The 288,358-nt window shown below is 43.8% G+C and overlaps 1 protein-coding gene and 2 long non-coding RNA genes across 5 annotated transcripts; 2 read left to right on the top strand and 1 right to left on the bottom strand.

Moving 5' to 3' along the window:
• The first annotated feature begins 29,229 nt into the window (after nt 1–29,229).
• LOC128343182 (uncharacterized) lies at nt 29,230–39,361 on the top strand. Its single transcript, XR_008315369.1, has 3 exons — nt 29,230–29,301; nt 30,537–30,571; nt 39,172–39,361. It is a non-coding gene; the product is annotated as an uncharacterized LOC128343182 (long non-coding RNA).
• Nucleotides 39,362–133,930: 94,569 nt separating this feature from the next.
• On the bottom strand, nt 133,931–274,569 carry LOC128346381 (uncharacterized). Of its 3 annotated transcripts, none has more exons than XR_008316938.1 (3): nt 274,484–274,569; nt 136,563–136,929; nt 133,931–134,216 (listed from the first exon to the last, which is right to left on the bottom strand). It is a non-coding gene; the product is annotated as an uncharacterized LOC128346381 (long non-coding RNA). The 3 variants fall into 3 exon arrangements; XR_008316936.1 differs by having other exon boundaries at nt 136,747–136,929; XR_008316937.1 differs by lacking the exon at nt 274,484–274,569 and adding an exon at nt 152,638–152,741 and having other exon boundaries at nt 136,747–136,929.
• LOC128346380 (NADH dehydrogenase [ubiquinone] 1 beta subcomplex subunit 5, mitochondrial-like) lies at nt 219,769–220,332 on the top strand. The gene has a single exon (XM_053299618.1). The coding sequence runs from the start codon at nt 219,769–219,771 to the stop codon at nt 220,330–220,332; it is 564 nt and encodes a 187-aa protein (XP_053155593.1).
• Nucleotides 274,570–288,358: the final 13,789 nt, after the last annotated feature.

Genomic DNA, 288,358 nt, shown 5'->3' with positions numbered 1-288,358 from the left:
AACACAAACTATGTGATTTATGCAAAATATGTAAACTATGCCATTGAGGTGTCCCTGTGTGTCACTCACTGCAACTATACCGAATTTGGTTTAAATTGGTTAAACCGTCCACAAATTAGCCTGTTTGCTCCTCAAAAGTTTACATATCACCCATTTTGAATTGGAGTGGATGACATCATCACACACCATGCCATTTGGGCATCCCTATGTGTCCCTACAGCGGTAGCAAGTTTGGTTCAAATCGGTTAGGCAGTTCACAAGTTTGCCCACTTGTGACTCAAAAGTTTATGCGTCCGCCATCTTGAATCGGTGTGGATGACATCATCACAAACTATGTCATTGAGGTGTCCCTGTATGTCACTCACTGCAACTGTACCTAATTTGGTTTAAATTGGTTAAATGGCCCACAAATTGGCCTGCTTGTGCCTCAGATGTTCACGCAGTTGCCATTTTGATTTGGAGTGGATGACATAATCACACATTTGGGCATCCCTATGTGTCCCTACAGCTGTAGCAAATTTGGCTCAAATCCATTAGGCAGTTCAGAAGTAAGCCTGCTTGTGTTTCAAAGGTTTATGAATCTTGAATTGGGGTGGATGACATCATCACAAACTGTGCCATTTAAGTGTCCTTATGTGTCCCTACAACAGTACCTGGTTTGGTTCATATTGGTCCAGGCATTGCAAAGTTGATGGTCGGGGGGTGGGGGGACACATAGACGGACACACACATACAGAGACAGAATGCTGGGTGATCTAATAAACCTACTGGAAAGTAGGCTAACGATATAATGTGATGTCCAGAAATCAGCAAAGCACACATATAAACTTTAATAAACCTATGTTCAACTTTTGCAAAAGCAACCTCTATGTGATCTATGTATATGAATTACCGAGAAGCTTGCAACCTTGCTAGGTATTATTTGGCTTCTTGTAGTTCTGATCTTAAATGGTGTAACATTTTAATTGCTCGAGTTCTGTATGAAAGAGTGCCTCATCATTGCTCAACGGAAGGATGGCCATTAAACAATTTTCTTTCTCTCATTACATGAAGGAAGGAATGCAGTCCCTTCTAAGAACACATTTTCAGTGACCCTGGCTGCAGAGTATAGGCAACCCAGTTTTAAGAGCATGTAGCTGAAGGGGTTATATGCTTTGTAACCATTAAGTAAAAGCAGGGATAAACCAAAAAACAAAAATTAAATTAAATCAGATTTCATTTACTTTAATACAGCTCAGCATAGCATGTGAGGATTCTCACAGCTTTCTGTGTTTCTCATTTTCTGGGTATAAAGTGCCTCAAAACCTACTCTTATTATAGTAGCCTTTTCAAAACTATGGAATAAATGAGGTAAGTAATTGAAAATATCTGGCTGCAGCAAATGCAATCCAGTCATCCTTCTTTCCTCTTAGAAGACATGCTTGCTTACCTTAAGGATTCAGAAAGGTCAAAGGAGGGTCAATAAACTGCTTTTATGACAACTGAGACTACAGAAAAGATATTCCCTGACAACCAGGCTGGCTCTTCACATGAGCACTCCAACTAACGGAGCAAGAATAGTAGAACCAAATAGATAGTTACAATAACAACTAATGATGGGTGAACTTACCCCATTGGGATTTGAACACGAATAAAGAAAATCTTAATAAAATCTCTCCAGCATTTGTTGCTTTTGATTCAGTCTTTTTTTAGCCTACTTTCCAGTAGGCTTATGAGATCACCTGGCATTCTGTGTGTGTGTGTCCGTGTGTCCCCCCTATCAACTTTGCAATGCCTGGACCAATATGAACCAAATCAGGTACAGTTGTAGGTACACATAGAGACCATACTAGTGCACAGGTTCTCTTTGCTTCCCTTGGAGTAATGCAAACAGCTGCTGCAAGGTGTAGCTCTCTGCCAGAGGTGTATCTAGGGAAAATAGCGCCTAGGGCAAACCCTGAAATTGCGCCCCCTGTCCAAGCATCTGACACCCATCTTTCAGATAACTTTACCATAATATCAGCTGAAAAATACAAGTCAAGCTCGTTAATCTTTTAATATTTCAAAAACTATTTAGTAATGGACTTAGGCAGACCCAAAAATGCTGGAAAACTACAAATTTCAGTATGCTGGGGCTCATGAAATACCCCAATACTATGTGGAGATGTACTTGGAAAACTAAACAGAAGTGCCTGTCTAATTCTCTACTATGCATTGTAGCATCACCATTACATAAGTTTTAAAAATCAATGAAGAATTTGACTTTTCCCAGATACTCTGAAAATAATTAAAGGATATGCAGAGTAAACTGTGTCACTGCTTGGAATATATTCTAGTCTTTCAGAAAGACAGTTAAAATGAGAGAAAGAGAGCAAGAAACTCCCAGTGGGCCTTAATATTAAGGGTTTCACACTGATTCAAAGACAAACTCACCATTAATAGCCATATTAGCAAGACATCACATTTAACTCACTTATCACAAGAAGCAAAGTAAGAGCAAATGAATACAGTCCTATCTCTTAAGCGTCAGCTCAGTATTCACTAGCCCTGATTCTCTGTACATAGTGCTAATCTGAATATGTGTACAGTGTCTTATATTATATTATAATTATTATTATTTTTACCCGTAACCCCTTTGGGGGGCTTCCTAAAGGCAGGGTTTTTTTTGCAAAGATTCCCCCTCACCCCGCTGGCCTATAGGGCCTCTCAGGGACCATTTGAGCATGTGCAGTGGCCGTTTTAAAAAATAAACTTTTTTTTTTAAAGGCCACTGAAAACAAAATGGCCACCGCGCATGCTCAAATGGCCTCTGCAAAGCCTGGCATGACCTAGAGCCTCACAGAGGCCATTTGAGCATGCACGGTGGCCATTTTGTTTTTGGCAGCCATTTTTTTTTAAAAAAAATAATTTTACAAAATGGTGCCCCCCCCTTCAAGTGGCACCCGGGGCACGTGCCCTGCCTGCCCTACCCCTAGATACGCCCCTGCTCTCTGCTGACGCTGGGCCACCAGGCCTTCATTGGTGGCAGTAGTGGCACCAATCATCATCTTCAAGAAGAAAATGGGCTTTTAAAAAAGGCTAGTGTCAAATGTAGCATTTGCCTTTTAGAAATGCCCAGAAGAACCCTGCGGCATGGCGCATTGTGGGAGGTATAGTTCCTTTAAGGGATGCAGCAATGCACGATATATTATATAACTTGATGGTTTAAATATACCACTTGTACACTGCTTCGAATGGAGAGGAGAGCTGGTCTTGTAATAGCAAGCATGACTTGTCCCCTTAGCTAAGCAGGGTCCATCCTGGTTGCATTTGAATGGGAGACCACATGTGAGCAGTAAGATATTCCCCTCAAGGGATGGAGCTGCTCTGGGAAGAGCAGAAGGTTTCAAGTTCCCTCCCTGGCTTCTCCAAAATAGGGCTGAGAGAGATTCCTGCCTGAAAACTTGGAGAAGAAGCTCCCAGTCTGTGTAGGCAATACTGAGCTAGATAGACCAATGGTCAGACTCAGTATATGGCAGCTTCCTGTGTCCCTATGAATAATTACTCTGATCTTTGAACGGAATAAGAGTTCCAGAACTTAATCAGTTTTTCTTGAGAGTGCTCCATGCAGTCTCTAATTATAATCTATCCTGCAATATCCAGATGCATTAAAATGTTTTTAGAGATTTTCCATTCTAAGATAAGTTCCATCTTTTCTGCCATTAGTAAATCATCTATTCCATATAAAAATTCAATCATTTAAATCCCTAATAAGTTTAACAATGGATAGGACAAATCATGGGTAAATCATATGTGTCATATTTCATATTCTGAAGAGATATCCAATAACAGCGCATCTTATTGTAATTGCTATCAACAATGATAGAACATTAGCCACAGATATATCAGATTTCTGGCATTGATTATTCGTGATATGGTACGTGATTTTTCAACTTCGTTGGAATTAAACTGTATGCATACAACATTTTATAGCTGTGTTCATTCAGACTGGTGAACATCAAATAAATAGGACAATTGAAGAAGATAATTTATTGTTTCTTTGCCTGTATCAGCCTTGCATTTTTCTTCCACCTTATCACCTATGGGCCATCCATGCACATATTCTCAGTTAGGTGGAAAATCATGCTGTGAAACTAATACTGTGTGTCTAATCTTCACTCTTGAAAAGATGGCCATCAGAAAATGCACTGAGCTTTTTCTCATGACCAAAGTGTGTGTGTGTGGGGGGAGAGTTGGAGGGAAGTCAAGAACTTACCTGTCTGCTCCCAGACAACCAGAACCTGCTCTATGCTCTGCCTGTTGTGCATCCACATGAACAGTGCAGTGGCAATCACCGGTACTGAAATTGGGAACTTGGGCCTCCAGCTATACCAAAATGCAGTGCAAGAGCAATGGAGAGACAGGCCATACTATTGCAGCAACTCTGCTCTGCCTGGTCCCTCTTTCCATCCAGCTGGTTAGCCAGGAGCAGCTTTCAACAGTATGGCTGCACAAATGACCACAGAAGAAGGCAGGACAGTCTTGGTCCTACCTCACTTTTAACCTGGGTAGTGAATCTGGGCTACCCAAGTTCAGCATGGCTGGGTTGGGAGGTCTCCTGGTTCCCCAGATGAAAGGGGATCCCTGGTTAACCCTCCCTGACACAGGGATCTCTGGTCATGTGAACAGCATCACAGTCTCTCATGATATGAGAAGCGACACTCTCTATTTCCCACTATTTTCCCACCCAGTCCACAAATAAGTATTCTGAATGGCCTCTGTTTTATATTGCCAATTAGCTCTCGGGACAGGATTTAATCCTTTCTCTTCCGTCAGCCAGGCATGGGCCATGAACACGCCTCTGTGGGGGCGGTGGTGGGGGGCTTCTTTAAGTGTAAATGAAGTTGGTGCTCTGTGCCACCCAGCAGCTCCCACGGTGGGGAATCATTTCTGCCACTTACCTGGCTCTCATGGAGGTGAGCCCTTGAAAGCGGCCAGGTGAGTGGCGGAGGCAATTCCCTGCCACAGGGGCTGCTGGGTGGCATGGAGCACCAGCTCCGTTTACACTTAAAGAAGCTGCCCTCTGCCCCCCCCCCCCCAAGGCACATTCACAGCCCACGCCTGTCCTCAGGGAAGGAGGCTGCCACCCAAATTTCAAAGAAATTGGGCAAAAAGGTGATCTTTAATTTTTTTTTTGAATTTTGAGTGTCTTTAAGCTTTTTCCCATAGGGAATAATGGGGATTTCAGCAGCCCCATAACTCCACATGGGAGGAAGGCACCAGGGTGACCCAGAGCGGGTTGTGGTGTAGTGCACATGGGGTACTGGGTTTTTTATCACCACCACCCCCAAAACTTTTTATCACCACCACCCCCAAAACCCTTTTATCACCACCACCCCCAAAACCTTTTATCACCACCACCCCCAAAACCCCCAAAACCCAAAACCCCCAAACCACCCCCAAAACCCCCAAAGCCCAAGGGTACAGGGTTTTGTTGTTAAAAATCCATTATTTTGTTGATAGTAGATTGGATTCTATGGTCATTCATCATTTTGCACCAAAGATGTCGAATGAACAAGTTTGTTCATCTTTGTTCTGCAAAGCAAGAACTAAAGTGTGGCATTCCACAAGGGTACTATTTCCAATGCTCTTTAACATCTACATGAAATTGCTGGGAGAGATCATCAAGAGGTTTGGTGCAGACTTTTAACATATAAATATGCTGATGACACCCAGACCTATTTCTCCATGTCAGCCTCATAAGGAAATGGCATATCTTCCCTTAATGCCTGCCTGGAGGCAGTAATAGGTTGGATGAGGGATAACAAACTGAAGCTGCATCTAAATAATTCAGAGTTTCTGACTGTTGGGGGTCAGGACCTGCCTCTTCTGGATGGGGTTACACTCCCCCTGAAAGATCGGGTACATAGCTTGGGAGTGCTCCTGGATCCCAAACTCTCCCTGGTTTCTCAGGTTGAGGCAGTAGCTAGGAGTGCCTTTTATCAGCTGCAGCTGATATTGCAACTATGTCCATTTCTGGAGGTAAATGACTTTAAAACAGTGGTGCATGTGCTGGTAACCTCCAGGCTTGACTACTTCAATGCACTCTATATGAGGCTGCCTTTGTATGTAGTCCAGAAACTACAATTGGTACAAAATGGGGCAAACAGAATGCCCCACAGAATGGGGCAAACAAGTTGGTCTCTGAAACAATCCAAAGGGTCCACATAACACCAATTTTAAAAGAACTGCATGGGCTGCCAATATGTTTCAGGGCAAAATACAAAGTACTGACCCCTGTGAACTGAGCAAAGGGGCAGCTTTTAAAAGTGGCGATTCTCTTTATTGAACAGGGGGAGAACAACTGGCCCTATACCCATCCCCAGCATAGCATCCCTCTGGTGGCTGTTGCTGGTATCTATTGTGTTTCTCATTTGATTGTGAGAACCATTTAATTTAATTATCTATCTATCTATCTAAACCACTTTGGGAACTTTTGTTGAAAAGCGGTATATAAATATTCAACATTCATTCATTCATCATATTACCTATAAAGCCCTTAACAGCTTGGGCCAAGGGTATTTAACAGAGTATCTTCTTTGTCATGAACCCTGCCACCTATTACGATCTTCCAGAGAGGCGTGGTAATGGTTGCCACCAGCTCGTTTGGTGTCGACTCAGGATTGGGCTTTCTCGGTGGCTTCCCCGGGGCTTTGGAATATGTTGAAATAAGTGCATCCCCTTCTTTGCTTGTTTTCTGGAATTAATTTTAATGATTTGTTTTAACAGCTTGTTTTATGATATCGTTTTTGTTGTGTTTTGTGGATTTTCAATCTGTTTTTACATTTTTATATTGTTTCAAATTTTGTACACCACCTAGAGATGTACATATCAGGTGGTATAAAAACATGTTGGAGCCCCTAGAGCACCTTTCTTATGAGGCTAGGCTACAACGCCTGGGGCTATTTAGTTTAGCAAAAAGAAAAAGACGACTGCAGGGAGACATGATAGAAGTCTATAAAATCATGCATGGTGTGGAAAAAGTGGATAGAGAGAAATTCTTCTCCCTCTCACATAACACTAGAACCAGGGGTCATCCCATGAAATTGATTGCCAGGAAATCTAGGACCAACAAACGGAAGTACTTTTTCACACAATGCATAATCAACTTGTGGAATTCTCTGCCACAAGATATGGTGACAACCAGCAACCTGGATGGCTTTAAGAGGGGTTTGGAAAACTTCATGGAGGAAGTTTCTATCACCAGCTACTAGTCGGAGGTCTGTAGGCCACCTCCAGCCTCAAAGGCAGGATGCCTCTGAGTACCAGTTGCAGGGGAGAAACAGCTGGACTAGATGGAGCTTGGGCCTGATCCAGCAGGGCTGTTCTTATGTTCTTATGTTTGTTAGATAGATAGATAGATAGATAGATAGATAGATAGAGTTGAAGATAGCATTTCAGATAAAGTTGCATCTGAAAAACATTTCAGATAAAGTTGAGTAATGCAGTAAATGTATAGGTGGTCCAAAATGTTAGCCCTGTATTGATTTCCATCTAGTAGTACAATTTACCTCCAATGACCTGCCATTAATTCAGTGTGTGTTTCCCTGCTCCACACAATGCCTGCCAATGATATGGAGTGGAAGCAGAGAAACTATTCAGACCTCACATCCCTAATCCTTCAAATTGCAGAATGAAGTGCTTGTCCCTATACACATACTCCCCTCTCAGCTTTTGTACATGGCTTAATACATCAAACAATTGTTTGATGAGGAGAGATCAGGAATGTGATCTCCAGATGCAGCCATAGGATTTTTCAGTACATGGGTTGAGTTCTACTACATTACAGAGTGCAAAATGATGAACACAACATGGGGCTGCCATTTCCTGTAGGGACTCTCTGTTTCTTGCAAGTGTGTAATTCTGCCTAAAGTCAAGCAAAACAAATACTTAAGTTCCAACTTTTTCATCATTTCCTCTTCTGTTTCGGCTGTGGCCAAACATGTTTTAGATGCATGCAATGTTCAGAATTCAAAGCAAAAAGCTCTACTTGGCCATAACTACATGGCAGTTTCTGCTGGTGAATAATGATAGCATAGAAAGAACTTTATTCATGTCTGCTGCTTGGCTCCCTCATTTTAACTTATCAGGCTTGATTCATTGCTTAACATTTTCTAGGGTAAATGCGATTAACTTTCCATCAATAAAAAAGAAATTAAATTAAAGCAACAAATGTGGACAGGTTTTGATTTAGTGAAATAAAAGGACCTCATATTAATCACATCTTTTCCTAAGAATTCTACACTGTTCATATTTGGTGTATTTATCTTCAGTAAACCATAAAGTTCATATCATATGTAAACTTTTATTGTAAGCACCAAGTTTCATATCCTAGATGTGTACTCTGCAATGTGAAGTCTATGAGGAATTCATCGTTAATAATTTTGAATTGCAAAAGAAACATTTTTTTCATAATTTATGAACTTCAGCTAAATAAATTAAAGCTGCAATCCTATATACACTTACAGAGAAGTAAGCCATCTTGAACCCTACATCCAGGTAAACATTGACAAGATTGAGCTGCATGAGTTGTTGTCAAGGAAGCTGTTAAACATTGTCAAAATTGAGCAACATGAGTTGTCAGACTTGACAAAGCTGTTATTTAATTGATACACATGGTAGCAAAAGCTTTATTTTGGCAAAACAGAATATATATTTTATATATAGCCAAAAAAAGCAAACACTTCTCACTACCATGAACAGATTTACAGATTTGCAGATATGGGGTACTGTGTGATTTAATGTTCTTGCAGAGAGAGAAGACCATTACATCAGCAATGGGATTCATGCATTGGCTGATGCAGGATCTTGGTCATTTTGAGGTCCATCTTTCTTCCAGGCCCTCTTGCAAAAGCCCTAGTTATAGAGACAGTCCTCAGGAGCAGCCAAGACCAGGCTAGAGTAGCTAAACCTGGGCTTCACTGCCTGTGAGAACTACCAGACAGAGGCAAACCCGCCTAGGGAGCCTGCTGGTTAGCCAGGGTTAAGGGTGTGAGCCCTTCAACCTTAAGCCAGGCTAACTGCTTCTGTGTCAGCACACAGCTAAAACCTTAAGGTTATTAAACCTTAAGCCAGTATAACCACTCCCAGCTGGTGCTGACACAGGAATGGGCTCCCCACTTGTGTGATGCATTGTGCGACTTCCGGGGCCGGCTCCTGAACCTCTGTGCTGCCTGGAGCAGCAGTGGCTCATCTGGGCATGTGATCTGCATGCCTAGCAACTCTTCTAGATCATCTGTGGGGAAGGTCAGCTGCAGCAGCCTTCCCTACCGCCTGCCCTCAAGCCTGCTCATGGGATCATGAGAAAGGGCTCGTAGTATGTTCTTATCCAACGAGTGGTACAGATAAGAATTTACCAATGTAAATTGGTATCATGCACAGGTAATCTGCAGAAGACTGGCTGATGAGATCCTCTGGGTACCTGACTAGATGATCCTTGGTTCTTTCCACACCTATGGTGCTGTGATTCTGTATATACATTTTCTCTCCAACATATTATTATCAGCTGGAGATCTGGGTCTTGATAACTGCACAACTAGCTCCATATGGACTTGTGTTTCTCAAACAGCAGCCCTCCACACTGCAAAGTGTTTTGCAAACTCAGGAGAGCTTCTAAAGAAAGTTGTGATACTACATGGGGTTATTTTGAGCGTCCCGGGAAAAAATATTTGTTATGGGGTGGCTAACAAATACAGTTGCTTGCTTATTTATTATTAATTATTATTATCATTATTTTTGGGTGGCCTAGTGTTTGAAGGCGGGGAAAAAAATTCTGCTTAGGTCAGATGTTCCCAGATTTCAGTCCCCAGATGTTGTTGGACTGCATTTCTCATCGTCCCCAGCCACCAAGGGCACACTGTTGTAATCCAGTAGCATCTGTGGACCCAAGGTTGGGAACCCTTGCCCTAGGTGGAATTTTATTCTGTTTTTCCCTTCAAACAGCAGTGCCACCACTGGGTGAATGGCCCTTAGGCGACCATCACTGTCAGGATGCCATGTTACCTGGTTGCTTGGGTGGCCCTATGGAGTCTGGAGAAGGGCGTGGCATCCCTTCTTTGGGGCTTTTGTTCCCTTCAGGGAGCAGCAGGGATGAGAAGAGTACAGGCTACTTGGATCCCGGTGGGGTTGAGAGGGAAAGGCAGGGAGAGCTGTAGGAAACAGCTCCAGGGAGACAGCTAGGTTGGGTGGGGCAGGAAATAGGAAGCAACGTCAGGAAGGGGGCGGGGCTGGAAGTAGGCTTTAAGCCCTGCCAGCAGTGCACTGGGGCATTTAAAGACAAGGCAGTTGATGATGAGGGGCTGCTTCTGAGTATGGGAGCTATGGGAACTGGCTGAATGCAGCAAGCCAGAAGGAGGACTCAGGTGACAAACTAACCTCAGCCGTGGCTGTTCCTGAGGCTGACCATTTTTTTGTGCTTACCCAGTCATTCTAGAGTTCAAGAAGGGCCAGGAGCCCACCTTGTCCCCTGGGAGTCTGCCCGTCACCAGGCTACAATATTGCAATCGTGCAATATCAGCACTATTACCAAAAGTAGCCTTGGAGAATAATACAAAGCTGTCCTGTAGCACAGCAAATCTTCATGAATATGGAGTGTTAGTGATTATTATTGAGAGCACCAAGAGAAAAATGTTTAATATATGAGGCATGAACAATTTGTGGCCCACCCAGCCAATCATAGTTTACCAGCATTTCAAGGACCTGAATGGCCACAGTGCATTGCTGATGGGCTGTGTTGAGCTTGGTGGATCACAAGCAGTGCAAACCTGAGATCTTGGCTAATTTTATGTGCTCTGTTATTTGTGTGCATTTGATGATGACATTTTTATTGCTCTGCTTTATTTAGTGTCACAATTAATAGTGGGCAAACATGCTTCCATTCAATTCGGGATTACCTAATTGCCTAATCACTGAAGCATCATTAGAAATTGCTCAAAATAATATTTGGAGGAGGTTTTGTTTTGTTTTTGTTGTGTTTTGTTTTTTGAGAAAAAGTTCTAAGCTGAGTCACAATGCATCACATCCTAGCACTTAAAAATGTCATCTTTCTTTTCAAGTTCAGAGCACTAATCACAAACAGAGCTAAGAAAATGGCCTCATAGCAGCATTTTTAAAACCTGGGGGAATTCTGGGAAACTCCAGCACTTCCAGGAAAATGGACAGGAGGGGAACCATTCCATGCCTAATAGATCTGAGCATCATGGCCAGACAGATTCTTATTCTGAAACAGTAAATTATGCAGTTTGGCCACAACATTAACTATGCACTTTGCTTTTAAAGTAATGTTTATATAATGGCACAGCAGGGAAATGACTTGATTAGCAAGCCAGAGGTTGCTGGTTCAAATCCTTGCTGGTGTGTTTCCCACAATATGGGGAACCCTATATTGGGCAGCAGTGATATAGGAAGATGCTGAAAGGCATCATCTCATACTGTGCGGGAGATGGCAATGGTAAACCCCTCCTGTATTCTGCCAAAGACAACCACAGGTTTCTGTGGTTGCCCGGAGTCAACATCGACTCAACAGCACAACTTTACTTTTACTATATATAAAGGCATCTAAAATAAATGCATTGCATTATTATTGCATGATCATTTTAAAGCCAATCAAATGTGTGCAATGTGAAGCAATGGAGGAACACACAGGAAAGGATACTTCCAGGTGTCCCATCAGCCCAATACCACCCCATTTTCATGATAAAACTAGTGAGTGTCAGGAAGGATTGTGATTATGTTGTAAATGATTCCTGCACATGCTTCAGGACTGGTGCACAGCAATGACACAAATTTAGGCATCTGGGACCAATAGGCTGAGTCAGTCGAAGGCTGTTCTAGGGTTGAGTGAAAGTAATCTGTCATTTTGGGATGCAGACAAAATAGAAGGATTACACCAACATTAGTAGAATACATTCTCAGCGCAGCATGAGACTTGTGTGTTTCTGCCATTACACCTTGAGAAATTGTTCTTTTCATACCACTCATCATTCAAGTGTGGTCTTTGTGCTTTTGCAGCAAGGGAAATACAGTGAGAAAAATGCAGCAGGGAGACAGAGATTAGCTGTAAGTAGCCACAGAAGCATGAGATCTTAATTGATATATTGCTGTCATGTGTTACTTGTCAGTTCTGACAAAATACTGCAGTGGCAAAAAATTCTCAAGCAAAACTGGCAGATCCAAATTGAGTGGAGGGTCGGAAATTTAAAGCATAAATGTATACATATGCTTTCATTTTCAAACAAAAGATGATGCCCACTGTGGTAAAGAAAACAGAGAATGTATTACATAAAACCCAGAGGGCTATTAAACACATTAAGGCCACAATGTAGACAAATTATTGTTATTGTTAAATTTATATACCACCTTTCATTAAAATAATCTCAAGGCCGTTCACCCAAAAATTAAAACAAAGCTATAAAAATAATTAAAATATAAGCTAAGATATAAAAACATAGATTTGACTAAAAAGATTTAAAATACAAGCATAAAATAACCATACAAAATACAAAGAAGCAGCAGTAGAGACAATCATATAAAAACCTGGGTAAAAAGTCAAGATTTCAAACTCTTTCTAAAAACTGATGGAGACCAAGGAGCAAATAGCCACTGGGAGTGCATTCCAGAGTCTGGGGGCAGCAACACAGAAGGCCCTGTCCCACTTGCTTGACAGCCAAGCCTCGCTCATTGTCATCACCTGGAGCAGAGCCCCCTCAGATGACCGCATCAAGCGGGCAGCAACTCTTGGGAGCAGATAGTCCCTCAGATACTCAGGGCCCAAACTGTTGCTTTAAAGGTCAAAACCAGGACTTTGAATTGGACCCAGAAACAAACTGGTAACCAGTGCAGCTCTTTCAAAATGGGTGTGATGTGATCCCAGTGGGCATTTCCAGATAAAATCCTATCTGCCGCATTTTGCACTAGCTGAAGTTTCTGAATATTCTTCAAGTGCAGCCCCATGTAGAGTTCGTTACCGTAATCCAGTCGTGACGTGACTAAGGCACAGGTAACTGTGGCCAGATCTGTCTTCTTGAGAAAGGGATGCAGCTGGCACACTAGCCAAAGCTGTCCAAAGGCATCCCAGGCCATCGCCTCCATCTGAGCTTCCAAAAGCAGAGCCGGGTCCAGCAAAAGCTCCAAACTGAATAATTGTTCCTTCAAGGGGAGTGCAACCCCATCCAGAACCAGTGCAATCTCCTCATCCTGATTGGTTCTCCTACTGACCAAAATTACCTCCGTCTTGTCCAGATTCAGTCTCAGTTTATTAGCCCACATCCAGCCCATCATTATTTATTTATTTATTTATTTGATTTATATACCGCCCTTCCAAAATGGCTCATGACCTTCAGCCCATGATTCAGGACAGCCACTGCCTCCCTAAGATCAGGTGACAAGGAGAGATAGAGCTGTGTGTCATCATCATATTCCTGACTATTCAGTCCAAGTCCCTGGATGACCTCTCCCAGCCATTTCATGTAGATGTTGAACAGCATGGGGGTCAAAACTGAACCCTGTGTGATCTCTGCAGGCCAATGGCCATGGAACTGAGCAGTAGTCCCCCAGCACCACCTTCTGGACCCTCCCCCTAAGAAAGGACCAAAGCCACTCCAAAGCAGTACCTCCAATTCCCATACTCGAGAGGCAGGCCAGCAGGATACCATGGTCGATGGTTTCAAATGCTGTTGAGAGGTCCAGCAGAACCAACAGGGACACACTACCGCTGTCTATTTCCCAGCATAGGTCATCCGCTATAGTGACCAAGGCAGTTTCAGTCTCATATCTGGGGTAGAAGCCAGGTTGAAAATGGTCTAGATAATCCATATCATCCAAGACCCTCTGCAGCTGGGACGCCACCACACACTCTATCACCTTGCAAAAAAGGGAAGGTTAGAGACAGGGCTATAGTTGTACGGGTTAGAGGGATCAAGGGATCTCTTCAGTAATAGAATCTACTGGACCAGAAGCAGCAAGTCATCTTAGGGCTGCATATGCAGTTCTTACACACACACACACACACACACACACACCACTTGATGAAACATTATTATTTTTTAATAATGGTCTTATCATCCCTTCCTTGAGGCACGATGGCATCCTGCCCTCCCCTAATGAAGCATTAATAATTACCTCCAACCATCTGCCCATACCGTCCCTGGCAGCTTTTATTAGCCATGAAGGTCAAGGGTCAAGAGCACACGATGTTGCCCGCACACTGCCCAGGATCTTGTCCACATCCTCAGGCTACACCAACTGAAAATAATCCAACACAATTGGACCAGATGGTACCAGAAACACGTCTGCCAGAACTGCTAAAACTCTTGAGTCCAAATCAGGACTTTGAATGTCATAATGATCCATTTCATGGATCTTGATTAGATGGGTTGGATAGATGGCTTAGCTCATAAGACAGAACCTGGCATATGGTGTCCAAAGAATCTAAAAATCTGTGCCTGGGGAAGTGGGGACTTCAAAGGTATGGTGCTGAATTTAGGTGGACCTGATACAGGAGCACCAAAAGGTATGGTGCTGAATTTGAGAGGCATTGAATAGGAGGGAGTCTGTTCTCTCCTGTTCAACTTGTACATTTGCAGTTACAGTAATAACAGATATTACTACGCTGTTCAATCTGCTGTACACTTCTCTCAAAAGGAAACTGATCTGTAAATTTCAGAAGCTTACTACTGTCTGAGGGGAAGGAGAACACAACAAAACTTTGGTTTTAAGTTCTGTCTTCCAGAGTGTCATGACCCCACTCCTGAGCATAATAACATAAGAACAACCCTGCATGATCAGGCCCAAGGCCTATCTAGTCCAGCATCCTGTTTCACACAGTGGCCCACCAGATGCCTCTGTAAAGCCCAGAGGCAAGAGGTGAGGGCATGCCATCTCTCCTGCTGTTACTCTCCTGCAACTGGTATTTACAGAAATCTTGCCTCTGAAGCTAGAGGTAGCCTATAGCATTCAAACTAGTAGTTTATCAAACTAGTAGCCATTGATAGACCTGCCCTCCATGAATTTGTTGTGGCTCCTCTTAAAACCATCTAGGCTGTGGGCCATTACCACATCATGTGGCAGGGAATTCCATAGGTTAATTATGTATTGTGATAAAAAGTGCTTTCTTATATCAGCCCTAAATTTCCTGGCAATCAGATTCATAGGATAACCCTTGGTTCCAGTGCTATGAGGGGGGGGGGAATTTTCTCTCTCCTCACCATGCATAATTTTATAGACCTCTAACATGTCTCCCCTTAGTTGTCATTTTTCTAAGCTAAAATGCCTGAGCGGGGGGCGGGGGGGGGATTTGGGCTGTAAGAGACAGCAAGACCCAGCCCCAAACCCTGACACCACACAGGAGCCTGAGTCTGCCAGCTGGGAGACCTTGTAACTAGAGACCTTGAATGGGCACACACAGAGCGTGTGCCTAAGTTCCCCTTGAATTACCCTCTTCATTCCATACTCTATGCTGCTACAAGCTTGCACAACAATGCCAGCAATGGGACAAGCAGGACTTAATGGTGTGGAGGAGAGGTGCCAGACTCCAAGCCATAGGACAATCCCTTTAAATCTCTGTCTCAGACTGGGAGGCAGACCCTAGGAGGGTTGATCTGAATCCAGAGGTATGTAAGACTTATTCCAGGTCAGAGCAAGTTGCTCAGTGGGAGCTCTCCAGGGTGCTGAATCCCAGCTGCCTGGACTGGACTGGCCTTGCTTTGCCTGGCCTTGCCTGGCCTGCTTTGTGGATTCTTTATTTTGGGATAGAACACAGCAACATTCCTCCTCCATGCTTAAGAGAACTGACCTGTATGGAAACATCAAAAAACCTTTAAAGCTATACATTACTGTATAACATCCACACGATTTCCCATTCTTCTTACCAATCCATAATGCAATGACTGAATGGATAATTATAGACCTCAATATGCAAAAGCACAGGATTCTTAACCTGTGTTTTTAAAAAAGCAGTGTTGCCCCATGCTTATTAGGGATGTGCACAAAACCATGGCGGGGGGGGGGCGGTATCGAAGGTGTCGGGGGTGCCTCTTTAAGAGTGGAGGAGGGTACACTTACCCCTCCCACCTATTTCCCCCTACTGGCATCCTTCAGCAAGACAGCTAATCGGGGTGGCCGCTAACTTCCCTGCCGCCCCATTGCCCCCGTTGGTCGGATATGGCTAGAAGTCCCCGATGTACCTGCAGACCGGTTCCGTCCTCATCCCTAATGCTTATGTTCTCTGTTTCATAGAACATATGCTTTCACTGCAACATTCTTGGGTAAAGGGTAAAACCCTTAATATCTGCTTAACAAAAGCAAAGCAGGAAATATAAAGCCAGTCCTGAAAACCAAACTGTAAATTTGGATACCTTCATGTGCAGTCACATTGTTGGAATGGATAATATAATCCACTGAGGAATGTTATGGAAGCAAGTCCCATCCTCTGCCATCCTACAGTACCGTTATCAGAATACTAGCATACATTGGAACTCATTTGTGTAGTGCAGTATCATCTGCAATGTGAGGTGCAAAGAAGCCAATTACAACAGTAGAATCAGGAACACATCAAGGATTTTGTTAGCTTCTCTTCCACAATACACAAGGCAGTGTGTACACTGCAGAAGCATAATGTGGGAAGCATGAATGGCCTTGGTTTCCCTCACAGTATTTCCATGGTGTGTGTTTCATGTTGAAACAAGAAGGCTAGCTGCACAAATTTAGAAGTGGCCACACACTCATTTGATTATGTTTCGATCAACTGTGCACATTTATTGTATCATAAAATGAACCCAAATCCTTTCACTCCACTCAGTGTTTTATTTCTGTGGCATTTCAGCTTCTCAATATCCTCAGGACCAGAGTAGGAACTGTAAATGCCCATTAATATTTTCAGCCATATCTACGTTTTTAGTCTGAGTTCTTACAGAAGTACTAAACCTATGTCTGGGCTGTACCTTCTCAGATTGTGGTGGGGCATCACAGGACAGAAAATAGGAAGATTCCTCCAGGCAGAAAACAATACTCTCTGGGGGACAGCCAGGCTAGAATCTATCTCCCTAAGATCTTGTTTTCTAGGAAGGCTCAATGTCATGAGCTCTCGCTTTCAGTTGTGCAGTCCATATAGAGGCTGGAACCTCCCTGAGGGCCAAACTTCCTGTGCTGTGCAGTTTCCTGTCACTTTCCTCCCGTTTTAAAACTAAAACCACTCACGCAAGGCTGAAATCTTGAACTGAGCACCAGATTAGAGCTTTCTCTTTTTTCCCTGAATTAAAATGGAAGGCACACTTCACAGGATGATAAATAAGAACTGCCCTCTCTGAGGAGCCTTGTTTGTTCTACTTGAGTCACTGAGCAGGCCTCCTGATTGGAAGCAGGCAGGTCCAGACCCGTGACTGCTGCTGAGAAGCAGTGATTTGCCTCCTTTGAGGGCAGGTAATTCTGCTGTGTGTCTGCACTGAGAGTGATTGAATGATCCAATCGTGCCCAATTTAGAAGCATGGCAGAACTAGTTGCCCGCCTGAGCTGAGGCTGATTAGGAGGCAGGCAAGGACCGAGTAGTGCATCATTCAAAATACAGCCTGAGGCTGGACACCTTGGGCTTACAGTTCTTGAATGCATTTATTTCTCATGGCGAATGAGCAGATCCTTCCTGGCACACTGGTTGCCTTGGTACGCAGTTTGGGAATTCCTGATTTAGATTGTGTATTACACTGAGACCTAATTACACCTGAAAGTCACTGTTTTAAAACACAGAGTCTATAATCTATTATAACTCATGGATGTTTTCAAATACTGTTTATACAATAAGGAACAGCAACTGAAATAAAGCAGGAAGAAACATTGCTTTTTGAATTTCCTCAGCCCTTCTTAGAAAGAGAAACATTGCATTTTCAATGCCTGTGCAATTCAAACAGGCTCCATCCTTATTTGAGAAAAAGAATGAGGAAGTTGCAGCTGTTAAATGAAAGGGCTGATGTGCAGGTGCTGAAGTACTCCTCATGAAATTAGTGACACTGGAAATTGAAATCAAACTGACTATGACACAGAAGAACAAGTAATGCCAAGGAATAATCAGGGCAGTTTTCCTGCATCATTCTAATTTCCCAACATTTTAACACTGTCTTGCTTATTTTTCCCTTCTGTGGATGAATCAAATAGTGAAATATTATTCCATAAATGTCCAGAGGCATCCAGAATTGTACATACACAGTCTGGACATGAAGATAACCGGGCATGAAGATAATTATGTTTTATTATAAATAAAATTATAATATTATAAGATAATATTATTATCAACATGAAGATGATAATAATAATATCATCTTGTGAATACTATTTGGAGTCAATGGAAGGACTCCATATCCTGTTCTATCTTATTTGTGTCCACTTCAACAGACCACCCTCATCATCTCATAAGAACTGGAAGGATAATTTATTATTTATGGGCATGGTAGAAGTGTGGATTGAGAGACAGTGAGTAAGTTTGGTCTGTGGAGAAAAGGTTATGTGATGCCCATTCAAAAAGACACTTGGATGTGAATTCTTTCTCTCTCCATGATCACAACTCTCAGCCCATATTTGAGAAACTGTTACTCAACTCACCTTTGGCAATTTTTGTGTTGGCATGGTAGATAAGATTTGAGTTGCAAGTTGTGTTCAAAGTGGTGAACTGCTGAGGGGTGTGAGGAGAAACATAAAATCCTCACACACAGTGGTGCACTTAGGCAATTTGGGTGCTTGGACCGCCCCTTCCGCACACACACCCCAGCCACGAGCCCCCCGGTTTGGCCTTGTGGTGGTGGGAGGGAAGGCTCATGGGGGGCTCACGGTGGAAGCAGGAGGCCCCCTGGGCCTTTGGAAGGGCCCCCAGACCTTGGAGGCCATGGGCTGGGGCCCCAAGGTCTGGGTGTAAGAGCTCCTCTGCTGACACAGCAGAATATGCCCTGGTGATAAAGAAGTTTAGCCCAAGAGATTATCTGGAGACAGTAGGTTGAGTTCAAAAATTCCCCAAGTTACCCTGCTAACTTGGCAAAGAGGCACCTTTTAACGTGGTGATTCTCTTTATTTAGCAGGGGGAGAATAACATGCCCTATCCACCCCCAGCACAGTATCTCCAGTGACTGTTGCTGGTGTCTATCTTGTGTTTCATTTTAGATTGTGAGCCCTTTGGGGACAGGAGCCATCTTCTTTATTTATTATTTCTCTGTGTAAACTGCCCTGAGCCATTTTTGGAAGGGTGGTATAGAAATCGAATGAATGAATGAATGAATGAATGAAAAATAAATAAAGATTTATTAAGAAACTAAACACCACATACTAAGAGAGGGTCATTGAAAAACATACCCAAACAGGCACTAGCCTTCAAAAACAATGGTTCTAACTGACGCTTAATTGACCAAGAGAGACCTTTAAACATCTCATCATGACTCTAGTGGCCAGAAGAGGTTACTGCAGTGCTGAGAGCAATGCTTTAGAATTCTCACTTCTAACATGAGCCACAATATTTTAACCACCAAGAGATACTTTGAGCTTGACTGAACTTTTCCAAGTAGGCACTTGCTGTTGATGCGCTTTGCTTTGACTAGCACCACACATTTGCTTTCTGAGCACCACCCACACACCTGGCCTGAACATTTACCTGCTTTTTCTGGGTGTCTCTTCTGAGAAAACCTTGTCCCCCAGAGTTCAAGGTGATATGTGCTAGTATTTCCATGAAAACCCTTTCATATTTCTGCTTTGCTTCTGTGAGGACTTTGCTCCCGTAGCTACAAGCAGATTGGTACCAGTCTTTTGTTTGTTTTATCCAGCCAGGGAGGGATTCTGCGGTTCCTAGTAATAGCAGTAAAACCTCATAATGGATAAACCAAGTCCTGAGGGAATGTTCCAAACTAAGAACACCATGCATTGCTGGTATTTTATGTAGTGGAGTGCAAAAGCTAGGCAGCCAGGAAAAGTCTTATTTTAAATTATGAAATCATCCTATATTATTTCTGTGTCCCTCCCTCCACGTACTGTGATTGGAAGGAAACAGAGATGCAGATGAACCAATTGCAGTCTGCTTTGAGCAGCTGCAAGCCTGAGTAGGCACTGAAGCAATGGACAGCTAGAGATGTCATTCACATAGCTCTTCTCCTCCCCTCGTCAGAATTTTCCATATATGGCACATAACCACATTCAAAGAGAAGCAAGCAAGATTAGGGTGGGGCATAAGCAACAGAGAAAAGCATGAAAACAGTCATCTGATCCTCCAGTGCAGTTTGATACAGTCAAATATCAAACAGAAAATATCATATCAGCTCACACCAATATAAGCAATTTTGCATCAAAAACAATATGATGCAAAATGTGGCCAATCAGGGCTGCATTGAATTGGAAACAATTATTGTTCTGATTCAGTGACAAGACTCTGTTTTAGCCAGCATTACAGGGAAATCTTCTTGAGCAAAATCCCTAGGGGAAAGAGTGAGAATCAGCTTCTTCCTCTGCTGACAATTTTTTCCTCCCCATGTGGCAATGAACCATTCCCATCTCTGTGTGACTTGGCCTTATGAAGGTAAATGTCATTATTGTCCACCACCATCACAAAAGGCCCTGGGTGCCTTTCTCAGCTATGAAAATGTCTTGCAACATTCCAAATTGTAATTCAAATTCATATTTCAACTGTGAAAATTTACTTCACAGCTTGATAACATGCACTTGTTGGCTTGACACCTTTTTAAAAAAATGTTGGCAGACATCAAAGATGAAATCTCCCAGTAACTAATTTGGAAGCGACAGTTACAATTGGCTAAATCCTCTGTGATCCAAATGAACTTGCACAAGCTGACAATATTTCTCAGCTTTCAGCTTTTCTAAGACAGTTGTCTAGGGTTAGGGTACTTCAGAAAAAGATGCTAAATTAAGATTCAGACTATGATAGCTTGTTTTCATCTGCATGTATAATAATATGTACAATTTGAGTCATTTAATTAGTTTGCAATTTATGCCAAATGAATTTTATAATGCATTCTAATGTGCACATTATCTGAATACAAATGGATATTCATGAAGTGAAAACATCGGTTCATAGTGCTTTTAAATATAGTACTTTCCCTCTTGCAGCATATGCTTTCTGTTTAACAGAAGCTGTTGAACTTCCATTGACAACTATATATTTTTTGTTCTAAACATTTGACAGCCATTCAAATGACGGAACTAAGAGCAGTATAATTGGACATATCATTTAATCCAGACTTTTATCCCAACCCATTTGAAAGAATGTGTGAAAGCAAAACTGTACTAACTGTGCTGTTTATCTGCATTGTCAATAATACAGTTCATACATGCACACACACACACACACACAATCTGTCTTTCCCATGAATAAGTAAACAATATAAAAGAAGCCGAATTAAGAGACTGAGAGCAAATTGCAAATCAAAACTACATTTAAAAAAATAAGAAATGTTTGAGAAGGCCTGTTGGAAAGGAGAACCTTCCGAATGCACTTGAACATTGTCAGGGGAAGAGCCAATTGGAATCTGGAGGTGGGAGTTCCAGAAACTGGCGGCCACCATCGAGAATATCTTCTTTCACATCACCACCCGATGAGCCTCAGAAGGAGGCAATCATGCAAAAGGCCCTCTCTAAATGATCTTATACTGGAAACCCATCAGATCAATGAATTTCCAGGGTTATTTTAATCAAATACCAACTTCTGCAGTGTCTTGTTGTTCCAAAGCTCATAAGGTAATGTTACATATGTCACAAGAAAGTAACCAATGGCTTTCAACCAACAGATTTTCCTCTTCTCACCCACTGAGAAAAGGGATTTAATATATTGTGTGTGTAATCACCTTAAGGGATGCGGCGGGACGCCGGTTTGAATCCCCGTTGGTACTATATCAGGTAGCAGCAGTATAGGAAGATGCTGAAAGGCGGGGAGGAGTCAATGGAAGGAGTCAATGGTAAACCCCTCCTGTATTCCACCAAAATAAAATCATAGGGCTCTGTGGGCGCCAGGAGTCAAAATCGACTTGATGGCACACTTTACCTTTAAGGCATACCTGTTGCCAATCCCATGTGTGGCAGCTCTCACAAGAGTTCACAAGCGAGCTGCTGGCAGGGGGAGAGGAAAGCGTTGGCACCAGCAGACAGGCTTGCAGGTGAGGTGGGAAACAAAATGGTGTTTTTTGGGGGGGGAAGAAAGCAGCAGCGGGTGGGTGAGGAAGAAAGCAGTGGCAGGTGGGTGGGGAAGAAAGTGGTGGTGGGTGGGTGGGTGGTTGGGGGGAAAATGGTGGCGGGTGGGAGGGTGGGTGGGGAAGAAAGTGACGGTGACAGGCTGGGGGTGGAGAACTGGAGGTGCAGATGCTCTGTGCCCAGCCCAGCTAGTTTTAAATAAAATGGCAAAAGCAGAATCCTTTATAACCAATCGTGGCACCATGCAGTTTTCTGTAAGAGCATTATCATCAGAATTATGGTTGGACACAGCCTATGGCTTAGATACTTGAGTGCAGTAGACTGAAAATCCAAAGTCAATTTTGCTTCTGCTGCTTTTAATGGAAACAGGTTTTGGGGGGAGTCTGTTGATTCAATCCAAGTACAGACCAAAGAATATAAGGAGGATATGCCATCTGCCTGCCAAAAAGACAATGGGAAACCATATAAACCACCTTTCTTTCTTTCTTTTAGTACTACCCAGTCCTTTCATTCCTTCAGCAGTCTGGACTACTATAGTAGGTAGTCTAGACAGCCAATGGCACTCTTACCCCTGGACTTTGGGACCAAAGTCCAGGGCCTCCACACCCCCTGGGGCCCCCCAAACCCTCTTTAGTCTATCCTGGGTGGTATGTTCGCCACTGGCCCGTGCTGTGCCAGGCGGCTGAGTGTGATTATGACCTGTGTGAGGTACTTTAGAGACAGAGTGGGGATGGAAATACGTGGGTTGGGAATATTTTCAGTTTTGTGTCAAAATGTTCCAGCTAATGTATTTTTGCATAAATATACCCCATGTGTTAAAAATCCTGTGTGGGGGAGCGGGGTTGTGTAGGGGGATGATGCACCAAGAGCGGGGCCTCCAAAGGCCTTTAGATCCAGGCTCCAAAATTATCTAAGTGCACCTCTGTGGACAACCATACAAGAAGCATCGACCAAGAGGATTCTGGAAAGGGCTGGAACAAGTCAAAGCAGCAGTAAAAATGCTCTAACAATATCTCTTTCTCTTCCCAAAGTACAAGCACTCCCTCAGGATTGCTTATAATAATTATTTTTTCCAATACTGGGCTCTTCGCTTTGGTTTGTCCCATACTGTAGGTGTTCACCTAAATAATGGTGGCACTTGTGGTGCACCTGTCTCCAAGGAATTCATCCTTTCTTGGATGATCTCCTCACCAGATCTTCCTCTCAACACCAGTTAAAGTTCAATGTTCAAGCAACCTACCAAGTGCATCACGGCTTCCTCATAAACTACAAAAAGCAACATCATCTTCTGGCCCAGAGACTTCAAGTTCACCTCGCGCTTTTTCTACACACACATCTAGGAAAGCCATTTCTTCCAGGTGACCACAGGCACAAGATAGTGTCATCAATCAAGCATTTAATGTGCAGAAAGGCAACATATCTGCTATTCTTTGTGAGCCTTCAGGAGGCAATGTTCACGTGCATGGGCAACAGCTGACTCTCACACTCTGCAATAGATTCTCATTCCTTGGCACCATGAGATTGTGACACATGAGATTGTGACACATTCTGGTTCCCTCCTCCTTAGATTACCTGACAGTAGGATGATCAACCAGGTCTGGGCTGTTTTTCTCTCCCTTTTCCCCCTTTAGGGTTAGGTTTCAAGACTCTTTTATAGATAGCTACTGATACCCAGTTAAGGACTTTCTTTCAATACTATTGTATTTTTCTTCTGTGTTGGTTTTGATAAATAAGACTCTGTATGTTGTTTGGTTTTGTTGGACTCTCAGAGATGTAACCTTTCTGTTTCCACTTATCATACTAATAAAAGCATTTTTTTAAAAAAAGAGATTGTGACACATTCCACTCAAGATTATGCCAACCCTAAAAAGGAAAGGGGACAGTAGGGGTGTGCACAAAACTGGCTTGGCCTCTTTGATTTGAATTCAAACCCAATTTGAAACAGGGTGGGTAGGTATGGTTTTGCTTTTTCTCAACGCCCCCCCCCCCCCCCGGTACAATTCAAATTCAGTCCCAAATCAAACCACTTCTAAAAGGTTCTGCTTAGGATATAATGGAAACATGAACTGGCCCATTATTCCCTATGCAGAGCACCTTGGGACACAAAGCTGGGGTGGGGGTAGGCACCCATGGGTGCCAACAACCATCAAAATCCGAAAGCAATTGTACACTCCTGTGATTTTTAGTGATTTTTTGAAGGTGGTGGGGTTTTTTGGTGGTTTTATTTTTTATTTTTTTTATTTTTTTGCATTTTCCCCATAGAGAATAATGGGGATTTGAAGATGCTCCATCCTTAAACCTTTGTGGGGTGCCTGGGCACCTCAGAGTTAGTTTGGGGCAAGGTACATTGTGCAAGAACTCCCCCCAGAAACCCCATGCCAGTGGAGTTCATAGTTTTTTAAAAATATATATTTTATAGATTTTAGACTGTTTGACAGAATGTCAATGCGATCAATATGAATCCCTCCCCCTTTCAGAAAAAGAACAGTGTGTGACCTTAATTGCTGAGAACTCTGTGAACTCAGGCTTTAAGTAGAAGTTGAATCTCCCTCCTTTGGGAGCCCCCAACCTTGCCCTACCCCAGGACCAGTAGGGTGCCAGTTCTGCAGAAGCTACCAGAGAGTGAGACACATCTGGCCAATCAGCGAAGCAGAAACTCAGCAAATCACAGCAAGTGACACAGTGTCACAAAATGGCCACCAGCACCTAAAATGGAGGCAAGAGACTTCGAATCCATTTGAACAGGTTCGAACTGAACAAGGTTTTCTGTTTGGTTCGAACTCAGACTGGCAATGCCATAGGAATGCCCTGTTTGGTACAAGTTTGAATCTTCAAACCAAACCAGTTCAAATTTGAACTGGTTCAAATTCTAACCTGTTTCCACATACCTAGGGGACATATCAAAACTAAGAAACAGTATACTCCAAACAAGAAAATTGAAACTGACATGGGGTACAGTGAGAAGCTGGACCAAACTACAATCAGAACCATTACACACAGAGAGATGCCATCAAATCACCTTTTCTAAGGCCTCTGTTTGTTTGGTCTGGTACATCCAACTATTTCCAGCCGCTCCTCCCGTTCCCCAAGGCCTCTGGTTGATGGGCCGGTTACTGTCTTAACTGGTTTTCATGACAGTTGGCATTTCTCTCTATCTTTTCCTTTGATTGAACAAACCCATAGATATGGTCGCCTATCAGTTCAACAATCAAATGCCCCCTTTTAGGAGTTAATTTTCAAACTGCTGTATCTCAGCCATTTTTTAACGGATATTTACCAAATTTGAAGGGATGGTGGCACTTGGCACTCAGTTTATGTGTGCAAAGAATCAGTGGGATTGGGTTGGATACTATAATGTTTATGGTCAATGGAACTGTCACATCCCTACTGTGGCTGGAGCTCCCTGACAGCCCCGAGTATCTGGACCAAATGACAATCTTTACCAAAACATCTTCAAGGGCAGCCCTATATAGAGTGCATTGCAGTGAGCCAATGCTACCCAACCAAGAGTGACTGAGGTCAGGTGCGATTTCTCCAAGTAGGGTTGCAGCTGGTGTACCGATAAAAAGCACCTCTGCACACTTTCACCACCTGTGCCTCCAAGGACAACGTTGCATCCAGAAGCACCGCCAAGCTGAGGACGTGAGACCCGGTTTGTAAGTGAGACCCGGTTTGGGGCAGTGAGCGGGAAGAACGGGCTAAGCCTGCTCTCCCCGTTCACAAGCAGGGAGGGAGCCCTGGGCGGCCAGATCGTCTGCCCACATGATTGCCGGCTCCGAGACGGAGCCGGCAGAGGCTGGGGAACTTGGGGGTCGCGTGGCCCCTGGAAGCCCCAGTATGCCCTGTGCAAGCACACAGGGCATACTGGGGAGACCCCCGGAGCTGGGAGGCAGCTTTTTGCCTCCCGGTTGGGTCTACTTGCGAGTAGCCACACCACGGAGCCACACCACGGCTACTCATAAGCAGATAGCCTGAGTTTGTGGAGCACTCGCTCCACCAACCCGGGCTAAGGAGCAGGCTACAGGAGCGGGTTAGCCGCTCCAGAACCACCGGGCTCAGCTGCGAGCCTGGTGGTTCTTGCGATTGAAGAAAATCAGGCTAGCAGAGCATAGCCTGATTTTCTTCAGTCATGTGAATAGCCCCTTTGTCTTTCAGAAGGAGTGTGACCCCATCCAATCCAGAACAGCCTCCAAACCCAAGTTCAGAGCAACCACTGCCTCTCTGGTGTCGTCCGAGGTAGATAGAGCTGGGTGTCATCATATCATCATATTGATGGCATCAGAGCCCACACCCACATATGACCTCTCATGGATGTCTCTCTAAGTCATCTTATTTATATTTTATATTTATTTATATTTATTTAATAAGCCATCTTATTTATTTATTATTTTTCTGTGTAAACCACCCTGAGCTATATTTGGAAGGGTGGTATAGAAATAATAATAATAATAATAATAATAATAATAATAATAATAATAATAATAACAACAACAACAACAATAATACCTAATCGGCTGTTGTAAAAAGATCACACAGACTGACTACAAACAAAGGCATGATAAAGTAGCAGGGATGATACACTGGAACATCTGCAAAAAATACAAGCTACCTGTAGCCAAACATTGGTGGGACCATCAAATTGAAAAAGTTGAAGAAAATGAAGATGTAAAAATATTATGGGACTTCCGACTACAAACAGACAAACATCTGCCACACAATACACCAGATATAACTGTAGTCGAGAAGAAAGAAAAACAAGTCAAAATAATCAACATAGCAATACCAGGGGATAGCAGAATAGAAGAAAAAGAAATAGAAAAAACAACAACATACAAAGATCTACAAATTGAAATTGAAAGGCTGTGGTAGAAAAAGACCCAAATAATCCCAGTGGTCATTGGCGCCCTGGGTGCAGTTCCAAAAGACCTTGAAGAGCACCTCAACACCGTAGGGGCCACAGAAATCACCACCAGCCAATTACAAAAAGCAGCTTTACTGGGAACAGCCTATATTCTGCGACGATATCTGTAACAGCAACAACATTGACAATAAAATTCAGCTATCCTAGGTCCTTGGGAAGGACTCGATGTCTGGATAAAACAAACCAGTCAATAACACCTGTGTGTCTGACTGTGTAAATAAATAAATAAGTAAATAAATAATAAGAAGTCATTCAGGGCTTATAATGATGGGCTGCTGTTTTTTTCATCTTCACTGTTAACTGTACAGGCACTGCACTACTGTACCTGTATGATTAGTGATGTAGCCAAAGTAAATAACCCCTTGCTTCAAAATACAGAATTCAATGACTGAACAACGCTCACTATAAATATGAGGTGAGCATTGTGACCCAGCTCTGATTTTAAGTCCTTTCAGCTTCCTTGGGGAAATTACATGTCCTGGGGCTGTTGGCATGCGGTTTGCTGCTGTAGCAACAATAACAGAACATGATGGAATCAATCTGTTTATTCCTAACTATAGCAATATTACATTTTGTTATTTGTATTTTTCTTTTTCTTTTCCCCCCTGCAACTATGATAGCATTATTCTTTTAAAATCTGAATTAGCACATTTATCTCCAACTGCAATCTTCCCCCTGCTAACTGGGCAAAGAGGCACCTCTTACCATGGTCATTCTCTTTATTTAGAAGAGGGAGAGTAACTGGCCCTATCGACCCCCAGCACAGTACCTCCAGTGACTGTTGTTGGTGTCTATCTTATGTTTCTTTTAGATTGTGAGCCCTTTGGGGACAGGGATCCATCTTATTTATTTATTATTTCTCTATGTAAACCACCCTGAGCCATTTTTGGAAGGGTGGTATAGAAATCGAATTATTATTATTTCTTGTTTACACAGTCAGACAGGTGTTATTGACTGGTTTGTTTTATCCAGACATCGAGTCCTTCCCAAGGACCTGGGATGCCAGAATTTTATTGTCAATGGTTATAGATATTGTTGCAGAATATAGGCTGTTCCCAGTAAAGCTGCTTTTTGTAATTGGCTGATGGTGATTTCTGTGGCCCCTATGGTGTTGAGGTGCTCTTCAAGGTCTTTTGGAACTGCACCCAGGGTGCCAATTACCACTGGGATTATTTGGGTCTTTTTCTGCCACAGCCTTTCAATTTCAATATTATTATTATTATTATTATTATTATTATTATTATTATTATTATTACCTAGAATTCAGGTTCAGCAGATATACTAATCACAGGGCAACCTGGGCTTAGAAGTCTTCCTTTTATAGAAATTGGAAGTTTGTACATTAGGCTTCTGATGTGAACCCAGATCATGAGAATTCCACATGTGACAGAACATCTGAATTTCTATATACTACTTCATAACAGGAAAAAATAGCCATGAATTCCCCTTCAGTAAATAAATAGCGTCTTCAGAAACAAGCAACAAACTTGGTTAAAACCTCACCCTTGGAAGCCTCCTTTTATTATACAGTATCCATCTCCTGCAACAGATCAATTCTATTGAGCAATAAAACTGGTCTAAACATGTTCCACTGTAAAAGTTAATAAAGAGAAGTCATGTGTCACTACCCCAGGTGATTCCTAAGAGATCTTGGACTGAAAAGTAGTAACTTTCTCCAAAATTTATTCTTTATAAGCAACAAAAGCAAGCCAACCCTGTGTGGTTTGTTTGATGTTTAATTAAACTCTCAGTGGGCTGAGTGTTCAGTAGGGATGTGTAAACTGGTTTGAACTTGAACTGGTTTGGTTTAAAGGTTCAAACTTGGGCCAAACAAGGCATTGCATTGGCAATGGCAGTCCGAGTTCGAACCGATTGAGTCAGGTTCGGTTTGAACCTGTTTGAACTGGTTCAAAGGTTCTAGAGGCCATTTTAGCTGTTGTCCTCCAATTTGTGTGATTTGTGTTGCTTGATTTCATTGGCTGAGCTCTTGCTTCCCTGATTGGCCAGATGAGTCTGGCTCTCTGGTAGGCTCTGCACTGTGCCAGTCCTTGAGAATTGGCACTCTATTGGCCAGGGGGGAGGCCAAAGGTGGGGGGTCCCAAAGGAGGGAGTTTCAAATCCTATTTAAAGCCAAGCATCTGGCTTAGCAAAATCACTCTGGCTGTAGTCTTGCTTGGCTTCCTTCTGGCCTGCTGCTGCTGGTGGGTGAGAGTCTGCCTGGCAGACACTGCTGTGTGTTTTTGTTCTCAATCCCTTCTGCCTGCTTTTTTGCTCCCCACCCCGCCATTCCCTCCTACTTTAAACCCTTTCCCCTCTGATGTGACTAACTCTGTGAGGCTATTCTCAGAGTCATGCAAAATTGGGCTAAGGGAGCCTAGCCTGATTTTGCAGGACCTTGCGAACCACTGGGCTCGCAGCCAAGCCTGGTCTCACGAAAGCGGGTCACCCACTTAAGCAACCCTCCCCTAAGCCCAGGTTAGCAGAGCGAGCACTCTGCTAACCTGGGCTTTCTGATCGTGAGTTGCCGTGGCACAGTTCTCCACTATGGCAATTGACAAGGAGACCCCCAACAGGGAGGCTTAAAAGCAGCCTTGGCTCGGGGGTCTCTCCAGCACACCCTGTGCACTCGCACAGGGCATGCTGGAGCTTCTGGGGGTGTGCCACCCCCAATCCCCCCAGCCCCCACTGGATCCGTGACGGAGCTGGCAGTCATGTGGGCGGCCAGTTTGGCCGCCCGGAGCAGACTGACTGCTCTTCTGTGGGGAGAGCAGGCTTAGCCCGCTCTTCCCACAAACCCCATCCAGGGTCTTCTCACTGATTGTGAGAAGAGCCTCTGAGTGTGCATTTATTCTCTACTGCTGTTTTAATGTCCCCTGAGTGAGTGAGTGTCTGTCTCTCTCTCCCCTCTCTCCTCCTGGCCAAGGGGCCCAGGCCCATTGGCCTGAGGCTTCTCTCTGGCCCATTCCCCTAATCCCCAGTCCCCACTTTCCCTCCTCCTCCTTTGCTTCTGTGGTGGCTGCTGCTTTTAAATCTATTGGCTGGGTTGAACAGAGAGTCCTCAGCTCAGCAGCCACTTCTAGCTGTTTTTATTTTATTCTGGGTTTTTTTTGGGGGGGGGTCCTTGTTTTCTCTGGAGCAGGTCATTTTCTTCGTTAATCCTTTTATTGTTGTGCTTAGCACACCTCCTGCTCCAGAGTCCAGCAGCACCTCTTCCCACTGTCTTTGCCTTTCCTTCTCTTTCTTCCCCCCTTCCACATCCCCACCAGCCTTTTTATCTATTTAATCAGTGATTTTTCTTTAGTTTGTTTGGGTGGGTGGGTGAAATAGCTGGAAAGTTGTTCATTGTGCTCTACCCGTCCGCTCCATCTGTGCCTGCTTGCTTGCACTGTGCTAGCTTTTCACTGGTCTGGAATTCCTTCTTTTTTCTCCTGACCAGTATGTGGGGCAGAAGATCTCCAGGACAACAAGGGGGTAAGTGCTTACTTTTTGTTGCCCCCTTTGTCCCCTTCAGATTTCCTTAAATAGGGCATCCTTTCATGTTTGGGTATTGGGTGGTATATTTTCTGTGTTTTTCCTTTACAGGTTGTTTCTTGTTTTCACAAGTTCCCCCTTAGTTGCCCTCCATTCTGTATTTTATAGGATTGGTTTTTTATTGTATTGTATTGTATTGTTGTGCGTGGAGTTGGTGTGTAGGCTTGTTTTAGATAGAATTTGTTTTTAAAAAGGGTTTTCTTTAAATGCGACTTTAAAAAAAATGCCCTCCAATAGGTGTTGTGTTTTTTTTAAAAACCCACTTTTTTATGTATGTATGTATTTGATTTCTTCACCACCCTCCCAAAAATGGCTCAGGGCAGTTTACACAGAGAAATAATAAATAAATAAGATGGATCCCTGTCCCCAAAGGCCTCACAATCTAAAAAGAAACATAAGATAGACACCAGCAAGGGAGGTACTGTGCTGGGAATGGATAGGGCCAGTTACTCTCCCCTTGCCATAGGCGTAACTATAGGGGGGCAGGGGGGCACATGCCCCGGGCGCCACTTGGCAGGTCGCGCCAAAAAGTGCCCCCGCCGATTTGCCGAAAAAAAAATATTTTTTTTGCAGAGCAGTCCCCCTCCCCTGGTACTGGCGCCCCCCCCCCCATTGGCATTGCTCATCCAGCACTGGGCGCTGCAGCATCTTCGTAGTCCAAGTCTCTGACTCTCACTCCCCAGCGCGCCCCGCCGCCCCGCCACCAGTCGCGCATGCGTCGAGAGGAGGACACGCACCAGAGCAAACTTCCTGAACAACTCCCTCTTCTGAACAACTTCCTGAACGCCCGAACCAGTTCCCCTTTTTGCTCATTCAAGTCCTTCCTCCCCTATAATCTAACCACGTTTTAACTGAAAAGGTTCAGGGAGGGGGAGATGGGGGGATGTGGAACCTTGGGTTCCACATCCCCCCATCTCTCCCTTCCTGGACTTTTTCACTATGTAATGCAAGCTAATTTAATTACATGTCATCATCAAAATGGATTAGCTGTTTCAGCCCATCAGGAACGTCTAAACCTCCACCGATTTAATTAACCAGACTGAAAATCAGATGAACAGAGAATGTTTTAATGAAAGGTGGTATATAAATTTAACAATAAGTAAAACTATCATTAGGAGCAATTAGCGATTACTTAAACATTGGTGCTGCCAAGCAATTTGTAACTAAAACTAGAAGCCCTTTGAAAATAAGCTGGAATTAATTGTAGGTTGGGCAGGGGGTGAAAGTATATACTTCTAAACATTTATTGTTACATTTATATACCACCTTTCATTAAAAACAACCCCAAAGTGGTTTGGTTTTAGTCATGGATTTTAATTTTAATTGCTCTTTTTGTCAATGTGATGAAGATTAGTTAAATCTGAGTGGTTTTAGGCAACCAATGTTGCATCTGAAATGCCATTTCATTTTTTATTGTCATAAATACTCTCCAACCAATTTAAACAGCAAAGGTGTATTTTATCGCTTTATTCAATTGCAGGGAATCTCAAAAAAGCAGGATTTGCAACTAAGGCAGTGCATATCTTCTCTAAAATGGCCCTTTTATCGTTTTTCTAACTTTGAAATCGTAACATAAAACAAAGCATAAATGCATAAATGCTTCCCCCTCCATTTGAAACCTTTTCTGGTGTAAATAGCACACGGTTTTGGAAAAGGGGAGTCTTTCTTTAACAGCGGGAGAATAAGGAGTCTTTAGCACTATCACCCTAGTCCCTCGAATTACTTTGGAGTCCTTGGTTTTCGTTTTGTTAAAATACAGTCACTCACAAGGGAAAGTCAGGAACAGAACCAGGGCGTGAGGGAGGGGGCATCATAATCATAATAATCATCATTGCATCATAATTCTGATGTTTGAGATACAAGCCAACTTCACAGGGTTGTTGTGAGGAAAAACCTAAGTATGTAGTGCATTTTGAAATTTTTGGTAATTTTTGTAATTTTTTAATTTTTTAAAATAAAAGTTTTCTGAAACATGTGTGTCAGTCAGATGTATGTTGGGGGGGTGGCGGGGGGGATGCAGCGGGGGGGGGTGCAATTTCAGTGCTTGCCCTGGGCGCCGTTTTCCCTAGTTACGCCTTTGCCCCCTGCTAAATAAAGAGAATCACCACATGATGCCTCTATGCTAAGTTATCAGGGGTCATGTTTTTATATGTTCTTACATGTTTTCAGTTTTAACCCCCCCCCCCAAAAAAAAAACCCCAAAACCAGGGGTCTTTGGGAATGTCTGAGCGCTGTGTGCTGAGCAAAGCTTGCAGCAGGGTGGCAGGCAGAAGTGGGAGGGGTCCCCAAGCTGGTGTGAGAAGAAGTCACTGGCATGGGGTCCCACAGTTCCCCATCAACGATTATTTGGCCCAGGTGAGAAGGTGGCATGAGGGCTCTCCTATCCAGAAGAGCCTGCTGCCATCAAGCCAGGTGCTAGACCACTGATGGGTCCATCAGGTGGTGTGCCACCGGTGTTGCCGCCCTATGCATAGCCTGGTAGTGCAGGGGGCTCTCCTGCTAGGTAGGCTGTTTCCATGGTGGGGGTGGAAGGCAGGGGCTTGACAGCTGGCAGAGCAGCCAGATTTTTGTGGCAGAATCCAGTACTGGGTCCTCCCACTCTGGCTCCAAGGGGGAAGTGTCTGCTGCTGAGGTGGAGGGGACAGCCACTCCTCCAGTAAAGCTGGGCCCTTCTTCTGCTCAGGGTGTAAGAAGGGTGGGTGGTGGTGGTGGGTGAGCACCAGCAGTTCCCCTAGGTCCACTCTCACCCAAAGGCCCAAGATGGCGTCCAGGACCTCAGAGGCCACCCAGAACAATGATGTTTGGTGGCATTTTGAGGTCCCTCAATATGCTCCAATCGCAGCTTGCTGTGTCCACTGCAGGGCACAGGTCAGTCAGGGAAAGCCTGCTAAGCATCTGAGGATGACCTTCATGTGGTGACACATGCAATGGTGTCTCCCAGATCTCCTTTACTCCACTGGCAGTGCTAGTGCACTTTGTGTGCCTTCAACTAGTGCTGACAAGGGCAGTGTGCCAATTTCCATGAAGCAGGGCACGCTTCCAATCAAGTGGTGGATGCAGTTGACGGGCAAGAAGTGCTCCAGTCACGTGGACCCATGTTTCCTCACCCGCCTCATAGGGGAGATGATGGCCAGTGACGACCAGCCTTTTCAGGTGGTTGAGAACTCTGGTTTCTGCCAGATACTCCAAGTGCTAGCACCCAACTACATCATCCCCTCAAGGACCATGTTCAGCTGCAACATGATCCCCTCCCTGTACAGGCGATGCAAGGAGCTCATGTCAGCCATGCTGTACACAGCACAAGCTGGCACCAGCATGCGTTTCACCACTGATATGTGGAACAGTGTGAGTGGGATGCATGCTGATTTCCTGGTTCTGACTGCCCACTGGTGGTGTTCGGAGAGTGGGGGGGGGGGGGGCTCCAGTGCTGGCTCCAGCACGTCCCACACCACATTTTGGCACAGGTCATGCACATCTTGCATGTGGAGACCTTGGATGTCAAGCACACCAAGGAGGAGGTGGCAGCCGCACTTGGCCGTCAAACTGAGGAGTGGATAGGCAGGTTGCCACACCTCTCCCAGGGCTTAATTGTGACAGGCAATGGCTCCAATGTTACAGCAGCTATAGAGTCAGTGTTGGCGTGTGTGAACATCCACTGCATGGGACTGTCATATGCTGTATGGGACTGTCAGGGGTGCCCTTGGCCTCAAGGAGGCAAAAGCATCTAGGGAACAGGGCCGCCCTAAGGTAGATGCTGTTGCTGCCACGGCTGTGCTTGTGGAGAAGTCCTGCAAGATTGCAGCCCACTTCCACTGGAGTGAGAAGTTCAGGTGCCTGCTTTGTGAGCAACAGCGTGTCCATGGGCTTGCACAACATCTCATCCCCATGGATGTAGATACCCAGTGGAATTCCACCTTCCAGTGCCTGCTGGTGACCCACGACAAACTGGTGAGGAACAAGTCCTTGGGCATGTGTGATCTATCCAATGCAGAGTGGAAGCTCATATCCGAGATGGTGTTGGCACTCGAGCCCTTCCTGTTTTCCATTAAAAGCTTGTGTGGCAACACCACTCCTCTGAGCCAGGCCCTGCCCATGGCTCTCCTCCTGGAGAAGCTGATGGGTGAACTCCAGACTTTGCTGACCACACCAGAGAGGCGTGCTCTGACTGGAAGGATGAGGACCAAGGTTGTCGAGAGACAGGTTGATGAGTTGGGTGACAGGGAGGAGTACATCCTGGCTTGTCTCTGTGACCTGATCATCAAGAGCAATGTCTTTTGTACGGATGACTTGCCCAGGTGGAGGGACCTCCTGGTTGATAAAGTTAGGGATGAAGAGGTCATTAGGACAGGCAGAGACCAGAAGGGTTGTGATGATGCATCCTCCGAGCGTTCACGACCCACACCCAGCAGCAGTGTGGGTGACTCTTCAGCTTCCACCCCTTCTTTCCAGTCTGGCAGCATGGCATCCCAGACAGTGGCACCAACGCAACAGGGAGTTCCTCCCACTAAATCAGCCCAGTGGTTTAAGAGGGTGTCCCTTGGTGACTTGCCCAGTTTGCCGGGGACTCGGCCTACCAGGCCCACCAGTGCTGCACAATGTGTAGTGCAGTACCTGGAGGAGCCTGTGGAGGAAAGACCATGAGATGGACCATGTACAGTTCTGGGCAACCCAACGCCAAGTCTGGCCAGACCTGGCAATGGTTGCTGCATGCTTCATCTCCTACCTGCCAACCAGCATTGAGAGTGAGCGGGTGTTTTCACGTGCTGGTGACGTAGTAACACCTGCTCGGTCCCGGTTGGATCCTGACTTGGTCTAGCAGCTGGTTTTCCTCAAAGTTAACCTCCCCCTGCTGGGCTACCCTGAGCTGGACGTTAAGCTTGGTCAGTGATTGGGTCACATGCCCAGCAGCAGCTTCAGCTCATCCTTCCCCTCTTCCCTTCCTCCTTCAGCCATGACACATCGCAGCATGCTCACTAGTGCTGTAATATGCTGTAATATGTAAGCTGGATACAAACCCCACTGGTGTAACTCGATGCTGAACTAGCCCCTGGTTCCATCTGACCACAGCACTCAGGGGGCCGTGGGCACACACAGAGACACTAGGCAGTTTGTGCTAGTGTGCACAGTGTAGATTTGAAAATATGTTGATGTGTAAATATGTAGATTTATAAGTATGTAAATTTTTGAAAGTGTGTTGTACATAGTTGACTTGTGGGGGGAAGGCAGCGGGACTGCCAAAATGTATATTTGTAAATATTTCAGAATGCGTAAATATGTGCTTGTGTAGATAGAAGTGTTGTGTGCATGTGTGTGTGAGAGTTTGTGAATGCGTGGAGGTTTCTGTTGTGTGTGAGTGGATGTGTCAGTAGTAATAGTAGAGGTTTTTTCTTTCCTTTGTGTAGAGTGTTTTTGGTTTTGTTTGTGTAGATAGTTGGTGGTGTGTAAATATTACTGTATAGCTGCTGTAAAATGGATTTTGTATATATATACTTGTGTATATATGTATATAAGTGTTTTTATTAAGTGTGACCCCCCTCTTTCCTCTCTCTAGTTTGGTTCTGCTGACACACACGCACAAACACCAGACATGCATGGACCAGCCATGATGAGTAAGAGGCCTCCCACCACACCACGCTGTGTATGGCCTCCACTGATCCGCCTCTGAGCCGGACTTTTCTATCCCTTTTATTTTTTTTTTCAGAGCCCCCCTCTCCTTCCCCTCTTCAGTCTAGCAGCACACACACATACACACCAAGTGCAAACATGCATGCACACTGATGATGACTATGTGGCCTGTGCCACCATGTGCCTGGGGCCCTGTACGACTTCCAGCAAAGATGTGGTAGACCAGTCACTCTGAGGTGTTTTTCCCCCACTGGGAAAATGCATGGATTTCACACAATGAGAAAAGCAGAATAACCAGGTCTCTGTGTTACTTTTGTTCTCCTTCAGTGTGTTTTTTGGCTTGCCCCTCTTTCTTTGCAGTTTGCATGCTGGGTTGGTTTTACTGCAGTGCACCGTCTTGTTGCTGGGTCTAGTTTGTTTGTGGCTGTTGTAGTAAACTGTGGTGTTTGGTTTGGTGGTTCCCTTGGTTTTGCAGTTGTGTGGGCATAGTAGCAGCAGCAGGTCTGTCTTTGTGGTGGTCTTTTGACTTTCAGCTTGGTGTCTTTTGAGTTGTGTCATAGCCTGTTGGGGGCACAAAACTGGGGTGAGTGGTAGGCACCCATGGGTGCCAACTGTCACTCGAACTCCAAAGCAATTGGGCACTCCTGTGATTTTAGGTGATTTTTTTTAAAAAAAGATTTTTTCCAATTTTTGCATTTCTCCCATAGGGGACAATGGGGATTTAAGGTGGCCCAGACAGCCCATTCTCCCCTTTTTGTGGCGCCTAGGCACCACAAAGTGGGTCTGGGTGCACGGCAGCTTGTGCTACAACTCCCCCCAGGCAGCCTCAAGCTAGTGGGGTTTATTGTCCCCCCCCCCAGGATTTTTTTTTTTTTTTTTTTAGTTTCTGCCCTTTAACAGTCTATGAGGTCATTCACACAATTGAAAACTGTGTTCTACCTGGGTTTGGGAACGGTGTGTACTCCCAGTTTTTAATTGTGTGGAAGCAAGGCTAGAGGAAAACCTGGGTAGAAGTGGTTGTGTGGAAGCAAGGTTAGAGGAAAACCTGGGTAGCTTTTTCTCCTACCTTGCTTCCACACAATCACTGCTACCCAGGTTTTCCTCTAACCTTGCTTCCACACAATCAAAAATTGGGAGTACACACAGTTCCCAAACCCAGGTAGAACACAGTTTTCAATTGTGTGAATGACCTCAATGGGGCTATTCTGACGATCACAAAAATCGGCCTAGGAAAGCCTAGCCCGATTTTTGTGGGTCGTCTGAACCATCGGGCTCGTAGCCGGGCCCGGTGGTTCTGGAGCGGCTAACCCGCTCCTGTAGCCCGCCCCTTAGCCCGGGTTTGCGGAGTGAGCACTCTGCAAACCTGGGCTATCTGCATGTGAGTAGCCATGGTGCGGCTCCGCGCCGTGGCTACTCGTGAGTAGACCCCTGGCTGGGAAGCTTAAAAGCAGCCTCCCAGCTTGGGGGGTCTCCCCAGTTTGCCCTGCAAACTTGCGCAGGGCATACTGGGGCTTCCGTGGGCCGCGCAGCCCCCGAGCTCCCCAGCCCCCACCGGCTCCATCTTGGAGCTGGCAACCATGTGGGCGGCCGATTCGGCCTCCCAGGGCTCCCTGCCCGCTCATCTGTGGGGAGAGCGGGCTTAGCCTGCTCTCCCCGCAGTTTCTTAAAAAGTGGGTCTCACGGATCGTGAGACCCACCTCAATGTCTATCAGAGTAGCTTTGATTAATAAACTGTTGGGCCCTGAAACACTTGAGATCTTGGGAGCCAAATATATAATAAACTGCCCTTGGAGAGCAAAGGAAGGAATTGTTTTCAGAAATATTCCTTATCCTTTATCTCCTTGCATAATACTCAGTAGCAAAAGGTAAGACTGGGAAAATCAGTTCCTCACATTAAATGTCGTTCACTACACTTCACATAAAATGTTCTTTTTTTTATTGTTGTGGTATCTGTTTTTACTGCCTTAGTTTTCTTTTTATCTAAGATACATGCCCCTTGCTATTGCTGGCTATACGTAGAGAGAAACTTTGCTTACTATATCAATACTTTGAAGCATTGTCTCAGGCTAACTATGGATGCACTGTTGTGGATGTGATGTGAGTGGTAAATGATAAAACACAGACATTAAAACTATATGATGGAAAGGGAGAGAAAAGGAGCTCTGGTTTGCACAGTCAGAGCTTGCTAACACAGCTGAATTTTAGTCTTTTGCACAAAGTAGTGCTAAAGTTATTAAGAACTTCTCCAGTTCTCTTTTATTCACCTTATTTGCACTATTTTCTCAGTAGGACTGTAGTTATTCTGCAAACATTTCTGTCTGCAACCTATGAGAACAACCCTAGCAGCATGCCGTAGGCCTAAATGGTTGCTTAATCTACCTGCCAATAACTCAACAGATTTGCAATTTTTGTCCAAATAATTTTTGTCTTTCTGGATAATATGTGGCATGCTTGCTTCTTTCGGACATATGAGTTTATTTACAAAATTTGGGGCTAATTCACATACAAACATGTACAGGATTCAATATCATGTGATCATCTATCACTTGCTCAGAGCTGAATGTTTGAACATAATATTTCTGGATTCAAAAACTAGTGTTTATGACTCTCAGTACTAGTTTCAGGGGAGCAACAGCTGTAGCGGGAATATGCTTATATCTCATGCTTGGGGGATTCCCTGAGGCATCTGATAAGTCAACTGTGGGAAGCAGGATTCTGGGCTAGACAGATAGGTCTCAGATTGAACCAGGAGGGCTCTTATGCACTTATAAAATGATTATAGTTTATCTGAAAACCCTGTTTGTGGCATTTAATCTCTGTTGTTTTATTCCCACATGCAGTTACTACACTTCAAGTTGTAGTCAGTGAGTACTGGACATGCATGTGTCAATTCATCTTGATTCCTTTCCTTGCAGGCACCTCTGCAGTGCACTTAGTTCTGCTTTCTACTTGTTTATAATCTGGACAACTGAGGTCATATCTCTGAGGGATGTCTGGGAGTAGAGATCCTGCTTCAGGGAAGAGCTTGATGGTATTACTCTGCAAGCAACTTTCATGTCAGTGTATGGTGGACAACGTAAATCCATATTTTAAAACAGAAATGCTTGGGGTAGCAGTTCTTATTGCAAAGCAAGCTTTCCTCATCCTATTGTGAAGTTATAACTGATAAAACAGTATGACCACAAAATTTGCAATGAGGTATGTCTACAGTTTTTCATTTACTTTAGTCAAAGATTGAATTTATATGCTTAATCAACATGGGTCTTAATTGCAAATAGAATTCCAAGAGCTGTGAAATGTTTTGCAACCTAAAGCAAACTTCATTTATAAGATAGACCCACTATATAGTAAATCTGTTAAACCGTGAGTGTAATGCAGCCCCAAATGACTCCTTATAGCATATTAACTCTTGAAAGAGAAAATGAGAACTATAACTCTTGTCTGTTGAAGCTTAACTATTTTTTAAAAAACAAATGCACACAATGAGGTGTGTTTTATTTCCCATGTTGTTCAGATATTTGAGACATATGAATAATAAAGGTTCTCAAGATAAATGTATATAACTGGCTATGTAGTAAGTGCATAAAATTTTAAGCTGCATTTTAAAATTTTAAAATTTTAATTTTTAGATTTTTTAAAAGAATAAATATAAATCCACATGAGTCCTTTCTAATAACTCTTGTTTCCCCCTTAATACATAAAGTGGTAAGTATATGATATGTCTCACCAACAACAATTCTCTCTTGTGTAGCCTTTGAATATAGTTCTTTTTAGAGCTGACTCTAAATCGATATCATTTGACAATGTTCATATTACAGGATGAAAAGATGTTAATTCTGACTTTGCTGGATTTTGTTCTTGTGGTTGCAAATGGGATATTGATTATTAATCATTGTTTATATAGCATTAAAGTATATAACAATTGTTCTTACTTCATTTAACACAAAATCCTATCCTAGGCTAAATGATTCATGAATAGGATAGGATTAGGGATTTCAGTGACATTCACTGTGCTTGGGTTCAGAAAAGAATTCTTAGAGCTCACGAAAGAATTCAAAAAAAGAATCATTAAAACTTCAAGGAGGAGTGAAATTTCTGAGTCACTGTGACTTTGGTCTGGCATGCTGCAAAGCAGCACATCAGAGTAAAAACTGAAGGGAGGGCTTCTGCTCGATCCCATGTAACAGGGAGGAGAGTCCTTCTTCCCCCATAATGCCCCTAATGATTATCCTGCTGCCGAGACTGGTAAAGAGAGGAGCAGATAATTTCTATGAGTTACCCAGATTGGCTTGGCTGTTGGTCCAAGTTCTTCCATATGTTTGATGAAGAATTCTGATTAGTTGTAGTCCAGTCCAAGGTGAGGTCTGAAGTGTCTGCCTCACTTACATTCATTTAATCAACAGGCAAGAGGGGTGCCTCCTTTCATTTTTGGTTAATGAGCCGTTTCCTCTTCTGTACAGGTCAGACCTTGCTGCAGTGGTCAATGGTTCTGTAACATCAAGGCTTAATTAACATAAGAAGCTTGGTGAGGTGCTTCACATGAGCAAAGTGAAGCGCCTCAAGGTGGTGGGTGGGGAGACCAAGCTTAGCTCACTCTCCCCACACATAAGCAGCGGGGATCAGGAGCCATTCGGCCCCTGGATGTCCCATGTGAGTGCGTGGGACATCCCGGGGAGACCCCCGAGGCCTGGAAGCTTGTTGTAGCCTCCCGCTTGGGGGTCTATTCATGTGTCGCCGCAGTGTGGAATTGTGCTGCAGCAGCACATGATCAACTAAGCAGGGTTAGCGAAGCATTCGCTCTCCTAACCTCGATTAAGGGGAGAAGTATTTTGTGAGGTTTGCTGCTGGGAGCCGCACAGCTCCCATGGCAGCACATGATCAGGAGGAATTGGGCTAGACTCTCTTAGCCCTGGTCCTCCTGGTTGTGAGAATAGCCTCTATGTATTTATCTATTTATTTAAAATATTTCTATACCATCCAAGACTTGCATCTCTGGGCGGTTTACAATTAAAATAAATGTAGGGCTGCCCTTGAAGACAATGTGGGAGGTTCCACCGATGCAGATGTGAGAGGTTACACCTCCTAATGGGTGTAAGGAGGCAGACACATTCACATTTTGTTGTGCCGGTTACATTGGTTGACCATTTGGTTCTAGAGCTGGTTTTAAGCTTTAAAGTCTTGCATGACCTAAGACCCTCATACTGTACAGATGCTTGCTCTCCACATAGCTGAGGTGTAAGTCAGAAGGCCTTATTGCCTGTTATATTTCTGCAACACAGTTTGGAAAACTTACTGTTATTGAATAAAAGCTACAAGATAAAAACTAGTTTGCATGTGAAATATAGCAGATAATATTGCTTTAAATGTTACTTTTTATAGGAGATTGACATTTAAATTATTTTAAAATGTTATTGTTTCCCGGCAGCATTTTTAGAGCAACCTCTTATATCTGTTTAATCAAAATTGCAAAGGTTACTATAATGCTTTTTGGGAGAATGCTTGAAATACGTTCCATTAACACAAGGCAGTATTAAATACCAGTAAATACATTTATAACCTCTGAGTGCTAAGCAAGTGACTTTTTATTTTATTCCTGTAAAAAGACTTTTCTTGCAGAGCTAAACTGATTAAAAGAAACCTGTGGGGATTAGATTGTGAAGAAGAAATCAAGAGTTTGAAAGAAGGCTTTAAAGAACTTAGCTGTGTTCTGTTTGGCTGGCTTGTTCAAGGGTCTTGGGACAATAATTTTAACAAACATGCTAAGCTCCATTAGAAAACAGAATTGCAGCAGCTTGTATAATCTGCTAAGACCACCACAGGGAAACTGTTGTGTTTTGGAATCCATCTTCCTTTAATATAGCTTAATCCTTGTTTTATGAAAAGGAAAAAAGAAAAGCAAAACCTGTTGTATCAAGATAGGGAGAAAAAGAAAACATATTTTGAAACCACATTTTGGTGGTGGATGCTATTTCTTAGTGTCATAAAGATGGGATTCTAGCTCAAAACCACCAGAAGAGTAGCAAATTGTTCTGTCCCAATATCCCCAAAGAGGGCTCTTGTCTTTCCTTCCATTTTTTTGATGAATAGTACAAATGAAATACAAGTGGGACAATATATGCAATATAACTGTTTAACATACCCACCAGAATGCCACTGTTGTCAAAAGGGCTGTTTTACCAGTTGCAACTGGTATTTAGTGTCATCTTGCCTCTGAGGCTGAAGGTGGCCTATAGATTAGCCACCAGACTAGTGGCCATTGATACACCTCTCCTCCATGAATTTGTTTAAGTTCCCTTTAAAGCCATCCAAGCTAGTGACTTTACTTTCAGTTGTATCCATTTTACCCAACTTTAAGTCATCTTCCCACCTCTCTGTCCTGTCTGTATTAGTTTTCATCATGGCCCTCAAAGGACTTGTGGTTATTTCACATATTAGGAAGCAATAAAGCCAGGTTTTCTACTGTGTGTGTATATTTCACAGAGTAGAAGAGCTCTGTGTTAAGTATTAGGGGTGTTAAATTCATTTTGAAATGAATAGAAAATGAATGAAATCAGGCCCATTTGGCTAGGTTTTCCTTGGTTAAGAAATTAATATGCTATTTTAAAGGAGCTATTAATGGATATTAATAATTCTACTTTTTGGAATTTCATTCATTCCATCTGCAATTTCTTTAGAACAGGAAAAGAGGGTGTACCAGTCTGTTGGCAGAAATGTAGGACTAATTTGATTAAGAACCCATCTGGCAGAGAAAATGTCTTGCTGCCTCAAGACATAGTACTATTCAAGGGCAGTGTGGGTAAACAAACATTGGCCATCAGTGAAGGGGGAGGAGCTGCCTCCCCCCCTCCACATTGCCCCGGGACAATGCCACACCCTGAGACAGTATAGGTATTCAACGGACAAAGTGCAGCAGCACTGCTCTCTGGATGGCACAACTAAAATACCGGTCAGAGAGAGAGAGCGAGAGCGCAAAGTGGGGCATGAATGTGGTTCCTTAACAAAAATATAAATTATAAATAGAAGCAAAATGAATATATGTAAACCCTAATGCATAATACAACGTATGAAAGTATTAATAACAAAAGTGAAAACCCTTGACAATAGCTGTAAGATGTCTGTGTTTCTAAATGCCAATTTCTTATATTTTCACTTTCAGTTTCTCTCTCCCTCTTACACACACACATACAACCGTTGTGAACATATGTGTTCATAATAGTTGTGAGCCCTCTAAGAACATATGAATCTGCTTTGTACTCAAGTCAGATCATTAGTCCATTTAGCCCAGTGCTGTCCACTTCAAGATGTCAGGCAGAGGTCCAGAGGCAAAGCCACCACTGGGCGGATGGGTTCAAAGAACCTGGGCCGCTATCAATCAGGAATCATGAGCATGGCCCCAGACACACACCCCATGTCTGACATCAGATGTGGGGGTATTATCTTGGTCCCAAACGGGGCCACGGGGCCCTGTTCGGAGCCAAAATCAGCCTGTGCTACTTTGGCAGCGCAGCCAGAGTGACTCTCCCTGCCTTAAAGGAGAGCTCCTGGTCTTGCTGCCAATGCAACGGGGCCAATCAATCTCCCTCCCAAATGGGGCTGTTAGGCCCCATTTAGGGATAGAGATCAGACTGTGCTGCATTGGCTGCACGGCCGGAACGGCTCTCCCTGCCTTTAAGGCAGGGAAAGTCACTCTGGCCCACACTGCCCAATGCAGTGCAGGCCAATCTCCCTTCAAAATGGGACCACATGGCCCTGTTTGGGAGGGAGACCACATCCCCTGCATCTGATGTCAGACACGGGGGTGTGCCTAGCCAAGCTGCTTCATCTGACATCAGATGCAGGGGGTGGGGCCAGGGGGCCAGGGGCCCACACATGGGCTGCCGCCAGCCTCCCTATGCTCCTGCAGAGGTCTTTTCCAGGCTTTCTACCTGAGATAATTTTAACTAAAGTCACTAGGAATTGAACTTGGTGGGTATCTTTTATATGCCAATGTATTCTACTACTCACGTTCTTACATTAAAAAGATATCATTCTGTAGTGATATGATGATTTTGTATGGCTCTTCCTACAATTTGAGCATATTATGATACAGGCCCCATTCACATGTAATGGGAAACATTAAAGGAGCCTGTGGTTGACTTTCCTGGATGTCTGAATTTGTGAAACTCTGGTCCTGTCAGAAAAGCAACCTGAGGTTTCCCTTCCCAAAATCCAATTTGAAACCTTGGGCTGTAGTGAGTTTCACTGTTCCTACATGAGGTTTGGAGCCTCCAGTGTTACCGTTGAATGCTGGACTGCAGACTGTGTTGGTTGTAACTAGGGATGTGCACAGAACCGGGCGGGGGTGGTTCGTAGGTGAGGGAGTGCCTCTTTAAGGGCAGGGGAGTGTGCACTTAGCCCTCCCTCCATTTTCTTAAAGTCTATTGGGGTGGCAGTGTATCCCCTTGCCACCCCATTGCCCCCTTTTCTGGAAGTAACCAGTAAAGGGCCTCTGAACTGGTTCCGTGCACATCCCTAGCTGTAACTGGAGTTGGCTAACTCTCTGGCTGTGATTGGCTGTCAGGACTGTCCTTCGTGCCAAAGGCAAGTCCACACAGCCAGTTGCTCCTCCTCTCTGCAATCTCCCTGAATGCAATTCAGTTCCTTTCCATTTTGTCAAAATGCGGACAGGTAAGCACGTGGTGTGGTGGAACCATGAGCCCATTTGACCCTTGGTTCCGCATTGTGTGTGAATGGGTCATAAGTCTACTGGGGTTCCCATGACTGTTGCTAGGTAAACCTGAAACATCAATTGTTTTTTGAGAGTAAACCCAAGACCCTTCCCTGTTTCAGTTCACAGATGGAAGCTGTAGTCTTTTTATCCCACTACGCACAGTGGAGTAAAAGATATTTTCAGTTCTCTGTGCAGTACAATTCAAAATCCTTAGACAGAAGTTGTGCTTTTATGTGTGCTACTTTTTTCCAATTTGTCTCTTTTTGTGTAATGTTTGCAAAAGAATAACTTTTTAAAAAGTGGAGTAAGTCAATTAGTATTACTTTGAAAGCAAATGTTTGCTTTTAATTTAATAGGTGCTGATAATGTAAAGGGGGAAAAATATTAATTAGAGAGTCTTGGAGCACAGCGGTTGACTAATGTTTACTCTGTTTTCAGTACGTAGTTAAGAATTCAAATATAGTGCATGAGAAAAGCATACCACTGTCTTTCCTCGTCTAACACGTCTGCAGTTTATATAGATGCAAAACTTCCCCATCTACTAGAACATCCACTCTTACCTCTCAGGCAGATTCCAGATGGTGTCCCTCGGGGACTGTTCTTCAAAAACTGAACTTTGGCATGGTGTCCCTCAGGGCTTTGTATTGTCTCCGATGTTGTTTAATATCTACATGAAACCGCTGGGAGAGATCATCAAGAGATTTGGTGCAGGGTGTTATCAGTATGCTGATGACACCCAAATCTATTTCTCCATGTCAACATCATCAGGAGAAGGCATAAAGAAGATCTGCACTGGCTGCCAATAAGTTTCCGGGCAAAGTACAAGGTTGTGGTTATAACCTATAAAGCCCTAAACAGCTTGGGCCCTGGGTATTTAAGAGAGTGTCTTCACTATGAACCACACCGCCCATTGAGATCATCTGGAGAGGTTTGTCTGTAGTTGCCACCGGCTCGTCTGGTGGCTACTCAGGGATGGGCCTTCTCTATTGCTGCCCTGAGGCTTTGGAACACACATCCCGCTGAAATAAGAGCCTCTCCATCTCTTACAACTTTTTAAAGGGCAGTCAAGATGCATTTGTTCACCCACAATTTTTAATCAGATATTATTTTAATGGTGTTTTAATGGTGTTTTAATTGTTTTAATGTTTTAAATTTTAATAGTTGAAATGTGTTAATCTTTTTATTGGTTGTTGTCTTGTAAACCGCCCAGAGAACTGCATTTTGGGAGGTATAAAAATGAGTTACATAAATAAATAAATAAATAAATAAATAAATAAATAAATAAATAGTTCACAGATGATACAATATGATAGCAAAATCTCAGATGCTATTCACTGATTTAAGGGAGTTGTATAAGTTAGAAATGGCATGATTCCTGTATTTATTAAAAACAGCACTAGATCTTACTACAGAAGTTTCTTAGACATAAAAAAATGCTTTACAGGGCATTCTTTATCTCATGTATTTGTAATATTTTCAATAATTCCAGAGGTGGCTTCTTAGTCTTGTAGTAAATGAACAAAAAAGTCCTATAGCAGCGTAAAGATTAAAGGTCCAAAGAAAATAAATAATAGCTGTAGCCACTCGAATTTAACAAACCAGGTACATATCGAGCTAATAAACCCTCTTCATCAGGGGATATTTCGTTCTTCTAATTAAATAACCTAATTGCACAGCTCTTGCACAAGGGTTCTCTATGCTCTGATGAACAGTGTAGTTTATCTCAATATGGATCAGGTTTGTCAATATATCTTGCTGTTTGTACATTTTTCTTAATTTTTTGGTCCATGATTTTCTGCATGCTACTTTTTTTACTGAGCGGAACCCTGAAGGCTAACAAATGTATTGTGGCATAGACTTTCATGGGCTCGAACCCACTTTGTTACATGTGTGCAGCATGTATCCAAAGTTGCCATGAATATAGTCACTCCCATGGAATCTGCTCCTAAAGCCACCTAATGGCGCAGCGAGGAAATGCCTTGATCAGCAAGCCAGAGGTTGCCAGTTCAAATCCCTGCTGGTATGTTTCCCAGACTATGGGAAACACCTATATCAGACAGCAGCGATATAGGAAGATGCTGAAAGGTAGCATCTCATACTGCATGGGAGATGGCAATGGTGAAACCCCTCCTGTACTCTACCAAAGACAACCACAGGGCTCTGTGGGCGCCAGGAGTCAACATTGACTCGACGGCACACTTTACTTTTGGAGAGGAGAGCCAGTCTTGTGGTAGCAAGCATGACTTGTCCCCATAGCTAAGCAGGGTCTGCCCTGGTTGCATCTGAATGGGAGACTTGATGTGTGAGCACTGCAAGATATTCCCCTCAGGGGATGAAGCCATTCTGGGAAGAGCAGAAGGTTTCAAGTTCCCTCCCTGCCTTCTCCAAGATAGGGCTAAGGGCTGAGTGAGATTTCTGCCTGCAACCTTGGAGAAGCCACTGCCAGTCTGTGAAGACAATACTGAGCTAGATAGACCAACGGTCTGACTCAGTATATGGCAGTTTCCTATGTTCCTATGACTAATCATCAGCAATGAAAAGGTGAAACTTCTGTGAGTTCCTAGGGGTTATGGCATCCTGAGCAATGAGTGTCCACTGTTTTGAGCCACTGGGGTGGATCTAAAATAGACACTCCACCAGGCCTGGTTTTTGGCATCTTGTAGCTCTTGGCATTCTGAGCAAGAAGAGAAATACCCCAGGTGGCCAACCCAAGGAGCACTGCCCCACTTTGGTGGCTTTCTGGTCTGCAAGGACTACCATTCTGCCTATACCTCTTGGGTTCCATCCCCATTATAGCCATAGAGGATATCTCCAGCAGCACCTCTTGAAGCCTCATTCCTACAGGGGCAGTTGACGACTGGGTCATGCTAGTCAAGTTTGTAGAGAGTGTTGTACAGCTAGCTCTGGCTGTAGAGCTAACAGACTGCCACTTGGTTGGCGTTGATAGGCTGACTCCATTAAAAATTTAATGAGCTCAGCTGGAGGGGCGGAGGAAGAAAAATCCCAGATCCGAGCACAGCAGGATCCTCCTGCAGTGTGAGGAGGACTGGAAATGGGGATAACTGCTCCCAGGAAGGGATAATGCTTCTGATTATTTTATAGCCTTGCCTTCTGTGTGAATTGTAAAAGGAATTCACTCAGGATCTTCTTCTCCACTAAGACTGGTGTGGTGATGGAGGGGTAGTTGCTGGTGAGTGCAAAAAGCAGAAACACCATACGTGTATATAATAAGGTTTGATGCCCAGAATATTGTACACAGGAGGTTTTTGTGCACCTGAGTTTTCACAAAGGTAGGCTGTTAGTAAGATCCTGTTTCCTTGTGCGGATCTCACTTCCTGGATTTCAGATTACATGCATTTACATGTAAATAAGCTTGCAATTAATTTGCAATTATTACTTGCAAATAAGCATGCACTACAGTATGTACTCAGAGCCTTTTTGGGGGTGGGGTGGGGGACAATTTCCCCAGGCCACATATATGGGGGGGCATTGGAAGTATGGTCCAGTACTTGAAAATCAGATTGATCCTTTTCATTAAAGCAGTAAAACTAATCAAAATATTATCTCAGGATCAAGAGTGATTTCAGTATTTGCGGTTATTACATTGACATAGGATGCAGGGTCTGATATACTGTGCAATGTTACACATGTGGCAGAATGCAAGTGAAAAAACTGCACAAATTGGGTTTACGACAGTACAGCCATTATATATACTGGGAGGTAATTTTCATGGCTCCTCCCTCCCTCTCCACATCTGATACTGTTTCTGACAATTCTTTCAAGAGTAGATTATGTGAGGGATGTAGGGATCAGGCTGCTTGCCACTCATAATGAGTGGCGTGGCCCGTTTGCCTCACCACCCCCTTTGAAAAGGCACAAGGCCTCCCAGGATCCCACTGGCTCAGGACGTGAAGGGGGAGGGGCTTATGGCCACATTGTGGCTGTCCGCGTCCTTCTCCCTCAGTCCGTTTCGAACAGGCAAGGGAGATGGACATATCGGGCTCTGGGGAGCATGCCAGAACTATGGCAACAGCTCTCTTTATTAGGGCTGGGGTTGGGGACCCAGGCGTGGTGAGAAGGCCTTGGAGCGTTGGCTTCTAATGGTTTGGAGTGCGGGGGGTGGGACTGGGGAGGAGGCCAGGTATAAGGACCTGCGGGCTGTGCAGCTGACATCCTACATTCCAGTTTATGGGCTGCATAGTTTGCAGTTAAACTGCAGCTGGAGGCCCTGGAGAAGGAGAGATGTGCCCCATCTGAGGGGAAAGAGAAGTGGGGGGGGGCATCTGGTGTTCCTGCTAGGCCCCAAAGCAGACTAGGAGGTAGAAGAGGGCCACGTTGATTCAGTCTCTATCTGATAGGTTGGCTGCTTTGAAGTCTGGGAAAGAAGAGACATCGCTAGCCCCGGTTGACCTGACTCAGGAAAAGGAAAAAGCCACACCTGGATCAAATGCTGCAGGAGCAAACACTGGGGCATCAGTGGAGCATGGGTTAGGTGAGCCTTTGCAGGGTTTCTAGCCTTGGGGTATGCAACCTTATAGTTTTCCTCCCAGCCCTTATGGGTGGTACCCCAGTCCACTTAATCAGACAACACCATATGGTGTTTGCACCCAGGAGTGGCAGGGGACAGGCATGGGGGGTGGTGTGGTGTAGGGTGGCCACTGGCTTTGGCTCCTGCAACGGTGGTGCCATCACAGGAACATTACCCGCCTTTAGAGGCGTCCTTGCCCTTAGGCAGTGGCGGCTCGTGAACTCACCTCCGGGGGTGGGGGGAAGCTTCTTTAACTGTAAACGGAGCCAGTGCTCCGTGCCACCCAGCAGCCCCCACAGCGGGGAATCACCTCCGCCACTCACCTGGCCGCTGGCAGGGGCTCACCTCCGTGGGAGCCAGGTGAGTGGCGGAGGCGATTACCCGCCATGGGGGCTGCTGGGCAGCATGGAGCACTGGCTCAGTTTACAGTTAAAGAAGCCCCCCGCCGCCCCCCGGAGGCGCGTTCACGAGCCGCGCCTGCCCTTAGGTGATCATCTTCTACCTGCAATGAAGGAACGGATATAGAAGGGCGAATTCATGGATGTGTTCCACCCAGGCTCGGACTGGCTCACCGAGCATCAAGGCATTTTCCTGGTGCATCCTCGCCTGGTGCACCCTCCTGCGCTCGCTGGGCTCTCCCCGTGCCAGCTGCCCGGCTCCCCTTTCCCCCTCTCCCTGTCCGGAGAGCCCCACCTCCTCTCCTTCCGATTGGTCATGAGAAGTAGGCTCAGACTGCCCTTAGGGCAACAGGGCATATTCCCGGTGTGCCCCACCTGCCCCACCTCACCTGCTGCACCCCACCCCACCTGGTGTGCCCCACCCCACCCCTGCGCCCCAACTCCCACCCTTAATTACCCATTCTGCTTAAAACCTGCCCCCTCCCCACATATATTCCATCACCCTCTCAGTGCCCCCAGTCCGGCCCTGGTTCCACCTTCTCTTTAGGGAACCAGAACCAGTAGTCGAAGAAGGGAAACAGAATAGGGAGCTTGAGAAGTCTAAATGGAAGCCTATTGAGCACAATTGGGACAATTGGCTATCTGCTTTCACGATTTATATAGGGGTGATGTTGCAAGTACAGCCCACCAAGGACTCTGCCCTGGTGAAGTATTTCAACTTCATACACCGGGGCTACATGGATTTCATGGGCAATGCATGGGAGTACTATTGAACCCTGCCATTCCCTGGGACAAACAGCACCAGGAGCTATGGCTTCTCATTATGACCCCATTTAGGCCTATCCAGGGCGACTGCTCTGACAGTGGCCATATTATCTCAAAGGCGGCCACAGCTCCTGCAATAACACAAGGGGCTGCGCAGGGGGTTCAAAGCCCACTCCTCTGTTGGGAGTACAATAACTGTGGTAGGTGTTCTTGCTCACCTTGTAGATTCCGGCATGACTGTGGATTCTGTGGGGGACAAGACTTGGGGATCAATTGCCCTCGCGCCAAGGAATTGCTTCAGGGGACAACAGTCAGGCATTAAGAGGGTTGGAAGTGCCCCACAAAGTAGGAATAATGGAAAGGGACCCAGTCCAATTAAGATCCCAGTGCTGGTCCACCTGTTGTGCAGTTATCTGCTGAGGAACAGGGCAGCTTATCTGTTACATGGTTTTACTTTGCGTTTTTGCATCCCATGCGGTTCACCTCGGGAACATAGGTCTGCACAAAATTTACAATTGGTGCAGGGCATGGAAGAGGTGGTGGCCAGGAAAATTCAGGAAGAGGTGTCACTTGGTCAGGTCGTGTGTCCATTTGCTGAACTGCCCCTACTACGTTAAGGGTGTCTCCTCTGGTACCCAAGAAGACCCCAGGGGAGTTCAGGTTGATTCACCATCTTTCCTTCCCCCGGGGAGCTTCTGTGAATGATGTGATACCCCCGGAGCTTTACTCAGTGAGGTATACATCATTTGATGAAACTCTGCACATGTTCCACTCTTGCAGGAGGAGTGCATTATTAGCCAAGTGCAACATAGAGTCAGCCTTCTGCCTCCTTCCCCTGCACCCTGCTGACTTTGACTTATAGTGTTTCACTTTTCAGGGGCAATATTACATTCACCGGGCCCTTCCTATGGGATGTTCCATGTCCTGCTCTGCGTTTGAGGTGTTCAGTTCCATGTTGGAATGGGCAGTGAGGTGCAGGGTGGGACTTAGTTCTTCTCATTTTTTGGATGATTTTCTTTTTTCAGGACGGGAAGGTACTAATCAATGCACACACCTTTTGGCTTCTTTCACTAGGTTGTGTGCTGAGTTGGGGGTTCCCTTGGCCCATGCAAAAATTGAAGGGCCAGCTACCTGCCTCACCTTCCTGGGTACTGAATTAGATACTAGGGTTGGGTACTTGAGGCATTCAAAGGAGAAGTTGGTGGCTTTAAGGGCCCTTTTGGCCAAGTGTCCCAGGGTGCGGAAGGTTATTTTGAAGCAGCTGCAAAGCCTGGTAAGCCATCTTAATTTTGCTTGTCGGATGGTGGCACCGGGTAGGGCTTTCCTGCAGTGCCTTATAGATGCCATGAAAGGGAGTAGAGAGTCACATTCCCGCATTTGGGTTACTGCAACTATGAGGGCGGATCTGGAACTATGGGCAACCTTTCTGGGCTTGTATAATGCAGTGTCGTTTTGGTAGGATATGGTGCTACTGGAGGCTGAGCTTCAAGTTCAGTCTGATGCAGTGGGTGGCCTTGGGTTTGGTGTTTTTTTTTAGGGAGCGCTGGTGTGCAGCTAGGTAGCCTGAGCAGTGGGAAATCATGGGTGCTACCAGGGATCTGATCTTCCTGGAATTTTTTCCTATAGTGGTGGCAGTTCATATATGGGCTGATCAGTTTCAGAACTCCACTGTAAGATTCTGGTGTAACAACCAGGCCACCGTGCAAGTGATCAATCAGTGAACCTCAAAATCCCCTAGGGTCATGCGTATGGTTAGGGCTTTCATATTGGCATGTCTTAAGAGCAACATGTTTTTCATGGCCCACCATGTACGTGGTGTTCAGAACAGCCTGGCAGATGCTTTATCTCATTTCCAGGTGCACCATTTTTGCCAGCTTGCGTCGGGAGTGGCCCAGCATCCAGGCAAGATGCTCAAGTGGCTTTGGAGCCTTGGCCTGTAGAGGCTCTTAGAGCAATTTCATCATCTTTGGCCTCAAGCACAAGGGTTGCCTATGATAGAAAGGTCAGGGCTTTCCATGAGTTTAGGTCACAGGTAGGACTTGGTCAGGACTGGCCAGCACCTCCAAAACACCTGATGCAGTATTTGGTTCATTTACGGAAGCGGGGCCTGATGCCAGGGACTTTGTCCGGTCACGTGGCTGCCCTCTCATTTGGCGCTAAAGCACAGGGGCTGCAGTACTTCAAGGGGGACTTCCAGATTAGGCAGATGTTGGAGGGGTGGTCTAGGGAAACGCCGGGTAGACCAGATGAGCGCTGGCCCCTTTCCCTGGAAGCTTTACAGGGTCTATTGAGCGGTTGAGCGGTATTTGTTTTTCCCATTATGAGTCTCAGCTTTTTCAGGCAGCTGCACTAGTCATTTTCTTTAGAGCATTTAGAGCTGGTTAGCTTTTTCCCAAGGGGAGGGGTGGTTCTTCCTGTAGGGTTATTCAATGGAGGGATCTTGAGTTGTGGTCAGGTTCTGTTCAGTTACTTTTCTGTTTTTCAAAAACTGACCAGAAGGGCGGAGGACAGGTGGTGGGACTGCATAAGACTGACAACCCAGTGCTTTGCCCCATAAGTCCTCTTAAGTACTATGCGGCCCTCAGGGGGTCACTTGATGGGCCCCTCTTCATTCGTGCAGATGGGAGGCTTCTTTCTCATTTTCAGTTCTGGGCCATGATTCATAAGGCCTTGGTGGCAGCCAGGGTATCCACGGTTCAGTTGTCTTTACATTCCTTTCACATTGGCGCAGCCTCTGTGGCTTCTCAGGTAGGCTTGCCTGGCGTTGCCATTAAGTGGATTAGCCATTGGCATTCCAATGTTTCCAAGCGTTATTTGCGTTAAGCAGTGGAATTCTGTACTAGTGTTGTTTTTCTCCTTGCAGGAATGATGACACCAGCTGACCAGGCCTGAGTCCTCATCTTGGGGCATTCCATTGTGTTCAGGTCCCACAAGGTGGCGTGTTAGAGCGAACCTGGAACGCAATTAGGATTGGGGAGGTGGGCTTCGATCTCATGGATCGGCCATAGGGGTATGGTATTTGCCCAATTTTTGCCCATTTTGTGGGAATTTCTGGAGGTTAACCCTCCGCCTGACATTTTACTGATTCATCTTGGGGGAAATGACCTCGTTATTCAGTCAGGGCTGTCCCTCATTCACAATGCAAGGGAGGACATTTGAGTGGTCCAGCGGTGGGCTCCCAGACAATGTTTGTGATATGGTCTGAAGTCCTGCAACGCAGGGTTTGGCAAGGAGCAACCGGGCTGGGGAGGACTGACGTATCCCGTATAAAAGTTAATGTTGCTTTAACCCAGTTTGTTGAATCCTTGGGGGGGGGGGCGGGTGCCTCGAACATCCTGACATAGTTTTTTCTTCTCCTGAGTTGTATAAGGGTGATGGGGTTCACTTGTCGCCTAGTGACACACAAATCGTTTTGGAGTATCTGTGGCAGGGATTGACCGCTTCACTGCACGGCTGGTGGGCAGTGCTAGGGGTTAAGCTAGGCTCACCCCCACTGTGGCAGGTACAGTGTGATGGGCAGATACAGCGGAATTTGGTGAGCACCTTCAGGTAAGCAATTGGCTGTTGGACAGGCAGGTCTATTCTCTAGAGACTTGGTGGCTCAGGGAATTTGACCTTGCATGCTGTCAGGCAACACCCAGTTGAAAGCTTGGCTGCTTCTGGGAGGGTGCCGCTAAAGACAAAGACCTGGCCTTAGGTTGGCTAAGAAGAGCAGCCCCTGCTTTAGAGCAATGGGGGCTGTCTGGAGCCAAGGTGCATCGCCAGTGCTCAATAGGCAAGGCACGCCTTGAAGGGGCCTGCCTTTAGTGACCGCACTGTGGGGGTGGAGCGCCAATCCCATCCAGCATCTGCTTTTGTTTAATTAATTAAATTGTGGCCCTTCACTACCCATATACCTGTGTCTTATGGGGCTGTGGGGGCAATCAGCATGATCCTTGCACAACTGGAAGTTGTTCTGCACATGGAAGACTCCATTCGGATCCCTTATAGCTGCAATATATTCCACATACTGGCTAACATCCAGATTACATGACTCTAAAGTAGTACAACTCAGGACTACTTCATTTCTAAGCCGTCTAAAGGACTAATTAATTTCAAGAGGACTGTGGTTGAATATTTAGTCAGGATATCAGCCACTAGGCTTATGTCAGAGCAGAAGTGATCTATGATGTCTTTGACATGCAGAAACCAAGTTCAAGAGGCATTTGTAATCAGTTTTTGAGCCATAACCTATATTCTTCTCTTCTCTTCTGTTCCTTGTATATCCTAATTTAGACTGCCTCCCAATTTTTATAAATTCTCACATCAATCCTCAAAATCTGACTTTGAAATAAGTTCTATTGGTTTCTACAGAACTTCCACTGATGACATTTACTATCATAGGCTTAGTTTCTCTATGGCAGAGATAGATAGATAGATAGATAGATAGAGTATGTGCATTAAACCAAAGAAAGAAATGATGATACAAATGAAAAGGAATAAAAAACTGACAGCTTAAAGGCATTTCCTTAGCATGCTATCCTTTATTTATTTAAAATATTTATACCCTGCCCCTCCAGTACACTGCTGCTCAAAATATGGTGGTGAGGTTATCAGCCAGTATGTATGTGAGCACCAATAGCTGAACTTTGGTCTTCATTTCTCCAGCTCCTGGCCACGTGCACTGTTTGCCTTCTCCCATTTGCCTTCCCCTCATTGGCTGCAATCCTGAGCATATTTACAAGGAGATATGACCCATTCATTTCCAAACCATGCTAAGGAAAAGCCCCTGGTGGCGCAGTGGTAAAACTGCCACCCTGTAACCAGAAGGTTACAAGTTCGATCCTGACCAGGGGCTCAAGGTTGACTCAGCCTTCCATCCTTCCGAGGTCGGTAAAATGAGTACCCAGAATGTTGGGGGCAATATGCTAAATCATTGTAAACCGCTTAGAGAGCTCCGGCTATAGAGCGGTATATAAATGTAAGTGCTATTGCTATTGCTAATATGTCACTGTCTGTCTCAGAGGCGGGTCTCATGATCAAAGAGACCCACCTAGGGAGGGTAAGTGGGGAGAGTGGGCTTAGCTCGCTCTCCCCACAGACGACCAGCCAGTCTGCTCTGGGCGACCGCAGCAGCCGTCCACACGACTGCCAGCTCCGTCACAGAGCCGTTTGGGGCTGGGAAGTTCGGGGGCCATGCGGCCCCCGGAAGCTGCAGTATGCCCTGCGTGAGTATGCAGGGAATACTTGAGAGAGGCTGCTTTTAAGCCCCCCAGCTGGGGGTCTACTTGTGAGTAGCCATTGCGCGGAGCCACACAGCAGCAACTTACAAGCAAAAAAAACCAATGGGTTTGTGGAGCTCTCGTTCTGCAAACCGTTTTAAGGGGAGGGTTACTTGAGTGGGTTACCCGCTCAGGAACCACCGGGCTTGCAGCCAAGCCTGGTGGTTTACATGGTTGTAGAAAATCGGGCTAGCAGAGGCTAGCCCAATTTTCGACAATCGTGTGAATAGTCTCTCAGTCTTCAGTTCTTTCTGTTATTATTCTGGATTAGACTCTCTTCCAGCTCTCCTGTTTGGTCTGTTGCTTTCTTAGGCTCCTCTGGTGGCCTTATATGCCAGATAGACTTCAGATACTAGAGTACTGACATACACATGTACTAGAGCACACACAAAGTTATATCCTTTCTTTTTAAAATTATATTTTAATGGCTATTTCCCAAGTAACCTTTCACATTAATTATTTATGCAGTCATGAAGGAAAAAGAGGGGCCATGCAGGGGATAGTACTTTCTAGTCCTGCAGTTTGAGAATACCCTTCCCTCACAGTGGGCTGGATGCCAAGTTCAAAGGGAGTAGGTATCAGCATAAATAATTAAGATGCCAGCAAAGTACTTCAGAGCCAGGAGCAGAAAACAACTCTGCGGATTTGGAAAAATGCACCTCAAAGGAGAGGCAAGCTTTAAAAGCCTCAAGTGACAGGTGCATTGTGGGGATTCCCTCAGTGACGAGCAGGCGTCTGGCAGTGTTACAGCACCCACCAAAAGCAGCCCATGCTGCACATGGACAGGGAAACAGGGTTAAAGAAGTGCTCACTCCTTTAACCTAATTTAAGAGGGTTTGCTGGCAAGGTGGGTTTGGTGGGTTTGCTGGCAAGGTGCCACCAGCAGCGACAGGGCTGCTGGTGGTTCTTACAAGCAGCCAAGAACGGGCTTGACTTTCTTAGCCCAGTCTTGGCTGCACATGAGAAGAGCTTCATACTCCGCTTGCCTTGGGAAATTGAGTTTTCAAAACTCATGGGAATCAAGATGAAGGTTCTGACCATGTGTCTAAAGAGAATCTTTCCTTGACAAATGCCAACATGTGTCAAAGCAACCTACTGCATATAATGTAATATTGAGAAGAATGAGTTACTGAATAGCCATTTTGCCTTGCATATACTATCTACAAATTGTTTTGCTAAAATACTGCAGACCCATCAAAGATACTTTTTTTGTAATACAGCAAAGGAGAAACAACATCTAAAGAATCAAATATATCTCCTCTAAAATGGAGCCAATAATTAATTCTACATGACAAAACACACATTACTATCAATTTTATTGTTAGAAAAGCAAGCATGGTTGAATATGAAAGAAGAGTATTTTAAATGAAGAATGAGCTAGTTCCCCCAAGAGTCTTAGAAAATGACTGTCCTTGTAAGTCAAAAGAATATAATTTATATTTACAATTTGTTTTACATTATCATTTGAATATAACTGGATTGAGAAAATTAAAAGGCACTCAGCCAAATAGAGTTCTTTGATAATGAGCTGAAAGAAACAAAATTGATTTTTTTTCCTGCATATACAAAGCCTCTTAGAGATTTCTCATCTAATAAATTATAGAGCTCAATCATGTCTCATATTCAAGCTTGTCACCTAAGAGATGAGATCTGATGAAAAGGACCCTAGTGGAGCTTTATTTTCACTGTTGCCTTTATCAAAGTCTGTGAACTTCTGCAGATTTTACTGTGAGTTTCAAAGTCCCATCAACATCTTGTGCTTAAGCTCACAATCTTCCATTCAGGGAGAATGGCAAAGTTCTGTGCACTTTGAAATGGAACACGCATTCGGTTGTGCAAGTGCACTCTTGTGCACATGCAAATATGGACTGAACAGAGTTGAGTGATTGTATGACTATTGAAAATAATGGCTTTGTGGAAAAAAGTCATCAGCTCTCTGAACCGGTGGGCTACCTCCTTGCCTGTCTTGTTGTGCATCTGCTGAGAGATGGCATTGAACATGTCTGGGTGAGTTCCTCGCTCCTGGAAGGAGGTCAGGATGACCCAGTTGGCCTCCCTGATCTACAGGATGACCTTCTTCCCCATGGAGCTGACTTTGATGTTCTTGGCACACACCATGGCTTCTGTCACACATGGCAGCATCTCTTCCATCACCGCAGCCTGATTTGGGGCCACTGGTTCTCCGCCACCCTCCATTTGCCGCTGCTGCTCCTGCAAACACTCACTCACACCTGCAGCCTTTTCTCGGCCATTGCCAGCCGAGGCTTGCAGGCTATGAGCCCCGGAGGCTTCCACCTGAGTCACACAGCCTGCAACGTCAGCTTGGAGGATGAAGAAGATGAAACAAGCACCAGCAACACCAACCAGCTGTCGGACAGAGAACCAGTCCTCTTGGAGGAAAAGCGAGAGGAACAAGGCTGTTAGGTATGAGCAGCAGCCCTTAGGTCCTGAACAGCTTGGCACTCCGCTTGGCGAGGGGGGTGTTGCCAGCTTCCCCTCCTCTGCTGTCTTTGACTCCAGAGTCCTCCCCCTCACACACACACACACACACACACACACACACACACACACACACACATCATGCTGAAGCTGCCTTTGAAGGTTCCTGAAAGTGAGCAGTGGACAGGTGGGATCTGCTACATAGTGGTAGAGTGTGAATTGTACTGACTTCTGGATAACTTCTGATGTAAATATTTTGAGAGTAGGGAAGTGTGTGCATGCTCTCCTGGTGCCTCTTCTGGGTGGATATTTATTGTGCAGTTATATTGGAAAACGAATAAAGCCATTCCCTTGTGGTCGAGAGGTGGGGAGGAAAGAAAATAATGGCTTTGCACCCAGACAAATAAGGTCATGAGACACCATAATTTTTGGTTAAAAGGGGGCTGCAACTTTGTTAATTGGCAAACCAGATCCAAAGGGTATTGGCTATCCACCCCCTATGGTGTGCTCCCTAAAGACTCACCACCCTGGGCGAGCCTGGCCTATAAAGCAAAGAGTGGAAACACCGTGGCGCCAGACAGCATTCTGCCTAGAGCTGATGCTGTCCTTCTTAGCATCATGACTTATTGACTCTGCCTAGATTCCAAACCTTCCTCCAAATTCTGCATTGTAAAAGGTCTGATCAGAGATGGAGAACTCCCAGGAGCAGATCACTGAAAAAGCAAGCTCCTGAAACAACTGACAGGAAGTGGAGACCTCTGCTCTTCTTCCATGTCATTCTCACCCAAGTACAATAGCATATTATCATAGGGTTGGGGTGGGTTGGTCTCCAAAAATTCTAGCAGGACTGGAAGCAGCTGAGTGAGACACATTCCTTTCATTCTGATCCAATGGATCATCGCGGAATGGCCCAAATTGAGATGAGTCCCCATGCTGGCATTGCTCACACGCTTGTGATCTCAAAACACAATGGAATGGTCTACATTCAGCACACAAGCCTGGCACTCAGGCAGAATGGCACCTTGCAAGTAAAGGTGCCATGGCATTAGTCTGATAATTAATGCACATGATGCTAATATGTAGAGGACTGCTATAATCCTATATGCTGCACATCAGTGGCCTCCTGGAATCTGGCTGCAGCGGGTGCTCACAAGACCACTCCTCAATCATCCTTCATACCCTGAAGTCCTCAGTTAAATCCACATAGCCTTGATGCTTAAAGTGGAAGGCCTAAGCTGAAAGGTGGCCGGACAACGTGCCAGCCACCAGGCCAGTGGGATGAAGGTATACTAAATATTACATCAATTGCTTGGGGGGAACTGGCAAACCCTTCTAGACTCAAAACTTTTGATAGACATTATGCTTCTTAGTATAGGAGTCTTTGGTGATGTGGCCCAAAGAAGCACAAAGAACACTTTGAGCCTCTAACTGCCAAGGTTCCAAAGCCACTGCAGGATTGGGTCAGGATCCCGTTTGGCAAAGGGGGCAGCCAAGAGAAACACTCTTCCTGAAAACAAGAAAGAGCATCTGCTATGCCATTTTGGAAGCCCAGCATGTTCCTGGCCAAAACCAAATGTTATGGCTTAAGCACTGCAACACAAAGGCCCGGACAAGGACTATAAATCTAGCTGACTTGGAAGACGGAGAATTAATAACATGAACCATGGCCTGGTTATCACACCAAAATTTGACCACTGAGTTCCTAAGTGAATCAGCCCAGATGTGGACCACCACCACAGTAGGGAAGAACTCTAAAAAGGTAAGGTCCCTGGTAATTCCCAGCACCACCCTCTCTGCCAGCTGATGGTGGGCACACCAACAATCCTGAAAGTAAACTCCAAAGCCAAGGCTGCCAGCCATGTCAGAATGTACCTGCAGGCTGGCCTCCAGCAGTTGCTCCTGATGCCAGAAGGACACATCATTGAAAGAGTCCAGAAAGGAAGACCACATCTGCAAGTCTGCTCACATGGAAGTGGACACATGCAATTTGTGGTGAGGTTCTTTCAAGCCCACCATAGCATTGCACAAACAACGCAGGAAGGACCACCCTGGGGCAACCGCTATAGAAGCGAATTTAAGATGCCCCAGAACCACCTGTAACTGGCATAATGTAACTATAGAAGATAGGCAGTCTGTAATCTTCTGGTGGAACACTTTAAGTTATCCAATGGAGCAGCTCTACATTGTATCTAATTCAATACCTCCAACTTGAGCTTTGGAGTGGGACCCTGCATCCTTTTCTATGCTAAAGGGACACCCAGGTCTTGGCAAAGCTGCTGAAAGTGGTGTAGAAGAGAGGCACATTGGTAAGAATGCCTCAGGCCAACAAAGAGGAAATAATCATGAAAGTGGGCAGTCATTCAGAGCCCATTCCAGCATAGAACTGAAAGGCTGAGCAGGACATAGAACAACCCATCAGAAGGACACAATCAATGTAAAAGCAACCATCAAAAGCAAACCCTAACAGATCAAAATCAAGAGGATGAACAGGTAGAAGCCAAAATGCAAACTCTATGTCACATTCAGTCAGGAAGACAGCCAGACCACAAGAGCAAACTATGTGCACAGCCTCCATGAATGACATATAATGCACTGTGCAAAGCTCTGGCAGTATCCATCATTAACAGAAGAGCTCTTAGGGAAAAGCGGATGATGAATGAGCCAGAACTCACCTGGGGTATTCTTAAGCACAAGAACTCACCTGGGGTATTCTTAAGCACCCATGAGTTAGGGTTAGGGTTAGAGTGGGAAGGAGCAAGTCCCTAAAAGGTCTGAGAACCCTGCCAAAAGCCAGTTCCTTCTGAATCTTCCACATGACCACCCCTCCATGCCAACGGCAGAGCACAGGTTATAAGCCCACACATGCTGCCGATGCAGCAGACAGGGAATCTTAAAACCATCAGCGAAAACTTCAAGCAAATAGTCAGCCACCTCCTTGGAAGGATAATCTTCCAGGATATCCTCCCAAACTGCTATAACTATTACAGAAGCCTTCTCAAGAAGAAGGGGAGGCAGATCCTCTTCTCCCCTTCCTATTCAATGACAAACATTGAATCCACTCTCATTTGCTACCAGAGAATCTATTCTTAGAACACCTCAGAAACAACAAAACCCAGTGCCCCATGGGCTTCTGGATTTGGGGGTGGTTGGCACCCTATTGCAGTACACCACAACTCACTCTGGGCCACCCTGGTACCCCCCAAGTGAAGTTATGGGGCTGCTGAAATCCCCATTAATCCCTGGGGGGGGGAAGCTTAAAGACGCACAAACTTGAGAAATCATTTAAAAATCACCCCTTTGCCAAATTTCTTTGAAATTTGGGTGGTAGCAGGCACCCATTGGGGCACTAGCATATGACCCACTCTTCTGCCCCCAAATCCCCTTTCTGCCCCAAATCTGCCCCAAAGGCATGCCAAATTCAAAAATAATTTTGTATTACCCCTTTGCCCAATTCCTTTGAAATCTGGGTAAGTGGTTCCTTGCACCCATTGGGGCACTACTACTCACCACAACCCACTCTGGGCCACCCTGGTGCCACCCCCCCCCCAGGGAGTTACAACTAAGGCTGCTGAAATCCCCATTATTCCCTATGGAGGAAAGCTTAAAGACAAAAATGTCCTTAAAGAAAGCTTAAAATTAAAAATGCCCAATTTCTTTGAAATTTGGGTGGTAGCTTCCACTCACTGGGCTTACCACCCATCCCACTATGGCCACAAAATTGAGGTCCGAATCTCTGAATTTTTTAGATGCGAATTGGGGGTGATTTGTTTTGTACCCAAATCTGGGCAATTGAGGACAGGAGTGATTTGTTTTGTCTACAAATCACCCGAATCAGGCAGATTCGGGTACAAATCATTTTGTACCCAAATCATTTCACACATCTCTACTCTAAATGGCTTAGGACTGGGTTACCTGAGAGAGCGCTTTGCCCCATATGTTCCTACCCATTTCTTAAGATTTTCTTTGGAGGCCCTCCTCAAGGTGCCCCTGCGAAATGAGGTGAAGCAGGTGGCTGAGACTTTTTGGTAGTTACATCCTGTTTATGGAATCACCTTCCCAGTGAGGTTTGCCTGGCTTCATCACTTTGTTCTTTTAGATGCCAGGTAAAGACCTTTTTTTTCACTCTGGCCTTTTCAAATTAAAATTAAAATTGTTAAAATTTTGATCTGATTGAAACTGATTTTTTAAAAATGTTTTTCAAATTGTTTTTGGATTGTATTTTGTGTTTTCTTCTCCCCCCTCCTTTTCTTGATCTGTTATGATTTAATGTGCATTTACATCTCATGTTCTAATGCGTTGCAAGCCTCCCAGAAAACAATTTGTAATGGGGCGGCTAACGAATATAGTTGTTTTAATTTTTATTATTATTATTATTATTATTATTAGCCTATGTATAATGTCAAAGCATTTGACAATGGAGCAGCCATGAGCAGGTTGAACCGCATATAAATGGTAGATGTTGACAGGCAATTGGTCCTTTTCCTCAAAATGGGCTTGCTTTTGGATTTCTCAGAATCCCTATGTTTGTCACCTTCCTTTTGAATAATCTCAGGATTATAAAATAAAAGATGAAAAATGTCACCATATTCCTCCATCCATATGCATTATTTGGTGGGAAGAAGATGGTGGTGGGAACCCAAAGGAAGGGATATACCGTAGCTCCATAAGGTGTAGAACCACCCTTGTCCTGCCTGAGATCAGCAGCCAGGTCAGACAAAGTTATATCTTCAGCTTCTGACTTGCCAGTCTATCAGATAAAGATGTATCAGCTTGACTTTTTTCAGAGTTGTTGTTCTCTGTCAGGAACTTCCAAGGCCCACCAACAATAGGTCCAGGAGGAGCAGCCTTCTTATCCTTTCCCAAGGCCTCCAGCTGGGCAATGAGTGCCTTAATGGGCTACATGTCCTCCACTTCATCCAATGAAGACAGTTGAGGCAGGGGGCGGAAAAGCCTAATAAGCCCGCCTCCCTTCTCCCATTCTCCCCAGTATCTTTCTTGGGGGGCATGGTGAAAAAGAGCAGAGGACAGGTTAAAGCAAAAGTGCACTAAGAGAGGGGCACAGTAAATTGCCAAGCAAGAGGGGAACAAACAAACCCAATACTTGCAAACTGGTGAAACAAACAGATGGACAAAAAAGAGAGGGCTGCCAAAAACCAAGGCAAACGCTCATGAATAAGGGCCCTAACTCCCACCTTCCACCGTAAACCTCTACAAGCACAAAGGAAAAGGGGCACCACCAAAAACAAACAAGGAAGGGGGGGCCACCCATGCCAGAAAGGAGAAAAGGAGTGGTACAGAAGGCCCTTATTATAGGGTGTTTTTTGTTTTGCTTTGTGGAAATAGCAAAACCCACTGCTGGGCCACCCACCACCAGGTAGAAAAAACCCTACAAGGGTCCCCCCCGACACACACACACCGAGCACTCTACCCACCACTGCCTCCCACAAAGCGAAAACAAAAACCCCAGCGAGGTTCCTGGGTGGAAAGGGGGAGAAGCCCAAGCTGTGTGGCAAGGAGAACGTTTACATTGCAACACACACAAAAATGTGTGCATCATGTAAGCTACTGAGTCCAGGTTAGCAAAATATCACAATATTTAAAAATGTACACACTTACACACTGTAATATGTTTGGATTTTGTTTGTCAGTAAGGCATTTCAATTATTAATTGCCCCTGAAATTTATTTAATTAATTAACTTCCCAAGTCCCTAGGCGGTTCACAACAATAAAACAAACCAAGGAATTTTAAAACAATAAAAGCACTAAAAAAACCAACCCCAGTCAATAAAAACTGCTAAAAAGCTTGGCTGAGGAGATGTGTCTTCTTCAGTGGTTTCCTAAAAGCCAACAGGAATGGAGCAGCTCTAATCTCAGCAGGATCTGCTCTGGGGCAATGACAGAGAAGGCTTGCCTCTCAGTCATCACCAGAAGAGCTGGCTGCACCCTCAGACAAACCTCTCCTGAATATCTTAATAGGTGGTGGGGTTAATAACCAAGAAGGCGTTATCTCAAACATCACTGACAGAATCCAATCAAAACCATGAAATACAGTTGATTTCAGGAGGTGAGGGAGATGTAGGCACTCAACTCTCTCTCTTTTTTTTAAATGAAGGGGACTCAAAAGTGCTTAGCTGTGGTTTGCTTAACTCCTTCATTTTATTTGTTTATGAATATAAATGTTTCCCAAAGCAAATAGTTTAGAATACTGTTTTGCCTAGTTATTGGCCACGTATGTTGCGAAACATTCCAAACACGAGTTGTGACAAGTTCAGGGGTGGCACAACCTTGAGACCTTGTTCCTTGAAACCTGAGAATAGTAGAGGTTCTTCGAGCCTTATCATTCTGTTAGGGGTGTTTACATGCCACTGTTTAAACTGAGATTAGTGTCCAGGATTTGGAGAATAAAATATTTTTAAAGAATTTAATACAGTGCAACCAACATTACAAGTTAATGAGGCTATTCACACGGTCCACAAAAACCAAGCTAGGGGAGCTTAGCCCAATTTCAGTGGACCATGAAAACCGCCGGGCTCGCAGGCAAGCCCAGTGTCCTTCAGGCAGTTAACCCACCAAACTACCCCTCCCCTTAAACTGTTGTAGGAGGTTCCCCTGGACATTCAAGAATTTCAGATCCTTAAATATGTGTACAGTTCTCTCAACTAGTGGACTTTCTTTGCTAGTAAAGCCTTGTTGATTTATGCCATGAGAAATCAGAATAAGCTCTAGGCTGACATTAACTCCATCTGTCTTTAAAATGGAGTGGAGCCATGAGTTAGTTTTGTCAGGTCATTCTATACAAGTTAAGCCATGTGAAGAAATTCCCCCTTTCACTATGATGTATAAAAGTAAACCAGCTAAAACAAATGTTTCTCTTCACTTCACAAGATTCCCTCACTTTAGCTCACTTAGCTTCCCCAAGACTATTTATTGCAACATTCTGAAAACACTCTTTGCTGGGTGTTCTCTACATCATTGGATGCCATCACAAATCTGTCACTGCTGAGCAAAAGATTACTGCAGCAAATGATATGAGGAAAGGACCAACAGATGCAGAACATCATGCAACAAGAATTAAGTAGGGATACAATTCAGAGAGAATACCTTAAGTGGCACAGTGGAGAAATGCTTGAGTAACAAGCAGAAGGTTGACGATTCGGATCCCCACTGGTACTATATCAGGCAGCAGCAATAGAGGAAAATGCTGAAAGGCCATCATCTCATACTGAGCAGGAGGAAGCAATGGTAAACCCCCCCTGTATTCTACGAGAGAAAACCACAGGGCTCTGTGGGCGCCAGGAATCAAAATAGACCTGATGGCACACTTTACCTTACATTTACAATTCAGAGAAAGACCAGATACATAATTGCTAAAGGACACACTGGTTATGCAGGGTGCTGAACACTACTCATGCCTACTGATGTTAACAGTTTTGTGGGGTCTCTAAATATATAGGGAGGGGGCTTCTTTGTCGGGATTTCTCAAAAAAGAACAATCTTTGGTTGCCAGTAGGAGTATCCATTAATCTTTCCCATAACTGCTTTCCTTAGCTCTAGATAAATGGTTTACAAAATAAAGAATAAATGACAGATACCGCTGTGTCTATTGAATTCTTCATTAAGTGAACATGATTATTAAGAAGTAGCAGTAAAGAAAAATCCTTTATTGTATTTCACTTTTGATCACACAGAGATAATGATCAATAGCGATTTAGCCACAATTGTCAGCAATTGATGGTAAACAAGAGTGCTGCTGTGAGAGAAATTGTTCTATAATTTTTCAAGCTTTTGGGGGGGGGGTTAGAAAAACACCTAAGAACATCAGAGTCTGATCTTTCTGCATGAGATGTTCAAAGATTTGGGGACAGATCCTAAGCTATTGTCTGCTGAAGTCACCGGAAAGGCTCATGTTGACCAATTGTGTGTTCTGGATTTAGTTCTTAAGCTTTTAAATATTACTAAATATGTTTTAAAAAGTGAGCAGTGAGTTAATGTTTTAGCATGCTAAATGTTTTAGCATTTAACATGCTAAAGCCCCGGTGCAAAGGCATGATGCTATCATGTTCAGATGATATGTCTCAGCATAATGTGGAGGGGACACACAGATTTCCTTTCCACCCAGAATGCCATAATCCCAATGCATACTTCAAACAAGTGATTGGGTGGGGAGAGATGTTTGTGCAAACACTCCTCCCTCACATCATTCTGTGGGGCTAGCAGACATACCATTCAATCTGGCCCATAGAAACATAATTTAAATGGGATGCTAGCCACAGACAAACTGAGGTGATTCTCACAATCATAAAAAAGCAGGCTAAGGGAGCCCAGCCTGCTTTTTGGCGATCGTGTGATGCAACAGGAACCATGCGGCTCCCGGCAGCAAACCTCGCTAATTCCCTTAGCCAAGGTTAATGGAGGTTTTGCTCATGTGTCGCTGCGGTGCGCAGTGACACATGAGTAGACCCCTGACCGGGAGGCTGCAAACAGCCTCCCAGGCTTGGGGGTCTCCCCAGGATGCCCCACACACTTGTGCAGGGCATCCTGGAACTTCCAGGGGCTGCGGGCCCCAATCCTCGCAGCCCCTGCTGGCTCCATGATGGAGCCAGCAGTCATGTGGGCAGTCGATCAGGTGATAGTCTGTGGGAAGAGCAAGCTAAGCCCACTCGCCCCGCTAACCCCCTTATGATGAGTCTCACTGGTTGTAAGACTCACCGCACTGTCTATCTATCTATCTATCTGTTTGTTTGAAGCATTCCAAAGACTCCAGGTGGTGTACAATGACATGTTAATCAAAAATTACATTAAAAATTGAAAACTAAAATATATATAATGGAAAAGAAATAAAGTAAACTACAGGGCAAATGCCCGGCAAAAAAGAAAGGTAAAGAGGGGGCTAGACAAATCTGAAGGGGAAGAGCGTTCCAAAGAAGTGGGGCAGCAACCGAAAAAGCCCTTTCGTGGGTCCTAGAACTCCGAACCTCTCAAAAATCAGGGAACAACAAAAGGGCCATCTGAAATGATCTAACAGGATGGGATGTAACTGGATGGGAGAGGCGATTCTGTCAGTAAACAGGTGCCAAGCCCCACAAGACTTTGAAGGTAAGAACCAGGACCTTGAATTGAATGCGGAAGTGGATGGGTAACCAGTGCAGCGACTGCAGGAGAGGTGTTACCCTTTTGGCACCCATAAGTAGGCGAGCCACTACATTCTGGACCCACTGAAACTTCCTGATCGTTTTCAAAGGTAACCCTAGGTAAAGCATGTTACAGTAATCTAAGCGAGAGATGACAAGGGCATGAGTAACTGTTGTTAGTGCCTGCCAATCAAAATGAGGGCGTAATTGGCAAACCAGATGAAGCTGGGCAAATGCACTTCCAGCTGCAGCCTCCACCTGTTGTTCAAGCAGAAGGCATGAGTCCAAAAGAACTCCCAGGTTATGGACATGCTCATTTGCAGGCAGCGCCACCCCATCCAAAAAAAGGTTTGGATCCAACTGTTGGCCAGTACAAGAGCTAAATAAGAGCAGCTCAGTCTTAGCGCGGTTTAGTCTGAGCTTTTTTTGAGTCATCCAGATTTTAACAGCTTCCAGACATTGAGCAAGCACAGATAGTGCATCCCCAGCATGTTCTGGGATGGCAATATACAGCTGAGTATCATCAGCATATTGATGGAATCTCACCCCAAACTGGCAAATGATCTGACCCAGCGGCTTCATAGGAACATAGGAAGCTGTCATATACTGAGTCAGAACATTGGTCTATCTAGCTTAGTATTGTCTTCACAGACAGGCAGTGGCTTCTCTAAGGTTGCAGGCAGGAATTTCTCTCAGCCCTATCTTGAAGAAGCCAGGGAGGGAACTTGGAACCTTCTGCTCTTCCCAGAGCGGCTCCATCCCCTAAGGGGAATATCTTACAGTGCTCACACTTCTAGTCTCCCTTCATATAGATGTTAAAAAGGATAGGGGCAAGAATTTAACCTTGGGGAACTCCATAAAGAAGTGGCCAGGGGTCAGAACACCTGTCCTCAATGCATACCGACTGGACACTCCCGCTAAGGTACGAATGGAATCACTGTAAAACAGTGCCCCCGATACCCAACCCACACAGTGTAAGCAGCTTTGCCGCAAAGATCACAGTTACCACATAATGAGCCTCCATGTCCCTACCGACAGCAACCAAGCATTGCACAATTTGTTGTGCAAAATAAACAAATAAAGTTATAAAAGAAAGAAGAAGAAGAAGAAGAAGAAGAAGAAGAAGAAGAAGAAGAAGAAGAAGAAGAAGAAGCAACAACAACTTTGGTGATGCACATGGTAAGCCATTATAAACTGCTGCAAGAAAGCATCACCATGAACTTTTACACACATGCACACATGGCTTTATGGTGTGGGGTATCGGAGGAGCAAGTGAGCTTTGCATTGGAATCATGTCATTTAAATTTGTGAGATTACTGGGGATGTTCCCATAGATCGTCTGCACATTCCCTGTAAATTTTTTGTATGTGTGTGCACGGTTGCACAGCTTGCTCTGTGTTTTTCTTCAGCCAATGGCTTCCTAGATGAGGCAGGATGCCAGGCCTCCCTTTCTTCGAATGGCATATGCTTGGTGTGCTTTCGTGAATCCCCCCCCCCCCGAATTATGAAAATCAGGGTTCTGCAAGAATGACTACTTGGAGCAACAGCACATGATTCTCTTTCTCCCCACATTAGGCTGATGAAACCCAGTTCTCTCTCCAGGTTGGCCCTGAAGGATTCAACTGGCATCTTTCGCAATGCACGGAGTTATAATGCAATGTAGTTAAATAGGTTTAACTCATTGAGGCTGTTCTCATGATCCCTGGAAAGTGGGCTAAGGGAGCTTTGCCCGCTTTCCAGGGATCATGGGAAGCACCGGGCTTGCTGGTGACCCCAGTGCTGCCAAGGTGACTAGCCTGCCTAATTCCCCCTCCCCTTAAATGAGGTTACTGGAGCGACATGCGGCGACACATGAGTAGACCCCCAACTGGGAGGCTAATGGAGTGAACACTGTTAACCTCATTTGGTTGCTCGTGTGTCACCATGGCATGAGGTGACACACGAGTAGACCTACAACAAGGAGGCTGCAAGCAGCCTTCCAGGCTTGGGGGTCTTCCAGGCAGGATGCCCCGCACACTCATACAGGGCATCCTGGAACTTCCGGGGGTTACTCCTGGTCAGTCACCGACAGCTCAGCTCCCATCAATGTACACTTGAAGTTGGGGTTTTTCATCCCAATGTGCATTACTTTACACTTGCCAACACTGAACTGCATTTGCCATTTTGTCGCCCACTCACCCAGTTTGGAGAGATCCTTTTGGAACTCCTCACAATTAACTTCCTCACAAAGAAGGCATGGCAGAACCAGCTGCGAAAGATACTCTCTTCCTCCACTCCACAGTTGCACAAGGTGGGGAAAATCAAATCAAACCAGCACATCTAGGAGCTAGAGTTCAGTGTTGGAGGGGGAGGAAAGCAGGGCAAGCACCCCTGCAGATTGTGATGGCGAAAGAACAAGATGATTATCTTTCTGGGGTGGGGATGGGGGGGGGGGGCGTAATGGAAAGGGAAGGAAGGGGAAATCTCACTGAGCTTTCCAAGCAACCTGCCCAAGTGCCTGGCTCACCCAACAGGCAGTTTCCCTGGTAACTCCATCATAGCAGGCTTCAAAAAGAGTGCTATGGAAGAGTCAGGGCAAATATTAGCATTAGGCTAATGGAGGCTAATGGAAGCTGGAAGCTCTCATCAGGGATTTAATAATGAATACCCTATACTGCTATATATGTCTTCTAAGGTCTCTAGAAGTGGCTGCTGTTGGAGACAAGGGTATTGGGTCACTGGCTTGTCTGACTAGGAAGTATTTTCTTATGATCTCAATCTGAATGGTACATTTCATCATCATGTTCACACCAGCTAGTTTGTGCCATGCTAAGGAAAGTATCACACCGGCAGCCCTTTAATTTACCCTGGTGCTGCTTTAATCCAGCTAACAGATGTCATTTTATGTCAGCAGGAGCCTTCTGCAGATCCTGTGGCCTATTTACTCTTTACAGCATTCATGTTGCCACTGGGCAAGGCCTTCACGCACATGAAGCGAGCTTACATTGTTAGGCTGATGAACCCTAGTTTTCTCTCCTGCTTGGCCCTGGAATTGGTTCAACTGGCATCTTTTGTAATGTATGGAGTTATAATGCAATGTAGTTAAATAGGTTTAGCTCACTGAGGCCATTCCCACAATCCTTGGAAAGTGGGCTAAGGAAGCTCAGCCCGCTTTCCAGGGATCGTGGGAACCACTGGGCTGGCAGGCGAGCCCGGTGCTCCCAAGGTGACTAGCCTGCCTAATTCTCCCTCCCCTTAAATGGGGTTAATTGGAGTGAGCACTCTTGGTTGCTCTTGTGTCGCCGCGGCATGTGGCGACACACAAGTAGAACCCCAGCAGCCTCCTGGGCTTGCGGGGGGAGGGGTCTCTCCAGGATGCCCTGTGCACTTGCACAGGGCATCCTGGAACTTCCAGGGGCCATGCGGCCTCTGATCCCCACTGCCCTTGCCGGCTCCATGACGGAGCTGCCTGCCGTCTGGGTGGCCAATCCGGGGTAATTAGGCTAAGCCCGCTCTCCCCACAGATGGTCGCATCACAGCAATTATGTGAAGTGCCTCAATGTGAAGAACCCTTGCAAAGTTTTCTGGACATTACAATGTCCAGAATGCACTTTAGAAGTAGCAATCATACTGATTATGAAATTAGTCATGTGTTTTGAATTAGATCTCCGAGAACTATTGGGTATTCCAAAAGATACAGAAGAATGTGATTCTTCAGAAGAAAGTTTCTTTTATACCTTACCATATATGAATATTATTGTTGAAGAGAAGTGGGAGATGAATCATGCTTCTGTTACCTCAGGCAGTGGCTACAAATATATTGTTTGCTAGAAAGCTGGAGTCACTGGACATGCTTTTGACTTAACTTCAATCAACTGCTCAGCTACTAGGATACCACCCTAAATCAAAGAGCTTTCTTAAAAATTCCTCCTTGTCCAGGATTTGGTTTAGCTTGGAGCCGTTCCTCACATCAGTCTTTCACTGAGCTGGCTTCAAGAGGATAGTTGTTACAGCACAGAGTTACCCCAGAGCAACGGGAATCTTTCTACAGTCACTTCAAAAATGGTGTTAACCATATCAAAAATCAAGCCTCTATATATTATGACTTATAAAGTGTATTAACAGACAACTAGCTAGAAGCAGGGTGGGAGGGAATAGTTTCAGTTTCAAAACTCTAACCAGGCTTTTATAGCTGAGGCTGCAAATATTTACAGTTTATATTTACATTATAGGTAGCAGTGTTGGTTCATCTGCAAAAATTCACATTTTGCAATATGGAAATACCTTTATTAGGATGAACTAAAATAACACAAAGACTTGAGCAGCATGCTTTTGAGTTTTTCGAATTGCTGGAAAAGAACTCTGCAAAGTAAAAATGAAACCTAAAAATGGGGGGAGAAGAAGAGCATGTTAAAAGAGTCAAAATGCATGCAGTTGAACAGCCTTGACATGTAGGAGGACACCTTGTGAGGCTAGTCCAAGGAAGCCTCCATAACTTCTCCTAGACACCATCCTAAAACTGTTAAACTACAGTAGATATTTGGGCTCCTACAACATGCCCTGCTTCTGCCCTCACCAAGAGTGCAACAAGAGGGGAGTGGGCCCTGAGACAAAATGTGAAGATGGACTTGGCCCCCCACCTCCCTGCTTTTTTCTCCAGAAGAGAGAGAAAAGCAAGCTGTCACTCAGTTGGTGGACTTCCTCTCCCTCAGGGACCCAGGGACAGTTGTCAGCCCTTGTTCAATTATAGCTACACTCCTTCCCCTCTCCCTCTTTTGCTTTCTTTTACATCTAGCCTGATGAAGGGCTCTGGAGAACTCAAACATTGGCTGCTTAAGGCTCACTGCTGCATCTTTAGAAAAGACTAGAAATCCCAGGAGCACCTGTACTATTTCTAGGGCTCCATGGGGAAAAGAAGTAAAACTGTGAAATATGGATGCTTTCTCACTCGCAGCAGGGAGTAAAGACAGAGATAGACCACACACATGGGTTGTTATGAAGCTTTGGGGGACTGAAGGCTTCAGCCTGCTTTGCATCATTTTGATCCCACTTTAGCACCACCAACATGGTGCTTCACTTCAAGCTGAAGCAGGTTGAAGGAGGGGTGTACAGAAATGGTTTAAATTGAACCTGGTTTGATTTGAAGTGGCCTGCTTTGAATAGTTTGAGGTTGAACCAGACCAGAACCCACCCCCAAAAGGGGGCCAGTCTGAACCAAACTGGGCACAGTTCAAACCTTGCTTCTCAAGGGAGAATCTGGTAAGGATTCCCCTTTACAAGCAAAAGGGGAATAAAAGCAAAGGATGATTCCCTTCATAAAAGAGGCTCCGGGGGTCAAGTGAGGAGGCACATTACCAGTTCTGGCATGTGCAGATGCTGGAACCAGGCCACCCGCTGGGCTGTGGTGAGGGGAGGGGCTGAAAGGAATCCACCTTACTGGATTCCCCTTTACAAGCAATGCACTCAAACCGGGATGAACTACTGTTGCTGTTTCTGTTCACACCCCGTGTTGAAGAATGCCAAACCTGAATAGGAGGCTATTATCAGTGGAAAGCAGACTAAGGGAGCTTAGCCCGCCATCCATGGATTGTGGGAACCACTGGTCTCGCAGGCAAGCCCAGTTTCCCCAAAGCAGGTAACCCGCTTGAATACCCCTCCCTTAAATGAGGTTAGCAGAGCGAACACTCCACTAATCCTGTTTTTTATCGTATATTGCTGCATTGTGACTCTGCACCATGGCAACACATGAGGAGACCCCCGGCCAGGAGGCTGCAAGCAGCCTCCCGGGCTTGGGGATCTCTCCAGCATGCCCCACGGAACTTCCTGGAACTTCCGGGGGGCTACGCAGCCCCCAATCCCCACAGCCCCCACCATGGGGATTGGGGGAGCCAGCAATTGTGTGGAGCCATGATGGAGCCAGCAATTGTGTGGGTGGCTGATTTGGCCACTCAGGGCTGCAACAGTGAACGTCTGTGGGGAGAGCAGGCTAAGCCCGCTCTTACCGCAAACCTCCTTCCGGCAAGTCTCACTGATCGTGAGACTTGTCTCCAGGCCTTTGCGCAGCCCTAGCAACTACTCTGTGTGATGAAACCCCAAAACTACAACCTGGAGAATATTCTAATCTTTTGGTGTATTTGCAGTCTCTGTATTCAGCCTAAAAAAGGAAGGATTGTTTTTGGATGGGCCTGAGCAGAAACTGTTCTTCTGTCTCTGGTGTGTTGCTTGGCTTTGATTCCCTGGCATAATTACTTGCTCCATGCTCTTGGATCTCTTCTAAAAGCTCCTATGACTGCTAAGATTGTAACAAGCATTAACAAAGCTAAATAGAATTCAATACAAAACATCAATAATAAAAGAGGGGAGATAATCAATACCAATATATCAGTGAAGTTTTAAAAATTAGGACAACTTTACTATACATTTGTATTTTTGCCTGGTTTAACATAAGAACATACAAACAGCCCTGCTGGATCAGGCCCAGGGCCAATCTAGTACAGCAGCATCCTGTTTCACACAGTGGCCCACCAGATGCCACTGGAAGCCTACAGGCAGGATTGAGGGCATGCCCTCTCTCCTTCTGTTATGCCCCTGGAACTGGTACTCAGAGGCATCTTGCCTTTAAGGCTGGAGGTGGCCTATGGCCCTCCTACTAGTAGCTGTTGATAGACCTCCTCCATGAAGTTATCCAAACCCCTCTTAAAGCCATCCCAGCTGTTGGCTGTCACCATATCATGTGGCAGAGGATTCCATAAGTAGATTATGCATTGTGTGAAAAAGTACCTCCGTTGGTTGGTCCTATATTTCTGGCAATCGGGATGACCCTGAGTTCTAGTGCTTTGTGAGAGGGAGAAGAATTTCTCTCTATCCTCTTTCTCCACACCATGCATCATTTTATATACCTCTATCATGTCTCCCCACAGTCTTTTTTCTAAACTAAAAAGTCCCAGGTGTTGTAGCCTTGCCTCATAAGAAAGGTGCTCTACTACTACTACTACCACCACCTATATACTGCTCTTCAACAAAAAATCTCAAAGTGGTTTGAATTCTAGGTCCCTGATCATCTTGATTGCCCTCTTCTGCACTTTTTCCAGTTCGACAAAGTCATTTTTTAGATGTGGTGACCAGAATTGTACACAGTATTCCAGGTGTGGCCACACCATAGTTTTGTATAAGGGCATTATAATATTAGCAGTTTTATTTTCTTTCCCCTTCCTAATGATTCCTAGCATGGAATTGGCCTTTTTCACAGCTGCTGCACATTGAGTTGACACTTTCAATGAACTGTCCAACACAACCCCAAGATCCCTCTCCTGGTCAGTCACTGACAGCTAAGATCCCATCAACGTATACTTGAAGTTGGAGTTTTCCATCCCAATGTTCATCACTTTACACTTGCCAATATTGAAGTGCATTTGCCATTTTGTTGCCCACTCCCCCCATTCAGAGAGATCCTTTTGGAGCTCCTCATGATTGGATTTCACTACCCGGAAGAGTTTGGTATCATCTGCAAATTTGGCCACCTCACTGCTTACCCCTACTGCTCGCCTATCCCCCTCCAGCAGTGGCAGCAGCCGGAGTGACGCTGGGCCCATCCGCTCAGGCCAGCATCTTCTGCCAACTGCAAGGTGCGCCTGCGCAGTTGAGAGATTGTCGCAAGCCCATTACATAATGGGTTTGCAACAATCTCTCAACTGTGCAGGCTCACCTTGCAGTTGGTAGAAGATGCTGGCCTGAGTGGACAGACCCAGCATCACTCCAGCCACTTCCGTGACCGGAGCGGAGGAGTGGAAAAGTACTGCTCCGCTCACCCCTGGCAGCCACCCCTTGGCCATGCAGTGGCTGTAATAAAATTTTAAAAAATGGAGCTTTGACGAGGTCCACCCCCCAAAGTAGGTTTTGGGAGGCAGAGCTCACGGCTGGGAGGTCCGGGCACCCAAATCACCTAGGTGCAGCCTGATCACCCCTGATCCACAAAGCCTGAAGTAGGCAAGTTCTGGTTGCCTACTCCCTGCTTTCTAAACCAGCTCAAGTATGCTCATCAATCAAGCTTCCCTCCTCCTACTCCCAGAACCCACTGCACCTGCCCAGTTGGTTATTGAGCTATCTAGCTAAAGGAAAGGAAAAGAGAATGGAGTAGACAACCCCCTCCCAACAAACCTTCTTAATCTGTTTGGAAGCAAAAATATGCCTACCCGGCCCCCAAAAGGATAACCAGCAAAGCTCATTCTGCATCTGGGTGGGTGGAGGAGAAACTTTCCAGGGTGAAGAGTGAGCGACAGAGCCAGAGCTCCAAAACTACCATCTATGCTTCATGGCTCTGAACTCAACATTCCATAAACAGAGAGTCAGGCAAAATGCCACCCCCAACTTGATATTAACCTGTATGAAACAGTTCAAAACTGGTACAAAGTAGTTATTCAACCACTTTTAGCCTACTTTCCTTAAGGAAAATAAGCTTATGAGATCACCTGGTAGTGTGTGTCTGTGTGTCTGTGTGTCCTACCCCACCCCATATCAACTCTGCAGTGCCTGGACACCTTGTGAACCACCTAACCAGTGAACCAAATTTACTACAACTGTAGGAACACAGAGGGAAGCCTCAAGAACATAGTTTGTGATTAAATCATCTATGATGCCATCTTTGAAACTTTTTTTGAAAAGCGGTATATAAATATTTGTTGTTGTTGAGTTCAAGATGGTGGACACAAATGTTTGTGGCACAAGAGGGCTAACTTATGAACTGCCTAACTGATTTGAACCAAATTTGCTACAGCTGTAGGAACATATAGCGACACCTCAACAGTATCATCCACCCCAATTCAAAATGGTGGATGCATGGACTTTTGAGGTGCAAGTGGGAACCAATTTGAACCAAATTTGGTACAGTTGTAGGGACACATAGGGACACCTCAATGATGTAGTTTGTGATGATGTCATCCACCCCTATTCAAGATGGTGGACATGTGAACATTTTAGGCTGAAGTGGGCTAACTTGTGAGGGTTATAATTATCAATATTATTGTTAAAGGAAAGTAGGCAGATTACTTCTTACCAGAACAAATTGTTTTAAATGAATGTATGAACTGGAACTGGAACAGGGAGTACAGAAATACCAATGAATCTGAACAGAGACTGACTAAATCCAACCTTTTAATGGCTAATCAACAAACAGATTACAAAATGCTTAGGAACTAGCAAATCTTCCTTAACCCCTAACAGAAATATAGTCATTACTTTTACGTTCATTAGTTTACACTGGTGTCATTGGTCACCAAATGGTTCCTGAAAATAATACATTACCATGGGGGGCAGAGGGGTGGCTGGTGGGGGGGGAACCATTGGCAAATTAAAATAAGGAGATAAGATTTAGGAAACAAGCTTTAACATTTAATAATCAGGAAAAAAGCTTTAACAATGGACTATGGGTTTGAATTAAGCATGATTAAGCCTTCAGTTCACCAAGATAAAGAAAAATATTGGTTGCCATTTGAAGAGCTTCGGTTATTTACTTTGCTTCAGATTGGGCTGTTTTGCTTCTCAAATTCAAAGCATCTAATTCAGTACAGTATGAATTGAGTATAAAAATGAAATTTTTGGAGTTTTTTCCTCCAGTGTTGGATGCTGTCACATCACAAGTTCATTTTAATGGTAAAAAAGCACTTCAGAAAAATGACCATATTTTAAAATAATACTGCCCCAGTAATTTTCATTCTGCTTAACTGTATGGAACAAGTTTTATTATTTGCAATACATAACCCCACCAAAGCATGGAAATGAACTCTATTTCCTAAGCAATTTGTTTTCTAAGATTGCATCTTTTTTTTAATGCACTTGGGTTGGATTTCTTTAGGCTGCTTCCAGAACTAGCAGAGAAGTCTAAACAAATCTAAACCAGTAACAGTTCTGTCTATCAAAATAATCCTGGAAATTACAGAGGCCTATAATTCTATTTGGGCATTGATTTTCAAATAGTATTTCTCAAAGCCTCCTAAATTTATATAGAACTTGTTTCTAACCACCTAATCCTAGTAGCAGATATACAGAGACTAACGTTCAGGCTTAGCCATGTTTTGGCTCATGTTTATATACATCATCAGCTATACATGAATGAATCATAATTCACAGCTGTAATGGCTTACAGAATGGCTTGCACTTACATGATTACAGGGCATCTTTATCTTATTTTATTTATCTACCCAAGACATATCCCACCCTTAACTATCAAGCCACCCACAAATTAAAGTAGAACACATGCAAATACAGTCAGTTACTGATCTCTATTTCTAAGGATGGAAAAATAGTAGTTGACTTCTGAAGCCTGATTCTGGTTACTGTATCCTGTACAAGGGGCTTCTTGAGGGCAGAGATGAGTTTTTCTCCCTATAGTAAATTCATGTCCCTGTCCCCCAACTCTTATTGATTTATAGCCCCTGGTGGCACAGTGGTAAAACTGCCGCCCTGTAACCAGAAGGTTACAAGTTCGATCCTGACCAGGGGCTCAAGGTTGACTCAGCCTTCCATCCTTCCGAGGTCGGTAAAATGAGTACCCAGAATGTTGGGGGGCAATATGCTAAATCATTGTAAACCGCTTAGAGAGCTTCCAGCTATAGAGCGGTATATAAATGTAAGTGCTATTGCTATTGCTATTATAGATTTCTACCTTGCCTTGTAACCTGCTCAAAAAGGGCTCCCAAGGCAGCTTATGTGAACTAATTAAAAACAATTTCATCCATCAAACAAAAACAAATTCCAAAATTAAAATAATGGAAACAATAATGTAAAAGAGAAAGTTGAACTAGATCTTACTTTACCTGCATCTGTTAAGCCTGCAGTTTTGCTCTCTTGCTCTCTCTCTCTTTCTATTTCTTTTGGTAAAACATTCAGGATGTATGGAGATGCAGAACTGGACTGGAACTACTTTGTAGAGTAGGGTGGGCTTTAAAACCTTTTCTATGATGCCCAAGTCTATATCACATACCCTCATGCATGCAATTTACCCTTGGGGAAGGGGTACTTCCCTTGGCACCAATGGAAGCTTTTCCCGCAAGAGAAATAGCATGCTCAAGGGTGTGTACTCTGGACTGAAGCCAAAGTAGAAGTAAAACACCAAAACCTCCAACTCCCCAATGCAGTGTCCATTCAGTGTGTGTCCCCTTGTATGTGCTTTCTACAAAGGTGGCTGCATGGTCAATAGATGCATTTAAAGTTATGTCTAGTTTAACCCTCAGGAGCAAACACCAAAATACCAATAGTGAGGTGGCCAGTTAGTGAGGGGAACTGTATAACCGGGCTGCCACAACTGAGAAGGCCCTGTTCTATATCTTCGCCAACAAGAATTTCAGAAGTGATTATAACCAAATTGGACATGCAAATTTATGTGGGGAGAGGCAGTCCTTCAAATAACTTGGTCCCAGACTATTTAGGGAATTAAAGCCCAGCACCTTGAATTGCACCCAGAAGCACACTGTAAGGTCCTTCTCACAGGCTGCATTGAACTGAAGTCACATGCTTCAAAACATGGGCCCGTAAAAGGGCCCTAGCTCCTACATTCTGTGCCAGCTGAAGTTTCTGAAGACCTTTTAAGGGCAGCCCCTTAATATAGAGGATGTTGTAGTAATCTAACCTGGATGTGACAGGAATATGTAATACTGGCCTGATCAGCATTCTTGAAGAAGACATACACCTGGAACACCAGCTAAAGCTGTACACAAGTGTTTCTGACCATGGTTGCCACCTGATTATCCATGAGCAAAGTTGGGTAGAGGAGTACTCCTAAACTACAAACCTGGACTTTCAAGGGGAAAGCAGCCCCTCCAAAGCATGTCTCCTATCTAACCCTGGAAGAGCTTTCCTACTGATCAACAAACCTCTAGCTATTCACAAGCTATGTGTATAATGTTTAGACTATTTTGATTGCTTTTAACTGTTTGTTTCAATGGTTTTAATTATTTTAATTCTTATGTAATCCATGCAGAGATATTTTATATCAGGGTGTGTGTGTGTGTGTGTCTGGAGGGAGTGGGGGGGGGGGGAGAGAGAGAGAGAGAGAGAGAGAGAGTAATGACTGTATGATCTGTATACATTGTATGCACATACAGATCTAGACATGTGTACAGTTATTCACACATGATGTTGGACACAAATTCATTTGTACACTTCCTATCTGTATCATGCATTTGAGGTGGCTTATAACCACATGGTTCTGTGGTTGCCAGGAGTTGACACTGACTCATGGCACAAGCTTTCCTTTCTTTCCTACAGCCACCTAATGCCACCTAATGGAACAGCAAGGAAGTAACGTGTCTAGGGAGCAAGAGGTTGCTGGTTCGAATCCCCTCTAGTATTTTTCCAAGACACCTATATCAGGTAGCAGCAATATAAGAAGATGGTGAAAGGCATCCTCTCATACTGTGCAGGCGATGGCAATGGTAAACCCCTCCTGTATTCTACCAAAGAAAACCACATGGCTCTGTGGTCGCCAGGAGTCAACACCGACCCCACGTCACAACTTTACTTACTTTACACCCAGATTCACTTCTTAAATGAACTTATATACAAATCATTCACACAAAAACATGTCCAGTCAAATGCACATAAAATATAACATCTGTAAACATACTCTGGGTCTTTCATGAGATTCTGGTTGCTGAATTGGTAGAGTTTTGATGACCAGGTCATCTTTTCCCACATTGTTTTCATGAGTTTAATATGCTCAGTTCCAGGATAATTCTGGGTTTCCCATTAGGGATGTGTACAGAACTGGCTGGCCCGGTTTGGTTCAAGTCCAGAACGGACTCAAATCTGACCGGACAAGTCTGGTCCGACCCCCATCGAAACACCCCCCAGTCCAGTTCAGTCCGGACATGTTCACAATTTTTTTAAACCTTTAGCCCCTTTGGGGGGATTGCTGTATGCCACAGGGGGGAGGTTCCCCCTCCCCCCACTGGCCTCTGAAGTCACCGCCGCGGACCGGGAAAATGATCATTTTTGGACCATTCAGGTCTCTGAGGTGCGCAGCGGCAGCCATTTTGGCCACCTCTGCACATGTGTAAATGACTCCTGAGATCCCTGGAATGACCCAGGGCCTCACAGAGGTCACTTGCGCATGTGCGGTGGCCATTTTGTTTTTTCCAAAATGGCCACCACATATGCACAAATGACCTCTGCAAGGCCCTGGGTCATGCCAGAGCTCACATGGGTCATTTACGCATGTGTGACAGAGACCTGAATGGGATGGAAATGATTAGTTTCCCAGGCCGTAGCAGTGACTTCAGAGGCCAGAGGCAGGATGGGGAACCTTTGCGTACACCCCCCCCCCCGGCGGCATACAGGAAGCCCCCCGAAGAGCCTACAGGTAGTTTAAATTCATTTTATTTTATTTTATTTTATTAAAAAGAAAGAAATTGTGAATGTCCACAAACATATACAGAGGTTCGTTTCCAGTCCGGACAGAACCGTGTGTGTGTGGTTCAGTTCGATCCCAAACCCCTGAACCTCTGGACTGAACCTTGGACCGAACCTCCAGACCTTTGAACCGCTAAACCTGTTCGCACATCCCTAATTCCCATACTGTTCAGTGAGGGAATAAAAGGCTAATCTAGTATAATGTCACTCCGTTCCTTATCTTGTTCCCAGGAAGAAAAATATTACAGTGGTATAGGGGGACTGGCCATTACACTGGCCTGAGCACCCTGAAGCAACCTCTTCCAAACAGAGGATGGCACTGGCCGTCCTAGTGCAGTGGCCCAATCAATTCACCAGTGCAGCCATTTTTGGAGAATTAGGCTGGTAATACAAAATATTCCATTTGTTCTTAATTTTGTTTAAAATATATTATTTTCAGTGCTATTCAGATACATCTTTTCCAACTGTAAATGTTAGAAAATATATCCCCTGGGAAGCAACATACATCCAATCTGGGTCAAATGTATTTTAAACTTGAATATGTATGTATGCTTGTTTGTTTTTATAGCAAACCTTTTGGGGGGGGGGGGAGGTGATTATACTTTTTGGTATATCAAGAAATACTGCACTTTTCAACTCCACTGGATTGATTCAATTTTTAATTATCATGTGGCGTCAATGAAGGCCTTGGAAAGAATCGGTATACAACCAAATTATAGATGATATTGATACAAGTCAAACATTTGTGCCTTCCAATTTTCAGTCCAAGACGGCTGACAGAGCTATCACTAAATTTTCAGCAATCTGAAATTAACGTTATTTATTATGCATGCAAAATGGGGCTTTCTATGACTTTAAAGCAGCTAGGCTAATTAACTTTTGAAATATTTTTGTTCCATTGACTGAATTCTTGTGGGACAGTGTTCAGATACCAAATGTAAGAAGTTAATTTCCAACAGCTATGGGTGCAAATTGCATTTGCTTGTTTGCCTAGAGATTAAGTTTGAAGTCATATATTCAGAATAGGACTGTGTTGGATGTCCGTGCATTTTAATTTTTGGACAGAAAATAGAGCATGGGAGTAGATATATGTCTTCCAAGACCCTTAAAATTCACACTTTTTCATTGTTCACTGCATTGTTTTCCCTCTGCAGCTGTACCTTTCCCCCTCTTCTGATTAGGGCTTCTTTCTCCTTCATAGTAATCCTAGCCAAATAGGGAACATATAGAGAATGTGATGACGTGACATTGCTACATAGTCAATCAGCTATCTGATAATAAAAATGGTTTTTATGATGGTTTCACTGAAGATAACTGAAGCCAATTAAGAGTAAGAGCAATGCTTCCTGCATCATTCATATGGGAGATCCCATCTGATTGGATCACTGATTGTCCTTACCTGGCAAATACCTTCTTCCCATTTTGAAGTGATTCCCCCAAACACTGCCAAAAGGGAGAGGTGCTTTTCCACCATCAGAAGCATTTGTGAAGAGACCCTCGTTGGTTTAGCCTAATCCAAAAGCAAAAAAATAATAATTAAAAAAATTTAATTGAACATATTCAAGCTACTTAAAGGGGGAGAACAAAATTTTATAACTGAAATTCCTGAAGAGTGGAGAAAGGAAAATTAGAAATTAAGCAAACTATAATCTGGAGGCTTTGCCTCAATGTTTATCTCCCATCTTAACACAGAAAACTGCATTTATTCAGTTTCATTAAATTCATAAAGAAATACTTGGGGCTACAGCTTGTGAATGAAAGCTATTAGCAAACCTCATTCTGTATGTTTTGTTACACAAATATTAAAGCTGTGAAATGGCATGTAAATAAATATATTAAAAAGAAATTCTAGGCTTTGATAAGATACATAGCAATTAAATTCAAAACATGTTACAGTTGTCCAGATATATTCATATAGCCATTATAGAAAATCAAATAACAGAACACATTACAGAAGTAGTTACCATGGAATTATTTGGAGATGGGATTACATATAGAGCATGGCATATTTTAATGACTCGGGTGCAATTCACAGTTGTTTAAACTACACAGAGGCCTTCATGTACAAGTACAAAGTATGTAACCATAGGAGAAAAAGCTCCCTCAGCATTTCACTGAAAACAAGCTAAGTAGCCCTGAAGTGAAGTCCCGCCCCCACATTTCCCCATTTAAAATAATAAATATATAGGAGTACCCCGTTATCCATGATGATTCTGTTATGCTGGGGGTAAGTGGGTAGCGAATCCATGGATAATAATAGGGCATTAAGGCAATGGGAATATGGGGGTTAGGTTCCTGAGGCAGTGAAAAGTTGGACAAAAGGGGCTGCAAGGGGGGCAAATTGGGGAGGGGAAGTGCCCTACCATGCTCTGTGTTTCATCAGCTGTTCAGCAATGACCCTGAAAGTCCAAAATTGTGGTTTCCCTCTGTAAAACATTGAGTGATTTTTAAACTCCCCCCCCCCACAAAATGAGGCACAAAATGGCCCCTGTCCTCAAAATGGTGAGCAGAAATGTCCACAGAGGTCATTTCTACCCATTCCTGACCCACCGATATGTGAGTTCTAACAACTTAAATGCGGGATTTTATCACATATATCAATGTTGGGTAGCAATTAATCAACCACAGATACATGAAACTGCAGATGCCGGGTCCACAATTAATAAGGTTTGCCTGTAAACACATACTGGGTCTTTCATGAGACTGTGGTGTCTGAAGAGGTAGAGTTTTGACTGCCAGGACCTCTTTTCCCATATCCACCCCCATGAATTTTGTTATGCTCAGTTTCAGGATAATTACCTAATGAGGGCAGATTTGCCAAGCCTCCAGGATTGACCTGGAGACTCTAGGAATCTACATCAATTAGGAGACTGAAAAACTGTCTGGTGCATTTGAATGGCTTTATATTTTATTTTATTTTATAAGCTTAATCCACACAGAGCATCTGCGCACTAGTACTTGATTGCTTTCCTCACCCCCTAGCACAGCCCCCACTCTTCACCCACTCCTGCTCCTCCTTCATCCAGTTGCTTCCATTCCCCTCACCCTTCTTGGTCACTCCTCCATCCCTTTACTCCATCCCCCTCACCCCTATTGGTTGTGGCTGTAGCATTGCTGGAGCCTATTGGCCAAGCTGCAGTCCCGTATCCTGACAGATAACCCCACCCTCACCCAAGCCCCACCCCTGCTCCTCCCCACAGGAGTAGCAGCAGCAATGGTTGACCAGGCCCTACCTCGCTGCTACCACTGCCATAGCCGCTTGTTCCCCACAGGTTGCTGGCAGGCCCGGGCCCGTCCCTTGCCTGCCTGCCTGCCTGCCTCCGCCAATGGCCTCAGTAGCCCTAAACAGCAGCAGAGGTTGACTAGGCCCTTTCTTGCTGCTGCCGTCACAATGGTAGTTCATTCCCCACCAGCCACTGAAAGGCTCGGGCCTGTCCCTCACTCTTCCTTCTTTCTCTCTTCCGCTCCCTTTTCTCTCTCTCTGTCTCTTTCCTCTACTCACTCTTTCTTCCTGTCTTTGTTCCCCTCTCTTCTCTCTCTCTCTCTCCCTCTCCCTCCCTTCCTGAATTAACAGCTCTTGTTCATCTTGTTTCCTCCCCTAATTCACACAATGGGAGCCTCCTTCTCATGAAGGGACACTTTCCTCCCTCATGACCCCCCTCTTTGCAGACTCCTGCCCACTATCCTCTACAATCAAGAACATCTTCTGACCAGTAACAGTTGCATTCCAACTGACCTTAACCATAACAGGCTCCTTCTCCTTATCTGCATATGGAATCCCCGCTGCCCAATCACTATGGTGCTTCTGCTCTCACAGGCTGCTGCTCCCTATCTGGATATGGAATGCCCACTGACCAATCACCACGGTGCTTCTGCCCGTGAACTCTCACGAGAGCTGCCACACACGGGATCAGCCATGGGTTCACCTTAGAGAATTATATTATACTAGCTCATCCAGCGCAAAGCATCTGTGCCCCTAGTTCTCCCTGTCTCTCCTCCCCATCTTCATATCCCCCTCCTTCAACCCCAGTCCGTTCTCCATACCTCCTCCATTCAGCCCCAGTCCAATCTCCTTTTCCCCCTCCCTTCAGCCCCAGTCCATTCTCTTTTCGCTCCTCCTCTCTTCAGCCCCAGTCCGTTATCCTCCCACCACTTCAGTCCCAGTCCATTCTCCTTTCACCCCCTCCCTTCAACCCCAGTCTGTTCTGCTTCCCCTAGCTGGCAGCCAGCACTTTCCCTTCCTGCCCGCTGGTGGTGGCGGTTTCCCTCAGTGGTGGGCCTGGCTGGCACTTTCCTTCCTTGCCAGCTGTCCTGTCAAGTGCTTTCCCTCCCTGCTGTCCCACTGGTGGCGCTTTCCCTCCTCCCTGCCCACCACTGCTGCTGCCACCATTTTTTTGCCCCATCCCATTGCTATCCAGACAGCTGCTCTCAAACTCTCATGAGAGCTGCCACGCATGGGATTAGCCATGGAACATAGGAACAATTGAAGCTGCCATATACTGAGTCAGACCATAGGTCCATCTCACTTAGTATTGTCTGCACAAACTGGCAGCGGCTTCTCCAAGGTTGCAGGCAGGAATGTCTCTCAGCCCTATCTTGGAGATGCCAGGGAAGGAACTTGGAGCCTAGATGCTCTTCCTAGAGCGGCTCCATCCCCTAAGGGGAATATCTTACAGCACTCATACTTCTAGTCTCCCTTTCATATGCAACCAGGGCAGATCCTACTTAGCTTAAGGGGACAAGTCATGCTTGCTACCACAAGACCAGCTCTGTTCCCATGGGCATGCCTTAGAGAATTAAATATACAGATTATTAATTATATATTATATTATATTATATTATGGGAAATCACCAGGAATAGCTATCACTGGCAACCCTAAAAGAGTACACTTTGACTAGACCAAATGCTCTAGCATGCTTAGTTAGCATAACAGTGTCATCCTTTTATAGATAAACTTGCACACTTTTCAACCTGCCTCTGAAGCTGTGTCTTTAGGGTCAGGATGTGCAAGAATCAGCAGGTGATTGTTTTCATCTATTTCAACATGCTTTGAAAACTTGCTGCTGATTTCTGCATATCAGATTGCTGTTAAAGGAGAGGTTGTTGCTTTTTGCTGATCAGTTGGTAACTGTGAGGTTTTCTAGATGGCAGTCAAACACACTGGCTGACATGACATCAGCCTAGTAATGTTGTGGTTGTCCAATCTGTGCAAGTTGTGCAAATGCAAATTCTGATCAAATTGTGTTACACAAAAGTCAGGTCACTGTGAATAATGTGTTTACTTTTGTGTAATGCAATTTGTGCAAACTGAGCAAAACGCAGCCTTACTAGACTGGTGTATGTCAACCATTAAGAATCCAAAAAGTCCTGCAGATTGTCACTGTCTTTTCTTGCAGGACCTGATGGGGTGGTCACAGGTAAAGAAGTTCTTGGAGTGATTTACAGTGTGCCCCCTGCTGGCCAGTTCTTGATTTTCATGATTAATCCATGATTGACTTACCCCTTTTCAAACCACTTTTCTGGCAAATTGAGTTAATGACAAAAAGCAAGATCTGGTCAGCAGGGGGCACACTGTAAATAACTCCAGGAACCTTCTTTGCATGTGACAACCCATCAGCTCCCAGAAGAAAAGACAGCTGCAATATGTGGGACTCTTTGGATTCTCCGTAAGCGCTTGCCTTTAATTTATTCACAAGCTCTGTTCTTAGCATGCTTTACTGCCGTCTAGAAAACTTCTGTATAGTGTTCCTCTTGTGTTCACAAGCTTAAAATGTTTAATTTGAATTTTGGAGAGGACGGAGGGGTGTACAAATGAATTTCAGGCATTGAGGCAAAGCAGATTCCATCAGCATTAATATGAAACATTTCATAAGGAAGTCACCATATCAGATTAGTTTAGTAGTCCAGAAACATTGGATGCAATTCTTCACACCTAATGGCTGCTTGAATCCCATTAATCTCCAAGGGGATTTAAGCAGTCTAGCTACACACAGGATGGCAGCCATTTGGTGTCCACTGGGTTCAGTGATCAGCATGTCACGGCCAATATCAGGTTTAGTGTTCAGCATGATCTGTAGTATTGAGCTACATTTATCTACAACAATGCAACTTAGCATTAATGTAAGATATTAAAGGCTCAAGCAAAAGCAATGTTCCAGTACCCAGCTAGAAAACTCAATTCATTTCTCAGTTTGACAAAATATCAAAGAAGGGATGTTAGTGGAAGAGATGTAGCGTAACACAGTACGGGAAAGCTTTGCAAACTACCTAATGGCCTTAATATCAGGAGAGTACAAAAGCATCACCAAGCCAAAATTAAGACTGTAAGATTTCATTCAACTGGGAGCGTTGTTGTTACAATGATAATTCTTGATTAAATCCAGCAAGATCCGAAATTGCTAACATTAGGCAGCACCTGAATTTGAGAAATAGAATGCCCTGTCTCTTGACCTTGCTCACCGTAGAAGGGATATGAGCAAATAGTCCTGATCCAGTTGTGCATGCAAGCAGTGGCTAGGCTTGCACACAAGTAGTCTTCTTAGACTGTCTGCAGTTTTGGTGATCAATGGCTCAGCAAGGAAGAGAAGCAGGGACAGCGTATCTAGGGAAAATAGTGCCTAGGGCAAGCATTGAAATTGCGCCCCTGTCCAAACATCTGACACCCATCTTTCAGATAACTTTACCATAAAATCAGCTCAAAAATACAAGTCAAGCCCATTAATCTTTTAATTAACGAATTATGGCACTACATGAACATTATGGTATTTCTGAACCAGTTTTATTCCATACTAGTATTTTTAAGCCCGTTATGATAACGGGCGCTAGCTTTCTATCCCGTCTTTTCTGTCTCTCTCTCTCTCTTTCTGTCTCTTTTTCCCCCCTTGTCCCCTCTCTCTTTTTGTTTTTTGTTTTGTTGTTGTCTCTGTTTTTGTTCTTCCTTATTTTGCTTTTACTTTTTTTTGGGGGGGGTGGATGAATAACGGCCAAAATGGCCCATGAGAAGGTGGCCGCCCCCACCTATCGCCCTCCCGCGCACCCAGCTGCCGGAGCCCACCTTACCCGCTCCAGCCCGAAGGAGAAGAGAGGAACTCAGAAACAGAGCTATTCTCTGTGTTAAGCTGCTGCCCATACTGTCGCAATGGACGCAATAGGCATCCTTTGCGTCCATAGCGGCAGTTTGAGCAGTGACTTAGCACAGAGAGGAGCTCTGCTCATGAGCTCCTCTCTTTTCCCTCGGGCTGGAGCGGGTAAGGTGGTCTTCGACAGCTGGGAGGGCGATAAGCGGGGGCGGCGACCTTCTCATGGGCCATTTTGGCCCTTAATCTTTTGGGGGGGGGAGCGGGGAAGGTGATTTTGGGCAGCTGGGAGGGCGGGTGAGCAGGCGGCGGCGGCGGCTGTGAGCGGGCGGGGGCCTCGTTGGCGGCTTCGCCGCCACCTCGCCCAGCTTCATTTTGGGCAGCTGGGAGGGCGGGTGAGCAGGCGGGGGCGACGGCTGTGAGCGGGCGGGGGCCTCGTTGGCGGCTTCGCCGCCACCTCGCCCAGCTTCCCTGTCCCCCGTCTCGGTCTTCCCCCGCCGCCATTGCCCTCGCCTTTTTCAGGGCGGCCGCTTCTGGTTGCCTCGGCCTCCTCTCGCCGTGCCGCAGCTCATGGCCGAGGCGGCGGCTCTGCCGCCGCCTCAGCCACTTTCCCCCGCCGCCACACACCGGCTAATGGCCGCCCGTGGCTGTGGGACACTGGTGTCTGAGGTCCTGTGTCCCTTGGGCTCTTCTGGGCCTGCGCTTCGCGCAGGCCCAGAACAGCCCAGGGAGGCAGGGACGCAGATCCCCAACATTCCAAAGCCACGGCCACTCACTTAGCCTTTTATTATATAGGACTATGCTCATTAAAGGGGGGAGGAGTGTTACTTGTTTTGCAGGACCTTCAATGAACTTATGACAAGAACTGATAGTTGCAGTCATTCATTCTTGGGCATCTACAGCTAAACAGTTCTTTTATTTCCTGGCTGGCATGGGAAAAGCCCTTTCTTTGGCATTTCTGTAGAAATCAGAGGCTTGTTTTTGCATGCAAATTGCACTTGTTGGGCCATGAAGCTAGAATACAAGTTTCTAGCTTTAAAACTAGTGGGTGTTTTTTGCTCAACATAAGAGAATGTCTCCACTTCCATGTCCTGCCTATTTCTACCTCAGCTTACAAATGACTTTGCTAATGTTTTAGAAAATCCCCACACATATACCAAGCATGTAGCACATCTCACAATACATAGGGAGGGCACAAAGTAACGATTCAGCCAAAGTTCAGCACTTTCAAGTTCCATTGATATCAAGGGGTGGGGGGCAGATTTAAGTACATGAGTGACCCATGCTTGCTTGATGCAAATCAATGGGAGTTTAAAAAGTACTGAACTTTAACCAGATCTTGCCCTGACATTGTAGGAGTTGTGCAAATGAGAAGTTGCATTAGCACTGTATTCCTTCTAAGGGTAAATAATAGTTTTGGCGTCAGACCTTCTTTTTCTTTATACGATGGTCTACGGAAATCAAAAGTGAAGACAAAAAGAGAATGCAAACATATATATGGATAGGATGCATACATTTTAAACACCAAGTCTGGTATTGTATTCTGAACCTTTCCTGAACTTCTGTATAGCTCAAGGTGGAAAAGTGACAGCATGGTCCTCTAAATATGATTTAATTTGGAAAGAGAGAAAAATGGTCATTGTACCCTGGACGAAAGGATGCTTGTGGCTTCAAGTGGGTCATGAAAGCAAAACCAGCCTCTGTCCTGCTTTTCAAATAGTCGACATCACACATGAAAAGAAGCAGCTGTCTCCAAATACAGTGGAGGAAAAAAAGGGAATTGTACATATGCAATTAGGGAATAAAGCCAAACTGAAAAGGTTAAAAATTGTCACTTTTCTCCAGTGTTTCTCTTAATTCTCCCAGAGTTCAACATGCTATGGGAAGAAAAGCAATTAACAGTCCAGGGAAGGAGGGATTTCTGTATGTACCTTTCCTATGCAAAGAAGTGATGGCTCCTACTAGATACGAAAACAAATAAGCTGAAAGGTTTTAGCTTTTGAAATCCCAACCAGTTTTGTTTGTTTGTTTTTTTAAAAAAAACTTGAATATTTGGAGAAGAGGAAAGCACAACAACACAGCTAATGTCAATCAGAGAGAAGGAGGGGAATGATGGAGAGGGTTAGTGGTGTGCACGGAACCACAGAGGCACGGTCCGGCACTGGGGGGTGTCTACCTTTAAGGGCGGGGGGAGTACTTACCCCTCCCGCCGCTCTTCCCCCTCTGGCGCTGGAGTTAAAAGTGAAGTTTGGGGGGCGGCAGTGTTCCTCCCTGTTGTCCCTGCCCCCATCGTTGCCTGGGAGTACAGTACCAGCATGCATGCACCCTTCATGACACATGCGCGCCCGTCACTGCCATGAGTGCGCGCCACACACGTCACACACACGCTACCATGGGAGTGAGGCCTGGAACTGGCCGAAGACCACCCAAACCAGGCGATTTGGAATCTAATGGAGGCTGGTGGGGGGAGGGGGCGGGGGGCGAGAGGGAACTTTTGGATACTCTCCTGCAGCCTCAGGTAAGCCCCTGGAGCAGCTGCAATGAGTTCCATTTCTGTTTTTTAAAAAAAGACTCACAAAACCCACGAACAGGCCAGGGGGTTCGGCTTGATATCAGACTAAACTGGGAGGGGGTTCGGTCTGATTTCGAGCCATTGAACTAAACTGGTTCAATGTTGAACAGGTTCATTTCTAAACCTGTTCGCACATCCCTAATGAGAAGATTTGTATTCAGACATTGCTACATAGTTGGTAGTGGAGTAGTGGTACTGGAAACCATGTATCCCAAGATTGGGTATTTGGAGGGAAGTAACTCTGGGGAACCCAGTAGAGAACTGAAACCAGGGTCAGCCGTAATTTAAGATAGGTTGTCAAAAGAGTTGCACCTTAGAGTTTGTTTGTTTCACACTTAGATGTTTCAGTATCTTGTGGCATCATTTTATAAAGTTTGCAGCAGCAAAAATTATATGGTGAGAAACTAAAAGTGAAATCAGTGAAGCAAAAGTGGACCAGCTAAATCCTCCAGAAAAGTTTGTGTTTGAAAGGGAATGCTGCTAAGAACTGTAGAAGGTGGAAACAAGGATTTATGCTGTACTGCAATACAAGTGGAACAGATAAGGAAAATGAGAGATTTCAGTCAGTGCTATTTCTACCTGCATCTGGTGAAAAAGTAAGAGAGGTTTTTGGTACTTTTTAGGTTGGTGATAATGCATGTAATGGGAAAAACAGGTTTGATCAATACATGTGAAGCATACTGTGCACCCAGAGTAAAGAGAAAGCAGAAACCCAAAGTAAAGTCTGAATTGCCCCCAAAGAACTTGATGTCACAAGATTCTGTTTTAAAGGTCATTCACCCTGTTCACATGACCATGTATACCTGGGTAGAGCCTCTGACCTGGGTATACATGATTGTGTGAATGTGGTGATAATTTACTTACACTATCCAAATACACTTATTTATAGTGTGTTGCATTGACGGAAGTTGCTGCAGAGTTGAGAGTACACCTTGAAATTTAGGACTATGGTAAAGGGGAAGAGTGGGAGAGATAATCAGGAGACAATGACCACCTTCAGACACAATGCAGATCCGGAGGCAACCATGCCAGAGGTTCAAGGTCAATGCCATCCAAATGCATGAACCCACGGTTTTGATACTCAACAGTGGGTCAGTTTTAGCCCCCAGATCTGCAACATAGGAAGCTGCCTTGTACTGAGTCAGACCATTGGCCTATATAGATCAGTATTGTCTACACAGACTGGCAGCAGCTTCTCCAAGGTTGCAGGCAGGAGTTTCTCTCATCCCCATCTTGGAGATGCCAGGGAGGAAACTTGGGACCTTCTGCTTGAAAGCATGCATACGCTCTTCCCAGAGCTGCCCCATCCCCTAAGGGGAATACCTTACAGTGCTCAGACATGTAGTCCCCCATTCAAAGACAACCAGGGTGGATCCTGCTTAGTAAAGGGGACAATTCATGCTTGCTACCACAAGACCAGCTTTTCTCCTTGAATTGGAACCTTTGGTTACCTCTTGGTTTCACTACCATAATCTCAGGTCCAGGAGTGGCATCGTGTCATCCTAGTTCTGCCACTATGAGAAACTGGAGTTGGAGGTAGGAAGATCCACCCTGCCTCCTTCCTGATTGACTGCTGTGGCTTTCCTTCACACAAAGAAGGAAGCCCACACAGCCATTCCCTCCCAATTGCAGTCTCCCAGACTCCAGATGGGGATCATTTGGAAGTGTAGTGGGGAAAATGGGGGCAAACCAGTTGGACCCATGGTTTGCTGTTATATGCTGAGGCAGTAAGTAGCTACTCATTTACACACCTGGAGTATGATTTATTTAGTACACCAGATTCGGGCTTAGAAAACCATGGGATAGATTATGTTGGAGCAACCTGCAGTTTGCGCATAGTCCTAGCCTTTCTCCTGGAGGCGCCTTGCCCTCTTATATCCTGTTCAGCCATTGAATAGAATGGAGGATGTGGGGGGAGAACTTTCCAGTCACACTGAGACTGAAAAACCAAAGGAACTTACCCACTTCCCAGTTTTGGTAACCAGAAAATATCTCAGTGCCTCCAGGTCCCTGGGAAAAGTAAAACTGGACAAGGTGAGAAAAGCACTATACCCTGGAGTTCAGTTACACCTTTGGCCTAGTAAACAGGCACTTAAATCAGAAATTCTAGGGAAAATAATTTCTGTCTTTCACCTCTCTGAAGGAGTATATAAGCAAGTAATTCCTTTCCAATTGTTAGCTAGCTGGCAGGCATAGCAATGCATGTACCAATTTAACACAAACTAGATTTGCTACTTCCAAAAGCGGAGCTTAAAAAAAATGTTTTTATGCTGGGCCCTGTAAAATGGCTATAGTTATATAAAGGAAATGCTATCATAAGTTTGCTTCCAAGGAAATGTGTTTAAAATCAGGATATAAATTAAAACCCAGACATGTCAGTTCAACCGGTTTTGGGATGGAGCTGAAATTTAGGAATTACATGTGTAGACTATTACAAGGAGAAAACCTGTACAAATGATGGGGCACATGAACAGACATATGATTCAGAATGTCTGTAGTGATCAGCCACCCCTCCCCCTGAAGAGTTAACCAGATATTAACCTTGTCCTGAATGACAGGCTGGTGAACTCCAGGGCTCAGCCAATCAGCACACCAGATAGGTGGGACCTTTAGAGCTGTTGGGAGGAAGAAGGCAGTTCTTTCTTAGAGAAGAGAAGGACATGTGGCCAAGAAGGTTGGCTGCAGGAAAATGACTCTGTGGATCCTTGAAAGACAGGAGGACAGGAAGCTTGAATTCTCCTCTGCAGTTTGATGACTTCAAGAAAAAGGAAGCCTGGGTTTTGGCTTGGGGAAGTTTAGTCTAGGGAAAAGTTTGTTTAGTCAGACTTTGTGTTAGAAGTTATATTCCTTGTGTGTGTGTGTGTGTGTTTTGCATATTCGTGAGACTGTTCTATTATAGTTTACCTACAATGTAATTTAAATAAGAAACACTAGCCTACTATCCATACACCTAGGGTGTAGCAAAAGACTCTACACATTTAAGTGTGCTTTTGCATTTTCCTACATACCTGTTCTTTACAACTGGGTATCCAAGATTTTTAAAGTGTGTCACCCCAACATCATTCAAGATGCTTTTGAGGTATTATTGTAACCTACTAGTATTTTTACCTGTAACTAAAAGCTGAGAAAGCCTCAGATAGAGTTTTTCCTGGGAATTCCACCCCAAGCCCAGGGAGGTTCAAGCACTGTAATAAAGAGGGGTGGTGGTGGTGGCCATTTTTGAACCTAACAAAAACACACAAGAGTTTTAGGAGAAGCCTAGTCAGGGATGATTCAGCATTTCTTTCCTTCACCTGAGCTTGTTCTGAGACAAAGGCTATAATTTGCTAAAATGACCCAGGGCATATGCACTTTCATTTGTACATGCATGGTGTGATGAAATCCCTGTGGTCCTTTCCCCCTTGTTTTAGAAGGGAATCAGGCCTAAGAATAGGTTAGATGATACACACAAGAATAACAACATGTAATCTCATGCATGTCAGGAATTTGTTGCTAGTGACACTAACAACTATAAGACAAGTATAAACTACAGGAAGTAAGAACAATGATCCATTAAGTAAATTGTGCCTGTAGAGCCCAAATCAACCCAATTACTATTCCAGGAAGTGTTTTAGATGGAGCAATGAGGATTGTATAGACATAATAGTCTTTCTTAAATGTTCTTCTGCTCATAGATGCTGTACCTGAGTACAGCATCCACAAGAGTGTGCCTGTAATGCCTGCCTCTGTGTTGACTCATAAAAAGTTATCACTGTTGGAAAGAGACACTTGGGAAGGTTGGGATCAATGTTGGAAAGAGTCACCTTTACACATCACAATAAATATCAGTGTGATATTACTTATTTGTATGGCAAACGGCAGTGCAAGAACCACAAGGCTTTGGTTCAAAGGGCCATCCACAGTCTTCTATGTGTGTAGTGTGGTTCTACATATATATCCCTTCCTATTACAATCTCTCACCAAGCTACTCCCAAGGTGCAGAACCATACACAGGATGCAGGACCACATGCATGATACATTACAGCATGAGGAAATGTGGCTGGGACAGAAAATCAGTGAATCTCCCAATCCATGAGCAGCAGTGCTTTCTACTTGTGCATGTGGTTCATTGGACCTCAAGATTCCCAGCCATAGTCTGCAGCAGAACAAAAAGAATCATATGTGCAGCTTTAATGTCTAGCTTTAATATCTCAGAGACACCAATGAAAAGTCAAAACACCCATATCTTGTTGTTCTGAGTGTAGATTCTCTGGTAGAATATGAGAGTGGATTCATGGTTTGTCATTGAAAATCTCATATGCTACCAGAGAAGCTACACTCAGAACACCTCTGAAACAACAAAACCCATTACTCCATGGGCTTGTGGGTATGGGGTTTGTTGGCACCCAATGTGCACTACACCCCCACTCTCTCTGGGCCACCTCTGTGCCCCCCAAGTGGAGCTATGGGGCTGCTGAAACCATCATTTTTCCCTATGAGGGAAAAGCTTAAAGATGAACAAACATTTTAAAAAATCACAAAAAATCAGGCCTTTGCTAAATTCCTTTGAAATCTGGGTGGTGGCAAGCAACCATTGGGGCACTGCCACCCACCCCACTCTTCTGCCCCCAAAGACCCCTTTCTGCCCCAAAGAACATTAATGCACACACCATCAACAACAGCAGAGCTTTGGGGAAAAACATGGTTTTTTTCCATGACAGATGCAGCAGACTAGGGCCAGCAAAAGCAACAGCATCTGCAAGCAACACACACATCTCTACATCTGTAGCACCTAGCCATAACAACCTTCTGCCAGTGGAACAGCGAGATTTGCCCCCCGCCACACACACATACACACACTCACACACACAAGTAAGAGGGATGATGACAACAATGGCACACAATTCTTCGGCGCTTTTTTTTTTTGACATGTATGCAACAGATGCTTGTGGCACCAGCAACCTATTGTAGATGCAAGCAATGTTTGAATAAAAATGATGATGATGCTAGAAGTCACAACATGACCCAATCTTCATTGCAAAGATATCCACACACAGAGAGAGAACCTGTCCTGGGCCCATCCATGATGAGGCCCCCCAAATACACAGGCACAACAACAAACCAAACCAAGGCATTTGAATTGCATAATATTTTAACTAGTAGGGAACAGATATGCACAATAGGGAACAGACAGAACTGGGGAGGGAGTAATAACTATGGGAACAACAGATACAATATAACAGATACAATATGTGGCTATTCTCACGATCAGCCAAAATTGGGCTAGGAGAGCCTAGCCCAATTTTGGCTGATCGTGTAAACCACCGGGCTTGCAGACGGGCCGAGTGGCTTACAAGCAGCTAGCTCATTTTTTTAGCCCTCCCTAAAGCCTGGGTTTGCAGGGCAAACGCTCTGCAAACCTGGGCTTTCCGATCATGAGTAGCCACGGTGCAGCTTCACGCCACGGCTACTCATGAGTAGACACCCAGCAGGAAGGCTAAAAGCTGCCTCCCGGCTCCGGGGTTCTCCCTAGTATTCCCTGCATGCTTGCACGGGGCATACTGGAGCTTCCGAGGGGCGCGCGGACCCCAAGCTCCCCAGCCCTCGCCGGCTCCGTCATGGAGCCAGCAATTGTGTGGGGCTCCCTCCTCGCTCATGCGCAGACTCCAAAACCGAGTCTCACTGATTGTGAGACCTGGCTCTATAACTAGGGATTGAGAACAGAATTGATACAATATAACTAGGGACTTCTGTGGTCTGGTCTCTGAATCTACTCTTTCTTCTTCGATCTCCTTCTTGACCTCTTCTTCTCCTTCTTCAGTCTTCAGATTTGGGGGGGCTGGGGCAAAAGCCTGGAAAATCTGGGGTAAAAGGGGGTGGCTGCTGGCCAGGTGGCCACAGGGACTGGGGCTGGTGGCTGGCACACAGCAGGCACAGGCAGACAGTGATTCTCTCAAGTGGGTGAAAAATGAATTCTTCTCAAGATTCAACAAAAAAATTAAAATGCAATGCATCCGAGATAAATTTTTTTAATCCATTCACAGGCTGGTAGCCACACTAGCCACTAGGGGCAGGCAGGCAGGCTGGGTGGGCAGGCTGGGCTCAGGCTGGCAAGGTAGAAGAGAAACAGGCAGGCAATGGCATGGCATGATGGCAAGCACAGCAAAGTTCTCTCTCTCTCTCTCTCTCTCTCTCGTTCTGCCTCATATTACTCATAGGAAGAGAAAGGCAGAATGGTGCTGCTGGCTCTTTAAATTTGAATGAATGACTGTCTGAATGAATGAGAATGCCCTCCTTGAACCCCCTCCCTCCCACCCTTGCCCTTTCTTTGACCCTTCCCCTGACCAATGTGGGGTCAATCATGAGTGGCAATAGGCAAAAGAGCCAATCAGGAGCAAGGAGACAATTGTCAGCAGATCAGTCCATGCTTTCATTCACTGCTCTGAAGGCAGGAAATTCAAATACACGTCAAACCAAAAATAGAGTCTGTAGTGAGATCACCACAAAATGGAGGTCCAAAACAAGAACACTTTTGTAGCCGAAACAGGGACGATTCATTTTGTTAACAAAACTTTTGGAAGGTACAAAGGGGTGATTCGTTTTGGTGACAAAACACATGAAATGGCCCATATCAGGAACAAATCATTTTGTACATAAAACGTTTCGCACATCCCTATTCTACAATGACATCTCAAACAGAAAAGCATCTGGGGAAAGTTAGAACTATGGTGCCAGGGAAATAGCCGAGAACTATGATAGCAGTGGCTGGAATTTAATGGCGGAGATACATGTGTATTATTGCTATAGAGGAGAAAAGAGACAAACTTATAGGAGCTGGCCTGAGTAAATGTGTGATGTATTAAAAGACTAAAGATTGTAGCATCTATTGTCCAGAGAGAAGCTGCCCATATAGAAGAATTTCCTTATAATTAGCAATATCACTTGGGCTACAATGTGCAAAGACTGCACATAATGTGTGATGTCATTTAACTGGCAGAGTTCAGCCTTCTCACTATCAGCGCCATACAGAGTTCCTGGGGACAAGAAAGTTATTAAGTGGCTGACTACAAAGTACTCAGCCATTAAAGTGAAGCACAATTGCTCAATGAGGTTACAAAGGTTGGCGCTTGAAATGCTAGTAAGTGGCTTCTTTGCTAGTGAGAAGCCAAGTAGGCCAAGGGTTTGAATGTTATTCTTCCTTCTTCAGTAACTATCCTTGCTCTTTCCAAAAAGGATCTGATATTGGAAAGTGTATGTTGAAACAACAATTTGAGATACTGTTCTAATAAAATGCCTGCTGTAAATGTCTGAAAGTGTGAAAGAATGGTTTCACAGTTGCCCTGATACAGGGGTGAATCCCACTCAGCTGAGATAGAACATATTGATGTGACTAGAGGGTGACTTTATTTTTAGCCTACTTTCCTCAAGGAAAGTAAGCTCATGAGATTACCCACAATCGTGTGTGTGTGTGTGTTCCCTATCAACTTCACAAGGCATGGGCCAATATGAACTAAATTGAGTATGGTTGTAGGGACACATAGGGACACCTCAACAGCATAGTTTGTACTGATGTAATCTAGCCCAATCCAAGATGGTGGACGCATGGAGATTTGAGGCACAAGAGAACTAACTTGTAAACTGCCTCACTGATTTGAACCAAATTTACTACAGTTGTAGGGACACATAGGGACTCCTCAAAAGTTTAGTTTGTGATGATGCCATCCACCCCAGTTCAAGATGGTGGATGCATGAACATTTGAGGTGCAAGTGGGAACTGATTTAGACCAAATTAGGTACAGCTGTAGGGACACATAGGGAGAACTCAACAGCGTCATTTGTGATGATGTCATCCACCCCAATTCAAGATGGCAGGCAGGTGAACATTTAAAAGGCTGAAGTAGGCTAACAAAAGGATGGTGTAGTTTGTGATGATGTCATCCACCCCAATTCAAGATGGTGGATGCATAAACATTTGAGGGGCAAGTGGAAACTGATTTAGACCAAATTAGTTACAGCTGTAGGGACACATAGGGATAACACAACAGTAGGGGTGTGCCAATTCGGATTTTCTGTGTTTCGATTTGTAACCGAATCAAAACAGCCCCGATTTGATTTGGATCCGAATCTAACCCATCTGAATCACCCCAGATTCTATTCGGATCCAAATCTTGGTCGATTCAATTCTACTCAATTCGGGTTTCAGATCTGTCCTATTAATTTCCCCAGATTCCCAGCTTTCATTTTTTTAAAAAAAGCTAAGCTCTAGCCCTTATATAAGTGGAGTTATGGAGCAAAATGTGTGGTCACTATTTTTCAAGTGTTCGGATTCTTTGGTGTATAATAACTTTCACTCAATGAATCCATATGAGGATTCATTACACACCTTCATTTCTTCTATTCACTTTGACTGTCTTTTCGACAGCACCAACTGTCAACTGCCATGTGCCAACTACACTACACTCCCACCCACAAAGCAGTGGGGTACTACTCAGTTTAAGTTAAGTGCCTAATGGATAGAGGCTACCACCCAAATTGCAGAGGAATTGGGCAAAGGGCTGATTTTTGGTGAATTGTTGAAATTTACTTATCTTTAAGGTTTTTCCCTATAAGGTATAATGGAGGTTTCAGCAGCCCCATAAGTGCACTTGGGGGGTGCTGGGGTGGCCCAGAGCGAGTGGTGGTGTAGTGCACATAGGGTGCCAGCCAGTCCCATGGGTTGCTAACCCATGGGGTACAGGGTTCTGCTGTTTCTGAGGTGGTCTGAGTGTAGATTCTATGGTAGCAAATGAGAGTGGATTCATGGTTTATATTGAAAATCTCATTTGCTACCAGAGAATATACACTCAGAACACCTCAGAAACAGAACCCTGAACCCCATGGGTTAGAAACCCATGGGGGTGGCTGGCACCCACTGTTCACCACACCACCACTCACTCTGGGCCACCCCAGCACCCCCCAAGTGCAGTTATGGGGCTGCTGAAACCTATGGAAATTCTGATTCCCTATGGAAAAAAACCTTAAAGATACGTAAACTTCAACAAATCACCAAAAATCAGCCCTCTGCCCAAATCCTTTGAAAAAATTATGGTAGCTTCCTTGCCCCCTTTGGGCACTACAACCAACCCCACACCACTCTAGGCCACCCCTTTCCCCTATGTGAAGCAATACACCTCCATTATACCTTATGGGGGGAAAACCTTAAGGACGCATAAACTTCAACAATTCACCAAATAGTGACCACACATTCTGCTCCATAACTCCACTTCTATAAGGGCTAGAGCTTAGCTTTTTTTAAAAAATGAAAGCTGGGAATCTGGGGGAAGTAAAAGGACAGAGCTGAAACCCGAATTAATTCGAATCGAATCAGCTGTGATTCAATTTGTACCTGAATCTAGCCAATGGACCACAGGAGAGATTCATTTCGTCTCTGAATCACCCAAATCAGCTAGATTCGGGTACAAATCAATTTGTATCCGAATCAATTTGCACATCCCTACTCAACAGCGTAGTTTGTGATGATGTCATCCACCCCAATACAAGATGGTGGATGCATAAACATTTGAGGGGCAAGTGGGCTAACTTGTGGACCATCTGAACTGAATTTGGTACCATTGTAGTGAATGACACATATGTACAGTTGTAGTGAGTGACAAATAGCTAGCACACCATTTAAATAAATCCAAAGTGTTAGTACTAGTTATGTGGAAAATACCCATTCACATTTTAAAGAATGTTGTCACAGGCTGCTAGGTACAACAACAAACATATATTTATATACTGCTTTTCAACAAAAGTTCCCAAAGTGGTTTTACATGGAGAAATAATAAATAAATAAGATGGCTCCCTGTCCCCAAAGGGCTCATAATCTAGAAAGAAACTTAAGACAGACACCAGCAACAGTCACTGGAGGTACTGTGCTTGGAATGGATAGGGCAAGTAATTCTCCCCATGCTAAATAAAGAGAATCACCATGTTAAAAAGGTGCCTCTTTGCCCAGTTAGCAGGTAACCATTCCTTTGGTTAGGTAGATTGATGATATATAGCCCAGAATGGTTGGCTGATGGGAGATAATTGTTAGGATGTAGTGTCTTCTTTATTGATACTTGGAAATGTATTTTGAGTGATTTAAAGGAAATGGCCACCTGAGCTTGGTGAGCTCCCACACAGCTAAGTGCAGGATGCAGGTATGTGTATGTGCGTGAAGAAATTGTGGAACAGCAGCTTTGCCATAGGATTGGCTGTCACCACATCATTTGTTTGCATTCATGCAAATAAAGCAAATGCTATAAAAATCCCCTGTGACTCTAGTCTCTCTCCTCCACAACAAATCAAGTCTGAGTAGCACTAGCCCTGGAATGCCTCACTACCTGGGGAAGGGGAGAATATATAATATTACATTACAAGTTAATTGTGGTAAAAGCCCAAGGATACCTATTATACTGTGATCAAATTATTGTTTCTCCACCTACATTAGGTAAACATCAAGGGCAGTACAGTGACATCCACAGCCCACTGGGAACCTCCGGCTTATGTTTAGTAGATTCACATAGCAGTAGTATATTCACATAGCAGTCTCCTTTCTTCTCAGTTCAGCACTTATATTTTAGAACAGAAAATGCACAAGATGAAACTGAGTGCCTTTTCTTACAGATCATCATTATTAATCATATTTACAAACCATTTTAAACCAAACAACAGTTATCAAAGGGGTGTGTGTGTGTGTGTAAGAAAAGGGAAGAACTTGTTATATAACCAATTTATATTTCTTCTTCCAATGCTCAGGAATGGCTTTCAAAGTAAAATGTCTAATAGGGCCAGTTTAAACAATACCACCTGCAGCACACATGAAGAACACATTAGTTGCTGTTTATTTAAATTGTAAACTGCCCTGAGATATTATATAGAGTGGTATATAAATGCATTAATTTTTTAAAAAATTAAAAGGAGGGGTACACTGAAAGTGTTCCTGTCAGGCCATCCTCCATAGATGTCTTGAGAATGTTCCCAGTATGTCTCTTGATCACATGTGAGGGCTGTTCATCCTAATGGCCCCCAAACACATACTCAAAACACTTGTTTACATGTTTTTCAAAAATACTCCACAATATCTGGAGCATGTGTTTAGGGGCCATTTGGATGAACAGCTTCCATATGTGATCAAGGGGCGCTCTGGGAGGGCATCGGAACATCCAAGGAGGATGTCCCAATGGGCATGCACTTGATGCACCCCTACCTTCTCACATGTCCTGATGCTGGTATCATTAAATCATTTTAATCCTGAGATTATTGTTGGAGATACAGTTCCAGCATTATTGACCCTTTACACATTCTATTCTATTGACCACTAGGGGCATTGTGAGCAGAGATTGTAAGCAAGGATCTTCCTCTTTGTCTCTCCATTCTTGCTGTCTTTCTCTCTGCTCTGGTTCTGATTGGTAGAGTGATTCTCGGTTTCAAGTTCCCTCCCTGGCTTCTCCAAGATAGGGCTGAGAGTGATTCCTGCCTGCAACCTTGGAGAAGCCGCTGCCAGTCTGTGAAGACAATACTCAGTATATGGCAGTTTCCTATGTCCCTATGTCCCTCCCCTCCTCTTCCTACCTGCTTGCTGCATTTTCCAGCTTCCTCATTCTGCTCGCAAACTATGAAGACATAAAGCTCAAGGACACAGACTTGCTTTCCAAATATGTAGCTTCCTTAATAAACGTTTACAAGTATTTGGACCTTGTCTGTCTCAAGATGCTCTCAATGGGCTTGGTTCTCCTCACACATGCTTGCTCCGTTATAATTGGGGTCATTGAAATCCATTCCCTCCAACTATTAAGATTATAAACCTTCAGATAATAAAATAAATTCAACAAAAAATGACATGCTCTTTCCTACATGGGTACACATGAAGGAAAGAATCCCCATAGCAGTCAATGGAGCCACCTTCCCTCCCTCATACTTTCCTGCTGAGAATTGAGCAAACACACATGAACGCATGTGCCACTGCATCAACCATTATTTTTAATGGGAGTTCTAAGCACAGGTCCAATATCCTCATTTAGCTGTCCCTCTCCTCTCCGTGGCTGAAGCTTGCAAATTATTTTTTTACCTGGAGCACATGGGTCGAGAGAAATAGATAGACAGTTGATGCATATATGGGAAGCCTTAAGGTAAAAGTAAAGGCCCATGTGCCACAGTGTGCATGTGCCATTTGTGTGCATCTCTGAAGGCCAGGTGCAAGAAAATGAGGAGAGAAGAAAGCTTAATAAATAACCTCTGTGGCAATCATTTCCTGCATACACAGTTGTTCCCATATGGAGACGCCCTCCCATCAAGTCCTGATAGTCTTTTAGAACATCCCAAAAGCCTTATGAAGTTTGAATAGTGCTGTAGTGGGAGTTATTAATCCCTATCCCTCTCCCTCTCCCTCCCCCCGCCTCCACCTGCCACATATCTGGTTAATAGTTGGTGACTGGTTTGGATTTTCAGGGCAAAAACAAAAGAAAAAAATTTCTCATGCACCACTTCATGTTTCACAAAGGTGCTTTGTTAGTGTGGTTGTTCACAATGAGTTCCTATAGTGACCAAATTCAGATGAAATAGGAAACTGGAGGTCCCTTCACCTCCAGTTTCCAAAGCCACACATCTGAATTTGGCAAACCACAGTTAAGGGTGAAAAGGGAGCTGCAGTTTCCCTCGCCAAATTCCACTCTGAACCTTAGGTCAGAGTGATGTTTTGCCACCCTTAACTCTGGTTTTGCAATGCAAGCATTACATCTGTATGCTGGCAATGGAGTTTGGGTTCCATGGAACTGGAGTGGAGGGATGAAGCTCCTCCCTCACTCTGGCCTGATTGGCTGTGCAGGTTGTTCTTCTGCCAAGAAGGAAGCCTGCACAGACAGCTCCTCTGCCTCTCTGCATTCTCACTGACTCTTCCTGTCACCTGAAAGCAGATGAGAGAATGGGGAGTGGGAGCCAGAACCCCACCTTACATCTGAACTGGGCCCTGTAAGTATTGTCTTCTGTTTACCTTCTCCGGCCTCACAACTGAATGACTGAGAGTTGGTGAGAAGTGAAGGTTAGCTCTTGCCTTTGAAGAAGGAACTGTGGGATCTTTCTGTTATTAGAAGCAGACAAATTGCAGTTTATTCCTAGTTTCCCTATTGCTTATGGATTGGTTATAGTTACTCTAGCTTCAGTCAGTGAGTAAGCTTTGAATCAGAACTGCAGTTGTTTCTGAACCTTATCATATGGTTTTTGCATCAGTTGGTTCCAAATTCCTCAGTAGTGAGTCCTATCCGATGTTGCATATATGGGAAATGCTGAGGGGCAAAGGAGAAGTGTTCTGATTGACATCTGTAGCTGGCCATTGCTAGAACATCTACTCAGGCTTGCAGCTGCTGAGAGCATGCTGCAATTGGTTCATCTTCATCACTGTTTCCTTCCAATCAAAATGCATTGGAGAAGGGATGTAGAAATAATTTATTAGACTCTGTTCCAGATGAGTCTGCTCCAGACTAAACCTTGCCCATTTGCTCATGACTTTTAGGAGGAGCGAGGTCTTTGCAGAAGCAAAGCACTAGGATGGTATCAAGCCCTAACAAAGGTTGTCATCCCCAGAAGAGTCATCCCATTCTGCCTTACAACAATATATATCTATAGGCATTTTAGTGCTTTACCATTATTTCCTATGGTCCATTATTTCTAATGAATGATGTGTCATCACAATATGATACTAGGCACTGGACCAATTTGATCAAGGCTGCCATTTTGTATTGGAGACACAATTAAATAGTCTCTTGAATCTGTCTACAGATCCAATATTTTGATCTGAGCACAGCTCTAGTAGGCAAGCACTTTGCACATACTCAGAGATCTTATTGTTTCATATGTTCCCAGGCTCTGCCCTGTCATGGAATAGGTTCTACAGTTGGGTTGTAGGAAGCAAATTAAGTGCTGGTCTTTTAATTCTCTGGGTCTTTTGTTTCCTTTTGGCTTTAAAAAAAAAACTTCAAATCTTCAAACTCTACTCTAGAGGTTTTTGACCCAGTCCTGTAACTTATTTATTTTATTCAGGTTTCATTTTTATCTAGTGTTCTATAAAACTATTCATGGCACCAAACATTATCAGTAGTAATTTAATTTAGTTTAATTTAATTTAATTTTCAAATTAAAATTATATTAGAACAACATAAATGCAAAAGTGGTTAAAAAGCAGTAGACAGGATCCCATTTAAAAGCTCATTATTTTGGAAAAATTGCTTCCCCCCCAAAAAAAATATCATTGGCTACCCACTGAAAGGTGAGCAGTGATGAGGCCAGTGTACCTCCTTTGTTAGGGCATTCTAATATTTGTCAAGAGCCTGTCCGACTGGTGTCCAAGTCAAGGTCTCTGTCATGGCTGCTTGAAGTCCCTCAGTGTCCTCTCTGGTCTGCAAAGAAAACACAAGAGAAATTTTATTCAAAGTACTACGTTCAGACAGTCTCCCCTGCAAACTCAGTCTGCTCACCAGATAGCATGGGTCCAGAGCAAAAAGAGTACAAGGCGTTCCCTGGGGAGATGTTGCAGCTAGGGCAGTTGTCTGGACTCAGTCAGGTAGCAGAATAGAATCAGAAAAAGCCTGGGTCTCTAGAGGCTAAACACAAAGCTGGGGTTTTCTCTGAGAAACTGAGGCTCTGCTGCAGCAGGCACAAAAGAGACTCATTACTTCCAGCAGCATTGCCTGCCTGTTGGCCTTGATTTATAGTGCTTTGACTAATTGGGTTCCTCCTCTGATCAGCTGCCAATGATTCAGCATTTATCTTGCTTGTTAAACAGTCTCTTGCTCCATCTAAGTGTTTCCAGCTGTTGTTGTCACCATTCATATCTCCTTTGTTGGGGTGTTATTGTTTGCAGGCTCTCCAGCTTTGGGCTTGGCTCTGCACACCCCCTTCTCCTGTGCAGCCTCTGATGGCCCCCCGGGAGCTACAGTCCCAACTTGGTCCACCTCTGTTTCTTCCTGTGGCCTGACAGGTGAGCTCTCCTCCTGATGCTCTGTTGGAGGGTTGCCAACGTCCTCCTCCTCTTCACTATCCGAAGGTAGGGGCATGACAATATTTTGGCAGAACAGCAGAAAAGTCCTTGCCTTTCATGCCCACAGGATGTACTTCAGATAGTGGAGACCCAGAAAAGGGACTCAGAGGGAACATCACAAAAGTGAGGCCCTTTGATTTGATATGAAATTGCTAAGCAAACCAGCATGACATTGCTGAGCAAACAAGAGGGAGATTTTGCTGTTCTCTCCTTCCTCCAAAAGTATTTTTGGCTTCAGAAATATGTCCCTGAGGGCTGCACTGAACTCTGAGGTTGCATTTCTGCAGGCATATTGCTCTGTTCTGCCCTACTAAATGTAGGGCAGAACTGTAGGGCAGCTCCTGATGGCATCAGTTCTTAGCACCAGCAACCCTATTGACCAGTAAGGGCATCCCCCCCCCGACCATTCTTTCTCTATTCTATCCTTTGTTAGACTGATCATCTCAGGTTTCATTCTCTCACCTAAGAAAGAGACTTCCTTCTCTCTTCCCCTCTTCCTGTATGTAATAAGTAATGAGGCATGATAGGTCTTTTCTATCTTCCTGACAGATTTCCTAAATAAACTACTTTATTTGGAACATAGGAAGCTTCCTTATTCTCAGTTAGATCCTTGGTCGATCTAGCTCAGAATTGCCTACACAGACTGGATTCTCCAAGGTTACAGGCAGGAGTCTCTCTTGGCCCTATCTGGAGATGCCAGGGAGGGAAATTGGAACCTTCTAAATGCAAGTATGCAGGTGCTTTTCCCATAGTGGTCCCATCTCCTAAGGGGAATATCTTACAGTGCTCACATGTGTGGTCTCCCATTCAAATGCAAACCAGGTTGGACCCTGTTTAGCAAAGGAGACAACTCATGCTTGCTACCACAAGATCAGCTCTCCTCCCATGGACCAGCAATTAGCAGTGCTCCCTTACCTGTGCACTTCTGCTATAGAAGGGGCAGATAAAGAAATCTCCTCCCCCACAAGCTCTCTAACACTGATGTAAAATGTGAAGCAGTGTTTTTAAGGCCATGCATATGTTGGCAGGTTAATACAGTTATTCTGATGTGAGTGTGCTAGTAGGGTTTATTTTTTACATACTTACTTAAAAGGCTGAACCAAAAAAAAAGAAAAAAGAGTGATTCCTCTCTTTTTGTCTGTGGAACAGTGAACTGAAGTTTCAGCATTCAAGCCTCTTTTTAAGCCTCTTTGCGTCAATTTATTCTTTAAAGTGTTATGTTTTGCTCAACTCAAAAATGGTCTACTGTGCCTTAAATAATGTCTGCCTATCTGGAACCATAACTCAGACTTCTAAAGTCCACGCATACCAAACAGTAAGACTGTTCTTGGTCTGGGGAGCAGCAGAATACTGAACAGCAATGGGGGGGAAAAACATTGAAAGCAAAATTATTTGAAAGATCTTTAGACCTGTGAAGAAAATTACATTTGGAGAAACAAAAACAAATGAGACAGAAAGTGGTATCTATGTTCACCCTAGCATAGTAGAAAAACCAAAAATAAAATTAACTGCAGTGGTTTGGACACATTTGATGTATGGGTAAGGAGAAAACAGTGAAAACATTTGAAAGAATACGATCTACTAAGAGGTCTCAAGGAAAACATACACATTCTCAGTTGTGAAAGGTAGTGGGGTGAGCAATTATCATGATAAACTAGTTGTTCAAACTACAATAATAATAGAAGAAACTGGACAGGAGTTGTGGATTAAACCAGAAATAACTGTACTTTGTGCTTTTGGGGTATGATGATTTTCAGTGAGCTTCTGCACTGGCAGCTATTTTAAAGGCTTTGACAAATTTTCTTTGGCTCTAGGAACCAATCCAAAGTTTAGGAGCCAGGTTGCCCTCTGCTCCATGATGGATGACTCACCACTCACCCCAAGCAATGCTTTCTGCTCTATGGGGGTGGGAGCGCGGGGTGGGGGGTGGACCTGTTGCTCACTCCTAGCAATGTCCTCCCCTCCTTGGGGGTATGGATTCACTGCTTTGTTTCCCCCCATGATACACACACACTTTGCTTGCTTGGTTCTCCCCCAGTCATGTCTATCTGACTCAAGCAGTTGATTGACTGATGTGACCAGGAGGAGGATGGAGAAAGCAAGGCAGGGGTAGGTTGATTTATCCTCATCCTGGTAGTGTCCATCTAGCCCATCTGATTGTGTTGGACCAACACAATCAGGAATAGGGTGCAAACCCACCCACCACCACTTGCTTGCTCCCTCCTGTCTGGCTCCACCAGGTGATGAACTGATGTGACCACAAGGAGAGAGCAACCTGCTCCGACTGTGTGTGTTCACTCCTCCTACATTGCTTGGCTGAGGTGTCAGACTTGCATATCCAAGTGCCATGGCAAGCTGGCACCTAGGAATTGTCAAGCTGTGTTTTAAATGACAAGAATTAGACATTTAAGCAATAGAATCATTGTTAGGAGACATCAAAATTACTGTAGTTGCCTAGTTTTATTTCAAAATTGGGTCAAGAACCCAATCTACAATTAAGCCAAATAATTAGTTTTAGAAAAATTTCCTCAGTAGTTTTAGACATTTCCCAAGGAGTTCAGGAGCTGAACAAAAGGTCGCATGAACCAGAACAGCGAAGGGACAGAACAAGGGAACCCCCTGCATTCTTATCTACAAAGTCCTATATATATATTGAGCTCTGTCAACCACAGAGCTCATTACAGAATCAGAGGTTGACATCCTCAGGCAGCCACCGAGGGACCCTGTATCCTTACAGGAGTTTTTGTGTTAATGCTTTCATTTCCAGATGGGCTAGCCAAGAGAGGGGAGGAGGGAATGGGGCTATTTTGCACTCCTAGTAGCACAAATGGAGCCTATGGAGGGGAAAGAAGAGGATAGGTGAAAGATGAGGGGTGAAAGGAGGAGTGCTTCTGCTGCTACAGCCTATAGCCACAGAGAATAACAAACAACCCATCCAGCAATGCCAAGGTAACCCCTCCCCACTCCCCAGGCTGCCAAGGGGTAATCCCATCTACTGGACTGGAATTTACAGCAAAGTGTCAGAGAATACAGTCATATTATATTGTGGCTGTATTGCTTGAATTAATTCTTTTAACAGGCCTCCATTCTTTAAAGAATCCTCATTCACTCATACCAGAAGCCAATGAATCCAGATAGGTAGGAGGCACTTCCAGCCTCTCATGAGACAGGTCAACCCCTTAGCTTCCTTCTTGGCCAGTAACTGGGCTGGATGAGGATAGTTCAGAGGGGTCCAGGGTCAGATTTCAGCTGGTTCTGCTATGGAGCAATCTCCCCATCCCAGTCTTTTCTGACACATGGAGGCGGGTCTCACAATCAGTGAGACCCACATCTGCCTATACTGCGGGGAGAGCGGGCTAAGCCTGCTCTCCCCACAGACGATTGCTGCAGGAGCCCTGGGCAGCTGTATCAGCCACCCACATGATTGCCGGCTCCATGACAGAGCAGGCGGGGGCTGGGGGGAGCATGGGCCAATTGGCCCCCGCAAGCTCCAGCATGCCTTTCTCAATCGCACATGGCATTCTGGCGAGACCCCCGGAGCCAAGAGACACTTTTTGCCTCACCTCTGGGGGTCTCCTCATGAGTAGCTGAGCCGCACAGCCATGCCACAGCTACTCACGATCTGATAGCCTGGTTTTGCAGAGCGCTTGCTCCGCAAACCCGGGCTAAGGGGTGGGCTACTTGAGCGGGTTAGCCGCTCAAGAACCACTGGGTTCACAGCCCTCCGCTAGCCCAATTTTCTTCAGTCATATGAATAGCCTCATGGTCTTGGACAAGAAGAGTAAACTAGCCTGGAAAGCAGCCTGGAAGATTTGGCCTAAACCAAAAAGACCCTGGCTGGATTTCCACGTAACATCAAACCGGAGGTTACCTACCCCATGGTTAATTTTTCAAACCTTGAATCGCATCACAGATGTCCATCCAACCTCAATCTAGCAACCTCTGTTTCCAGGGCAGGGGAGCCCCTCCCTCTTCCTGGTTTACCAAGGCTGCATCCCAGCGATCTCCGTAGCATGAATGCTGCCAGACTGTGGGCAAGATGTTAGCTTCTGGCTCCAGAAGTAGCCAGTGGCAAACAATCTTAAAGAGGACATGCTGAGCACGATTGTTTCTTTTCAGAAAGGCCCACCTGCCATTGGCAGGGAAAGAGCATTTAAATCCCTTTAAATGTCATGGCATCCAAGCCCTTCTTCTGACAGTGATTGCACCGCCACTTTCCTAAGAGCACCGCAAAAAAACAGCCATGCACAAGCACAATTTCTGTTGGGAGTGGCAATGCCAAGGGCCACTGGGGAGGACCTTAGGCTCAAAAACCTTCGGTTTTCTATCAGATTGGGTGCTCATGGGTTGGGCTATCCAAATGTAGGTGACTTTGTTTGGGACCCACCTTTGTGACTTTGGGACCCACTTGTGTTGGGCCCCCGTTGTCTCTGTTTAATGATAGAACTTTTGCATAGCAATGCCATCCTCTCCAGGGAAGCCTTTCATGCAAAGGAGATTTTGATGCTCCATGTGTCCAGATGGACATACTGAGAAACACCAGGACTAGGAATGTGCAAATCGATTCAGGCACAAAATTATTTGTACCCAAATCTAGCTGATTTGAGTGATTTGTAGACAGAATAAATCAACCCTGTGCTCAAGTGTCCTGATCCCCCCCCAAAAAAATTCAGGAATTTGGACCTCCATTTTGTGGACACAGTGGATTGGGTAGTAGTGCCCAATAGGTGGAAGCCACCACCCAAATTTCAAAGAAATTGAGCAAAGGGGTGATTTTTAACATTTTTTTGAAGTTCATGCATATTTAAGCGTTTCCCCATAGGGAATAATGGGGATTTCAGCAGCCTTATAACTCCATGTGAGTGGTGCAGGGCAGGTTGTGGTGGGTGGTAGTGCCAAATGGGTGGAAGGAAGGGCTGATTTTCAGGCAAAGGGCTGATTTTTAACAATTTTTTGAAGTTGGAATGTCTTTGTGGCAGATTCAGGGCAGAAAAGGGGTTCCGGAGTCACCATGGTATTTTAGGTGGAGGCTATGGTCAGGAGCGCTTTCTATCACCTTCGGCTGATTCAACAGCTGCCTCCATTCCTTGAAGAGAACTATCTCAAAACAGTGGTGCATCACCTGGTAACCTCCAGGCTCGACTACTGCAATGTGCTCTACGTGGGGCTGCCTTTGTACGTAGTTCGGAAACTTCAGTTAGTTCAAAATGTGGCAGCCAGATTGGTCTCTGGGGTAACCCAGAGAGACCATATTATGCCTGTCTTAAAACAGCTGTACTGGCTGCTGATATGTTTCTGGGAGAAATACAAAGTGCTGGTTATTACCTTTAAAGCTCTGAATGGCTTGGGTCCGGGTTACCTTAGAGAGTGCCTTCTTTGGTATGAGATCACTCACTGAGGTCATCTGGAGAGGTCTGTCTCCAGTTACCACCAGTACATCTGGTGGTGACTGAAACCGGGCCTTTTCTGTACCTGCTCCTGGTCTATGGCATATACTCCCAGCAGATATCCGCAGTTTAGGCTCGCTGTCAGCCATTTTAGAGCCCTAAAAACGTATTTGTTTGGCCTGGCCTTCCAAGGCTTGTAAAGTGTTGTTTTTGAAAAAAAATAATTTGATTTAAATGTTTTTAATTGTTTTTTAATTGTTTTATATTGTTTTTTAGCACTGTGATTCGAATTGTGTGTTTTTGTCTTTTTAAAAGTTGTTGTGCAATGCCTAGAGCAGGGCTGTTCAACTTCGGCCCTCCTGCAGATGTTGGCCTGCAACTCCCATAATCCCTGGCTATTGGCCACTGTGGCTGGGGATTGTGGGGGTTGTAGTCCAAAAACAGCTGGTGGGGCTAAGTTGAGCAGGCCTGGCCTAGAGCCTCTTGATGGGGTGGTTTATTAGATAGATAGGGTGTTAGTGTCCCAATGGGTGCCTACTACCTCCCAGATTTCAAAGAAATTGGTGAAAAGGGTGGTTTTTGTTTATTTATTTTTTAAGTTGATGCGACTTTAAGTCTTATAGAATGGGAAGAAAGTGTTCCCCTGTGTGAATTTCCTGTTTGACAGGCTGAAAAGCTTGGGATGAGATGTGGCTGCATCTCTGTTGCTGGGCAACTGCTTTTCTGGATCGAAGATGGGTGGGGGGGCAGGGCAAGTGCTCAGAGAGGCAGCCAGCAAGAAGGCAGAAAGAACCACAGGCATGGAGCAGGTGCAGTCCCAGGCAGGTCTGCACCACCCTCTCTATCATTGTAGTTCAAGAAACAACACAAAAACATGGTTGTGGAAGCATACACATTAGGATATAATGCTGCTGCCCCAAAACCTCAGGTTGAGGCAAGGAAACTCACTACAAACAAAAGGATCAAACTGGAGTTTGGCGAGGCAAACCTCAGGCTGCTTTTTGCTGCAAAATTTTTTTGCACGCATTTAGACATAATAGGGTTCAAACCTCTGCTCCATTCAACTGTGGTTTCACATTATGTGCAAATGCTGCCTCTATTCTTTTAAAAGAGATCTGGCCCATTTTTGAAATAAAATTGAAAGAGTCAAGCCAGCTTTATTAATAAGGTAAATAAAGTGACAACTTTAATTACCATACCACTTTGAGTATTTAATGTTTACAAAATCCTTGCTCCCCTAAAAGGTGCTTCACCGTCCCTTTGTTCCCCTAATCTAATTTTTAGAGAGTTTTAAGAGTTGCCTCTACCCCACCCCATAAACCTTTAGGGAGTCTTGAATTACACTTTCCTGAGGGCCCCCTCTAACCTGGAGCTGGCCCTGTCAGAGAGACCTTCTCTGAGAACACCTTTTTAATCAGACCATCTGAGAGCATCTTCTTAAGCATACCATCCAAGCAACAAATGGGGCACATAGAGATGTTGTCTGGACATAACCCTACTACTTCTCTTATTTAGAAACTGACCATTACTCAACTTAGTCTTCCTTCTTACTCAGAGTCAGATCATGCTGTGGGGAAGAAGTTTTATCCTCTTTTGGCATAGCCAGGTCTGGATTTCCCATGTTTATCCTGGCAGCCAGGCTCTGTACTGAAGATGCCAGTGGCATAGATATTTCTACAGGGGAAGTACTGAGAAGTGACTGTTCTTTAGGGCCTTAGAAAAACATAAGATGACTGCCACAATAAATATGAGGCTCTACACTGATATCATTTTAGGCCACTCGAATCTTTTTTTGTTGCCTGCAGCTTTGCCTCCAGCCTAAACCTTAGCCGTCGAGCTAAAGCTTATGATACATGCCATTACTGAGTTTTTCCACAGCTGAAATCTGTAGAAAACTATTTTCAAAAATGGGATTTTCATAGCTGAAAAAAGAAAGATTACAGTTGAGCTTTCATTTACCAGAGATGGGTACAAAAGTGAGTTTTACAGCTTCTGAATATAGTAGCCTGATACTTATTTCACTCATTCTCTAGGTTATTAAAATTTTAATTTTACTGTCATTTAAGGGATCTCCTGTGTTTCCTAATAAAACAGACAAGATTGAAATCTGTCTAAACTTAATCTAATAAGGTTTTTTAATGAAGCAATGGAATTCTTCTGTTTTCTGTCTGTATGGAGACAAAGGTTATGATTGTGTAGATCTAGAAATCGTTGTTTGAGAGACAATATCATTCAGTGATGTGCATGCAGCCCATTCTATGTATGTTTACTGTATTTAGAAGTCTCAATATTTTCCACTGAGCATACTCCTGAGGGAATATGTACAGAACATCAAGTTATTGTATCCTGTTATGGCTAGCTCATACCTGAAAAGATATTTCCTAACTCTACTTCAGGGCATGAGGGATAAGATTTCTGAACCCTTTGGAGGCTGCTTCTCACATTGCAGCAGGAAAACAAGTGCCTGCCATAGAAAGCTAAAGTCAGTAGGTATGTGCACAAATCTAATTTTTTAATTTGATTTTAATTTAATCAAATCACCCCCGATTTGTTTTGAATCCGAATCTGGCCAGCTAGCACAAGGGTGAGTTGTTTTGTCTACAAATCTCCTGAAACAGGTACCCAAATTGATTTGCACAGAAAGCAGGAGCAGGGAGTGATTCTCTCAGCAGCAGGAAGGGAGTGAAAAAAAAATCTCTTCTCGTTTCCTCAGTCAGGAAAGCAGGAATAAAAAGCAGAGAATACACTCCAGGCAGCAGGCAGGCAAGGGAAAGCAAAGCAAAGCTCCTCTGGTGCTCGCTCTCTCCTCCCATGAAGCAGAAAGGCAGAATGGTAGCTGGCTGCCTCCTTAAGTACATTTGAATATCCCTCCTTTGAACTCCCCCCACTCTTGTCCCTTCTTTGACCCTTCCCCGAGTCAATGAGGGGTCAGTCAACCCATGGGAACACAGATTTGAATGGAAATCAGCCAATCTGGAACGAGGGGGGAGTTGCCAGGCAATCATTGCACACTGTAATTCACCAATCTGAAGCTTGGGAGGGCAGGATTTATTTATTTTTTTTTAAAAAAAAATCTTGACACAAAATGGAGACAGCAAGAGAGATCACCACCAAATGGAGGTCTGAATCTACAAACATTTCAGGTCTGAAATCTGGATGATTTGTTTTGGACTCAAATCAGCCAGCTAGCACAGGGACAATTTGTTTTTTCCACAAATTGCCCCAAACAGGTAGATTAGGGTACAAATCATTTGGTACCCGAATCGATTCTCACATCCCTAGCAGTCAGCCAAGGTTTCTCAATGGAATAAAACTAGATTTAATCTATGTTGCAAACATGTTTTAAAGTATATAGCTAAGGGGAGGGGTACTTGAATGGGTTACCTGCTCTAGAACCACCGGGCTAGCAGCTGAGCCTGGTGATTCTCACAATCAGCAAAAATCGGGCTAGACTCTCCTAGCCCAGTTTTTGCTGATCGTGAAAATGGCCCCATTTTGTCACACAAATGCTATTACAAATGCTACTGTTTACAATATGGCTATATGCTAAAAAAATATACAAAATGGCCCCAGTGCTCAGTCCAGGTGCAATGGAAAATCAGGATTTGGCACTGTGTGAACAACTTTTCACCATGCTCCCCTCAGAAGCTATCATTCCCTCCTTCCCATCTTGGGTTGTAGAAAACCGTAGCCAACCAGATTTGTAGATTAGGGCTTTATCCTGGTTTGCAGGGCAAGCCCAAAGCACAATTTGCCTGTTTGCAAAATTATAGTAAACTGGGAGGCAGGTAGGAAGAGGGCAACTGTAGTGTGTATTTGAGAGGAGGCAGAGGAAGAAGGGAGTCTGAGAGACTGAAGCTCATTCCAGCTCCATTCAGGGTTTGGTGTTATCATAGAAGAGGTTCTATCAGAACTGTTCAGAGTTTCTCTGGGAAGTTCTCTCACTACCATATTGGTCCCAAAATAGCATATTATTTTATATATCTTTCATTACATAGTGCTAGGAGACCTTAGTGGAATTCATTGATGTGACCTGCAGTGTTGGCTTACCGACATTGATATATGATTTTATTTTATTCTAGGACATATATTTATTATATCAAATATGTCCATTTGCTTCTCATTTCTTAAGTGACTATATATCTAGCAATCCAATAAATGTGTATGGTTATCTTTTACGTAAGACAATTATACTGTCTACAGGCTGGACAATAATTTTGTTTTCTGCCGGCTCTTCTAAGCAATTCTAATTAAAATGTTGTCAATTTCACCCCTTTACTAAGCAGTCTTCAGTGTCCCTGAGACTTAATTTGGAGCTCTGGCAACCTTCATGAAATAAACATGTGGAGTCTGCAACAATTCACATTCTGGTAGTTTACGTTGTGAGTCTTCCAATGTAATCACATCAGATATATCTGATTAGAAGGTAGAGATTAATTCAAAATAAATGCCACAGAGGGAACAATGTGACATTTCCGTAATCAAAAGTCCAATGCTGAATGCCAAACTATGGAACAAGGCCCAATTTAGGAAATGGGTGGTTTTGCATACAGTATCTACAGCTCTTTCTGTGTCCCTTTGTTGTTACCAGCTCAATCAGCAATCACAGTTAACAGGATTATATCTTTGGTGTAGCTGCTGTTAACTGTGCATGTGTTTATAGACATGTATGAGAAAGAGAAGGAGGTTGGTTTAGTTTTCAGAATGCAGCATGTGAAATAGGCCATCAGAGCTATTCTCACTGAATTACACCATCTGAATATATAGAAACAAAAGTTCACAGGTACTGACAGTAGGCATTTCATTGGCTGTGGAGTTTTTCTAGGACAGGGGTAGTCCTCTAGGTAGGCTATGGGGGTTTTCTAGGACATGGGTAGTCCAGCTATTGTTGAACTACAAATCCCATCATCCCCAGATATAATGTATTGTGGCTGAGAGTGATGGGAGTTGTAGTTCAGCAACAGCTGTCCTGTTCTAGGATGTGTCTTGCATTATAAGCAACAAGAATTTCTGGAGCAGTCAATTCATATTTCTCTCTTCATATAAATCATGTAACCAAGTTGTTGTGCTAAAATATAGGATGGGTAGATTTGCAAATTTGACCGCATGCCACACATGCGGTGACACATATTAACTGCACTGTTGTTCAGCATACATTTGGCAGCTTTGTAGTAGCACAGTGTTTTTGCAAACTGGACCCAAGGAGAAATGACCCCACAACTCTTCATGCCTCAGATGTGGACCCAAATAATGCCTTATTACTTAAAACAACAACACTCACCTTATTGAATAAACTGGGGCCATATCTCTAAAAACGATTGATCCTCAAAGTAACCATTACAGTGAATTAATTTTAACCAAACAGCAAATTCCATTTATCACACATCTGAAGTGTGGAGAACAGGTAATTAGACCATCAATTACAGTGCTAGAAACTATCAGACAGAACTACATTTTTTTTAAAATAGAATTTTATATTGAGTTGCCTGGTTTTGTTTCAGAGAAGTCATTAGTACTGAGAATTTTATTTCTCCAATAAACATGAAAATATTTACCTACTAGTTATACAGTATATGAGCAACACTAACAATACTGTTGAATCAAAACACTTCAGACACAACCGAAATTTGATCATTTTAATAATCACTCTTACCCTCGAATTGCTAATTATATAGGAATTAAATGTATTCCTTTGTTCACATGGCTGAGCTCATCCTTTTTGTATGTGTTATTTATTGTAAATGCAATAAGTGGGATTCAAAGGACCTCAGGGTTAGTTTTACATACCCAAGGGATGTATTAACTTGTGATTCTTGAACTGTAGCCCACAGGTGGCATGACAAACCTCTTCTCAAATCAAGAAAACTTTGAGAAGCAGTTTGTGATATGGCATGAGGATCTGCCACTCAGTGTAGGAACATAGGAAGCTGCCTTATACTGAGTCAGACCACTGGTCCATCTAGTTAAGTATTGACTACACAGACTGGCAGTGGCTTCTCCAAGGTTGCAGGCAGGAGTTGCAGGCAGTTTGACTGCTGGTGTTGAGGAAAGGGGAAGCTGCATTCTTGAGAGGCAGTTGCATGCTGGTCTTGAGGAGGGATGAAGTAAGGAGCTTGTAGCAACATTTCCACAGCAAGGATATAAAATCAATCAATCAATCAATCAATCAATCAATCACAAAGAAAACAAGAGGGGAAGGAGAAGCTAGGTCTGCCAGGGCTGGGAATCTCCTAGGGTTGGATTGCTGGCTGGCAGGCTGGCAGTGTTTGTGTCTTTGCCAGAGGAGAAGTGTGTGTGTGTGGGGGGGGGGGTTCATTCATTCCAGGTGAAGGCCCCAGCTTGTGGGAGGCCTCACATTCCTGAACTGAGTCAGTTTGACTGCTGGTGTTGAATACAAGGCTCAGACCAGAGGAGCTTTCCTAACAGGAGTTTGCAAACAGATAATAAAGGAGTTTAGCAGGAGTTTAGCGGGAGATTGGTGGGAAAAGCTGTGGGGAGATACACAAGGCAAGAATAAGGTGAGTACTACCCAACCTTTGTAATTTTCTAGGAGGACAAGACTGAAAACCATTAATTAGCTGAAAACTGTACCCAGTACCTAGCTTCAAACCCCATACACTTTAAATATCCAATAAAACTAGTTATGAAGCTAGAATGCCAGCAGGGAAGAGGCTGCTTCCTAGTGTATTGCACAGAATGTCTCGTGTATGACTATCTGCCTGAGGGCAGAAGTCGTGGGTGTGTGCTCGGGACAAAGAGCTCTTGGCTCTCAAGGAACAGGTTCGTTCCCTTGAAGCCAAAGTGGATGACCTGGAGAAGCTCAGGGAGGCAGAGAGGTGTGTGGATGAGACCCTCAGGGATGTGGTAGAAGCATCCCACTTGCATGATAATGACGCTTCTGCTGTCATGGAGAATGAGGGTCTCAGGGAAGGAGGACATCGTTCTGAGGAAGAGGGAAACACTCCATTAGCAGGGACCCTTTCCTTGGGTGATGCACCCATATCCCCTTGCACAGAGAATACTCCTCAAGGGGTTGGGGCCTCTTAGTAGTGGGTGATTAGATCATTAGGGGCATCGAGAGATAGGTCTGTGATCCACGTGTAGACCACATGGTTACTTGCCTGCCTGGTACAAAGTTTGGATCTAGGTAGGCTGTTGGGCAGTGCTGGGGAGGAGTCTGCTGTCGTGGTGCATGTTGGCACCAACCAGGTTGCGAAATGCAGTCGGGAGGTCCTGGAATCCAAATTTAGGCTGCTAGGAAGCATACTGAAGTCCAGGACCCCCAGGGTAGCATTTTCTGAAGTGCTACCTGTTCCATGCACAGGGACGGCGAGACAGGCGGAGCGGAGGGGTCTCAATGTGTGGATGAGACGATGGTGCCAGGTGGAGGGGTTTAGATTCGTTAGGCACTGGGATACATTTTGGGGGAAGCGAAGCCTATACAAAAGGGACAAGCTCCACTTGAACCAAAATGGAACCAGACTGCTGGCACTAAAAATCAATAAGGTTGCAGAGCAGCTTTTAAAATGATGCTTGGCGGATTGCTGGCGGGAACTGGGTGGTATCTGCTTCAGCCAGCAAAATCCTCTAAGGCAGAGATTCTCAATGTGTGGGTCCCCAGATGTAATTGGACTTCAACTTCCATAATTCCCAACCAAAGCCACTGGGGCTGGGGATTATGGGAGTTGAAGTCCAATAACATCTGGGGACCCACACATTGAGAAACCCTGCTCTAAGGTGTGAGGGTTAACATGTTTTGGATAAACCCGAAGGGGGCAGAATAGAGCCAGGAGGTGAGCAGAAGGAAACACAGGACAGCTTGCCAAATAGGTCAAAAGATGATAAGAGAGACAGCACATGCCAACACCAGATGAGGGACCCGGCATATAGGTGTCTATATGTCTAGTGTCTACCAATGCCAGAAGCCTCTGAGCCAAGATGGGTGAGCTGGAGTGCTTGGTTGCTAATTCAGAAATAGATATAGTGGGTTTAACAGAAACCTGATGGAATGGTGAGAACTAGTGGCATATGATTATTCCTGGATATAAACTTTATAGAAGGGGCAGGGAAGGGAGGATTGGGGGAGGAGTGGCACTGTATTTCAAAGAAGGGATAGATTCCAATAAGCTAGAAAACCTAGGTGGACCAGAGGAATGAAAGGAAATGTGTTACTAGGGACATGCTATCGCCCTCCAGATCAAAGTGCTGAGAGTGACCTGGAGATGGAGAAACAAATAAGAGAGGCATCAAAGAGAGAAAGGGCAGTAATAATGGGTGACTTCAACTACCCACACATAGACTGGGTAAATTCACATTCAGGTAATGACAGAGTGTCCAAATTTTGATATATGCTAGATGACAGTGCCTTCGAACAGTTAGTCATGGAACCAACCAGAGAGATGGCGACTTTGGATTTAATCCTGTGTGGTGCCCAGGACCTGGTGCAAGATGTCAAAGTTGCCAAACCATTGGTTAGCAGTGACCATACTGTGATCCAATTCAGCTTATATGCGAGTGAAGAATTGTCAAGGAAGTCCAACACATTGGACTTCATCCATTGGACTTCAGAAGAGGAAACCTCTCAAAAATGAAGGACTGGTAAGAAGGAACTTGAAAGGGAAAGTCAGGAGGGTCAAATCACTCCAGAAAGCATGGAACTTATTTAAAACCACAGTACTAGAAGCACAGTTGGAATGTATACCAAGAAGGAGCAAAGGTACCACCAAGTTCAGGAGGATGCCAGTGTGCCTAACAATTAGAGTCAGGGAAGCTATAATAGGGAAGAAGACTTCCTTCAGAAAATTGAAGTCCTGCCTAAATGAAGAGAACAGAAAGGAACATAAACTCTGGCAAAAGAAATGCAAAGAGACAATAATGGAAGCAAAGAGAGAGTTTTAGAAGCATATAGCTTCTAAGTGTCAAGGGGAATAACAAAAACTTCTTTAAATATATCAGAAGTAGAAAATCTTCCAGGGAGGCGGCTGGACCCTTAAATGATGAGGGTGTGAAAGGGATTATTAAGGAGGATAAGGAGACTGCAAAGAAGCTGAATAAGTTCTTTGCATCTGTCTTCACGGTGGAGAATACTGACCATATACCCTCTCTAGAATTGCGTTTTTCAGGTTTAGCGGCTGAGGAACTGGGTGAATTTGAGGTGACAAGGGAAGACATTGAAAAGCTGTCTTGAAAAGCTAAAAATTAACAAATCACCAGGGCCAGATGGCATCCACCCAAGATTTCTGAAGGAACTCAAATGTAAAATTGCCAATCTCCTAGCAAAATATATATCACTTGTCCCTACAATCAGGCTCTGTACCAGAAGACTGGAAAGTAGCCAATGTGACTCCAATTTTCAATAAGGGATCCAGGGGGGATCCGTGAAATTACAGGCCGGTCAGCTTAACTTCTGTGCTGGGAAAATTGAAGAAAGCATACTTAAGGACAAAATCGTTAAGCATATAGAAGAACAGGCCTTGTTGAAGGAGAACCAGCATGGTTTCTGCAAGGGAAAGTCTTGCCTCACTAACCATTTGGAGTTCTTTGAGAGTGTCAGCAGGTGTGTGGATAAAGTTGCTCTGGTTGACATAGTATACTTGGACTTCCAAAAAGCTTTTGATAAAGTTCTCCACCAAAGGCTCTTGAGTAAACTTAGCAGTCATGGTATAGGGGGACAGGTTCATTTGTGTATCGGTAACTGGTTAAAGGACAGGAAACAGAGAGTAGGAATAAATGGACAGTTTTCACAATGGAGGGAGGTAAGAAGTGGGGTCCCACAGGGATCGGTACTGGGACCAGTGCTCTTTAATTTGTGCTTAAATGATCTAGAAGTTGGGGTGATCAGCAAAGTGGCCAAATTTGCAGATGACACTAAACTCTTCAGGGTAATGAAATCCACAGCGGATTGTGAGATTGTCTGCAAACTGGAGGACGGTCTGACAAAATGGCAAATGCGGTTCTATGTAAGCCAGTGTAAAATGATGCACATTGGGGCAAAAACCACTAACTTCACATATATGCTGATGGGATCTGAGCTGTCGGTGACGGACCAGGTGATAGATCTTGGGGTCGTGGTGGACAGCTCATTGAAAGTTTCGTCTTAGTGTGTAGCAGCTGTGAAAAAAGCTAATTCCATGCTAGGAATCATTAGGAGGGGGACTGAAAATGAAAATGCTAATATTATAATGCCCTTTTACAAATCTATGGGCCACATCTGCAGTACTGTGTACAGTTTGGTCACTGTATCTTAAGAAGGATATTGTAGAACTGGAAAAGGTTCAGAAGAGGGCAACCAAAATGATCAGGGGCCTGGAACACCTTCCTTATGAGGCTAGGCTACAGCATCTGCAGCTCTTTACCTTGGAAAAGAGGTGACTAAGGGGAGACAAGATTGAAGTGTATAAAATTATGCATCGAGTGGAGAGGGTAGACAGAGATAAATCTTTCTCCCTCTCTCACAACACTAGAACTAGGGGTCACCCCATGAAACCAAAGGATGGGATATTTAGAACCAACAAGTGGAAGTACTTTTTCACAGAGCGCATAATTAATCTATGGAATTCCTTGCCATGGGATGCAGTGATGGCCACCAGCTTGAATGTCTTTAAAAGGGTTTTAGACAGATTCATGGAGGACAGGTCTATCAATGGCTACTAGTCTGGTGGCTGTGGGCCACCTCCAGCCTCAGAGGCATGATGCCTCTCAATATGAGTTGCCAGGGAGCAACAGCAGGAGAGAGGGCATGCCATCACCTCTTGCCTGTGGGTTCCCCAGAGGCATTTGATGGGCCCCTTGTGCCTGATCCATCAGGGCTGTTCTTATGTTCTTATCATGACAGAAAGCCAAATCAGAGGGAGGGCAATGTTTTCTGTCCTCATAAAAGGTGAACACTTTTATTGTATTTCACAGCCTTATTTAAATATAGCTTAGACAGTTATGTGCTTTGCAGGCAGGGACATTCTTCATGAAACATTTCTCCCCCTCACACATTTTGGTTCAAACCTGCTAACATAATTGCATGCATTTCCTTGTTCAGAAATTCAAAAGGTACTTCACTATTTCATAATATTTCCTGGAATCATATAATTCTTATTCTTCTCGTGGTCTGAATGCAGTACCTGTCTGATTTCTTTTATTCTTCTTTAACTCCAAGGCCATTCCAGGTAATTCCAAGACATAACTCAAATTTGAAACCTTCAAACCTTGTGTTACAACCACTAGCATGGTCTATTAACAATTTTACCAATTCCTTTGTTTTTAACCATTGCACTGCTAACTTAATTCTATCCCAGTCTATTACACAAATTAATGGATTGAAATATTTAATTTAATGAGAGCGAGAGAGGTTATTTAGATAAAGCATTCTGCTTGTGTAAACTTCTGAGAGACAAAGATTTTCCCATTGATATACTTAGGCATTCAGAAAATTCATTTACAAAAGATCAAACAATAGAACTATCCACAGTATACATTACCAGCTGGCCCTTCGCCAAGTGTGGTGTTGCTTTACTGGTGTTGCTTTACTGACTATTACCAGTAACAGGAGGCCTACTGGAGTCTTACATGCAGATAGCCAATAGGTCTTTTTTCTTTAGAGCTTTGACACATAAGTTAATCAGGATGCTAACTGGGATACAGAAGAAGAAAAAGATGAGAATGCACTGTGTGGACAGGGCCCTCAGCAAAGTGTCATCTAAGACTTCCAAAAGGGGGGAGGGAGAGGCAGCTCTTTAAAAAAATAGTTTAAGGGAGCAAAAGGATAGTGAAGCACTTTTTAAGGGAGCAAGGATTTTGTATACATTAAATACATGGTCCAGATTTTCAATCTAAAAGGGGTCTTTTACTCAACAGATGTTAATACTGGAGATTAAACACTCACTTGAAATGAATTTTTTCAAGTACATGCCCAGGAGAAATTAAAAATGGAGGAAAACCTCTAATTCTTTTCATAATGTAGAAGGAATGCCACAGTACCTGAGGAAAATTTTTAATATTGGTGAGGATATGTATCGTTAAGAGTTATGGTTAATCCCTGTTAACTGTAAACTCCTGCAAGATGCACCTTTTTAAGGAGGTGGCTCTCTTATATTTAGCAGAGTGAAAGCAACTGTCCCTGTGCAGCCCACCATAGTTTCTCTACAGTGGCTGTTGCTGGTGTCACAAGTGTGTGTGCATTAGGGATGTGCCTGAATCATTTTGGTGCCTCATTACAGAGGCACCAAAATGATTAAATTCAATAACCTGCACTACGCTGATGACACCACTCTGATAGCTGAGAATGTGGATGATCTGCAAGCTCTAGTAATGAAAGCCAAGGAGCACAGTGAAAAAAATGGGACTATGACTAAATGTAAAGAAGACTAAACTAATGACAGCTGGTACAGCAACCAGCCTCAGAACTGATAATGAAGACATTGAAGTGGTGGATAGCTTCTGCTTTTTAGGATTGACCATCAACAGTAAAGGATCCAGCAGTCAAGAAATATGCCACAGACTAGCACTTGGTAGGGTTGCAATGAAGGCCTTGGAAAGGATATTTAGATGCTGTGACGTGTCTATACCTACGAAGATTAGAATAGTTCAGACAATGGTTTTTCCCATGACACTCTATGGATGCGAAAGCTGGACTTTGAAGAAGCAAGCTAGAAAAAGTATTGACACTTTTGAAGCTGGAGAAGACTTTTGAGGATACATGGACAGGAAAACAAACAAATGGATCATAGAACAAATCAATCCAGAATTTTCACTCAAGGCACAAATGACCAGGTTCAAACTATCATACTTTAGACACATTATGCAAAGACCCAGCTCCCTTGAGAAGTCCATAATGCTGGGAAAAGTTGAAGGAAAAGAAAGAAGAGGACACCCAGCAGCAAAGTGGATGGACTGGATTACGAGAGCAATGAATGCACCACTGAGAGACCTTAAAGAGACCCTTAAAGGCCAAGCTGAAGACAATCATACTGGAGAGAATCTATCTATGTGGTCGCTAAGAGTTGACACCAACTTGATGTCACTTAATCAACCAATCAAAATGATTTGAGCTGCCTCAGCTGAATCATTTTGTCAGGGGGCCAATGGTAGCTTTAAAAGGAGGCATGCATGTCTAACCTGCTCCTCTGCTGCCCCCCACCACCCAGTTATATGGTGCTCTCAGTTATAAGGTGCTACTGCTGGCTGTGTAACTGAGGTGCTGGTCTCAGCAACCCACATGCAGTGTCGACATGCACATGTCCACCACACATGTGCGGCAGCCATTTGTGTGGTCAGAAACACCAAGCTGACCACATAAATAGCCACCACACATGCCCGTTCCGACGCCATGCTCAGGCTGGTAGGAGCAGCACCGCAGCTGTGTTATTTTTAAAAACTGACAGCATCATGGTGTGGGGGGGGGAGTTCCGAGGGGCTGTGAAGGAGCAAGTAAGACCTGTGGGATGCTTTTTAAAGCTACTGCTCTGCACCCATCCACCCGCTGTGGCTACCTGAAAGTTGAGAATTGTTGAATGAAAAGCTGAATATACCAATTTTAACAAAAACAACCAAAAAAGCTACTTATACCCCAAAGCTTAAGGATGCCCAGGATGCCAAGGAGGAAAGCTGGTCTTGTGGTAGCAAGCATGACTTGCCACCTTTGCTAAGCAGGGTCCACCCTGGTTTGTATTTGAATGAGAGACTAAATATGTAAATAGTCTAAGATATTCCCCTTTGGGGACGGGGCAGCTCTGGGAAGAGCATCTGTATGCTTGTATGTAGAACATTCCAAGTTTCTTCCCTGACATCTCCAAGATATGGCTGAGAAAGACTCATAAGAACGTAAGAACAGCCCTGCTGGATCAGGCCCAAGGCCTATCTAGTCCAGCATCCTGTTTCACACAGTGGCCCACCAGATGTCTCTGGGGAGCTCACAGGGAAGAGGTATGTGCATGCCCTCTCTCCTGTTGTTGCTCCCCTGCAACTGGTATTGAGAGGCATCGTGTCTCTGAGGCTGGAGATGGCCCACAGCCATCAGACTAGTAGCCATTGATAGACCTGTCCTCCATGAATCTGTCTAAACCCCTTTTAAAGCCATTCAAGCTGGTGGCCAACACCACATCCCATGGCAAGGAATTCCATAGATTAATTATGCGCTCTGTGAAAAAGTACTTCCACTTGTTGGTTCTAAATATCCCAAACTTTGGTTTCATGGGGTGACCCCTGGTTCTAGTGTTGTGAGAGAGGGAGAAACATTTCTCTCTGTCCACCCTCTGCACTTGATACATAATTTTATACACCTCTATCATGTCTCCTCTTAGTTGCCTCTTTTCCAAGGTAAAGTACCCCAGATGCTGTAGCCCAGCCGCATAAGGAAGGTGTTCCAGGCCCCTGATCATTTTGGTTGCCCTCTTCTTCAAATTTTCCAGGTCTACAATATCCTTCTTAAGATACGGTGACCAAAGCTGTACGCAGTACTGCAGATGTGGCTGCACCATAGATTTGTACAAAGGCATTATTTGTCTGTCTGTCTGATGGTTTATTTTATATACCACCTGACTTCAAAGGCTCTAGGTGGTTTACAAAAACGAACACAATAAAAAAGAATAAAACCAAGTATTAAACAATTAAAATTTAAAACATTCAAAGACTACCACAATTTTAAAAAATTAAACAGCAATTAAAGATTCATAACCTTCAGATATTATTAAAAGCCTGGCTAAAAAGTGTGTCTTAATGGCTCTTTTAAAGGCTGGGAAAGTTGCTAACCCACAAATGTCTATTGGGAGTGCATTCCACAGCCCAGGAGTGACTACAGAGAAGGCCTGCTCCCAAGTCACCGCCAGAAGAGTCAAGGGATACGGAGACGGACCTCTCTTGGTGATCTTAATGTGCAGTGGGGATCATGCAGAAGAAAGCGCTCTCCCAGGTTACCCGGTCCTAAGCCATTATAATATTAGCATTTCTATTTTCAATCCCCTTCCTAAAGATCCATAGCATGAAATTCACCTTTTTCACACCTGCCATACACTGACTCAACACTTTCAATGAACTGTCTACCACGACCCCGAGATATCTCTCCTGGTCAGTCACCAACAGCTCAGATCCCATCAGAGTATATGTGAAGTTGAGGGGGGGGGGGCGGTTTGCCCCAATATACATCACATTGATCTTGCTTATACTGAAATGCATTTGCCATTTTGTTGTCCACTCCCCCTGTTTGGACAGATCTTTTGGAGCTCCTCACAATCTGTTGTGGAGTTCATGCCCTAAATCGTTTAGTATCATCTGCAAATTGGGCCACTTCACTGCTTACCCCAACTTCTAGATCATTTATGAAAGAATTAAAGAGCACTTATCCCAGTACCAATCCCTGGTGCATCCCTCTTCCTACTTCCTTCGATTGTGAAAACTGTCCATTTATTCCTACCCTCTGTTTCCTGTCCTTCAACCAGTTACTGATCCACACATGAACCTCTCCTCTTATCCCATGACTACTAAGTCTGCTCAAGAGCCTTTGGTGGGGAACTTTGTCAAAAAATTTCTGAAAGTCCAAGTAGACTATGTCAAGCGGGTCACCTTTATCCACATTCCAGTTGACACTCTCAAAGAACTCCAAAAGGTTCGTGAGGCAAGACTTTCCTTTGCAGAAGCCATGCTGGTTCTCCTTCAACAAGGCCTGTTCTTCCATATGCTTAACAATGTTGTCCTTAAGTATGCTTTCCATCAATTTACTGATGAAATAAATAAATTTACTCAGCATGGAAGTTAGGCTGACCAGCTGTAATTTCCTGGATCCGCCCCCGCCATCCGCCTGATCCCTTTTTGTAAATTGGAATCACATTGGCTACTTTCTAGTCCTCTGAAAGTATAAATTAGGTTTTACAGAGCCTTAGTGTAGGGGCAATGTACATATTTTTGCTAGGGGATCAGCAACTTCACATTTGAGTTCCTTCAAAACTCTTTGGTGGATGCCATCTGGTGCTGGCGATTTGTTAATTTTTAGCTTTTCAAGACAGTTTAGAACATCTTCCCTTGTCACCTCAAATTGGCCCAGTTCTTCAGCCTCTAAACCTGAGAAGCTCAGTTTTGGAGAGGCTATATGGTCAGTAACCTTTGCCATGAAGACAGATGCAAATAACTTATTCAACTTTCTCTGCAATCTCCATATCCTCTTTAATAATCCCTTTCATGCCCCCATCATCTAAGAGGCCATCCGCTTCCCTGGCAGGCTTTCTACTTCTGATATATTTAAAGAAGTTTCTGTTATTCCCCTTGACACTTCTAGTTATATGCTCCTCAAACTCACTCTTTGAATCCCTCCTTGCATTCCTTTTGCCAGAGTTTATGTTCCTTTCTGTTCTCTTCATTTGGGTAAGACTTCCATTTTCTGAAGGAAATCTTCTTCCCTTTTATAGCTTCCCTGACTCTACTTGTTAGCCATGCTGGCATCCTCCTGAACTTGGTGGTAGCTTTCTTCCTTCTTGGTATACATTCCAACTGAGCTTCTATTATTGCAGTTTTAAATAAATTCCATGCTTTTTGGAGTGATTTGACTCTCCTGACTTTCCCTTTCAACTTCCTTTTTGCCGGGACCCTCATTTTTGAGAAGTTTCATCTTCTGAAGTTCAACCGATCTGTGTTGGACTTCCTTGACAGTTCTTCACTCTCATATAAGCTGAGTTGGATCACACTATGGTCACTGCTCCCCAATCGTTCTGCAACTCTGACATCTTGTACCAGGTCCTGGGCACCACTCAGACCTAAGTCCAAGGTCACCATCTCTCTGGTTGGTTCCGTGACCTACTGTTCTATGGCACAGTCATTTAGCACATCTAGAAATGTGGCCTCTCTTTCATTACCTGAATGTGAGTTTACCCAATCTATGTGTGGGTGGTTGAAGTCACCCATTATTACTGCCCTGTCTCTCTTTGATGACTCTCTCATTTGCTTATCCAACTCTCAGTGCTTTGATCCAGAGGGTGATAGCACATCCATAGTAACACATTTCCTTTCAGTCCTCGTAATGTTACCCATAATGTTTTTTAACTGTAAACTGCCCTGAGCCATTTTGGAAGGGCGGTATATAAATCAAATGAATGAATGAATGAATATTCTGTGGAGGACACCTATCCACCTAAATTTTCTAGCTTATTGGAATCTATCCCTTCTTTAATATACAGTGCTACTCCTCCCCCAATCCTCCCTTCCCTGTCCCTTCTGTAGAGTTTAAATCCAGGAATAACAGTGTCCTACAGGTTCTCACCATTCCACCAGGTTTCTGTTACCCCCTATATCTATGTTTTTATTAGTAACCAAGCACTCTTGATTACCCATCTGGTATATAGACCAATATAAGTCCTTGTGCTGTGTGTCTCCTCTGTGATAAGGGGGGGGGGGCGCTTGTGTGCCTCCCCCAGGTTTCCCTTCCAAACTCTTGCTAAATGCCTGCAAAACCTCTTTAATGTGTGTTTGCAAATTCCTGTTCGCAAATTTCCTAGGAGGAAAGCTCCTCTTGTCTGAACCTTGTCCAAGATCTTCTGGCAAGCAGTCATCATCTCAGGAATATGACCCCTCCCACAAGCTGAATCACTCACCTGTAATTAATCCCCCACTCAGGCTAACTTCTCCTGCACTATCAAAAACACACTTCCAGCCAGCCAGAAATCAAACCATAGAAGATTATTAGCCCTTACAAACCTATCTTCTCTTTCCCCCTTTGTTTTCTTGTTGATTGATTGATTGATTTCCTTGCTGTGTTTCCTTGCTTGATATCTTCTATAGGAGAGAAATACAAGCTCATTGCCTCCTCTGCCTTCAAGATCTGTTGGCAATCTCATAGCCAAATCTGAACAGCTGCTATCTATAGCCTTATTCACATGTTAGTTCGATGCACATACAATCTGTGTACAGTGCATACCAGTAGAGATCTGTGCATACAATTTTTCACACCATATATTCAACACACATACAGCACTAAACTTCCTATTTGTACCCTGTAACTAGGTTCCCTTCTAAAATTAATGCACGTACATGTGTACAGACACCTATATGCATGTACAATGTGGTCACCTCCAGTACAATGCAGTTGCATCCAGTGATTGTTGCTGGTGTCTATCTTACAGTTTATTTTCAGACCATGAGCCCTTTGGGGACAGGGATCCATCTTCATTACTCACTTATTTATTATTTCTCTATGTAAACCACTTTGGAAACTTTTGTTGAAAAGTGATATATAAATATTTGTTCTTATTTTTGTTGTAGTTTCTGAATGGGGCTTATGTAATGCCTGATTGGAAATTGGCTGGGATTACCTCAGGAAAAAGCACATTTATTTTTATTTATTTTTTTGGTGTGGGGGTGGTTGCATTGAATCTTCAGATCATAGAAAAGAAGAAACTTCCAGGGCTGGGATTATAACAAATTACTGGGATTGTTGTCAACCCAATCCTAGTAAGTACCAAATAATGCCACCAATGCTGGAGGTTGGAAGGATCTCATTGAGCCAATATATCATAACAGTTCAATGCACTGGGGTGGGGGTGGGGGCTTTCTTGTCCTGAAGAACTGGCTTCCTTCGATCTTGTAAATAAAAAAGAAATGGGATTGTAGAACACCGCCTTTCTTTTTCTTCTCTCGCCCCAGAATGCAGTGGAGAAAGAAGCAATGTCATAATAAGGTGCATTCTTGGGGGACTCTGAAGAGGTCCATTGCATCAGAGACTCGCTGAGCCCCTTGGGGTTCCTCTCACTTGAGGCCAGACTATTCTTCTCAGTTGAGGCCAGACTATCCAGGATAATGATGATAGATTCTGTACTGGTTGGTGTGTGTGTGTGTGTGTGTATATATATATATAATGAGATCTTTCACACAACCTGGCAGCTGCAGCAAAGAGCTGCGGGGAAGGCAAAAGCTTGCCTGCCTTCCCCAGCAGTCAAGCAGTGGCCACCCTCCACTGGACCCTGCCATGTGCCCACACAAGCAGTGGTGCAATGATGTCAGGAGTTAGAAGTTGGAGGATTCCCCACCCACCACATCCTATGTTGCCCAGTAGGGTGGCTGCCTCGTTAGAGCAGCAGCCACACTTGGCATGGCCGCTCCTACCCCCGGCTTACTGCTAGAAATGGTGGCAGGCTGTGGTGGGTGGGGGATCTGATTAACCTGGCAGCGAGATGATTGCTGGCTGAGGTTAAGCGAACCATAGGCTAAACACTAGATTACAAATTTGGGCTTGACATGAAGGCAGTGCCATGATTGAGGCTCAATCCCAGAGTTTCATGTGTTCAGCCTAGCCCAGGCTGGTCTGCCCTATCCTGGGTTAGGCTGTGTGTGAAGAGCCTCAATATCTCATAAACTAAGATAGTACCAGCCTTGATACTGCACTCATACCACACTGAATGAAGTGGTAGGAAGTGGTAGACTGGAGAGGAATAATTCTTCCCTGTACAACTCGACCATCTCAGACTACAGATGTCAGATGAATACAGAAATCTTAGGGATTCAGGCAGGGTTGTTTTTTTTTTAAAGGGTGCATTCAAAAACACAGTTCCTTACCCATGGTCTGAAGTGGTACAGTCCAGAATCCTATTACGTCAGTCTACCATCTTATTTTGCATAATGTGTTCCATTAGGGGTAATGCAAGTGTGTGTGTGTGTGTGTGTGTGTGTGTGTGTGTGTGTGTGTGTGTGTGTATATACACACACACACATATACAGTGCACTTCTCACATGAAGACTGTATGCTTCAGGTATGATGAAGGAAGTCACTTGTTTGAAATGCTCCCATGTGAGAACCACACCCTATGTTAAAAATAAATGATGACAGAGAGATTCCTTTGCTCTAGCATATGAGCCTTGCAAATGCTCTGTGTTTTTCACAATGATACCAATAACTAGGATGACAGCAATTCCGACAAATAATGATACCAATAATTAGAATTTCACCAGTTCCGACAAATAAATTGAAGTTTCACTCCATTTGTTCCTTAAGCTATTATTGTGTTTCTCCTATGAAATAATATGCGCCATCAGAGGACTGGGCTGATGAACATGGTTTTCAGTGTCTGTCTGACTCCCATTTACATGATGAACATGAATTTTAACACAAAACCCTCAATAAATTGCTGTGCACATTTATCCTGGCGTATGTATCAGAAGAGATCTCATCAATATTAGAAGCAGGCAGGCTTAGGAAAGCTCACTTTCAAACAAATTGCTTCCAAGATTGCCAAATTCATGAGCCTCTGGCTGCTTTCAAGTCAATGGAGAATTTATAAAGTGATAAAAAATGTAGGACAATAAGAAATATTACACGTAAAATTCTAGATTAGGTGGATCCTAATGAGAGCCATAATTAATTCAGTATGAATGTGTCACGGATCGAGGATTTCTTCGGGGAACAGTAATGAAGCAAAATGGGACACACAGGTGCACGCACAAGCCATTTTCTAACATCAGACTATGCAGGCTCCACATGTTTGGGGTCATTTGTGGCATATTATAACTTCAGCAAATATTCCAAAATGCTGAGTACTCCCAAACACATCTATTTATCATGGAACCAGCAATGTAAGCTTTAATCTAACACAATCCGTGCTGGGGAGACATTCTTAGAATGCATTCTTGAGGCATAAGCAGCATAATCAGTATATTCAGGAAAAGAGAGCTGGATTTGTTGTGGTAGCATATGTGAATTGTCTCATTTGCTAAGTAGGGCCTGTCCTAGTTTGCCTTTGGATGGGTGACTACATAAGAACAGCCCTGCTGGATCAGGCCCAAGGCCCATCTAGTCCAGTATCCTGTTTCACACATTGGCCCAACAGATGCCACTGGAAGCCTAGAGCAGGAGTTGAGGGCATGCCCTCTCTCCTGCTGTTACTCCCCTGCAACTGGTACTTAGAGGCATCCTGCCTTTGAGGCTGGAGATGGCCTCTAGAACTCTAACTAGTAGCCGATGTGAGCACTGTCTGCTGTAAGATATTCCCCTTAGAGGATGGGGCTGTAGCTCAGTGGTATGGGAATCGGCTTGCATGCAGAAGGCCCTAGGTTCAGTCCCTGGCATCTCCAGGTAGGGCTGGGAGAGACTCCTGCTTGAAACCTTGCAGAAGCTGCTGCCAGTCAATGCGGAGAATACTGAGCTAGATGGACCAATTGTCTGACTTGTTACAAAGCCGCTACCTGTTTCCTGTGGTCCTAACCAAGGTGAAACTGGCCACTCACCAGTTTTCCCATGCTGAGAAGCAGTTGTCCATGTGAGTGGGTAAGGGACTGCATCTCATCTGAAAATGTACTTTTGCCAGCACAAACAAGTGCTGTGATAACTCTTTTCAAGTGAGCACTTTTGATTAAAGCCCTGTCTTTTTAGTATTTTTTTAAAAACCCACATTCATCTGGAAGTAACAAGCATGCATGAATGTGTGTGGCATTGTAGCAGCATTTCCTGCTCCTAACCTATGTGTATTCATTAGAAGGTCTGTTGTGAACTCTATATACATGTCCTTACTGTTGTAATCATTAAAACTCTAGGGAGCCCTTACACATACAGGGCTCCCTACAGACATTCTAATGAATGTGTGCCGGGCAGGGTAGAAACTGCTGCCATGGTCCCCCATGGATTGATTTTGGATTGATTTGGGTCTCCAAATCAATTCCTGAAAAGAACTTAGATCTCTCAAGCAACAAATGTGTAAGCTTGTATATTTGAATGTCTATCCTGAACCATCTCATGATGCAAAAAGTAATGTGTGCTATATAAATAGTTCACCGAGATGGTGTTCTTATGACCACAGGGAGTGTAGTTAAAGCATTAACTGCAATCACCGAGCCCTGTACAGTCCCATGGCGAGAACGTGTCATGAGAACTTGAATTTCTGAGCAATCCTAGTCTAACCATTGTGTGCTGAAACAGCGTTTAACCTCTATCTATAATAAGGATCAGATCAAATTGCTGCCTTTCCTTCCATGTTCTCCCCCTATAATGCACAAAGGCAGGAAGCACCATCATGACATTGCATCCTTTTCCTGAGGCAAACTGGGAGGGAAATGGTACACTCTATAAATAGGGTGGTAGGGATTTTGAAATGCCGCCACTATAGCTGCCAGAAGGCAGTCCCTTTCTTCAGAAAAGCTGGTTCTTGAAGGTCAGCCTCCACCCCACATCCCAGTGCACTGAGCTGACCATGGTTATCAGCTCAATGTGATTCTGACCACCCTTTCCATGGTTAGCATGATGCTAGAGTGGCTAGGATCAGGATCAGATTTGGGTTGATGATCTCTAATACTGCATTTCTCAGGAACACTTACTAATATAACATTGTCATCATTATATTTTCTGATAAGTGAGCATGTATAAGGCAGGCTGTTATATCCAGATGCAATAGGGTCATTCACACAACCAAAGGGGGAGGTTGGGAGGAAGGCAGGAGCCTGATGACCAGAATTAGGGCTCTGCCACCTGCACACCCACATGAACAGTGCAATGATGAGGTGAGCAGCAATTGGTGGGTGGGTGGGGAGCCAGGCTGCCAGATATCCCACAATGCAACATGTGAGGTGCATGGTGAATTGGGAAGACTCTGTGCTGCCTGGCTGCTCCTTCTTCCCACCTCTATGATCAAGATGGCTGCCAGCAGCCCGGGAGCAGCTGCCAGCAGTGCAAGCACCCATATGACTGGGGAGTCAAGTAGGTAGGAGGTGAACACTTTTCCTCCTACCTCACTTTAAGCCTAAGTTCTGAATCAGGGCTACCCGGGGGAAGAGCAGTAAGACTGCAAGTAATCCTTACCTGAGTTAGCCCTGTCCGGCCCTGGTAAAGCTGTCGTGTGAACCACTTTAATGATAGGGGAAACCTTGTGTGCAATGTACACAAGGTTTCAGAATAATTTAAAGAGAAGGGTCATTCAACATCACACTTTGTAGCCAGGGTGCTTTGGCAAAAAATGTGGATGGAAGCCATGTTTCAGAGGATTCCTTAATTTTATAAGGAATTAAATGAGAGGCTTAACTTTGCTTGCAGAAACATCTTAATTATTTATTATTTCTTATCACTAGCTGAAAAGGTAACAGCTGAAAAGGTAACAGTCACTTCTGCAAGAGGGGAAGAGCAAAAACCAACTGAACTGATAAAAAAAAAAATCAACAGAATTGAAGACTGACTCCACCCAAAGGACTTCACATAGATACATACATAGAAGAAAGTATGCCTTGTACAAGAAGAGAGACAATGCTTAGTTATACAGTAAATTCCAAGAAGTCAGAGCATTTGACAGCTCACACTTGCTGTGTCCATTAAGCAGTGTTGTCCTGAAAAGGAGAAAATAATTCAGTTAATTTACTTAACAGTTATTGCTTTGCAAGCTATGGATCCAAAGTTCAGGGCATAGTTAAGTAACTGTGGCCTGTCTTTCTTCTGGGCAATTGCTCCATTATTTTGTTTCCTCAAAGGGATATATCTGAAAATTTAGGACAAAACCGACAGTGATACTAACTTGCAAATTAACTGCAAATTAGCCAGTTTCGTTAATGGTATTTGCCAAACTATTTTGAGGGAAATCAGCTCTCTATCATACTGGTCAACTGAGCTGCCATAGGCGATCATTAAAGCTCTTACAGCAAGCCTGTCAATCCAACTAGAATGTAAATAAGCCCTCCGGTTTGCTTCCAAGCACATCTGTTGCCACATTAAAGACAGCCTAGTTCACATCTGTGTTTCTGATTAGCTGAAATAGCAACCATGGATTCCAAATGAAGCATTTACGTGCTAGCCAGACTTTCCATGCCAGCTGGTTTTGTCACTTTGAGTCAAAGCTTTGATTGTGCCATTGAACTGATATGGAACTAAATGAGCAATTACTGAACAACTCCGACCACATTATGTTTTCAACTCCACCCCCCACCCCCACACACACATTTGTATCCACAATTTGCCTCATACCAATAAAGGAAAGGAAAGATTGTGCCATGAAGTTAGTGTCGACTGCTGGCAATGAGAGATGTGCACAAACCAATTTTTTTCAATTTGATTTGTACCCAAATTGAACCACCCCTGATTTGTTTTGTGTCCAAATCTGTCCCCCTGAATCACCCCAGGTTTGATTTGGATTGGATTGGATTTGGATTTGGATTCAAATCAATCCAGACAATTTATAAAGGTCCCAGAAGCACCAAGTCTGGGTGGTGGGTAGGTCCCCATGGTTGACACCTAAACCCCAAATCTGAAGGCAGTGGGATACTTGGTTCATTTTCAATTATTTCTTTTAGTTTTTAATAATTTTGTATATTTCCACCATAGGAAATAATAGGTATTCAAATTTGCCCTATCCCTACCCTACATGGATCTCCAGCTTTCATTTAAAAATAAAAAGCTAAGCTCTAGTCCTTGTAGAAGTGGAGTTATGAAGCAAAATGTGTTGCCACAATTTTTCAAGTGTTTGGATTCTTTGGTACATAATAATGTTTCCTCTAAATTCCCCTTAAAACGTATCTGTTTGGTCTGGCTTTGCAGGGTTTTCCAAATATTAAATATTAAATAAATAATAAAAAGCTAAGCTCTAGCCCTTGTAGAAGTGGAGTTATGAAGCAAAATGTGCGGCCACAATTTTTCAAGTGTTTGGATTCTTTGGTGCATAATAATGTTTCCTCATAAATTCCCCTTAAAACGTATCTGTTTGGTCTGGCTTTCCAGGGTTTTCCAAATATTAAATTGGTTTTAATATTTTAACCCGGTTTCAGGGTTTTTAATTACTGTGACTGTTTAATTGTTGTTTTAAAATGTTTTTAAATTGTTAAATTGTTGTTATATTATTATTTTTATTGTTGTTTTAGCGCTTTACTGTTTTAATGGTTTGTTTTAATTGTAAACCACCCTGAGCCATTTTGGAAGGGTGGTATAAAAATAAAATAAAATAAAATAAAATAAAATAAAATAAAATAAAATAAAATAATGAATCCCTATGAGGATTCATTGCACATCTTCATTTCTTCTGTTCATTTTGAATGTCATTAGACAGTGCCAGCTGTCAACTGCCATGTGTCAACTACCCCCCCCCCCCGGTAAGGCAGTGGGGTACTCAGTTTATTTCTTAGGAATTTTGAAGTCTTTAGATTCTTTGGTGTCTTCATTACACATCTTCATTTCTTCTCTTCATTTTGACCCCATTGTTTTTATAAATCCCATATACTATCCTACCTGACTGAATCCCCAAATTGCTGCCAGAACTAAATTTATTCTTGGACTGTATCAGATCTGTCTCCCATCAAATCTTGCAAGCGGCCCTAGATAAAATTATTTCATTCATTCATTCATTCATTCATTTATTACATTTCTATCCTGCTCTTCTTCCGAGGAGCTCAGAGCAGTGTACGTGGTTATTTTTTATCCTCACTACAACCCTGTGAGGTAGGTTAGGCTGAGGGATACATGACTGGCCCAGAGTCACCCAGTGAGTTTCATGGTTGAATGGGGATTTGAACATTGTTCTTCCCAGTCCTAATCCAACACTAACCACTACACTATGCCTGCTAATTTTAATTAAGTTTATAGTCTATGATCCCTTCCCTTTGTAATACGTATATTCAGTTGTATTTTAACATTCCTTCCCCCTTCAAAAATAAAATTAATAATAATGATAAAATAATAATTTTCATTACCAGAAAAGCAATTAAGCCCTGACCTTGACCCTCACCCACTTGCTCCATGAGGAGATCATCGGATCAACAAAAAAGTTAGACTGCTCTTTAGTGCAATGGCTCAATGAACAGGACTGCTGGCATGCTTCTGTTCAATCTACTAAGCACTCTGATGGCTGTAGTCTTTGATTTTTCCTTTCCTTACATCTCCATAAATCTGGAAGCCATGGCTCTGGATGCCAATGCATTGTGGTTGGTTGCTGACACAGCTCTCACATCTTGGTCCTGGGTTGCCACACTTGTTTACTACAAGAATGCCTTGCCTCTTTTCTTCTTCTTTTCCCTGGCAACATTAGCACCAGTCTGCTCCTTTGTGGTCGCTCTGGTGCTGTGACAAGCAAGGGGAATAAGAATAATAAACAACTTTACTTGTTAGCTGCCCTATACCAAATTGTTATCTGGGAGGCTCACAACAGAGGATTAAAACATAAAATAAAAACACACAACACTTTAAACCATAACAGACAAAAAAGAATAAAAGAAAATAGAAAATGCAATACAACGCATCTTAAAAACTCATTTTAAAATTAGTTAAAAATCAGATCAAATCTGAAAAACAAAAATTTGAAAGGCCTGGGTGAACAAAAAGGACTTTACTTGGTATCTAAAATAACAAAGTGATGAAGCCAGGCAAACCTCACTGGGGAGGCTGTTGCGCAAATGGGTGCAACCACCAAAAATGCCCTCTCTCTGGTAGCCACCCACCTCACCTCATTTGGCAGGGACACCCAGAGGAGGGTCTCCGTAGAAGATCTTAAGGTTTGGGTAGGGACATATGGGGCAAGGCACTCTGTCAGGTAACCTGGTCCCAAGCCATTTAGGGTTTTAAAGGTTTAAACCGGCAGTTTGATTTGGGCCAGTAAACAGACTGGGAGCCAGTGCAGCTGACTGGTGTGATATAATCCAAACTTCCAGTCCCAGTTAATAACCTTACAGCCCTATTTTGCACCAGCTGAAGTTTCCGGACTGTTTTAAAAGGCAGCCCGACGTACAACACATTGCAATGAACGTACAACACATTGCAATAATCTAAGAGAGAGGTTAGCATGAATAACTGTGGCCAAGCTATTGCTGTCCAGGTAAGCTCGCAGTTGTTGTATCAGCCAAAGCTGATAAAGGGTGCTCCAAGCCACAGAGGCCACTTGAGCCTCTAGTGACAATGCTGGATCAATGAGCACCCCCAAACTGTGAACCTGGTGAACTGTGAACCCCCAAACTGTGAACCTTCAGGGAAAGTGCAACCCCATCAAGATCAGGCTGAACATCATTCACCCGGGCAGAGGAACCACCAACCAACATAACTTCCATCTTGTCTGTATTGTGTCTTGGCTTATTCACCCTCATCCAGTCCATTACTGCATCCAGGCACTGATTCAGGACAGTCACTGCTTCACCTGCATCAGAGCGCTTTCCAGACTAGACACTACAATGGAGTCAGGATGTATCTCCCAAATGTGCTTCCACACTTCCTGCGTCGTGACACCCCAGTCCTTACTTGGACAGCAGAGCACCATTCACATTTCCAATGCCTTATTTAGAATTTAATTGCTGCAATTTAGAGCTAGGACGTCGTATATCTGGCGTGAAAAAGTGGCTGCTTTTTCGGGTTGTTACTTGCTGCAAGACTGCTCCCCCTGCTGTTTACGTTTCAAATGCGACTTGCCTGAACGGAGGCATTTTGCTGCTGATGAGCAGCTATGAACATAGGAACATAGGAAGCTGCCATATACTGAGTCAGACTATTGGTCCATCTAGCTCAGTATTGTCTACACAGACTGGCAGTGGCTTCTCTCAGTCCTACCTTGGAGATGCCAGGGAGGGAACTTGGGACCTTCTGCTCTTCCCAGAGCAGCTCCATCCCGAAGGGAATATCTTACAGTGCTCACACATCTGGTCTCTCATTCATATGCATCCAGGGCAGACCCTGCTTAACTAAGGGGACAAGTCGTGCTTGCTACCACAAGACCAGCTCTCCTTCTCCAGACCAGCTCTCCTCCTCCAGACCAGTCTGGAAAGCACCCTGATGAAAAAGAGGGACACAACTGAGTGTCATCTGCATATTGACGCCTCAAGCCAAATCTCCTGGTGACCTCTCCCAGCGGTGTCATGTACTGTAGATGTTAAACAGCATAGGGGAGAGAATGGAACCTTGCGGAACCCCATAGCATAACTGCCAAGGGGTTGAGCAGTGGTGCTGGTGTGTGTGTGTGTGTGTGTGTGTGTGTGTGTGTGTGTGTGTGTGTGTGTGTGTGAGAGAGAGAGAGAGAGAGAGAGAGAGAGAGAGAGAGAGAGAGAGAGAGAGAGAGAGAGAGAGAGATCATGGGTATAGTGCGGTGACAAGTGTGTCTTGGGGTGCTTCTCTTTATCTTTCAGCTATTGCCTGTCCAATCCCATTCCATACTCATGAGCAGGGCTCATGCTTACAACAGCAAAAGTGGGGAGGAAGTCTCACCCTGTCATTGTCACTCATCTCCTCCTGTTGTGCAAACAAACTTACAGTGCATTTGTCTGTAGGAGTAGATGCTTTAAGCATGATTCTGTGAACAGCAAACTGGATCACTCCAGATTCCTGCTCATGGAATCACCAGTGAACGTGTTTAGAGCCTCTCCCATCAGACAAATGGCACCGTGAGCATGTGCAGCCAATAGGAGGAGGTGAGTTCCTCCCCATTTTTACCATCATAAGCATGAATGCTGCTCATACTGATAACTTCTGAATGTGGCTTTTGCTGAAAGAATAACTGTACATGCATTTATCTTAAAAGTGAACCTTGGCTCAGGTCCCTTCAGATACAACTTACAGATAGTATACCACTGTACATGTGTTATTATTCGTACTGAATAACTGTACCCAGAGGGCATGTGCATTGAACCTAATGTGTGAATAGAACTATTATGACCTGAATATTTTATAGTTATTAATCTGAGTTTAAAAATTGTGATATAAACCTACCATATTTCTTAAATATGTATTGATGATAGCAGTATCCTAAGAAGTAAACCTCTGTATAAAACTGTCACAGCTTCCAGATTTTATATAAAATGTTCTTCTGTGTATTATTTACATTTTCACATTTGCTTCCAGCAAGAGTGAATGAAACAAAAACACATTCTCAACTGTAAAGCAGGAGTCAGGAAGGCCTGACTTAAGCTATGTGAATTGCTGGTGTTTGTGTGCAAATTTGTCATTAAATTGTATGACTGCCAATCACATTCAGTGTAAAATTCATTTTTGTCCCTTATGCTGGCTTTGATTTTATAAAACTATTTTTTCCACAAAGGCATAAATTTACAAAGAGCATTGCTTTAAATGTTCCATGGTGACATGCTTCACTAGTGATTATGATAAACCTACAATTTAAAGTTAAGCTACTGACTGAAGGAGGGAAAATATTTCTGGAATCTGTCACCCTCTTGCAAGAAGAATCTTTAGTGTGACATTCTGACAATGGTTGATTCCTGTGAAGCCTGCTGTGTAAATATGTACACAAAAGATGGTTCTCCATTTCTGTCCTTTCTCAGAAGTCCCGCTGATGTTGACCCAATTTATTCATCTCCGTCTCTTCTTTGTAGCCCCCGCCCCCTGAAGAGAGCATGCAAAAGATTTTCTGCTGTTCAGTTTACATAGCAATATGGAATTGCTTGAAATTACATATCTTTAATCGGCTATTGTGATCATTGTATCTTTTTGGCCATTTCCCATGATACTATATTTGATTCAGTGAGCAACACAGAAATGGCTGCATTGATTTAAAAGAAATGTAGCATGCTATTGACTGACTGATTAAGTGCCATCAAGTCGGTGTCAACTCCAGCGACCACACAGATAGATTTTCTCCAGGATGAGCTGTCTTCAACTTGGCCTTTAAGGTCTCTCAGTGGTGCATGCTATTAAGGACCTCTATTCTTCCCTTCTCTTCCTGCACTAGAAAATGGTGATGGTGATGGGTGATATAATTAATAGAATAGAAAACATCATTGTTTGAATTTACATAATACTATTGTGCTATGTCATTCCAGATGTTCATTAACAATAATGACCAGTTGTGGTTTTTATGGTGGTTTTTTCTTTTGTTTGCAAAGGTCCAAAATGTTTAATTACACTTAATTTTGAATGGGAAACAGAACTTAGTATCACTGAGAAACAGGGGTTCTGCTATTTCAGAAAAGAAAGCATTGAGTAACTTTAAGTGAAGGATTCATTTTAAAAAAAATGCAGTAACAAAACCAGTGACAAGGGATAATAAAGAGTGGGTGGTAACCCCAAGGGAAAAACACTATACAAAATCTTTCCCTGTCAGTGTTTCTGCCTTTCCTCTGGGATAGGGGACTGGGAGCTAGGGGTGAGAGATGGAGGATAATGCAACTCCCAAGCTGAAACCACTGCAATCTGGTACCAAAGTAATATCATACTGGTGTGGACTGTTTGAAAAGCAATATAGTTAGCTTCTTCCATGAACCATTTAAACTGGAGTGAACCAGTTTGAGCTGGTTCTCAACTTCATCTAAAACCGGTAAAGCTGATGTTCTTGCCTATTGGCCTCACAGGAATGGGAGTCAGCTTAAATCTAAGTATTTCTGCTCAAATGAGTTGTGAATTGGATTGAAAACATTTATTGTACTTCTTTCATTTTACACACAAAGTGTAATTAATTACATGGAAATCCAAAATATACGGTGAGTGGTCAAACTAAATTAAGGTCAGAGTAGTAGCATCTTATGAACTATTGGATTACATGAGAAGGTGTTTGAGCGATGTGACTATACTTTGCATTTCAGTCTATCTTTGATAATAAACCTACAAGACCGTAGAAAAGTATTTAAATAGCACAAAATTGCAATAAAACATATCCAGTCATTTGTAAGGTATTAGAAGATAAGTCTGTTTGTATTCTAGCTAGGCTGCTTTATAAAGTGCAAAGTGCACTTTTATACCAAGTGCAGTTCAAAGTCTCCTGAAAGTCTTTATTAAACTCTAGTGACAATTTTTAATACCTGTTTTGATTTTCTTTGAGCATTCATTTATCCTCTTTTTACTTGCACCATTTTCATCTTAAATGACTTAATCAAAGTGGTGAAAGGTATAGGTTGTATTATACTTTAAATCAATAACATATTAATAAACTTTGCATTATTTTATCCTATTTTGAGCATTATATAGACACATGAAATGGTATGCTTTTTATTACCCATTCATGCAGCCAAGAAGTTGGTTTTCACAAGACATGAATCCTCAAAAGATAGAGGAACTTTCAAGCATCTGCCCTAAATTTCAAGATTGTGGTGGGCAAACATGGCCCTCCAGATGCTGTTGAACTACAGGTGCTATTGAACTACAACTACCATCTTCCCCAGTCATGATGTGGCTGAGGATGATGGGAGTTGTAGTTCAACAATAGCTGGAGGGCCAGGGTTGTCCACCCCTGTTCTAGATCCACACAGCCTCCCTGACACTGTGAAGAGGTGACCGTTTTTAATGCTCAATTCTATGCAAGGCTGTGCTTTTCTCCGTACTAGTGGAGAAAAACAGAGCCCTACTGAACCCCAATGACTTCTGGCAAGGTATGTAGGGAGAGCGGGGAAAGAACATTGTTGGGGGAGGACCTCAGTTCCCAGCACTCTCTGCACAACTTCCTAGATATCTTTGCGACTCAGCAGGACTTAGTTTCTCTTTAAGGGACTCCACTGGTCCTGGGAAAAGTTCAGTAGGGGTGTAGACAGACTGTTTGTGGTGGTTCGGTCCAAATTTGGATCGAATCACAGCTTCACAGACCATTTCGGTTGAAGTGACTGGTTTGGCTGGGTGTAGAGATGTGCACGGAACTGGTTCAGACACCCTTTATGGGTTCTGCCCTTTCAAAGTCAGGAGGGGTTGACTCCCTCCTTCAAATTGACAGGAGGGTGGGGGGTGCACTTACTCCTCCCTCTGCTTTCCCTGCTCTGGTGCTCCAAGGTGAGGAGAGCTGGTCTTGTGGTACCAAGCATGACTTGTCCCCATAGCTAAGCAAGGTCTGCCCTGGTTGCATATGAATGGGAGACTTGATGTGTGAGCACTGCAAGATATTCCCCTCAGGGGATGAAGCCGCTCTGGGAAGAGCAGAAGGTTTCAAGTTCACTCCCTGGCTTCTCCAAGATAGGGCTGAAAGAGATTCCAGCCTGCAACCTTGGAGAAGCCGCTGCCTGTCTGTGAAGACAATATTGAGCCAGATAGACCAATGGTCTGACTCAGTATATGGTAGTTTCCTGTGTACCTGTGTTCCTAATGTAGGTGACTGGAGCACAAGTGGAGAAAGACTCGACTCGAATCCAACAGATTATGATATGGAGCACATTTAAAGATCTATGCTCAGGCAATACGTGCAGCAAAGAAGCGGTTCTTTTCTGCCCATATTGCACCTGCGAGTTTATGTCCGGCGGAGTTGTTCAGGGTTGTGAGGGGGCTAGTATCTGCCCCTCATTCCTTGAACCAGAATTTGGAATCATCAGTTACCTGCTGCGATGTGTTTAAAGAATTTTTCACAGATAAAATCTCTCGGATTCGGGCCGACTTAGATGGAGACTCGACAATTAATTTGATATCTGAACTGGAGGTGTCCAACTATTCCTCCTATGTGATTTGACTGGATCAGTTTCAGTATGTGACTCCTGAGGATGTGGACAAGCTGTTTGGGGCAATGAGGCCTACCACCTGTTCTCTTGACCCTTGTCCAACATGGCTTGTTCAATCTAGCAGGGAGGCTGTTGTAGGTGGCCTGGTGGAAATTATAAGTGCTTCTCTGAGGGAGGGCAGGATGCCTCCTTGTCTCAAGGAGGCAATTATTAGACCTCTTCTAAAGAAGCCTGCATTAGATCCCTCGGAGTTGAGCAATTATAGGCCTGTTTCCAACCACCCATGGTTGGGCAAGGTAACTGAGAGGGTGGTGGCCTCTTAGCTCCAGGTGGTCTTGGAGGAAACTGATTATCTAGACCCACTTCAAACTGGGTTCCGGGTGGGCTATGGGGTGTAAACTGCCTTTCTAGGAAACCGTCAGTCTGATGGATGATCTCCAATTGGCAATGGACAGAGGAAGTGTGACTCTGTTGGTCTTTTTGGATCTCTCAGCGGCTTTCGATACTGTCGACCATAGTATCCTTCTGGAGCGTCTGAGGGGGTTGGGAGTAGGCGGCACTGTTTTACAGTGGTTCTGCTCCTACCTCTTGGACAGATTCCAGATGGTGTCGATTGAAGATTGTTGCTCTTCGAAATCTGAGCTTAAGTGTGATGTCCTTCAAGGCTCCATACTTTCTCCAATGCTTTTTAACATCTACATGAAACTTCTACTTCTCCATGTCAACCTCTTCAGGAGTTGGCATATCCTCCCTAAATGCCTGCCTGGAAGCAGTAATGGGCTGGATGAGGGAGAATAAACTGAAGCTGAATCCAGATAAGTTCTTATTGTGCAGGGTCAGAACTCTAGAGATGATTTTGATCTCCCTGTTCTAGATGGGGTCACACTTCCCCAAAAGGAACAGGTTCGCAGTCTGGAAGTACTTCTGGATCCACACCTCTCCTTGATTTCTCAGGATGAGGCAGTGGCCAGGGGTGCTTTTTATCAGCTTTGGCTGATACGGCAGCTGCACCCGTTTCTTGAGATCAATGACTTCAAAACAGTGGTACATTTGTTGGTAACCTCCAGACTGGACTTCTGTAATGCGCTCTACGTGGGGCTGCCTTTGTACGTAGTCCGGAAACTTCAGTTCGTCCAGAATGCGGCAGCCAGGTTGGTCTCTGGGTTATCCCGGAGAGACCACGTTACTCCTCTGTTGATGGAGTTACACTGGCTGCCAATAGGTTTCTGGGCAAAATACAAAGTGCTAGTTATAACTTACAAAGCCCTAAACAGCTTAGGCCCTGGGTATTTAAGAGAACGTCTTCTTCACTCTGTGCCCCACCGCCCATTGAGGTCACTTGAGGAGGTCTGTCTCCAGTTGCTGCCAACTCGTTTGGTGGCTACACAGAGACGGGCCTTCTCAGCTGCTGCCCCAAGATTGTGGAATGTGCTCCCTACTGAGATACAAGCCTCCCCATCTCTGGCAATTTTAAAGAAATTTCTGAAAACACTTCTCTTCAAACAAGCTTTCTCAACTTTTTAAAACTTGTTTTTAAATTGTTTTGGCTATTTATTTGGTGTTTTATGATGTTTTAATTATTAATTATTATTTTATGCCGTTTATAATTTTTGTTTTAATTGTTAATTGGTTTTAATGGTGTTTTAATGTAAACTGCCCTGAGCCTTTTGGAAAGGCGGTATAAAATTTTTAATAATAATAATTTTCAAAGGGACCATCGGGGCGGCAGCATAACTCCCTGCCACCCCGTTGCCTCCTTGGTCCCTATGTCAGCAGAAGTACCCGATGCGCCTGTGCGCATCAGCATTAGTGCACATCACGCTCATGAGCATGCCTGTTGGGCATGTGTGCATGTTTGCACAAACACGCACAGGTACATTGGGTACTCTGGTGACGTAGGGACCAAGGAGGCAATGGGGTAGCAGGAAGGTATGCTGCTGTCCTGATGGTCCCTTTTCAAACAAAGCACTGGCAGGGGAAAAGCAGAGGGAGGGGTAAGTGCACCCTCTCCGCCCTTAAAGTGAACCACCCTAACTTCAAACTTCTCCCCATCCAGTTCCGGGCACATCCCTAGCTGGGTAGACCGCTGAACCAGTGTGAACCAGTTTGAATGGTTCACAATCGAGCTACTTGAACCTGCCCAGTTCATGATGGACCAGTTCTATGATGAACTGGTTCCGCACACTCCTATAGTGCAGTAGTATGTGGAGGAGAGCGGTAGGAATAGCCACCTCCTCATGGTGCCAGTGGGGGTAGACTGTGATTACTCAGCTCTAAGTATTTGGAGCAAAATATTTGCTCAGGCCCAATATTTATGTGCATAGTAAAACACTGAAAATCACACAGCAAGCCATATGACCTTTGTTTCCCAACTTCCCTGCCCCTGCCATGTGTTTGACTATTGGCAAGCTACCCTGGAGATCATAGCTGAGCAGGCACAATATCTACAAAACTGTTGCTATTTACGGCCCCCATTATGCATGGAAGCATCATGCATGAACAACAGTATGCCATCAACATAAGGAACAGCTATGGCGCTGCAGTAATAACAGGGTAGGCGACAGCACTTCCTGTCCTCTTGTCACATTGGAGGTTAGTTAAAGCAGACAACAGATTAAAGAACCGCTTATCACTGCTTGAATTCAAACTGCAGAATAATTAAAAGCCTTAAACTATGTTTTCAGTCAATCACAAAAAAGACAGTAAAAGAGACAGAAGCATCACAGTTTGGGTGTTTTGATTCTAGGCTCTGGAAGAAGACAGCTTAAGCAACTTTTGATCTGCTTCTGAGGAACTCAGAATTTAAGCAGGAACTAAACTTTTAGTTAGTCTTGCCAGAACCAAGTGCATTCACTGACATATGGTTTCTAAAGAAGGAGGAGTTGTTGGGACACGGGTATAGTTCTCCTGAACCAGGCTCAGAAATGAACACTGGGAGCTCATTAAAGTCCAACTCAAAGGATAAATGTACTTTAAATGTTCATTTGACCTTTGAATGACCAGAAGAGAGCTGGTCTTGTGGTAGCAAGCATGACTTGTCCCCTTAGCTAAGCAGAGTCTGCCCTGGTTGTATATGAATGGGAGACTTGATCTGTGAGCACTGTAAGATATTCCGCTCTGGGAAGAGCAGAAGGTTCCAAGTTCCCTCCCTGGCTTCTCCAAGACAGGGCTGAGAGAGATTCCTGCCTGCAACCTTGGAGAAGCTGCTGCCAGTTTGTGTAGACAATACTGAGCTAGATGGACCTATGGTCCGACTCAGTCTATGACAGCTTCCGATGTTCCTATGAATGTTCCCAAATTCTGTTCCAAGTTAGATTAAAATCTGAGTGGAGAAACATGCTGGATTTCTTTACTTTTGAATGTATCCAAGCTCCATGTCTCCATTCAATTAATTAGGGGGCAACAACACTGGAGCAGATTAAGGAATTCATCCACCAGCCTATAGTTTTTGCTCCTGTAGCATCTGTGTTGGACTCCAGTTCAACGTAATGTCCACATTCCATTGAGCTTGGCTCTGCCCCCCAAAAGGGTGGCCATTCCTTGATGAGATGTATGGAGCTGGAGCTCCATTGCCCGCTAGGAAGAAACAGCTGATGATGGACAGACATCTTGGTTGCTGGAGAGCAGAGTTTTGAGCCCACCTGGCAGGGAAGGAGGAGGAGCTCTTGTATGATACAAGTTCTGCCCCTATTCACCATGAGTACCCAAACTGCCAGGGCCTATTTAGAGAGATCAGTGCTGATTATGAGGAAGAAGAGGGAAAAGGGTGGGAATCACTTCTCAGCCCCAAGAAGACCCAGTAAAGCAGCATGGGTTGGCATGGAAGCTGCAGACAGATGAGGACTGCTGATGTTGAAACCACCCTGCTCCTCACCAAAGCTCTGAAGCTCAAAAAAGGAAAGCCTGACAACAGTGGCATTACAATACTGGCAGTACCTTTCCTACAAATTCCTGGCATGGACGTGAACCTTTTCATGGCTGCCATGCTTTGTATTAGCTGAGCTGTCCACCAGAACCTCCAACATTTCTTTCCTCATTAGTCACCACTAGTTTCAAACTCTTCAGTGTATATGCGAAGTTTCCCTCCCCCTCTCCCACCATCCCACAACATGCATCCCATTATGTTTACTTACACTGGACCTCATCAGCCATTTTGTTGGCTCTTTACCTAGTATGGAAAGATCTACTGGAGCTCTTCACAGTCTGCTTGGGTTTTCACCATTCAAAACAAATTGGTGTCATTTGCAAAACTGCCTACTTCACTGGTTGCTCCAGATAATTTATGAATAAGTTAAAAGTGCTGAGCTGAAATTTCTCACTGAGCAATTTTTGGTCCCAAATTTGAGATGGTGGAGCTGACACTGAGGACAATTTTGAGGCTCAGAGAAAATCTGAGAAAGTTTTGGATGCAGCTTGCTGTTGCTGGTTGGGGCCAACCATTCGACAATGGGCAACTGTCTATTTTTATTATTTTTGTTGCCTTTTATGATAGTTGGAGCAGCAGTGGTGGTGTGGCACTCCCAGGAGCTGTCAAGAATTTTCCCCAGAATGCCCCATGTATTCAGACAGCCATTTTCAGGTGTTATTGTTATTGGAGCAAGTCCCACTTGCAATGATGATATGTCCCTAGCTCCAGTATTCCCTCTAACAGAGATTCCAAGATGTTGTTGACTACAACTCCCAGAATCCCCAGTTGAAATGACTTTGGCGTGGGGATTCTGGGAGTTGTAGTCAACAACAGCTGGGAATCCCTATTAGAGGGAACACTGCCCAGCTCCATCTCATACTGTCCTTTGTTGAGTGTTAATTTTCAAAGACAAACACTGCAACCAGAGAAAGATTCTCCCCACCATCTGGAATGAGTGCTTGAATCTGCAAACACTGTACTTGTGGACAATGGGAGGGCCATGCATATTGTTCTGGGCAGGGTACTTGCCAGCACACTTCTGTGTGTTCACTGTGCACTGTCCCCACTATTTTCCAAAGGGAGTACCTGGATACCATGTTGCTTCTATTACAAAACCAGTAATCTTTCATTGTTAAGATCTACTTTGAAGAACATGACGCCTGCAGCTACAGAAAAAATACAGGATGACATTCAGACTAATGTTGTGCATGGAGGAGGAGGAGGAGGAGGAGGCGGTGGCAAGAAGAAAAAAGGATTTGCTTTATAAGCATCCAGTAAAATCCTTGTAGCATATTATTTCTGGTCTCTTGTTTTTATACTAGACAGCGGTACAAGAAGTACATTATTTTGTGGGGAACACAAGATTCTTTATTTACTCTTATAATTTAATCCAAAGATGTTATCAAAGAACCATGGCCTATGAAACAACATATCTTGAAGAGTCTAGCACAGTAACTATGAATACAAGTGCAATAGCATGCCAAGATAGATGTGGAGGGGTCTGTGTGTGATTACAATCTAGGTGGTCTGAAATACTTGAAATAGAAATATCAGGTCCTGGAAAGAAAGAAAAAGCCTAAAAATAAAAGTCAAAACAAATGACAACAAGGATTGGTATTTCTTGATTTTGAACCAGTTCAGGAAATGCAACTGTTATGTAGGGATGTGCACAAAACCGGTTCACCCAGTTCGGTTCAAATTCGAACCGGGTTCGAACCAGGAGGGGGTGGTTCGGTTTTGATTTTGTTCGAACCACCCCCTGGTTTGGTTCGAATTCAAACCGGTTCGGACAGATTCGAACTGGTTCAGACACCAAAAAATTGGTAGGATGGTAGCTGGCACCGAGGGGTACCTGCCACCCAAACCCCAAAGCAATCGGACACTCGTACGATTTTTTTATGAATTTTTGAAAATTATTTTTTTTCTCATAGGATATAATGGCCTCCAACCAGCCCATTATTCCTTATTGTGGAGCACCCATGGCTGCCAACAACCATGCAAACCCCGAAGCAATCAGACACCCCTATAATTTTTTATGAATATTTGAAATATTTTTAATTATTTTTCTCATAGAGTATAGTGGGACCTGAACCAGTCCATATCCCCTATTGTGGAGGACCTAGGGGCACAAAAGCAGGGTGGGTGGTAGACAGAAAGTGGTGCCTACCACCCACAAAACCCCAAGGCAATTGGACACTCCTCTGATTACTGGTGAATTGTTAAAGTATTTTTGAATTCCTCATAGAGAATAATTAGGATTGCAGCAAATGTATAGCTTCACGTCGGGGGGAAAGGGGTGTCGTAGAGTGGAGTGTGGTGGGTAGTAGTTCCTAGGGTGGGCAAGGAAGCTATCAGAATTATTTGAAAGGAATTGGGCAAAGGGGTGATTTTTAAGTGATTTTTGAAGTTTACACGTCTTTACAGTTTTTCTCCATAAAGAAGCATGGAGGTGTCAGCAAATGTATAGCTTCATGTCGGGGTCAAAGGGGTGGCCTAGAGCAGTGTGGGGTTGGTGGTAGTGCCAGGTAGGGGCAAGGAAGCTACCTGAATTTTTTCAAAGGATTTGGGCAGAGGGCTGATTTTTGGTGAATTGTTGAAGTTTACGAATCTTTAAAGTTTTTCCTCATAAGTTATAATAGAATGGAGCTTTCAGCAGCCCCATAAGTGCACTTGGGGGGTGCTGGGGTGGCCCAGAGTGAGTGGTGGTGTAGTGCACATAGGGTGCCAACCACCCCCATGGGTTTCTAACAGTACAGTGTTCTGTTATTTCTGAGGTATTCTGAGTGTAGATTCTATGATAGCAAATGAGATTTTCAATGAGACACCATGAATCCACTCTAATTTGCTATCATAGAATCTACACTCAGTATACCTCAGAAACAACAGAACCCTGTACCCCATGGGTTAGAAATTCTGAAATTTCCCTTTTGCACCTAGCTTCCAAGTCTATGGCTGTCTAGAACCACAGTGACATCAAGGCAGCAAAGCCAATGTTACCCACTGGATTCATCACCCTCCTGCCTGTCTACATATCACCCACATATTTGCCATTCAGATGCAAATTATGAAATAACATGAGTCCTTATTAATCACTCTGGTTAGTACTGAAAACAATATTATTATTATGTTTTATTTATGTTATTTTATAAATCCAACAAAAGGTGGATTATTATTTTCAATAGTATCTATAATGGGTTCTTTAGTGTATCTGTTGAACACAGTTTGAGTTCAGAAAAAGGGCAAGTTTATTAGATAGTCTTTGCGAGATTTTGTCCCTGTGAAGTGTCTCGAGTGTTTCTGTCAGCTGAACTCTGCATTTCTCATCTTCCTAATCACCAGCTAACAGCCGCAGACCATATATAACATTGGTTTGCCATTTGCAAGGCTCCTGTGAGATGAATGATGCTTGCTCTGACATGAATTGCTGCCACAGTTTTTCAAGTAGCAGCACTTACTAGAAATATGTGCTAAAAATCACATTTCTGCATTTAACTACAGAGCTGACATTTGTGCCATTTACAGCAGAGACGAGAACAGGGTCTAGCAGGTATGGGCTGGAACAGAAATAAAGGAATGTTTAAACTATGTCAGCCAGACTAAAGAAAAGATCTTGAAAATCAATTACAGGTGACTTCTTTCATTCGTCTTAGTTCTACTTTCCAAACAAAGTGCAAAAGTGAAAAGTGACAGGCTGATTTTAGTAGCCAGATTGTTGTGGCAGGGCAAGGAGATATCTGTATGACAGACAGAACTGCTAGAGAACTAGACCAGGAAATAGAAAAGTTGAAGTGAGCCCTGGGACAAAGAGTAAAGATGGGCCTCTGCCTCCAACCTTCTTCACAGAGTCAAGAGGGGGCAGAGTCCCCCTCCCTAAGGGCCCAGGGACATCTCCCCTGCTTGTCCAATTGTAGCTACGCCCCTGAACTAGACTCAAAGAGAGCTTTATAGCTGTGCTGTGAAGCTTGTGAAACGGAAATGTGCTTCAAAAATCATGTGTTTTGAACTAGAAGTTACGAGGCCATTGAGTGCACAAGTTCAGCAAAAATCAATTGTGTCAGTCCAAATTTTATGTCTTGAATCTGAGCTTTCCCCTGCTAACTGGGCAAAGAGTCACCTTTCAAAGTAGCAAGTCTCATTATATTTAGCAGGGAGAGAGCAACTGTCCCTATTCAACCCCAGCATAGTGCCTCACAAGTGGCTATTGCTGGTGTCTCCCTTGTGTTTCTTTTTAGATTATAAGCCCTTTGGGGATAGGGAACCATCTTTCATTTCAACTTCGTAGTTCTCAAAGTGGTTATAAAATGGATCCAGTAATTGAAATCTGTAAGCAGCATGCAAACTTTGCTGGAGACAGTCAGGAATGGGATGGATAAGGACTAATACGCTGCAGCTGAATCTAGATATGATGGAGGTAGCTTAAGGCAAGGGGATTGCACTCTCCAGATCCTACTTTTTTGGTCCAATATTTCCACTGTACTGGAAATTTCCTTCCAAGGACTGCTGAGCTCACTCAATTAACTCCTTGCTTAATTAATTAATTCTGACTCTATGAGGAAAACACCCAAGTTCACATGCAATCTTAACTTATATTTATTTATTATTTATTTTATTTATTTTTATTTGGTGTATATACCACCCCTCCAAAATGGCTCAGGGTGGTTTACAACAAATAGAAACAATTAAAATAAATTTAACAGTTAAAATCAAAACTATATCAATTAAATGATTAAAATCATTAAAAACATTTAAAACATAAACATTAAAATTATTTAAAACCAGCATTAAAAATTTAAACCATAAATCTAATTAAAAGCCTGGGTGAATAAATGCGTCTTCAGCACCTTTTAAATAGTTGCCAGAGATGGGGAGGCTCTTATTTCAACAAGGAGCACATTCCAGAGTCCAGGGGCAGCAACAGAGAAGGCCTGATCCTGAGTAGCCGCCAAATGAGTTGATGGCAACCACCGATGAACCTCTCCAGATGATCTGAACACATGGTGGGGCTCATGGTGAAGAAGATGTTCTCTTAAACACCCAGGGCTTAAGCTGTTTAGGCCTTTATAGGTAATAACCAGCACCTTGCATTTTGCCTGGAAACCTATATTCTTCTAGAAAAATATTCTACTGCAAAATTCCCATTTGTTCCTTTAAATATTTTTACATTTTATTTACATTTATATCCTACTCTTCCTCCAAGGAGCCCAGAGTAGTGTACTACATACTTAAGTTTCTCCTCACAACAACGCTGTGAAGTAGATTAGGCTGAGAGAGAAGTGACTGGCCCAGAGTCAACCAGCAAGTATCATGGCTGAATGGGGATTTGAACTCGGGTCTCCCCGGTCCTAGTTCAGCACCCTAACCACTACACCACACTGGCTCTCAATAGTCCCAAACACTGCCAATCCTTATATAACAACTACCCGGGGGGTGGGGGTGGTTAAGGATGTACACAAGTTGGCTTGGCAGCCATAGCTGGGGTGGGAATCCGTTCCTTTAAAAAGGAGGAACACAGTTGCTTACCTGCTCCTCCACCACCTGACTGATCATCTGGGACTGGCACTGGTGTGCAAAAGTTCCTAGCAGCCTGTTCATGGCATTGGCACTCACATGACCGCCCTTGGTCCCGGGATGAGGAGGAAGAACCAGAATGATTTCACTTTCTGTATCAGGGCCCACTTCAATCTTGCTATGCCCCTGGTGCCATGCAGAGACTATTCTGCATAGAAACAGTGTAGAAATATTTTACAGAAATAAATAAAACTCACCATGCCCACAGACCCTACTTTGGATGGGGAACCTTCCCTCACTTGCCCCTGGTTCAATGTGTTGTTTGTTTATACTATTACTACCACTTTATTTATTGGCCAGCCCACAAAATTGTTCTCTGGGCAGCTCACCAGCAACCAACAATTGAATAAAAGATACAATTAAAAACAAAAAGCTACAATAAAATCCAAAACATTTACAAAAACGTAAAGTATTTTAAGCATTTGCCTTCATTTGTCTACCGATATGATGGTTGCATATCAGCCATTTTAATGGCAGCTGTAAGGGTGCTATGTGGTTGTCAGTACAAGCAAAGGTGAAACAGTCAGAAATAGGATGTGCAGTATTCTATTGTGTGCTATTTTATTAGGATATAACCCATTTAATGAATATTTTGATTGTTCTTGGCATTTGCCTTCAGTTTCTGTGTGGTCACACAGAGAAGCATGTTCTTTAAATAGAGCATCTTTTTACAACTAATATTTAATCTGCCTCAGAACTTTCACAATAAACTCCATCCGTTGACAAGTCAAACTGAGTGTTTTTTTTCCACACTGCTAGCACCGCAAGCTCAACATAGCATGTAAAAATCAAGCTGTGTCCTTTCTGCTTCATATAATATCCTCAATAAGGAACATTTTTGAATCAAATCTCAGCTAGCTTTTTTATTGACATTGCATGCACAAGGCTGAAGAGAAAACAGTGTTAACTATGCTTGGGCCTTAGTGTTTATACACCGAAAACCTTCTAAAGTCAGTGACTGACATCCTGACTAAATTACTTGACAGTAGTCCCATTAAAATTAAGAAGTCCTTTAGAGTAATGTATGAGTAGTACTATTGAGTAACTTATTCTGCATGCCAGCCAGTGTTGATTCACATGCCCATATTTATTTATTCTATGTATAATTAGCCTTTCTTTCATTGTGGACCTGAAGGCAGAATATGGGTGGGGTGGGGTGGAGTGAGGTGAGGTGGCCTTAGATGGTTATTCACCAAAGCACTCATAGCTAGATCTAGAGCTGCTTTGTTTTGGCAAGAGGACTGCCTCACAGGCGCTCAGACTATGCAATGTTATTGAATTCACAATTGAATATCTAATTTACCCCTACTGATTGGGTAAAGAGACATCTTTTAAAGTGGTGGCTGGCTTATATTTAGGAGGAGAAAAGCAACTGTTGCTATTTAGACCCAGCACAGCATCCCTCCCGTGGTTATTGCTGGTGTTTACCATGCATTCTGTTAGATCAGGGCTGCACCATTTCAGTCTTCCAGCAGTTTTTGGCCTATAACTCCCATTATTCTGAGCCATAGCAGCCAATAGTCAGAAATTATAGGGATTGTAGTTCAACATCTGCAGGAGGGCCAAAATTGTGCAGCCCTGTTGTAGATTGTAAGCCTTTAGGGGACAGGGAAAGATTTTCTTCTTCTTTTCCCTATGTAAACCTCTTTGAGGAACTTTTGCCAACAAGTGGTATATATGCAATAATAGTAATATTCATTCATTCATTCATTCATGTAATAAATTTGTATACCACCCACTACTGAAGTCTCGAGGAAGGTTTCAGATAGGAGTAATAATAGGCTTATAGGATATGAACAGATATGACTTCTCTTGACAGAATAGTTATTAGAAATCATGTCTTGCAGGTAAAAGTCATGGACAGATGTCTGAACTATCGCCTGCAACTTCCCTTGAAGAAAGGTGGTACAACTATATTTTATTTGGTTTCACTTTGGTCTGCTTTTTAAGGACATGTGTTCTGGAGGCCATTTCATCCTGCAAACTGTCAGTCACATTGGCAGCATTTGAAATTGACCAATAATTATAATGTCAGTGGAATCATCATCACCTATGCCATTTCAAAGGAAACACTGAGCAAGTGAAGATATCTGGCTGATATCTGTCAATATACAGATATCAGAACAGTTTCCTGTTCAGTGCCTGAACCATTATTATGTCACTAGGATGAGCAGAACCAGTTCTGTTTGAACCCGGTTAAAATAGAACCGGCCCGGTTTGACCAGTTGAACTCGAACTGAACCAGACCCCCCAAAAGGGGTGCTGGTCGAAGTTCAAGCCGAACTGGCCCTGGTTCTAACAGAACTGGTACGGAACCAGTTTGGAGGATCCTAGTGAGGATTCCCCTTTACATGCAAAGGGGGGAGATGCTATTGCAGAGCATGATTGTGAATGAAGACCAACATGGGAGATGCAGAGGAAAGAAGAGCTGTCTTTGACAGTTTTAGGAAAAAGCTGAACAGAATTCCATTTTTAAGACTCAACATAAAAATGTATGCTTTTGGTAGGAAGGATTCAACTGAAAGGTAAGGAGTGCTGAATTCAGCATAAACCAATTAGAATAAACCTTGCCATGAATTTTCTTGAGCTTTCATGGATATTGCATAAATTGTATTCCAGTCTTCTGTTGACAAATGTACAGGCTTTAAGTGCAAGTTAACATTCCGGTATTGTTTATTCCCCAAGATACTTGTCACAACTGAAAGGCTTTTGATATATTTTTCTTCCTCCAAAGCTCATTGCCTTAGAACTTTTTTCATGAATTGGTATTGTTGTACAATACAACCAGGATTGTCAGGAAAACTGAAATGTATATGCCATCACTCATTGTCAACTTTATAAATATTCCCAGTTGCACTTTCCAACCAAGTATGTAAAGTTTGGAATGTTATGTAGTGTCTTATTGTTCTCAGCCTTTTTAATAATAATAATAATAATAATAATAATAATAATAATAATAATAGGTTATAAAAATTATTGGTTATAAAAAAAGCCAGACAAAGAGTGCCTCTCCCATCAACAATATGGTGAGACATAACTTTAATAAATCTATACCGGATCAGTCATCGCCCGGGTCAACAAGGACCGCGCCAGGTGCTGGAGTCCCTGGACATCTGGTGGCAAGTGGGCAACAGCACTCAGGATCTTCAGTTGAGCAACCAGGGCTGAAGACAGCAAAGTTACTGGAAGAAACGTTGCTTAACCGAAAAAAATATATGGAAAATGCCAACAAGGACATAATGATCTGCTATTACAAGTCTAGTCCAACTAGAAGAGGTTATTTAAAAAGAATGTACCACATTTGGAAAGAGAAGCATCCAGATACAGAAATAACAGAACAAATGCATCAAGCCTGGTGGCAAGAGGGCCTTTTATATTTCTCTCACACCACCACCCCTTCACAAGGCCAGGGTCCACCACCCCTATATTTGTAAACAGGAATCCCCTTTACAATTATTGCCACCTGAACCACCAAACCAGTTTGATTGAATGAACCAGACCAGATGGTCAATCAAAAAGGTTCAGCGCAACACAGTTTGGTTTGGATTGGTTCAAATTAAAACCGAACCACATATTGTTTGTTTGTGCACATTGTAGCCAAAGGTTATGCATGTGGATTCATGTTAGCATATGTTTATTGCATTCAATGGGGCTAACTCTCAGGTAAGCATGAGTAAGACTGCGGCTGTACTATTCAGCTTTGACCTTTTTTCTGTTAAAATTCTTGTTTCAAGGTCAAGTTTCAGCCCAATGTCACTATTTCTTTTTAAATAAAAACAGCCATAACTTTTCTCCCCCATCACATAATAAGAGTTACCTAATACAGCAGAATAACATTTATAATAATAATAATAATAATAATAATAATAATAATAATAATTATTATTATTATTATTATTATTATTATTAATTTACACAGTCAGACAGGTGTTATTGACTGGTTTGTTTTATCCAGACATCGAGTCCTTCCCAAGGACCTGGGATGGCTGAATTTTATTGTTAATGTTGTTGCTGTTGTTATAGATATCGTTGCAGAATATAGGCTGTTCCCAGTAAAGCTGCTTTTTGTAATTGGCTGATGGTGATTTCTGTGGCCCCTATGGTGTTGAGGTGCTCTTCAAGGTCTTTTGGAATTGCACCCAGGGTGCCAATTACCACTGGGATTATTTTGGTCTTTTTCTGCCACAGCCTTTCAATTTCAATTTGTAGATCTTTGTATGTTGTTGTTTTTTGTATTTCTTTTTCTTCTATTCTGCTATCCCCTGGTATTGCTATGTCGATTATTTTAACTTGTTTTTCTTTCTTCTCGGCTACAGTTATATCTGGTGTATTGTGTGGCAGATATTTGTCTGTTTGTAGTCAGAAGTCCCATAATATTTTTACATCTTCATTTTCTTCAATTTTTTCAATTTAATAGTCCCACCAATTTTTGGCTACAGGTAGCTTGTATTTTTTGTAGATGTTCCAGTGTATCATCCCTGCTACCTTGTCATGCCTTTGTCTGTAGTCAGTCTGTGCAATCTTTTTACAACAGCTGATTAGGTGGTCCACGGTTTCATCTGCTTCTTTACAAAGGCGGCACTTGCTATTTGTTGTTGACTTTTTGACTTTTGCTCTTCCAGGGGACCATCCAAATACGCCTCTCATTCTTGTGGAGATGGGACATGATTGTGAGTCCAGCCTTATCCAGATGGTGATCCACATGTGACAATAGAGAAGTCATATGCGCCAACACCCATAGAATACCATCCTGATCAGAGTGGAAGACCAGGTCAAGTGTGTGTCAAGCCATGAGATTTTCAATGAAACACCATGAATCCACTCTAATTTGCTATCATAGAATCCACACTCAGAATATCTCTGAAACAACAGAACCCTGTACATCATGGGTTAGAAACCCATGGGGGTGGTTGGCACCCTATGTGCACTACACTACCACTCGCTCTGGGCCACCCCAGCACCCCCCAAGTGCACTTATGGGGCTGCTGAAAGCTCCATGCATACCCTATGAGGAAAAACCTTAAAGATGCGTAAACTTTAACAATTCCCCAAAAATCAGCCCTCTGCCCAAATCCTTTGAAAAAATTCAGGTAGCTTCCTTGCCCCTACCTGGCACTACCACCAACCCCACACTGCTCTAGGCCACCCCTTTGCCCCCCGCATGAAGCTATACATTTGCTGACACCTCAATGCTTCTCTATGGGGAAAAACCTTAAAGACGCGTAAACTTTAACAATTCCCCAAAAATCAGCCCTCTGCCCAAATCCTTTGAAAAAATTCATGTAGCTTCCTTGACCCTACCTGGCACTACCACCAACCCCACACTGCTCTAGGCCACCCCTTTGCCCCCCGCGTGAAGCTATACATTTGCTGACACCTCAATGCTTCTCTATGGGGAAAAACCTTAAAGACACGTAAACTTCAACAATTCGCCAAAAATCAGCCCTCTGCCCAATCACTCTGAAATTGGGGTGGTAGCCTCCACCCATTAGGCACTACCACCCCACCCCACTCTTTTTGCCCAGATCCCACGCTATGCCCCCATCTGCCCCAAAGACTCTACAAAAATTCTCCAAAAATCAGCCCTTTGCCCAATCCCCCTGAAATTTGGGTGGTAGCCTCCAACCATTGGGCACTACCACACCACACCACTATTTTGCCCCGGGACCCATTTTTCATACCAAAATCAATTCGGATTCAGATTCGGATTTAATCCGAATCCAAACCGAATCAGGGGTGATTCGGGTAGCCCAGATTCAGGCACAGAACAGAACGGGGGTGATTTGGTTCAGTTCCCAAACCGAATCTCCGAAAACCCAAATTGCACACTCCTAGTACATATGCTGGTAACCTCCAGGCTGACTACTGCAATGCACTCTATGTGGGGCTGCCTTTGTACATAGTCCAAAAACTGCAATTGGTACAGAATGCGACAGCCAGGTTGGTCTCTGGATCATCTCAAAGAGACCATGTTAATCCTATAGTGAAAGAACTACATTAGCTATCAATAAGTTTCTGGGCAAAATACAAGCTGTTGACTATAACTTCTAAAGCCCTAAACAGCTTAGGCCCAGGGTATTTGAGAGAATGTCTTCTTCACTATGAGCCCCATCACCCATTGAGATCATCTGAAGAGGTTTGTCTGCAGTTTCCACCAGCTCTTCTGGTGGCTACACAGGGAAAGGCCTTCTCTGTTGCTGCCCTGAGACTCTGGAATGTGCTCCCTGCTGAAATAAGAGCTTCCCCATCTGATGACTTTTAGAAAGTCCCTAAAGAGACTCACGCTTTTTAACTAGACTTGTGGTTTTATGTGGTTCTAAGGTTTTAATTTCAGTTTTGATTTGCTTAATGTTGCTGCAAACTGCCCAGACCCACCTAATGGCGCTGCAGGGAAGTAACTTGTCTAGGAAGCAAGAGGTTGCTGGTTCAAATCCCCGCTGGTATGTTTCCCAGACTATGGGAAACACCCATATCGAGCAGCAGCGATATAGAAAGATGCTGAAAGGCACCATCTCATACTGCACAGGAGATGGCAATGGTAAACCCCTCCTGTACTCTACCAAAGAAAACCACAGGGCTCTGTGGTCGCCAGGAGTCGACAGTGACTCGAAGGCACAACTTTACCTTTACTTTAAACCGCCCAGAGACAGAAGTTTGGGGCAGTATACAAACATAATACAATAAGTGAGTAAGCAAGTAAATAAATAAATATGTATCAGATTGTGTTGCAAGCATCTGGGAATACTGGCAAACAACCAGAGCAGACCACTGCATGCCCTGCTAACATCTGCCCCCTCATCCCTCCGGCAACACTAGCACCATGCTCCTCTGTGCTTTCCTCGTGGAACTGCATAGGGGGCAGTGAGGAATACATTTTGGAGCTTGCAGAAACACATTGTCTGACCCTCAGCTATGTGTTTTTGCTCTAAGAGAGCCGTTTTGGAGCGCAGGTGACTTCTGAAAATTATTTTTGCCCTTGCACAACCATCAGTGCTTCAGGGAGAGCGTGGAGTAGCAAAGAGGCTAGTGCTGTGTGGCAGCAATGTTAAGAGCACCCATGGTAGACTGTCCTGGATGTCAGCCGCTGTTTTCTTCTGGTGCTCTACTCAGTCAAATTATCTGAGAACACTCTGAAAATTCTGTTATCACAGAGTATTTTTGTCTGTTATACAGAAAACGTCATTGAAAAGTTTTTCCTAAGCTGTTTTTGAAATGGACTCAAGCCTGAATGCTGAATATTTCCTAGTATCATAAATAATCAGTTTCTATCCTCTTTAGAAACCCTGCAGTATGTCTAGTAACTGGGCTCCCTCTTAAGCACAAGAAGCATTGGGTTGAGAACAGGTTTTGCCAACCATCATATGTACATCACCTCCAAATGTGATTATAAATGATCTTTAAATACCGACTTTACTGAACATAATCAGCTTATACCAGTGAGGAATGTGTTCTCTTTTTACGCCCTCCGAGGATCTGTCAAGGTCAATAATGCCAAAGCTGTACATTTGAGATAGCTGCTTCAGAGTAGTGTGCTTCTGAAATTAAAAGGGAGTCCATCATAATGCTTGTCAGCACATTTTGTAATTAATCTTGAAGTACTCTGTATATCACATAAACTTTGAACCAATTAAAGTATGTGCTTTATTAACAAGCTGTAAATCATAGGAAACCAACATTAGAGAAACATTGGCAACAAGGGCAGAGTTCAAGTCAGTGCTGTAGTAACAGGTATGGTTTTGCTGTACTGTGCCACATTGTCTATTCACGTTGCATTCCACTTGCACAATGAATGCTAAGAGGCCTGGCCCTCCTGAGAACTTTAAATCCCATCACATTGCAAGTAACAAGTCGTTATTAGAGTTACTATTGAACAAAGGCAAAAAAGATAGCTGTCTGTATATTTTGGCTGTTTTTCGGAATTGTGACACCATTGCTAAGGACTTGGGCATAAACTAATTCTGCAAACAATTTGAGTTCAAGTCCAATTTTGCCTCAAAGTGGATGGTGGTTATGTAGCAGTAAATAGAAGAATAGATTCACGACTAGTTTACTGATGCTGGTCTGTGTACATTTTAAATGGGAAGAGTAGTAACAAATACTAAGAAGTTTGAAAGGCTTAATGGAGCTTTCTCTCCCCTTCCTCATCCTCTCTGGCTGGACCTCTGCCATGCATGGGCATGCATCCAGTGTAGAACATTTGTCATTAATCACTCACATGTGCACACTACCCATATGTCTATCCAGCCATCTCTTGACTCCCCAGGATCCTGGTGTTCAATCAACTGTGCCCAAAGGTCCAGCCAGCCAGGGAGGGAAGGAGCTCTATAAGCTCATTGCAAATCCTTTCAACACATGCAACTACATTTGCAGGGAACAGGCTCATGTCCAAGGTGTAGAAGTTTTGGATCAGGCAGCTTGATACTTAATGCTACTGCCTTTAAATATGCATCAACAAGATTCATGAACAAGATGTAAAGTACCATCCAGAGTAGAATGTTGAAAGTTTAGTTTGAATGCTTTCAAAGGTTGGCTTCCATTTCTACAGCCACATCTAGCTGCCTTCTTTTGCAGAGCATTAGTTAATTAATCCACCCAACCCCATCCGTTATCACATGTAGCATTGTCTACGCAATCTTTTTTTAAACAAACAACATTTAATTAGGCATTTGAAGCTTATCAGCAACCATCCTTCACTCTACATGTTATTGAAGATCAACACCAAAGCCTTGATTAGCTGAGTCTGGACGCAGTTCAAAGTATTATCAGTCAATTACAACTACATTGCAACCTAAAAGTATACCTTTCATATGTAATTGACTGTGGTGCATCATTCATCTTAGACTCAGAAGCATCTCTGTGTTGTTTCTCTCTACCTGCCCCCACAAAAAATAATTTCAAGTAATCCATCATTACTATTTGCCTTTGGTGGTGTGCCTTTCAGATTTCAGTATGACTGTTCTTTATATATGCAGACAACCAATGCCATTCCTTCTGTGCTTGACAGGTTGAAAACTGTGTTTAGACAGACTTTTCAATCATTTGGACCAACATATGTAAAAGTCAGGAAGTATTTTTAAAGTATTTTGATCAATTTGATCAAACGGAATTATTGCATTTTTAGAAATGTGGGCCTCATACTTTCTTCTAGGCAAGCCTGAACATTCTATGATCAAATTAATACAGGACACAAATCAAGCAGCGTTAAGCACTTTTCAAACCATTTGGTTTCCATCTCTCCTGAGGAAAGGTATAACTCAGTTGTAGAAGATGTGTTTTGCATGCACAATGTTCCATGTGGTCTTCAGTTCAGATAACAGGGCTTGAAAGACCTATGCCTAAGACCTTGGAGAGCTACTGACAGTCAGAGTAGAAAACAGATGGATATACTATAGTACATCTAGATGGAGGTATAGTATGGATGGATAGTACATAATATGTATGGATATAGTATGGACATGATCATACTATGGATATAGTATGGAATAGCCTCTCCAGTGAGGTTCACCTGGCTTAATTACTTTGTACTTCTAGATTTATTTATTTATTTATTTAGTGCATTTTTATACCGTCCTGACCCAAGGTCTCAGGGCAGTTCACAACAACTAAAAACAGTAAAACACTAATTAAAAACAAAAACAGAAAATTTAAAAGCAAGAAATTTAAAACACAGTTTAAAATTTTAAAACAATATTCTAAAAACAACACTAAAACAAAAACAATATCAGTTAAAAGCCTGGGTGAACAGATGTGTCTTTAAAGACTTTTTAAAAGTTGTCAGAGATGGAGAGACTCTTATTTCTCCAGGGAGCGCATTCCAAAGCCTCGGGGCAGCAACAGAGAAGGCTCGTCCCTGAGTAGCCTTCAGATTAGCCGGTGGCAAATGCAGACGAACCTCTCCTGATGATCTCAATGGGCGGTGGGGTTCATAACAAAGAAGACATTCTCATAAATACCCAGGGCCCAAGCTGTTTAGGGCTTGGCTAAATGCCGGCTAAAGTTTAATGTTTAGGGCTTGGCTAGATAAGAACATAAGAACAGCCCTGCTGGATTAGGCCCGAGGCCCATTAAGTCCAGCATCCTGTTTCTCACAGTGGCCCACCAGATGCTGCTGGAAGCCACAAGCAGGAGTTGAGGGCGTGCCCTCTCTCCTGCCATTACTCCCCTGCAACTGGTACTCAGAGCCATCCTGCCTTTTGAGCCTGGAGGTGGCCCACAGCCCTCCGACTAGTAGCCACTGATGGAGCTCTCCTCCATGAAGTTATCCAAACCCCTCTTAAAGCCATCCAGGTTGTTGGCTGTCACTATGTCCTGTGGCAGAGAGTTCTACAAGTGGATCACGCATTGTGTGAAGAAGTACTTCCGTTTGTTGGTCCTAGACCTCCTGGCAATCAATTTCATGGAGTGACCCCTGGTTCTAGTGTTGTGTGAGACGGAAAAGAATTTATCTCTCTCCAAATTCTCCAAACCATGCATGATTTTGTAGACCTGTATCAGGTCTCCCCGCAGTCATCTTTTTACTAAGCTAAAAAGCCCCAGGTGTTGTAGTCTTGCCTCATAAGAAAGGTGCTCTAGGCCCCTGATCATCTTGGTTTCTCTCTTCTGCACCTTTTCCAGTTCAACAATATCCTTTTTAAGATGTGGTGACCAGAATTGTACGCAGTACTCCAAGTGTGGTCGCACCATAGTTTTCTATAAGGCATTATAATATTAGCCGTTTTATTTTCAGTCCCCTTTCTAATGCTCTCTAGCATTGAATTTGCCTTTTTCACAGCTGCCGCACATTGAGTCGACACTTTCAACAGCTGTCCACCATGACCCCAAGATCCCTCTCCTGGTCAGTCACCGACAGCTCGGATCCCATTAGCATATACTTGAAGTTGGGGAGTTTTGTCCCAATGTGCATCACTTTACGCTTGCTAACATTGAACTGCATTTGCCATTTTGTTGCCCACTCCCCCAGTTTGGAGAGATCCTTTTGGAGCTGCTCACAATCCGTTTTGGATTTCACTACCAGGAAGAGTTTGGTATCATCTGCGAATTTGGCCACCTCGCTACTTACCCCTGCTTCTAGATCATTTATGAATAAATTAAAAAGCACCTGTCCCAGTACAGATCCCTGGGGGACCCCACTTCTTACTTCCCTCCATTGTGAAAACTCTCCATTTATACCTACCCTCTGTTTCCTGTCTTTCAGCCAGTTAGCAACCCACACATATACTTGTCCCCTTATCCCATGACTGCTTAGTTTCCTCAGGAGTCATTGATGAGGAACTTTGTCAAAAGCTTTTTGGAAGTCCAGGTATGCTATGTCAACTGGATCACCTTTATCCACGCACTCGTTGACACCCTCAAAGAAGTCCAAAAGGTTGGTGAGGCAAGATTTACCTTTGCGGAAGCCATGCTGGCTCACTCCCAGCAGGGCCTGTTCTTCTAGGTGCTTTACAATTTCATCCTTGAGGATGCTTTCCATCAATTTGCCTGGAACGGACGTTAGGCTAACTGGCCTGTAATTTCCCGGATCGTCCCGAGTCCCTTTTTGAAAATCAGTGTTACATTTGATACTCTCCAGTCCTCTGGTACAGAGCCCGATTTCAGGGATAAGTTGAAAATCTTAGCAAGGAGGTCGGCAATTTCACATTTGAGTTCTTTGAGGACTCTTGGATGGATGCCATCCGGCCCTGGTGATTTGTTAGCTTTCAGTTTTTCCAGACAGTTTAGTACATCTTCTCTTGTCACTACTATCTGATTCAGCTCTCTAGCCTCCATCCCTAAAAAGCCTGGTTCAGGAACAGGTATATGCTCAGTATCCTCTGCCGTGAAGACAGATGCAAAGAACTCATTTAGCTTCTCTGCAACCTCCCTTTCCTCCTTAATAATCCCTTTCACTCCGTCATTGTCTAATGGCCCAACCGCCTCCCTGGCAGTTTTCCTGCTTCTGGTGCACTTAAAGAAGTTTTTGTTATTCCCCTTGATACTTTTGGCTAAATGTTCCTCAAACTCTCTTTTTGCCTCCCTTATTGTCACCTTGCATTTCTTTTGCCAGAGTTTGTGTTCCTTTCTGTTCTCTTCATTTGGACAGGCCTTCCAATTTCGGAAGGAAGTCTTCTTCCCTTTTATGGCTTCTTTGACGGTACCTGTGAGCCATGCTGGCATCCTCCTGGACTTAGTGGTATCTTTCCTCCTTTTGGGTATACAATCTAACTGGGCCTCTAGTATTGTGGTTTTGAGTAAAGTCCATGCACTCTGGAGCGAAGTGACTCTCCTGGATTTCCCTTTCAGCTTTCTTTTCACCGTACTCCTCATTTTGGAGAAGTTTCCGCTTCTGAAATTCAAAATGTCCGTGTTAGACATCCTTGGTGATTCTCTCCCCGCATGTATGCTGAATGTGATTGCACTGTGGTCACTGTTCCCTAAAGGGTCGATGACACTGACACCACACACCAGGTCCTGGGTGTCACTCAGAATTAGATCCAAGGTCGACTTCTTTCTGGTCGGTTCCATGACCAACTGTTCTAGGGCACAGTCATTTAGTGTATCTAGAAATTTGACCTCTTTGTCATAGGAACATAGGAAACTGCCATATACTGAGTCAGACCATTGGTCTATCTAGCTCAGTATTGTCTTCACAGACTGGCAGCGGCTTTCTCCAGGGTTGCAGGCAGGAATCTCTTTCAGCCCTATCTTGGAGAAGCCAGAGAGGGAACTTGAAACCTTCTGCTCTTCCTAGAGCGGCTTCATCCCCTGAGGGGAATATCTTGCGGTGCTCACACATCAAGTCTCTCATTCAGATGCAACCAGGGCAGACTCTGCTTAGCTATGGGGACAAGTCATGCTTGCTACCACAAGACCAGCTCTCTTCTCCTGACCTGACCTGACTGTGAATTTACCCAGTCTATGTGTGGGTAAATGAAGTCACCCATAATTACAACCCTGCCTCTCCTTGATGCCTCCCTGATTTCTTCCTGCAACTCCCAGTCATTTTTGGCATTTTGATCCAGAGGGCGATAGCACATCCCCAGTAGCACGTTCCCTTTCCGGCCTTGTATAGTCACAAGGCCGGCTAAAGACATTTTTTGTTCACTCAGGCCTTTTGAATTTTAAATTCTGATCTGATTTTAACACACACACACACACACACACACACACACACACACACACACACATATATAGTTTTGCATTGTATTTTGTATTTTCCCCTCCTCCCCCTTTTGATTTAATGTGTTGTGTGTTTTTATCTCATGTTTTATTGTGTACTGTAAACCGCCCAGAGAACAATTTGTTATGGGATGGCTAACAAATAAAGTTGTTTGTTGTTGTATGGCTATAGTATGGATGGACAGTACATCTAGATGGATGTACCATCTGATTCACAAAGGGCAGCGTCATATCTTCATGGTGGACTCTTGGTAACTCTCAGTAAAATCAATGGGACTTATAGGTGTAAGTGAAATCAATGGGACTTAAAAGTGCAAGTGAAACCAATTGATTTAAGTAGTGTTCTTGTGTGCAGGATTGCAGCCTTTTCCAATAAGGATTATGAGTTCCAGCCATTTGTTGAAAAGATACCTTAATGCTCACTGAAAGCATAGCTCTGCAACTCCTAGTACTCTGTATGCTTTTTTTGTTACCAAGATAGAGAAACATTGTACAGAGGATGAAATTGGAGAAATAGCCAACAGACATTTGTTTTGCAAGCATCAGTAAAGCTCTCTTGTATGCTATACTCTTTTAAAACTATCTCTATAGCCTGTTGGGTAATGATATACATTTTATTTTTATAACTAGTCTTTTAAACATTTGGCCACATTCTCAAAATAGGAGATCAAAACAGAACAAAAGAGTTTATTTTAGCTCGCACTAAAAGATTGCATTAGCATGAAACTATGTACATAATTGTTTGGCCACAACTTGTATTGTGTCACAGATAAAAATGAACATGGTAATTTTCATAGCAAGAAATAAACAATAAAGTTTTTATTCTTATTCTAGTTTTTATTATAGTTTTTATTCTTCTGATGGAGGAATGTCATATTGCATGGTTCTGTTTATTTGCTCAAAGCCAACATAGTTTTGAATACAGAAAATTGGATAGAGAACATGAACATATGGTGAATGATGTGATATATTCTAATTTATTTTAAAAAAATAAAGAAATCATTCAGATAACCCTATATCACAAAGTGTTACCAATTGGTAACACTAGGAGCCCCTGGTGGTGCAATGGTAAAACTGCCACCCTGTAACCAGAAGGTTACAAGTTCGATCCTGACCAGGGGCTCAAGGTTGACTCAGCCTTCCATCCTTCCGAGGTTGGTAAAATGAGTACCCAGAATGTTGGGGGCAATATGCTAAATCATTGTAAACCGCTTAGAGAGCTTCCAGCTATAGAGCGGTATATAAATGTAAGTGCTATTGCTGCTATTGCTAATTCACATATAAAATCATATTATTCCTAATCACTACTAATTTCTTCATCAGAAAAACAGTTGTAATATTTTTAATTGTTAGTAACCTGCTCATAAAAGATTTACTTGCAATTGCCATATTTACCAGAATCCAGGATTAGTCCCCACCCAAAATCCTTTGATGTTAGAAATTGGGGGTCCTCTTCCTGTTTCTCTATTTTTAAGGGGGAGGGGGTCATCATAAATTGAGAGTCATCTTGTATTCTCTCTCTCTCTCCCTCTCTCTCTCTTAGCCCCATATCTGTCCTTGAGACTAACCTATGTCTAACTCACTGCTCCAGTCTGATCTGCAGTCTGCAATCTGCTATCTGCATTGCCAGGTGCACTCAATTAAAATGTGGCTAAAGATGTTGCTGTAGTTGAGCATATGACTATGCTTGCTGTTGCTAAGGGTGCTGCTGTTGCAATGTGTGTGAGTCATAATTGTTTGTAAGAGAGCAACTTGTTTCAGTGATGTCACTGCAGTGCAGGCACTGTGGCTGGCAGTGGATTCTGGGCCTGAGATTCTATTTTGGCAATTTTTGGACTGTCTTTGAAATGTGTGGTGTTCTGTGTCAGGAGGTAGAGATTCACTTTTACTGTGTGCTTGCAGTGTTTTTCAAGTCAAGGTTGCAAAATATGTACAAGGCCATAGGGAAGTCACCCACTTGCCCATCTCTTTTGTGTTTTGGGTGGTAAGCAACATACATCATACCACACCACATAACTCACTTTGGTGTCCCTAGGACCTACCTGTGGGCAACAATGGGGTGTTTCATGTTCCCCATTGCTCCCTATGGCCGAATCACTTGAATCACTCGTATCATTTCCAGTTTGTTTAATAGAAATAGTTGGCTTGGCCACTGTTTCAATGAATCATTGTGAGGATTTTGCCATTCTTTTTGAGCTTGAAACAGATAGCAGAATCTGTTTTATGCACAACCTTAGGCGGTTGTGCTAGCAGCACTTATGCTGTTTTCCCCATTGTCTGTAATGGTTATTTAGCACTGGAAGCACTGCTAGTGCAGCTACTCAATCCGAGCAGCCCCAACACTGCCTTGGGACCCCATATCAGCCCTGGGGTGGAGCATTAGGGGAACAGAAGGCTATGCATCATATCAGCCAGTATCTCCAAACAAGGGCTGGGAAAGACTCCTGCCTGAAACCATGGACAGCCTGTGCCAGCCAAGGAAGACAATAACTAGATACATGGCCCAATGGTCTGACTTTGCCTTACACAAAGGCAGCATCATACGTTTTCCCCTATCTTGCTTTCAATTATGTTTTCAGAACATTGCTCCAGACCAGCAAGAATAAAATGAACATAATATACTACACAACATTATGTGTGCATTGCAATGCAACATGCACACATTTGCACAAGGGCGCTCTTGCACAATTGCAGTTGCACGATGGTACAGTCATTATTTTCAGTGTCTATACTGTCATGCCACTCAGAGCAATTTTTGCATTTGTGCAAGAGCGGACTTCTGCAACTGCGTGGACATTGCATTACAATGTAGAAGGAACTTTGCACATGATGTCAGCCAACATTTTTCCAAGTATGGGTTGCTGTTCTGGATGCAATCCATGCATACAGAAAGACATGTGGGGACATTTTGCATACACTATGTGAAATGTGTTCTCTCTCTCTCTCTCTCTCCACCCCCCACCCCATCTATCTATCAAGATTTTTTTCATATATTCATTTCAATATGTTTGTTTTCATTAAAATATGGAACTCTCATCTTTCCATACAATGCTGAAGTCTACTTACAATAATGTAATGTAAAGCCACATAAATAATAAAAATAGAAAATGATTGCAACATTTTAACAACCATCACCACAACAAAAATATTTTTAGACCACTCTGAATAAGCTCAAACATTTCCATGAAAAGCCAGGTGTCGTCTAGGGCTCATCTGAAATACCTGCCCCTCATTTTTTTCACCCCACATGGAGTTGGCAAAATTTGCAGGGGTAGGATTTTAGCCATTGTGGGGAATGCAAGAGAGGAAGCTTATTGGTAGCAGTGGCTTCCAAGAATCCACAATTCCCCTTGGAATCATGTTTCATCACCAACCCCAAGGGGATTGTGTTGTTGGGATGGTGGGGGGAGATGGTGCTTGGCAGCTGCTGGAAAAAGCACTGACACTCCTACCTGCTAGGAGCCTGGAATGATTCCCCTCTTTTACTCCAAACCCACCCACTCCATTTTTTGAGGCAAATATTCTCCATGAAGCAGGTTCAGTTCAACCTCTGCTTTGGGCATATGTTTAAGGCTTTTATGTTTTGGTGTATTTAAAATTCTGTTCTATTGATCATAATAAATGGATAGTTATGCACATATGGGAAGGCCAACAGGGACCTCTTCTGGAAAGGTTTTCCACAACCTAGTTGCCGCGGCTGAAAATGTGTACTAACCTGCCATGATTTAAATGCAGTGTTTGGAGAGGTTCTTATGGAAGGAAGCAGTTCATAAGAAATCTTGGTCCCAGGCCATTTAGGCTTTTGCATGTTAAGACCAGCACTTGGGCTCTGAAGCATACTGGCAACTAGGCATGTGTGAATTGATTCAGATACAAAATGATTTGTATCTGAATCTTGCTGTTTCGGGCAATTTGTCAACAGAACAAATAACTCCTGTGCTCAATTGCCCAGATTCAGGTCCAAAACAAATTGCCCGGATTTGGACTGTTCATTCAACATGAAGAATGAGAGTGGATTCTTTGGTGCAAAATGAGAGTAGATTCTTTGTTCATTCATCATTTTGAATGGCAAAATGACGAATGAATAAAGAATCACAATCATTTTGCACCAAAGAATCATTTTGAATAGTAAAATGATAAATGAACAAAGAATCCACTCGCATTTTGCACCGAAGAATCCACTCTCACAACACCTCAAAAACTGAAAACAACAACAAAATCCTGTGCCCCATGGGATTGTGGGTTTTTTTGGGGGGGCACCCCATGTGCACTACACCACAACCCACTCTGGGTCACCCTGGTACTACCCATGTGGAGTTATGGGGCCTCTGAAATTGCCATTATTCCCTATGGGGAAAAGCTTAAAGACACACAAACCTCAAAATTACCCCTTTGCCCAACTTCTTCCACCCATTGAGCACTACCACCCCACCCACTCTGTTCCCCCAGACCCTGCCCTTCCCCCTGAATTGATTCGAATTCAGATTAATTCGGATCCAAATGAAATCAGGGGTGATTCAGGGGTCAGATTCGGACCTAAATCAAATTGGGATGATTCGATTCAGGTACAAATCCAAATTCAAAAAAATATCCCTGCACAACCCTACTGGCAGCCAGTACAACTGGAATAATACTGGAATGTTTTTCCTTCATTTGGAATGTCTGGCTACTCTATTCTGAACTAGCAGAAGCTTCCAAAAATTATTCAAAGGCAATCTTAGGTACAGCACATGACATTAATCCAATCTTGACATAAAAGATGCAGTTCACACACAAGCTGAGGCTGCCCATGCTTCCGACTGACATCTAGGCATGCAGAAGCAGTGCTGGATCAATAAACACCCCCAATCTGCATACATGATTGGTTGGAACTGAACTTTCTTCAGACTGAAATTTGATGAGTATCACAGGGCTCCTCTAAGGAGAATCTGGAATGTGTAGAGAATTTGAGGGTCCTGCCCATGGACAAACTTTGGAGAATTTTTTCAGTTTCTCTGCACCCCAAGGGGGAATGCAATTCCATCCCAAACAGGTGACAGTGTTGGCCTTAGTTTCGTGGTGATATCCATGCATAGAACTCACTGCTGCATGATATCAGGGTCTATGGCTGCTTTTTGCATCTGCATTAAACTATGAGATGCCATAGCCTCATTCAGATCCAGGAATCATGGCTCTTGCTTCCTCATTAATATACTGGCATACAGCACTGCTGCTTCTATCCACTTAGAGTATGGCTGTCTACAGATTATTAATATGAGTACAGAGCATAGTTAATACATTGCAGCAGGTGTGTAATAAAATGTCATGTTTGTGCTCTGGGTATAATAATGTCTTTAACATTCTAGACTCCATTGCTTTCCTTTGGCAGCACAGTTCTTCATTACAGCATAATTGCCTTGATACTGGGTATAGCACAGGCATTATGCTCCCTTTCTTACCACATACACCTGTTATATTTGGCATGAGCAGAACAGAATTTCCCTGGTAATCCTAAAGCAAACTTCTCGGCTTTTTCACCAGTCTTTCCAACACAAACAAAACTGCATGCATATATACAGATGGATGTAGGCCTAGTTCTCACAAACAACAGGTGACGTAATAAACCAATGTTTTGATTCTGCCACATCTCACTGTAGGAGAGTGTGTGGACATGACTGAATGCTTTTCTATTAAAAACAACAACAACCCAAACCGTGCACAAAGCAAATTATCATATGAGGAAGGATTGTTTTCATGACGTCTCCCTGGGATGCCAGTGTTTATGTATGTAGAAAACATATTTTTTTTCTAATTTTTTTGGTGGAGGATCATTCCATCAACAGAGCCCTCATATATATTTATTGTCAAATGTCACCTGTCAGTAGTAGTACAACCCGGACAATAAGGTCATGCCCACGGCCAACTCAGGTCTGCTGGGGGGAAGGCAGAATCGTAGCATCCCACAGCAAGACAATCCTGGCCTGCTCCTGTCGCTGCCACTCATGTGCCAACATACGGTGGCAATATTTGGAGCAGATACTGGAGGAGAAAGTCTTCCAGTATCCCACAATGCATTGTGTGGGCAGCAGAGACAGGCTGCCCCCATCAATGTAGCAGTTCCTGTCTTCCTAGCCACTCTGGATGCAGAACTCCCTGCTGGAGATTGCACCTGGCTGCAGGGAGCTGCTGAGAACAGCCTCACCCTACAGAAGGGGCTTTTCTTCTCTTACCTTGTTAAAGATGAAGGTACAAAGGTCAGGTAGCCTTGGTCTGGGTCAGCAGGGTAGGCGGCAGTCCCATGGCTCCACACAAGCCTGTGGAGGTGCATTTACTGCCTCCTATCCTGGAAGTGCTGGTTGTAAGAATGACTTCAAAGAGTTACTTACCACCTCATCTCCCAATTATGAGAATTAGGCCTAGAATACACTCCACGTGCCCTTGAAGATGGTTGGTAAATTGCAACTGGTTTGGTAGAGAACACTCAGGTTCATCTTAGGTGTGGGCAAGCCTGGTGGGCAATTTCATATGGCCCAGGTGGAGCCTAATTTTAAAATAGCTAGCTGGGCACCTCTCAACTGAGAGGCACTGCTCAGGTCATTTAAAAATTAAATAGCCAGTAAGTCACCTCAGCTGAGAGGCAGCTTGCTGGCCCTTTAACTTGGATCTAACAGGAAGGTTGGAACTCTAACCGAGTTCAGACACAACAGTGTGGAGCTCAGTCAGAGACTCATTCCAATAATGCCTGTCAGAGGGTATATCAGGCATGACATGTATATCAGACTGACATGACTGCATAGCCCTAGAAATTATATCACTCCAGTGCTGAAACAGCTACATTGATTACCCATATGTTCTGGCACAATGCAAGGTGTTAGGTTTGATCTATAAAGCAGGGTTTCTTAATCTTGGGCCTCCAGATGTTGTTGGACTACAACTCCCATCATCCCCCAAAATGGCTTTTGTGGCTGAGGATAATGGGAGTTGTAGACCAACAACATCTGGGGGCCCAAGGTTAAGAAACCCTGCTATAAAGCACTACACGGTTGAGACTTGGTGTGTTGTGTACTCTTTTGTTTAATCCTCAGAAAATAACCCCAGAACTGCAACTGCACTATCTTCAATAAAGCAACTACATTAAATAAGGCACATTTACTAATCTTTCTGTTTCCTATCGGTCTCTAGGCCCATTCACACATTATGTTCAACACTCGTTCAATGAGTGTACAGCATACACAGGTACAGATCCGTACACATGTAGAGTCATTCACGTTATGTTGACTGCAGGTACAGAAATACACTTCCTATCTGTACCATGCATTTGAAGGGCCAGGTTCTCTTTTTAAACGAACACAGATACAGTCACACAAATACATGTATGAGTGTACAGAAATCTGTACACTCAAACAGCATAATGTCTGAATTCGGATTCTGTCTCTGTTCTGCTACTCTGTCTGTGTTGCCACTTCCTTCCCTTCTTATTCCTCTATCCCTTCCCCATTGACCCCTGCTTTAGTACAAGGGTAGGAAAACTTGGCTCTTCAGCTGCCAGAGTTGAACTGCAACTCTCATAATCCTATCCCATCACTTCCTGTCTCTGCTGCCAGGACTGCTGCTGTGCTGTAGCACTGCAGGAAACTCTGTAAGCAACTACACTACACCTGGTATTTCAGGGAGAGTCTTTTCTCATATGAACCTCATAGTTTTAAGGTCAGCTAACCAGACCCTCCTTCAGGTTCAATTGTATTCAGAGGTCAGACTGGCCTCCTGAAGAATCAGGGCCTTCTCAACGGTTTCATCAAGGCAATCCAATACATTTCCAAAGGCTATTTGGTTCCATCTGTTCTGGCTTTCTTCAAGCAGGTTAGGACCTTTGTTTTGTTTTGTTTTGTTTCGACATGTTTTTGACTGTTGAGTTTGGTTGCTGCTATTGCTTTTCCCCTTTGTTCTGAGGGGAGGGTTTGGATTTTTAAAAATGGTTTTATTGTTTCCTTGATTTCATTTTCTCTAAATTTCCTTTAAGTTTATCTGGATGGATCACAATGTACAATTTAGGAAACAAATGAATAGGCCAAAGATGTGTGTGCACGCTTACCAGGCGCTCACTGAGCCCCTGGTGGCGCAGTGGTAAAAACTGCCGCCCTGTAACCAGAAGGTTACAAGTTCGATCCTGACCAGGGACTCAAGGTTGACTCAGCCTTCCATCCTTCCGAGGTCGGTAAAATGAGTACCCAGAATGTTGAGGGCAATATGCTAAATCATTGTAAACCGCTTAGAGAGCTCCGGCTATAAAAAGCGGTATATAAATGTAAGTGCTATTGCTAAGTGCTATTGCTACTAGGGATACACAAGAAGAAATCATTTAGGCTATTGACACGAGCAACCCTACCCAGGCTTGGGCAGCCCTCCCTGGGTAGGGCTGTTAATGTGAAGTGTCAGGATTGAGTCTTGATCCCGGGATTGCCTGCCCCAAAAACCTGAGGTTTTTTACCCAGGCCCTTTTACCTGAGGCCGGGGAGGAGCCACCATTGGGTCAACAGGTTCAAAGAACCCGGGCCACCGACCAATCAGGGGCTGTCAGACGTGGGGAGGCTAGTTTAGTTCTCCTTCAGGAGCTAAACAAAGGCTGGCATTCAATGGCTGGGAGCTAAACAAAGGCATTTGCAGTGCCAGCCAGGAATGGCTCTTCCCTTCCTTTTCTGATGGTCTGGGCAAGGTCTGGAACCTACCTGTGAAAAGGGCATGTTTCTAGCTTTAGTGGTTTTGGTCGAGATGTGCACAAACAGCTCGTGCTTGGGCTTGCAGGCCGAGGAGCAGTTCCCTTAAGGAGCTGGTAAGGAGCTCCTTACCTGCTACTTCCTGCCCTGATGCAGCAACATGGAGAAAATAGTGGTAATAACATACATAGGTTTGGGGGAAATGGGATGTGGCACTGGTAAGCAGCTGCAGGGTGAATCCATATCACCAAACCGGTTTCATATTGGAAGTCACATACATGAGCTGTATAGATGGCACAAGTGTGTGTGTGTGTGTGTGTGTGTGTGTGTGTGTGTGTGGTGACATTTAGCTCCCTGGATTACCTAATGTCCAGAGACAATTTAGAATTCTGGTTATATGGTACATAAATGCATTTTGACTGATCATGCCAATATATGTTGGTTCTGATATGAAATTATTATTGGTGAATGTCAGCTATGAATGAAATTCATCCTGAAAGTAATTCCAGTGAGGTCAAAAAATGAATGATGGCTATCTCTGAGCAGTAAATATGAAAAAGTCACCTGTACCATGCTCACATGAAGCTTTGAAGTTTGGTCTTGTGGCATAGAGCCTTAGCAAGGATCACATTTCAAAGTGAATTCATTAACTGTCTATATTTTCAAAGTCCAGTTGTTAACAATAACAGAGCTCTAAGCTGAATTAATACAAGAGACAAATAGCATAAGCCCAATGGGAAGTATCTGATACTGGGTGAACATCAAAATAAATTGCACAATGGAATACATCAAAACATAGTCTTAAAAAGAGCATTAGACTTATGAAACTTTTTGGTATTTTAATATGTGGAACAAATCAGTTTATAAATAGTAGCAATGAGAAACCTGCCCTGGCTCAAGTGGAGTATTAGTAATAGTGCTTTTACTGCTTCAACCATAGGTCATAAATGAAACAGCAGAACACACAAAAAGAAACATTTTTTTAAATCTCCACCTCTATATTTTGTATCATATAAAGCTGCTTCAGCCTCACTGACTGACTGACATAAAACTTACGGTGCCTTCTCTGGGGAGTGCCGAACCAGCTTGGGCATGAGTGTTCAAGCCAACTCGATGGGCCAGGGAGTGGTTCCCATAGGGAGCTGGTAATGAGCTCCTTACTTACTCCTCTCACCCCACTGCTCTTCCGGGTACAGCATCTGGTCCTCAACTGGACATGCGGGGCTGCAGCACATGGTCAGCATGGTGTTGTTGACCACACAAATGAGCATGTTGACATTGCCTGGAATCTTCAGGGAACAGCGTCACAGCTCTGCATGGTCACATCAGGGCAGGAAGCAGCAGGTAAGAAGCTCCTTACCGGCTCCTTAAGGGAACCGCTCCCGCCAGCCCATGCACCCAGAGGCGTAACTAGGGAAAACGGCGCCTGGGGCAAACACTGAAATGGCGCCCCCCCCCGCTGCCCCCCCAACATACATCTGATTATACATCCCACATTACACTTAGGTTTTTTCTCACAACAACCCTGTGAAGTTGCCTTGTATCTCAAACACCAGAATTATGATGCAATGAGTGATGATACATCCCACATTACACTTATGTTTTTCCTCACAACAACCCTGTGAAGTTGCCTTGTATCTCAAACACCAGAATTATGATGCAATGAGTGATGATACATCCCACATTACACTTATGTTTTCCCTCACAACAACCCTGTGAAGTTGCCTTGTATCTCAAACATCAGAATTATGATGCAATGAGTGATGATACATCCCACATTACACTTAGGTTTTTTCTCACAACAACCCTGTGAAGTTGCCTTGTATCTCAAACACCAGAATTATGATGCAATGAATGATGATATATCCCACATTACACTTAGGTTTTTTCTCACAACAACCCTGTGAAGTTGCCTTGTATCTCAAACACCAGAATTATGATGCAATGAGTGATGATACATCCCACATTACACTTATGTTTTCCCTCACAACAACCCTGTGAAGTTGCCTTGTATCTCAAACACCAGAATTATGATGCAATGAGTGATGATATATCCCACATTACACTTAGGTTTTTCCTCACAACAACCCTGTGAAGTTGCCTTGTATCTCAAACATCAGAATTATGATGCAATGAGTGATGATATATCCCACATTACACTTAGGTTTTTCCTCACAACAACCCTGTGAAGTTGTCCATATTGTCTCACAACAACATGTGCACTAGGAAATGGTTGCCAGGGCAATGAGTTCTTTAAAAGCATATTCAAGTATAACCTAGTGGGTGTATAACATTTTAGGGAGACTGTCAATGGGCAAAATCTCTACTTTAATTTTATTTAATTTAAAAATAAATTTGGAACTTGCTTTTGCAACAAACCAAATGGGGGCGCAGGCTGCTAAAAAGGACACTTGTGGAATGCATTGTGCTAGCAACACAAGTCCAAATAGAGGCAGTATTCTGTACAGTAGAAGCAAGAATTATGTAACCACTTTTATGAGCCTAAAAGCTTCATCTCCTGGAAAAAACATTGTCTGGCTTCTTGTAGCTAACACTCTTCGGAGGATCTGCAAAACCATCCTCCTTGTATTCTCCCCCCACCCCCGCAGTTCTGCACCTGCCCCAAATAGTCTTCGAAAGTCTCTTTTCCCTTCTTCTTTCTACCCATTAATCCTTAATACTGTGTACTTTTGACAGCCTTTCTCTCAGAAAGCAAAGGGAGGTATGCTTTGTTTGCCTCCCTGTATTATGGATTTTTTAAAAGGAGAGGGGGAAAATCAGGATGTGAAATAGAATTAGCAGGAACTGCAGGGTTTTTAAGTGATGTGAGTTGAAAAGTCTTTCACTTCTAAATGCAGCTAACTCACTCTCAAGTTCCAAGAGACTGAACCATCTTTGTTCCAAGGCAGTTAATGCCAGATAATTAATCATCCAGATGTAATGATTCCTTCACTCGAATATGGCCATTTGCTACATCTCCCTACTTATTTGAGTTTTAGGTGGCTACCCATTTTCCCCAATATTTTTGCTCTCTGGAACTGAATGCTCAAGCATTCTTGTGCTAAAAAAAGGACTTTTCGGACAAAATAATCACACTCCCCATAGAACTGCACAACGACACACGACTATAGCAACGGGAACGCCAGACACCACCCTTCACTAATTGTACTGCACACTGCCGAGATTTAAGCATGCAGCGAGGAAAGTTTAAAACAAACAAACAAAAACCCTTAACCTGAACTTTAGCCCCCCCCCCCCGAGAGTGGAGTGGGGGGTTCCACTTCCACCCCTCCCTCTCCTAGTCCATTAATAGCTCTGAGGAAACAAACCTGCCCTGCTGCCTGAATCCTCTCCGACCCGGGCGCAATCTAGTCAATGACACCAGGCGCAAGCCAAAAGCAGAAGGGTGGTAAGGAACACAGGAGCTGGGTCTGACCCAACGACTTGTAAAAAGACAGAACAAGGACTCATATGTCGCAAGGTCAACGTGCAATCGGGGTTACCGTAAATACTTGAAGAAATGCACATCCACCCCAAACTGGATACTTCTCGTGGCATTGTTCTTTTGAGCTCGGGTCTTTAAAGACCAAACGCCTGTTGTTTGGTATATTTTAGAGAAAGTTAGCAGCTCTGACTTCAGACGTATTTAAGCTGCTGCAAGGACTTTCCCTCAATTGTGGCGCTCTCCTGGCTTGCATTGTGCAAGTTTCCTTTGCAATCCCACCTCCTCGAGTGGCTCTGAGGTGGGATTGCAAAAGGAAACTCACGTAATGCAAGAGGAGCCACAAGTCGCTCTCCTCCTGGCTTGCATTGCACGAGTATCCTTTTGCAATCCCGTGGGATTGCAAAGGATACTCGCGCAATGCAAGCCAGCACCAGCTATTTGTGCACATCTCTACTTCCAGACCAAACCACTAAAGCTAGAAACATGCCGTTTTCACAGATAGGTTCCAGACCTTGCCCAGAGTACCAAAAAAGGAAAGAAAGGGGGAGGGGAGAGAAAAAGAAAGAAGAAAAGAAAGACCCTGGGGAAATCCATTACTTTCTTCCACATCTGGAAAAACTCTCCCATTGGAAAGCATGGGGAATGAGACCTCACAGAGCTAGGAAAAGACAAGAGACACAACAACGTAAGTAGATAAGATGCTTGCAAACTCCAAGGCCTCACTGGCTCAAACCATGTAAGACAGAAACATACCATTTTTGCAAGTAGGTTCCCGGCTTTGCCCAGACTATGGAAAAAATCCTTGGAAAAATGCATTAATGCCCCAGAAAATGCAGGAATTCTCTCCCATTGGACAGCATGGGTCATGAGACATCCTAAAGCTAGGAAAAGACTAGAGTCACAGTTACATAAGACATTTATATGCTACCAGACTGCAAGCATATAATTGCTTGCTACAGAAAAAAATCATATTTAACATGTTCTAGTAAGAACTAATCAGCCTACTTTCCTTTCACTGTCTCTACAACTGGACTAAATTTGGTTCGAATCAAGGTTCACAAGTTAGATCTCTTGCACCTCAAATGTTCATGCATCCATCATCTTGGTTCAGGGTGAATGGCATTATTACAAACTATACCATTGGGGTGTCCCTGGATGGCACTCACTACAAATGTATCAAATTTGGTTCAAATGGGTTAGACAGTCCTCAGGTTCATGCACTTGTGCCTCAAAGGTTCACACGTCCACCATCTTGGATCAAGGTGGATGACATCATCACAAACTACATCATTGAAACATCTCTATGTGTCCATACAGCTGTAGCAAATTTGGTTCAAATTGGTTAAGCGGTTCACCAGTTAGCCCACTTGTGCCTCAAAAGTTTACGCATCCTCCATCTTGGATCTGGGTGGATGGCATCATCACAAACTATGCTGTTGAGGTGTCCCTGTGTGTCACTCATTGCAACTGTACACAATTTGGTTTAAATCAGTTAGACAGTCCACACATTTAGTCTGCTTGGGCCTCAGATATTCATACAGACATCAACGTGAATTGGAGGGGATGACATCACACACCATGCCATTTGGGCATCTTTATGTGTCCCTACAGCTGTAGCAAATTTGGTTCAAATCGGTTAAGCAGTTCACAAGTTAGCCCACTTGCACTTCATAAGTTTACGTGTTCACTATCTTGGATCAGGGTGGATGACATCATCACAAACTACGTCTTTGAGGTGTCCCTATGTGTCCCTACAACTGTACCCAATTTGGTTCATATTGGTCCAGGCATTGAGAAGTTGATGGTGAGGGACACACGGACACACAAACACACACACAAGAATGCTGGGTGATCTCATAAGCCTACTGGAAAGTAGGCTAAAAAGGAAGGACAAAAAGTAATATCTGTACAAACATAAAATATGGAGAGCATCTCTATCTATCTATCTATCTATCTATCTATCTATCTATCTATCTATCGATCTGTCTATCTATCTCTCCATCTATCTATCTATCTATAGTGAGCAGAAGCACCATGGTGATTGGGCAGTGGGGATTCCATATGCAGACAGGACGGAGGAACTCCTGAGGCTACCAGACATGGCGATGAATGTTTTAAAACATTTTTTTAAAAATAGAACCCCCTTACTGGCCCTGAGCCTCCCCAGGGGGGTGGGGATTGCCTAGACCTTGAGCTAAACTGGGCCCAGTCCAGCTTGAGGGCAAGCCCTCGAGCTGGACTGGTTCAATGATGAACCGGCTCAACCTCAAGATGGTTTGCACATCCCTACTCTATCCTCTATTTAAAACCTCCCTCCCATAAAAGCTGCAGTTAGTTACACAGTGGGGGGAAAAAAGAGTATAGTATGGGTCTCTCCCCCTACCCTTCTGCCATGGCTTATAGGTTGGTGGGCAAATTTAATTGTGGAAATCACAGGGGGGAGTGTTAACCACCACCCCCACTCACCCAACATCATGCTTCAGTCCATTTTGAGGTCCCTGTGGCTCCTTTAAGCAAAGAAAAAGACACTGGAAGATCTAATCATGGCTCTTACATAAGAACAGCACTGATGGATCAGGCCCAAGGCCCATCTAGTCTAGTTATTTCTCTGTGTAAACTGCCCTGAGCCATTTTTGGAAGGGCGGTATAGAAATCATCATCATCATCATCATCATCATCATCATCATCATCATCATCATCCCCCAGTGAGGCACTACCTTGGCGTGGTTGTGGGGCTTGCGTGCTCTGAGGAAGGTGAGAGCTATGCCAGAGGTCCAACCATACTGGACAGGTCTCACCATAGGAGCCAGACGAAGAGTGCCTCTCCCATCAACAATATGGTGAGACATAACTTTAATAAATCTATACCAGATCGGTCGTTGCCCGGGTCAACAAGGACCGCACCAGGTGCTGGAGTCCCTGGACATCTGGTGGCAAGTGGGCTACAGGACTCAGGATCTTCAGTTGAGCAAACAGGGCTGGAGACTTCAGGGTTACTGGAAGAAATGTCGCTTAACCGGAAAAAATATACGAAAAATGCCAACAAGGAAATAATGATCTGCTATTACAAGTCTAGTCCAACTAGAAGAGCTTATTTAAAAAGAATGTACCAAATTTGGAAAGAGAAGCATCCAGATACAGAAATCACAGAACACAGGCTAGCAGACCAGAGAAGATTCATAATAAGAAACAAAGTATTCACAGAAGTTGAGCTGGAAGAACTTCAAAGAGCAACACAGGCTCAAGAGATGGAAGAAGAATTACCACCAACTGAAGAAGTTGCTCAGGCACAGGTGGAGGAGGTGTTGGAAATCGAGGATGCTACTGTTGCTGAACTGTTTCAAAATCAAAACCAGGCAACCTCCCCTTTGCCCTCACCTCAAAAACCTGAATGCCATTTAACAGAAAAGCAACAAGAACTAAAGCAAAAAATATCTGAGCACATGAACCAAACAACCACCAGGGTTCGACTTCCAGCTCTAAAAACAGTGGCCAAAAAACAACTTGCTCAGGCATTAAAAGATGTCAATGCTGCACTTGCAGAAATAACAACCAAGAATTTGCAAGAAACAAACCAACTAATGTACAATGCAGCAGCAGCAACAACACAAGAGCTCGGATGTAAGATCAGTGGACCTGTAAAAAAAGAAAGCAGTACATCACCTAAATGGAAGATTAGATTAGAAAATAAAATCACCAGGCTTAGATCGGATGCTACTAAATTGAAAGATATGAAAGACAAGAAGCTGAAGAATGAAAACACCAAACAGTATCTGATCCAAAAATACCACCAAGATTCAAGGAAAATTAGAGAAGTCCTGGAAATAATAAAGCTGCAAATAAAAGCAGTGTTAAAGAAGATTAGCAGATACGAAGCCAGAATTACACAACACAGGCAGAATCTCCAATTCCAGTCGAATCAGAGATGTTTCTACCAAAACATAGAAGGAGAAACTGCAAGAAACATAGAAACACCAAATAAAGAAGAAACAGTGCAATTCTGGGGGAAATTATGGGACAATGCAATAGATTATAATAAAAAAGCAGGCTGGATGAAAGAGGTCGGAAAAGGTAACCAACAAATGCAAGATCTAATAATAACACCAGAATTAATAAGTGAAAGAGCAAAGAAAATTAAAAATTGGACTGCTCCAGGCGACGATGATTAACACAAGCCTCCATAAACAATTATCAAAACAGTTCAATCACATTTTGCAAGGAGGTGATATTGAACAATCGCTAACAACTGGGAAAACTCATCTCATCATGAAAGACCCAGCAAAAGGTGCAGTTCCAAGTAATTATAGACCCATAATCTGCCTGCCAACCATGTTCAAATTATTAGCTGGAATAACAGCAGATGAAGTAATGCAACACTTATTAACTAACAAATGGCTTCCAGTTGAACAGAAAGGAAATTCCGTGAACACCAGGGGCACAAAAGACCAGCTGCTGATCGACAAAATGTTTTTAGAAAATTGCAAGAGGAAAAAAAAAAATCTAAGTATTGCATGGATTGACTACAAGAAAGCCTTATTGCCTCACACATGGATACTAAACTGTTTAGAAACAACTGGTGTCAGCAAAAACATTCAGATATTTATTTTAAAAAGCAATGAGCATGTGGAGTACACAGTTAACAATCAATGGCGAGACACTTGGACAGGTTAGCATTAGAAGAGGCATTTTCCAAGGGGACTCACTATCCCCTCTGTTGTTTGTAATCACCATGACTCCATTTTCACAAATACTAAACAGAACAGGCCTCGGATACCAAACATCGAAAACATCCAGTAAAATAAACCACCTGTTGTACATGGAGGATCTGAAGTTGTATGGAAAGTCCCAGTCAGAAATCAAATCACTGCTAAACACTGTCTGTATATTCAGCAGCAATATAGTAATGGAGTTTGGACTAGACAAGTGTGCTGCATTAATAATGAAGAGAGGAAAAATAACAAAAACAGAAGGAATAGATCTGCCCAATGCCGACCCCAGCAACTCCGGCTATTTTTGGACTTGCCATTAAGATGGCCTCTATCTCAAAACGAAATAAGTACCTATATGCCAGTGTGCATGGAGACATAAACCCTGGGTTAGATTTACTTAGGGACAAATGGAACTTCGAACTTTCTGATAAACTGTCACCTTAGCAATGGCAAAATATTTTAAGTAGTGTTCAATGCAGTGCATTGAATCTTAAATTGCGCCTCATCCAGCAGAAGATTATTTTCAAGGCCTACTGGACTCCTCTACACCTCATGCGATTAAAAATGTCCTCAAATAGTAACTGTTGGAGATGCAATATTCCACAGGCCAATGTAACACATATGTTCTGGGAATGTTCCATAGTGCAAGGCTTCTGGAGAGAGGTCACTATTCGAATTAACTTAGTGCTGGATTCATCTCTTGCACGTAAGGATCGAAATGCAGTGTTGGGGTTTATTCCAACCAGCTGGGGACTAAAATACAGCTCTAAACAATGGCTTTGGTGGAGCCTGCTGGTTGCCAAGAGGCTGATACCGAGGCTGTGGAAATCTCCCAATCCCCCTCAGTGAGAAGATTGGGTACAGGATCTGCTTAAGCTTATGGCACATTAAAAAATAGGCCCTCTTAAAAGTAAATAAATTGGATAAATGGTCTGAAATTTGGGGTAACTTTCTTAATCTTTTCTTGGAATAAGAATCCTTCTGACCTATCCACATCTTCTGGTGCAATGGTGATTCTCCCTTCTTCTCTTCCTTTTTTCCTCTTCTTTCTTTCTTTCTTTCTTTCTTTCTTTCTTTCTTTCTTTCGCCTTCCTCTTCTTTCTTGGTGGTGGAGGTATGGGGGTGGGGGGGCGGGGCAATTTGGGCATGTTGTTGCAATATATAAAATGTTATAAAATGTTTAAAAACATTAAATTAAATAAAAAGAACTGCCGAATGGAAGCAAAATCAAGAACCTGGAAGAGAAAAAACATTACAAATACTTGGGCATTCTCCAGGCTGATCACATCGCACACACTGAAGTTAAAAGAACAATTGGAAGTGAATACATCAGGAGAGTTAGAAAAATCCTAAAGTCCAAACTCAATGGCGGGAACACCATACAAGCCATAAACACCTGGGCTATACCTGTTATCAGATACACTGCAGGAATAATAGACTGAACCCAGGCAGAGCTAGAGACGCTAGATCGTAAGACCAGGAAAATCATGACCATCAATCATGCTCTGCACCCCCACAGTGATGTTGATACGCTATACCTCCCTCACAGCTCAGGGGGAAGAGGAATGCTGCAAGTCCATCAAACAGTAGAGGAGGAGAAAAGAGGCCTTGAAGAATATATCAAGGACAGTGAAGAAGATACACTTCAAATGGTCAATAACGAGAAACTATTCAACACCAATGAAACAAAGCAGGCCTACAAGAAAGAACTGAGCAGAAAAATGGAAAAATAAGCCACTGCATGGTCAATATTTGCACAATATAAGTGGAAAATCAGACATCACCAAGACCTGGCAATGGCTTAAGAATGGCAACTTGAAGAAAGAAAGAGAGGGTCTAATATTGGCTGCACAAGAACAGGCACTAAGAACAAATGCAATGAGAGCAAAAGTCAAAATATCCACCACAAACAGCAAGTGCCGCCTTTGTAAAGAAGCAGATGAAACCGTGGACCACCTAATCAGCTGCTGTAAAAAGATCGCACAGACTGACTACAAACAAAGGCATGACAAGGTAGCAGGGATGATACACTGGAACATCTGCAAAAAATACAAGCTACCTGTAGCCAAACATTGGTGGGACCATAAAATTGAAAAAGTGGTAGAAAATGAAGATGTAAAAATATTATGGGACTTCCGACTACAAACAGACAAACATCTGCCACACAATACACCAGATATAACTGTAGTAGAGAAGAAAGAAAAACAAGTTAAAATAACCGACATAGCAATACCAGGGGAGCAGAATAGAAGAAAAAGAAATACAAAAAACAACAGCATACAAAGATCTACAAATTGAAATTGAAAGGCTGTGGCAGAAAAAGACCAAAATAATCCCAGTGGTAATTGGTGCCCTAGGTGCAATTCCAAAACAACTTGAAGAGCACCTCAACACCATAGGAGTCACAGAAATCACCATCAGCCAGTTACAAAAAGCAGCTTTACTGGGAACAGCCTATATTCTGCGACGATATCTATAACAACAGCAACAACATTGACAATAAAATTCAGCCATCCCAGGACCTTGAGAAGGACTCGATGTCTGGATAAAACAAACCAGTCAATAACTCCTGTCAGACTGTGTAAACAACAACAATAATATTAATGTCACATCTAGTCTGGCATTTAATGCCATGTATGAAGCAGTCCCAGCTCAGCCATGCTTTCCAACCCAGATTAGATATGCCTCTGAAGAATGTCATCATGGGTCTAACGTTCACCCCTTCCATTAGCCATAGCAATATTTACCAGTGTTCTAATTCACAGCATTCCCCATTCGATCCTCCAGCACCCAAAGTGGCAGTCAGAAATGTGGAACGCTGACAGAGAAAGACAAAGCTCCATCACAACATGACACAGAAAAGTACTACTAGACATTACAGAGGAGAAGGAAGGAACTAGACCAGGGTGGGCAAACTGATATTGACAACTCCCACCATAGAGCTGGTCTTGTGGTTGCAAGCATGACATCCCCTTAGCTAAGCAGGGTCCATCCTGGTTGCATATGAATGGGAGACTAGAAGTGTGAACACTGTAAGATATTCCCCTCGGAGGATGGAGCCACTCTGGGAAGAGCAGAAGGTTTCAAATTCCCTCCCTGGCTTCTCCAAGATAGGGCTGAGAGAGATTCCTGCCTGCAGCCTTGGAGAAGCCACTGCCAGCATGTGAAAACAACACTGAGCTAGATAGACCAAAGGTCTGACTCGGTATATGGCAGCTTGCTATGTTCCCAGCCACAATTTGTGTCCAGCCACAACAACTGCAGGGCCAGGTTTGCCCACACCCTGAACTAGACACACGATGCCTAGTTTCAGTGGCAGCTGTAGTTTGGCTAGAGCTCATGAGTTTCAAGACAGATATGCAATTAGCATCACATTTAGTTGAGGGTTCAGTGGCCTACCTATTCAGTTTCCCATTAGAAAAATAATACTTGGGAGTAATACTTAGAAAAATGGGAATAATGTTCACTTGGGAATGAGTGAAATAAAACACATCAAATGTGCTATTTGAAAATCAGTATTATTCATATAGCATATTTGATGTGTTTTATTTCACTCATTCCCAAGTGAGTATTATTCCCATTTTTCAGTCTCCTATCAAGTTGTACCTGCATACTCAGCAACTGACAATCTCTTTTTAACACTGGACTTGTGTATAACCTCAGATGGCTCTTAATTTCTGGCTTATATTTGAGTTTTTATTGTTTGTTCTTTTCCATTGCTGTACCGTTTTTACACATATGCTATATTTGTTGAAAATAAAATTAAAAATTAAAAAAAATCAGTAGCTGGCAACATTATTACTAAGTTGAGAGCACTAGATCATGCACTTTGAGCAGTAGATGATGTGAAGAATGCAAAGATTTGTCTCTTTGTTGTTAACAAGGGACTGCAGTTGAATATATCAACATCTATCATTTACAGGAGCTTATTAAGGAATCTTCAGTTATTCAAAACTCATTGTTATTTGAATTCATTCCACATGCCCCATGTCACATCAAAATGACAGAAACAGCATTCATGTATACCCAAATGCCTGATTATCCAAACATGTTGGACCTCCTCCAAGCTATTTAGACTACTGAGATTTGAGTTTAAACTGATATATATTATCCTGCCAGGACAGCCACAGATTCACTGATGTAAACCTAGTATTCCATTTGTTTTTTTTAAAAAGCAAAACTCCAAAACTAACTTCTTTTGTTCTAGCTGAGTGTATAATAATGAACTTGTATAATTCAATATTGACATTTGACTTGTTACTTTCTAAGTAGTGTTTCAAGGTAATAACGTGAGCTTTGGAAAACTTCATTAGTTACATTGATTCTTATAGCTCAATGTCTTTAATTTTGCTCACACGTATGGGGGCTTGTGGGAGATGGACATGTAGAAGTACAATAACTGTGGAATAGATTTTTCTCTCTTGTGACTTTCTCTGTAAAAATCAAGCTAAGTATTGGATCATAGCCCAATAGGTTACGATCATCCCAAGTATGAAAACTCAGGATAAGAGAAGGGGGCCTCTTGCACTGACAAATTTGCCTCCTACTTAATCATGACACACTCTTTGTGAAGAGAGGACATGCTTTACCTGGAAATGGCTCATAATTTCCTATAGAAGCCCACCTCACCCTTTGGGATCATTGCCAAGCTAGCTTGGAAGATATTGTCCCATCCTAAAGACATGATGAGGCACGTATGCATTCCTACCATGCATATCCCAATGCACATTGCTTTGCTGCTGCATTAATTCACGGGAGCGAGGTCAGAATATCCAAGCTGTCCCCTGGCATCTCCAAGATACAGCTGAGAGAGATTCCTGCCTGCAACCTTGGAGAAGCTGCTGTCAGTGTGTGTAGACAATACTGAGCGAGATGGATCTATTGTCTGACTCTGTACATGGCAGCTTCCTATGTGATTATAACACTACATCAAAGTTGCATTATTATTGTTGTTGTTGTTATTAATAAATAATTATTTAAATATTTAATTTTTACGGTGCGAGGTGTTTCAAACATTATGTCCTCCATGTGATTATGCAATGGTGGGATGACATACTGGGTGGGGTAATGGGAGACATACACACATACACTCCTCTCATCATGATTTGGCAAGCCAGTTGGGTGGTAGTGTTCAAAACAGGCCAATGAGAGTAATCAAAACAGACTTGCGAATGACAGATAAGCAATGCTGTCATACAGACTGTTACTGCAGGCTTCTAGCTATTGCAAAGATGATTAGCTTCCAGAAGCTGGCAAAAGATGGGGAATATAGGAGCAAAAAGTACTTAGTTATCATGGTGATTAGGAAAAAAATCCCTCCCTTTCTGCACCATGGACATACCATATGCACAATGGTTCTGCTGTCCCTTGCCACTGAGTGTGTAGGGAGCTTCTGTTTGTAGATGCCCATGGGAATCAGTGGCTTGAAACACAATGTTCAATAATTTGATAAAGTGGTATAGAACTTGCTAGTTATGACTAATGGATTATGGGCTCCAGGCACTGCATGACTGACATTTTATTGATCCAGGCTATATTTCAACTTTTGAGGACACTGCAGAAAGAAAATGAGTCAGGCATCCATCACAGGAACATTTCAAATGACTTGTCAGATGCAAAAAGCGGGGTTGTGAATGTCAGATATCCAGGAAACTATCATGCATAGATTAATAACCGTGGCTGATCTACTTGACTGTAAAGGAAGTCCACCATCTTCTGCATCTAAGGAGGAGGAGGTTGGAGAGGAAGGAATAGGTGGGTTGGCTTGTGTCTCTGTGCTGCATGCATAAGATCTGAGACTTCAGGGAAAAGGCAGGAAGGAGAACTCTATAGGCCCCTTGTTACGCCTTGACTAACTGTCAGGTAGGTTGATAGGCTGGCAGGCAGCAAAAAAAGGTGATATGCTGACTAGGGAGAAAGGTTGGATAGATGTGGATGGGCTGTGTCTCTGGGTAGCCTTTTCTCATCAAGGTATGGTGCCTTTTCCAGTGCTTGGGTGGTCAATCTTTTTGCTATAATGGAGAAGTTATAGAGATATGTATCTGAGAGAAGCAGGGAAGCAACACAGGGTGCTCAGCAGCACTGTTGGCTTAATCTAGCTGAATGGTTCTAGTTGAACCATTGAGACCCAATTTGGGAACCCTTGTATGAAGGGACAGCAAGCAGATACAGCCCACTCCACACACACTGGGAATTTGATGGGAGTGTGTACTGTAGTAACCCCATCCTTAGCATTCAGAAGCCCCATGCCAGAGACAAAAGTCCATAAAATTAGAGATCCAGTCTAATCAACCTTACACTTTTTCTCTCCCTCCCAGATTGGATGTTGTATAAAAAATTAGGACTGTGTAAAAATAATAATAATTCAAGTACTGGTCTAAGCGGTGCTCTGTTATGTAGGATTGATTTTGCTTTCAGTCCAGTGGCAAAAACCAGAATCCATTCTAGAATGAACTGAAGATGACAGCCCTATTCAGACATGCTGAATGTATGTACAAATATCTGTACATGTTTTCTGTGTGAATGACTGTAGTGCATTGACTATACATTTACAGGGTACAGGCCCCCTCAAATGCAAGGCAGAGAAAGGAAATGTCCTATTGTACATGCATTAAACATAATGTCTTAATAACTGCACACATACAAATCTATATATGTGTCGGATGTGCACAGATGGTATGCGCATTGAATATACCCTGTGAATGGGTTGATATTTAATCACAATCTGGATATTTTTCTGATGATGTGACAGAGCATGTACAATCAAACTTCAAATGCTTACATTGTGCTTTGTGTTCCCTCATGTAAGTTAGAGTTTGATAAGTTTAGACAAGAAAGACAACATGTACTTTTGTTGGCATTACTTTTTTATGCCCTGACGCAAGGAGGTAGAGATATCAGCACATTTCTGTCTAGATGTCCCTAACAATCAGACTATTCTCTAAGAATAGCTTTAGGTGTTACAAGATCTACATCTCTTTCCATGGCAAAATGTGTGTACTGCTGATGTTGGCATGGATGTGATGTGTAGGAATGGTTATGTACACTCCACATCTGAATTTCTCCCTTGATTTAAAGATTCTGAATCCCTTGATCTTGTTTCTGGAGCAACACTGATGCATTGGCGGTCTGCCATTATTCTGATTTTGATTTAGAATAATGTTGCAAGAAATCATCTGGAAGGCAGACAGAGCAGAATGTTGGGCAGAAGAATAATGCAATGAAATGAGAGAATCTGCTAAAACTTGGATATGTCTAGGTTCTGCTCTGGACATTATATTATATTCCTATTGAATCATGTGATATTCACAGGTTGATAGTAGGGATGTGCACAAAACTGGTTTGCCCCGTTGCGGTCAAATATGAACCGGGTTTGAAACAGGAGGGGGTGGTTAGGTTTTGGTTTTGCTCGACCCCGCCCCCGGTTCAGTTCAAATTCAAACTGTTTTGAACTGGTTAGAACTGGTTTGAAGTGGTTCAAACCTCCAAAAGTGGGTGGGGTGGTAGCTGGCACCCATGGGTACCTGCCACCCAAAGCAATTGGACACTCATATCGTTTTTTAAAATGAATTTTTGAATTTTATTTTAATTTTTCTCTCATAGGGTATAATGGGACTTGAACCAGCCCATTATTCCCTATTGTGGAGCACCAATGGGTGCCAACAACCACCCAAACCCCAAAGCAATCGGACACCCCTACGATTTTTAATGAATATTTGAAATATTTTTAATTATTTTCTCATAGGTTATAATGGGACCCGAACCAGCCCATAAACCCTGTTGTGGAGCACCTAGGGGCAGAAAAGTGGGGTGGGTGGTAGGCACCCAGGGGTGCCTACCACTCACAAAACCCCAAAGCAATCGGACACTCCTCTGATTATTGGTGAATTTTAAAAGTATTTTGGAATTCCTCATAGGGAATAATGAGGATTACAGCAAATGTATAGCTTCACGTAGTGGGGGAAAGGGTGTCCTAGAGCAGAATGTGGTGGGTGGTAGTGCCCAAGGGGGGCAAGGAGGCTATCAGAATTATTTGAAAGGAATTGGGAAAGGGCTGATTTTTAAGTGATTTTTGAAGTGATTTTTGTGTCTTTAAGGTTAGCAATGAGAGTGGATTCATGGTTTGTCATTGAAAATATTATATACTACCAAAGAATCTACACTCAGAACACTTCAGAAACAACAAAACCCAGTACCCCATGGGTTAGCAACCCATGGGGGTGGTTGGCACCCTCACTCTGGGCCACCCCAGGACCCCCGAAGTGCAGTTATAGGGCTGCTGAAACCTCCATTCTTCCCTATGGAGAAAAACCTTAAAGCCACTTGTGGGGTGCTGGGGTGGCCCAGAGTGTGTGGGTTCATGGGTTGCTAATCCATGGTACTGGGTTTTGTTGTTCTGAGTGTAGATTCTTTGGTAGCATATAAGATTTTCAATGAAAAAACATGAATCCACTCTCATTGCTAACCTTAAAGACACAAAAATCACTTCAAAAATCACTTTGCCCAATTCCTTTCAAATAATTCTGATAGCTTCCTGGCCCGCCTTGGGCACTACCACCCACCACATTCCACTCTAGGACACCACTTTCCCCACTATGTGAAACTAGGTTGTTGGCACCCATGGGTGATCCACAATAAGGAATAATGGGCTGGTTTGAGTCTTATTATACCCTATGAGAGAAAAATAAAAATAAATTTCAAAAATTCTTTAAAAATCGTACGAGTGCCCAATTGCTGTGTGGTTTGGGTGGTAGGTACCCATGGGTGCCAGCTACCACCCCACCCACTTTTGGAGGTTCAAACCAGTTTGAACCAGTTTGAACCAGTTCGAATCAAACCACCCCCATTTGGTTCAAATTCGAACCTGCAGCTCGAACCTGATGGCTGGTTTGGTTTGAATTCGAACCATCAAACCACCCCGGTTAGAATTCGAACCAGTTCGAGTTTGAACCATTTTGCACATCCCTGGTTGATAGGAAATGGTTTTGAAGGTTTTTGAACACAACATTAGGGATGGGCACGGCATGGTTCAGCATTCCTTTTGTGGAGCGCCAAACTGGTTCAGTCATCCAGCATTCGAGCTGGTTTCGAGGCAGGAGGGCATTAAGGGGAAGGACGGGTGTACTTATCTGACCTGCTGCTTTCCCCTCACCAGCGCTGTACCCAAAACCATTGCCGCAGGGTTGCAGTGTACCTCCCTACAGCCCCGGTAAGTGTCCTACCAATGCACGTGCATCAGCCACTTCTGGTAGGATGCACACTGGAGCTGCAGGGAGGTACGCTGCAGCCCCACAGCAATGGTATTGGGCACAACATTGGCCGGGGAAAGCAGCGGGGCAAGTAAGAGCACCCTCCCTGCCCCTCAAAGGTCCCTCACCTCCAGGGAATGCACTAACCTGTTCATACACATCCCCACACAATATGCAGTCATTGTGTTCATCCAGTACCCAGAGTCCATTGGGCCTTGCAGGGGCATAGCTAGGGGAAAGGGGGCCCTTGTTTGCCCCTCTCCCCCGAAGCCCCTCAGAGTGAGGGAGATAATGAAGAAAATAAGGATGGGTGGAACTGGGAGGGGGCTGAACACTAGGGGGCCCAGGTTCTTTGAATCCATCCTCTCAATTATAGCTACATCCCTGGGGTCTTGCAATTTCATCCATTTTAGTCCCCTGCCTTTCTGTGCCACTCAGAACCTCATGATGGCCAATGCAGACATGGACGTCTGTGTGGATTTTTCTAGAGGCAAGGCTCTCTCTCTCTCTCTCTCTCTCTCTCTCTCTCTCTCTCTCTCTCTCTCTCTCTCTCTCTGTATATGTGTGTGAATCTAAGGCCATGAATTGGGGGGGGAAGTCTGCCCCCGCTTTACCCTACTCCACCCATGGATGGACCCCCATGAATATAGAGTCAGCACAGGTCATGTTGCATGTGCAGCAGGAAGAATGTTACAAGTTACAGAACATCATAAGTGTGTTCATTTCCCTTATTTCAGGAGACATGCTGACCTGTGAACATGGATCTCTTCCATTTAGACATAATTATTATAAGGAGTAAGAATCCTTCTGAATAATCCACTGTCTGATGAATTACTTCTTTTATTTATTAAAACATTTGCATTCAGCTTTTCTTTTCATAACATTTTATAACATAGGGAGGAGAGCTGGTCTTGAGGTAGCAAGCATGTATTGTCCCCTTTGCTAAGCAGGATCCACCCTGGTTGCATTTGAATGGGAGACTACATGTGCGAGCAATGTAACATATGGGGCTGCTCTGGGAAGTGCAGCTGCATACTTGCATGCAGGAGGTTCTAAGTTCCTTCCCTGGCATCTCCAGAAAGGGATGAGAGAGACTCCTGCCTGTAACCTTAGAGAAGCGACTGCCAGTCTGTGCAGACAATACTGAGCAAGATGGATTAATAGTCTGACTCAGTATAAGGCAGATTCCTATGTTCCTAGAGAACCATGAAGAGACTTCCATTCAAGCTTTCTTCTTTCCACAACAGCCTTCCAACCAGTTTCTAACCTCTCCTTTTTGGGCAAGGTGTTGAGAGTGCCATGGCACCTCAGCTCCAGGTTGCCGTGGATGAATCTGATTACTTAGATCCTTTCCAGTCTGGCTTTTGACCTGGATATGGGATGGAAACTGCCTTGGTTGCCCTGGTGGATGACCTACACCGGGAAATAGACTGAGGGAGTGTGACACTGTTTATTCTCTTGGACCTCTCAGTTGCTTTTGATACTATTGATCATGGTATTCTTCTGGGACATGTCTCTGGGTTGGGACTTGGGGGCACAGTTATACAGTGGATCCGCTCCTACCTTGGGGGTCGTACTCAGAAGGTGGTGCTGGGGGATGCTTGTTCCACTCCTTGGCCTTTGACCTATGGGGTGCTGCAGGGATTTATTCTGTCCCCCATGCTGTTTAACATCTACATGAAACCTCTGGGAGAGGTCATCCATAGGTGTGGGCTGCAGTGCCATCCGTATGCTAATGACACCCAGCTCTACCTATCTTTTAAGTCAGCAGACACCAGGAAGGCAGTGGATGCTCTGAACCATGGTTTGGAGGCTGTTCTGGACTGGATGGGGGAAAACAAGCTGAAACTTAATCCAGATAAGATGGAAGTGCTCTGGGTTGATAAAACTGATTATCCGAGTAGTGAGGTAAATCTGGTCTTGGATGGGTTCACACTCTCTCTGAGACACAAAGTCTGCAGCTTGTGGGTGCTTCTGGACCCAACACTGTCTTTGGAGGCTCAGGTGGCAGCAGTGTGCAGAAGTGCCTTTTATCAGCTACGGCTGGTGCGCCAGCTGCGACCCTACTTGGAGAAGTCGGACCTGACCTCAGTCACTCATGGTTTTGTAACGTTCAGATTGGACTACTGCAATGCACGTGGGGCTGACCCCTTGAAGACAGTTTGGAAGTTTCAGCTGGTTCAGAATACTGCCACAAGGATGCTCGTGGGTACAAGTCGCTTCACGAGTATTACACCCATCCTGAGTCAGCTTCATTGGCTACAAGTCCGCTTCCAGGCTAGATTGAAGGTACTGGTATTGACCTTTAAAGCCCTACATGGCTTGGGGTCAGGGACCTGTCAGACTGCATTCGCCCATATGAATGGGCCAGGGCCCTCCGCTCATCATCTCAGGCCCTGCTCATGGTCCTGCCACTAACAGAGTTCCGATTGGTGGGGACTAGAGACAGGGCCTTTTCGGTTGTGGCCCCTCGGCTTTGGAATGCCCTCCCTGAAGAGCTTCACCATTCTACCTCTCTCAATGTTTTTTTTTTATTTTAAAAAACACAACTAAAAACACATCTTTCATAAGAGGCTTTTAAATGTTTCACTGGTGGTGTATATCTGGTAGGTTCTTTAGTTTTTAGTTTTTATAATTCTTAGTTTTTAGCTCTAAGATTTTAATTTAGAATTTTAAAAGCTAATTTTGATTGTGGTTTTAGCTTGGATTTTTAGCTTGTTTAATTTGGTTAATGTTATTAGTCTGATTTTATATTGTAACTGTTTTATAAATGTTGTACAGTAATGTAAAATAAATAATAAATAAAATTTTGTACTCCCAGAAAGCTATTTCTAAGGTTCAGGTGGCCCTCCAGAATGGCATGGGATGTGGGGCAAGGGACTGCAGCTGGGGATTGATTTGTGGACATCAAATAATACTCTTACACTAAGGTGAATATCTTCTGCTGACATAAGCAGCTCTCTAGACTATACCCATACACCCTTGATTTTGTTTAAAATAAATAAATAAAACCATTCCAATCAATTTAAATGAAACCCATGAAACCAATTAGTAGCAGATATTACCGCAAAGCTACATTGCCGGGGATAAGACTCCTAGCAATAAACATTTTTGCTTGCTTTCCAAGTGCCACCAGCACTGGCCAAACCTGGCTTCGTTCCCTGGCAGTAGATGCAGAATTAAAACATCTGACTCCATGTGAACAGAATAGTAATTCACTGAGTCACACATTTAAAGGATAAGTATCTCTTCCTTACATCTATACATTTATAGTCTCAAAGCACCCCACCACTATATTTACTCCATTAATCTATTGCTAGGTTCTTATGCCACCCTTGGAAAATACTGCTCTGCTGTTGAGTGGTGATGGATACATTAACATGCAGGTCGAAACTCAGCACTGACAGCATGACTTCTGGGTGTATACTTTATATCAGATTTAGACAGACTGTCCATGTTTATTAGTTCCACTGAAAGAAGAACTAATCAGAAAACAATACAGCAAATGAAAATTCAAGTTAAACAAGAGACAACTGAAATGGAATAAACTGTAACTGAAAAGCAAAGCAAGCCAGGATCAAAGATAAGAACCAAAAGCTGAGGAAATACACAGGCAAAAGAGGATGCCAGAAGCAAATTAAAGGCAGAAAGGAAAATAACTTGCGTCTCATCTTAATTAATTGCCTTTCATCCTCTCTCATTTGTATTTCTGAGGACATACCTAATCAGGTTTGCTATAATGACTGAGCCAGGGATATTTGGCAAGGCTGAGCCAAATTTTCTCTAGTGCATGTTTTCAGTGAAAAATGAAGCCACGTCGGAGTCAGAGCAGTGTTTTCTGAATAGGCATTGCCCTTCCACAGAACAAGCTTTATTTACCTGGGAGACATTGCCTACATGGTGCCGCCACTCCTATTAGGGAGAATTAGAGCTATTTGCTAAGTGAAGCACTATGTGAAAACTGGCTGAGTGGTACTGTGAAGAGGCTCGCAACAGGGCATCAGAATGTAGGGATGTGCTACCTACTGAGTCAGATCATTGGTCCATCTAGCTCACTACTGTCTACCCTAACTGGCAGTGGCTTTCCAAGCTTCCAGGCAGGAGTCTTTCCCAGAGCTGCCTGGAAATGCCGGGGAGTGAACCTTGGACCTTATGCATGCAAAGCAGATGCTCTACACTGAGCTATGGCCCCATCCCTTATGGGGAATGTCTTGCAGGGGCTCACATGTCCTTATCTGTCCAAATGCAAACCTTATTATGATGGCATGCCTTCTCTCTGCACTGTCCCCATTAAAATCACCACCAAAAACCTTTCCAAGGGAGAAAGCATTTTAGGCATGTGCATGAACTGAGGTCCATGCACAGGTTTGGTGCTGAACTGGTTTGGCACTCTGAGGCTACATGGGGGTGGGGGAGCAGTGAGTGGCACCTTTAAAAGGGAGTACAGCAGGTACTCCCACCTCTCCATGCAGCTTCCTGCTGTAGCGGCTCTCCCACCCAGCCCATTGCAATGGTGGGGCTCTTCCAAGCCATTCGTAATGATGGGAGGAGTATCATTGCAACTGCATTTAATTTTGTTGTTGTTGTTGTTGTTAAACTATTAAGAAATATGGATTAGTGAAACTCAGCTTCCACTGTAATACGTAAAACAAAAGCAGACTCTAAAGAGTAAATATATACTGCTTCACTGTCATGGGCAAAAGCAAATGATAACTTAATAGTGGAGATTTTGATAAGGTTAAATTTAGAAGCACCCCAATTCAGTAGAAGCATCCCAGTTCAGTATTCTGGTCCATGTCAGGGAAGTCCTCTGCAGTTCCCAAGGAAATGATGCAAATCTTACTTGGTTCACAACTATTTATTTCAGATCTTACTGCAATACAGAGTAGGAAGTAGCAAAAGTAAAATACAAATATGAAGAATATTTATAGCTGCTGACCCTGCACAGAGCATCTGTACGGTCATGCACTGATCCTGTGGTATCCCCCCGCCCACAACTCTCTCACTCGCTCTCTCCCCCTGCAACTCTCTTGTTCGCTCTCCCCCGCAACTCTCTCTCTCTCCCCCCCGCAACTCTCTCGCGCTCTCTCTCCCCCCCGCAACTCTCTCACGCTCGCTCTCCCCCCGCAACTCTCTCGCGCTCGCTCTCCCCCCGCAACTCTCTCGCGCTCGCTCTCACCCCGCAACTCTCTCGCGCTCGCTCTCCCCACAGCCCCCTCTCTCTATCTCTTTCTCACAGTTCTTGCTTCCCCCTGCCACTGCCAGGGACTGTCACCTGCTCACCTGACAGCCTCTGCGCTCCCTGCTTGGGCACATGGCGCAGCTCAGCCAACCGTCTGCCACCTGCAGCTTCCAGAGCCAACTGTCCAGCTCCCGAAGCTGCCCCCAGCCAACCGTCAAACTGTTTTCTAGCCGCCCTGTAAAACTCCCTGCTGCTCCAGAACTCTCCCCCTGTCAGCTAATCACCTCCTCCCTTGTCAGCCAATCACCTCCTTTCTGCCACGTCCCCATGCATGGCCTGTCTTGGAAAATTAATAATATAGATAAAAGCAATATGAAATGTAGGGATGTGCCCAATCCATGGTTCAAAGTGTGGCTTGAGTACGTTTAGGGAAATTAGGGAGGGAACTTTAAGGAAAAGGAGAGCAGATGCTTACCTGCGCTCCCCTTCCAGCTGGGAGGGGTGGTGCATCCCCAAAAGCCCAGCACACGATCAGCAGGCACATGGTGCCCACACATGCATGCATGTCATAATATTTGTGCTGATGGCGTGCGGGGATTTTTAAAGATGTGTGCCGCCCCAGCAGGGAGCTGGAAGAGGTGGCAGAAAGCAGGGAAGCACCTATTCCCCTTTACCTTAAAGTTCCCTTCCTAGTAATTTCCCAAACCACGATTTGGGCACATCCCTAGTGAAATGTATACAACTAGCTGAAAGACTAAATCTGTCTTCCATTGAAGATTCTGAGAAGGCCCCTTTACAATCTAATACAGTTATTAGTATACCCCTGCTATGGTTAGAGCTATTTACTCTTTTCTTATTGGACCTTTGACCTGGTCATAAGCATTTTACATGAAGAGCCCCCAAGAATTTCCCAGATTTTATTATGTTCCACTACATAAGAACAGCCCGGCTGGATCATGCCCAAAGCCCATCTAGTCCAGCAACATGCTTCACACAGTGGCCCACCAGATGCCATGGGAAGCCCACAGGCAGGAGCTGAGGCCATGCCCTATCTCCTGCCGAGTACCCTGCAACTGGTACTCACAGGCATCCTGCCTTTGAGGGTGGAGGTGGCCCACAGCCCTCTGACTAGTAGCCGTTGATAGACCTCTCCTCCATGAAGTTATCCAAACACCTCTTAAAGCCATCCAGGTTGTTGGCTATCACCACATCTTGTGGCAGAGAATTCCACAAGTTGATTATACATTGTGTGAAAAAGTACCTCCATTTGTTGGTCCTAAATTTCCTGGCAATCAATTACATGGGATGAATCCTGGCTCTAGTGTTATGTGAGAGGGAGAAGAATTTCTCTCTATCCACTTTCTCCACACCATGCATGATTTTGTAGACCTCTATCATGTCTCCCCGGAGTCGTCTTTTTTCTAAACTAAATAGCCCCAGGTGTTGTAGCCTTGCCTCATAAGAAAGGTGCTCTAGGTCCCTGATCATCTTGGTTGCCCTCTTCTGCGCATTTTCCAGTACTACAATGTCCTTTTTTAGATGTGGTGACCAGAATTGTATGCAGTACTCCAAGCATGGTTGAACCATAGTATTGTATCAAAGCATTAAAATATTAGCAGTTTTATTTTCAATCCCCGTCCTACTAATCCCTAGCATGGAATTGGCCTTTTTCACAGCTGCCGCACATTGAGTTGACACAGCTGCCGCACATTGAGTCAACACCCAAGATCCCTCTCCTGGTCAGTCACTGACAGCTCAGCTCCCATCAACGTATACTTGAAGTTGGGGTTTTTTGTCCCAATGTGCATCACTTTACACTTGCCAACATTGAACCACATTTGCCATTTTGTTGCCCACTCACCCAATTTGGAGAGATCCTTTTCAAGTTCCTCACAATCCGTTTTGGATTTCACTATCCAAAAGAGTTTGGTATGTGCAAAATTGGCCACCTCGCTGCTTACCCCAACTTCTAGGTCATTTTTTAATAAATTAAAAAGCACCAGTCCCAGTACAGATCCCTGAGGGACCCCACTTCTTACTTCCCTCCATTGTGCAAACTCTCCTTTTATACCTACCTTCTGTTTCCTGTTTTTCAAACAGTTAGCAATCCATACATGTACTTGTCCCCTTATCCCATGACTGCTAAGTATTCTCAGGAGTCTTTGATAAGGAACTTTGTCAAAACTTTTTGAAAGTCCAGGTATACTATTTCAACTGGATCACCTTGATCCACATACTTGTTGACATTCTCAAAGAACTCCAAAAGGTTTGTGAGGCAAGATTCACCTTTGCAGAATCCATGCTGGTTCTCTCCCAGCACGGCTTGTTCTTCTATGTGCTTTACAATCTTATCCTTGAGGATGCTTTCCACCAATTTGCCTGGAACAGACGTTAAGCTTAAAACCAGCCTGTAATTTCCCAGATTGTCTCTGGATCCCTTTTTGAAAATCGGTGTTACATTTGCTACTTTCCAGTCCTCTGGTACAGAACCTGATTATAGGGGTAAGTTACATATTTTAGCAAGGAGGTTGACAATTTCACATTTGAGTTCTTTGAGGACTCTAGGATGGATACCATCCAGCCCTGGCAATTTGCTTGTTTTCATTTTTTCCAGACAGTTTAGAACATCATCTCTTGTCACTTCTATCTGACTCAGTTCTTTAGCCTCCATCCCCGAAAAGCCTGGTTCAGGAACAGGTAAATGCTCAGTATCCTCTGCCGTGAAGACGGGTGCAAAGAACTCCGTTAGCTTCTCTGCGCCCTCCATATCCTCCTTAATGATCATTTCACTTCTTCATTGTCTAATGGTCCAACCACCTCCCTTGCAAGTTTCCTGCATCTGATGTATTTAAGAACTTTTTGTTATTCTCTTTGATGCTTTTAGCTAAATGTTCCTCAAACTCTCTTTTTGCCTCCCTTATTGTCACCTTGCATTTCTTTTGCCAGAGTTTGTGTTCCTTTCTGTTCTCATTTGGTCAGGCCTTCCAATTTCGGAAGGAAGTCTTCTTCCCTTTTATGGCTTCCTTGATGTTACCTGTTAGCCGTGCTGGCGTCCTCCTGGACTTAGTGGTACCTTTCCTCCTTTGGGGTATACAATCTAACTGGGCTTCTAGTATTGTGGTTTTGAGTAAACAATGCATTCTGGAGCAAAGGACTCTCCTGATTTTCCTTCTCAGCTTTCTTTTCACCATACTCCTCATTTTGGAGAAGTTTCCTCTTCTGAAATTCAAAGTGTCAGTGTTTCTTGGTGATTCTCTCCCCACACGTATGCTGAAGGGTTGATGACACTGACATCACACATCAGGTCCTGGGTGCCTCTCAGGATTAAGTCCAAGGTCGTCTTCTCTCTGGTTGGTTCCAAGACCAACTGTTCTAGGGCACAGTCATTCAACGTATCTAGAAATTCGACCTCTTTGTCTTACCTGACTGTGAATTTACCCACTCTACGTGTGGGTAATTGAAGTCACCCATTATTACTGCCCTGCCTTTCCTTGATGCCTCCCTGATTTCCTCCTGCAACTCCCAGTCATTGTCAGCATTTTGATCTGGAGGGCGATAGCAAGTCCTTCGTAACACATTTCCTTTCAGGCCTTGTAATGTCACCAACAAGGTTTCTTTGGAGGACTCTTGTCCTCCTAGGTTTTCTAGCTTGTTAGATTCTATCCCTTCTTTAACATACATTGCTACTCCACCCCCAAGGTGCCCCTCCCTGTCCTTTCTCACTGTTCCACCATGTTTTTGTTATGCCCACTATATCTATTTCTGTGTTAGGAACCAAGCACTTCTGCTCACCCATCTTGGCTCGGAGGCTTCTGGCATTGGCATATAAGCACCTATATGCTGAATCTTTCACCTGGTGTATGCTATCTTTCTTTTGACGCTCTGACCAGCTGGCACAGTCTTCTGTCTGCTCTTTATGTAGTTCTGCTCTGCCCCCTTCTGTTGTATCCAAATCCTTTTCACTCTGGCATTTTAAAGGATGGCATTTGCTGAACTGGATACTGTCCAGCTCCTGTCGGCTATTTCCCAGGTGTCATTTTAAAAGCTGCTCTGCAGTCTTTTTTATTTTAAGCGCCAGCAGTCAGGTTCCATCTTGGTTCAAGTGCAGCCCATCCCTTTTGTACAAGCCTTGCTTGCCCCAAAATGTATCCCAGTGCCTAACAAATCTAAACCCCTCCTCCTGGCACCAATGTCTCATCCATGCATTGAGACCCCTCAGCCTGCCTGTTTCACTGTACCTGAGCATAGAACAGGTAGCAATTTTGAGAATGCAACCTTAGGGGTCCTGAACTTTTATACACTACCTATCAGCCTAAGTTTGGCTTACAGGACCTCCCGACTACATTTCCTCACATTGTTGATGCCGATGTGCACCACTACAGCTGTCTCCTCCTCAGCACTGCCTAACAGTCTAGCTAGATGCTGTGTGATGTCCCCAACCTTCGCACCAGTCAGGCAAGTCACCTCGCGGTCAACACACGGGTCACAAACCCATCTCTCTATACCTCTAATGATTGAATTGCCCACTACAAGGAGCCCCCCACCTCCCAGAGGAGTATCTCCTGTGCGAGAGGATATGGGCTCATTTTCTACAGAAGAGGTCCCTTCTAAAGGAGCATTTCCCTCTTCCTCAGACCAATGTCCTCCTTCCCCGAGACCTTCATTCTCCCTGACAGCAGAGGAGCTATCAGCCCTGGAGTGGGATGCCTCTTCCACATCCCTAAAGGTCTCGTCTGCATGCCTTTCTGTCTCTCTGGGTATCTCCAGGTCTGCCACCTTGGTCTCAAGGGAACAAACTTGTTCCCTGAGAGCCCGGAGCTCCTTGCACTGAGCACATACCCATGACTTCTGCCCATGGAGCAAATAGTCATACATGTAACACCCTATGCAATACCCTGGGAAGTGCCCCCTCCCATGCTGACTTTCTATCTTCATAACTGGTTTTGTTGGCTGTTTACAGTATTTAGAGATAGTTTATTAGAAAGATACATTTCAGCTGTATTGGTCAGCTATTTAACTGTCCGACAGCCTTTCTCAGGAATATGAGGGAGGAATCACTACTTAAATGAGGAAGGAATGTGTACTTACCTTCTCTTCTCCACCAGGCTCCTTGTGATCATAGGGACTTGTTCCAGGCAACCCTGCACACTTCCCGATAAGTTCCCACAAAGCTCCAATGCCCTGTTCACTATGCTCTCAGGCCTTCTCCTCTTATGTAGAGACTAGGCTTCAAACTGAGACACAGGATTTGGCTCAACGGAATGTGAGGCCTCCCCCAGCCCTAGCTGACTCCACCCCCTCCAGGTAGGGACAAACAAAAACTCGATACACAGGAGTTTGCTAGCCCTGGCAAATGCTAGCCCTGGCAAATAACAAAAAACACAGACCAGGACTTATCCCTTAAAGAGAGACCAGCCCCTCAAAATCTCTCCTCCTTCTGTTAGTAGTTTGAAGGGGGAAATGGCTTTATGTTCTGTTTAGAAAACCTTGCTCACAGCTACTTCTGCTCTTTCCAGAGTAGGCTTCAATCTACATCAACCAAGATAATACAACCTACATCAACCTGCAGGATATCTGTGGGTCCCCCCCCCCAAAAAAGTATCCATTTTGAAATCCCCCCCAACATTTAGTTATTAGCCTATGTTACTTTCCTACCTGTTTGCCTTACTTGTGAAATTCCCTAACACAGCTGCAAACTCATAAATTACTATAAGGTCACTTTTAAGGCCTGCATTTCTATTCATCTCTGTTCAAGCCTATATAAAAGTTTATTTAAGCCAAAGCTTTGCTTATCAACAGATGATTATTAATACACTACTAATAACAGAAATTGTGCTGTGAATTAGCAATAGTACTGACCATCCATGAATGCATCCAAGAATGGAATTGTTATAGCATCCTGTTTAACAGGTATAATGGAAGTGTGGGACAGGACAGAGAATTATCTGCAGGTGACCCATGGTTACCCAATAAAAATAATTTTAACACATCTGAGTTCTTGAACAGGTGTCTTCTTTAGACACTGGTGGATCAGATTTAACACTGATCAACCAGAGTCATAGATCTGATGACTAAAGAAGAAAATGCATCTATGCTCAAGGAACATGAGGTGAATTTTGAAACGTTAGAGCTGTCTTTACCTTAATGTGAACTCTTGCCACTGAGATTGCCAGCTGCCACTGAGATTGTTTGTGTATCTTCTATAACTTGCTGCCAAGTTTATGTCACCTTAAATGATCAGTTCATGAACAGTTAAAAGCAGTTTTGGTTGCTTCTTTCTCATAATAATATTGCTTCAAGTGTGATTTAAAAAAAGAAGATTAATTTGCAGGATGACTATTAGCGAGGCTGCAATACTTAAGCTAAATAATTAATGTTGTATATTAAATGTTATCCATATTCTTTTAATGCACGTGTCTGGAATCTTCCAATATTTTATAGTAATGGTTTTAATATAATGATATAAACAAACCAGTATGGATTCCAAATCAAGGATCATTTTTGGGGCGATGCCCATTCAGGAAAATAATTCACCAATTAATTTTTTGTTCCCTAATTTATTGAAAATGAATGTTAAAACTGAAAATAGTTTGTAGTGAAATCCAGCTGTGTTTTCTGTGGTATGTTCTATGAGAACAGGGCCATTCTAAAGGTAGCCACAGCACTAGACTGAGGACCATTCTCAAAGCACCCAAAACATACTTGAACATCTGTTATCTGTCTCTGAGTGACCTGAAATGTTTTATACTTGGAATGAATGGAATTCTGCTTCCTTTTTATTGTAATCAGATAGAGAGAGAAATCTGTTTATCCAAAGTTTCAGTTCTCTCAGGCTTCTTAAAAAAACAAAAACAAAAAAAAGGACTGCACAGAATTTAATTCAGCTCATTCCATGGCCAGTTTCATGAGACATAAGAGAGACAAATCAAATATATATGCTTCCTTGTAAGGTAATGGTTTGGAAACTTGGGTCCCCAGATGTTGTTGGACTACAGCTCCCATCACGCCTCAGCCACAATGACCTTTGACCATTGTGGCTGGGGATGGTGGGAGTCGTAGACCAGCAACATCTGTGGACCCAAGTTTGAGAACACCATTTTAAAACATGGCTTACATTCTGTACAGCAGCCTGCCAACCCAAGAGCAGGGCATACACTCTGGTTTGCAACTTCAAAGTCTGTCCGTACTGCTAACAAAGGCAGTGACTCCATGGCTACTAAGGACTGCATCCTCACTGTAGCAATGATTCTCTCATCATTCCCAATGGGAGCAGTGTCACTACATTGATGATGCAATTCTTTGTAGCCACAAAACATCTCTGCCTTCACTAGTGGCATAGACAGGCTTAGGAGTCCCATGGGGCCAGCACACATGTGCCCCACTCTTGAAACAAGGGGAGCTGTGCACAATGTAAGTCCATTTTCTTAAAGTATATCATACATTATCCCTGCAACTCCTCTAATTTATAAAATACATTTTTACAGCTGTTTTCTAATAGCTTCTCATCAAACTAACAAGGAAGATGTCACAAACGTCTGTCACACTCAAACTGATAAAGGAAAGCAATTGAAGCTTCAGAATGAATGATAGCAGAAATTGCTTGTATGAACAGTAGGAAAAACTTGCTTCCTTTAATGCAAAGCCATTCACCCTGGGTGGTTTCATCTTTACCGCAGGAGTGCTTCTGTGGTAGCAGGTGAAGCTACCCTGTCTCAATATTTTATCTCTCACTCTTCAAAAGAGTCCCTGACTCACCTGATATAGAGAAGGGGAACAAAAAACTAAAGCTTCATAACATTCTTCTTTTATAAAGGAAACATCCTGGTTGCATGAAACAGTTCCTAAAATTCCACCAATTCTTAAAAGTTTGATTTCTTCCATCAGGAAAAAGACAACTGTCCTCAGGTAGGGCACTAATCAGTAGGTAGATATGAAGCTTTTACCCTATGTAAAGGTGTGGGATTTTGAGTCCCCAATGAACCATGGAAATATGAGTTTGCAAATTATTTTCCTAATTGTGAGAAAAGCCAAGAGCAAGTAATTATCCGACATATTCTCAAACAATGCAGAGGCGCTGTGTGCAAAATGCCTCAGCAGTATTTTGTAATCCAGAGTCCCACTGTGCACAGCCCTCAGGGACATGTTTTCACACAAGAGTGCTTTTGGGAGGGGGAAAGATTGGTGAAAACCACACACCAAACACAGCAAGATTCTGGATTACTAAACAATGAAGAGATGCTTTGCATGCAGTGCCTCCAAACCATTAGTGAGGATGTCAGCCAGCATATTTAGCTGTCAATTTTGGTGAATAGCTTTAACACTGACTGTGCACCTGCCCTGGGATTGCCCAGAACCACTGGGATCTATCTTCTGACCTTCTGGACTGCACTTCTGAACCTCAAGAGGCCCCTGCTGAACTCTACCATGGGATTTGCCCCAAGGCCTGTTAAAAAGAAAAAAGAAACCCACTGGACTCTGCCCCTTCTTTCACTCCTTGATCTACTCTGGGTTCTCAATTTTTTTTTTTAACTTCATAACTCCAGTGGAACAGTGGTTATTTGTAATTAATGTACATAAGGGCAAGTCCATTTTCTGCCTGCTCTCTTGGATTTCTGAGCCATTTTAGAGAGATGTTAATGCTTGGTTACAGATAACATGATTGCAGGCACCAACCTATCAAGCTTTTAAGTACCATTCTTCCTCATTGTCTTAGTACACTTGCAGTCTGCACTCCTTAAGAGGGATGATGTACAGCCATATAGAATGTACATGACCCCAGTAAAACCAACAATATGGAGCTTGTGCCAGGACCCTGTACTCGCTGTGCTTTGGAAAGTGGTGAAAAGAAATAGAGACCTATATGAAGCATTCCAATATAGCTCATTTGAGTTAGAAAACAAGTATTCAGCCTCAAGGCAGCAGCTGTCATCAGGCTTCACGTGTAGCTGTCAAGCCCACAAGTAGTAATCTTCTTTGCATATCTTTTAAAATAAAAGCCTCTCTAATTAAACTTTTAAAGCTTCTTATCTTTGAGGCTCTGTTGAAGCAGTGTTGGAATATATCATTCCTAGTAACAATGAGTAAAATTGCAATTCCCTGAATAATACAAATCTACTTGATTGTAACAAATTATGTTAATTAGAAAGTAATAGATTTCTTCGTCTTCTTTGATCAGAGTAGTTACTTTTTAATCCAGCCTTAGAGATGGAGTCACCAGCTCACAATTAGAACAGTGATTGGACTGCTGACGCCCTGACATTAAACCAAACACATCCCCTATTCAGCAGCACAATTGAAGATGACACAAATGCAGCAGTCGATGGGGAAAGGTTTTGGATAGTGGGAAGAAAGGGTCTTATTTAATACTGTAAGGATTTCTCAAGTTGGAAACAAAGATACATGAAAAACCAAGGCTCTGCTTTGTCTTGAGGCCAGTTGGAGCTGCCTGTCACCACTGCAGGATGATAAATAGGAGAGGGAAAAGCCTGTCCTTAGCAGTAACCATCAGGAGGCAGCAGTAGTGGGGGTGGAAGAGACATCTCAGTCAGCACAAGCAGGGCTACTGACATCTGTGGCCGTTACTAGTCAATTAGCAAGGGTGTACTTCCATGGTGCTGACACAGAAACCCAGGAAGCTGCCTTCCACTGAGTCAGACCATTGGTCCATATAGCTCAGTAGTGTCTACACAGATGGGCAGCAGCTTCTCCAAGGTTGCAGACAGGAGTCTCTCTCAGCCCTATCTTCAACATACCAGGGAGGGAACTTGGAACTTTCTGCATGGAAGCAGGCAAATGATCTTCCCAGAGTAGTCCCATCCCATAAGAGGAATAACTTACAGTGCTCACACATGTAGTCTCCCATTCAAATACAAAGCAGGGCAGATCCTGCTTAGCAAAGGGAACAATTCATGCTTTCTACTACAAGACCTGCTCTCCTCCCTGCTTCCATCACCATCACCAATAGTTACTGATTAGAGGTGGGCTTTCACCTCCTTCCTTGATCACCCCAAAGAGGTGGCCAGAGTTGTTGAGCTGCTGCTGCTGCTTGAGTCCCAGATACTGGAAAGCTTTTGTCCACAGGATAATGATATCCATGGGTTAGCCAGAGTGTACTGAGTGGGAATGAGCGGAACATTCTGAGTTCAGAATGTTCTGACTCAGAATGGGCTGATTTGAGTGTTCCAAGCTCAGATTGGAACAACCCGAGCACAAATGGGCTGTTTCAGGCTCAGAACAGAATGACCCCATTCCACTTGGAATGTTCCAAGAGCTCTGATCACCATTTTGTATTCCTGTTTTGCCCTTGCTAATTGTTTTTCTGGCACTGGTATCTGATTGGCTTGTAATCAACTTGCTTCTTGGTTGGTTTGTTATTATACAAATCAAATGTTGTCATGGGCAGCTGTGCCCCCATTGGCGGGGGGGAGGCAGGAGGGAGGCAGAAGTCAAAGGAGGGATTTTCAAAATTCATTTAAGGGATTGCTTGGAGGCAGAGAGAGCCATATTTGTTGTCTTAGGAGACAAGAAGTATCAGCAGCAGCTCAGCACTGGTGGGTGGCCTATGGCTTATCTGTTTTTTTCTGTCCTTGCCAAGCCAGCTGCTTTTTAAATTTCCTTTATTTAAAATTGTACCAGTGTAACCAGTTAAAAAAAACCCAGGCAATGTTTTCCTATGAATTGACATGAGTTCTGCCATGTTGAAACTGTCTTTTAAGCAAAGCTTTGACCTGAATTCTCTGAGGCCTAATAAAGAGTCTTTGGCTCCGGATACCAGGCCTTTCTCACGCCTTCTTCACACTCTCGTGTTACTTTGTATCTTGAAATCAGCAACAATCATTAACCGTGTAGGCATCTCTGTGTTCCCTAGAAGCAGAGATGTAGTTTAATCTTCAAAATGTCCTTGATGTATCCTGGCTTAAAATGGTTCTATGCAATGTAAAGCAATAACAATGTCACTATAGTGTGGATGTGGATGCTTGGTATTGTGATGGATCACGAGACCAACTTCCTGGCCTTTGATTCGCCAGAGGTGTGGATTTTGTATCTTTGTCTTGTATATAACCCGGGAGAGACACCATTACAAGGCTGCTCTCCTTTTGGGGAATCTGTTCCTGAGAGTGGCACTTCATTTATCTCTATAGAGGCAAATAAAGGTTTATTCTGATCTCCCTTGGTGTGTGAGTAATTGAGCGTCTCACACATCAGGTGAATGTTCCCAGTTCATGAATAAGACCAGCAGCTCCAGTGGCTTTAACTGGATGCTGCTTTGAATTATTTTTCCTTCTGTGGATTTTTCTTCTTCTGCCTTGTAGCCAGACTCCAGGAGCTGGGGTGCTGTGCTGATTTTTTTTTTCTTTTGCAGCCCCAAGCTGCACCTTTGTTGCTGCTTTAGGGTGGTTGCTGACTGGTGCCCACCTGCCTTCCCCCAAGCTGTTGAGTCCTGGTGTCTGCTGAGCCCAAGAGTACCTCCAAGAGCAACACCTGACCCAACTGCAGCTGAAGACACCAAAAGGCCGAAGGCGCCAGAAGTTAAGAGACAGGCCCTCCCCCACTTGGTCAGGTTATAGAACTTAAGAGTTTTAAAAACTGGGCCTAGTTTGGAAAATGGAGCTATTAGGTACTAGTAGGATTGTAGGGCCAGAGGGGTGGGTTTGGGTTAAAGAGGCCACAGTAATTCTCTTCCCTTCTCTAAGACCTACCCCATTGTCGCTCTCTATTTCTCCACTATTAAGTGGTTTTGCCCATGACAATGAAGCAGTATATATTTACTCTTTAGAATCTGCTTTTGTTTTACGTATTACAGTGAAAGCTGAGTTTCACTAATCCAGTGGCATTCATGTGTTTTGGCTGAGATCCTATGCAATCTAGGGCTGTGCATCACATTGTCCCAAAAACCGGAGGATGAAATTGGAGGATTTTTCAATGAAAATGATTCTGGTGAAAACTTTCTCTATTTATCTATAAACTATTCTATGCAATACTGCATTGTATTGGTATTACAATTACTTAAAATTATGTGCTTTCCCTCCCTATTTGGGGTGAGGGTGGGGTACAGAAATTGGATCATTTCTGAATCAATTCAAGGCAAGTGAGGGAAAATTTACTTATGCCTCACAAACCTATTTTCACTTGTACTTCCCAAAATTATCTCCCTGAGTGTTAGGGGAATTTCAGGGAAATGTTTTCAGGAAGCACAGAGGGCTGCAGAGAGAAGGGGGATGTAACTAGTGACAAACTGGCAGAGAAAATGTAGCCCAGGGAGAATAAAAGACCTGGCAAGATTTTTAGAAAAACATTTCCTGGCAGCAAAAAGGTAAGTTTAGGTCACAGTCAAGCCTTTCTGAGAAGGGCATTCCATAAACTGGGAGCCATAATTAAAAGGCCTTCTCTCTCATCACCACCTGCTAGGGATGTGCGGACCGGTTCAAATTCAAACCATGATGGTTCAAAGGTTCGAATTCGAACCAGACCAGCCATCAGGTTTGAGCTGCAGATTCAAATTTGAAACAAATGGGGTGGTTCGATTCAAACCAGTTTGAACTGGTTTGGACAAGTTTGGACCTCAAAAAGTGGGTGGGGTGGTAGCTGGCACCCATGGGTACCTACCACCCAAACCTCAAAGCAATTGGACACTCCTATGATTTTTTATGAATATTTGAAATATTTTTAATTATTTTTCTCATAGGGTATAATGGGACCCAAACCAGCCCATTATCCCCTATTGTGGAGCAGCAAGGGGCACAAAAGTGTGGTGGGTGGTAGGCACTCAGACGTGCCTACCATCCTAAAAACCCCAAGGCAATCAGACACTCCTCTGATTATTGGTGAATATAAAAATATTTTTGAATTCCTCACAGCGAATCATGAGGATTGCAGCAAATGTATAGCTTCACGTCGGGGGTGGGGAAGGGGTGTCATAGAGCAGAGTGTGGTGGGTGGTAGTTCCAGGTGGTCAAGGAAGCTCACAATCCTTGAGACCCGCTTTTTTAGAAACTGTGGGGAGAGCGGGCTAAGCCTGCTCTCCCCACAGACGAGCAGGCAGGGAGCCCTGGGCGGCTGGATCAGCCGCCCACACGGTTGCTGGCTCCATGACGGAGTCAGCGGGGGTGGGGTAGTGGGGGCCGTGCTGCCACTGCAAGCCCCAGTATGCCCTGCCCGAGTGCGTAGGGCATACTGGGGAGACCCCTGACTGGGGGTCTACTTGTGAGTAGGTGTGGCGCGAAGGCACGCCGCAGCTACCCACAATTGTAAAAAGCAGGTTTGCGGAGTGCTCGCTCCGCAAACCTGCTTTTTACCAGGGGTTCCAGAGCAGGTTACCCGCTCTGGAACCACTGGGCTCACAGTCGAGCCCGGTGGTTCTGACGATTAACAAAAATCGGGTTAGGCTCTCCTAGCCCGACTTTTGTTAATTGTGAGAATAGGCCCATTGAGTATAGATATAGATATAAAAGAAACAATGGAAACTAAATTCATTAACTGTGGTTTCATCATCAAGAGTACTTCAGGATGCTCCCCGTTCCTCCTTCCCTCTCAGATATGGAAATAACTTTGGTTGGCATTATATCTGCAATAAGACTTTTTCTAACCATAATTAGCCCCAAGCTGGTGTTTGAAACCATGTTCAGAAACAGGGGCGTAGTTATAATTGGATAAGGCGGGAGACTAATGTCCCTGGGTCCCCAAGAAAGAGGGACTTAATGGCAGGGTGATTGCTTGCTCTTTGGTTTCCCCTCACACCTCTCTAAAAAAGAAGGTGGGGGAGCAGGGGCCCATCTTCACTTTGTGTCCCAGGGCCAACTCCAGACTTGCTATCCCCCTGGTCAGAAAAAAATATGGTTTGGGCAAACAGTGGGTGGGGAAAATGAAATGTACTAGCAACCATTGTTACTGCAAAACTGAAAGGTAGAGAAATTCCACAGGATAGGAGAAATAGCAGGGAGGGAAGAATATTAGGCAATAAAAAGCAGTCACTTGAAATACTTGCCAATATAATGAATAAACCCAAAAAAATTACAATTGGCTGGTGTTCCACACTTTTCTTTTTACTGTGCACACCACTATGCAATTAAAACATATTTACTCGATATGAATAAATCGATATGAATAAATAAATAAAATGGCTCCCTGTCCTCAAAGGGCTCACAATCTAAAAAATAAACATAATATAGATACCAGCAACAGCCAATTGAGGGATGTAGTGCTAGGGGATGGATGGGGCCAGTTGCTCTTGCCCCTGCTAAATAAAGAGAATCACCACTTTCAAAAGGTGCATCTTTGCGGTACATAGCACACATGTACAGGTGTCTAATCATGCATACATGTTTTTGTGTAACATGCATTTCTTTTAAAAGTCAACACAGAAGTTGGACCCCTTGAAAATATAGAATACATGTACTGCAGTATTCATGTTGAACATAATGTATGAATAGAGCTTCGGTGATTTCTAAATTACAGAGACCTTGTTTGCATAATACTGTCCATCCAACTGCATGATGAAATATGTACGTACATCATTGCTCTTGGCATGCCATCCCATCACTGCATAATCATATAGGAGTGAAATATCTGACCCATCCCTCATTGCACAGTTTAATGTAATGTGTACATTGTCTCCTTAATTGTTGAACATGCTCCCTCTTTGTACTATTGCAGAGGTTTCCAACCTGTGGTGCTCCAAATTTTGCTGAACTATGATTCCCATCATCCCCAGCCACAACAGATTGTACTTGGGAATGATGGGAGTTGTAGTTCAGCAAAATCTGGAGTATCACAGGTTGGGAACCCCTGTGTTATGGTAACACTCAACCCACTTCCAAAGCTCTGTTATTATAACTAATTTGGGTAATGCATCCTACAGCTCCTTTATTATATATTCAGAGGAAAAATCACTTATTCATTCACTCATTCACTCATCCCACAAGCTAGGTATGTTTTTATAAACAGAACCTGAATTTATGCTAAGCATATTACAGCTGTAACATTACAATTATTACATCATAGAGCCTCTACACATGATCAGCATGTAGAACTGGGAGTGGTTTGGTGGGGAAAGCAGGTCAAGCCTCCTCTCTCTGCACATGAGCAGAAGCTGAAACCTGGGTGGCTGGATCAGCCACCCACATAATAACTGGCTCCGTCATGGAGCTGGTTGGGGCTTCAGGGATCAGAGACCGCCCGGCCCTCAGTAGTCCCAGAATGCCCCACATGAGTGCATGGAGCATTCTAGGGAGAGCCCCGAGGCCGGGGAGCTTGTTGTAACCTCCTGGTTGGGGGTCTACTCATGAGTTGCCACACCGTGGTGTCTCATAATCGCAAAAACAGGGTTGACAGAGTGCTCGCTCCATTAACCTCATTTAAGGGAGGGCTACTTTGGCAGGCTACCCACCGTTGAATCACTGGGCTCGCCCACAAGCCTGTTGGCTTTCTTTATGGGTAAAAACTGGGCTGGGCTCCCTTAGCCTGGTTTTCCCCCATCATGAGAATAGCCTCATAGTTTAACCATGGGGATTAGGAAGAGCTGTAACTCAGTCCTAAAGCACATGCTTCACATGCAGAGGGTTCCAGGTTCAATTCTTAGCATCTTCTAGTGGAGCTGGAATGATCCTGTCTGGAACCATGGAGAACCTCTGCTAGTCAGGGTAGACAATGCTGATCTAGATGGACCAATGGTGTGACTCAGTGGGGCTATTCTCATGATCTTCAAAAATCTGGCTAGGAGAGCCTAGCCCGATTTTTGCAGATCGTAAGAACCACCAGGCTCGGCTGCGAGCCCGGTAGTTCTAGAGCGGGTAACCCCTGCCCTAGAACCCCTGCCCTAAAACCAGGTTTGCGGAGCGAGCACTCCGCAAATGTGTTTTTCTAGATCATGAGTAGCCGCGGTGTGGCTTCGCGTTGCACCTACTCACAAGGAGACCTACTGAGGGGAGGTGAAAAGCCGCCTCCCAGCTCCGGGGGACTCACCAGCATGCTGGAGCTTGTAGGGGCCGATTGGCCCCCGCTCCCCCCAGCCCCCGCCGGCTCCGTCATGGATCTGGCAATCGTGTGGGCGGCCAATCTGGCCACCCAGGGCTCCCTCCCCGCTCACCACCCCAAACCGGGTCTCACTGATTGTGAGACCTGGCTCAGAATATGGCAGCTTCATATTCATCTGCTGTGTTTGACCTCACTATATCAGTAATAATGCCTAGAGCCTTTTCAACATGTGCAAACAATCGCCTGTCAAACAGGAAAGGAATACATAGGTGGGATGATTATCAAGTACACAGTGAGCCCTTTCTCACCACCAGTGAGAAGGGAGGGAGCCCGAAAGTGCTTACCTCCCCATACACAGGCAGTCATCCTTCCTTGGGAGAGTGGATCACCCAGCCAGATGAGCACTGGCTCCTGCCAGTAGCTCCGAGGGTCAGGGCGCCAGGGTATTCCATCGCACATTGCCCCTCACCCTGGAGCTCCAATAATGCACTGCGCGAGTGTGCAGCACATTATGGGTGTTGGAAATTCTCTGTGGTGAGAGAATCCCTTTCTCATTATAGCAGAGTGCACAGAGGCACAACACAGTGGATTTAGTTAGCCATGCGTGTGTGCTGAGAGTAAAGTAACTTGGAGCCAATTCATAGTTTCAAATCAATATAAAAGGCATTTATTAAGGAACTCCATTCTAGATAGGAAAGCGAGGAGTTAGGATCTATCTATCCTAATCTATCTATAGGATCTATCTATCCTAATCTATCTATCTAGCTGGATGCAGATGGATTCTGCATCCTCTCTGCACATATGGTGCAGGGAGAGGGGCTTGCCATGTTGCAAGGTAGAGGGGCAGGTAAGGAAAGAGAGAGAGGGGAAGGAAGTTGAATCCCTAAGAGTAGCAATCTACATTTCAAAGGGATAGCATCAGAGCAGTGGAGAAGTGATGACCAATGTCTTGACTCTCTAGCCCTCTGACTTACTAGTGTGTCCTCCACTTTCTGGGACAAAGAGACAGCGCAAAGTCCTTTAACTTCCAACAATGGGGACCCCCCTCCCCTGCACGAGTCTGCCAGCCACAGCTGCAAGCAGCCGCAGCTGACATGCAATCAAATAAACAGAATTAGGAGAGCACTCATTCCCATTTAGAAGGGAAGGTTGCTGCCATGGTGCAGCTGGTATTGGGCCCAATCCTGGTGGTTCACGTGCATGTGCAAAACTGTGCTGGGCTCTCAGTTTTGCAGATGTGTGTTTTGCACTTGCGTGTGAATAGCCTCAGTGACATGTGAGCTGGTTCTGTGAAACCACATTTGGCTACGTACCTAGAAGGACTGGTCTTTTCATGACTATGAGAATTGAAATGAAACATCTGTCTGATGGACATGACTGTTCTGCTACTGAAATTTGCTCTCATCATGCTAGGACCTTAAGTGAACATGTTGTCCACTGAATTGATGGTGGGGGAGTAGGGATGTGTGAACTGGCTCGAGGTCGATCTGGTTTGCAAATGAACTGGGAAAGCTTGAGGGCCCGCCCTTGAGCCAGATGGAGCCCAGTTTGGCTTGAAGTCAAGCTGAAACCCCTGGGCTGCCTCGCTGCCAGTTCAGGGTTCTAAACTTGTGTGTGTGTGTGTGTGTGTGTGTGTGTGTGTGTGTTTAGATATATAGATAAGGATATAGATATAGCCCAGCCACGCAAATGGACAGGGTGCATGTGCGGCAGCCTCCAAAATGGCCACCACCACATCAGAAAGGTTCAAAATGGCCCCAAAAGAGGCCAAACAGGCAAAAAGCAGACCGGGGCAGCACCCCCTGGAGGCTGCTGGACATGGCAATAAGGTGTTGTTGTTTTTTAAAAAAATGGACATTTAGAACCTGAACCAGCTCGGATTTCAGATTAGCCAGGGTTCTAATTCAGGGGCACAAAACTGAACATGCCTGGTCCGGTTCGAGTCTAAAACGGGCAAATCTGTTTTTTTGTACACCCTACCATTGGGCGGAGGGCCATTACATATGCTATTATAATGAAGTAAGAGCATGAAATTTATCTTTGGTGACACCCAATCGAAATATTTCAAGAAATATAATCTTTCAACCGCATGGCCCTTTCTAGCAGAGCTGGGACTTAAAATAGTTTATAGTTTATAAAGAAATAACAAGAAGGCACAGTGCATAATAGTATACTGTCACCACGAAATAACAGGTTATAGATTTCTGTTCAGAACTGCTTTTGTCAATCATGCTGTGCATTCATTCTTCCATAATTAAACCTATGCAAGTTATCATTTTAGCTTGAAGAGCCAGTGTGAAGGCTAGTACTTATAGTGCAGATTGCACAAATGGTGGGCTTTTAACTAAACAAAAACAGCTCGCTCTCTCTCGCTCTCTCTCGCTCTCTCTCTCTCGCGCTCTCTCGCGCGCTCTCTCTCTCTCTCTCTCTCTCTCTATATATATATATATATACACACATATACATATACATATACATATACATACACACACACACACACACACATACTGCAGTTGGGGAGATTGTATTTCCAATAACAACAACAAGAAGAACAACAACACCCTGCTTGAATGAGATTAGAATCGGAAGTTAAATTTAGCCCTAGCTAATTTACATGAGATTTCAAACAATGTTTCATTTCAAGACTATTTGAAATGGAAATACAGGTAACTGTCCATTCACTTGCGTTAGAGCTGGTCATCTGATAGCCTGCATACCACTGCCTTTTGTGGCAGCCAGCTGAACCTCAGCCCAACCCCGACAAAGCATGAAAGTCTTGCGTCCCACGATCAGTGGGAGCCTCCTGGAGAGTGTTTGCGGGGAGAGCGGGCTAAGCCTGCTCTCCCCACAGACGAGTAGTCAGTCTGCTCCGGGCGGCCACAGCGGCCCCTGGAAGCTCCAGCATGCCCTGCGTGAGTGTGCAGGGCATGCTGGAGAGACCCCCGAGATGGGAGGTGGCTTTTCACCTCCCCTCTGGGGGTCTCCTCGTGAGTTGCTGCAGCGTGGAGCCGTGCCGCAGCAACTCACGATCAGAAAAACCGGGTTTGCAGAGCATTCGCTCTGCAAACTCTGTGTAAGTGCCGGGCTACTTAAGTGAGTGACCCACTTAAGAACCATCGGGCTCATAGCCGAGCCCAGTGATTCTCACGGTGGGAGGAAATCGGGCTAGCCTCCGCTAGCCCGATTTTCTCCCATCATGTGAATAGCCTCCTTGTATCTTTTGAGCCTGGTTCTGACTAACATATGTCATATTCTGCTCCTGAAGCTGGTTTTTGGTTCTTGTTTCTCTGCTTAGCTTAGCTTTTGACCTTGGCTTTAGCTGTGACTCCTGGCTTCCTTTTGGACCCCCCTCACTTGGGTCCCTCACTTGTGGTACTCCACTGAGTCTTCCTGGTTCCAGGTTCAGGCTCCAACCTATTACCCAGTGGCTGCCTGTGGCAGTGCTATTACAGACTTTCATAGGGCAGCTTCACATGTGATGCAGCACCTATGGTTGCTGCAAGCTGCCACAGCCCTGCGAGTCAATGGAGCCTGACTTCTAGTCTTTTATTTGTTTGTCTGTTTGTTTATTACATTTATAGACCGCCGCATCCAAAGGCTCTGGGTGGTGCACAACAAGTTTAAAAAGACATAAAAACAAACACCAATTAATACACACTGCTTAAAACTATATAAAAATGCTTTAAAAACAATTCAAAACCATTTAAAACCAATTAAAATACTAAAAACAATTTACAAGCCATGGAAGGCCAGGCCAAACAAATAAGTTTTTAGGGCTCTCTTAAAGGCCATCAGTGAACCTAAACTGCTGATATCTGCTGGGAGTGCATTCCATAGGCCAGGAGCAGCTACAGAGAAGGCCCAGTTCCAAGTCGCACACAGACATACTGGTGGTAACTGGAAACGGACCTCTCCAGATGATTTCAATTTGTGATGCGGATCATATAGAAGAAGGTGCTCTCTAAGGTAGCCCGGACCCAAACCATTCAGAGCTTTAAAGACAATAAATACAGCATTTTATATTTTGCCTGGAAACATATCATTAGCCAGTGCAACTCTTTTAAAACAGGCATAATATGGTCTCTCCAGGTTTCCTCAGAGACCAGTCTTGTTGCCACATTTTGAACTAGCCGAAGTTTCTGAACTACGTACAAAGATAGCCCAATGTAGAGTGCATTGCAATAGTCAAACCTGGAGGTGATGCATCACTGATTTGAGATCATTTTCTTCAGTGAATGGACACAGCTGTCAAATCAGTCGAAGCTAATGGAAAGCACTCTTGGCTATAGCCTCCACCTGAGATACCAGGGTGAGACCTGGATCCAAGAGCACTCTCAAACTGTGTACCTGTTCCTTCTGGGGGAGTTTAACCTCATCCAGCACAGGAAGATCTAACACATCCCTCAAATTCCCATCCCCCACAATGAGCACCTGCATCTTGCTTGGATGCAGCTTCAATTTGTTATCCCTTATCCAGCCCATTACTGCCTGTAGGCAAGCAATTAGGGAGTGAATGCCATTTCCTGATGATGATGATGATGATGATGATGATGATGATGATGATGATAAGGAGAAATAAATTTGGGAGTCATCAGCATACTGATAGCACCCTGCACAAAATCTTCTGATGACCTCACCCAGCGGTTTAATGTAGATGTTAAAAAGCATTGGTGACAGAATGGAGCCCTGAGGGACTCCATATAATAAAGTAATATATAATAATATATAATATATAATAATAATATAATATAATAATCCCATTTCAAAGAGCAACCGTCACCGAACTCCACCATCTGGAATCTGTATGAGAGATAGGAGTGGAACCACTGCAAAGCAGTGCCTAGGCAAAGATATCCCAAGACTAAGCATGTTGTCCAAGTGTGCCTGGCATATTCTGCCCTACTTACCCTATCCAACCCCAGCACAGAATTCCTCCAGTGGCTGTTGCTGTTGTCTATCTTATGTTTGGTTTTTTGCCCATTGGGTACAGGAAACCATTTTACTTACTTACTTATATCTATGTAAACTGCTTTGGGAACTTTTGTTGAAAAGCAGTGTATTTGTCGTATTCATATTCGTAATTGTGTTTCTGAGCCCCATATCTGTAACCTACTTCAAATCTAGGTTACAGATTTTGGGTTTGGAATATGCTGAGATTGGTGGGTTCATAGAACATATCCAATCTAAGCATATCTTTACTGAGATCAGAGGTAAGCCTCCTGTGCACTCCCAGGCCCATGGTGGCTCATGGCAACCTTAGGTGCTGGGTTACATGAGGAGCCACCCATAGTTTTCCTAGTTGTGTGGGGCTCCCTGCTGGATGCTGTATAGACATAGACAGGGTGCTCTAGGCTGCCAAAATATTTCTATATTGGGCTAGATGAAACTAAATCTTGCCATATATAACTTCATTTGCTTACATTTTTTTTCTTGTTTGCCTCTGGTCTTTGCAAGATGAGAAATGTTGCTGGTCTTATCAAAATTTCTGAGGGGATTTCTATATATGACCACTAGCTTGCACACAGTCACATCAACAATGGGCTAATGGCAGAGGACAATTTGGTTTCAGTGGTATCATATTTATGATAGTGCATACTATGCACAATCTGTGCCCATAGATAGCCCACATCCTAGCCCGATTTTTGTGATCATCAGAACCACCGGGCTCGCAGCCTGGTGGTTCTGGAGCGGCTAACCTGCTCCTATAGCCCGCCCCTTAGCCTGGGTTTGCGGAGCGAGCGCTCTGCAAACGCGGGCTATCTGCTTGTGAGTAGCCGCGGCGCGGCTCCGTGGCTACTTGTGAGTAGACCCCCGGCCTGGAGGCTTAAAAGCAGCCTCCCGGCTCGGGGATCTCCCCAGTATGCCCTGCATGCTCGAGCAGGGCATACTGGGGCTTCCGGGGGCCGCATGGCCCCTGAGCTCCCCAGCCCCTGCCAGCTCCGCTTAGCCCGCCCTTCCCGCTCACCGCTAGGAACCGGGTCTTACTGATCATGAGACCCGGTCCTATGATTGTATGAACTCCCACTGAAACCAATGAAAGGACTCCAGAAGAAGCTATTCTCTCAAACCATAGTACTTCCTAAGTAAAGTTGTGTTAATCCTGAATTAAACAATTGTCTGCTTCTGAAACTTGCTTTGTCTGACCTGTTAAGCAATTAACACAGCAAATGTTCATTACAATAACCAGAGGCTTAATTGGCTTTAATATGTGTCCTCTTGGGGACCTACATTATACCTTATGAAAACCGATCTGTTTGAGTCTTGGTAACACTTTTGTTTTGCTAAAGAATTCCTCAGATACTTTGCCAGAGGAGGAACCTTCCAAATTCTATTTGAATTGTATCTTAAGGAACATTCCAGACATACTACTGGGCTCAGAATAATCAATTGCATGTAGTAATTCACTGGTGGCTTCAGATATTAAAGGAAACACCAGCAGGCTAATGCATGAGAGACTTGCAGATCTGACAGTTCTTTGTAAATGTCCAAAGAGAAACTTGCACAGGGGACATATGTGGGCTTTATATGTATCTAATGTCCCTCAAAGAAATTCCCTTTTGAATATTAAAAGGAAGGGTTGCTGGTTGGATGTGTGGTTGGATATGTCATTTACATATCTGGCTGCCAATGTTTCATATGCTCAATGAGTATTTATTCATTTTATTATTTATGCATTGATATGGCGGCCATGAGCCTCCTGCTTTGGGCAGCGGCCGCTTTGGCAAGTCGGCGGACCTCCTCAGCAGTCTGGGGTCGCCTCCCGCTGCTGGGACAGGTCGCCAGTCACTCTGGAGTCGTAGCTCCAGTACGCCATGGCAGGCATGGGAAAAGAATGTTTACCATCAAGCCAATAAACTTTTACGACAGGAGGTACATGTATTTGTTGAGATTCTATATTTTATTGACTGGAATCTCACTGATTGTATTAATAACATTTGTTAATGTCTTTATTGGTGAAGCTGAACTGGCTGAGATTCCAGAAGGCTATGTTCCTGAGCACTGGGAATACTATAGCCATCCTATAACTAGGTGGATCACTCGCAATTGCCTTGATTCTCTTGAAAAAGAGTATGAAAAGGGAATGACTTTTATTTCTTGGGAAGCTGAGAGAGCTGAGTTAAGGAGGACAGAAAAGGAAGTAAGTCGGCTAATGCAAGAAAGGGGGGATGGAGCATGGTACCAATATGAAACCCCCAGCACCAGTCTTCTTGATTATTCTCCTAAAGCAACGCCTGACAACTAAGTTGGTAGTCTCTTATCTCAAGCATGCACGTAAAGAGCAGCTGAATTATGTAATGTATACCTGACTTGGTCACTCAAATAAAAACTTGTTTCCATACCTTATTCATGTATTTGATTTCTATAAATAATAAAATAAATAAATACTCATTCAGCATATGTATTTGATTTATAGTCACCTTAAGTGGCGCAGTGGGGAAATGCTTGACTAACAAGCAGAAGGTTGCCGGTTTAAATCCCCACTGATACTATATTGGGCAGCAGGGATATAGGAAGATGCTGAAAGGCATCATCTTATACTATGTGGGAGGAGGCAATGGTAAACCTCTCCTGTTTTCTACCAAAGTAAACCACAGGGCTCTGTGGGTGGCAGGAGCTGAAATCAACTTGACAGCACATTTTACCTAATTGATTTATATACCACCCTTCCAAAAATGGCTCAGGGTGGTTTACATTTAAAAAAAAATTAAAATCAAAACTAAATCAATTAAAAAATTAAAATCATTTAAACATTAAAAACATTAACATGTATGTAATACATGTGTAGTATGTAAGCAAGAGACAAAAAAGTGAGTTATTCACCCCATAGTATGTATCTGGACATATGCATAGTATATCCAGATCTATACTGTCTACTACAACCATATTAAAATGTGCATATATTTTATATGTTTACCTTCTGTTCTCTTGTATTCCACCCTTGTGCCTCAGTCCATTTATACATTTTGCTTTCATTGTGAGTCTTTAAGAAGAAGAAACCTTTCTGATTCATAAAAAATATGAGGTTACATCCCCTTACTTTGCAGGGAGGAAAGAGCAGCAGCTAAAAACAACATGTTCAAATATGGATACTGTTGTTAAAATATTACAACACAGGATTTAATTCAAAGGCAAATTGTATGTCATTATTTCAATTTTCCTCATTTTGTCCTTGATCAAATGATACCACTGTACTCAATCAGGATTAGATCTTGGTGCACTTAGTGACAAATTTCCTGATAGTGGTTGACATGACGTACAGTATACCACAGACAGTTCTGCACTGCTTGCATTGCTGTGAGTGCCTAAAACAATGCTGGCGCTATTGTGCAAAAGTGCTGTTGCGCTGATATATAAAATTGTGTAGCCACATGTGATTTGGGTCCTACAGCATAGTCTAAGGGCACATGATCCAGACATGTTGCTGAAGCTAAGCAGGGGATGGGGCTATAGCTCAGTCATAGAGCTTTGAACTGGCCATGCAGAATGTCCCAAGTTCAACTCCTAGCATCTCCAAGAAGGACTGGGGGAAACTCCTGCCTGAAGCTTTGGAGAAGCCACCAGTCAGTCCAGACAATGCTGAGCCAAATGGACCAATGGTCTGACATAGTATAAGGCAGCTTCCTATGTTCCTATGAAACTAAAGCCATTTACATATCCTGTCAACCAATGAGGCACTTCACATGATCGGTGTGAAGCACCTGAGGGGGTTCTGCAGGGAGACGAGCAACCACACGTAGCTGGGTGGCTTGATCGGCCACCCACACAACTGCCGGCTCCGTCACAGAGCCGACAGGGGTGGTGGGGATTGGGGGCAGCACGGTGCATCCTGGTGCATCCACAAGTGCGTAGTGCATCCTGGAGAGACCTCTGAACCTGGGAGGCTGCTTGCAGCCTCCAAGTGGGGTTCTCCTCATGTGTCACTATGGCACGGAGCCGTGCTGTGGCGGCACACAATTGGAAAACCTGGGTTAGTGGAGTGCCTGCTCCGCTAACCTGGGCTAAGTGGAGGGCTACTTTTGTGGGCTAGCCACCAGAGAACCACCAGGCTTGCCCGCGGGCCCACTGGTTCTCACAATGGGGAAAAAATGGGCTGGGCTTCTTTAGCCCAGTTTTTCCTCATCCTAAGAATAGCCTCAATGTGTTTCAGCTAATAGTATATATTTAACCAATACATTTATCCAATGGTATACATTGAAGATTATTATTATTATTATTTTACATTTACATTTATGAGAAAATTGGCTTCAAGATTTGCCTATACCTATGTGCATATTTTTATTGACTACCGCAAGAGCTCTATTAATCTTTATCCTATGATCCATTTATGTCTTTTACAACCCTGGAAACATCCAGCAGTCAGAAAGACCCTGGGACCATGCCTGTCAGTTGTGAATCCTACAGCAAAAAGAACTTTATACACCTGCTTTTAGGTAGCATGGATTTATTCCTCTAGAAAAGGCAATAACCCCATAGTTAGTGAAGATTTCACCCTCATAAATTCTTCACAGCATCATTCATGGCCATAAAAGCTCATAAAAGCAGAGGGAAAACATTCAGATTTATGTTCTGAATCAGCACAAAAAGTTCTGAGAAGTGAACTGAGATCCATAGTTGTAGAAACTTGTGGAAATGGTAATACCCCCAGAAAATTGCCTTCATTATGAATGAGTGTCACCCACACCCATGAAAATAAATTTGAGTTCAGTCACTGACTTCAAAGGGATGTGTGCTATAGCTGATGTCCAGATTTCTGTTAATCACACTGTTTTAACTGCCAAAGGAAGGTATTTTGAATAGACTGAATTATGAGTTTCATGACAGACAATAATATTTAAGAGATTTTCATTGCTCCTTAGTTTCTTAATTTGAATTAAAATTAAGAGAAATAATATGAGACAGTTTATATCTCTTAAATGGTTCTGTGGAAGTGCAGTACTGTATAATAATTTGGGGTTTAAGATGCCTTTTTGCTTTTCTATTTTCAGATTCAGTTATAAGCAAACAAAACTGTTTGCCTCAAAACAGAATAAATAGGCAGTGCTGTTCCAGAAGTGCAGGGTGATAGGTGGAGTGAGGGTCTGACACTAAAGAGAGGCTCACTGGACTGGAGAGGGGATAGGATATAAGTGAACATTAGAACTCTGTGGGTATTCTCTATGATAAAAGGGGGTGGGCACAAACTGGGGATGCAGCCTCCTGTCATGAAGAGAAGGGATTTGTGGAAAGGACTCACTAGGATCAAGGAGGATTCTGGATCCATTATGGGTGCCATAACACCTTGGGTAGACACCTACCTGAGATTTCAGTTCCCCTGCAGTGGCACCATGCCTAAGAATGATGAGGCTCTAACAAGAGGCAAGATGCCTCTCAGGGCCAGTGCATCACAGGGGGGCACTGATGTTGGGAGGGCGTGTGCTGCTCCCTCCCCCCACTGCGGTGCACTTTTCCCTGTCACCTGTCACCCCGCCACTGGTCTGACCAAGTCACTCTTGCCCTCGGCTCACTGCTCATGCATGTGTGCATGCCCTGCTGACTGCTCCGTGCGCTCACTCTCACTCACTCCCTCTCTCCCACTCTAGACAGGCCCCAGTGGCTGGCTGAGCGAGTGGTGAGCAGCCTACCTCTCTGATCGGCAGCCACCTTGGCTCGCCCATGTGTACCTGCCCTGCTGCTGCTCCTCTGATTCCTTTTCTCCCCTACCCATAGCAGGCAGTGTGCACGGTGCCTGCGCAGTGTGAGCAAGTGACTCACGTGACACACATATTGGTGTTGCATCACACTCAGCAGGTAGCGTGAGAATTATGGGTGGGAAGGAGTTAACGGTTCGGTTAGGTTCAGTCCGGGTGGGAGAGTTGCAAATGTTGGGGGGGAAATTACCTTATCCCCCTCGGGGGAGTTGCTGGAGGTGTTGTGGTGGGGGGGATCCACAGAGATTCCCTCTCCCCCTGCTGGCTCTCCCTATGGCCCCTTTTGGCCGGTTTGGCCAGCTGGTTTTCAGCCTTCTCCAAGTGGCACGGTGGCCATTTTGGAGGCCACATGCCTGCATGATTGGCCTCTGCATGGCCCAGGCCACACAGAGGCCAATCACACAAGAGCGCGGCCTCCAAAATGTCTGCTGCGCCACCAGGAGAAGGCCAAAAGCGGCTGAAGAGCCACCCTAACCAGCCAAAGGGGGCCATATGGAGAGCTGGTTGGGAGAGGGGGAACTTCCATGGACTCCCCCGCAACCTCCAGCAACTTCCCCGAGTGGGGTAAGGTTAGAAATATATATATTTTAAAAAATTAAGCTCGCAACCCCCCTGAACAGTCAGGGGGTGTTCAGTCCAGGTTCGGACTGGACAGGGGGTTGTTCAGTTTGACCCTGGACCATCGAACTGAACCAACTTGACGTCAAACTGGCTCAACATCAAGCTGGTTTGCACATCCCTACTAGGGAGCAGACAGAGGAGGAGGAGGGTGTGTGCACTAAAAATAGTACTGCTATGCTGTGACTTAGTGACTGCCTTCAAGGTACAAAGCTGCTGCTGGTTTGAGAGGTAAAAATGTCCACACATACAAACCCCAACCCTTTTCCTTCCCAATATTTTTTCATGATTGTGCGTTCACATACAGCCATTGTTCCCCTATCTGCTGCTTATCTGTGTCATTTTGTATATATGTATACTTTTACATTGCAGGCTGTATTTACTAGCTTTCTTATTAAAAATAGCAGGATATATTTATTTTTAAAAAGCAGAATTGACACTTGGTTTGTATAAATGGCCCCACCCCTGAGATCCCCTCCCCCACCGAGACGACACTGATAGAGGAATAAAATACATGTAAGATATTTTTAAATTAATGTGCTTGCAAAAAAGAAGCAAAAGAACACTTGGAAATTTGTGAGATTCAACTACAAACGTTATTCATTTTATATACAATTTATCAAAAAAACACACACACATATAACTGGAATTTAGGTATACTGGCTCTGAACATGGAGGTTCCACACAACCATCATGACTAACAACCAGTGAAACTTCCCAGAGAATTTGTCTATCCTTTTAAAGCCATCTAAACAAGTGGCCATCACCACATCCTATGGCAACAAATTCCACAAATAAATTACAGATTGTGTAAAGAAGTGCTTTCTTTTGGCTATCCTGACTCTCCTTCATTTTGTAGTATTATGTAAACTTCTGTGATTTCTTCCCTTGGTCCCCCCCCCCTTTTTTTTTAACCCAAGAACCCCAAACAATTTAACCTTGCTTGTAGGGAAGTTGATCAAGCTCACTGGTGAAACTTTACAGCATTATTCCATTCATAGAATAATGATCAGTATGATAGGTGGTGCTCCATGTTGACAGTGTTTACTTCATCAAAATAAGTATCAACAATAAAAAATATGAAATACAGGAACTTATAAATAAGCTCCTTTTAAAGTCCCTACAAATATTTATTTACTTTGATGAAGTAAATAGTGATGCTGTTCTCATCAGTGAGCAAAACTGGGCTAAGGGAGCCAGGCCAGTTTCGGTCACTCATGAGGACCACTGGGCTCGAGAGTGAACCTGGTGGCTCCACAGCAGCAAGCCACCCACTTGATGAGGTTAATGGAGCAAGCGCTCCATTAATCTTGTTTTCTGGATCGTGTGTCAGCCATGGCTGCAGCCATGGTGAACACACTAGGGGGGAGGGAGGGGGATCCCAGAAATACACTGCACACTCACATGGTGCATTACTGGCGCTCGGGGGGGGCATGGCACCACACAGCAGAGCTTTCCTTCATCTGACCCCCAGAGCTGCTGGGTGAGGTCAGCGCTTTAAGTCCTAAAATTAATTGGACTTGCTGAGAATCAAATGGACCTTGTGTTGTACTAATTCAGGAAAGCCGCTGCTCATCTGGGCAAGCAGTCTGCCCGCCCAGTGATGGGTAAGTGATTGTCTGCAGGGGAGAGTGGGTCCAAGCCTCTCTCTCCGCAAACCTCCTCTCGAAACTTCATACTGGTTGGGTGAAGCACCTCACTATCTGGAAGGAGCACCACCTACCATAGGAAAGGAAAGGTCGAGTCAGTGTTGACTTCTGGCAACCACAGAGCCATGTGGTTTTCTTGGTAGAATACAGGAGTGGTTTACCATTGCCAGTATGAGATGAAGCCTTTCAGCACCTTCCTAGATCGCTGCTGCCCGATAAAGGAGTTTCCCATATTCTGGGAAACAGACCAGCAGGATTCCAACCAATGGCCTCCTGCTTGCTAGCCAGGTTGCTTCCCTGCTGCGCTGTTAGGTGGCTACACCATCAACTATGATACAAATGGAATAATGTTGTAAAATTCTGTGTCTCACTGAATAAACTTCCAAGTAGGAATCAAACCCCTTTCCAAAAAGAAATCATTTTTTGCTATGTATATGCTCCTTTTTAGGTTCCATGTTCTGGGGAGGATCTTTCCACATATACATTCGTCTCTTCAGAGAAATGCTGTAGCCATGGAGAGTAGGGGTTGCATTTCAGACATCATTACTAGTTGGGGCTTCCACGCACACTCTTAGGAACATGCAAGTGTGTGAATATAGTGTCCCCACTTCATATAACCCTTGAATGAGCTCCCGGGATAGGAAATACCCCCGTGATTAATTTGTAGTGGCATTTTCATGTGGGCATTTGATGTTGCAGTCAATGAAAGATGACGGTGCATGTATGGACTGCCTCTTATTTCTCAAACCTTGAAATAAACCTTTGTTGACATTAACTCTTGGCCTATGACAGCCTGTTCATACGATATTGAGTATTTACTGCTCACTACTTGTTTTTATTCTGACTATGCATTCATCCCTTCACTGCAATTTTCTTATTACAGCATTCGCTTTGAAGGAAAAATAGTAGCATTGTGGGAACAAACTGAGAGTTTGTAAAGGAGTTTGGGGAAAGGGGAGATATAGCCCGTCATTGATACTGATGGGTGGGGGGACCGATTTATAGATTGCAAAGGAGTGCTAGAACCCCTAGCACTGGCCCTAATGATTCTAAATACCAGATGCAGGAGTGCAACAGCAGGAGGGAGGGGGCACACCCTCACCTCTTGCCTGTGGGCTTCTCAGAGGCATCTGGTGGGCCGCTGTGTGAAACAAGATGCTGGATTAAAAAGTAGGGATGTGCAAAATGATTTGGGTACAAAATGATTTGTACCTGAATCTGTCCAATTTGGGTGATTTGTAGACAAAACAAATCACCCCTGTCCTCAGTTGCCCAGATTTGGGTCCAAAACAAATCACCCCAGATTTGCACCCAAAAAATTCAGAGATTTGGACCTTCATTTTGTGGCCAAAGTGGGTTGAGTGGTAGTGCCCAATGGGTAGAAGCTACCACCCAAATTTCAAAAAAAAGGAAAGGAAGGAAGGAAGGAAGGAAGGAAGGAAGGAAGGAAGGAAGGAAGGCAAAGGGGTTATTTTAAAGAATTTTTGAAGTTCTTTAAAAATTCAATTTTTGTCATTGAATCTACTCTCATTTCCTACTAGAGAATCTACTCTCAGAAGAACACCTCAGAAACAACAAAACCTAGTGCCCCATGGGCTTGTTACTTTGGGGGTGGTTGGCACCCTATATGTACTACACCACACCCCACTCTGGGCCACACTGGTGCCCCCCAAGTGGAGTTATGGGGCTTCTGAAATTCCCAGTTATTTCCTATGAGGGGAAAGCTTAAAGATGCACAAACTTAAGAAATTCTTTAAAAATCACACACTTCACCAATTTCTTTGAAATCTGGGTGGTAGCAGGCACCCATTAGGGCACTACCACCCAACCCAATCTTCTGCCCCCAAAACTCCTTTTCTGCCCTGAATCTGCCCCAAAGACATCCAAAATTCAAAAATTCTTTAAAAATCACCCCTTTGCCCAATTCTTTTCAAATCTGGGTGGTAACTTCCTTGAACCCATTGGGCACTACCACCTACAACAACCAACTCTGGGACACCCTTGTGTCAGCCCCCCCAGGGAGTTATAAATAAGGATGCTGAAATCCCCATTATTTCCTATGGGAAAAAGCAAGTAAATTTCAAAAATCATTTAAAAATCACTCCTTTGCCCAATTTCTTTGAAATATGGGTGGTAGCTTCCTTGCACGCATTGGGCACTACCACTCACCGTAACCTGCTCTGGGACACCCTGGTGCCCTCCATGTGGAGCTATAAGGCTGCTGAAATCCCCATTATTCCCTATGGGAAAAGGCTTAAAGACGCACCAACTCCAAAAATTCTTTTAAAATCACCCCTTTGCCCAATTCCTTTGAAACTTGGGTGGTAGCTTCCACCCATTGGGCACTACCACCCACCCCCAATTCCTTTGAAACTTGGGTGGTAGCTTCCACCCATTGGGCACCCCACTTTTTTGTCCCCAGGACCCCTTTTTTGCCCCAAATAAATTCAGATTTGGATTCAGAAAATTCAGGTACAAATAAAATCTGGTGTGATTATGGGGGCAGATTTGGACCCAAAACAAATCTGGGGTGAATCAATTTGGGTACAAATCAAAACAAAAAAACTGATCCAGGCACATCCCTATTAGGCCGTTGGCCTGATCCAGCTGCTGTTCTTTTGTTTTTATCAGTCGTTTGTAACAATGTTATACAAACAGTGTTTGTAATAGTGTTATATATTCTGGTGCTTCTTTTTTGTTTGCTTGTTTTGTTTTTAAGAAAGTTATAACCAACCCTGGAGCTGTCTGAGCTCCCTTAATGTATAGGATATTACATATTATAGGATACAAGAAAACAGGAAAAGGGATATAGGATACTGCATATTGTCCATGGCTAATATCCAGACTAACCCTGTATGGATGTGCAAGCGTTTCTCATTTTGTGAGGGGGAATGAAATTTTTGGTGATCTCCCTTTTCTTCTGCAGCTACCTGTGCCTCTTGAAACTGTGTCCCTGAGGGCTGGGGGACCCTCAGGTAAATATTTTTAGGAGAAATAGGCAACTGCCAAAGAAAGGAAGAAGAGAGATTGCTCCTTGGCAACAGAAAACTCTGAAAACCTTTCCATGGAAGGTTAGTCTGTATGTTGGTCAGTATATCTACAGTCTCACTTCGGCAGTTTCTTTTTTTCTCTTATAACTCTGCCTTTATGAACAAACAGCAGATGTTGCCTCTTCCTTTTCCTCCTCCACATATTTAAATACCGCTTATCAACAAAAGTTCTCAAAGCAGTTTACATAGAAAACTAAATAACAGATAAATAAGATGGTTCTTTGTCCCAAAAGGGCTCACAATCCAAAAAAGAAACACAAAGTAGAAACCAGCAACAGCCAATGTAATGATGCTGTGCTGGAGGTTAATTGGGCCAGTTGATCTCCCACTGTAAATATAAGAGAATCACTGCTTTAAAAACTAGCCACCTAATGGCACCATGGGGAAATGACTTGCCTAGGGAGCAAGAGGTGGTTAGTTCAAATCCCTGCTTCTATGTTTCCAAGACTTTGGGAACACCTATACTGGGCAGCAGCGGTATAGGAAAAGTGCTGAGAGGAGGCAATGGTAAACACCTCCTGTATTATACCATGAAAACCACATGGCTCTGTGGTCACCAGGAGTCGACACCAACTCAACAGCATGATCTTTCCTTTCCTTTCCTGCTTTAAAAGGTGCCAATTTCCTCAGTTATCAGGGTAGCTAATGGGTGAAAGAAGCTATTTAAAACATTTAACACACAGCCTGCCAATCTTGCAAAGTATGAATGTAGTTATAATTGAATACATAACTATCTATTATGGGGTAATTCTACACTGACTTAGATGAAGAATATCTCTTATCTTGAACCAGATGGTAAGATATATTTTCACTCTGAAGGGAGTCAGGTATGAAGCACAGTTAATTATCCTCATCGAAGCTTCATTGCAGTAAGACCAAACAGCAAGGCCAACTACATATTTCGTAAAAGACATCAGCCAGCAGTTGAGGCCTTTCTTCTGGGGATAAGAAAATGAGAGTTATAGCATATGTGGTCCCCACTGCTACTGAAATTGGTTTTCTTTTCTAGCCTAGAATCACCCCTTAGGTGAATAAGAAGCATGGGAACAGGAGTAAAACGACGCAATAAAGAGACACATTTTCCCTTGTTTGATACAGCACAAATGATTTAATCAATCCCTGACATCTTGGTTGGTGCTCCATTTCTTCTTAAACACTCCTTTCACAGGGGAAATTGTCTATCAGCTTACTTTCAGAATGAAAGATAGAAAAGTCAAGACCCTAGATGTTTTAAACCATTTTCTAGGAGAGGAAGGGAAAGTTCAGACATGATTTCCAGGCCTTTAAAAAGTGCCATTGGATGTAATGGTATGGGGGGGGTGTGTGTAAGGAAATGCTAATGACTTGCCCTTCCCAATTGCTGCATTTCTTTAGAATGTCCACTGGGGAGCTAGCTAGCACTTTCAGTAGTGGGGAGATATACTTGCAAATTTCATTGCAGCGGAAAAAGTGTAAGTTCCACTTTGGACATTACAAGCACACCAAGCTGAAGTCATTAGAGAGTTCTGTTTCCTCTCTAATCCACAACTGCAGAAGCTGGCTTTAAGAAAGCCACTCCACTAAACAATGGGGCTCTTCTCACAATCGAAGAAAATCGGGCTAGCTGAGAGCCTGGTGGTCCTAGAGTGGGTAACCTGCTTAAGAACCCCTGCCCTAAAACCAGGTTTACGGAGCAACCTGTTTTTGAAGATGATGAGTAGCCATGGTGTGGCTTCGCTCCACACCTACTCACGAGAGACCCTTGGAGGAGAGGCGAAAAGCTGCCTCTCAGCTCTAGGGGTCTCGCCAGCAAGCCTTGCGTGCTCATGCAGGACATGCTGGAGCTTGCAAAGGCCAATCGGCCCCCGCTCCCCCCAGCCCCCGCCGGCTCAGTCACGGAGCCGGCAATCGTGTGGGTGGCCGATCCAGCTGCCCAGGGCTCCCTCTCTGCTCATGTGCAGGGAGAGAGGGCTTAGCCTGCTCTCCCCACTCACCACCCCAAACCGGGTCTCACTGATCATGAGACGCGGTCCAATGATTTATTTAGCATCAAGAAACAATGGGGCTATTCTCATGACCAGCAAAAATCAGGCTAGGAGAGCCTAGCCCGATTTTTACTGGTTGTGTAAACCACTGGGCTGGCAGGCGAGCCCGGTGGCTTACAAGCAGGTAACCCGCTTAATTACCCCTGCCCTTACCCGAGGTTAGCAGAGCAAGCGCTCTGCTAACCCTGTCTTTGTGCTCGTGTGTTGCCGTGGCTCGGCTCTGAGCTGCGGTGACTCATGAGTAGACCCCCGACCGGGAGGCTACAAAGCAGCTTCCCAGCTCGGGGGTCTCTCCAGCATTCCCTGCATTTATTGTTACATTTATATACCACCTTTCATTAAAAACAACCCCAAAGTGGTTTGGTTTTAGTCATGGATTTTAATTTTAATTGCTCTTTTTGTCAATGTGATGAAGATTAGTTAAATCTGAGTGGACTTAAGCAACCAATGTTGCATCTGAAATGCCATTTCATTTTTTATTGTCATAAATACTCTCCAACCAATTTAAATAGCAAAGGTGTATATTATCACTTTATTCAATTGCAGGGAATCTCAAAAAAGCAGGATTTGCAACTAAGGCAGTGCATATCTTCTCTAAAATGGCCCTTTTATAGTTTTTCTAACTTTGAAACCGTAACATAAAACAAAGCATAAATGCATAAATGCTTCCCCCTCCATTTGAAACCTTTTCTGGTGTAAATAGCGCGTGGTTTTGGAAAAGGGGAGTCTTTCTTTAACAGCGGGAGAATAAGGAGTCTTTAGCACTATCACCCTAGTCCCTCGAATTACTTTGGAGTCCTTGGTTTTCGTTTTGTTAAAATGCAGTCACTCACAAGGGAAAGTCAGGAACAGAACCAGGGCATGAGGGAGGGGCATCATAATCATAATAATCATCATTGCATCATAATTCTGATGTTTGAGATACAAGCCAACTTCACAGGGTTGTTGTGAGGAAAAACCTAAGTATGTAGTGCATTTTGAAATTTTTGGTAATTTTTGTAATTTTTTAAATTTTTAAAATAAAAGTTTTCTGAAACATGTGTGTCAGTCAGATGTATGTGGGGGGGGCGGCGGGGGGGGGGGACGTGGCGGGGGGGCGCAATTTCAGTGCTTGCCCCGGGCGCCGTTTTCCCTAGTTACGCCTCTATTGTCATTAAAACAGGTTTAAATGTTTTATCATATTTGTCATACAAATGAGAGGACGGTATATAATTTTCTTTTTTTAAAGTATTTTTAGACGGTCCTGAGAGACTCTTGTCAGCACTGTCACCGTATTTTCTCCCTATCTGGATGAGAGATATCACAAAATTGTATGCTTGATGTATTTTTGTTCTCATTCCATTGACGATGCCTGCAATGAGTGCTGAAAAAGCAGATTAATCCATTATCCTGTCATAGATGGTAAAATAATTAATTTAAGGATGATTGTTCAACAAAAGGATAGTTTATCTTTTTGTCAGATGGCTTTCAAATGCATGATCACATTAGAATGCCATACAAAAGCATGATCACATTAGAATGTTAAATCACTCTGCAAATGATTGAGACCTTTGGTGAACAATTGCAATACAGGGCCCAGCTGACATTTCAGGCCAGTAGGAAGTCACAAAGCAAGGAGGTGCAAGAATTGTAATACAATTAGAGAAAGACCACGAAAGTCATGGATAAGTGATAGAAAGCCTCACTAACAGTGCAAAGCCATTGCTTGCAAAGGACACTCAGAGCCTCAGTGCATGGGAGGAGGCGGGGAGCAATTTTAGTTTGTTTATTTCTTACATTTCTATACCGCCTTGTACAAAAAAGTCCCTGGGCAGTTCTCTCTTCCCCTGGATCTCTCCTTCCCCTGGAAGTGCCCGGCTTCAGCTGAAAATTTGTCCCTAAGGTTGTACAGCTCTCGGTGACATATTTATGGGTCTTAAAGAGCATATTGAGGGAAGGACTCTGGATTACTAAACACCACAGAAGTGCTTTCCCCACAGCATCTCCACACACCTTCTGAGGATGAGCCACTCAGGGCTGGCCCAAGGATCAGAGGCCCAGGCGAAGTCCACCTGGGTGCCCCCCCCCACATGCCCATGTCACCTGCTGTGTGCCCCCCATCACCCATGTTGCCTGCCTAGGTGCCCTTCTAGCCACAGCAGGTGGTGAGTAGGAGGCTGGGTGCTGGGAAGGCACCAGGGAATGCATGCCCACTCTCCTTGCTGCCTATACTCACTGCTTGGTGGTGGCGGCAAGGTATGTGAGCGGGTGGATAATGGGGAACACCCACCTACTCATCTGCCATCCTTGCTGCCACCGCCACTCGCCACTAAAGTGGCAGGTGGAGGTGGTGGCAGCAAGGAGGGCAGGCAGGCAAGCAGGTGGGTGTTCCCCTTCACCCACCTGTTGCCACTCGCCATGGGGAAGGGGTGGGCTTGGCAGAGGGTAATGACCGTGGGTTGCCACCCCTGCCAGCTTTGCACCCCAAGAGGTTGCTTAGCCCACTTTAAAGGGCAAGCCAGCCCTGCAGCCAATGTGTTTTAGCACAAATGAATAGCAATCTTTATTCAGTCTGAGGATCAAACTGCATGTTATAGGAAGTATATGGCCACTGCTGACCTTCACCTCCTGGACCATTTCCCTAGTAGCTTGCAATGATATCACTTGTGCAGTATCACCTCATGCACATACCAACTGGGCTAACATGACCTCATGTATATACCTACTGGGCTAACATGAGCATACTAGCTAGGCTTGCCTTCCCATGCTAGTGCTCGCTGTAGTCATGACCCTACTGTCCCCCAGTTTGCAATGAAAAACACTGTGCACATGGAGAATTTCTTTGCATGATCACGAAACTCAGTGTTCCAGACCATGGGAAGAAATGCTTCCTGGGTATTATCTATGGATTCCCCCCCCCCCCCCCGCGCAATACCCACCTCTCCAACCCACCTAGATATGTGATGGTAGTTTTTCTGACAAAAGTCATGCTGATCTGAATCATTTACGACATTTTACATTCCTTCTCTTAAGGGTGCGTATTAAGTTCATAACTGTGGGTAAAAGTTTGATGGAGGAAAATCACAGTTGACAGAAGAGTGTTTTTCTTTTTTAAAACAGGATTTAAGTTTTTCTAGCCCATATATTCACTCTTTTGAGTTCAGCTCAGCAAGATTTCCACACTTACAACTTTTGCATTGTTTTCTGCAGATGTAACCACCTGAAAGGCTAAAAATGGTATCACAGTAAGTAGCTTACACTGCAGTATCAGAGACCTATATGGCCTGTTAGTAACAATAATATGTTTTACCTACACAGGAAATTCACAGTAGAACCTATAATTATTTATAGGGATTTTTTAAAAAAACAAAACAGCAGCAATTGCTGTCAGCCAAAATGCTGTATTTTATTACAGGGAACATACTTCATCAATATAATTATGTACACTCACCATGGAAAGAAATGTGTTTGAAAACACAGTTTGTGTCTTCATTGCACCTAAGGAAGCCTGGAGGTTCAATATAAATGCTTCAAGTTAGTGTATGTGTTAGGTTATATTTAGTATTTCCAATTATGTTGCCATAAAAATAAAATAAAATGTAGCTCCATACTTGTCTACCATATTGTACATGAGGTCAGCCTCATTAGAGGTATTACTTCCTCTACATGCTTACACACACTGTGTGTTTTTCATATTTAATGGCCATTATGGTTGACATTTCGTTTTTGACTTCAGTACAGAAGTGGGTACACAATTTGAATCAGAAAACAAATGTTTGAATAGCAGCTGTGCAAACATGGAACTCTTCAGGTTCATTGTAAGGTCAGATTTTTTATCAAAGCACAAACCTTCTGCATCTAATTTCAGTTCTTATCTACAGATGTGTTAATGATGTGCAAATTATACTCAGATAGGTGCTGTAGTTCTGATTCTTTGATTTATCTCTAATTTTGCTATATTTTCTCTTCTGACCAAATAAATGGCATAATCCTCTTTCAGTCCAGACAGGCTGTGAGAAATTCCTCCCAAGTGGACATTGTTTCTGAACTTCAGAGTTCTCAGGGTTCCCCTAAGGAGAAAGCAAAATTTTATCTGGAAGGATAAAATTTTGGAATTTCCCAAGGAGAGATTTTTGGAAAGTTTTGTCCGATGGTTTAACCACAACCATTATGAAGGTAGCAATAATTCATGTGTAGTGACACACATGTCTATAGTGAGGCTGCTCAACTGCCTCTCTAGTAGGGATGTGTGTTTCGTTTTGGATACAAAACATTTTGTGCACAAAACAGGCCATTTCGGCTGTTTTGTAGCCAAAACAAAACACCCAATGCTCAAAACAGAAAATTTTGTAGCCAAAACAAACGTCTCTGTTTCGGATACAAAACGTTTTGTTGTTTCGGCTGTTTTGGAACTCCAATTTGGAATTGCAAAAAGACTTTCTCCTTCACTCTCCATTTTAAGTTTTGACATCTGTTTGAATTTCCAGCCCCAGCCCGCAGATTGGCCAGCAAAAGCATGGGCTGATCTGCTGGCAATTGCCTCCTTATTCCTTTTAAGCAAATTTAAGGGTGAATTTTACCCTCATTGGCTAGTGGGGCAGTGTGCATTTACCCTCACTGGCCAGTGGGGCAGTGTGCATTTCGTTGTTGTTTCACACTATTGTGTGTAGATCAATTGCATTTTGGGCGGGGGGGGGGATGTGGATGTGCATGAACTTTGGAAATCTGCCTGATTTTCCCCAAAGCTCTGCTGTTGCTGATGTGTGATGTTGATGTTATTTGGGGTGGATTCAGGGAAGATAGGGGGCTTTGGGGGCAGAAGAGAGGTTCAGGTGGTAGGGCCCCAATGGGTGCCTGCTGCCACTCAGATTCCAAAGGAATTGGGAAAAGGGCTGATTTTTAAAGAATTTCTGAAGTTGACATGTCTTTGGAGCAGATTCAGGGCAGAAAGGGGACCTGAGCGGCAAAACAGTGGGTTGGGTGGCAGTGCCCTAAGGGGTGCCTGCCACAACCCAGATTCCAAAGGAATAGGGCAAAGGGCTGATTTCTTAGGAATTGTTGAAGTTTACGCTTCTTTAAAGTTTTTTCCCCTAGGACATAATGGAGGTTTCAGCAGACCCATAACTCCACCTGGGGGGCACTGGGGTGGCTGGGAGCGAGTGGTGGTGTAGTGCACATAGGGTGTCAATCACCCCCATGGGTTGCTAACCCATGGGGTGCTGGTTTCTGTTGTTTCTGGGGTGTTCTGAGTGTAGATTATCTGGTAGCATATGAGATTTTCAATGAGAAGCCATGAATCCACTCTCACATGCTACCAGAGAATCTGAATCTACACTCAAAACATCTCAGAAACAACAGAATGCAGTACCCCATGGGTTAGCAACCCATGGGGGTGGATGGCACCCTATGTGCTCTACACCACCACTCACTCTGGGCCACCCCAGTGCCCCACAAGTGCAGTTATGGGGCTGCTGAAACCTACATCATTCCCTATGGGGAAGAACTTGAAAGATGTGTAAACTCCACTAAATCTTTAAAAATCAGCCCTCTGCCCAATTCCTTTGAAATAATTCTGGCAGTTCCTTTGCCCCCACTGGGCACTACCACCCACCCTACTCTGCTCTAGGCCACCCCTTTCCCCCCAACATGAAGCTATACTTTTGTTGAAACCTCCATTATTCCCTATGGGGAAAATCCTATACTTCAAAAATTCACCAAAGATCAGCCCTTTGCCCAATTCCTCTGAAATTTGCCCAATTCCTCTGAAATTTGGGTGGTAGTTTCCACCCATTGGGCACTACCACCCCCACCCACTAGTTTTTCCCTGGGGCCATTTTCTAAAATCCAAAACGCTTCAGATTCAGATTTTGCAATTCTGAACAAAGAACAAAATTGGGGTGTTTCGGATTGGCTGGTTTCAAACAAAGAACAAAATTGGTGTGTTTCGGATTCGGGCCAAAAACAAAACAGAAAAAAAAACCACAAAACGCACAACCCTGCTCTCTAGCAGGGTCAACATGAACAGCACATAGATCTCCTTCCCTTGTGGGAGAACAGAAAGGCATGGAAAGGAAAGCATAATACATATTGAACTCCATCAGGGAGTCTGGTCTATTAGAAACAGAGCTGACGCAGCATCCTTGTCTTCCTTGGAAATTGGATCAGTAAAGAAAAAATACATTTCCAAGGAAGACATCACCACCCCTACTCCTGCCAATAAGTGCTAGAAAAATGTCATATACAGTATAAATTAACACACAAGTCAACAACGCATGCTAATATTGGCCAAAGGTAAGAACCAAGGGGTATCAATGTATAACTGTACACAGCAGTTCTTCCTCCACTTTATAATTTTCAAAAACCTTATTTTTTTTCTATTTTGTTTTTTTCCATTTCAACAAAATAGAAAGAGAGCTCTCACGAGTTATAGAGGTTGCCATACAGAGCAAGGATGCAGCAAGAGAGCGGCTTAACAGAACTTCCCAAGTAACTGCACCGGTACAGGAGGCAAGTGTCAATTTTTGACACACACACCCTTCTGCAGTGGAGGGTTGCACAGTCATCTGGGACATATTTTCAGGTGGCACAGAGGGATTCGTGGTGAAGGGGAGGGTATCAAAAATTTCTATTTTTCTGCTGGGCCAGCGCAGTTACTTGGGAAATTCTGTTAGGTTGCTCTCTTGATGTACTGGTGCTTTCTTGCTCTGTATGTCAGCCACTGCTCCCAGAAATTCAGAGTATCTTCCCACACTCTACTAGAGTTGTGCAAAATGATTTGAGCTCAAAATGATTCAAGCTCAAAATGAAACACCCTTTATTTTAAGGACCTGTTTGAAGCTTAAAACAAAACTAACCCATTTTAAGCTCGAATCATTTTGAGTGATTCAATGACCATTTTGGGATGTCTGGTTTTCCCTTGCTGATTGTTTTTCTGGCACTGGGTTCTGATTGGCTTGTGATCTTGTTGCTTCTTGGTTGCCTTGTTATCATCCAAATCAAGTATTGTCATGGGCAAATGTGCCCCCATTGGCCGGGCCCCTACTGAAAGCAGGAGGCGGGGGAGGCCAAAGGAAGGTGTTTCAAATGTTTTTAAGGTCCTGAAAGGCAGAGAGCCCTTACACTGTTCCATTGCATCTTGAAGAGGAAGGATGCACCAGGAGAGGAAGGACAGAGAGAGGCTGTAGCATAGCAGCAAAAGAGAGCAGATTGAGTGGCCTGCCTGGCACAGTGGAGGAATAGGCAGAGAGTGCCTATGGCTTATTTGTCCCTCTTTTACCCCCTCCTTTTAATTTGCCGTGCCAACTATTGTTTTCCTTTCCTTTCTTCTTCTTCTTAATTGTACCACCAGCCCCAGTGGCTTTAACTGGGTGCTGCTTTGATACTTTTTTTCCCCCCAGTGTGATTTTTTTCTTTTTCTTGTAGCTAGCCCCCAGTGGCTTTAATAACTGTGGTGCTGTGCTGACTGGTGTCCCCCCCCCCTTTACAGCCCCAACTGCACCTCTTCACTGCTGCTACTGTGTGCCTGGATATGGCTCGGACTGCTTCCCCCCACCCCTTTGGCAGGCTGGTGTGCTGTGACTTCTCTCTGGTTCACACTGCCCAGCCTGCCCAGGCTCTCTCTGTTTCCCTGGTATTCCTCCCCCACCCACCAGCTTTTTCTTTTTTGATTTATTTTTTGGGGGGGGGCTGTTGAATCTTGGTCTGAGTGCCCCTGGTAGCAACACCTGGCCAGAATCCAGCAGAAGAAACTGAGAGAAGACACCAGACTTTAAGTCCCCCTTGGTCAGGGGTGTAACTACTATTAGGCAAGGGGAGGCGGCTGCCTGGGGGCCCCCATGCCTTGAGGGGACCCCAGAGGCAAGTCACATGACTATATATTGTGAAGTGTGTGTGTGTGTATCAGCGAGGTGCCCATTTTAAAATTTTGACTCTGGGCCCACTCCAGCCTTTTTACGCCCCTGCCCTTGGTCACTGGTCAGGTTATTAGATAACTTAAGAGTTCTTAATCTTTTAATAGGGATTAGTTTGGCAAAGGGATTTTAGGTAGGTACTAGGCCTGTAGGTTAGGGGTGGGTTAACTTAGGAGAAGCCACAGTTATCCCCTTTCCCTTAGATTTACCCCATTGCTGCTTGCTCCCCTCCAAAAAAAGATCCCACCCCAATAAATATTGTGTCTTTATTTGGGGGAGATTTAATTTTTCTAGCTTCTTTGTGTATACTACACCACTGCCACCTCTTATTTGTCAGAGTTGGGTTGCCACCTTCCCCCTCCTGCAGGCTCTGAACAATAAAGATGATTTTGGGGTACCCTAGCTCCTCTTCAATTTTTTGTTTTTTTAAACTGAATGAGGCTCTCCTCTCCCTCCACTGTTGCCCCATACAGTACAACTGGAAGAGATTCAGATAGATTTGATCTGAATCTGGATGATTCAATTCAACTTCAAATCTAATCCACCCCTAGGGGTGATTCAATTCAAAGGCAAACACTCAGCTCCACCAGATTCGAGTATGGATCGATTCACACATCCCTAACGTGCAAATCGATTCATAGATGCACGTTTCAGGCAGTATAGATATCAAATAAATAAATAAATAGATAGATAGATAGATAGATAGATAGATAAAGGCTACTGTATCTCTGGATATCCAGTTCCAGGCCCGGACCCATTCCTCAATGCAACATCCTATTTACATCCTATGGTAGGCATGATGATGGCAAGCTAATATTCTAGATTATGCTTCAAAAAATCCCCTCTCAAAATGTAATCATCAATAAACTAATGAAATAGTATATAAAACCATAATGGCTAACAAACTGATGACCATCTGGATCTCAGTTTGAGAGCAAAGATATCAAAGGAACTTACATCTGTCAAATGTATTAAAGAAGGATCAAAGTATTAGGCTTCACACAAAAGAGACACCTGATTTATTCTTTACTTCAACTACCCATAGCTCTACTGACAATAAACCTGGAAGTCTGAATAATCAGCCAAGCAGTAACAAACTAAATTAAATGGTCTCACAGTTTTCAGTGCTTTATATTCCATGTCACTGTCTTAATTACAAAAATTAAATCATGAAAGAAAAAGGGGGGAGGTATTGTTTGTGAAAACAAAGCATCACAATTGTAAACTGAGATACCAGACACCTTGAGCTTAAACAGAAAAAGGAAAAGTAAAAGAAAGTTTATGTTGATGGGAAAGACCCCTTACTCTTGTAAGAAATTGCAGAGGAACTGAGAAAATCCAGCAAACTATAAATATAGGTAAAGTCTTGCATTCTTTAGGGAACCTAGGCAAAGAGAGCTGTATTTTTGCTTCTGTTTTGTCAGTGGCCTAAAGCAGGGAGCAGGGATGAAGACAGGGGAAGCTTGAGGAGCAACTCCTCACTTACAGGGGTTTTTGGGGGGGGGTTGGAAATATGTGTTACAAGGGGATTGGGTGGGGGGAGTTCAGATAAAGCAGTTCAGAAGCAAGGAACTTCTCAAATGCTTAGAGGAGGATCTGCACCTCCATGAAGTGAGGGAATTGGGTTCAAAGGATGCACATTGCAAGGCATGAGTTTTTAAAGCTAATTCCCTTCCTGGAATATGAGCCTTTAAGTGGCAAGGGGAATGCCTCATTTTATGTTGAAAGGATTTGAAAGAGAGAGGAGATTAGCCATAGATTAGCTAAACACTATTTTTGCGGGGGGGGGGGGTTAAATATCATCCCCCTGAGCCAAATTCCTCCAGTCTCTTTGGTGTTGAAGGGACCTAGTCCCCTATATGAATAATTTACCAGAAACGTTACTGGTTTCTCTTCCATTGGAAACCTGCAAAGTAGTGTTCACTCTAACAGAGATTTCCAACTCCCATAACCCCCAAGCAAAAGCCACTGCAGCTAACAAGGCATCCCTCCATGAAGCACCAGGTGGAATGCTGAGGCAGAACCACTGGCTCATTTGGCACTACCAGAACCCTCCTGCCACATAGGTGCTGCAGCATCCCCCATAGTCCCAAGATGCTTAAGGTTTTATCCCTACTGACCTGTATGAATGCAGACAGCATGGTGTGGGGTCACCATGGCAGAGCTCAAAGTAGAACCACACCATGCCGCTATTGGTCCAGGACCATTCTGGTGGTCGTTTTACTGTGGCTGCTGATTTGTTCTGTTGGCCACCACTACCACCCTCCGTCGAAGGCTGACAAGGTCCAGGAACAACTGGAATGACTTCTGCCTGCTGCTCCTCAGTCTCAAATGGCAGGGGTGGTAGTGGGGGGTCACACTCCCAACAATGATTGGGGAGGATGGAAAGAGTGAGTTGACTGGGCTAGGAGCCAATGATACCTTCTCCACCACTGCCACAGGAAGAAGAGCTTCTTCCCTGACAAGAGAGGACCCCTACACACACACACACACACACACACACACACACACACACACTTCTATCTCAGCCACCATAGGCAGCTGAGCTGCAGGATCAGGCTCCTCCACATAGGTGAGCCTGTGCGGCATCACAGCAGTGGAGACAACTTGAAAATTAGGCCCCTCTTGCTGTCACCCACAATGACCAGCAGCTCCACCCTTTCCTCTGCCTGGCAATCTGTTCTTGGCTTGGCTTCACACGCTCCCAGACATCTTGTGGGTTTTTTAAAAAAAATTAAACCCTAACTCAGATGGTGAAGGAGAAGAAGTGACTTTATGGGAGTGTGGGGTCAGTGGTGGTCTATTTATGATCAGTGTGCCACACATAGTGCTATTTATGTGCACTGTAGTGCACACAAAGAAGCTAGAAATATTGCATCCACCCAAATAAAGCAGACTTTATTTTGGGGGGGGGGTTGGTGGTGAGGCTTTTTTGAGGGAATGAGCAATGATGGGGCAAGCCTATGTGGTAGGGATGTGCAAAAAATTTCGGGCACAGAACGATCTGTGCCCGAAACGAACAATTTCGGGTGATTCGGGGCCGAACCGAATCACCCCTGATGTCCCCCGATATTTTTCGGGCACGAGCCGAATCACCCGAATTTCGGGCACGAAAAATTCGGGTGATTCGGTTCACGGTTGATTTTTGGTGAATTTTTAAAGTTTTAGTGACTTTGGGGAAGTTCGGGGGCATAGCATGGGATCTGGGCAAAAGGAGTGGGGTGGGGTGGTAGTGCCTAATGGGTGCAGACTACCACCCCAATTTCAGGGGGATTGGGCCAAGGGCTGATTTTTGGTAAATTTCTGAAAATTTCATGTCTTTGGGGCAGATTGGGGCAGAAAGTGGGGCCTGGGGCAGAATAGTGGGGTGGGGTGGTAGTGCCTAATGGGTGGAGGCTACCAACCCCATTTCAGGGGGATTGGGCAGAGGGCTGATTTTTTGAGAATTTTTGAAGTTTGGGTCTCTTTGGGGCAGATTGGGGGCAGAAAGTGGATCTGCCCCAAAGGAGTGGGGTGGGCTGGTAGATAGTGCCTAATGGCTGGAGGCTACCACCCATCCCCAATTTAAGAGTGATTGGGCAGAGGGGTGAACTATGGTGAATTTATTTGTGTGAGGTTTGTCTTCATAAGGTGAAGTGTGCTAAACTGATTACTTCCTCATATTATTCATAGTAAAGGAAAGTGTGAAAAAGTGAAAGTGGGGTCATGAGAGTTGTTTAATTGAAAAATATCTCATTTGCTATGATAGAATGAGAATTCACACCTCAGAAAAAAACTTCTGAGGTGTGAATTCTCATTCTATCATAGCAAATGAGATATTTTTCAATTAAACAACTCTCATGACCCCACTTTCACTTTTTCACACTTTCCTTTACTATGAATAATATGAGGAAGTAATCAGTTTAGCACACTTCACCTTATGAAGACAAACCTCATACAAATAAATTCACCATAGTTCACCCCTCTGCCCAATCCCCCTGAAATTGGGGTGGTAGCCTCCACCCATTAGGCACTACCACACCACCCCACTATTTTGGGGCAGATCCACTTTCTGCCCCCAAACTGCCCCAAAGTCACTAAAACTTCAAAAATTCTCAAAAAATCACCCCTTTGTCCAAACCCCCTGAAATTGGGGTGGTAGCCTCCACCCATTAGGCACTACCACCCCACCCCACTATTCTGCCCCAGGCCCCACTTTCTGCCCCAATCTGCCCCAATCTGCCCCAAAGACATGAAATTTTCAGAAATTCACCAAAAATCAGCCCTTGGCCCAATCCCCCTGAAATTGGGGTGGTAGTCTACACCCATTAGGCACTACCACCCCACCCCACTCCTTTTGCCCAGATCCCATGCTATGCCCCCGAACTGCCCCAAAGTCACTAAAACTTTAAAAATTCACCAAAAATCAGGATTTTGCCCAATCCCCCTGAAATTGGGGTGGTAGACTCTACCCATTGGGCACTACCACCCCACCCCAAAATTTTGCCCCTGGGCCCCTTTTTACCCCCCAAATCGATTCGGATTCTGATTCGGATTAAATCCAAATCCGAACCGAATCAAGGGTGATTCGGGTGACCCAGATTCGGGCACAAAACAGAACAGGGGTGATTCGGTTCGGGTCCGAGCCAAATCACCCGAAATCCCGAATTGCACACCCCTACTATGTGGCAAGTGCATCGCCCACTGCCTTTGGATAAGGCAGTATAGAAATGTAATAAATAGATAAATATTAAGAAAGTCAATCAGTCAGTCTAAGGGAAAGGAAGGCAAAGGGCAGGGGGTTACTGTGACCATGGGTGGAGCAAACAGGAAATTACAGGGGTGCAACAAGAATCCCCCCTATAAAAAATCCCAACTCTATATTAAAATATTGGGGCTCAAATTTTCTCTCCCTTGCAAATGCACTATGCCAGGGTGTGTCAAGCTCAAATCTGGTGGTGGGCCAGATTAGATTCTGATGCACCTCTGGGGAGCCACACATAGCCTTGCGCTCACTTCACACCATCTCCTGTCTTCCTCCTCTCTGCTCTTTCATTCCTTTTCTCCCCCCCCATCCCCACCCATTCCCTACTTTTTACACTAAAATACACTCAGGGAAATATTGATTTTTTAAAAAAAAAATTATTTGGTGGGTTGGAAGAAATTCTGAACATACCTGCCATACCAGATTTTGCATGGACAATCCTACCACTCTTCCTCTTTAATATCCTTTTCCTCCTACATCAGATTTCTCCTGCAATCAATATGCGCACAGTTGAGAACCAGTGTGGTGTAGTGATTAGAGTGTTAAGACTAGGATTGGGCGACTTGCATTCCCTGTTCAGTCATGAAATTCACTGTGGGACTTTAGCTGAGACACTCTCTCTCCCCTCCAAACCTGAGGATAAAAGTGGGGAGTAAGAACACGTACACTATCCTGACCTCTTTGGAGGAAGAACAGGATGTGTGTCGTATAGATAGGTAGATAGATAGATAAACAAATAGATAGATAGATAGATAGATAGATAGATAGATAGATAGATAGATAATTAGACTTTTAGCCACATGCACTCCAATCCAAGCATGTAAAGTCAGAAGAAAATTCAAATAGCCTTTTTACACCAATCACAGCAGCATGCAATCCAGTTTGATCTCTTATATAATGACTACATTTCATTAATTAAAAAATCATATGCAACTATAGTGTGTATCTATATAGTACAGAAAGAAAAGCCACCATTTGGATTTCAAATAGGACAGCAGAATGTCAAATATAGAGTTACCCCAATTTTTCAGAAATTAAAGACAATTAATCATTTCATGTGCAAGAGAGTTTTCAAAATGAGTTTCTTGTGAACTGATTTGCAAAGCCTTATTTTGAAGCAAGTGTACAAAAATAAACTTTTGGTGGGGGAGCATGTTACAAGCACAAAACAAAACAAAACAAAACAAAATAGTAAAGTAATGTTTAAAAGGGGAAACATGTTAAGAGAACCATTTCCTCATATTTTGCTATTTAGAGAACTATGTTGCTAAAAAAACCAGCATATAAATATTTTAATGGTGGGGGGAGAAAGAAACTCACACACAGAGTCCTGATTAGAGCTATAAGCAGTGTATCTTCAGGAACAAAAACAAAACCAGATCCATTGTGTAGAGCATTCCTCCCCCGCACACTCTTTTCAAAGCTATTGATACATTTGCACTGGCTAATTTTCTCACAAGAAGGTATACTGTTGGGATGGGGAGGGTTTTTCTTACAAGTTTGCACTAGAACAGTTTTGGCATATTTGGAAATGTGTTTTTTTAAAGCTTAAAACTCACTCAATGAAGAGATTCTTTGCTGGCTTCCGGCAGCAAACCCTTCTAATCCCCCCTCTCCTTAGATGAGGTGAGCGGAGTGAGTGCTCTGCTAATCCTGTCTTTTCGATTGTGTGTTGCCACAGCGCAGATCTGCGCCACAGCAACACAAAATGAGACCCCCACCAGGAGGCTGAAACAAGCCTCCTGGTCTGGGGGGTCTCTCCAGGATGCCCCATGTGCTTGTGCGGGGCATCCTTGAACTTCCGGGAGGCACAGCCCCTAATCTCTGCAGCCCCTGGCAGCTCCGTGACGGAGCAGGCAGTCATGTGGGCAGCTGATCAACCCACCAAGGGCTGCTTTCCTGCTTGTTTGTGGGAAGAGTGGGCTAAGCCCGCTCTCCCCACAAACCCCTTCCCGGTGAGTCTCACTGATTGTGAGACTCGCCTCTCTCTCTCTCTCACTCTCACTCTCTCTCACACACACAATGAGACTTCTCTCACATGTACAACACACACATGGCTCATGGGGGTGGGGGGCGAGAGAGAGCAACATGGTAGTTTGACCAAGGGGAACAAGTCGCACACAAACAAAATAAACAGCAAAGGATTGGGTTTTACAAAATGGGTTACTTTCCTTCTTGGAGGGAGACCACCAGCCCAACAGACAGCTTCGTTGGCTCGGCAGTTACATACAAATTCCAAGCAGGGGAGGAGCACAGGACTCCAGGAGAACCAATAGGGCTTGGAGAAAGGTTAACCCTTTTTAAACTCTCTGCTACTGCCGATCTCCAAGAGACTCAACATACATTCATAGGGGGTGCAACTGCACCCTTGCGCACACACACACACACACACACGGATCCACCCCAGACTGTGGCCTTTCTATACCACTTCTAAACCATGGTCATGACTTGGCCATGCAGAGGCCTTTAGACTGTAGCAAAGCTGATATTCAAAACACTTCAAGCTCTAGGGTTGCCAGGTCCAGATGGTGAAAAAAGTTGATATCCATCACCAAAAGTGTAAAAAGAGGACACTTTGCACTGAAAAAGTCTCCAAAAAGTCTCCACTTTGCATAACATTTGCATATGTTTATTGGTATTTTGATAAAAAATGGATAAATGGATAAGAGCCCCTGGTGGCGCAGTGGTAAAACTGCCGCCCTGTAACCAGAAGGTTACAAGTTCGATCCTGACCAGGGGCTCAAGGTTGACTCAGCCTTCCATCCTTCCGAGGTTGGTAAAATGAGTACCCAGAATGTTGGGGGCAATATGCTAAATCATTGTAAACCGCTTAGAGAGCTCTGGCTATAGAGCGGTATATAAATGTAAGTGCTATTGCTATTGCTATTGCTATAATTTGAGAATAAATACAGCTCTCCACTGTGCAGCTGATGTATTCTCAGTGAGCTGTATGTCTGCTCAGTCTGCTGTCTAGGTGCAGAGTTCCCTGCTTCTTAACCATAAATGCATCTTCTGGTTAGGTTTAACACACACACAGTCCTCTGTCCTCCTCCCCCACAAGTCAACTAGCCTCTCTCCCCAGCTAGGCCAGCAACTTCACCTCTTGGTTCTCGGCAGGGCAGCCAGCTAGCTGCCGAGCCAACCTCTTCATATGCTGGTGCAGTGGTGTGTGCATGGTTCCCCACTCACTTGCTATTCTCTATGACTGAAAACATCTATATATATACTGCTTTTCAACAGATGGTTTCAAAGTGGTTTCCAAAGAAAAATAAATTATATTATGCTCCCCTGTCCCCAAAGGTCTCACAATCTAAAAATAAATGCAAAAATAAATGCAAGGTAGCACCAACATCAGCCTTTGAAGGAACGTGCTGGGGTTGGATATGGCCAGTTGCTCTCCCCATGCTACATAGAAGAGATGCACCATTTTAAAAGGTGCCTTTTTAATCAGTTAGCAGGGGTGACTGCTAATTGAGTAAAGTTAAGTTAGCTAAATGCTAACTTCTCTCTGCCAGCACCACCATCACCACATGAAGGAAGCAAGAGGCACCTGCTGGGCCCACCTACCTGTGCTCCTGCATCACATGGTTCAGCAACATCCCACTGGAGCAGAACCTCCCCTCTGGCTTCCCCATTGGATGGATGGTCAGAAGGATGCCAGAAGGAGAAGGAGACAAAGGAAGAGAAGCTGTTCATGAGAGAAAAGTGTTCTGAGCAAACAAAATGTCCCAGCTGCTCTCCAGAACTTTGGACACCACAATACATGCAAAAAATGATTGTTGGGTCCCCCAAATAGTCTCTATTCCTCCTAGTGCTGGGGAAAAAAGTAATTTGTTCCCCAAAATAGTCACGTCTTCTATATACGTCCCTAGTTGGCAACCCTATTCAGCTCCCAGTAGCTCTAACTTTTCTTTTATGATTGCTTCTAAGATGTGAGTTCAGCATTTGTTTCCACAAGGCAAGTTGTTGCTATGAAATTTTGCTCTGCATCTTTGCATATTTATGGACAGACACAGACATTAATGAAAAACTCAAAGACAAATCTCACATTAGCTTAGATTTAAAACTGCCCTTGATCCATGGATCACTCACTTGAAATAGTACAATGTCTCCTTTGCTGTTACATTTCATGTCAATTCAATATATGCTGTTAGGAACCTGGAATTTTTGGATTACCATTGCATTATACTGTGGTGCAAAACATGATAATCTGTGATATGATTGGTTAAGAAGCTCATTTTCCAGGTTCCATAGATTAAAGGTTGTTGTTTTTTTGCATCAGGCAACCAGTGTGCTAGTAATATTTACATATCTATTTTTCAGAAAGACCACTCACATAGTTATGACATCACTACTTAATAATACTTATATTAACCTAATATTTTCCCCCAAGTAGATCAATCATCTTCCACAGTGTTCAACAGCAACAGCACAGGACAAAGAAGGCTTTTGCCCAGCTTACTTTTCAAGCACAAACTGGTCCTTTCTTTGGCTCTTCCATCTTTCATCTCTTCACTGTCTTACCGTGCTGGTGGTGGTCTTTGGTTTGACCCCTGCAACTGATTGGCTTCACCAGAGGTAGTGCTGCTTTCCTCTTCTTCCTTCCTTATTCCTTCTCCTGCTTTATTGAACTTGCAGTGCCAGTGGGCCTAAAAGAGGTAGCATTCCACCCCTGCTTAAGAAGCCCTCCTTAGACTCAGGAATCTATGGCAATTATTGGCCAGTCTCCAGTTTGCCATTCTTGGCCAAGGTGTTCAGACAAGCAGGTAATGGAGATTCAACTCCAAGGATACCCGGATTAAACTCATTATGTCAACACCTTCCAATCTGGCTTCCACCCTGGCTTGAGGAATGAAAACTGCTTTGCAGATTGGTGACATGCCAGGAGCTGGACGGTGGGAGTATATCCAGTGGTTTTACTGAACTGGTTAGCGGCATTTGACCATGGTATCCTTCTGGACCACCTTGAGGAGATGGAATCAAGAGGCACTGTTTGTATGGGTTTTTAACCATTGAGGTGTTGCTCATCCTGTACAGTAGGTAGAAAATGCTCCTGTGACTGGCCACATGGTCCTGGGTCCATACACATACTGCAGTGGTGTAGAATCATATCACACGGACACAGCTCCTGTGCTGCTGTTAGTAGGTGAGAAAGGGTCATGCTGTTCCCTCATAGAGCCCTTTCTCATGATCATGTGAGAAGACTCGAGGGCGGGTGGTGGGGAAAGCAGCAGAAGCTCGCCTTTCCCACAGATGATCCAGCTGCTGGGTCTGGGTGGGTCAGGGTGCATGGATGGTGCTCCCAGACCCAGACAGTTGCTGTTGCCTCAGGCAGTGTAGAGGTGTGGGGGTTAGGACGCATGGTCTCAGCCCCCAGAAATCCCACAATGCACTGCGTGAGTGTATGGTGCATTGTGGGAATCCCCCTGGTGATGGCTGGAAGCCTGCTCCTGTGCCAGTGCTGGCTGGGAGCAGCTGGTGCTTGCACATGAGCAGTTATCCCAAGGTAAGGGCATGCTCACGCTAACCGGCAGGCTCCATAGGTGGGTTTGCCACCATGGCACCGGCAGGAGCCACTTGGCTCCCCCCAGTTCTCATGGGCAACAAAGCCCAGACTTAGCTGCCCTAGCCCGGTCTTGGTTGCTCATGAGAACAGTCCTATAGAACAGGGATTCTCAACATTGGGTGTCCAGATGTTTTTGGACTTCAACTCCCATAATCCCCAGGCCCAGTGGCCTTTGGCTGGGGATTATGGGAGCTGAAGTCCAATAACATCTGGGGACCCAAAGTCGAGAATCCCTGCTATAGATCATGATCTGAGCTACATTTCCTTAAAAGAGTGGCTGGCATCCAGACTAATGAAGCACCAGTGCTATGTGAGAAGCACTGGTGCTTCTGAAGAGTTCCACTAACCCAGCTCAACCAATCATGCAGTGAGGGGGAAGATGTGAAGATTTGAGAGGAAACCCAGGGGTGGGGAGGGGGGCTGGGGGGAAACCCAGGGTTTATATATATACTTTTCCAGGGGGGAGAGCTCCCCCCCCCACCATTTCCTCCAGGTTTTTCCCAGGCCTTCACATCAAATTATGATAAGCTCTCTTTTCCTGAGAAGCACTTTGTGTTACCTAAAATTTTGGGTGGTGAAGACTGCTTCTATGGAAGGGGAGGTCTTCAAAATTTGCCTCCTTCTGGGCAAACACTAGTGCAGCATTAAGCAGAAACTCTTCAGAAGCAGTGGTGCTATACACATGCTTCTCCTGTAGTATTGGTGCCTTGTTGCTCTGGATGTCAGCCTGTGGGTTTTTCTCTCCTGTATGAGTTACCACAAACAAATCTAAACCTACATCTCCATTTGCATTTGCTTTATACCAAAAATGTCTAAAAACTCTCAGAAACCACAATGAAATGGGAATGTCATGCATGCAGAATCCAGCCAATGCCATTATAATGCTTTTCATATATCTGACATTATTCACCAGCTTGTCATACGAATGTCCTTCATTGAACTGTCTAATGCATTCACTGTAAATGCATTTATAGCACAACTCCCAAGAGAGCAGAATGAGAAATCACTTTTCTTACCTCAGATGTACTATTTGATAGTCTAACCTTTAGAGAGAAGAGGCTTTCATGTAAACCTGATGAGCACAGAGTACAAAATGCTGCGAGCCAGGAAGTGAATTTCTTTCTCATATGGCACAATAAGCTTTTAAGGTGGTTGTTTTGTTACAAAAAAGAAAAATCATAACAAAACAAAGCTTTCTGTTGAAGAAATATGCAACTGTTTGATAAGTTTTATAGTCAAAGCATTCTATTCACCAGGAGTTAGTAACATATGGGAAAAGTAAAGTTTTAACTAGAGCTGAGATAAATTTTTATAAGTTTGGGTTTTCAGTTGAAGTTTGCATGCTGGTTGAGGGGATTTTTTTTTTTTTTTTTTTTAAGATCCAAATGAATCACGTGAAAATCAAAGGTGTTCACTGCTGGGGTACACATTCATTTTCAGAATGGGGTGGCATTACCTAATAAGGTGGCAAAGCTTGAGCTTTGCCACCTTATTATGAGCCCCTGGTGGCGCAGTGGTAAAACTGCTGCCCTGTAACCAGAAGGTTACAAGTTCGATCCTGACCAGGGGCTCAAGGTTGACTCAGCCTTCCATCCTTCCGAGGTCAGTAAAATGAGTACCCAGAATGTTGGGGGCAATATGCTAAATCATTGTAAACCGCTTAGAGAGCTCCGGCTATAGAGCGGTATATAAATGTAAGTGCTATTGCTATTGCTAAAGCTGTAGTCTTTCGGCAGAGCTCCTTTTGGAAGCTGCCTCTGGCAGTCTGAAGCCTATTCTGGGAAGAGCAGGAGCAGCTTCAGGAGGTGAGCAAGCTTTTCTAATCAGCAACATCTAAGCTTTCCCAATTTCAAGCTAACTAACAGGAGGAGGGGAGATTTTGAGGGGCTGGTTTCTCTTTAAGGGATAAGTCCAAGTCTCTGTGTGTGTTATTTGCCAGGGCTAGCATTTGCCAGGGCTACAAAACGCCAGTGTTTTTGTTTGTTCCTGCCTGGAAAGGGTGGAGTCAGCTAGGGCTGTGGGAGGCCCCACATTCCTTTAAGAAATATCCTGTGTCTCAGTTTGAAGCCTATTCTTTACATAAGAGGTGAAGGATCGAGAGCATAGCCAACAGAGCATAGCCAACAGGGATAGCAAACAGGATGTTGGAGTTTTAAAGGAGTTTAGCGGGACATGTGCGGGGGAGCATGGAACAAGCCCCTGTGATCACAAGGAGGCTGCTGGGGAAGAGAAGGTAAGTACAAATCACTCCCTCATATTCTTGAGAATGTCTGTTTGGACAGTTAAATAGTTGACCAATACAGCTGAGACCTATCATTCTAATAAACTATCTCTAAATACTGTAAACAGCCAACAAAACCAGTATGAAGATAGCGAGCCAGCAGGAGAGGGGGCTCTTCCCTGTGTATTGCACAGAGTGTCACAGGTATGACTATTTGCTTCATGGGCACAAGTCATGGGTGTGTGCTCGGTGCAACGAGCTCCTGGCTCTCAAGGAAGATGTTCATTCCCTCGAGACCAAGGTGGCGGATCTGGAGATGTTCAGAGAGACAGAGAGGCATGTGGATGAGACCTTCAGGGATGTGGTAGAGGCATCACACTCCAGGGCTGATAGCTCCTCTGCTGTCAGGGAGAATGAAGGTTTGGGGAAGGAGGACATCGGTCTAAGGAAGAGGGAAATGGGACCCCCACCATGGAAGATGAGCTCATATCCTCTTGCACAGAGGATGCTCCTCCAGTGGGTGGGGGCCTCCTTGTAGTGGGCAATTCAATCATTAGTGGTATAGAGAGATGGGTTTGTGACCCACATGTTGACTGCATGCTGACTTGCCTGCCTGGCGCGAAGGTTGCGGACATCATGCAGTGGCTAGATAGGCTGTTAGACCGTGCTGGGGAGGAGACAGCTGTTGTGATGCACGTCGGCACCAACAATGTGGGGAAATGCAGTCAGGAGGTCCTGGAAGCCAAATTTCGGCTGATAGGTAGCGTATTAAAGTCCAGGACCCCTAAGGTAGCATTCTCAGAAATGCTACCTGTTCCACACACAGGAACAATGAGACAGGCAGAGCTGAGGGGTTTCAATGTGTAGATTAGACATTGGTGCCCGGAGGAGGGGTTTAGTGCGAGGGTGCAAAATATTCAGATAAAACAGAAGGGGACAGAGCAGAACCACAGAAAGAGCAGACAGGAGCCTGTTCCAGCTGGTCAAAGAGTCAAAAGAAAGATAGCATACACCAGGTGAGAGATTCAGCATATAGGTGTTTATATGCCAATGCCAGAAGCCTCTGAGCCAAGATGGGTGAGCTGGAGTGCTTGGTTCCTAACGCAGAAATAGATATAGTGGGGATAACAGAAGCATGGTGGAACAGTGAGAACCAGTGGGACACTGTTGGCCCTGGATATAAACACTATAGAAAGGACAGGGAGGGACACCTTGGACATGGAGTAGCACTGTATGTTAAAGAAGGAATAGAATCTAACCTAGTAGAAAACCTAGGTGAACTGGAGTCTTCCACAGAAACCCTGTGGGTGACAGTACAAGGCCTGAAAGGAAATGTGCTACTGGGGATGTGCTATCGCCCTCCAGATCAAAGTGCTGAGAGTGACCTGGAGATGGAGAAATAAATAAGAGAGGCATCAAAGAGAGAAAGGGCAGTAATAATGGGTGACTTCAACTACCCACAAACAGACTGGGTAAATTCACATTCAGGTAATGACAGAGAGTCCAAATTTCGAGATATGCTAAATGACAGTGCCTTCGAACAGTTAGTCGTGGAACCAACCAGAGAGATGGCGACTTTGGATTTAATCCTGTGTGGTGCCTGGGACATGGTGCGAGATGTCAGGGTTGCAGAACCATTGGTTAGCAGTAACCATACTGTGATCCAATTAATGCAATCAAATTCAGCATAGATGTGGGGAGAGAATCACCAAGGAAGTCTAGCAGCGACACTTTGAATTTCAAAAAGAGGAAACATCTCCAAAATGAGGAGCATGGTGAAAATAAAGCTGAAAGGGAACATTTCAAAACCACAATACTAGAAGCCCACAACAATTGTATACCCCAAAGGAGGAAAGGTACTACCCCCAAAGGAGGAAAGGTCCTGGAGGATGCCGGCATGGCTAACAGGTAACATCAAGGAAGCCATAAAAGGGAAGAAGACTTCCTTCCGAAATTGGAAGGCCTGCCCAAATGAGGAGAACAGAAAGCAACACAAACTCTGGCAAAAGAAATGCAAGGTGACAATAAGGAAGGCAAAAAGAGAGTTTGAGGAACATCTAGCTAAAAGCATCAACGGAAATAACAAAAATGTATTTAAATACATCAGATGCAGGAAACTTGCCAGGGAGGCGGTTGGACCGTTTGATAATAAGGGGAGTGAAAGGATTATTAAGGAGGATATGGAGATTGCAGAGAAGTTAAATGAGTTCTTTGTGCCCATCTTCATGGCAGAGGATACTGAGCATATACCTGTTCCTGAACCAGGCTATTTGGGGATGGAAGCTAAAGAACTGAGTCAGATAGAAGTGACAAGAGATGATGTTCTAAACTGTCTGGAAAAACTGAAAACTAGCAAATCACCAGGGCTGGATGGCATCCATCCAAGAGTCCTCAAAGAACTCAAATGTGAAATTGTCGACTACCTTGCTAAAATATGTAACTTACCCCTATAATCAGGTTCTGTACCAGAGGACTGGAAAGTAGCAAATGTAACACCAATTTTCAAAAAGGGATCCAGAGATGATCTGGGAAATTACAGGCTGGTTTTAAGCTTAACGTCTGTTCCAGGCAAATTGGTGGAAAGCACCCTCAAGGATAAGATTGTAAAGCACATAGAAGAACATGCCCTGCTGGGAGGGAACCAGCATAGCTTCTGCAAAGGTAAATATTGCCTCACAAACCTTTTGGAGTTCTTTAAGAGTGTCAACAAGTGTGTCCATAAAGGTGATCCAGTTGACATAATATATCTGGACTTCCAAAAAGCTTTTGACAAAATTCCTCATGAAAGACTCCTGAGAAAACTTAGCATTCATGGGATAAGGGAACAAGAACATGTGTGGATTGATAACTGGTTGAAGGACAGGAAACAGAGGGTAGGAATAAATTGAAAGTTTTCACAATGGAGGGAAGTAAGAAGTGAGTTCCCTCAGGGATCTCTACTGGGACCGGTGCTTTTTAATTAGTATTAATTAGAAGTAGGAGTAAGCAGCGAGGTGGCCAAATTTGCAGATGATACAAAACTCTTTTGGGTAAGGAAATCCAAAACAGATTGTGAGGAGCTCCAAAAGGATCTCTCCAAACTGGGTTAGTGGGCAACAAAATGGCAACTGTAGTTCAATGTTGGCAAGTGTAAAGTGATGCACATTGGGACGAAAAACCCCAACTTCAAGTATATGTTGATGGGAGCTGAGCTGTTGGTGACTGACCAGGACAGGAATCTTGGGGTCGTGGTGGACAGCTCGTTGAAAGTGTCAACTCAATGTGCAGCAGCTGTGAAAAAGGCCACCTCCAGCCTCAAAGGCAGGATGCCTCTGAGTACCAATTGCAGGGAACTAACAGCAGCAGAGAGGGCATGCCTTCAACTCCTGCCTGTAGGCTTCCAGAGGCATGTGGTAGGGCACTGTGTGAAACAAGATGCTGGACTAGATGGGCCTTGGGCCTGATTCAGCAGGGCTGTTCTTATGGTCATAGTTTCCCTCATGATGCCCCAGATGTTGCTATGGTCTGAGGCATTACAGTGAAAAACCATAACAGTCCCCACTTTTCTCCACAGTGTTGCTAGCTGATGCAATGCTCATGGCCGGAGGTGCAGCTAGGTAATTTTGGACCCTGCACCTAATTGGTTAATGGGGTCCCCCTTTGCAACATAAGCACCCGTGTGTGTGTGTGTGTGTGTGTGTGTGTGTGTGTGGGGAGAGAGAGAGAGAGAGAGAGAGAGAGAGAGAGAGAGAGAGAGAGAGAGAGAGAGAGAGAGAGAGATCTGGCTAATTTCTTCAAATAATGTATAGCAAGCCATGTCTCAGAAGACCATTGTTTTCTGCTTTTCCACCAACAACACCTTACGATAGATCATTAAATAAGCAGATAATGATAAAAATCAATGATGTATATAGCCATGCTAGCTGAGGATAAGCAAGAACATTATATTCCCTTCTATTTTAGCCCCTTGTTATGCTGTTATCCAAATGTCATTGTCACCTTGAAACTTATATGATACCATTATATCATACCACCATGGATATTTCATTCCCCATGTATTTGTGATAACAGTGGCTTATATCATCATTTTTTCTGCAAATATTTAATTGGCAGTGGCAAAGACATCTTCAGTCCTGCCTCTTAGATTAGTCACACCACAATATGCTCAAGGAAAGGTTGAAATATTTTTGAGGTATAGAAATTCTTAATCAGACACTTCCCACTGTCCTGCAGATACCACATTTTTCAAGGACAATCCTGCCACCTACATTAGCTGAATGCACAACTTTTCACACCAGAATATGCTCAAGGAAAAGTTGAAACATTTGGGGAAAAAAATTTTAGAAGAAATTCTGGATCAGACACTTCTCACTGACTTGTAGATACAAATTGTATATGGACAGTCCAGCCACTCTCTTTGTTTGGAGCCCAGAAGTGAAAACTAGCCCCAGAAAAAGCAGTGCAGGGGGTGGGGGAGAAATAAAACACTGAGGCAGGAAGCAGCTCTTCAGCAGATGCAGCTGAGGTGGGGGGGAACTAATATGGAAGCAGAGAGAACCAGTCCCAGCAAGTGGGAAAGAATGCCACCACTTCAGTGGGGAGGAAGGGAAGAAACACAGAAACAAGCATATCTCTACCACCCCAACCCTCAGCAGGCAAATCATAGCCCTTCCTCCACTGCCATGGCATTGCCTTTCTCCTGCCACTCACCAAATCAGTGGTATTCCACCCCCTTGCTGGGGATGGTTCCCTCCGCCACTGTGTTTTTTACCCCAGCTCCACCTGCACCTGCTACAAAATAGCTAAAGTGGCACCACAAGGGCACACATAGGCATGATTGTGTGGCATAATTGGCTGCCCAGCACAGAATGGTACGGCACAGCATGGGTGGGCCAGCAGTAGTGCCACAATGTGTGGGCCACCTAGGAGGAAATTTGGGGCCCCAAGGCCTGCAGGGGGCTGGACTTTGGGCCAGAGGTCCAGGAGGAATTGCACCTCTGTCCATGATATTGTGTGGAAAAACATAGCCACCATCAGAGGTGGACACCAAAGGTAGGTCTGCTCCTTATTTTATATATTAAATGGAGGGAGGGAGGAAGGGAGAGAGAGAGAGAGAGAGAGAAATCCACACTGTTCCAAAAGCAAACAGGGCAATGGGAAATGGCAACCATTTGTCAATAAACAAATGGGAGACACAAAAAACCTGAAACAAAATAGGCAAATACCTGCAACAGCCTTTGGAAAATATAGTCACCCCATTCACATGATTATGAATACTTCGGTACAGCCTCTGACCTGGATATGCATGGTTGTGTGAACCCATTCACACAACCATGTATACCCAAGTCAGAGGCTGTACCCAGGTAAGCTTTTTTGTGTGTGCAAAAGAATCCTGGTGGTGGTTCTTTATCCAGAGAGAACAATTGTCCCTTTTGATTCCAACATAATCACCCCTTCATATATCTATGCTTACCTGGGTACAACCTCTGACCTGCATATGCATGGTTGTGTTAATGGGTTCACACAACCATGCATATCCCGGTCAGAAGCGTTTCCTGGCCACTCAGGAAAAAAATGAGCATTCAAGAGGGCACACAACAACAGAGGAGTTTCCATTGTATCAAGCTGCCTATCCAAAAGAGGGGGATACTCACTGGTTCTGAGCTTCTCTGTAGCCACTGTGCTGCTTCCAATGGTGGCTTCTTCATGGCTGCTAAGGGATGCATCACCACACGTCTGATGCTAGTTCCATTGAGAATTATAGGAGTAGCATCAATAGTGTGACGATCATTCCTTAGTAGCCATGGAGCAGCCCCACCATTGGAAGAAGTGCAGTGGACTGCAGAATGGCTTGGAAATTAGGGATGTGCGTTCGTTTTGGATACAAAACGTTTTGTTGTTTCGGCTGTTTTGGAACTCCATTTTGCAATCACAGAAAGTCTTTCTCCTTCAGTCTCCATTTTGAGTTTTGACATCTGTTTGAATTTCCAGCCCTTCCATCCCGCAGACTGGCCAGCGAAAACATGGGCTGATCTGCTGGCAATTGCCTCCTTATTCCTTTTAAGCAAATTTAAGGGTAAATTTCACCCTCATTGGCTAGTGAGGCAGTGTGAATTTACTCTCATTGGCCAGTGGGGCAGTGTACATTTCATTGTTGTTGCTTCACACTATTGTGTGTAGACCAATTGCATTTCGGGCGGGGGGGGGGTTGTGGATGTGCATGACCTTTGGAAATCTGCCTGATATTTTCCAAAGCTCTGCTGTTGTTGATGTGTGATGTTGATGTTATTTGGGGTGGATTTGAGGCAGAAAGGGGGCTTTGGGGGCAGAAGAGTGGTTCAGGTGGTAGTGCCCCAATGGGTGCCTGCTGTCACACAGATTCCAAAGGAATTGGGAAAGGGCTGGTTTTTAAAGAATTTCTGAAGTTGACATGTCTATGGGGCAGATTGAGGGCAGAAAGGGGACCTGAGGGGCAAAACAGTGGGTTGGGTGGCAGTGCCCTAAGGGGTGCCTGCCACAACCCAGATTCCAAAGGAATAGGGCAAAGAGCTGATTTCTTAGGAATTGTTGAAGTTTACACTTCTTTAAGGTTTCCTCCCCATGGAATAATGGAGGTTTCAGCAGACCCATAACTCCACCTGGGGGGCACTGGGGTGGCTTGGAGCGAGTGGTGATGTAGTGCACATAGAGTGCCAACCACCCTCATGGGTTACTAACCCATGGGGTACTGGGTTTTGTTGTTTCTGGGGTGTTCTGAGTGTAAATTTTCTGGTAGCATATGAGATTTTCAACGACAAACCATGAATCCATTCTCATATGCTACCAGAGAATCTGAATCTACACTCAAAACATCTCGGAAACAATAGAACCCAGTACCCCATGGTTTAGCAACCCATGGGGGTGGTTGGCACCCTATGTGCTCTACACTGCCACTTGCTCTGGGCCACCCTGGTGCCACTCAAATGCAGTTATGGGGCAGGAATTATGGAGGTCCATCATTCCCTATGGGGAAGAACTTTACAGACACCCAAATTCCATTGCATCTTTAAAAATCAGCCCTCTGCCCAATTCCTTTGAAATAATTCTGGCAGTTTCCTTGCCCCCACTGGGGATTTACCACCCACCCTACTCTGCTCTGGGCCACCCCTTTCCCCCTAACATGAACCTATTCTTTTGCTGAAACCTCAATTATTCCCTCTGGGGGAAATCCTATACTACAAAAATTCACCAAAAACCAGCCCTTTGCCCAATTCCTCTGAAATTTGGGTGGTAGTTCCCACCCATTGGGCACTACCACCACCCACTAGTTTTTCCCTGGGGCCATTTTTCAAAATCCAAAAATGTTTTGGATTTGGATTTTGCAATTTCAAACAAAGAACAAGATTGGGGTTTTTCGGATTGGCTGATTTCGAACAAAGAACAAAATGGAGGTGTTTTGGATTCAGGCCAAAAACAAAACAGAAAAACAAACAAAATGCACAACCCTATTGGAAATAGAGAGCACAACCCTCCCTTGTATTGGAAGTTTACTGTGCAGTATGTGGACCACTGAGAAATAAAAAAAATCCAGCAATAGAGAAACTGAAAACAAAACTAAAAAGGCTGTTTTGGCTCAGTTCTAGTTTTAAATAACGAAATGTATGTAACTCTTCTTTCCTGCTAACTTTAGTTTAAAATGATTCTGCCACTTTTAATAAACATTCAACAAACTGATCTTCTTAGGTTTCCAGCTGGAGCAGATTAGAACTAGATTCTTCATTTTTATTCTTGAACAGAAAATTGTACAGGAAAGGCAACTTTCCAAAAGGCAATTGCCTTGTCTCCTAGAGCAAAGAAGCTGAAGAGGCTGGGGAGTTTGAGTTCCAGGTGTCTAGAGGATTGCATTGAAATATTAATTGCCTGGCAATTACCGGCTTCTTTCAGTCCAAGTATATCTTTGATAAATTGTTTGAACATCAGAAGAGGTTTGTCTACCAGCTCAGTGGCTGTAGTACTTGCTAAGAATGCTGTGAAATCTATTAAGCTCTGACTTCGAGAAATAAAGCTCAGATATCCCAGGGGTCAAATTGCCCAATTTGTCCCTGTATAAGGTGGAATGCAAGATAGAACATCTCTTACTTTTCTTTTCTTTTTCTAAAGAGCATCATCTGCTCTGACCCTAAGCTTATGCAGTAATTCCAAATGTGTACTGTGGCATAATAGTGTGCAACAAGATAACTGCTGACTGTTGACATAAAGAGCAAAGATGTACCAGTGCAGCAAGAGAGCAGCCTAGGATAACTTCCCATCTAGCTGCACTGGTGCAACAAGGAAGTGCCAATTTTTGAAATTTTCTCATACCCCAGGAAGCTCTCTGTGCCACCTGAAAATATGTCCCCGAGGTTGAACAACCCCCAGGGACATATTTTTGGGTGGCACAGAGGGCTTCCTGTGGAATGGGAAGGTGTAAAATATTGAGACTTCCTCTACAGCGGTGTAGCTAGTTGGGAAGTTATCCTAGGCTACTATCTTGCTGCACTGGTGAATACTTGCTCTATACATCATCCAGTGTGTCATCAGAAATAAATTTTAAAAGTAAAGGCTTCTATGAGTGCAAATGGAGGGATTTGGTTGCTGCATCTGTCCATAATGTGCATCTATATGAATGTGCCTACTTACTTACTTACTTACTTACTTACTTACTTATTTAATTTCTAGACTGCCCTTACAGAATACCTCAGGGCAGTAAACAAATATCAAAAAACAGTTAAAATAAATCAGTGATTGGGAATAAAGATTTTAAAATCAAATAAATTTCAAAATCAAAAAAATAAAAACAACAACAACAACAACTGCCCAATGGAAGCAAGATCAAGAACCTGGAAGAGAAAGAACCTTACAAATACTTGGGCATTCTCCAGGCTGATAACATCGCACACACTGAAGTTAAAAGAAAAATTGGAAGTGAATACATCAGGAGAGTTAGAAAAATCCTCAAGTCCAAACTCAATGGCGGGAACACCATACAAGCCATAAACACCTGGGCTATGCCTGTTATCAGATACACTGCAGGAATAATAGACTGGACCCAGGCATAGCTAGAGATGCTAGATCGTAAGACCAGGAAAACCATGACCATCAATCATGCTCTGCACCCCCGCAGTGATGTCGATAGGCTATACCTCCCTCGCAGCTCAGGTGGAAGAGGAACGCTGCAAGTCCATCAAACAGTAGGGGAGGAGAAAAGAGGCCTTGAAGAATATATCAAGGACAGTGAAGAAGATGCACTTCAAATGGTCAATAATGTGAAACTATTCAACACCAATGAAACAAAGCAGGCCTACAAGAAAGAACAAGTCAAGAACTGAGCAGAAAAATGGAAAAATAAGCCACTGCATGGTCAATATTTGCACAATATAAGTGGAAAATCAGACATCACCAAGACCTGGCAATGGCTTAAGAATGGCAACTGTAAGAAAGAAACAGAGGGTTTAATAGTGGCTGCACAAGAACAGGCACTAAGAACAAATGCAATAAGAGCAAAAGTCAAAAAATCCACCACAAACAGCAAGTGCCACCTTTGTAAAGAAGCAGATGAAACCGCGGACCACCTAATCAGCTGTTGTAAAAAGATCGCACAGACTGACTACAAACAAAGGCATGACAAAGTAGCAGGGATGATACACTGGAACATCTGCAAAAAATACAAGCTACCTGTAGCCAAAAATTGTTGGGACCATAAAATTGAAAAAGTTGAAGAAAATGAAGATGTAAAAATATTATGGGACTTCCGACTACAAACAGACAAACATCTGCCACACAATACACCAGATATCACTGTAGTCAAGAAGAAAGAAAAACAAGTCAAAATAATCGACATAGCAATACCAGGGGATAGCAGAATAGAAGAAAAAGAAATAGAAAAAATCACCAAATATAAAGATCTACAAATTGAAATTGAAAGGCTGTGGCAGAAGAAGACCAAAATAATCCCAGTGGTAATTGGCGCCTTGGGTGCAGTTCCAAAAGACCTTGAAGACCACCTCAACACCATAGGGGCCACAGAAATCACCTCCAGCCAATTACAAAAAGCAGCTTTACTGGGAACAGCCTTTATTCTGCAATGATATCTATAACAATTGACAATAAAATCCTGGCATCCCAGGTCCTTGGGAAGGACTCGATGTCTGGATAAAACAAACCAGTCAATAACACCTGTCTGACTGTGTAAACAAGAATTAATTACAATAAAGCAGCTAAAAATAAAATAAAACAAAATAATTCTAAACCTTATAAAAACCCGATACATTAAAAACCCTTTAAAACAATTTAATAGTTCCAATCAGTCTTTGTCAGAGACAGATAAAGCTCTTTCACACAATCATATTTAACACAATTTGTTTGCTTGGTTGTTTATTATATTTGTACACCACCCCAAACTTCCATCTCTGGACAATTTACATCAACATAAAAAATGATACATGAATGAAAACTATAAAACAATGTAAAACCACAAGTCTAGTTAAAGCATTATGAATAAATGTGAATAAATGACACCATTCACCCAAGTGGACAGGTGGGTGAGTGGTGGGGGAGGTTGCTGCAACTCACCTTCCCCCCAGACGATAACTGAAATGCCCCCCAGATGATTACACTGATTTCCCCAGATGATGGAATCCCCCCAGAGTTCTCCAACTCCCTTCCACCCAGACAATGCCACCTTCCCCCCAGATAGTCACACGGATTGCACTAACAGCTTATCTGTGCTGTATCATGTAGTGCAGAGCTCTAGAAGCCAGGACCACACTTTTGGCCACTGGATATCCCATGCACTGCATCATGAGCATGGTGCATTGATGGGATCCCCCATCAGAAGGGCAATCTAGGTGCTCATCTCTGTGTCTCCTCAGCCATGCAGCCTGAGGAGACACATGATCCTGGCAGCTGGGTTAATTTAGCACTTGCTCCCTTAACCTCAGCTAAGAGCTGTGCTTAGGAGCAGGGTTAGGCTGGGCATTAGTGCTGAGATCCATGCGAATCCTAGCACTCCCCATGAGCAGCTTAGCCAAGGCTTGACTACTCGTAAGAATAGCCTCGATATGTCTAAATAGTTTTTAAAAGTTTCCAGAGATGGGGACGCTCTTATTTCAGCAGGGAGCACATTCCAGAGTCTTAGGGCAGCAACAGAGAAGGTCTGTCCCTGTATAGCCACTAGATGATTGTGTGGCCACTAGATCTGGTGGCAACCGCAGATGCACCTCTCTGGATGATCTCTATAGGCAATGGGACTCAAAGTGAAGAAGGTGTTCTCTTAAATACCCTGGGCCTGAGCTTCTTAGGGCTTTATAGTTTATAACCAATGCCTTGTATTTTCCCCAGAAACATATTTGTAGCCAATGTAGTTCTTTTAGTAGAGGAGTAATATGGACTCTTTGAGGTGACCCAGAAAGCATCCTGGCCTGGCTGCTACATTCTGTACCAACTGTAGTTTCTGGACTATGTGCAAAGGTGGCCCCACATTGAGTGCATTGCAGTAGTCAAGCCTATGTTACCAGCATATCTACTACAGCTCTGAGGTCGATGGGGGTGGGCTGGAGGGGAGGCATGATCTACCCCATGCCTCTCACACCAAACCCTGGTTTGAGTTTACTTACCCAACCTCCACACAATTGGACTGCTGTATGCTCTGGGAGTGGAGGAAAAAACGAGGTGGGGTCTCCAGGATCCCACAATGCATTGCAGGAGCAGTGGAGAAACAGTCTTCAGTATTGCAGCAGCTCTGCTCTGCCTGGCCCTGATTTACACAGGACTCTATGGTCTTGACAGCCACCAAAATCTGGAGATGCTTAAAAAACAAGTTTCCACATGCAGACTACCAAACACTGAGGTAGGAGAAGAGTTGTTTCCCTCCTACATTGGTTTGAATTCTGGTAACAAAGTCAGGTTACCCAGGTCTGAACAGGGCGGGTGTAAGTAAGGGTATCCTGCAGGCGCAGACCAACCTGGAAACGCTGGGTTTTCTCTCTACAACCCAGCTTTTCTGGTCATGAGAACAAGCTCATAATTTAGCCGCATCTTTATTTGAGTATGGCTGGAGTCAGTCCATCTGGTGTAGTCAGCGTGGTGTAGTGGTTAGTGTGCTGGACTAGGACTGGGGAGACCCGAGTTCAAATCCCCATTCAGCCATGATACTTGCTGGGTGATTCTGGGCCAGTCAGTTCTCTCTCAGTCAGTTCTCTCTCAGCCTAACCTACTTCACAGGGTTGTTATGAGGAGAAACCGAAGTATGTAGTACACTGTTCTGGGCTCCTTGGAGGAAAAGCGGGATATTAAATGTAAAAATGATAATAAAATAATAATAATCTGTCTATACTATCAGTGGCTCTCTAGGGTTTCAGATTGGGGTCTTTCCCAGGCACACCTGGAGATACCAGTGATTGAAACTGGGATTTTATGTCAAGCTCTGCCATGGTAGAGAATCTTGGCTTCATGCATGGCAGCAGATCATCAGACAGCCTTGGGCAGCCAACCCCATCCACAGCTAACTTCAGCTAGAAAATCTCAGGTCCTTTTGCCTTTGCTGTGTTCTCTTCCAACGGTTTCTCCCAAACAAAATTATTTGTATCCGCTCCTGAACTGGAGAAGCATTACTTCCCCAAGTTCTGATGGGTACCTCATGCAGAAACAGAGAACGATAAAGGGAACATCTCCTAGGCATTAGCTTCCATTACGAAGCATCAAGCAAAGGCTTGTAAAGATTCATCTGCTATTAAAGGAACGATTGATACCAGTCTGCCCACATTCAGACGTGGCAACCCACAAGGAAGTTTGAGAATGGGAGAATAATAGGGGAAATTCCATTCTATATATATTTTACAAACGGTGAAGTTCAACTCTCAAACATTTCCTCCAAACTAGAAAGCAAAACCACTCTGAAGGCAGCTCCGATTTGGGGCCTTAATCACTGCTTTAAATGGGAAAGGTCAAAAGGGATTTTTCATGCTAGTGCCAGACAACACAAAGCACTATTTCTGCTGACCACTTGAGAGCCTGTCATTCTTTAAAGATTCACATGGAAAACTAAATTATAAGAAAATGGAGTTGGTTGATAGATAATGTACCAGCTGTCATCCTGAAGAGTTTTATGTACTTATAGGGAAAGATGGTTTTGGCTCATGGCAGCTTTTCACCAGATTATGACTGATCAGCTTTGATGTTTATGTCTAAATAGATTTTGAGGAACATGTCATGAACTCTCACAATGGCAAGGAAAGCTCCGGAACAACATTCATAATAAATCTGCCCCCAATCTCATTTCCATTTTCTGTCAGTGACTAATAGATTCCTTGCATTAATGGAAGCAGCACCATATCATAAGGGGGGAAGATTGAACCAGGGCTCAGTCTGCAAAAGATAGCTTTACTTGAGAAGGAAAATTTGGGTAGTGGATATGTTGATCATGTAAAGGATTAAGGCTCCCAGCCAGCTTTGAAATGCCTTCCTCGTGGAACTTTGCTTGGTGCTGAAGCTGACAAATACCAGCAACCATTCAAGACTATTTTAAACTTTGCACCAGACCTTCTAATTTCTTATTATACTTATTTTAATCATTTTTATTGATTTGATTTTTTAAAAAAATGAGTAAACCATTTTTGCAGTCTTTGGACACTATATATATATTTGCAGACATCCAAAAAAACAATGGTGTCTTTGTGCAATGAACCAAGTATACAATGAACAAAGCTTCACTCATGCAATAATGTTAGAAACATAGGAACATAGGATGCTGCCTTATACCAAGTCAGACCATTGGTCCTTCTAGCTCAGTATTGACTATACAGACTGGCAGCAGCTTCTCCAAGGCTGCAGGCAGGAGTCTCTCCCAGCCCTATCTTGGATATGCCAGGGAGTGAACTTGGAACCTTCTGCATGCATACATGCAAATGCTCTTCCCAGAGTGGCCCCATCCCCTTAGGGGAATAGCTTACAGTGCTCACACATGTAGTCCCCCATTCAAATGCAAACCAGGGTGGACACTGCTTAGCAAAGGAAAACTGCTTAGCAAAAATTCATGCTTGCTACTACAAGACCAGCTCTCCTCACCAGACTGTGTTGCAGAGCTGTGAGAAGCTGTGATGCTCTGTGAAGTGCAACTGCTAGCAGAAGAGCTTCTCCAGGTCATATACAAGGCTGTGCCACAAGTGCTGTGCAACTTGTCAATATCGTCTGCTACCACTAGGACCAGTCTCAGACAGACAGTCATTTTTTGTACAACATCCTTGAGCTGCATCCTAAAGCTAGCACGATAGCTTGCATTCCAGAGCACGTCTCTGGAATGCAAGCTTCCAACATAGTAGAACTCACCTGCACAACAACCACATTGTCTTTCCACAATTGAACCATTGGTCGGGATGCCAGCTTCATAATTTTCAGGCATTTGTTTGTTTCTTCCGAAAAGAACCTTATTCCTTTTCCCCACTTGGCATGCAGTCACTGCAGCATGACAGGCTATTATTGGGACCAGAACGCTAGTGCACCCTCCCCTTCTGAGAGAGAGACGCATCCCAGTGGTGCTCCACCCTCAGTTCTGAATGCAACAAAAAACAACAACAACAATTTATATACTGCTAAAAGTTTCCGAAGCAGTTAAAATAGAGAATTAATAATAAAGACAGATCCTTCCTGTCCCCAAATGGCTCACAATCTAAAAAGAAATATAAGACAGACACCAGCAACAGTCACTGTAGGTACTGTGCTGTGGGTCGATAGGGCCAGTTCCTCTCCGTCTGCTAAATAAAGAGAATCACTATGTCAAAAAGATGCCTCTTTGCCCAGTTAGCAGGGGCTTTTAAAAAATGGGGGAGGGTGTGCTGAAAAAAGCCCCAGGATTTTTCAGTGGGGGGGGGGCTTCCCCCCATTTCCCCAGGTTTTTTCCAGGCCTTCACATCCAATTATGATAAGCTCCCTTTCCCTGAGAAGCACTTTGTGTTACCTATAATTTGGGGTGGTGCAGACTGCTTCCATGGAAACGAAGCATCATGATGCATGCATCATTCCTAGTACAGGTTGAGTATCCCTTATCCAGACTGCTTGGGACCAGAAGTGTTCCAGATTTGGGATTTTTCCGGATTTTGGAATATTTGCATAATGAGATATTTTGGGCATGGGATCCAGAGTGCCAAAACAGACATCAACAGAGCAGGTGCCAAACTGATCAAGGAGTGGAGTTCCTTCTAGCGCCAAAGCAAGAACATCAAAAGCATTAAAAAGATTCACAATAAAAAGAGAGGCACAACTAGAGAGAATTACAGACAAAAACCCTCTCACTAACAGCCTTCTGAAATAAGTAAGATTTGACTGCATGTTTAAAAGCAGCAAAATTGGGAATCTGCGAGCGAGTGAGCTGAGGCGTTTTGTTTTTGTCATGGCATGGTTTCTGGATTTTGGAGCATTCCGGATTTTGGATGTCCGGATAAGAGATACTCAACTTGTAATGTAACTTTGCTTGTTCACATCACAGGCAGGCCTCTGTAGCCTTGTGAGGATGGGCTGTGCTCAGTTCAATAAAGCTTTCTTTAAAGAAGATGCAGTCAGTCTAAGGGGCAGAGAAAATAAACATTATCTGGTTACAGGAATGAATAAATGGAGCTCCTGAAGAAAGGATTTAGCCAGAGACACTTTGGGGAATATAGCATTTCTTCTTCACAGTAAACAGTTTCCTAGCGCCTGCTGGAGTCCTGTTCTCTCACGTTTCCTCTACTAATTGGTCCTGCCCACCAGCTTTTCCTTCTCTACAGAAAAAGCACCAGAATATCAACCTAGAATTCTGTGATCCATAGGGATAGCAGAAATGTGCATTCCTTTCCCTGACAGCTTGTAAAAGCTGCATTTTTTCTTTCCATTCCATCCGTTGCTCAAGTGTACGGTAAATGGTTATTCTGGCTGCATTATCATTGAAATCAGATAATTATGTTAAGAGATAAGTCAAGCTATCTGCAAATAATGAGATAAGCCTGTATATAATTAGCCTGCCTTTGTAACAAAACACAGAAATTTTGTGATTTGATAAAGTATAGGCACAGCACAGCTTTGAAAGAAACAAGTGGAAAGGAAAAACAGGGTTTATGCAGAGCTCCATGGTAACACACCAAACTCAATATTATGATAGTACTGTGCATTCTACAGCTCTCTGCAGTTAATGTATGTGGGAACCTGCAGTGGGAACTTGCTCCAAGGTTTTTATTTCATTAGCAATTGCTGACCTAACATACAAATCCAAACACATTTAATTGGGAGATATTACTGGTTATGGGTAAAGATCCACTGGTAGTGGGTGTGTTTAGGGTCAAAGACTCATAATATAACCTTCCTTGTTCCATGAACCCTTGCAATTAAATGTCATCAACATCTAGGGGTGTGCACAGAACTGGCTGGTCCGTTTTGGTTCAAGTCCGAACCAGACCCGAACCAGACCAGGCAAGTTCTGTCCAGCACCCCCTTGAACCCCTCCCAGGCTTCGATCCTGTCTGGCGGGGAGGGAGGGGTCATGAGTTAAAACATTTTTAATTTTTTTAACTTACCCCTCTGGGTGAGTTGTCCGAGGGGGCAGGGGACCCCTCGTAGGTTCCCTCTCCCCAAACCAGCCTCCCTTACTTCAGAAATCAGCTATTTGGTTGTTCTTCGACCAATTTTCGGCTTTCCCTCCTTGGTGTGGCAGCCATTTTGGAGGCCGCCATGCCTACGCAATGGGCCTCTGTGTGGCCTGGCATAAGTTGTTTGTTTTTTAATTTTTTTTTTAAAAAAAATTAAAAACCTTATGGACCTCCGGGGAGCAGGAGTAGCAGCAGCAGTTGACCTGGCTCTTCCTCCCTTCAGGACGCTGACAGGCTCGGGCCTGTCTCTCACCTGTCTGCCTCCCTCCACCATGGCCTCTGTAGCTCCGAGCAGCAGTAGACCCATCCTTGCTGCTGCCATGACCACTCGTTCCCCTCAGGCTGCTGACAGGCCCAGGCCCATCCCTTGCCCTTCCTTCTTTCTCTCTTCCACTCCTTTCTCTCTTCCCTTCCTTCCTTCCTTCCTTCCTTCCTTTTTCTTTCTTTCTTTCTTTTTCTTTCTTTCTCTCTCCCTTCCTGAGAGAGAATATCTCTCATGAATATCTTGTTCATCCTGTTTCCTCATCTAATTTTCACAGTGGCAGCCTCCTTCTCCTGAACAGGCTATTTCCTACCTCACAACCCCTCTCTTTGCAGACCCCTGCCCACTATCATTTTAGATAGATAGATAGATAGATAGATAGATAGATAGATAGATAGATAGATAGATTCTTCTGTCCTCTGCAATCTTCCCACCATTAACAGCTGCATTCCAACGGACCTTAACCATCACAGGCTCCTCTTCCCTATCTGCACATGGAATTTCCACTGCCCAAACACGACAGTGTTCCTGCTCTGTTACCTTTGATTGATAAAGCACTGTGCGGGTGGGGCTTGCCACACACCATTTGCCATCAACTACCTAAGGTAGGGGTGTGTGTGTGTGTGTGTGTGTGCGCGCACACACACACACAGAGTTCTTTTAAAGGCATTGATTTTTGATAGGTAAGCTATTTCTTAAACACAGGCCACATTCACATGTAACACAAAACCAGAATTAAATGGGGCAGGGTTTGGAATTGTGAATGTCCAAATGCATGTCCAAGTACTTGCCTCACCCCATTTCTCTGATCTCATAAAGCAGTTGCTTGGCAACAGGGATGCTACCATGTCCCATCCAAAGCTTGTAAGCCTGTCAGATGGAAAAGTCACATGGGGGGATGCCCTATTCTATTCTGTTCCTTGTTTTCCCATCCTGGCAATCATAAGGAAAACAGGACAGGATGGCAAGACTGGCATTATGTGCTTTGGTCTTTGAAAATGAAGCGATAAAGATGTATGTTCATAGGCATATGGAGTCACGGTGGCACCATAAACCGGGCAACCCGATTAGATCACTGGGAAGGTAGCATAAGGCAAGGTGGGCATACCCAGGGTTGGGTTTAAAAGGCAGCCCCACCCAGGAATTCTTGAATGGCTCAGGTCTATTTTTTATTCAATGATGCTGGGGAAGGGCAGTTCAGCCCCTTCCCCTTGGGTAAACATGTGCGGTCCCTAGGCTTACTCATGAGAAGAACTGTCCAGCAGGAGCAGCATTGCCTCCAATGAGAGGAGTGATTCTACATATGTGATGACGAGAGATGGTGCTCCTGAGTGGACTGTGCTCTCATGAGAGTGGAAGGCCATGGAGATACCCATTTACAGCTCATGAGAAGAACTGTCTGGGTGGACAGGGGGATTGGGCTGGATCACTACTAATGTGTGACTTCTCCCATGGACCACTCTCTCATGAAAGTGTTAGACCACAGAGACGTGAATGTGGGCTGGATGGCAGATGCTGCCAGCCTGGTTGCTCCACACAAGCAAGCTGCAGAGATGGGTACCCCAGCAATACCTCTCCCAGTTTTGGCAACTGCCACGAGGAAGCAGTCCAAGTGGAACCTCTGCCAGTCCAGTTGCCCATTGGGACATATACATGGTTATTTATACCTGGCACACCAATCCCACCTCCTGGGGTTGCTGGAAATCAGGGCTCTTGTCATTCCCCGCATCAGCCAATATGCATACACTGCAACACTAGTCCAAACCCTAGAAATCAGAATGAGAGTTAAGATCTGTCCTTAGTCCTGGTGTTTCCCCAGTCTGCCCACCCAACAACACCGACACATGGAGCATCAGATTCTCCTTTGGGTGTGTCAAAGGCTTCACTGGAGAGGAGGGGGTCACTGTGCAAAAGTTCTGTCATTAACCAGAGAGAACAGGGACCCCACATAAACGGGGGGCCCTTTTTCTGATGGCTCAACTCATGAGCATTCAGTCTGACATATGACAAAAGGTTTTTTAGCCTAAAGTCCTCCCCAGTGGACTGGCTCTCCCATGAGAGCATTAATCCCTGGGCAGCAAGCCAACATGGGGTCACAAGTATGGTTTGGTCTCTATGGACAGCTTTGCCCGGGTGAGCCATCACAAGAGCTTCCTTGGTCACAGTGGGCCAGACCCCAGGATCCTTTGCCCTCTCTCATATACATATCTCCCTCCAAGGAAGTCATCATGATCCCTTCCCAGAGTAACAGAAAAAAATAGTGCCCCTCAGCATCCCCTCGCTGCCAGACATTGTGCTTGTGTGAGACTGTTTTGTTGTGGGCTCTTAAGAGGGTGGTGGTGCAACTGTGGTCAGATGAAGGACTTGCATGTCATTTAAAGGGATTTAAATGCCCTTTCCTTGCCAATGGTGGGCAAACCATTTGGAAAAGACACAATTGTGCTCAGCACACCCCTTGAAGATTGTGGCCAATTGCTGCCACCTCGCGGATGTGCTGACGCCTTGCCCACAGTTTGGTGATGCGAGTGCTATGGAACTTGCTGGGGTGCAGACTCAGCTGGCCAGGAAGAGGGTGGGGCTCCCCTGCCCTGAAAACAGAGGTTCGCAGGCTGCAGTTGGATGAATGTCTACAATGCGATTCACAGTTAGGATAATTAACTGTGGGTTCAGCAACCTCTGGTTTCACATTATGTGCGAATGCAGCCTCACACTTATGTTCACAAAATCACAGGTGCAAAGGATATTTTAAGAAACCATTTCATAGAGTTCATAAGTTCAGCTAGTCATAAGTACAGAGTAATTGGCCTACTAGGTGGGACCTATTCTCAAGGATTTTTAATAAGAATGAAAATTCTGCCTAGTAAGCTAATTACTCTTATACAAAAGGAGCTCCCTATTAAGATAATGTATCAGACCACAACTGGTTTTTAGCTAAGCGGAACTCTTAATAGCGTCTCCTTTGATTTTAATTTATAACAAAATATTATATTACACTAAAAGTTAGTAGAGAGCAGTGTTTCTTTCAAAAAAATGAAAACCTTTGTAATGCATTACAGTTATAATCTAGCTGTAATCTCTACTTTTCATTACATTTTGCATTTATACAGCTGCTACCACAACTTGCTTTTAAGGAATTTCAGTGCTACAATTTTGGCATACACAGCCATTGTGAAGGCTGCCATTAGCCCAGATCACCAGGGCTAATTTGGACTAACAAAGAACAATGCCTTAGCTTTTTTCATATCAAGCTCATCGTGACCCATACATACACTTCTTACTGAAAATGATATGCTGGCCTTGGGCCGAAATAAACAAATACATACATACATACTGAAAATGATGTGCCAATGTGTCTTAAAGGTCAGATGTGATGGAGCAGAAATGCCAAAAGGTGTTTAGTATCCTAGAAGGATTCTAGAACAGATAGCTCTACCCACACATTGAGGCTATTCACACATGCATGCAAAGCCCAGTTTTGCATGCGTGTGTGTACCACTGGCATTGGGCCGATCATAGCAACAACACGGCAGGCAAACCCACCTATGAAGCCTCCCTTTAAAACAAGTTTAAGGGATCGAGTGTTCCCTTAACCTTGTTTTTATAATTGTCTGTCAGCCACGGCTGCAAGTAGGGTAGGGTAGGGTAGGGTAGGGTAGGGTAGGGTAGGGTAGGGAGAATCCCTATAATGCACTGCACACGCATGCACAAGGTGCATTATTAGAACTCTGGGGGCAGGGTGACACTTCCCAGCACCCCAACCCTCGGAGCTCCAGCAGCAGTCAGTGATCTGCCCACCCAGGGAAGGTGGAATGATAATCTGCGGGGAGGTAAGTTCTAGAGCTTCCTCTCCGCAAACCCTGTAGTCCTTTCTCAATGCTCATGAGAAAAGGCTCATTGCATAGCAGCATGGTCAGATATTAGATGTACATTAATATATACTAGGGAATATTTTGTTCTACACTGTCTCAAGAGTGCACTGAAAATCCAAGTAGATTTAATTTACATTAGCATTAGTTCAATTTTCAATTACTTACATGAATTAATTAGGCACGTTGCTTGATTTGTTTTTCAAGCTAGTGTGTCTTTAACCTGTATTTCCCCCATTTTTTCCTAACCTTATCTGCAGTGTACCAGGGGGTTGGGGGAACACATTCTATACTATTTCAGGCTCTTTTATTTAAGTGTCTGTGATGAGATGTTGGAATGATAGGATGCAAATTTACTGTAACTAATGTTTCTGCATTTCTAGTAACTCAGCGGCAATTAGTCTGAAACAATTAGAGTGCACATTGCCATCCAAAAGGAATCAGATATCAAGCATGGAGAATGTGCAAATTTTACTCAAAATCCTGTGTTTTACTTTTATTTGGGCAGTTCTTCCTTAAGGGAATATAAAAGAGATATAGATTAGACATCCCCTCCATGTACTTTATGAAAATTCCTATTTAATTTCCCTCTTCAAAGCTAAGAAAATGTGTCCCTTTCTCTAAGAGTGCTTTTTATTCCTCTGTATTACGGAATTACTGAATTAGATCCTACCTCCCTGCATAATTACTAGCCCATTTATAATATTTCATTCTTGGGCAAAATACTTTATGCAAAGTACTAGTAGCTACTCAGTTCCAAGTGGTTTTGGATGATACTGATGATCTAGATCCATTTCAATATGATTGCAACCTAGTTTTGAGACTAAAGTTGCTTAGATTGCTCTGGCGGAAGATCTATGCTGAAAACAAGATAGGAGAAACATGTCCATGTCAATTCTGTTAGACCTCCCAGAGAATCCTATTGGGATGGAGCTTGAGGGAACCTTTTGGTGGTGCTTCTGGTCTTTATAGGGTTGGTTCCAGAATGTGGAACTGGGGGGATTCTGCTTGATACCCCGGCCGTTGGCATATGGGATCTCACAATTATTATTTTATTTATTTTAAAATTTTATATTCAACATTTCCTCCCCCAAAGAAATCCAAGGTGACTTACAGGCCCAAGCATTTAAAAACAATAGATAACAATAAAGAAGACAATAGCACCAGATATTCCATCTGGTGGTGTTCCCTCTTGCCTCCCATTCTGTTCAATATCTATATGAAACAACTGTGAGAAATCAACTGAAGATTTGAGATACAAATTACACTCAACTCTCTTTCTTATCATACTCCAGAGCAGCCCATTCATTACCTTTAAAGCTCTAGACCAGGGATTCTCAACCTTGGGTCCCCAGATGTTATTGGACTTCAACTCCCATAATTCTCAACCAAAGGCCACTGGGGCTGGGGATTATGGGAGTTGAAGTCCAAAAACATCTGGGGACCCAACGTTGAGAATCCCTGCTCTAGACTATGGTTTGGCACCTGGATCTGGATATTTAAAGGACTGCCTCCTACCATTTGAACCCATCCATTCTCTTGGATCACTGGGAAAGACCCTTCTGTGTTTCCCACCACCATCAGAGGTTTGGTTGGTGGAGCCTCAGGAGAGGGCCATTTCTCTAATGATGCCTAGGTTGTAAAACTCCTTGCCCCTACCCCATATGGTTCCCAACCATGCGGCTGAAAACTTGATTAATTCAACACACCTATGGCCTGGTTGTTGCCTGTTCTGCTGTTCCCTTATTAATCCTTCTGTCTTTTCCTTACCTGCTATTTATTTTTCAAAACCATATTTGATTACTATTTAAATATTTTGCGTATAAATAAGCTGCTTTGGGCATGTCAAAAGCAGGTTAGGAAATTTGTTCAGAAAATTGTATATACATGTTTTATAGTACTATATGTGGAGCTTTAACAGCCAAACTGGGGCCACATTTTAGTTTACAGTTTACAGTTTTTAGAGGTTTTTATCTGTATTTTAAATTGTTTTAATTGCCAGGGACTTACAAATGGGGTGGTATAAAATGTGCTAAATAAGTAAATAAATAAAATCACATCAGTCCAGTTTAACCAGATGCAACAAAAACGGAAGTGCCATCTGTTTGGGGTCAAATCAGGCCAATTTGATTCAGCCATAATTTGGCTCTTGAAGCTTCACTTGAGCGCTTCCCTCTTCCCCTTTCGTAACCCCTGTAGTTACTTACCAGGCAGGAGACAGAACAGGCTTAGTTTTGTTTTTCACTCCTAGCAACAAGAGAGCAGTCTGAAGTGGAGGATTCACTTATAAAAGATTTCCAGAAGAGGTCCCCTCCTTTCTTTCCCTGTAGTCCTGGGAACGGTGCTGAGTATCTTGGGAACTGTAGTCTTTCAGGGGCTACTGCAATAAATTCCATTTACCTAAATGATATATTTAATATGCTACTATGAAAAATATCTACACAAAGTTGAACAAACAGCCTGAGATTTGATCATACAAAACTGCAAAATTTGCTTTTATAGTTAAAAAAAAAATAGCAGGTGTCATTTGTAATTAGTTGAACCCAACGTCAGACAAAAATTTTCATAGCTTCCTCCTAATAATTAACAATGGAGACTGATTGTTTCCTTTGTGAAAGATAGACTATTCTTTCATCCAAATGCAAGAGAACAGTTATGTGTTCTCATTTCTTCCTTCTTCGCAATTTGAAGCTTATTGACATGTTTTTGCAACATCTAGGCTTTTAGTCAATATTGTTTTCAAGAACTGCTATTGTGTTGTTTTTTTTAATGTGATGAAATATATGCACACTTGAGACCATATGTATTCTTCTATTGTTGCGGAAGGGATGCAGTAAACAAATGGAAAGGCTAAATGAGCAAGTATCATCAACTCTTTTGATCTGATGAACCGTGAAAAAGGAACAATTTGTTTTATTTATTTATTAAAACATTTTTATACCGCCCAAAACTTATGTCTCTGGGTGGTTTACAACAGAATAAAAACAAAGTAAAACATTTGTTAAGACGAAAAGCAGGGGGGGACACACACATTACAACAATTTAAAAAATTTAAAATAATATTTTTAAACAGCATTAAAACCATTAAAACAACATTAATTAAAAGCCTGGGTGAAGAAATGTGTTTTCAAAGACTTTTTAAAAGCTGTCAGAGATGGGGAGGCTCTTATTTCACTAGGGAGCGCATTCCAAAGCCTCGGGGCAGCAGCAGAGAAGGCCCGTCCCTGAGTGGCCACCAGACAAGCCGGTGGCAGCTGCAGACAGAACTCTCCAGCAGATCTCAGTGGGCGGTGAGGTTCATGCCAAAGAAGGCGTTCCCTTAAATACCCAGGGCCAAAACTGCTTAGGGCTTTATAGGTTATAACCAGCACCTTGTATTTTGCCCGGAAACATATCGGCATCCAGTGTAGCTCTTTCAATACAGGAGTTATATAGTCTCTCCGAGATGACCCAGAGACCAGCCTGGCCGCCGCATTCTGGACCAGCTGTAGTTTCCAGACTATGTACAAGGGCAGCCTCACACAGAGCGCATTGCAGTAATCCAGTCTGGAGGTTACCAGCAGATGCACCACAATGTGCCCAAGCCACAGCCTGGCTGGGAAAGAATCAATAATTACTAATATAATTCCCAAAAGTAAGGATAATAATAGATATTTCCTTTGAGCAATACATAAATAGTGCCTTTCCCTCCAGACTCTAATATGTATTGACTTATGCTCCAAAGCAAAACATCACAACACTATTCAACTTAGCTTCTCTATACATTTCTCAGACGTTATTGGGTCATTCAAATGCTTAGCAGTGCAAATGGCAGATGAATATGGAATTCATATCTCTGGTTATCTGCCTCTGATGGTGCACTTGCAACATAATTATTGTGTCATGTCTTGTGATACTGTACTTGCATAGCTTTAGGTCATCACAAGCACTTAATTTGCTAACACAGCACAATGTCGGTTAGAACTGAATGAATTGGGGGTCAGAGTCTTATTCTCATGCATATTTTTCTAATTCAGGTTTTCCCACCATCCCCAGTTGTGGGTACTGAGGATGTTATTTGTTTGTTTGTTTGTTTGTTTGTTTGTTTGATCCAAAAATGGCTCAGAGCAGTTTACACAGAGAAATAACAAATAAATAAGATGGATCCCTGTCCCCAAAGGGCTCACAATCTAAAAAGAAACATAAGATAGACACCAGCAACAGTCACTGGAGGTACTGTGCTGAGGTTGGATAGGGCCAATTACTCTCTGCCTGCTAAATAAAGAGAATCACCACATTAAAAGGTGCTTCTTTGCCAAGTTAGCAGGCATTCCAAGTTAGCAGGCATTAGAGTTAGAGTGTAGAACTATTGAATTTGAATGTTAGAGTGTAAAACTATTGAATTTGGCAACCTGATTGACTAGGTTGATCTCTGGAGCCACCAGTAGAAATGTATAGAGAAGCTAAGTTGACCTATAGAGACCACATTACTCCTATTTTAAAAGAACTACACTGGGTAATTTCTGGGCAAAATACAAAGTGCTGGCATAGCGGAATCTCCAAAGTGGAGCTGATCACTGCAGGTAAACACGGTGAGCTTCAGTGAGCTTCGTGTTGGGGCTTCCCCTGCCCCGGTCTTCCAGGCAGGACCCTATTGGGTAGGGAAAGAAGTATATATCAATATGCCCACCTGGAGGCATTCATGCTTGCCCCAGCAGTGAGATGTTGCCTCGTCATCAACAGACAGGATAGCTTTGCAGGATCAGGAGTGGCTCTTGCAAGATCTCAAGGTGAAATCTCACAAGACTTGCCCCAGCTGTCAGGAGCTATATAAGAGAGGACTGACCAGTGACGAGCAGTTAGTCCAGGAGGAGGGCTCAGTGTAGAAGGAGCCCTGGGACTCTGACTGAGCCTTGAGGGTAGCAACACGAGGGTGGGGCTGGTGAATAGAACAAGCCCTGCCTGTAAGCCTTAAAGCTCTGAGGCCACCTCAAGCTCCTTTGGCAGTGGAAGGTGGATGGCTGAACTGAGAGCCTAAGAACTGGTTATTACCTATAAAGCCATGTGTGGCTCAGGCCTAGAATATTTAAGAGAGCACCCTGCCACCTATTAAGATATTTGGGGGAGGTCCAGTTGTGGCTGCCACCAGCTCACCTGGTGTTGACACAAAACTGGGTCTTTTCTAGGGTTGCCCCGAGGCTCTGGAACAGATTCCCACACAAAATTAGAATCTCCCCATCTCTGGTTGTTTTTAAATGACTTTTGAAAACACACTTATTTCATCAGGCTTTTAGTTTATGATGTTTGAAAGTTTTCTGTACAGAAATTTATTCTGTATGATGTGATTTGGGGGCTTTAGCTGCTGTTTTTTAGGTTATAAACTGCCCTGAGATTTTATAAAGGTTAGTAAATAAATCCAGTTTTAAAAAAACAATTGCCTTAAAATTCACCATCAAGAAATATATATATATATATATAGAGAGAGAGAGAGAGAGAGAGAGAGAGAGAGAGAGAGAGAGATACAGACACTCACGCTCAAAAGTCAAATTTCAAAAGTAAATTATAAAAAAATTGGAATTCAAAAAGTCAGATTTGAGTTTTGCAATCTTGCTGAATTTTGAATAAGTGTGATATGTCATTTTATTTATTTATTTTATTTATTTATTTATTCAATTTCTATTTTGGTTCTAATCCCATAGATTTCAATAGAGCTAAACTGACAAAATGATTTAACCAGATTACAATGCACACCAGGTTGGAAGCAAACTAGAAGGTAACCATAGCATAGCAGTTTTCCTAAAAAGTAGATGTGGAAGGATATCACACTTTTCAATTCATTCTTCACTGACTGACATCCTGACTAAATTACTTGATGGAAGTCCTCTTTAAATTAAGTAGTCTTTTAGGGTAACACCTGAGTAGTATTACTGAGTAATTTAGCCTGGATGGCAGCCATTGGTGGATTCACGTGTCTATCTAACTATCTATCTGCCGCCTGACTCCAGAGGCTCCAAACAGTTAACAAAAACAAACAAGAACAGCCATTAAAACAGCTACCCCAAAGTCGGGAAGTGAGGAACATGTCAATAACATGTCAGGAACTGCGAGCTGCACTCCCAGTGGGTGTGATGGCTAAACTCATCCCAGACCGGTTCCCGTGCTAGATTTCTGAGATTCAAGCAAAATTTTTCCTGATATTCTTCAACCAATTTCAAATACAGGTTACAGGTAGATGGAGAAACTTGGGAGAATGTGGCTGAATCCAGAATAGGGTGAGGGATCTGGACTTGAATGTTTTCAGATGTCATGACCACCAGGCACGCGCGCTCTCAGTTCTCAACCACCATGTTCCCGTTTCCTGACTTGCCAGTGATTGTGAAGCCCCCCGCCCCCCCTGTCTTCGCTGGGGGAAGCAGCTGAAGAGGCTATAATGCCTCCAAGGACACAGGGATCAAAATTAGTGGCCTGCTAACTTCCTCTCATATACTTGAAATACTGTATTATGCACATCTCTCTCTAATAATCTCTCCTTAAAAATTTTAAAAAAATCCAAGTCCATGAGAACTTTTCCATTTAAAGTTAGCACTTTGCAGTTCAGATTTGAAGTGAGTGCTCAGCAAACTTAATGCATGTTTAATATGAATTATTCACTACGATTTTGAAATGAAAGTGCTCTCTGCTGAAGTTGCCTTTCCCTTCTGTTTACTATTTAGAGTCTATTATCCCAAGATGTCAGTTTTCTTTTATTTACACCATTTGTATGTGCCCTCAGGAAACGCTTTGGTCCTTATGTTCATTTAAAGTTAAACTAAGACCCCTTTATCCTATTAACATTTCCTCTAACTCACATTCTTTTATCCTTCTGATGTACTTAACTGCATTTTAAGGTAAATGAAAATTAAGGCATGTTTAGGATAAAGTAACACCAACTTGAATATAACAGTTATAGCACACACAGCTTTAATGCCTCAAGAATGTGTATGAAACCAGGTGGTTGTGACAATCTACTTTAAAATAATTATTGCTATTATATTCATTTGAGAACTGGAAATCTTCTAGAAAATCTAATTGTAGAAATATAGATCTCAAGAATAACGCAAGAAAAGACCTCATGGATCAGGCCGAAGGTCCTTCCAGTCCAGCATCCTGCTTCACATAGTAGCCATGTTTTTGTGGAACAAAATATACTAAATCTTTCATTAATGCTAAATAGTGAGATTATTCACATGCATGTGCAAAACCAGGCTAAGGGAGCCCAGCCCAGTTTTGCATGTGCGTAAAAACCACTGAGATCAGCCCGAACTTGGTGGCACCATGGCTGCAAACCCGCATGTGAAGCTTCTCTCTAAAAGAGGGGGCTGGTTGACGTGGGGCATCACGTCCCAGCACCCCAACCCCCAGAGCCACCGGCAGCAGCTGGTGTTTGTATGGTGTTTGTATGCCCAGGAAAGCCTGAAGGATCATCTGTGGGGAGGTAAGCTTTTTGGGGCATCCTCCCCACAGACAGGGTAGCCCTTTCTTACTAGTCATGAAAAAGGGCTCAGCATCTTTCAAAGATACTAAACAACAGCAGCAACTAAACAACATACTAAAAAGATACTAAACAACAACAACAACAAAATTTATATACCGCTTTTCAACAAAAGTTTCCAAAGCGGTTTACACAGATAAATAATAAATAAATAAGATGGATCCCTGTCCCCAAAGGGCTCACAATCTAAAACTTTCATTAATACTGTAGATAACATATTAGAAGATGATATGTTATTGTGCACAATGGATATGGAAATGTTATCTGCTTCAGTGCCCCATGAGGGTGCTAGGATTGTAGCTGAGTATTTTTTGGCACAAAGACCTGATAAATTGCCTCCGACACATTTTCTTTTGGACATTGTACCGGAGAAGAATTTTCTTAGTTGATAGGTTATTTTCATGCAATCATGACAGTGGTCACCCAGGTTCATCTCGAAAATCTGCAAGTGGGGAAAAGTGGGTAACCTTCTCCTCCCATTGGTGTCCCCTAGCATGTGCTGTCCAGTTTAACTACACCTTGTGTAAAGAAGTACTTCCTGTTGTGCCTGAATTTCCCAGCATTTAGCTTCAACGGACAATCATGGGTCGTGATATTAGGGGGGGACTTCTCTCTATCCACTTGACCCACACCTTGCATAATTTTACACACTTTTCTCATATTGCCCCTCTTCCCCACCTTATTTCTAAACTAAAAAGGCCCAAATATTGTAGACTATTCTCATTGAGGAGTTGCCCTTTTCTGCTCACTCGTTTGCTCTACAACATTCTTCTTAAGGTGTGGTGACCAGAACTGTACACATTATTCCAAGTGTGATCACAGCATAGATTTATAAAAGGGCATTACTATATTAGCAGTTTTAGTTTCATTCCCTTTCCTAATGAGCTGATGGGGGGTGGGTTGGAGGAGCCTCTGCTGCCCCACCCACTGCTTCTGCTGCCAATGCCCCCACTGATGCCACCATCCCTAGAAGGTACTAAATACCCTTTCTCTCATCCTGCCTTTCTCTCATCCTCGCTTTAGTATAGGGAATGTTCCTTCAGTTGTAAAGGGGAATCCTCGGCAGATTCCCCTTTACAAGTATATCCCCAAACTGGTTTTGACCGGTTCTTTAAGAACTGAGGCCTGTCTGGTACAAATTTGGACCGGCTCCCCACTTTGGGTTCAAACTCGAACCACACAAACTGGTTTGCACATCCCTAGTTGGGACTAGATTTTGCAGCACATAACACCTGGGGTGGGAGGGGTTACAAAGATTGGTCTCTGGGTCATCTCGGAGATACCACATTACTCCTTTGTTGATGGAGCTACACTGGCTGCCAATAGTTTTCCGGGCAAAATACAAAGTGCTACTTATAACTTATAAAGTCCTAAACGGCTTAGGCCCTGGGTATTTAAGAGAGTGTCTTCTTCGCTATGAGCCCCACCGCCCATTGAGGTCATTTGAAGAGGTCCGTCTCCAGTTGCCGCCAACGCGTTTGGTGGCTACACAGAGACGGGCCTTCTCGGCTGCTGCTCCGAGATTGTGGAATGCGCTCCCTGCTGAGATACGATCCTCCCCATCTCTGGCAATTTTCAAAAAACACCTGAAAACACATCTCTTCAACCAGGCTTTCTCAGCTTTTTAAAACTTGTTTTTAAATTCTTCTGATTATTTAATTGTTGTTTTACGATGTTTTAAATTGTTAATTATTGTTTTTATGCTTTATTGTTTTTGTTTTAATTATTAACTGATTTTAATGGTGTTTTAATGTAAACCGCCCTGAGCCTTTTGGAAGGGCGGTATAAAAGTTTTAATAATAAATAAATAAATAAATAATGCAAAGAGTTCCTAGGGCTCAGAAATACTTTGCAATGTTTTGAAGTGAACAACAGAAGCAAAAAAAATTCCACATATATCAAAATGGTATTCATAAACAGCAGCATGTTCACTAAGCCTGAGTTTCAAGCCATCATTGAATGCCATCCCATGCCCTCTTTGGTTTGTTGTTCAAAGCTTTGTGTCTACCTTGTCATTCAGGAAATTGTTTTGAAGTGGTCTATAATAGCCCCAAATCATAGAGATAAATCCTTTGTAAAATTGAAACTTTTATGACTGCAGATTCCTTGCTCAGTTGTTTCTATGAAAACATACAATTTGGTGAGAGCAATTCCAGAGGGGGAGGAAAAACATAGGAGGAATGAGCACTTTGGCATGTTTTCCCTTTACCATACTCACCCCCCACACCTCCACACACACACACTTGCTATGAATAGGATAAAGAAATCTTGCATGCCCTTTCAAAGTACTGAGTACTTCTTGGAAGCAAACTCCATTCAAAAGCTATTAATTCGACCAGTTTTATGAACCACATAGACTGTCAAGTACCAAGAGACAGAGTAATGCACCGAAGGTCATGTAACCATCAGATGTTAATTTATTTGAAGTCTATGACAGACTGTAGGTGTTTATTTGCAATGCTTTGTTCTTCAAGGGAAAAAAGGTATATGTGTTTCTTCTTCGGACACTGCTGTTTCTTCTTTGGAATGTCTCACCCTTCCTGATCTGCACCAAATGAAGCCGTGAACTTTGAGGTAAAGCAATAAAATTTAAATGGGTTAAATAAAGCAGAAACTCTATTGAGATGTTGCTTTTGGAGTACTACATTGTGTGTCAAGTGACAGCATATAGGTTCCACAGCCTCTATTAATAGCAGGTGCTACGGAGGGGAAAAAAGATTTATTTGCACTGGGGTTTCTTAAAGCCAGCATTTAGAACAGATCCCATTGCATTTAGAACTTTATCTCACACCCACCAGCACGGTACCCAAAAAAATACACTGGGAGCAAAACTTGGGAGAAGGGCCACAACTTTACTGATAAATTCAAATTGGATTTTGCTGCTGGAAAAATCCACCCCAGGCAGGGCATGACTAATCTATGCCGAGGTTGGACAACATAGCCCTTCCCCAGACAGACAGGCAACACGCCCTGGCTCAGAAACTTGCATCAGATTGGTGCTGATACCTGTCCCTCATGGTCAACCCAAGTGGCAGGGCCCTTTCATGGACTTCATGCCGACAAACTGCACAGCCTTTTTAAAGTCTCTGATATTATAATACAGAACCTATGAAGATGGAAGCAGCAAAGAGCTAGGTGAGGCTAGGAGCTTTCTGAAAAATGACATTATCAAATATTATCTTGAGCGTCATGCAAGCCTCTGGTACATATTCCTAGAAGCCAAAGAACACTTTTGGAGGGAGGGGAGAGCAGCAAAAATTGCCCCCCCCCCGCTTTCTGCTGCTCAGAGCAGCCCTCAGTGAGAGGATGCAGCTCCTGCTCTACCCTCCTCAAGCTGAGCTGGATGAAGTCCACCACTGTATGTATGCAGTTGTCTTTTTTGCTGCCTCGGATTATTTATGGGGAAGGCAGGATATAAATTTTGAAAAAATCAATCAATAAGTGACTTCTTGAGTCACTGGCCCAGTCCAGATATAAGTGGAGCAGCCATGGCTTATTGTTATGAGCAGGCATGAGTTTTGGGCTAAGGCGTTCCCTTTCCCTCTCTGTGCATGAGAAGAAGAGATGAGAAATCATGATTTATTGATCTGCTTGTCAACGAGAAGGCATGGCTAATATACTCAACCAATTCTGGGGAGGGATGAAGCACAATCCAGTCTGCTCAGGGGCGTAGGAAGGTTGTAGTGAGCCCTAAAACAAAAAGTGAGGATGGGCCCTTGCCCCCACCTTCTTCTTCAGTGAAATGTAGCGGGGGGAGCAAAGAGCAATTATCACCCAGTCAGTGCCACCTCCTTCAGGGCCCCAGGGTCGTTTATCCCTCCCTTGTTCAATTGTAGCTATGCCCCTGGGTCAAACACAAGCTAGGTCAAACACAGCATCCCAATGATATCAATTGCTTTGTTGTCCATGCTCTATTGTATGTGATCATTTGTCTATGCAATACAGGAGAATTCTGGTATGCTGGAATAAATAAGCATTATGCTGTGGCTATTAGGGCTGTGCAAATGTATAGATATGATAGGAATTTTGGACCGATATGCCCACTTTCTGATTTCCAATATGACAGCAAGGAGCCTTGTTAGTCAAAATTCCGACTAAAATCCCTGCTGTCCAATTAGAAATCCTTCTATTCTAGGAATATGCAAAACATTTTGATGTCAAAATGTTTCAACTTGAAACGGATCATTTCAAGTGTCCTGAGCTCAAAACAAAACACCCTTTAAATAAAGGGTCTATTTCAAGCACGGAACAAAACAACTCCATTTCGAGTTGAAATGTTTTGACATTTAGAGCTCCACTTGGGCGGCTTGTTTTTCTCTTGCTGACTGGTTTTGTGGCACTGGCTTCTGATAGGCTTTTGCTATCTCCCTGCTTCTTGGTTGGCTTGTTATCATACAAATCAAGTGTTGTCATGGGCAACTGTGACCCCATTGGCTGGGGAAGAGAGAAGGCCAAAGGAGGAAGTTGCTCTAATTGTTTGTTTATCACATCTTTATACCACCCCATATTAAAGTCCCTGGTGGCTCACAATCTAAAATAACAATTAAAACATTAACACAATTTAAACAGTTTAAAATATAGTTGAAAACTCTAAAACTTTAAACTTTAAAACTATACATTAAAAGCTTGTGTGCAAGTATGGGGAGATCCAAGCAGCAGCCCGTGTTCTGCCACTGCCATGCCCCCCCCCAGCCCTGCCCCCTGTGTCGTATGTATGACACAGGGTGCATTTAGCCATGCCCCTGCCTCATACATGAGACACAGGGGGTGTGGCTTTGCTCCCAAATGGGGCCGAATGGCCCCCTCTGGGAGCAAAATGGGCCAGCCCTGCATTTGCAGTGTGGCCGAAGCAACTCATTCTGCCTTTTAACAGCAGGGAGAGCTGATCCCACTGCACTGTGAATGCAGCACTGGCCGATCTGACCTCTGAACGTGGCTGCATGGCCTTTAAAAGGCAGGGAGAGTTGTTCCAGCCGCACTGCGGCTGTAGCACTGGCTGATATTGCTTGCAAATGGGTCTGTGCTGCCCTGTTTGGGAGCGAAATCACGCCCCTGTGTTTGACATCAGATGCGGGGTGTGTGTGTCTGGAGCTGCAAAGCACCGCCCCTGATTGGCAGTGGCCCGCGTACTTTGAACACGTTTGCCCAATGATGGCTCTGCCCCTGCTTGTGTGAGTTTATGGTTTATAGGAGCTTATGTGAGCTTAAAATCCTTAGCTGCTTGCCGCTAAAGGTGCTGCATGGCAGTTGTTGCAATGCTTGGAAGTAAGGAGTCATCATTGTGAGTGAGAGTGCAACTTGTGCCAATGATGTTAGTGCAGTGCAGGCACTGTGGCTGGCTGGCAGTGGATTATGGGTCCCTGACTATTAGGGCTGCTCCTGACCATTTGGGGGGCATTTTAGGACTGGTTTTGAAATGTATGTTCCATGTTGGGAGGGACAAGTTCCCTTTTACTGTGTGCTTCTGCTGTGTTTTTGAAGGCAGGGTGGCAAAATGCATTGCTAATTGTAATGCAAAACTTGTGTGTGCAGTCTATGAGTACAGCTTGTTCCAGACACAGGGAACAATGGGGAACTTGAAACACCCCATTGTTCCCCATGAGTAGCTCTTAGGGACACCAAAGTGGGTTGTGTGATGTTAAACATGTCCCCCAACCCCCTCTAGGGTCCTAAGGAAACATTTACAAAGTAGTTAAGAATTGCCCTCTTGCCAACTTATTTGCGGGTTGGGTGGTGGGTAGCACCCATCATGCCCTACCACACAACCCACTTTGGTGTCCCTAGGAGCTACCCATGGGGAACAATAGGGTGTTTTTAATTTCCCCATTGTTCCCTATGGCTGAAACACATTTTGAGTTTTGTTCCATTGAAATGTTTTGAGTTTTATTCCATTGAAATAATTGGTACAACCGCTATTTTGATGTAAAATTTAGACCATTTGCCTTTTGTTTGAAGCTCAAAATGAAAAGCAAAATCTGTTTCATTCGGATTTGTAATATCTGGTCAAAACCAGCCTAGTGGCATGGAGAGACTTTCTCTCCATGCTGAGGCTACTTTTTAAGGATGGCACTCCCAAAATTGGGGTGGGGAGGCAACAATAACCCCCCCAGAGGCACCTACAGGCCCAGGGGGGTTCTATCTGGGGGGTTACCTTGCCTCACCCCCCAATTTCATTGGTGTAGTTTAAATCCAAGTCTGAAGCCAGCTTGGAATGACTTTTACTCCAAGCCAGTTCCAATAAGGATTAGTAAAATATTGAGTCTATACACACCCAATACCAAAGCCAATAGTGATGAGGAGACCCTATCAGCCACCCCATTTTAAAAAAAATCATTATTGGATCAGCATTGATCCAATATTTCTGGTAGTGCACAGGTTTATTGGCTATGGCAACAGGTTGTGCGGCCTGGATGATATGAAATATTTTTTAAATTATTAATCAATCAATTAATTAATTAAATATTCTTATTGTTATTTATTTATTTTAGTTTTCAAATATATTAAAACAGAACAGTTCAAATTCCTAATTGGTGAATTTTTAAAAGACTAGCATTTTTTTTTTAAAAAAAAGATTGTGCTAAAAGTATTTGAACTAATTTCTGGGCTTTGTAGATTCATTGCAGCCCAACTTGATTCAATGAGCATCAAATGTATTTTAAAAACAAAATCAATAAACACCCACAGTGTTAATGGGAACAGGTAGAGGAGAGCAAAGCAGAACAGTTGTAAATAGCATTCTAAATAAAGTTGCACATACTTTGTACTTAAACCTTAGAGAGGGCTCTGAGAGATTACAACTTGCCACAGAAGTAATTCAGCAAAGTGACCAAATGCCCCCATTTTTAATGGACTGTATCCGCTTCCAAGGGATTTTCACTGGAACATTAACTTGTCCCTTTTATAGCCACACTCTTGAATGGTAGTATGTTTCCTGACTGTCTAAAAGAGGACAGACTAAAGCATATTTTTCTCTAACCCTCCTGTCAGTTGATACCAGAAAATTATAGGAACTAAGATAGCCTTTTTAAAGGAGGCCCAACTAAAACTGAATGCCACCACTTATTGAATCAGTGCACTTTATTTTTATTTCTAATTTTGCACTATTCTCTAAAGAATAGAGGTATCTCATCTTCCAGGCTATGATCAAGGATGCCTGACTCACAGCCATGGGTTCCATCCTTATAAAAGGCAGACACACATACAGGCATATAGACAAAGACTACAGATGTTAAAGATAAACCTTGGTCAGCTTTACACAGATGGCTGCATTGCAGAAGATTGCAGAAGAAGGCAATTCACATTTTTAAAAAATATTTCTGATATCAGGAAACCTTGTTTAGAGTACAGGAGTCAGCTTTCAGACTGCACATTAAAATTACATGTATATTTGGGTTCATGTGTATTACATGAGCTCTATTCACACTTTATGTTTAATACAGGAACAGAGTATGCTCATACAGGTCTGTCCACTCATACAGTTATTCCCAAATTGTATTAAGCACACTTACAGTGGTACACTTCCTATCTGTACCCTGCATTTGAGAATATTGCCATGTGCTGGAAGGGGCAACTTGGCCCTACCCACGCTTTAGGAATTTCAGGTAGAAATGGATTAGGGCATTCATTCATGCCTCCTTTTCTTTGCATGCCTTAGCATGCCTCCCTTCCTGTTCATGACCTTTGGCTTTCCTCCTACCTGAGTTTAGTGCCTCCACTGCTCATGTATGTGTTGGTATGTGGGGAGCTAAACCTGCTTCAGTTATCTGAGTTACTGTTGATGTGCCTAAATGCACCTATCTGGGTTCTTGTCAGGGCTCTTATTTAAGAGTAACCAGACACAGGAGAAACATTTCCAAGGCTTTGTTTTGCTCTGCTGCAGACAGAGGGTGCCAACTGGTTCTCACCAAGCTGGGACCCTGAGTTACAATTTTCATAAGTTTTTATAACTTTTAGTATACCGTTTACACAGTTTACACAAACATTGGCCACACAACAATAATTAAACAGGCTATACCTTATCAGCATGAATCACAGACTTCTGTCTCCTACCTAAGACATCACTTAATCATTACAAGACTCTGAGTTTCTGCTAAAGTAAATACATGTACCTAAATACGTACACAATGTTCACCTTTTGTGGATTCAAATACATCAGTCCCTCCTTTTATTTGACTATATCCTGAAACATGAGGCTGATTGAGATGAGAACACAACATTTTAGGACTCTGCTGATTCCGTGTTGAAGATTTACAAAGGCATACAGGCATAAACTGAATGCCACAGCAAAACAAAACACACAATACTACAATACCTATGATGTCACAAATATGTCTTTAAGCCAACTAAAATCAGGTAACCAACTGGTTAACCATTCCCATATGTCTAAAGGCTCCTGTTTTGCTATATTATAAACAACTTGCAATGTTTGTTACAAAATATGAGCCTTTTCTACAATTTCTTTATTCTTTTTTTACATAGTAACAACATTTCTCTCCAATCAGGGCACAGGCACCTCCTTGCCGTGCTGCTATAATATCCAGGGCTTTTCTATTCTGAATAACCATTGAGCATA

This window comes from Hemicordylus capensis, chromosome 2, assembly GCF_027244095.1.
Source record: "Hemicordylus capensis ecotype Gifberg chromosome 2, rHemCap1.1.pri, whole genome shotgun sequence".
In the NCBI taxonomy this organism is placed as follows: Eukaryota; Metazoa; Chordata; class Lepidosauria; order Squamata; family Cordylidae; genus Hemicordylus; species Hemicordylus capensis.
The sequence above is the reverse complement of the archived record's forward strand: the minus strand, read 5'-3'. Positions and strand labels throughout refer to the sequence as shown.

What these genes read in the sequence shown, in the direction of transcription:
- LOC128346380 (XM_053299618.1), top strand. Translation starts at nt 219,769, where the DNA reads ATGGCGGCCATGAGCCTCCTGCTTTGGGCAGCGGCCGCTTTGGCAAGT.